Raw genomic sequence first — 237,903 nt, forward strand, 5'->3', positions numbered from 1 at the left:
AAAACTGAACATCCATCAGCAATAGAAGAAATAGGTAAAGAAATTCAAGATATATGGGTACAATTTGATATATCAAATGATGAGATGAGATGTAAGGAGTGCGATAAAAATGGGAAGAAGACAACGTTTAACATATTTAGAGTACTCAAATATACAATATTTGAGAAATTAATTACCAAACAAACATCGTAGCAGAAAAAAATTTATAAATGGAAAATTTGACACGATATCTAGGCTAGAAAAAATTTGATAAAGCATTAAATTATTCGACTGCCCAACAAATTATGCATATACAATATTTGAGAAATTAATTGCCAAACCAACATCGTAGCAGAAAAGAAATTTATGAACAGAAAATTTGACACGATATCTAGCACGCTTAAAAGCATACTATTACTGTATACTATTACAGTTTCATCAGTGTTGATATATTTTTAGCATTAGACATGATAACTTCCATGTTGTTTTTAGATGTTAAATGGTGTGATGTTACACATGTAGTTCTTTGATAAGAAATCTCAACCTATCGAGAATCTCTTCGAGCTGAGTTCCGCATGGAAAATAACGTATTTCACATTAGCAAAAAATTGGGCCACACGTAATTATCGAGAAGTACCTGCAAATGCAAATCCTAGAGAATTTGTTGACATTCAAAAAGTAATGTTCTGATGGTTTGCCATTGCCTTCCGAGAGGAGAACGAGCGAATATAATTTTTCTAGCTCTACCGGGAATCGAACCCGGGACCTTTGGCTCAATAGACCAGTGCGCTGTCTACTAGGCCACGCTCGTCCTCAAGCGATCTAAGGCAATAAAAAAATTTAAAAGAAACCAAGAAAAGATGCTTGGTGATACAGTCAAAAAATTAGATGTACTTTTTGAGTTACGTCAAAATGATCGTGTTAACAATTAACCTAATTTTCTTTTTTATAAGGTAAGTCGTTAGTAATTATAATATACGAAATAATATTTTCTCCAATACGAGTTGATTTTAAAACTAGCCATTCTATTAAGATTTCATATCATAGATCTTCCTATATTTAATTGCAATTCATAATTATTAATTACATTAGTATGAATACTTACAATGTTTGACCATCACTTTTGCAGCAACTACACATGACGCACCTAGAAGCGGCTTATGCTGCTAGGTATGAATCGCGATGACTCGAGCGGTAATTTAGATTTAGAATACTGTTAGAATGACAACTATGGAAGTGAATTTCAAGTCCAGAAAACATTTCTTGTTACTTCTTCTTAGTATAAGTGTGATTAACATAAATAAATAAATTTTAGACTTTAGTTTAATAAATTTAAAAGAATGAATATTAAATTTAAAATTTTATTTTTACAATTAAATCTTTAATTTTTTAGAACTGGTTTTACATAAATAATAAACATGTAATAAATGTTTATATTTATGTAACTCTTCATATAGTTTAAGTAAATTAAGATTGATAAATTATATTTATTAAGTTAAGGCCCTTTTTTAAATTATATGTATATATACGTATTGTTCATGATATTTATTGACTCGCTTTTGCTTCCTCATAAAGGAAGCTTTGTTTTCGTAAAAAAAATTTTTTTTTAGTTGCCGCTGCCAATGTGTTCAGAATGTTCTAAAACGTCGAAAAATCTCTATTTTAAAAAATGTCGGTATGTGTGTATGTGTGTATGTATGTATGTATGTATGTATGTATGTATGTATGTGCCAAATTTACCGAAATTTCTATAACTCCAGAACTGATCAACCAAATCTTAACCATTTATGTATGAAATAGGGGTAAAAAAGACTGAAGAATATAATAGAATTAGAGAAATTGCCAATATTTTAAAATTTTAACCTTTAAGGGCTATATCTCAAGTCTCAACAATTGAGACTTTTCATAAATTGATATTTTTTGACAATTTAGTATTAATTATTGGCAATTTTTCTAATTCTATTACATTCTTCAGTCTTTTCTACCCCTATTTCATATATAATTATGTAAGATTTGGTTAATTAGACCCAGTTTTATAAAGCTTCTATGTATGTACGAATTCTCCGAAGTTAGAACATCTCAAGTCTCAATAATTGAGACTTCAAAAAATGATGTTTTAGGATAATAAAAAAGTGTGCAAGTAGAAAATTGCACATTGCTTCCTCATAGCTTTTAAGTGTGCAAGTAGTGTTACGTGCGAAAGCGCATCCAATAGTTTCGCACTGCACGGGTACGTCGGAAATGGAACCCATATGAGACAAACCGTGAGGAGCGCAACAGGAAAATCACGCTTTACCATAGCGCGCGATCTCCTCGAATAGCGCGCCTTGCACGTATACGGCTCCGCCAATCAACGCCCCGCTTAAGCTCCGTTTTTCGGCTCGGCATTCAGCTGCGAATAAATTAAATTAATGGCATTCGGATTAATTGCAATGGCGTCCTAACTCGGGTCTTTGTTACAGGAAATTTTAAGTATGCCAGCGCATAGACGTATAAACATGTGTACATGTCGATGTATGTATGCGTTCTTATGAAGTCCTTTTTGATAGGCAGCTGTTAGGTGATAAGGTCCTAAGTGCGATCTGTGCCGAAAGAACAAAGAAAGGAGAGTTCTTTCGCCAGAGAAACGCGCTGGGAATACCAATTATTGAATCTTAATTTCCAAGTTCAAACTCGTTAAGGATAGCGTGCGAGCTCGCCGCGTAACGGGCATCCTTCACGCAGAGTTGCCATTTCCTGAGCCTGGTAGCATTCGGTCGCATGTAGAGGGGATGGAGTGGGGATGGCTTTCGTGACGGCCCGTGACGCACACAAGCCACGTACCGTGTACGTGTGCGCTCGTGGCTTCGGCCAACGTCGTGCGATTCGTGCGAATAGATCGAGACAGACATATGACTGTCTGTCTCTTTCTTTCCTTCGTGCCGCTCGAGCGCGGCGCTGACGATACGTTCAATAAAGAAAGAGTTAACGAAATCCACATTATAAGTAATTTGTTTTGAACAGTAAAAATATTTAGATATACATATTCTTTGTACACTCGCGGACAGAAAGGTTGTCCGACTTATACACCCGTATTCATACTATGAATACGGCTCAAAGTCGGACAACCTTTCGGACAACCTTTCTGTCCGCGAGCATACATAATATATTTTTTATATACAGTATATAATAAAATTATAAAAATCCTAAAACAAAAAATAATGAAATGCCACTCTTGGCCAACGTGTACGTTTTGTTTAATGCCATATTAAATATATTTTAAAAACATTTTTTTACACACAAATATATTCAAACATAATATAATTTCAAACAAAATAAAGATTTTTCTCTATTATCGGATTGGAGACAGATAGTTGGAGTCGAACAAAAAACGTCATCCATTTTTCATTACATATATCCGACGTTTCGTCTACGAAAATAGAGAATTTTGTTCTCTGAAGTTTCTTTGCGAGTTGTTCAGTTTCAACCGGGTACAAAACATTCGAAAGAATCTTTCCCAAAACTTTCCCGCCCTCTAAAGGTTAACAAGCGTCTTGACGTCTTGTTGATTGCCGTTGTGTCGCAGAGCTCTCCAAATAACTTGATTGTCCTCGTGTATCACGGTAATTCTATCACGGTAGATCACCATAATTTTTCCATACGCACATATACACGCAGATAGGGAGGGTTTGGAGTCATTAAATACTGTGGAAGTGACGAACCACGGGGTCCTGATCTCTATCTGCAAAACACACACACACACACACACACGCAGAGAGAGAGAGGGTTTGGAGTCGTTAAATACTGTGGGAGTGACGAACCACGGGGTCCTGATCTCTTTCTGTAATACACAGACACACAGCACATACCATTTGCTTTTTCTTTTTTATTTTTTAATTTTTTTGCTTCACTTATTTCTTTCTCTTTTTGTTTTATTTCGCTTTTTTCGATATGGAAGCGTGTGATGAATTGCGCAAAAAACCTAAGCGAAGTTTTGTAGAAGCTTGGCTTAGTGACGAGCGTTATAAATCATGGATACGTAAAGTATCATCTGACGAAAGTCTCTACTTTTGTACTGTGTGCAATGAAAGTTTTTCATGCAATGCAGCACATGTTTCCAGACATGCGGATTCTGCGTGTCACAGAAACAATTTAAAAAAAAACGTAGTTCCATCATTATCTAATGATGAAACTATTCATAATAACAATACAAGTAAGCCAGTTTTTAATTACGGATGGCTGGATATTGAGAATTTTAAATTATGGTTGCGTGCGGTTCCGCGTGACGAAAGTGCATGTTATTGTGCAATATGCGACAAACATTTTGCTGCTCGCTTAGTGCAGGTTCGTCGACATGCAGAATCCAAAAGTCACATTAATTTATGCCAAATACAAGGTATCGAAGCGAGTAAATCAAACGATGATTTTGTTACGCAAGATAATGAATCTTTTCTGTCGGTTGATAAGCGTACAAAATCAGCGGAAATACAGTATGCCGCTTTAATTGCAGAAATTAATTTACCTCATCAGAATGCAGAAAAGATTCTGAGGTTCTTTCAACACATAGGAGAAGATCCTATTGCGTTGAAAAATATGAAAATGGGTCGAACAAAATGCACAAAGATTCTTTCGAATGTTTTGTGCCCGGTTGAAACTGAACAACTCGCAAAGAAACTTCAGAGAACAAAATTCTCCATTTTCGTAGACGAAACGTCGGATATATGTAATGAAAAATGGATGACGTTTTTTGTTCGATACGTTGATCCTGAGACTTTAGATATTCGCTCACAATTAGTGAAATTGATAAATATTGATGCAAGAGATTCGAGTGCTGAGAAGTTATTCCATGCATTTCAGTCAGAAATGTGGAAGCTACAGATTCCTTTTACAAATATAATTGCATTATCATGCGATAATGCATCAGTTATGACCGGAAAACACTCATCCTTTAAAACAAAATTGGAAAAATGGTGCAAGCGACTCATAACCATGCCATGTCCATGCCATTCTGCTGCATTAAGTGCGCACGCTGCATGTGCAAAAATCCCATTATTTTGCGATGAATTTTTGAAAAAAGTTGTTCACTACATTAACGGTAGTCCAAAACGTTCAGCAATTTTTCAGGAATTTACTGAGTGTTTCCAAGACAAGCATCTTAAAATGTTAAAATTAAGTGAGACACGCTGGTTGTCTCACCACGCATGCGTCGAAAGACTTCTCCATTCATGGAAAACCATTCGTTACTTCTTGCAAGAAATGGTTGTGAGTGATAAGACAAAATCTGCAGAATATCTTTTGTCAATGATGGATAACGTTGAATTAAAAGCGTATTTCCTTTTCCTTAAATATATCTTACATTATTTCAATTCTTTTAATGCATACTTTCAATCGACAGAAACGAGAATTCATTTATTACAGTTAAAATCGGTTGACTTTCTCTCCCAAATCTGTCAAAATTTTGTTAAAAAAGAGTATTTAGAAGACGTAACCACAATTGTAAATTTTTCACATAAAGATATTCAAAAAGATATAAATGAAATTTTCCTCGGATCCGACTGCGAGACATACTTAAATAATTTAATTAAGGAAGATCATGCGGACATAGTTATAACTGTCCGACAAAATTGTATACAATTTTATATCACTGCTGCGGAGGAAATATATAAAAGGTTGCCCATAAAAAATGAATTCTTTAAAAATCTGCAAGTTTTACATCCGACTCCAACTATCTGTCTCCAATCCGATAATAGAGAAAAATCTTTAAAAAATATTTGTTTTATTTTAAAAACTCTTGGCGACTTCGACGAAGAATTGTTAAAGAAAGAGTGGTTACAATTACCAGGAGAGTTCAGTGAATCTGAAAAAGAAAATATATTAAAGGGTACCTTTGACAATGTATGGAAAAAAATATTGCAGCCACAATTATCAAATGGTACTTACTGTTATAAATTTCCCGCTTTGACAAATCTTGTAAGCGCTGTTAGATCACTCCCTAATTCCAATGCAGATCCAGAGAGAATGTTTTCCATTTTAACTGATTTAAAATCTAAGAAACGCAACAAACTGTCTGCCATCTCTGTTAATGCTAATTGCGTAATAAAATCAATGTTGAAGGCGAGGGGCGAAACAGCTATCAACTTGAAAGTAACTGAAGAACATTTGTCTCGAATGTCGTCCGATGTATTATATGCAAATGATAAAAAACGAAAAAGTAGTCTTACTTTATATGCTGCAGATGAAGTTGCTGGTCCTTCGTTTTCAACGCACTAAAAATAATGTCCAAAAGAGAAACAAATAACAAAAAATATTTGCAGATGTAAATAAAATCTTATATTCATTATTCAGTTCCGATTTGCAATAACTTTCTTTTTTTTTTAATTTAACTTTTTATCTTATATTAGGAGAGCTCAGTGAATAGGAAGTATAAACAATTGTTTGTTTAATATATTGTATTATATTGTAATATGTTGTATTGTATTGTATATATTGTATTAATATTATGTTTGAATATATTTGTGTGCAATAATTTGTGTGCGTTACAATTATAAAATTTTCTAATTAAATTTTTTATTAATTAATAACAATTGTTTAAACTTCATGACGGAAGAGACCACCACCTTCTCGCGGTTTCCGTCGAGCAACAACATGTACGTTGTACATGTAATATAAATACGAGATATAAATATCGATCTTAATTTAAAAAAAAGTTATTCTACTTATTAAAAAATTATTACTTCATTTTTATTAAGAAATGTTTTCAAAATTTTTATAAAAAAATGTTTTTAAAATATATTTAATATGGCATTAAACAAAACGTACACGTTGGCCAAGAGTGGCATTTCATTATTTTTTTTTTAGGATTTTTATAATTTTATTATATACTGTATATAAAAAATATATTATGTACAAAGAATATGTATATCTAAATATTTTTACTGTTCAAAACAAATTACTTATAATGTGGATTTCGTTAACTCTTTCTTTATTGAACGTATCGTCAGCGCCGCGCTCGAGCGGCACGAAGGAAAGAAAGAGACAGACAGTCATATGTCTGTCTCGATCTATTCGCACGAATCGCACGACGTTGGCCGAAGCCACGAGCGCACACGTATGTACACGGTACGTGGCTTGTGTGCGTCACGGGCCGTCACGAAAGCCATCCCCACTCCATCCCCTCTACATGCGACCGAATGCTACCAGGCTCAGGAAATGGCAACTCATCCTTCACGTGCGCGTTCACGTGGTCGCAGCGCGACTAGCGGGCGCAAGTATAAAGCCTCGTCTACAATAGACGCACAGGCTATGTCGTATGTCGTAAGTAGTATTGTCGTAGGAAAGTTCGTCGCATGTCGTAAGAGTGTCGCTAGACGAGTGTCTACAATAGTCGCAAGGATTGTTCGCGATAATAGCGTTAACTGTCAAGTCGACCGCAGCCACAATGGACCGGCAGCAATTATTAACCTTTCTGCAACTTTGCTCCCAATTTTTAAATTTAGTATCTTTATATGGCCGTTTGCTCAGTGAATCGAACAACAGAAGATGGTGGGTGCGGCCAGTAAATAGTGAAGAAAGACGGCGTTCCAAAGGGTTCCATTTAACTTATTTTCGTGAGCTGATGGAAACAGATCATGAAGAATTTTTTAACTGGACCAGAATGTGGCCACATCAGTTTAGAAATCTTTATGAACTCGTTCGCCCTCGATTGTTAAAAAGGAGTCGTCGTCGTCCACTACATCCAGAGCTGAGGCTGGTTTTGACCCTGTCGTAAGTATAGGTCATCCTTCATGCACATCTTACTTTTGGCTCAATATGTATCCTTAATGTTTTTTTTACTTTGATCAGGTACCTAGCTCATGGGGACAGTATGTTTTCAAAGAAAGCTGAATTCAGAATTGGAAGATCAACGGCATACCAGATTGTACCTGAAGTGTGCCGCATCATATGGGATGTGCTACAGCCACGTTACCTGGCACAACCAACGCAAGAAGTGTGGAGATATATTGCCGATGAGTTCATGCAAAAATGGCAATTCCCTAATTGCATTGGAGCGTTGGATGGGAAACACATCCGTATTCAGTGTCCCCCAAATTCTGGCAGTCAATATTCAAATTATAAGAAATATTTTTCATTAGTTTTGATGGCTGTATGTGACGCAAGTTACAAATTTACAATGGTAGATATAGGACAATTCGGCAGTATCAGTGATGGTGGAGTTTGGGCACACTCGGATATGTCTCATCTTCTTGATAATAACTTGCTTGATGTGCCCCCAAAGAAAGAATTGCCTAGCACATTAATAGCAACGGAATATGCGCTAGTAGGTGATGAAGCTTTCCCCCTTAAGAAATACCTGCTACGTCCGTATCCCCGTCTTCAATTGACCAACAAGGAGAGGGTGTTCAACTACCGATTGTCACGAGCACGGCGGGTTATTGAAAATGCTTTCGGCATTCTGGTGTCAAGGTGGCGAATTCTTACAAGACCCTTATGTTGTTCTCCAGAAAATGCTGGGCACTTAGTCAAGGCCTTGGTCTGTCTCCACAATTTTGTTATAATAGGAGAAAGAGAAATTGCTCCAGCTCACAGGAGATAATGTCCACCACAGCTGATAGACAGAGAAACAGGAGAAGGTATGGTTTTGGGAGGAGCATGGCGAGGACACGGAGAACAGGGTGATCTGGTGCAAAATATTGGTCGGCTATCTAGTAATAACTCAAATGTTGCTGCACGCGCCCAACGTAATGTGCTACGGGATTATTTTGTAACCGAGACAGGGGAGGCTCAAGTCCCATGGCAATACCAGCGAGCATTCGGAGGTTACAACATTAATCCTCCTGACTGTCATTAATCTTTTAGTTATGGTTAATTATATTTAGTTAGTGTTAATTTTAATCCAATAAAGAAACCTTTTCTTAATTTTTATTTTATATTTCATCTTTATAAATTTATTTAGATTCCAAAAGTATAACTTACAACGCAATAAGAACACACTTGTAAGAATTGTGAATAATAAAGTTTTATTACTTATTGTTATAAAGTTATTTTACAAATAGTAAATAATACTAGCAAATAATACTATTTATACATTTTTATAAATAGTTTCAGTAAAAATAAAAATGAGTTGTATTTGTAAAAAAAATAGAATTGTTTCTTGCCCACATATCAATAAAATAAAAGGTAATTCTCTCTTCTAGTGTAAATTATATTAAACAAAACAAAAATATTCTATTTTATATTCTTTGGCATAACAATTTTGTGAGAAACATTGCACAAAGAGAAAAAAAGTTAATTCAGGAACATTTGAAAAGTATTTATGTAAGCATAAATTATATCAAACAAAACAAAAATATTCTACTTTATATTCTTTGGCATAACACTTTTGTGAGGAACATTGCACAAAGAGAAGAAAAGAGTTTATTCAAGAACATTTGAAGAGTATTTATGTAATACTGCCATTATTTCGCTCAGACATTTAACCTTCATATTTGAAGGAACTTTCTTAAAAATACATTTAATTAAAACCATGGCAGAATCCTCTTCAATGGATGGAGGAGTACGCTCAGGCTGTGTATAATTAACACTGATGGTATCACAGACAGAATTTATTTTTGCTGCAGTGCTTTTAATTACGCCGTGCACTTGTTCTATCGCAGCCTTCTTTTTAGTGTAAAAGTTATCAGGTGGTGGAATAATGGACGGCTGACTCCCAGAAGCTGACCTACTCGATGAGTTTACTGAAGCTACATCGTCGTCGAATTCTTCAGCAGTTGCTGTATTTGTTTTTTTAAATATATCTTCAACCTCTGGATTCCACAAGTAGAAATTTTCTTTTACTTCTTGGCTTTCTTCTGCTACTTGGCTTTCTTCTACTACTTGGCTTTCTTCTACTACTTGGCTTTCTTCTACTACTTGGCTTTCTTCTACTATTTGGCTTTCCTCTATCTCTATTACTTGGCTGTCTCTAAATTTTTCACACATGACCTCTTTAGTATTTTTTGGAGTGCGCGTGATAAATGACGGAATGACAATATTAACAGGATTGTCACCGATTTTTGTGTCTTCACATGATTTGAATTTTTTTTTGCTGACATTCGACTGCGTCCTGCAAAGATAAACACTGATGTCAAGAAAACTTGGATATACGATTAAACCAAGCCAAGTTAATAACGTGAGTAGACTTACTGTCTTGGTTTGATGACATCCTTCAGGAATGACATTTCACTGAAGAGGGGCCACGTTGGCTTGTAGGACGGTTCATCATTTCCAGCACCAGAACGGGGTTGACTGGCAGTCACCTTGCGCATTTCTCTTGAATACTGGTCTCGGAGACTCTTCCACCGAGTTGAAACCGCATCACCTACGTAACATGCATTAATCATGGGATGTTCGAGCACTACTAGCACATACATAACCTCACCAATAGTCGATAGTCAATAGACAATAGTCAATCACACTAGGATAGAAGAGTAGGGCCTAGCAATATATGATTCTTAACAAATATTTCCTCACCTGTCAGTGGCTCTGATAATAGGGAGCCAATCTGCGAAAATGCTTGACTGATTGTGTCCTTGTTCTTCTTGTCAATTTTTACACGCTTCTGCCACAATAGGGGGTTTGACCGGACAAAGGCTATTATTTCTCTATTAATGAGATGCTCCTCAAATTCTATTTGACTCATTTTTGTAATTAAAACCAACAAAAATAAAAAAATACACCACGGATCAGCAAGATCGCAAATCGTCAAAACACTTTTAGCGTCAACGTACTGTGCTGTGATTGGCCGATCTCATGCGACACGCTTGTCGCAGTCGCAGAAAGTTGAAGTTGGCTCAACTCCGTGCGACAAGGGCTCTTGCGACTGCGACAGCCTTGCGTCCGGAAACAGTACTCTTGCGACATTCTCATGCGACATACGACATAGCCTGTGCGTCTATTGTAGACGAGGCTTAACGGGAGAGACACTTTTGCGAAGCCGGGATGCACTGGGAGCAAAGTACTAAAATGATTGTTTAAATCAAGGGCGCATGTGAAATAATCGAATAAAAGAACAGAGTAATCGTGTAAATAAAACTTCAATTAGTCGTTTCCAATGAGAAGAGCAGTTTCACGTGAGCATCTAAAAACGGTCGAGCTACCATTGGTAATGTAGTCATAAAAACTAAATTTCAAATTGTTAAGCCTTCTGTATAATAAAAGAATGCATTTCGTTAATGACTAGCGCACATAAGGTATTGTAAGGGAGTTGAAGGAGGGGTCCTGCAATATTCATTAATGAAAAGTTTTTATTTTTGTAAATAATCCCACATTTCGAGAAATTGTGTGGACCCCTCCACTCCAGCGCGGGGCCACCGAATTACAGTTTATGAAGGGGCCCTCGCAGCCCCACACTTGCTCTTTGTTTTCCGTTCTCAATAAGTGAAGATCGGCAAGTTTGGTTCGCGTAGTTCGCTCGGAAGTCAGTCCATAGTCACTTCGTGAGGACTTAGCCGCATTCTCCCCGATCGCGGGTTATAGCAGTGAGTTTCAAATATTTAGCTCCCGTCGCGAGCCACGCGAACCAATAGTGCAGTAACGTGTATTAGTTGCTCCGTGTGGCCTCTCCACCCAAGCACCGTTGTCACATAATACCTAAAAGCAATATTATATAGTTAGTTAATTGTAAACGTTAGTAAGAATGTATAGATTGCATAGTACGTGTAAGAGTTAGAATCCAGTTCATATTAAACGAGCAATGTGCAAGTTTCTACTTGCACACTTAAAAACTATGAGGAAGCAATGTGCAAGTTTCTACTTGCACACTTAAAAACTATGAGGAAGCAATGTGCAAGTTTCTACTTGCACAATTAAAAACTATGAGGAAGCAATGTGCAAGTTTCTACTTGCACACTTAAAAGCTATGAGGAAGCAATGTGCAAGTTTCTACTGTTACGTGCGGGGTTCGGTTAAGGCGATTGAGTGCGGCAGGCGAATTAGCAAAACGTTTGGAACGACGCTGTAATGCCCGTATCGCGGGCCGAGCGATATAACTCGCGACACGGTGGTTCGTACTGTTCGTAGTGACGTGTTTCAATTATGGAGCACTGCAAGGTAAGTTTTATCTATACTGTTATGTAATATATGACCGAAAGTTAATTGTCGTTTCACCGGTTTCACGAAGGATTATGCAGGACGATTTCGCTCGTTACGTAGAGAGACGGGAATGGTGATGAGGGAAGAGACTACAGGGATAATGTTTACTTAAACTGTATTTCACTTTACACCAATCAAGACTCGAGGTATCGTGACGCGATTACATGAGCCTTTCGCTACGCGACTGGTCTCCTCGGAGATCCGCCTCGAACTCTCTCGAACCCCTCTCAACGCTTCTTGTACTGAACTCGTTGAAACGCGTTCGGACTTGCACGACCGTTATTCGCGCCGCGCAAACATCTTGCGTCATAGCCCACCCGACCAATCACACACACTCTACAATCGCTCGTCGGCGACGGTGCCGCCATCGCCTCTAGTCAACTATTGTGACGCTCGCATGCGCCACCTGGAGCCACCTATCGGGGTAGGCGCCATTCGATTTCTTACAGATCGGCCAGCCTGCGACGACATTCGACCCGAATGTAACCGGGCTTTTCAAAGAAACTGAACCATAACTTATTTATTAATAATATTTTGAACAATTTTCACGCAACTCGAACTTAACTAAAATATAATTCGAACTTCAATAAAATAATCTTACACGCTGTTTTTAGTATTAGTAACACAGAACATTACAGGCGCATTCGGCCATTTCACAGCATAAACTAATTCTATACTTATACATTAACAGGGTCATTTTCAACATTCGACGGACTGACAGGTTTAACTGTTTTGATCCACGGCTTCAGGCGGTCTGGCGATAAGATCGAATTATAAGGACGGGAGGTTATGTCGAAACCGGGAATACTCTCCACCACATACCGATTCTTGTTTAGAGCCTTTGCAATTCTATAAGGGCCTTTATAAGAAGGTTTTAACTTTTTATCCTCTCCAGGCTTAACAACCGTATCGCGAATCATCACCAGATCGCCTGCGTTATATTCCGTCGGCTTTTTGTGTAGCTTGTCATAATACGCTTTATTATAATTCTTGATGCTTTCAGCAGAGTCTACCGCCGCTTTGCGGACCGAATCACGGTAAGCTTCGAAATTAAACTCAACCTTCGCCAATTGGTTGAGGCGCTCTACTAACTTAGCATCCACGTGACCACGCTGGTCATACCCTAAAAGTAGCTTTGAGGGGGAACTCTTTAGAGAAGAATGAAATGTGTTATTTATCACATATTGAACTGTGCTTAAATAATCCTTCCACCTACGTGGCTCTTCAACCAGTTTTCTCAAGGAAGATTTTAGGAATCTGTTCACCCTCTCAACTATACCGTTCGCCCATGGGGCCGCTACTGCTACTTTGCGATGCTTAATATTACTGGAATTTGAACTCGGTAAATTCGTGCGAAGTAAAAGCAGTTCCTCTATCAGATACTATTTCGTTCGGATTACCGAATATATGAAACAGACTATTAAATTGCTTGATTGCCTCCTTCAAATTGGTAGTTTTAACCGGGAACAGCCAAGTGAATCGCGTGTACGCGTCAACGACCAATAGGACGTGCTTAAAGCCGCCAATCGATTCCACCAAAGGACCATAATGGTCGGTATGCAATATTTGAAAAGGGGCTGAAGGAGGATCCGTAATCTGCATCTCACCTTCGCGTGAATTTACCGACACGTTCGACATTAAACATACTAAGCAGTTTTCTATATAATCATGAACCTTTTTACGCATGGACGGGAACCAATAATTCGCCATAATACTTTGGACGGTTTTTTCCATTCCACAGTGTGCCATGTTATCGTGATATACCCGTATAACATTGCAGACCATGGAATCTGGGACTACGAATCGGGGTTTGTCTTCACCCTTCCTATAAATTAGCCCTTCGATGAGCTCAAACTTATCGTTTTCTGTAAACTCTAATTCTTCGGCGATACTCTTTAACTTAGCGTCCGTCAATTGCTTGTATTCAAGCTCCCTTTCTATGGGCATTGAATCGACGTACGCCACGGCACGGCTAAGGGCATCCACATGCGCCATCTTTTCTCCTGCGCGATGGACGATCTTAAAATTATAATCTTGAATACGTAAAGTCCAACGAGCGATTCTTGGGTTTAGATGGGCCTTGTTTACGGCGTAAACTAATGCTTGACAATCTGTTACGATCGTGAATTGCAGTCCATAAAGATAAATATGAAATCTTTCGATTGATTTCACTATAGCTAGCATCTCGAGTTCAAAACTAATATAGTTGGCTTCGGCCTTGTTTGTTGCTTGACTATAGTAAGCCACGGGAGCGAAAACACCATCGCTTTGCTTTTGCAGTAGAATACCTGCGATTGCTACATGACTCGCGTCGGTATGAAGCTGCGTCTCCGCATTTGAGTCGTAAAGTCTTAAAACCGGGTAGGAGACTAAATCTTTTTTCAAAGATTCAAAAGCCTGCCTACAGTCTTCACCAAAAATGAATTTACTCGATTTGCGCAACAAATTGGTTAAAGGCTTCGCCTTACTCGCATAGTTCTGAATGAATCTTCTAAAATAATTCGTCAAACCCAAAAATCGTTGAACGTCCAACACTTTCCTTGGAACGGGAAACTTGTGAATCACGTCCGTATGCCTTTCGCTAATTGTTATTCCGTTAGCCGACACAATATATCCTAAGAACTCAACCTTTAATTTCAAAAACTGACATTTATCAATGTTGATTTCGAAATGGTAACGTTTGAGCTCCGTGAGCACTCGTTTAATAATTTCTAAGTTTTCGTCGACAGTGTCGGTAGCTATAAGGATATCATCCATGTACAGTATAATTTTCCGTAACCGAATCAACGTTGCCAAGTCGGGGAGATTTTTTAATTGTTCGTAAAACTCAGCCCCCGATTCGCTAAAACCGAAAGGCAAACGTACGTATTCATACTGACCGTCATATGTCGCAAATGAAAAATACTTCGTGTCTTCCGGATGGATTTCCACTTGGTGGTAACCATCCTTCAGATCTATCGTCGTGTACACAGATTTTTTTCCGATATCTACCAAACAATTCTCGATTACGGGAAACGGGTATTTTCGCTTGTGTACTCGAGCGTTTAACGGCCGGAAATCTACGCATAAACGCCATTTACCATTTTTTTTTCTCACTAGCACGGTTCTCGCGCAGTAGGGAGAAGAACTGGGTTTGATTATGCCCCTTCGCAGAAGGTCGTCGGTTATTTCGCTCGTTATCTCTCTCTCCTTCCACGACATGCGTCTGGGCGAGTAAGCGTATACCGACTCATCCTTGAGCGCAACCCTGACTAAATGCTTTTTCCCAGAAGGGGTTACCTCTGCCGACTCTACTTCCTTGAATACCGAAATTAACCGTTGTTTAACCCCGTCATCGAAATCCGTCTCGATAGAAGATATTTTTTCCTCTAACATTTCGGATGGTTCAGGGATTTCATCCGCAAATGCTATTTCGTTAAATAACCGCAACTTATTTTCTGGATCATCGGAAGATGGATTATACACTATTTTTATTCCGTGCTTCTTTACAAAATCCATGCCGATTATTAAATCCATAGATAAACAATCGTTAAGCAGAACATTCAATTCTATCGGAGCGGAGAATTCCGGCAACGGAGACAAAACCAACTCGGAGGAAACGGTATCGCTTATTTGTATTGGCGTGTTATTTAACGCTTTGTACGAATGACAAGAATTTTCCGCGCTATCGGACGATTCAAAATACTTTTTATAAACGGACGGTCGGATGAAAGAAATCGGGCTACCCGTATCCACGAGAGCTATCAAGTCGGATTTCACATTGTTCAATGCAATAACCTTGATCCGGAAATCGTCGAGCTCGAGCCGCCGGTCCTGATCCGCTACGCAGACCACCGTCGTTGATTCCGTAGACTGTATCGTTGCTGTGGACGGCGCCGTTGTGTCGGCAATGTCGACTGCTGAAACCGTAGTAGGGGCGGCCGGTGCGGCCGTCTGCGACTGTTCCTTGCGTTTTAGTTTGAAGCACTCTTCTCGTACGTGCCCCTTAGTTTTGCAGTAGGCGCAAAACTTGTCTTTATTTTCCGGCACTACACTAGGGCTCACTGACACTTTACTTTCTTTTTTCACCGCGAAGTCCTTCCCTTTCTGCGGCTTACACGTCACATTCCTCTTCGGCATGCACGACGACGTGATGCGATGCATTTGGTCCAGGAATTGATCGATATCCGTCGAATCCAACGCTGTCGCCATCCCTCTCACTGCCATGTTCGCAATGTCGTCTATTATTAACTGGATCTTGTCGGCCTCCGGTATCGCCACACTCTGCATCAGGTCGATTTTATCCATCGCATAATCCATGAAGGGTTCCTTCGGAAAATTCCATTGTCGCTCTTCAATTTTTCTCATCTGTACGTACATCAGTGTTCTTCGTTTGAACCTACGGGTGATGGCTTCCTTGAAAATCGTGTAAGATTGATTGCTGGTCCCCGTGTTGTGTTCAAACCACCGTTGCGCGTTGCCGCCTAATTTGCTTGTGGCAGCCAAGAGCGCAATCTCATGCGTGACGCCGTGAATCCGCGCCACATTTTCTACTTTGTTGAGCCATAGAGTGACGTCCTCGTCCTCCGTGCCGCTAAACCTTGGTAACTGAGACGCTAACAGTGTAACCGCCTGTGCCGGTGCTACTGACGACATGATCGAGCGATTCGTGCGGACCGATGTTGGCGTTGATTCTTGAGCGGGGCTTCTCGGAGTCGCATTTATCACGGACATCATTTGTTCCATCATTTCTCGGTTGTGCCTCGACTGTTCCTCTCGATCCAGCCTCATCTGCTGAAACATCAAGGAGCAGAACTGCGAAAAATCGGAAGGTCCCGCCGGGACGTCTCCTACTGTGGCGGGAGCGGGTTCTTTTTGACTCGGTCGATTCTCGAAATCGCGGAGCGGGCCATTCTTTTCCAGGTGTGATATTATCACCTGGAGGCAGAGCCGCCGATCCTCCATCGGCATTAAGCCGTACTTCCGGGCTTCGTCTTGGAGCTCCTCTAACGAGAGTCCTTCTAATCGGGATCGGATGTTCACCGTATCCATCGTTCGGTTTCTTACGTGTGCTCGTAGCACACCGAGATCACGTGACGAGAGCGTAACGAGGTCGTGATGCGAGCGCGACTACGTATCGGAGGTCACGCACGCGCGAAACACTTATCTCTGCGACGGTGAAATGGGACCGAGAGTATTGTTCGCACAGACCTCTCGGTATAAAGTATGAAGGTATCGTCAGGATACTTCGAGGGCAGAAGACACAGGGATGCCGCGGCGAACGCCAAGTCTCGTACTGTCTATTGCAGCGTGAGCGCGAATGACTACACTCACGGTTATACAAATCCCACTTCTGAACTGTAATATATGACCGAAAGTTAATTGTCGTTTCACCGGTTTCACGAAGGATTATGCAGGACGATTTCGCTCGTTACGTAGAGAGACGGGAATGGTGATGAGGGAAGAGACTACAGGGATAATGTTTACTTAAACTGTATTTCACTTTACACCAATCAAGACTCGAGGTATCGTGACGCGATTACATGAGCCTTTCGCTACGCGACTGGTCTCCTCGGAGATCCGCCTCGAACTCTCTCGAACCCCTCTCAACGCTTCTTGTACTGAACTCGTTGAAACGCGTTCGGACTTGCACGACCGTTATTCGCGCCGCGCAAACATCTTGCGTCATAGCCCACCCGACCAATCACACACACTCTACAATCGCTCGTCGGCGACGGTGCCGCCATCGCCCCTAGTCAACTATTGTGACGCTCGCATGCGCCACCTGGAGCCACCTATCGGGGTAGGCGCCATTCGATTTCTTACAGTTATATATTTTTATCACGCTTCTTTCTGACTACAACACTCTCGCAATATCATTCGAATGCGCTGAGTGAGTATTACGTCCTCCGTAATGCGAGGGAGTTGGCGCGAGGAAACTACTGGTGCCGGAGGGGCTGGCGTTTCTGCAGGAGCGTCACTTGGGGGTGCACTCGTGGGCCCGTACCTAGGGCCGGACTCTACAGCGCGACTCTCGTTCTGCGGGACGTCAAAAATGCGCGGATTGAATGTTCCGCTGGAATAAAGGAGGCGCCGCAGCTTCCTTATCTGTCTCGCGCGTCCGGCGCGGCACCCTCGACGTCGACCCATGGGCCCTGCCCGGCAATTCGCAAACTGAATGTCGTCATTATATCGAGTTCGAATATTACGCATAAACTCACTTACCTGTTAGGCAACTCCGGCGAAAAATTATTTAAGTGTATATAGAGTCGGTGGCAGGCACTTGCTTTTCTGAAAAGCACCCGTGAGAGGAGATTTATTTCTATTCTAATGTTGTGATTTTTATATTTCTCGCGTGATTACTTGGAGGGGTAACGCACAGTGAATTTGTCTAAGGATGCCCTTTTCTTTTGTGGGCTTGAGCGAGAGAGGATAGCAGTGACAGGGCTAAAATAGGGTCTTCGAGTGTCCTTAAAGTTCGCCCAGATGAAGGCGCGTCGATGAGGCGCCCGAGTTAGGTTGCAGCGTTTGGAACGGTGCCATCGTTCGCCCCGAAGGAAGCGCACGAAGCCTAAAGGAGTCGCGGCGAGTTCGCCCTACGAAGGCGCACAGCGCACGCGGACGCGGGATCGCAGCGAGTTCGCCCCGTGGGAAGCGCACAACGCTCTCGAGGAGATTCGCCGCGGGTTCGCCCAAAAGAAGGCGCGCACCGAGCAACTGGATGCACTGCTAGCGGCTAGAAGGACCCTCGGGACGACGCACACACTGGGAGAAAGACGGGTAATTTCGAGAGAGAATTATTATTCCTTTTTTGTTCGGCACTATATGCTCGTTTAATATGAACTGGATTCTAACTCTTACACGTACTATGCAATCTATACATTCTTACTAACGTTTACAATTAACTAACTATATAATATTGCTTTTAGGTATTATGTGACAACGGTGCTTGGGTGGAGAGGCCACACGGAGCAACTGATACACGTTACTGCACTATTGGTTCGCGTGGCTCGCGACGGGAGCTAAATATTTGAAACTCACTGCTATAACCCGCGATCGGGGAGAATGCGGCTAAGTCCTCACGAAGTGACTATGGACTGACTTCCGAACGAACTACGCGAACCAAACTTGCCGATCTTCACTTATTGAGAACGGAAAACAAAGAGCAAGTGTGGGGCTGCGAGGGCCCCTTCATATACTGTAATTCGGTGGCCCCGCGCGGGAGTGGAGGGGTCCCCACAATTTCTCGAAATGTGGGATTATTTACAAAAATAAAAACTTTTCATTAATGAATATTGCAGGACCCCTCTTTCAACTCCCTTACAATACCTTATGTGCGCTAGTCATTAACGAAATGCATTCTTTTATTATACAGAAGGCTTAACAATTTGAAATTTAGTTTTTATGACTACATTACCAATGGTAGCTCGACCGTTTTCAGATGCTCACGTGAAACTGCTCTTCTCATTGGAAACGACTAATTGAAGTTTTATTTACACGATTACTCTGTTCTTTTATTCGATTATTTTACATGCGCCCTTGATTTAAACAATCATTTTAGTACTTTGCTCCCAGTGCATCCCGGCTTCGCAAAAGTGTCTCTCCCGTTATACTTGCGCCCGCTAGTCGCGCTGCGACCACGTGAACGCGCACGTGAAGGATGCCCGTTACGCGGCGAGCTCGCACGCTATCCTTAACGAGTTTGAACTTGGAAATTAAGATTCAATAATTGGTATTCCCAGCGCGTTTCTCTGGCGAAAGAACTCTCCTTTCTTTGTTCTTTCGGCACAGATCGCACTTAGGACCTTATCACCTAACAGCTGCCTATCAAAAAGGACTTCATAAGAACGCATACATACATCGACATGTACACATGTTTATACGTCTATGCGCTGGCATACTTAAAATTTCCTGTAACAAAGACCCGAGTTAGGACGCCATTGCAATTAATCCGAATGCCATTAATTTAATTTATTCGCAGCTGAATGCCGAGCCGAAAAACGGAGCTTAAGCGGGGCGTTGATTGGCGGAGCCGTATACGTGCAAGGCGCGCTATTCGAGGAGATCGCGCGCTATGGTAAAGCGTGATTTTCCTGTTGCGCTCCTCACGGTTTGTCTCATATGGGTTCCATTTCCGACGTACCCGTGCAGTGCGAAACTATTGGATGCGCTTTCGCACGTAACACTACACTGAAAAAAAAAATTGCTAGATTCAAGAAAATTTAATTTGAATTAAGAAAACCATTGTTTTGACTATTTGCAAGAAAATTATTTTCATAATTTGAAACATTTATATTTTTAGAAAGAAAAAAAACATTTATTAATGTAGAAAAATTATTTCTTTAAAGTAAGTAAATGTTATTTATTAAACAAAAAGTCTATACTTCAATTGAATAACTAATATTTTAAACTATAAAACGCATTACAAAATAAAAGAAATTTTGTTTTTCAAATAAATCTGCAAATTTTTAAAATAAGTAAATCTTTTTTTAATGAATCAAAAGGTTTGATTTCTGCAGTAGTAATAAGAAAATATATTTTTAAACCAAAAACTGCTATTTTGAACAAAAAAAAATTATTTTTTGTTTTAAGTAAATTGTTAGTTGAATTAAATAAGCAATACATTTTATAAACCTTCAATAACAAAATATATTTTCAAATAAAAAAACTCATTTTTTAAAAAAAGAAAATATATTTTCAAAATAAAAAAATTTATTTTTAAATGGAAACCATAATTACTAAATTTGAAAAACGATATCATTTTTTAAGTAAATTATTTTTTTCTGTATAATAAGAAAGTTAATTTATAAATCTACAGTAACAAAATATATTTTTAAATAAAGAAACTCATTTTTCAAAGTAACAAAATATATTTTCAAAATAAAAAAATACATTTTTAAATAAAAACCATGTTTATTAAATTTGAAAAACAATATCATCGACACAAAGTACTAGTACGGGGACAACACTGATTGCCATATCATACTCGCGACGTGTTGCTTTCGTGCCGCGGTCGTTACCTCCGGCGCCGCTCGAGCGAGAATTTCTCCAAGTCCAATTCGGTCTTTCGACACCGACTCGTGGCAGTGCTGTGTTCGTATAAGTTACACGACGGTGGCGATCGACTACGAGCGCGAGCGAACGGGAAACGATGCTCCCCGCATCGACTTCGTCGTACGTGCCCCTTTCGTGTACGTATTCCACAAACGTTTTACACATTCGTACAGACCAAGCGAAACGCGTTTGCACGTCCGTACGTATCGCTCGTGTCGCTCGGCTCGCCGAGCGCACCGCACCTCTTATAGTGCCCAACCAGCCGGCCGAGCGATCGGCGACGCACGGTCTTACGCACGGTCGCTTACGGGCGCCGGAGGCGAAATATCGAGACCATCGGGGCTTGACCGCTGAGAGCGACGACGACGCGAATTCGATTATCGTACGGGATATCCGGCAGCCGGTCTCGGGGGTCGACGATACGCCACGTTGACGTAAAGCGAGACGAATGACACCATAATTCGGGGTACTTGTAACCGAGAGGCACAAACGCGGTTGTTACCTCCGGCGTGGGCTCTAGCGAAAAGTCCTCTCGCGACGTGTTGCTTCCGCGCCGCGGTCGTTACCTCCGGCGCCGCTCGAGCAAAAAGCTTTCTAAGTCCCCTCGCGACGTGTTGCTTTTGTGCCGCGGTCGTTACCTCCGGCGCCGCTCGAGCAAAAAGCTTTCTAAGTCCCCTCGCGACGTATTGCTTTTGTGCCGCGGTCGTTACCTCCGGCGCCGCTCGAGCGAAAATTTTCTAAGTCGACTCAATACATGCCCAGTACTGAGCCGACTCTCGGCCGTAGATTACTAAATCATAATATTTTTATTTCTTTCATTGAAGAAAATATATTTTTATATTTTTTATTATTACAGATTTTTATAATTATTTGTCTACATTAAAAATATATTTATTTTATATGCAAGTAATTAATTTACTTACTTGAAAAAATAATTTAATATATTCAGATAAGTCATTATTTTATTTGAAATAACTTATTCTTTTCATTAAGCTTTGATTTATTTATTTTAATATAATTGCATGTTTAGTAAACCAAAGTATCTATTTTTTCAAATAAAGAAATTCAGTTCGTAAATTTAATAAAATATTTATTTAATTTATGATATTAATATTTAAAAAGGCAATCTTTTTTATGTTAAAAAATAAATTGCTGTTTTTGAGAAAATATTATTTAAATTAAAAATTTTATTTGAAGAAAATTAGTTACTAAAATCAAAATACTTTTATTTTTTTCATTGAAGAAAATATATTTTTATATTTTTTATTATTACAAATTTTTATAATTATTTGTCTGCATTAAAAATATATTTATTTCACGTGCAAGTAATTTATTTACTTATTTGAAAAAAATAATTAAATATATTCAGATAAGTCATTATTTTATTTGAAATAACTTATTCTTTCCATTAAGCTTTCATTTATTTATTTTAATATAATTGCATGTTTAGTCAAGCAAAGTATCTAATTTTTTTAAATTAAGAAATTTAGTTCGTAAATTTAATAAAATATTTATTTAACTTGTTTTATTAATATTAAAAAAGGCAATGCTTTTCATGTTAAAAAATAAATTGCTGTTTTTAAGAAAATAATATTTAAATAAAAAATTTGTGTACTTAAAAACAAAAAAATAAAATGTTAAACAAATATTTCCAATATTTAAATAAATATTTGCAAGTATAAAATAAATTCTTTATAAAGTTACAAAATATTTCTTTAAATCAAGGAAATAATACTAAAATAAATATATTTACTTAATATAAACAAATTTTTTTTTTAGTGTACTTGCACACTTAAAAGCTATGAGGAAGCAATGTACAATTTTCTACTTGCACACTTTTTTATTATCCTAAAACATCATTTTTTGAAGTCTCAATTATTGAGACTTGAGATGTTCTAACTTCGGAGAATTCGTACATACATAGAAGCTTTATAAAACTGGGTCTAATTAACCAAATCTTACATAATTATATATGAAATAGGGGTAGAAAAGACTGAAGAATGTAATAGAATTAGAAAAATTGCCAATAATTAATACTAAATTGTCAAAAAATATCAATTTATGAAAAGTCTCAATTGTTGAGACTTGAGATATAGCCCTTAAAGGTTAAAATTTTAAAATATTGGCAATTTCTCTAATTCTATTATATTCTTCAGTCTTTTTTACCCCTATTTCATACATAAATGGTTAAGATTTGGTTGATCAGTTCTGGAGTTATAGAAATTTCGGTAAATTTGGCACATACATACATACATACATACATACATACATACATACACACATACACACATACACACATACCGACATTTTTTAAAATAGAGATTTTTCGACGTTTTAGAACATTCTGAACACATTGGCAGCGGCAACTAAAAAAAAATTTTTTTTACGAAAACAAAGCTTCCTTTATGAGGAAGCAAAAGCGAGTCAATAAATATCATGAACAATACGTATATATACATATAATTTAAAAAAGGGCCTTAACTTAATAAATATAATTTATCAATCTTAATTTACTTAAACTATATGAAGAGTTACATAAATATAAACATTTATTACATGTTTATTATTTATGTAAAACCAGTTCTAAAAAATTAAAGATTTAATTGTAAAAATAAAATTTTAAATTTAATATTCATTCTTTTAAATTTATTAAACTAAAGTCTAAAATTTATTTATTTATTGTTAATCACACTTATACTAAGAAGAAGTAACAAGAAATGTTTTCTGGACTTGAAATTCACTTCCATAGTTGTCATTCTAACAGTATTCTAAATCTAAATTACCGCTCGAGTCATCGCGATTCATACCTAGCAGCATAAGCCGCTTCTAGGTGCGTCATGTGTAGTTGCTGCAAAAGTGATGGTCAAACATTGTAAGTATTCATACTAATGTAATTAATAATTATGAATTGCAATTAAATATAGGAAGATCTATGATATGAAATCTTAATAGAATGGCTAGTTTTAAAATCAACTCGTATTGGAGAAAATATTATTTCGTATATTATAATTACTAACGACTTACCTTATAAAAAAGAAAATTAGGTTAATTGTTAACACGATCATTTTGACGTAACTCAAAAAGTACATCTAATTTTTTGACTGTATCACCAAGCATCTTTTCTTGGTTTCTTTTAAATTTTTTTATTGCCTTAGATCGCTTGAGGACGAGCGTGGCCTAGTAGACAGCGCACTGGTCTATTGAGCCAAAGGTCCCGGGTTCGATTCCCGGTAGAGCTAGAAAAATTATATTCGCTCGTTCTCCTCTCGGAAGGCAATGGCAAACCATCAGAACATTACTTTTTGAATGTCAACAAATTCTCTAGGATTTGCATTTGCAGGTACTTCTCGATAATTACGTGTGGCCCAATTTTTTGCTAATGTGAAATACGTTATTTTCCTATGCGGAACTCAGCTCGAAGAGATTCTCGATAGGTTGAGATTTCTTATCAAAGAACTACATGTGTAACATCACACCATTTAACATCTAAAAACAACATGGAAGTTATCATGTCTAATGCTAAAAATATATCAACACTGATGAAACTGTAATAGTATACAGTAATAGTATGCTTTTAAGCGTGCTAGATATCGTGTCAAATTTTCTGTTCATAAATTTCTTTTCTGCTACGATGTTGGTTTGGCAATTAATTTCTCAAATATTGTATATGCATAATTTGTTGGGCAGTCGAATAATTTAATGCTTTATCAAATTTTTTCTAGCCTAGATATCGTGTCAAATTTTCCATTTATAAATTTTTTTCTGCTACGATGTTTGTTTGGTAATTAATTTCTCAAATATTGTATATTTGAGTACTCTAAATATGTTAAACGTTGTCTTCTTCCCATTTTTATCGCACTCCTTACATCTCATCTCATCATTTGATATATCAAATTGTACCCATATATCTTGAATTTCTTTACCTATTTCTTCTATTGCTGATGGATGTTCAGTTTTCAAAATTTGCTCCACGATTTGTGTATCATATTTCGGAAAAACGTAATCACAAATTGTACATTTTACCGTGAGATATCGCCATGCCAAGTTTCTTCGTTTACCTACGTTGTCATAAGATATATTATTAGCACAACATAAGTGTACTTTCCTATGTATATATACAGGCTAGAGAGGGCCCGAAATCGTAGTGAGAATAAGGTAATTTCTCGTACCAAAATAGGTCGAAATTGTAGAATATTTTTTTCTTTGTTTTTAAAATAAATAATTTTAAAAATTTATCAAGTACTACTATGTCTCGAATAACGAACCTTGCTTTAGATATCGGTAATATCGTGATTTATTTCCTATCAGTTCTATTATCTTGCTTAGCTATCAGTCTGCCAAGTTTACGCGATGGCAAGATTTAGCAATCGAGAGTATATTATAGATATGATTCTTACTTTAGGAACTTGTGGCGGTAACGCATTCGCTATAGCTTGCTACTACAGACAACGTTATCCAAATTGTCGACACGCATTTCAAGAAATAACAGCTCAACCCACCTTAGTAAAAATTTATGAGTCTAGTATAATTCTATATCAATAAATACAATAATATGAAAGGTTAACGGCCCATAACGAGCATGAAAGTTGTTAAAATCAATAAAGATTTATTGTTACAAACAATTAATTAATTGGAACGTTTCGACAACACAGTGCCTTCTTCAGCCAAAATTAATAAAATATACAAACATCGCAATATTAAACTCGTCACGAGTTACAAGTTTCCACATCCAAGTAATAATAATAGGAAATCTAAAGTTTATTGAATTTAACAACTTTCATGCTCATTATTGGCCGTTAACCTTTCATATTATTGTTGATACATACGAGCTTGATATAATTTAATTTAATTTTCAATAAATACATATTATAAATCTATATGATTAAAAGAGCACAGCTTTGCATTGAAGCCATAGTAGGAAGACCAACAGTTTCAACAGTTTCTTAAGTAAAATTAAAGTATGAAATTAAAAGATTCATTTCTGATGTTCCCAAACAAAAACACGAACAGAAATAGCAGTCTATAGCAAGATCCGTTAGTCGAGATATGTCTCGATAATGATTATGGTCAAGTACACGTGTACTTGATAGATTTTCAAAATCGTTTATTTCGAGAAAACATGCGGAAAAAATTATTCTACAATTTTAGCTTATTTTGGCACGAAAAATTACCTTGCTCTCACTTGTACTACGATTTTGCACCCACCCTGTATAGTTTTTAAAAATCTTGCACGCACGCACGCACGCACGCACGCACGCACACACGCAAGTCCACACAATATAATATGTGTAAAATTTTTAAAAACTTTGTGACAAATATTGCATTCCACCTTATAATTTTAAAACTTACCTTGTAATGCCCATATCCAACTCTTTTATGTCTTTCCTTGCTCTGCCATTGTATCTGCACAGTACCTTGGAGCGTGTATGACTAAATACAGTATACAGTCTAGAGTAGTCTAGACCATGGAGAAATGCTCGGAGAAGGTCGAAGAGTGACGTACGAACCTTTAGTAAAATGTAAATATTGATACGTACTTTGAATTTGCCTAACAGCTAAAGTATCGATCACTTCACATACAATTATTCGATCTTCGAAGAAAAAAGATCGGATTAAAATACATATTTTTCTCCTAAAGAAATAAAGCTTTTTCTCTCTTGTATGTAACTCACCATTACACTGTAAATTTATTTTGTAAGTTAAACAGTTAACTAAAAATTCAGGAGTGTTACATTTTTAGAGCAATAAATTCAAGAAGCATTTATAACACCAAGATCGGCACAGCAATTATAATTTGATTAACACAGTTTACTCTTGGAGCTTAATGCTCTCGATTATTTTTTAAATTTATTTCATAACAGGCGCGTATTAAATAATAAATTCGGAAGTAAGATATATTGTAAGCATTTGATTAAACAAACGTTTTAGTATTATATTTGTATAGTTAACTTCTTATTTTTTATTACACTTTGGTGTTATGTAGTTATAATAATCCACATATATATATATATATATATATATATATATATATATATATGCATCCATAATCATAACTCCAAATTTTCCACGTAATAAAAGAATTAAAATTTTTGGTCATCCTTATTTAATAAAAATAAGAGATAAGAAGAGAAAGAAGAAAAAGAACAGAGTGGAAGGCAGAGAAAGAAAGAGAGAGAATTATTAAAAATGCTAATGTTTGAAATACTTATAGATTTATATTTGAGAATTTCCAAATATGAACTTAGATAGAGCGTTCTAACTTTTTTAAAAGTTAGCATAAAAATAATTTTCCGCTAAACGGCTGAAGCAATGAATTAAAGGTTAAAACAATAAATTAGTACATAAAAAGAGCACTAATTCTTCTGCACATCTCATGTGATCGCGCCGATATTGGCATGCCAGCTTAATAGACATGTCTCTGTCGTCGCAGATAACGCGGGCACGAGCACCGGGCGCAGTAAATGGGTCAGTCACCTTCGTAGATATAGCAGTTATATAAATCTTGGCGATGTAACGCGACGCCATAAAGTGTGATATCGCGCGGCGAGTTGTTTTATCGCCCCTGCACGCACATCGTGCACGCGTGTGGTCGCAAGGTCGGCTTGTGAATTCCCTCCAATCTTTCCGTAGGCCGCGGAAATCGTCGCTTTCTTGCATATCTTGCCCTCTCGCGCACATTCTTCGCACCGAACCACGCACAAATTTTGTATAATATCACACGGAGAAAATTGCTACGGTTGTTACAACAACATTCTCTATGATTGAAAAAGAAATGTATGTGAATTCAAGTTAAATTGATATTACATTGAATGTAGCTGTTAAGATATGCTCATTTATACAGTTTTCATAACCGTAGTTCTTACGATACGTGACATTCGGTTACAATACCCTCGTATATGGTTGCCTCAACCAAAGAATTATTGCTATCTCTCTTATGTGGTCTGCAGCACAAATATTATGGTTGAGAGATCCATAAGATATAGCTGCACGGTACAGCACTGAATCACTGCATGATTGAGAGGTTAGTTCCATTGCGCGCGCAAAAGAATTTCTGCATAGAATAAAGTGGATTTGATAAGGATGTTTTAACTTTATAAATATACTTTTTTTATAAATATATTTACGAACACAAAATTTCGTAATGAGCCGACACTGGTTTCTGACATTCACCCGACATTAAGAAATATTATATTATATATCCAATTCAAAATTTTATTACTCTTTTTAAACTGAATTTGTTTCAAGATGATTTTTGAAAAATTATATATTTGCGCTGGTTATGCCATGTAGACTATATATAACACTTACATTAAATTAAGAAGTAGTCTACCACGTAAGGCAGTTGGCTCACGATCCAGAGGTCCCGAGTTCGAATTCCACCAAGGTAAGTGTTTTTTTCAAATACGAGAAAATATTTATAATCATAGACTGCATCTTAAGAAACAAATTTAGTTAAAAAATAGTAATAAAATTTCGAAATAAATAATTTTTTTTGTCGGGTGAATATTTGTTCATTATGGTTGTAACATCCATATATTATGGTTGCAACATCCATATAGTAGCTACCCTCACTAAGGTTAGGGCAACCATATAGGTCACTTCCAGAGTACTATGGTTTCCATAACCCTTTTGTATGGATGGGCGAAAATTAACATTATTATTCTGTTGTAGCAACCGTAACTTTTTCTCATTGCACGGAGAAAAAGTTACGGTTGCTACAACAGAATAATAATGTTAATTTTCGCCCATCCATACAAAAGGGTTATGGAAACCATAGTACTCTGGAAGTGACCTATATGGTTGCTCTAACCTTAGTGAGGGTAGCTACTATATGGATGTTGCAACCATAATATATGGATGTTACAACCATAATGAACAAATATTCACCCGACAAAAAAAATTATTTATTTCGAAATTTTATTACTATTTTTTAACTAAATTTGTTTCTTAAGATGCAGTCTATGATTATAAATATTTTCTCGTATTTGAAAAAAACACTTACCTTGGTGGGATTCGAACTCGGGATCTCTGGATCGTGAGCTAACTGCCTTACGTGGTAGACTACTTCTTAATTTAATGTAAGTGTTATATATAGTCTACATGGCATAACCAGCGCAAATATATAATTTTTCAAAAATCATCTTGAAACAAATTCAGTTTAAAAAGAGTAATAAAATTTTGAATTGGATATATAATATAATATTTCTTAATGTCGGGTGAATGTCAGAAACCAGTGTCGGCTCATTACGAAATTTTGTGTTCGTAAATATATTTATAAAAAAAGTATATTTATAAAGTTAAAACATCCTTATCAAATCCACTTTATTCTATGCAGAAATTCTTTTGCGCGCGCAATGGAACTAACCTCTCAATCATGCAGTGATTCAGTGCTGTACCGTGCAGCTATATCTTATGGATCTCTCAACCATAATATTTGTGCTGCAGACCACATAAGAGAGATAGCAATAATTCTTTGGTTGAGGCAACCATATACGAGGGTATTGTAACCGAATGTCACGTATCGTAAGAACTACGGTTATGAAAACTGTATAAATGAGCATATCTTAACAGCTACATTCAATGTAATATCAATTTAACTTGAATTCACATACATTTCTTTTTCAATCATAGAGAATGTTGTTGTAACAACCGTAGCAATTTTCTCCGTGTGGTTGTATACACGTCTAATATACACGTGTCGATGTGTGACAGCAGATTTCTCTACTAGCGTCGATATTACTGGATAGATCACAAATGTGTCAATACAAGTATCAATTAACGCTTATGTAGCAATTTCTTCATACACTAGCTTGAAGTTTGGAATATTAATTAACTTACTCGCGTTCAACGTTCAACTACGAGACCGCAGGACTGTGCTGTGCAGCCTGCGCAGGACGCAGGAGGGCCAACATAGAATGATAAAGTAATGGCGGTGTTGTCATATTTATTAATTATATTAAGACATTCTATTTTAACTTGTATATAAAGGGCTACAAAGGTAAATATTAAGCCAATGACATTTTTGTACATATCTTATGTGTTTTTAAGTATTTAGTCTTTGTCTGGCATACATTACTGACATACGCAACGTTTTTCCGTTTCTTATACAGTTGATTTTAAGTAAAATTCACGTCCAAAAGTTTTTTGCTGACAATTATAATAAAATTTGCAAAATGTGCAATATATTCATTTGTAAATATCATACTAAATATATATATCATACTAACTGACAGTATTTAATATAAGTTCTCCACACGATACGAGCACATACGGTGCGTATCTTAACTCACAAAAAAGCATAAAATTTTATCAACTTAATTCAAATTGAAGTCACTTAATTTTGTCTGGATCCTTAATCTAATCATTAATTATAATACAAGATTATTAATCCTATCCCATTATCATAATGTAAATATATAATTAAATCACGACGTATTATCCGAATTATTAACTTTGGATAATGTTGACTTTTGTTACGTTTCGTAATTAGTTTTGAATTAATATATATTACATACAGATTATTTATGAGATACTAATATTCGAATTATCCAAGTAAATATAGAATACCTTTTTTTTCCGTAGGAAGAGAGAAAATGCCTCGCGCGTGCCCGGGCCCCGGCACCCGGGTTATGTGGGGCTTGCACCCACTAAAAACTCTCTCCCTGAAACAAAGCACGCTGGACCATAGTCACGACACGCGGGAGACCAGAGGTATTACTTCACGTGGCGAGACAGATCCGTGCGCCGAAGCGCCAGAAACACGTAGCCATTACACGAGATCACACGGTGGATCGATCCTAGGGCGCTTTGATCCCCGGGAGAACATGTTCCTAGTCGAATGGCGACGAACCTCGCCGCCATTCCACCACCTCGGAGAGCCCTCATGATACTGACCGCGGGCAGTCATATATATTGAGGGGTCTCTCCATCGGCTGCGGACAGTTCGCCCGGGGAAGTCCATACCCCAGAGATAACACGCACACGAACTATCACAGAACGTGCACGAACTAAACGAACAGGAAAACCCCTCTATCCGGAGAGGGGCTCCACAAGCACAAGACAACACACAGAAAAATATTACTCTACAGCCAAGAAAAGCAATTACTTATTTTATTTTATTTATTTTAAGTAATAGGTTTCTTCAATAGAGAATATTATCTTAATAATAGCTTTAAGATATACTTAGCACAAATCTTAGAAAAGCTCATAATTTTGTGCTCAAAACAAGAATTCATTCTTCTTTCAAGAATATTATATACTTCTCTTCAGTAGACTGTATATAGTAAGTAATCCGAATTCTTGTATTAATTAAATATTCTTATTTCAAGTACTAGACTTGCTAATATCTAGTATATGTTTTGAGTAAATGTGATGCTTGCGATGACTTTATGATAGATTTGCGGATATATGAACTTATCAAATATTTAGAACAAGTAATATTTACTTGAGGGTAGTATATATTTTTCTGTGTGAAGGACGTGACTCCTTACATCCTTCAACATAGGGTTAAAAACGAATACCCACCACCAGACAGATAACCGGTATCCACCAGTTATACGCAACGCAGTGTCTTGTGATACTCGCTCCCCCCCCCCCCCTCTTACATTCCTCCTTAAGGCAAGAAAACAAGCGCCGCTCATAAAATAATTGACCTACAACCCAGGGTCGACTCGCGGTGGTGACGGGATTTACATCCACTTCTCCCCCGATGCAAGGCCGGCCAACTTCGATCCCCGGCCTAAGACGTATCAACCATAATATATACCGAGGGGGGGAGCACAAAGACATAGAATGTGGAGTCATGTCACTCCAGAGATCCCCCGAGCGGCGGCCCACCGCGGCCGGCAGCCGCAAAAGAGCTCCAGGTGACCACTGCAGAGCAGTGATACCCGAGCCCAAACAGCAATGAGCGGCCAGCCCCGGCAGACCAACCCCCAGAGGATTCCCCGGCAGACTCCAAAGTAAACTAAGAACGCAAAACGCTCGCAAATACAAAACAAAATGGCCGCATATAGGAGAGCCCTCCCGAAAACACCCCAGCGGAGACGCCAGACGCCGACCGCCCCCGGCCCACCAACCCCCAGGCGATCCGGCAACGTCGCACCCGTCGACGCGCCGGACCCCGGGGGAAAGGAGGCCCGCCGCCGGCCGGCGCCCGACGCCCCCCAGGGCGCCAGGGAAAGCAATTCCGCGGCCACACGTCGCATGAAAAACGCAGAAAAAACATGTTCGAATTAAGGGGTAACGCCACTCTAGAGTCCCAAAAAAAAGCCAATTTTTGATAATTTTTTTCAGAAATACAATAATCATAAATGAAAATCGGTTTAATTCTATTTATTATCTATATATTAAAGTATTAAAAAAATATTTTTATTAATTTTTTATTGACAAAATGGCGGCGCCAGAGCCATTGATCCAAAGTGCCAAGTCGTCCAACGGGCGGAATCGAAGCTCTTATAATTTCTGAGCTGGAACAAAAATTCAAAGATTTTTGAAAAATATATAAGATTTTCTATAGAAGTACGTATGGATTTTGCGATAAGTTGAACAAAACTTTTTTTATAAACAATTTTGTGCAAAATTTTTTTAGCGAAAAATGAAACATTTTTTTCCAACATGCACCATTCTTACAAAAAATGATATTTCGCAATTCCCATACGTATTTCTATAGAAAATCTTATATATTTTTCAAAAATCTTTGAATTTTTGTTCCAGCTCAGAAATTATAGGAGCTTTGATTTCGCCCGTTGGACGACTTCCGCAAAAAGGCACTTTGGATCAATGGCTCTGGCGCCGCCATTTTGTCAATAAAAAATTAATAAAAATTTTTTTTATACTTTAATATGTAGATAATAAATAGAATTAAACTAATTTTTATTTATGATTATTGCATTTCTGAAAAAAATTATCAAAAATTGGCTTCTTTTTGGGACTCTAGAGTGGCGTTACCCCTTAAAATCCGCACGCAAACAGCTCCAAGGAGCACCGATATAAACGAAGATCGCAATTAAAAGCAGCAATATGGGTCCTCCGGTACAGTGCCGTCGACAATCATCTGGTTCAGCAGGCTCTGTTGCCTTCTTCTCTCGTCGTCCTCCTTCTTGGACATGACCCGCTCGGCAAACGTGGCGAAGGCACTCCACGCTACCCGAGAGTCGCATATAGAAGAAACGACCGCAGCAAAGGAAAGATCCTGCCCAATCGCGGCAGTGAGCTCCCCTCTCTCGAACCGCCAGAAATTGCATTCGGACAGTGTGTGTTCCGCTGTATCAGGAACAAGATTACAGTACCTGCAGATAGGTGTCTCCTCCTTCCCAATCCTATGAAAATAGGAGCCAAAACATCCGTGACCCGTTAGTATTTGGGTTATTCTAAAGGAAAGGAAACCCACCGACCTGTCCAACCAGGCGTCGAAATTGGAGGCGATGGCTTCCCTTGTTCTCTTTCCCGAGAGATGCGCGTGCCGAATGTGTTCCGCCCACTGCCTCCTCAACGTCAGCCACTCCTCCGCGCAAACCTCCGCACGCACGCCATGATCGTGCGTGAGGCAACGAGGCGGAGCGCACGACTCAACACCCGTTGCTGATTCCCAGAAGCCGCAAGTTCTTCGCTCCAGATTGGTGCCGCGTAGAGAATAATAGACGTAATTACATTAAAATATAACTTCCTTTTACTTTCAACCGGGCCACGCAGGTTTGGAAGAACCCCGCAAAGGGCCCGACTAATTCTAGAGGCCTTTGATGCCACCTAAGCGAAGTGATGAACGAAAGTCCATCTTCTGTCAATATACACTCCAAGATACTTCATAATATTGGAGAAGTAGACTTTGTGTCCTTCGATTTCGATGAAGGAATCCCTAGGACACTTGCCGAAAAAGATAGCCTCCGATTTGGACCACGACACTTTGAGACCTAAACTACGAATGTTGATTAGTATACGCTCCAAACATTCCATTGCTTTAGCGCATATAGTATCGAAATCATCACCGACTACTATCAGTAAAGTATCGTCTGCATAGCAGACGATATGACAGTTCTCGTAAATGAGAGTTCTCAGGACGCAATCAAACACCAGATTCTACAACAGGGGGCCCAGCACCGAGCCCTGCGGGACTCCCCTGTTAACAAACCTAGTACGTCTCTTCCCGTCCGGTGTCCTGTATCTGATCTTCCTGCCAGACAGATAAGACTCAACGATTCGTCTAAGGTATTTTGGGAAATGCCTGGCGCGCAAAGCTCTCCTTATTCCAGGCAGCTTCACAAAATTGAAAACTTTCTCTATATCAATAGAGAACGCCAGCGCCATCATGCCATTTTTACGTGCCTCAGTAATAATCTCCTTCACCAGTAACAGTGCGTCGGTAGTCGAACGCATTCTTCTGAAGCCAAATTGGTAGTCCGAAAGATTGGCGTTCGGGTTTTCGTCCATATGATTTATTAATCTGTCTGCGATCACACGTTCAAATGTTTTGCCGACTTCGTTCAGCAAACAGATCGGGCGCGCTTTTAAGACCTCTCCCAGAGCGGTCTCACCCTTAGGTATTAGGACTAAATCAGCCACCTTCCAAGAAGGTGGAAAGACACCGTATTTCAGAAAAATATTAAAACACTGTGTTAAGCGCGCTATCATTGAAGGAGGCATCATTTTCAACACAGTGGCCTTGAATCCGCCGGGGCCCGGAGCTGTGCTAGAATTCTTCTTGGCCGAGATGGCCTTCTTTGTCTCCTCTTCGGTTACCGGGGTACGCCCCTCCTCACAATCCCCGAGATCCACCGAAACGAGTGGGTTGCCCGGAGGGAACAGCCTATCCAACAAGGTCCTCAGCACGTCAGGCTCCAAGGTGACAGAGAGACCCGGGGTGGACTTACGCAGTTTGTTTAGGACGATCTTGTACGGTATGCCCCATGGGTCTTCATCCAAGGTATTGATCAATTCTTGCCACGCGCCGGACTTGGATCTTCTGATGGCATACTTGAGAGCAAGATTGGCGTTAACATAAATTGCCCTCTTTTGCTCGGAAACATCCCGCGTGTCTCTGGGGCGTCCACGGGTCCAGACGCGTTCGCTCTGATGGCCTCCATGCGTAATGTGGCGATCTTCGTACTCCACCAGTACGCTTGCGGTTCTCGCTTAAATGGGCGAACGAATGAAACTGCCGCGCGACAGGCATCATTCATGCATCGGAATCCACCGGTCCAAAAATATAGAATACCTGGATTTCAGTAACAATAATTATATCGAATAATTTTAATGATGTATTAATCGAATGCGGACTACTGATGTTTTCAGTATTCACTGAAATCTATAGTTCTACTGTAAGCCGTATCCGCTGAAGGTGAACCTGCATATGCACAAAAAAGCAAATAATAAATTATTTAGATAAAATGTGTACTTACGTAAGTTATAGTACTACACAGTCAAATTTCAAAACATTATTTTACAACCAAAACAAGGACTCTCATTGTCTATCTTAAAAATTAAATATTTAGACTTAAATACTATTTGAAGCGAGAATGTCTAATAATCTAAATATGAAAGAGTTCCATGCATCAATCATTGAATATATTTAATTAATAAATAGATAACGGTTAATTGGAATTATTGGAATTGGATATCGATTAAATAGACTTATTTAATTCAAATATTTATAACATATTTATAAAAAACAAAAGTCGTTTTTGTTCGACCCAACTGGCCAAATGATTAATATATTTCAAAATCACAAAGTTTCGACCGCAATTTCGGTCCTTCTCAAGTGATAAAATTAATTAGGGATAAGACCCTCCTGACATAAATATTCTATGGTGGATAGAAACGGTTTGAGATCTTTAACTTCACAACTCACAGCTGTTCTCCATTGATTGACCTTAATAGGTAACTCGGTGCCAGAGCTCAGCCATTTGGCAAAAGACGGGCACCGAATATATATAACACTCTCCGGGATGGACTGGGTTATAGGAATTGGCTCCGCCAGATCGTCTTCGCCAACGATGAAAGATTTATAAAAATCTTATTTTAAATATCAAATTCAAATTTTTCTAATTCTTATATGATAATCAAATATTTAATATTCAATCTCTTATTTCTTCGCTACATGTAATAAAGTATAAATATGAATGACTAAGAAAAAAGATAAAACACAATATTCAAAATATAAAAGATGTTCAGTAAAAAAGATAAAACACAATATAATAGTATTTACCATTGTCATTTTTTTCAGCTTCTTCTTGAGTCCATTCATTTATTATGTGTTCGGGCAAGCCGATGTCAATGTTTTCAGTTGTTAGTTCAGCTTGCAATATATCAGTTTGATAGGAAGTACCGGCACTATTTTCTTCAGCTGACGATCCACACAATATAATATATGTAAAATTATTAAAAACTTTGTGACAAATATTGCATTCTACCTTATAATTTTAAAACTTACCTTGTAATGCTCATATACAACTCTTTTGTGTATTTCCTTGCTCTGCCATTGTATCTGCACAGTAATTGTAAAGCAAATAATGAATTATTCAGATAAAATTTGTACTTACGTAAATTATAGTACTATACAATCAAATTTCAAAACATTATTTTACAACCAAAACAAGGATTCTCATTGTCTATCTTAAAAATTGAATATTCAGACTCAAATACTATTTGAAGCGAGAATGTCTAATAATCTCTAAATATGAAAGAGTTCCATCAATCATTGAATATATTTAATTAATAAATAGATAACAGTTAAGGTAGTTCGATGATGAAACAACTTTTGCCAAAAGTGATAGGTTTTATTTTTTATATCGAAAGAAGGAACTCTCCTGAATCGATTAAGCCCAGAAAGAAGATAATTCACCGTCCCGTTCTCAAGATATTAAATTTCAAAATTAAGTAAAGTGGTTTTAATGATTTTAACATTGGTCTAATAGGAAAAGAGGTATAGTTTCCTATGAATAACACGAGTTCGCGAAAAATCTTTTGCCACAAATGTCCGAACAATATATATCGATGGAAAGAGGACACTGTGAGAAAGCCTATAGTTGAAGGTGAACACCATCCACCGTACAGTTTTTTTTTAATTAATAATTAAAGTTGAAAACTAGTCAAGCGACGCGTTAACACACACTTTATTTTAATCTATTTCAGGCAAAATATTATTCTACAACGTAAAAATTACTTACTAATGGTCTTTTTACGTCGTTACGAAGCTTTGCGATGCGTTATTCTATTTTTTTATAATCATATAAATAAAAAAATCATAAACATTGTTTTGACTTCGGCCATTCATCATCGAACTACCTTAATTGGAATTATTGGAATTGGATATCGATTAAAAAGACTCATTTAATTCGAATATTTATAACATATTTATAAAAATCTCATTTTTTAAATATCAAATTCAAATATTTCTAATTCTTATATGATAATCAAATATTTAATATTCAATCTCTTATTTCTTCGCTACATGTATAAATAAAGTACAAATATGAATGACTATAAGAAAAAAGATAAAACACAATATTCGAAGTATAAAAGATGTTCAGTAAAAAAGATAAAACACAATCAATAGTATTTACCATTGGCATTTTTTTCAGCTTCTTCCTGAGTCCATTCATTTGTTATGTGTTCCGGCAAGACAGTGTCAATGTTTTCAGCAGTGTTATGCTGCTGCAAGTGACGCGGTACATTATATAGTTTAAATATGTTAAAAGTTGTATTCTTGCCACTTTTATCACACTCCTTACACCTCATCTCATCATTTGATATCTCAAATTGTAGCCACATATGTTGAATTTCTTCACATAGATTTTTTATTACTGATTGATGTTCAGTTTTTAGGTGTTCCTCCACGTCTTGTGCTTTATAATCACAAAAAATGTGATCACACATTGCACATTTTATTGTGAGGTATCCCCATGTCAAGTTACTTCTTCTATCTACGTTGTCATAAGATATTTTATTAGCATAATATACGTGTACTTTTATATGTATATATACAGGGTAGGGCGCGAAATCTCGTAGTGCAAGTGAGAATAAGGTAATTTCTCGTACCAAAATAGGTCGAAATTGTAGAATATTTTTTTCTTCGTTATCAAAATAAATAATTTAGAAATTTATCAAGTACGACTATGTCTCAACTAACGAACCTTGTTCTAGACATCGGTAATATCATGATTTATTTCCTATCAGTTCTATTATCTTGCTTAGCTATCAGTCTGCCAAGTTTACGCGATGGCAAGATTTAGCAATCGAGAGTATATTATAGATATGATTCTTGCTTTAGGAACTTATGCGGTAACGCATTCGCTACTATAGCTTGCTACTACAGACAACGTTATCCAAATTGTCGACACGCATTTCAAGAAATAACAGCTCAACCCATCTTAGTAAAAATTCATGAGTCTAGTATAATTCTATCAATAAATACAATAATATGAAAGGTTAACGGCCAATAACGAGCATGAAAGTTGTTAAATTCAATAAAGATTTATTTTTACAAACAATTAATTAATTGGAACCTTTCGACAACACAGTGCCTTCTTCAGCCAAAATTAATAAAATATACAAATATCGCAATATTAAACTCGTCACGAGTTACAAGTTTCCACATCCAAGTAATAATAATAGGAAATCTAAAGTTTATTGAATTTAACAACTTTCATGCTCGTTATTGGCCGTTAACCTTTCATATTATTGTTGATACATACGAGCTTGATATAATTTTATTTTATTTTTATTTATACCCTGGCCTACAATGGGTTATATTAGAAGTCATCGCTTTAACTTTACGACGACTACTCGACGTACGAACCTTTAGTAAAATGTAAATATTGATACGTACTTTGAATTTACCTAACAGCTAAAGTCACTCACATATAATTATTCGATCTTCGAGGAAAAGAGATCGAATTAAAATACATATTTTTCTCCTAAAAAAATACAGATTTTTCTCTCTTGTATGTAACGCACCGTTACACTGTAAATTTATTTTGTAAGTTAAACAGTTAACTAAAAATTCTGGAGTGTTACATTTTCAGAGCAATAAATTCAAGTAGCATTTATAATACCAAGATCGGCACAGCAACTATAATTTGTTTAACACAGTTTACTCTTGGAGCTTAATGCTCTCGATTATTTTTTAAATTTATTTCATAATAGTCGCGTATTAAATAATAAATTTGGAAGTAAGATATATTGTAAGCATTTAATTAAACAAACGTTTTAATATTATATTTGTATAGTTAACTTCTTATTTTTTATCACACTTTGGTGTTGTGTAGTTATAATAATCCATATAGATCCATCCATAATCATAACTTCAAATTTTCCACGTAATAAAAGAATTAAAATTTTTGGTCATCCTTATTTAATAAAAATAAGAGATAAGAAGAGAAATAAGAAAAAGAACAGAGTGGAAGGCAGAGAAAGAAAGAGAGAGAATTATTAAAAATGCTAATGTTTGAAATACTTATAGATTTATATTTGAGAATTTCCAAATGTGAACTTAGATAGAGCGTTCTAACTTTTTTAAAAGTTAGCATAAAAATAATTTTCCGCTAAACGGCTGGAGCAATGAATTGAAGGTTAAAACAATAAATTAGTACATAAAAAGAGCACTAATTCTTCTGCACATCTCATGTGATCGCGCCGATATTGGCATGCCAGCTTAATAGACATGTCTCTGTCGTCGCAGATGACGCGGGCACGAGCACCGGCGAGTTGTTTTATCGCCCCTGCACGCACATCGTGCACGCGTGTGGTCGCAAGGTCGGCTTGTGAATTCCCTCCAATATTTCCGTAGGACGCGAAAATTGTCGCTTTCTTGCATATCTTGTCCTCTCGCGCACATTTTTCGCATCGGACCTCGCACAAATTTAGAATAATCAATGAAAAGAGCGAAAGTGGCCACAACATCTGGAACAATTTGCGATGATTCCCGAGAAAACATTTGAAAGTTAGCTGTAAGTTATGAGTTGTAGAGAGATTTTTAATGCTGTGTATTTCATTACACTTTATTACATTTTATATATTTCATTCTCTGTATTTTACATTTATAACGATGCGCCCCGAAACGCATCATTCCCGGAGAGCATCAGTCGGATGCCGCCCGGCCAAACACCCGCCGGGCGAGACAAGGCACGGTGTGCCCTTTTTTAAGTACATTATCTCGCGTATAAGTCCGCGAACGGACTTACCGCGGCAACTGACTCGGAGCGCCGAGCGGTGCCGAAAACGGTCGAAAGCCGCCGAACGCAATCGCGGCGTCGTCGGGACGCCGTATTTCCCGAACGCTCCGCCGCTCCATCCCGGCGCTCGCGATTGCCGTCGCGTATACCCCAGCCACACCGACACACCACCGCGGGTGTATATAAACCGACGAATTATTAGCAACAAATAGATTCCGCCGTGAGCCAGCAAACCGACCCGACCTGTTCTCCGCTGCTCACGGATCCCGCAATCCCAAATTCGAACAACCAGGAGTTAGAGAGGCATCTCTGGCTCTGCCGAGTGACGTATCTAGGCGGTTGACTCGATCTTCCATCCGAGAGCCTGTGACACCGGAGTGAACCAGGGTAAGAGAGCTCTTCTCTTACTCGCCAAGGATCTTGGCCACCCGGTGCCGCTTCCCGCCCGCGTATTCCGAGACGCCAGGATATAAAGAGTTATCTATATATCTGCTAAGGATCTTAGCCGCTCGATTCCGCGCGCTCCAGCGCCGCGTGCACTTACCGCCGCCGCTGGCCGAGCTTGCGCCTCCACCGTGGTCGCGGCCCGTGTTCCGCGAGCCCGCGCGCCCGCCGATCCGCGTACAGCGCCCGGTATATCATCGTTACCGTACCTCGCGATCTCTGTATATATCTTCGACTCCCGCGATCTCTGTACACCGCTCCGAACTCCGCGATCTCTGCGTATCGCCGTTACCGTATCCACGTCCGCGACTCCCGCGATCTCTGTATATATCTTCGACTCCCGCGATCTCTGTACATATCTTCGAACTCCGCGATCTCTGTACATAGCTCCGACGTACCCGCGATCTCTCCGTACATGTATTTACGCTTTATAGAATAAACTTTGTTACGTTGTCTATTTTAACCGAGTCTTGTGTCTTCCTCCGCGCCTACTCCGAACCCTGACCAGCCGCGAGCTAGATCCGCGCTTCGGAAGCTAGGTTGTTTTACATTTTAGCTGTTTATATTTAAAAAATGCGCGTTTTCTTATTACATGCGCATTTCTACATTATGTGCCGTATTATATCTGCTATCTAATATTCTATTTATATCATCGACAATGAGACCTATTAAAAACTAATCTGAACTTTTAACTAAACTATATTTGGCGCATGCGATATGATTACTGGTTATATACACGTCTAATATACACGTGTCGATGCGTGACAGCAGATTTCTCTACTAGCGTCGACATTACTCGATAGATCACAAATGTGTCAATAGGTACAAGTATCAATAACCGCTTATGTATAGCAATTTCTGCAGACACTCCAGACTATCTTGAAGTTTGGAATATTAATTAACAGTGCTCTGAGTCTTATCTTAGAACGGAAAGATCTTATCGATCCGATCTTATCGATTTATAAACCGCACGATCGTTAAGTGACATTTATAGTCCGTGTAATGATATAATCTACTGATTGCTAATTTGTATGATACGTTAGATGCAACAAACCAGAAATTAATAAAATACCAGTAAATACTTAGCATTCTTAAATTATGAGCAAAGTTGTAAATTAGATTAACGAGATGATGAGATCTCTGATAACTGATTTCCAGAATCCTCATCGCATAATCAGCAAATTTTAATAATGCAAGAATTATAAACTTATTTTCATTCAGGTATAGTAATTCCAACTAGCCATTGAATTATTAGGAATGTTTGTGATACACGATTATATAAATTCTTTCGATATATTTGTAATTTAAACCAAGTGCACATAATTTTTAAATTTACAGGATTACAATTTATTGAACAGAATATGTCATATGAATAAAATTCATTAAATTTTTGATTGCCCAAATCCTATTAATTTCTCGATTCTAACGAAAATATCCCATCATTCTGATAGTCGCAGCCGACTGAGAAACGATACGACACCCGCCGTTGTTATGCAATATTTCCTCAAAATCGTAACGTTCCACTCTGCTAGCTACCGCAAGCTGCCGCAACCCACTTTTCGGGCTCCGTCAGTGGTTGAATGAACAAGAAACGTGTCTGCTTCTCGTAGACTTCGTAGAGTTCCGAAGGGCGACGTTATCGCCAATGAAGGCTTAGGCGCTGGCTGGCCCGCGGCTAAACGAGCATATACGCGACCATGTAGAACGATGGAAGTGCGAGGTCAAGAGCCACTTAAGAACACACTCGAATGCACATCCGCCCGTTCGCCCCGACGCGGACGCGACGAATAGATCCCCGATAGGGATCTCGATCCCCGGCGCGTTCCTGTTCGCGCCGCGTGTAAATCCCGGGACGGCGCGGCCTATCGGCGAACGCTCGGGAAACAACGACGGCGCTACGATGATGGATGGCCTGTTGCCTCCCCCACGGGCGAGATCAAGAAGAATGACTTCGCGTCCGTTCCGACTGTCCCGTCGCGCCTCGTAATTACCGTCCGTCTGTCCGCGAACGTCTTCCAACAACAGTCGTCGCGCGATGCGCGGTTTTATTAACCCTCTCGGGATTCGCGACGCTTTAAAGGTAGGTAAACCGCAGACTATGATTTCACGCACCGGATTCTTTAACTCTTGCGCGACCAACCGGGACGTGGCCACACGCCGACTCTTCTCTCAATCTTTTCGAAACTTCATAAGAACTACGTACTTCATAAGAGCATTTGAAGTGACAAGAACAAGATAATAATATTAATTACGTGTGTTTTTAAATTTATATTCATATTCTTACTCTTTTCATTAATTTATTTTCAAAAGAGAACTATGTCTATAAATATATAAAATATATTATTACTAAATATTGCAAAACATTTTTAAATAGAAGCTAAATTTTCTAAATCAAATGTGCAAATAATAGAACACTAATAACATCTCGATCTAGAAGGTACGTTTGTATCAAAATATTAATTGTATACAAAAACATTATTGACTTTTGTTTCCTATTCTATTTTATAATGCCTATTAATTAAAAAAAAAGTTATATTAATAATGATTCTAATTTAACAGCCACTTTACTTATAATTTTCGTATAAATGTTATCGTAAACAATCACATCATATAATCCATTTCTTCGAGTCACATACATAGATTTTAAGATATTATTTTGGAAAATTCAGTCAAGGTTCTCAAAGGTTTTAAGATATTGTTGTTATCATGGGATATTCTCATAACTAAAATGCCATTAACGCTTTTTTCGTTAGACAGTTCGTTACTCTCGTAAATACAAGTTACAGATCAGCATACATATACAGCATGTATATACAGACGTATGCATGACATCGGCCACGTTTTACGGGGTTTCGAGGGATCACGCCCGTCTCGTTTACATTCTAGCAAAAAGCCGTTTAACGCCGCTTTTGTAATCGAGATAATTGTGGCGCGGCATCCTTTCATTTTACCACGGCACGACAGCCACGCACTGCTCGTCGCGCTACTTTTATTCGACGCCGCGGCATTAAACGCAGCATTGTGCAGCGTAAAGCTCTGTAGCTACATATAATGAGTGCCCCAAGCGCTAATTAATGAACGGAGTAAACGACACAAGCAATGCCGCGTCACTACCTGTCTCACAGTTGCACAAAGACGTGTCCAATTAGCCGCAAAAAATTGCAGATGGCCAATAAAATTGATAACTGAGCTGATTACAACAGAAGGTCGCTGAGAAAATTTGACCGAACAAGTTAATAAATTATTGCTACAACGAAACATACCTTTAATGTGATAATTTACGTTTAGTAATATTTGTTAATCTTAACGATTTATTCGTTTTCTAAACTTTTCTAAATTTTATAGAAACAAAAAAGATTAAAAAACACGCGAGTTAAGACTAAAATCTTTCACACTCGCTTTTTTTATACTCGCTTTCGTTTTGTAAAGGCTGCGTTCCGATATTCACTAAAAATCTATATTTTTCTATATTTTACGTTACGTATATGTATTAGGTATAGATTTCCAGTACTGACAGTTGCTAGAAGCGAAAACGGAAACAAGTGAATTTCGCAAAACGCTGCGAGAAAGGAAAGGAGCACTCTCCTCCTGCAATCAGAGATTACCGTTCGGTCTCAATACCAGCGAATTATGATTTCAATTTCCTGTGGATATTATTGAAATCAGGCTTAATTACTTGTCGCGCCGTTTGCAGATTGAAGCTTGCGAGTTCCACGGGTTCGGTAGCGTACGCGGCCGACAGTGATGACAAAATTATGTGTTAAATGTTGCTACTGCAATTACAAGCACGAAAGAGCGATCTGTTCCGTTCTTTACAACATATAGTTACCTAATATGTCACGTGCGCCTTTTATTTCAAGTGTTACTGCCCGGAAGGAGAGGATCGTGGTATTGCGATATGGACATCGTGTAACTTACACCCGTTGGGTAAACCAAACGATACTGGTCAATATAAATGAATCTATATCGGTACGAGATAAAGGTACATCCACACCATTTAATATATGTTATAAATGTTATAAATTGTTAATAATATTTCCTACTCTTAGTTTCATTATATTATTTTATTGCAAATATAAATCATGCATATATAAATTATCTCGCGCATAAAACGGCGCGTTATGTTTCTTGCCTAAACAATTTTTATTACGAATTTATTATCTGGTTTTGAGATATTAGTTGATACCTATGACCGTGTTTATACCAAAATCGTATCGCGGGATTAGACTAATCGGATGAACGCCATCGCGCTTTTCAGGATATGGGCAAAGAATTATTTAAGACCGAGGACATTTACGACGAACGTAAAATCTTTGCCTCGCGCTACCGCGAGCACCCCATACACGTTCTCTCTCTCTTTCTCTCTTGGAAATGCCGTAATATGAAACGGAATAAACATTTCGTTGTGTGTCCAGCTTAAGATACCACTTCTGTTGCAATATAGCTCACCGAGATATGTTGACTGGTAGTCGAAACCATAGGATCATTTTGCAATAGTTTTTATGCACTTCGACCACCCCGATTGCTATTGCGAAATCTACAAAAATTTTATCGTAACAAGAGTTATCTTATAATATTATTTCGTAAGCTAATTACTTATAATTATTCTTAAAATTTCTTATAATCTTATAATTCATTATATAATTATAATTAATTATCTATAACCTTATAATTTCTATAATTTTTTTATAATGTTGAAAACAGACTTTTAAGAACACTAATGTTATACAATGTATAATCTTTCTTTAGACACTAATAAATAATTATATGCGAGATACCTTAACTATACATTTAATAATTCAGTTGATGAAAAGAAAATTAATACCGCGACCTCTTCTATTTTCTTCTTTTCTGCAATTTACAACGAATACAATCATAATTTGTCATTAGTCAAATTGTACAAAAACAATCCATTGCGTGATACGCCGCATCAGAAGACGATAAATCTCTGTTCGCGTCGCTGCATAAATATAATTTATGCAGTCGCACATGTCGCGCACCGAGTTGATTGATTTCATTTATTTCCATCCGATGCTGGTTGCAACACTTCGAAATTAGAAATTCCCTTGTGTCAGATCGTGCCACGCGTGGTTGAAATTTATGACGGACATTACGGCGAACGAGAATCAGAATTCAGGGCGGCGAGAGCTGCTGGCGGCAATTTGACGAATGCGTGTAAACGCAGAGTAAGTAGATTTTCTAGCGAAACAAACAAGAATGTTACCATAAGAATGGGACATAAGAAACTTGTACCAAAATATTTGTATCGAAACAAATAATAGACACCGCGCTTTCCAGATAGTACACGGAAAGAACGGTTTTTTTGCTGAAGTATCTAAAAATTTAGCTAGATATACATCAGATCTGAAAATAATTTTATTGCACCATCAAAATAATTATAATAGGTCACTGGGCACGGGTACACCGGGACATTTAGGCCGCGGCCTATACCTCAAATTCAACCTAAAGTCTGACCTGAAGCTAGTTTCGGCCGCCTATCAAATGTTTACAGCAGGCGGCCTAAATAATTTAGGTCGAATTTGAGGTATAGGCCGCGGCCTAAATTCAGGGTGTAAACCTAGCCAATAAAGTATGTTGATAATGCTGTAAAAAATTTTGACATTTTAGCAATCAGTTTGAGTGTTCTACATAACTATTTTGATAATGCAACAAAATTATTTTCAGATCTATATCTAGCTAAATTTTAATTAAGCTATTTAGATAATTAAATCGTTCTTGACATATTTAGACTGATACATCTCACGCATTACTTGTGAAAAATTATGCGGGATAAAAAAAGAACAATTTTGATAACAAAGATTTTGTTAGATACCAATACGCGAAATGTTAAATTTAAAAAACTGCGCGAAGAGAGAGAAAAAGAGAAACATTTCAATTTTAACTAAATTAATGTCTGTGTCAACCAAATCACCTCTGCAAAATCTGAATACAAAACAACCAGATAATTAACATCGAAAGTTAAAAAATTGAGTCACTTTTTATTCAGTCTCCACCGAGGCAACATTAATTCCGCATTCGTATTTGCGTACGTCGTTTATGTACATTTGTAGGATTCACGTCCGAATGTCACTTGATCAAGTCGCGTGTACCGCGGACAAATATTTGCAAATTAACATATTTATAACTTGTTTCGACACTTTCTTTCGTAGGTTGTAAAAGACCTTCATTGCATGCGTAAATCTTTGAAGCGGCGTGCAGTACAGTTGCTTCATTCAACTCTATTCTCTTATAAAAGCACCATTCACTCGGGCTATACACCCTGCGAAGCGCAAACACCTCGTTGCTTCTCCACTTTCTCGAAGGATATGCTTACTTAGTATCCTGTTTCATGTCTGCGAGCTATTTGCCTGAGACTGATCGATTTATTCTGCGTTTGCTCAATCAGTATCCGAATCGTGTTTAACTTGCTAATTATATGGCATTGAACTGCAATCACGAAACTCATCATTTAAAGCAAACAGTTTTTTCAGGGTGTGGACTTAATAATTCAATGCCTTTTACTGTTTCAAATTTCAATAAGTTTTAATCACTGTTAAATTTTATTCTACATGCTAAGTTACTTCACTTTTTTACAATCCGTAATTTACATCTTTTCTAATGTACATTTCGTTCCGAGAATATTCACGTTTGTTAAATTTCAATAAAATTTCCGGTAGTTTATTCTTTTTGATAATTAAATCGATTTAACACTAGAACTACCGATATCTATTTCTATCGAAGCGGCCAAAATGAAAAAAAAAAGAGAACAAGAGAAAACTAATTTATAAAATTAATTATCTGTATATTTCAATAAAGTTAGAGAAAATTTCAGAAATTGTAATGTTTTAAAAATAAATAATAATTATTTTAAAAATGTCAAACAAGTCGTTTTGATTCCCTTGATAGTTCTAGTGTTAATTTCTCAAAAGAAAGTTATGGAAAACATCGAATGTATTATTCAACACTACTCGCTGAAACGGTCATTCGCTGAAACTTGATCGTGTGACCTCGGACGTTTTGACACAACGGTCTAAGAATCTGTCAACTAAGGATCAGGATTTCGACTAGACATGCCTCTAGACAGAAGGACACGTGCAGTCATATGAGACCAGTAAAACTGTTCTTTTTTTATAATACGTTAAAAAACGTCCATGTCATCGCTCTCGATATATTTTTTGCCATTTTTTACGCCGATGACAAACATTTTATGGGTAATCCATTATCGAAACAGTTCAATGATCATTATGCCGCTTATTTAATTCATTGACACTTAATAAAAAAGACATTACTTTGATCGCTGTAAACAGTTATTTGAAGCAAATAACTTCAGTGTCATGGCTCTCGTCTATTCATTATTAAAATATTAACACTTTCGCCGATTCTAGCGCTCGGCCTAAATCCATTCAAATACTTATTTTGATAAACTTGAAATTAATTTATTGTTAGATGTAGTAACCATAAATACGAATCATCTGTCTTTCTATAAATATAAAATTATGTAAACGGCAACCAGCTAAAGATTTTAAAATGACGTAAAATTACGTCAGCGGCTGCGAATGTGTTAAATATCTTCATGACTACGTCGTTATTACCTCATTTTCAATGTAAATATTTTGTAAATTTTGCAACAAGAAAGAATAAATCATTAAGATATAATGAGGTACGTATGTAATGTGCGACAAATGATAATGATCTTTCTCAGAAGAAAAGGATGTCAATTTAACATAGAATTGGCAATTCAAAAAGGATTCCTCTATTCCTCTCAAATATTCTGTATAAATATACTACCTGTTTTTATTTAAAATGCAGAAGACATAAACAGATGTTGTTAACAACCGTGCTTCATTGTTCATTCAGACGTGACAAATCTGACAGTGAAATATGCTTTGCAATTTTAATGTATAACGATCACACATCGTTGGAACGACAAAAAATTACACCAAAAAATGATACATATATATGTCGCAGAGTTTTCGTGTAATTTGTTTTTTTGCAAAATTCCTAGGAATCCACAAAAAACCAGGATATTGTGGAAGAAGAATCAAATAATCTATGCAAGCTTCTGTGTCAACAAGTTTCGCTCTTTTTTATCTTTACTTTAAAAATTTTAAGTCAATACATAATAATTTTAAATATTTATTTTTTATAGATCTTTGTTGCAAATTTCATTTTAATCTATTAGATTTAGACGCGTAGAAATCCGAATGTCTTTTCCTTGAGCAATGAAATTTTCGTGATCAATAAAGAGTTTAAAAGGATTAAACGCGAAATAAGTTTGTTTTCTCTTGTCGCAGTTCTATTAAGTAATTAAGCGATACTCGATGCGCGACTCGCGGTATATGTGGATACAAGTTAAGAGACCCAAGGCACGAACAAGCTAAATAAAGTGAAATAAATGGAAGACGTTCGAGCTAATGAATATGTATATGTAACGGGCGGTTCAGGCAAAAGCTAGAAGACGTGACGCGATACGTTAAGTATAAGGGCGACGTGTTCATTAATTTTGTGACAATTCGCTCACGCGTCTTTTATTTGGATTTGCGAGATAAGTGAAATCAAGTTTCAGGAATTTCACGCCACACGAGATATCCTTGCTGCAAAATGAAAATGCGTATTCTATACGTGAATGACATCTGCCCGTCTTGTCGATATGTAATTATCAAGTTTGTGCAAGAGAGAATAAAAAGCTCGATGATTGAGATTAAAACTGGTATAACCAGCAAGTAATTTACGCTTTTGTATACACTATTACAACAATTCTTGTAATAAATTACAGACCAGCAAATAGATAAAGAAATTAAAACTACTTAACAATTTTCTTTTATTCATCTAAAATACATTATATTTATTGCGATTTATTAAAATTTATAATGTATTTAAATCACTATCTATTAATTAGGTTGTTTATCTATAGTAATTAATAGGTGCTTTCCATTTACATCAAAACTCAGCGTTCTATCCTTTTTGGCAATTAATGAATAATAAAGACAGAATGACATCACAAGTGAGAATTATCTGAGTTTTGATGTAAATGGAAAGCAACTAATATTAAATTGATTAGGTTGGAAAATATGTAAAAATTTAAAAATAAAAATAAAAAAATTTCGTATCATTTACAGCGCCTGGCTCTTAATTAGCCCGTTTTCTATATTCGTGGATTTCCATTGGAGCCTATACTTCGAATTTTAATATAAATTGATTAGTTAATTTACTGAAGTACAAGATAAAATTATATTATAATGTTTTAGTATAATAAAAAATGTATTAAATAAACTAAAAAAAATAACAGTACTTTATTTTAACTTATAAAATTTAATTTAGAAATTTATCTCTCTTTCGTTCTTTCTATTCATCTAACTATCTCTCAATGAGATTTTTCACTATCTTCACAATCTGCTCGATTTACTTTCGAGCAATTGAAGCATTTGAAAAATGCATAGCAAGCTTAGACAAGGTATCATGTCTGAAATGGGTTTAGCTAATAAATCTCATCTTTTTTTCTGTGCACACTCGTACCGTCAGCAACCCATATGCACAGCAATTATCTATCATTTGCACTGCAGCAACGCCTCCTCAAACTTGGCGAAAGTCAATGTTGCCTCCATTAATCGACGTGCCGTTGCTAGAGGCCGCGAAGGAGGCCGAGGAATTTTGTTTACGTTTTCTTGATTTTAACATTTTATATTTTACATTTTACATTTCACATATTGCATTATCTTATCTATATTTCAAGAAGAACATGTTCCACTGAACATGTACGAATGGGTCTCGATAACTTCGATAAATACGCAAGAAACGACGGGTTTACCCGCGGGTACGATGCACCGTGAAAACTGGATTCGCCATCTAATGTGTTGTAAAATGCAACCTTGTAAAATGCACACTGTGAATGTTGTATATTTTTATTAATTTATTTATTAATTTTGTTCGTCGACCGCTTTTGTTGCAATCGAATACGTAGATATTATTCGGGCAGAATGGAGCGATTTGTGCCATGATAAAAATCATGTTACAATTTAATTTTTGAGAAGCTATCTAACAAATAATATTATCGTAGACATTAACATTACGTAATAAATATTGATATCTATATTAATCGAAAACTACTGATTATATTTTATAGATATTCGATGGCTTACTTGTATTATACCAGCTGTCGGTTTATCGCGTTATCAAAATGAGACTCAACATCACGCTCTTATTTTAAAGACGTCATTATTGTACAATAAACTCTATATAATTCGCAAAATTTAAGACGCAGTATCTTATTATCATAATCAGATTTGTCGCCTTTTAAATCAGAAATATTAAGTCATCAGCTACAGGTAATCCCTCAAGAACGAAGATGTAATCTCGTTACACGAGACATAAATAATGCAGTCGATCTTGCTCCTCTCACGGGGAAAAAAACTTTGTCTACGGATATTCTCCTTAAATCACTTTTTGCATCTGTCGCGACAAGCAGAAATTTGACAGAATAGCCGAGATATCACTTAAGCTTATATTGGAACACATAATCATATTTTGAAACCCTCGAACAAAAAAGAAACGATCGACAATTAATGCCATTTCCTGGTTGAGAAGTAGAAGAAAGAAAATACATGTCACAGAATACTGAAAATATTTTGCCCTGCTATTTGCAAGTCACAGATCTTAGTTTCAAAATACTAGTGTAATCGCGGAGGCTACAATCGTATTACAAATACGAGATTTTTCATCTTTGCGCTGCGGGGACAACAGCACGAGTTGTTTTAGTACCAAGTTACTAATTGGTCATTATTGACGTAATAATACGTCATACGTGACGTACATGTTTTTCATACCGTTCGAAACAGACGTTTAATAGTTGACAATTTAATGGTAATTTAATGGTAATCAGTTGCCTTCTTTTATTTGCCATTAAGATAAGTTAAATAAAACGAAACGATTGCCAGATAAAAGATATGTCATTACATCTGATTAACACTATCTGATAAACACAGTTGAATAATTATAAAGAAGGTAATAAATTCGAATAATATTAAGTGCTCAAACGCAGATCGGAGGCGAGGGGGCGAAATTCCCCGTTAAGTGCAAACAACAGTTCCCCTGCTTTTGACGGAAAGCCCGTCAAGAGCGCCTCAAGACGTTAAACCCTCGTACGTACGCGCGAGATTCGCGAAAGACGCGCGAGGTGTCATCTCATTTCCATAATCAGATTAGCCGCCGCGCCAGCCGAGAGCCGAATTGCGTCGTCGCGGGGGCCGACGTGTATAACCACTATAACCCACACGGCGAAAAACCGGCGAATAATCTCGTTACCCTGTTTTCGCGAGGAGATTCTGGCAGGCGGTGTCACCCGCTCTCTCCTTCTGGCGTCTCTCGTTCCGCCACTTTTTTTCGCGCGCCCGTTGCCGGCGCACGTGCATTGACATCCACCAGCTGGCCAACTGGACACTGGACGACGTCATACTGTTCAGCAATTGAACGTAATGATATTCTGGTAGCGCGCATTTACGACGTCGCTCTTCCTTCGCTTCCCTCGTATACTCGCGACTCTCGTTGTCGTTAGCCGGCCCGTTGGCCATTGACCGACCTTCGCAGTTGAACTGTGTCGCGCTCCTTTCGCTCACGCGAGTCTTCCTCGTAGGTCTTCGGCTTAAAGGCGAATTTACGCGACGAGATCTTGACGGATCGGCACGCTGATATTGGCCTTCGATACACGAGGACGCGATTTGTCAAAGAAATTGCGGATATTTAATGTCTGATGCTTTTTCCGAAGAGCAGATACCTTCAATTTCTTCGGGTCTGTCTCTCCTCGAATTGCGATTTATTACGATTATTGAATTGTATTGAATCATATTTTTCAACTAGTTTTTTGTCATACCAACTTATATTTATTAATTAGGCGGCGCTCGTCGAAAAATAAACCGCGCAAATTCGCTTTAAGCACGTCGCGATGGTGGGCGCGCGCTTAATCTAGGAAGATTAATACTCGCGAGAAGAATGCGACTTTCCTACGCTCATTTCGCGCTCACCCGGTTGTTAAAGACGATCATCGCGGACGTAACTCGTAACTCATGACAGACACATGAAGACGAAGGGCAAAGGGTTGATCTAACCGGTATGCAGGGGTTGCATGTTGATCGTACATTGCGATTAAATGCGTGCAGAAACGAGTCGCATTTTATGACATCGTGATATTCTCCAATGTTATACATGTTTATTTTTAGAAAAATTTTATAATTTTAACAATAATACTTGGAGAAATCGAAAAATAATTGAGCTTCCTTTGCAAAAACGAATAAATAATTCAATTAACTAATTCTGAATTAATTTGCTTTTCACTGGAGATATAGAAGAGGAGCTGAATCAGCTTTCGAAACATGAAATGGAATAGTAATTATATTGTCATCATCAATCATTATTATTGCTGAGATATATCTCAATTTCTGTCGCTCGTACAGTTCAAATATAAATTAATCATTAGATTCGGTTGATGCACTAAAAAAAGAACATCGCATTTTTCGGAAGCGACTCATTCCAGGTAGCAGAGTGACGTCAAATAACGTATTAATAACGTCTTAATGACGTCTCTAACGTCAATAAAACGTCTTTAGACGTCATCTTGCTACCTGGGATACTTTTTTTAATCGTCGATTTTTCTTATCATTTTTTTTATTAACTCATTCTTTTTAATTCTGTTTTTTGTTTGTTTGATATCATTAAATATGAATTTTCTTTCTTTTGTTAAATTTAGTAGAGAAAATATATAACGTTAAGTGGTACTAGAAAAATCGTGTGAGAAAGATAACGGCAAAAATGTATTTTTAGATGTTTAGAGCCTAATTATCTACGCGGAAACAATAATACGGATACAACTAATGGATATCCACAATTAACGATATTTAGCATAAGTGCAGAGATGTTTTTGATGAGACGCACCTAGCGAGAGCAGCCTTTAAAGCAAGTAAAATTCTACGGATACAACGGGCCATTACCGCGCCTGCAGATAAAATTCTTCAGCTTTAGGTACGCATAAACGGGCGATAAACGCTTACGGAAAAGTAAGAGGCGCAAGATGTATGGGCAATAAAATTAGACCACGTACACCCAGGCAGGAAAACTATCTCTATCGAAGATCGCGAATTTTTCCTCCACCCATTCATCACGCTTGTCGCGACAATGTGCCGTAATATAAGTAGCGGATAATAATCAACTGCACCAAGTTACGTCAGACATCGCGGACTTTCCCCTCTAATTATTTAATAAAAAATTTAAAATGTATCCATGCCAGTTTTATATCATTCTTCAGAATATTATTATCCTACGTATGGCTAAAGTAATTATTATTAGCTGCAAAAAATATGTGCCTTTGATCAAAATTGATTTATCTAGAAATTTTTAGCTTTTAACCAGAAAAAAAGGAAAGAGTGAGGGAAGGAGAGATCTATGAAAAATTAAAATTGTTCTCTTAATAAATAATCCGGATGCTGAAAGAGCTTGATCACCGTGTATCCGCGTCTAGCGAGACAGACATTATATTCGCGATAACAAAATTGCACGGCAACAATCGGTTCGCGTGAAGGTTATCGATGTCCCTTAACGGCCCTCGTAAAAACCCGATCATCGGTCGGCGATACGGATGAGTACTTCATAGACGAGCCACCTGCTAGAGCTCGGTGAGAAAAAGAAGCAAAAGAGTCATTATCGAGCGCGCGTATAAGCGTTGGTAATAGTACGACCTGCGTCGTACGATTAATGATCATCATCTTAGAGACGTCCCCACTTGACGGACAGCCGCCACTTGACTATCTTGTTCCTCACCGAGGTGCAGTTAATGGCCAATAGAACATACTCTGCATTCAGTCGATATAACATGTGCGATCGTCGCAGAAGAAAATGAAGAAATATGTGCAACGTAGAATTAATACGATGCTCTCGATATATAAATTGATCATTGATCAATATGACCATTGCACAGAAATGGTGGTCTTATACAATTTGATATTTTGCTTTAATATGCAGAATGTTGTAACCGATGTAGAGAGCTGATTTTTTTTCCTATCAGAGGTTACAGGTTTTAAAGCTACAAGGAAGTTTTATATCGGCCTCGATAACACAGGACTCATCTCTCCGACAGAGATGAGATACGTGCGATAGGTATTCAAAGGAAAAATATCGATGTCTATATTTCTACTATTCATATGGAACTTGGCGTACGTGCAATTCGAACGAAATACGATGGCGGTAACTTGCTCGCCGACGGTATGCCGTTGAAACGCGCGAGAGCGACAATCGTGATCGATTAGCTGCATGCTTCAGTGGCGAGGAAAGGAGAATGCGCGCGCGAAGATTTTAGACGGAACTGAATTCGTGATCCATTCTGAAAAAAGTCGATATAAAACTATATTGATATTCATCAACGTCACACGTCACCGTGGCCGTCTTATAATGATATAATCTATGCGGAAGACATCGTCCAGACATATTCCAGAAACGATCGTCCGATACTTAATCAAAGACGCTTAATTATAGAGATCTCTGATATGTGCGTGAATATTTAAAATTGTATGTACGTAATCTGCTTTAAAAAAAAAAGAAAAAAGAGAGAATCGGCACAAAATAATTATACACGACTTTATAGATTTATATCGGTGAATAATCGATCTTTTTCAGAAATTAATGTTAAATTTATGGAAGCCATTTAATTATGAAGATACCTGATATATGTGCGAAAACATTTTAGATATGATTATGAGTTTATCTCAGAAATAATTGGATACGACATAATATATGACAATGACTAATTCTTATGGTAGAAATGGACATAATTTATGCAATCATTGGTAAGGCAATGTTCAATATTCCAGAAATGGATGTTAAAAGATTGATTTGAAATACACATTGAAATATAAATGTCTAGAGATGAAATAAAATCAGCAAATTTATTTCTATTTACGAACGTAAACAAGTTCTTTTTTCTCCAATTCAAAACTGATTTCTTAGAGAAATTTTCGATTTGCATGCGTTTTTTAAATATTTGTGAACTAATAAGAAAGTGGCAATAAAAAAAAGTAACTATAATTTTTTTTACGTAAATTATTAATTATTTTATTAACAAATGCCAAATCTCTCTCTCTCTCTCTCTCTCTCTCTCTCTCTCTCTCTCTCTCTCTCTCTCTCTCTCTCTCTCTCTCTCTCTCTCTCTCTCTCTCTCTCTCTCTCTCTCTCTCTCTCTCTCTCTCTCTCTCTCTTTGTATGTTTAAATTTCAAATTGTTTATTTTTTGCTTTTCCAGAAATAATAAAACTATTTTATTTAAAATACGATAAATTTCTACCGTAAATTACTATACAAACTTACATAAGAAAATGATCATATGCCTTTATACCCATTAAAAACCATCATACATACATCATCATTATTTTCAGATCATTCTTCTGCAATCACAATATTTTGACCCCGTTGTCGCGTCGATTCTTGTAAAATCAAAAAGTATCTGTTATTAGGCGTAATGCCTTCCTGCGTCGCCGATGTTCACAACCGAACAATTGTTTCCATGTAATAGTCGTTTCCGACTCACGCTTGGCATCACTTCTGGAACTACCGTCGGACAAGTAATCCGGGTGCATTGTTCTCGTTTTCTTACGACAAGTGCATCGACTTGACGATTCGAAGGAGTTACGCAAGTATCGGCGAGGCGCGGCGAGTTGCGATTTCGCGATTTCCGCAGCCTCACGTCCTCGTGTTTAATTATCAACTAATGAGCAAGTATTTACGAGAGGCCATTAAGTCGCCGGGGACAGAGACAGAGACCGCACTTTTAATTCATCCTCCCGTAAAATCTCCCAACGCGAGAGATAGAGATGCTTATTTATAACTGTGCGTGCACACATTATCGCGCAACAGTTGCTTTATTCTTAATCTGCTTACGTTAATTAATAACGCAAGGAATTTCACTGTTCTTGTTTTGCTAAGTATACCTGATAAGCTGAATAAATAATTTTAATTTGATGCAAAACGTTTCACACTATCAATGTGTTTTTTAAATTAGTATTTTAAGTTACATAAGACAAATCTAATTTTATTTGACGTAAACTTTCTGTATATTTTTAAATAATTTCCTATAAAAGTTTAATTATTTCAAAAATTAGATATATTAAGACGACTTAAGAAAGAATTAATCTTCTTCAACAGCGATTAGAAAAAAATTGCAAATTTCTCTTAAAAAATATACTCTTTGTTATAATAAATGTTTCCAATTAATCGTATCATAACTTGTTACTGATTGACAGTCAGCCAGATTTTAAACACTCGTATTCCATTCGATTGATCCTGATTTACGTCTCGAATATGTGGTAACGTGCATTGAAGAGACTTTTAATAGCGGCGCGGACGTACGTCCGCGCCGGAAATAGACCACGTAGAGCGACTTTATGAGGTGACCTGCGGTGAAAGACAGGAACTAAATTAAATCTAATGTGCGGCCTTCCAGAAAATCCTCCCTGCTTTAAATCATCGAGAATTCATAAAAATGCCCTCTATTCTTCTCTATATAGATTTGGAGATACGTTGACTCAGGCTTATTTACTTCGGTAAATAACTTTACGCCCTCTTGTAACTTTCAGTTAAGGAGTTCGAGGAATAACATTGAATTAATATTTGTAGTTCATAAAATCGCTTACTATAGATTTGCAGTCTCGATATCGAAACGACCATGAAATCTGTCGCCACAGTACTTTCTTTTACTCTTAATTATGCGTCGGAACAAGTTGAAGGTTGGATCGGGACGTGTCTTAAATAAACTCGGTAGTTCCTATTAACGAAGATATCGTCCACGGATCGGATTTAAAAAATCCGGATAACTAAAAGTCGCGTTTCGCCGTCGCGTGTGCGAATACCAAGGGGGAACTGGTATTATACATATATATAGGTATTGCGCAGATATTTATATACTTACAGGACTCGTCTATCTACACGTGTATTCGGCGTATTTACATGCTTACCAGGATCCAGGCGGATCCACTCTCGTACACGCAGTGGCGAAACGCAAAAGCGCGATCAGATAAGCATCTGCGTGAATTCCGACAACGCTGAAGATGTTCAAGCGCATCTGTAAGTCGGCGCGTTTGCATTCTCGGTTAATATCCTATTTGTCGGTCAATCTCCCATCGATTGGATCTACTGTGGAGATTGGAATCCAAAGTACTCACTTACTCTCACTTTAAAGTTAGTTTCTACCCTGACACTTGTTATATCTTGATGATTCTTTATCGGGAATTTAGCTCCTTCAAAGGAGAAGGGAGGGAGAAAGGGAGGGAGAGAAAGAGAGAGAGAGAGAGAGAGAGAGAGAGAGAGAGAGAGAGAATATTTATCAATTTCTCGAGAACATCTGCACACTCGAATAGACTTTTATCTTTTGCTCTGCGATTTAATTTCCGTTTAATTATGAATGTCCAATTAATAAACATTAATTAACCTTTTATCTTATCTAGAAATTTTTAAGAGATAATTTCTTCTTATTATTTTTTATATAGAAAATTGTGAAAAATATAATATAAACATTTTTTCTTATAATTTTTATTTAATTTAAAGAGATTATTATGTAAGTATAAAACTTAAGATATATAATATTATCGTGTCGATTTCTTTTTTGTAATAAACTTTCATAAGTACCTTAGACAACTGCAACGATGTAAATTAAGGAGGTACATATAAGTATAATCTCAAACTTTTCTATTTATATAATTTATGCTGTGATGTAAATCTTTATACTAAAGCTCTTATTTTCCTAAAGTCTTAATTTGCTAAAATAACACAAAATATACTGATGAGCTGCGCTGAAGATTTTCTTGCGTTTAAGAGATTATAACATTTAATCGAAATTATTGCTCTCCAAGGGCGAAAACTGTAATAAGAAAATCTTATATGCGCTATGAATATTAAGTTGCGGATACTGACTTACTTTATACTATGTCATCAGTATCCGACTGCGACTCATTAATTCTTTATTAATTGCAATTTTTCAGCTGGTTGAAGTTTGGAACGTTCCTGGAGCGATTTTTAAAAATCGATTTGTTCCATTTCTCCTCTCGCACAGAGTTAGTTCTAAGCGTCAGACAAACAACAAAAAATAGTAGGAGCGAATACACGCGTCGGAAGGTACCCTTACGCACGATAAACTACCCTTCAGATCACTAAAAGAATTCTTGCGTCTCTAAAACTCATTTGTTCTATTTCTCCTCTCGCACAGAGTTAGTTTTAAGCGTCAGACAAGCAACAAAAAATAGTAGGAGCAAATACACGCGTCGGAAGGCACCCTTACGCACAATAAACTACCCTTCAGATCACTAAAAGAATTCTTGCGTCTCTAAAGCCGATTTGTTCCATTTCCCCTCTCGCATAGAGTTACTTCTAAGCGTCAGACAAGCAACAAAAAATAGTAGGAGCAAATACACGCGTCGGAAGGCACCCTTACGCACAATAAACTACCCTTCAGATCACTAAAAGAATTCTTGCGTCTCTAAAGCCGATTTGTTCCATTTCCCCTCTCGCACAGAGTTATTTCTAAGCGTCAGACAAGCAACAAAAAATAGTATGAGCGAATACACGCGTCGGAAGGCACCCTTACGCACAATAAACTACCCTTCAGATCACTAAAAGAATTCTTGCGTCTCTAAAGCCAATTTGTTCCATTTCCCCTCTCGCATAGAGTTACTTCTAAGCGTCAGACAAGCAACAAAAAATAGTAGGAGCGAATAAACGCGTCGGAAGGCACCCTTACACACGATAAACTACCCTTCAGACCAATAAAAAAATTCTTACGTCTCTAAAACAGATTTGTTCCATTTCCCCTCTCGCACAGAGTTATTTCTAAGCGTCAGACAAGCAACAAAAAATAGTATGAGCGAATACATGCGTCGGAAGGCACCCTTACGCACGATAAACTACCCTTCAGATCACTAAAAAAATTCTTGCGTCTCTAAAACTCATTTGTTCCATTTCTCTTCTCGCACAGAGTTAGTTTTAAGCGTCAGACAAGCAACAAAAAATAGTAGGAGCAAATACACGCGTCGGAAGGCACCCTTACGCACAATAAACTACCCTTCAGATCACTAAAAGAATTCTTGCGTCTCTAAAACTCATTTGTTCCATTTCTCCTCTCGCACAGAGTTGGTTTTAAGCGTCAGACAAGCGACGAAAAATAGTAGGAGCAAATACACGCGTCGGAAGGCACCCTTACGCACGATAAACTACCCTTCAGATCACTAAAAGAATTCTTGCGTCTCTAAAACTCATTTGTTCCATTTCTCCTCTCGCACAGAGTTAGTTTTAAGCGTCAGACAAGCAACAAAAAATAGTATGAGCGAATACACACGTCGGAAGGCACCCTTACACACAATAAACGGAATGCACCATTCACCCCTTTTGCGGCGTTCAAGAAGATGCCTTAGATTGGACTTTCGAGCAAGCTGCCGGTAATTCTGGAATATTTCTCATGGTTCAACGAGAGAGAGAGAGAGAGAGAGAGAGAAAGCATTTATTTATTAACGCGCCCTGGGATAATATCCCCTCAGGCGCACAAATAGATACATCAGATACCCTTAATAAGAATAGTTAAATACTTAACACCATGCACTCTGTTTGCATAGGAGTATGGATAAGCACGTGTGTGTGAAATGTGTGTGTGTGTGCGTGTGTATGTGTAAGTGAGTGTGTTATACAATAGCACAGCAAAAAAATTCAGCATATAATCAGGCAGAGACAATCGGCAGAGAGAGAGAGAGAGAGAGAGAGAGAGAGAAATGTATCGAAGATAGATATACTGTCTAATTATAATACATAAAATATTTATTTTTACTTAATTTATTCTATTATATTTATTATTTTATTCAAATCAATGTGTCATAAGAAATATAAATAGGATATTATTTCTATTTTTTTACAAATTTATTTCACATATTTCATCCACGGCCGAAAACCTTTACTACATAGCATACATCTATATTTTGCATCTGGGTTCTTCCAATTTGTCGTATCATTATATTTCTTTTTAAGACATAATTGATGCACCCAACGTCGACATGTATTGCACATAACTAGAGGTATTTTGCGGTTACTAAAACAATACTGACAAATATCTTTCATACAATTGGATGATTTTAATAAGGATTCAGCTACTACGTTCCTATACTCGAGTGGTTTAAAGTTTGTATCGAATCCTTGATTGCGTATTATACACATCATATAGTATATTACATATATGCCACAGTTATATGTATCATTTTGAAGAGGTCTATCATTTAATATTATTTCGCGCCATGATTTATCACATACTATGCGTTTACTATTTATGTCTAACAAGGAGCTTTCCTTCATGTAACTTTTGAATGCTGTAACTGCTCGTTTTTTATCAGCACTGTCCAAATATTTGGGATCTAAATGTAGAATAGTATGTTTGTTAAAATCAATTATTAAAAGGCACCAATGTGATTTATACAAATAAGGAAGTAACATTGTTCCGCTAATAGGATTTGTTATATTATACATACGCCATCGTGCGTCCTTAGACCTTTTATAGAAATCTCCTATCATGTAGTATGTATAATTCGTAGAAACATATACAAAATTATGAGAAGTATTATTTAATAACGATATTGTAAAGCAATCAATAATTTTGCTATCAATCCAATTTTTATCCTTTAAGGTATAAAATTCTTCTCCATTAAGATTATATAGATCAAATCCTATTACTGGTGCATTTGTTAGCGATCCGTATTGCCCAATTGTTAATGTAGGATCAGATGACTGCATATAATAGTTGACATCGAGAAATAACCCATTGGCAAGTGCATTTGCATGAGTCGAACTTGTGCTTAAATTTAATTCTGATAGATCTAATGTTTCTGAATTTTTGTTTGCTATGGGCGTACTTGTATTTGGTTTGTACTTTTTACTTATGCGTCCTAATAAGCGGCCTTCAAAATGGCTATACAAAGGCTTTCGCTTTCTTTGCCAAGTTTCTTCTGTTAATATATTATTTATATTCTGTATATTGTGACATTGAATATTACGCTTTCTGCGTTTTAAAGGAATATTTAATTTTAGTTCTGCACATATTTGTTTATTATACTCTTTCATTTTTTTAACGAAACGTCCAACTTTCAAATTTACTTCGCCATTTAAAACATACTTTTTCATAATATTAAAATAACCCTCAATATTTGCATTGCTTAATCTAAGTATATTTGGTGTAACTATTTTCAGTAATAACGCCGACCACATGGGAACAAATGGCATATAATGGTTAGTTATATATTCGGCAATTGTTGGAGCATAATATTTATTAGTGCTTTCTATACTGTTATCCTTAATTCTATTTTTTAACTCGTACAATTTGGAATTATATCTTTTAAAAAATGGCGAATCAATAAAAATTCGACCTTCTAGTTTATGGTTTTCATCTAACAAGTCTGCATTGCTTTCAATATCAGAGTTTACATCAAATGTATCATTATCGTATTTTGTAATATATTTGTTAATATTAATAATAGAATTATGAGCTTCTGTGGAACAGGATGTTAATAATATAGTCATAAATTGTTCATAACAATAATCTAAATTATCTAAAGTATCACAGTGAATCAGTATGCCCATACATTCTAATATAAGACTTTTAATTTTTAAATATTTTGGAAATTTTTTATGTATAGTAGATGATACCCTTTTTTGAAAATGTGCGCAACAGTTTTGTACAATAATCAAATTAGAAGGTAAACTTTCTTTCTTACTTAAAGCAATGTAAACGTTTTCTAAATATACTGATAATGTTATCATATTCCATTCACTCATTATAGCATTTATTAATGCCCAACTCCAGTCGACAACTATTACAGAAAATAGTGGCCAAGTAAAACGTTTTGATTGCACAAAATGGCGGAATGTTTTTAAGAATATACTTATAGCAGTAGTATTATGTGCCGAGGTAACCATTTCAGCTATTGGAAGTACAGTACTATTTTTATTAACTACTATTGCGTAATATAGAATGCGTTTGCACTTTATATCTTTTGGTTTGCGAACTACAGTACCAGTAGCATCAAAATGAGCTATAATATCGTTCTTATCAAGTGTATTAAGTTGTTCCTCTGTATACATATATACGTAAAATGGCAAACCCGTACTTTGTATGTATGGATCATTAGACTGTTGATTTATAATATATTGCTGAAATAAATCAGATAAATCATGCGAACAAAGATGCAAATCATTCTTATTATTTTCTTCAGATTTTGCTTTCTGATATGTACTAAGTAAACGTAAATCTTGGCAATATCCTTCCTGAGCAAGCTCATGGTCTATGTTATTCAATGTATTTAATTGCAACATTCGAGGAGACATATGATGCATTTCTAACTTAGCTTTTTCTCGCGCTTCACCTTTTAAAGTACAAAAAATTGGTTGACCTTCATGTAATATTTCAGTACATTTTGTACTGGAGACAAATATATCAATAATAGCATTATCTATATTCGCAATGTCAAATTTAAATTGTTGTACATGACTATTGTATCTGCATTTTGCATATGTCACTAAACAGTTTGTGTTACGCCGTATTCCGCCATAAAATTTTAATGGACACGGAAAATTTAATTTATGAACCATTTTATTTTGTATATTTTCTCGTATCTTATTTGTATTTACATTTTTATATTCATCAAAAATAACAGTTCGTTGAACATGAAATCGTCCTTGCAAAATACAAAATTTTTTCTGAACTGATAATTTTGAGTTTTGTTGATTATTCTTTATTGAACTATCACTATCATCACTATTACTGTTAGAAACATAATCATCATTGACCAAATCCATTTCATTTTCATCTCCTTCTATGACATTTGAAAAATGCTCAAGATTATTATTGTCAGAAAACTTTTTCTGAACTAATAATTTTAACTTTTGTTTATTATTATTATTTATGAAACTATCACTATCACTACTATTACTATTGCTGTTAGGAACATATTCATTATTGACAAAATCTATTTCATTTTCATTTTCTTCTTCTGTGACATTTGCAAAATGCTCAAGATTATTACTGTTAGCAAACTTTTTTTGAACTAATAATTTTAACTTTTGTTTATTATTATTATTTATGGAACTATCACTACTATTACTATTACTGTTAGGAACATATTCATCATTGACCAAATCTATTTCATTTTCATTTTCTTCTTCTGTGACATTTGCAAAAAGCTCAAGATTATTACTGTCAGAAAGTAATATACGTGTTGGTCGTAATGCATACCTTCGTGGTGTAACAGAAATATTACATAAGGTTTTATCCTCTACAACATGCAACTTTTTATTTGTATAAATTATATCATCTTCCTCTTGTGCTACAGGCGACCAGTTTTCAGTATCACAAGTTTTATGCAAAACATCATTTGCATTTGATATATTATTTTCTTCATCAAGCAGGGGCCATGTCTCTTCAGTATTGATTGTAACACAGGACCGAGATTGTAATATACTTTGCACAATATCTTGTATGCCTTGATGATTGCAATCCCATATTCTTTTGTAGGACATAAATTTCTTCTGATTAAATATCTTTTTCTACTTTTTAAATATCTGCAGAACAAAACAATAGTTTTTATTATACTGTTTATTAACACTCTTTAATAATGATAGTTATTGAAATATTAGCGTACTTACTAACATGCAAAATGATCCTTTTCCACGTGAATCAAAATCTATATCTTCAAAATTATTCGCCACATCACAAATGGTTCTAACCAACTTTTGTATTTCTATTAACGAAGAATTTTCTGTACCAATATCCATGTTTTATTGCATATAATATATGTTCAATGCAATAATAATTGAAAAAAGGAAGCTGATATAGAAAACTGATACACAAACAACTTCCATGTCCTCAGTACGTGCAGGAGGAAACTCAGTTAAGAGAGGTTATGTTAGGAAACAAATGAAAACCAACTATCCAACAATGTATGAGAGAGAGAATGTTTGAACTAACGGTTAGCATTTATTTTCCGTTTATTTTGAAAAATAAGTCACTGAAAAATACGTACGCTAATTGTAAAACGTCGAAATATCGACTAAAAAAAATGTCCGTATGTGTGTATGTATGTATGTATGTGCACATTTAATGTTGTGGTTGCTTTAATTTCCGCAAATATTGAGATATCGAGCTGTTTTTTTTTTTTAATCGATAGAGTATCATTCAAGGAAGGTTGGTATTGAATTTGGCGATGATTGGTAAAAAAGTTCTTTTTTAAAAAAATTTTTAATTTTTTTAGAAATGTCCGTGGTTGCTCTAACTTCCGTAAATTTGGAGATATCGATCTATTTCTAATTTTATTATATTTTTCAGTCTTTTCTACTCCTATTTCATATATAATTTTTTAAGATTTAGTTGATTAGACCCAGCTTTATACGCGATCAAAGGTCCATAATTTTGATCGCATACAAAGCTAAGTCTAATCAACCGAATTTAAAAGAATTATATATGAAATAGAGGTAGAAAAGACCGAAATAAAAATTGTTTTTTGAGTTTTCGATGTCAATGTGTTGTTTTAAAGAGTACGAAAAAATGTATGTGCCAAATTTACCGAAATTTTTATAACTCCAAAACTAATCAACCAAATCTTAACGAATTATATATAAAATAGGGTGCCTTCCGACGTGTGTATTTGCTCATACTATTTTTTGTTGCTTGTCTGACGCTTAGAACTAACTCTATGCGAGAGAGGAAATGGAACAAATCGGCTTTAGAGGCGCAAGAATTTTTTTATTGGTCTGAAGGGCAGTTTATCGTGTGTAAGGATGCCTTCCGACGCGTGTATTCGCTCCTACTATTTTTTGTTGCTTGTCTGGCGCTTAGAAATAACTCTGTGCGAGAGGGGAAATGGAACAAATCGGCTTTAGAGACGCAAGAATTTTTTTATTGGTCTGAAGAGTAGTTTATCGTGTGTAAAGGTGCCTTCCGACGTGTGTATTCGCTCATACTATTTTTTGTTGCTTGTCTGACGCTTAAAACTAACTCTGTGCGAGAGGAGAAATGGAACAAATGAGTTTTAGAGACGCAAGAATTCTTTTAGTGATCTGAAGGGTAGTTTATTGTGCGTAAGGGTGCCTTCCGACGCGTGTATTTGCTCCTACTATTTTTTGTTGCTTGTCTGACGCTTAAAACTAACTCTGTGCGAGAAGAGAAATGGAACAAATGAGTTTTAGAGACGCAAGAATTTTTTTAGTGATCTGAAGGGTAGTTTATCGTGCGTAAGGGTGCCTTCCGACGCGTGTATTTGCTCCTACTATTTTTCGTCGCTTGTCTGACGCTTAAAACCAACTCTGTGCGAGAAGAGAAATGGAACAAATGAGTTTTAGAGACGCAAGAATTTTTTTAGTGATCTGAAGGGTAGTTTATCGTGCGTAAGGGTGCCTTCCGACGCATGTATTCGCTCATACTATTTTTTGTTGCTTGTCTGACGCTTAGAAATAACTCTGTGCGAGAGGGGAAATGGAACAAATCTGTTTTAGAGACGTAAGAATTTTTTTATTGGTCTGAAGAGTAGTTTATCGTGTGTAAGGGTGCCTTCCGACGCGTTTATTCGCTCCTACTATTTTTTGTTGCTTGTCTGACGCTTAGAAGTAACTCTATGCGAGAGGGGAAATGGAACAAATTGGCTTTAGAGACGCAAGAATTCTTTTAGTGATCTGAAGGGTAGTTTATTGTGCGTAAGGGTGCCTTCCGACGCGTGTATTTGCTCCTACTATTTTTCGTTGCTTGTCTGACGCTTAAAACTAACTCTGTGCAAGAGGAGAAATGGAACAAATGAGTTTTAGAGACGCAAGAATTCTTTTAGTGATCTGAAGGGTAGTTTATCGTGCGTAAGGGTGCCTTCCGACGCGTGTATTCGCTCATACTATTTTTTGTTGCTTGTCTGACGCTTAGAAATAACTCTGTGCAAGAGGGGAAATGGAACAAATCTGTTTTAGAGACGTAAGAATTTTTTTATTGGTTTGAAGGGTAGTTTATCGTGTGTAAGGGTGCCTTCCGACGCGTTTATTCGCTCCTACTATTTTTTGTTGCTTGTCTGACGCTTAGAAGTAACTCTATGCGAGAGGGGAAATGGAACAAATTGGCTTTAGAGACGCAAGAATTCTTTTAGTGATCTGAAGGGTAGTTTATTGTGCGTAAGGGTGCCTTCCGACGCGTGTATTTGCTCCTACTATTTTTCGTTGCTTGTCTGACGCTTAAAACTAACTCTGTGCAAGAGGAGAAATGGAACAAATGAGTTTTAGAGACGCAAGAATTCTTTTAGTGATCTGAAGGGTAGTTTATCGTGCGTAAGGGTGCCTTCCGACGCGTGTATTCGCTCATACTATTTTTTGTTGCTTGTCTGACGCTTAGAAATAACTCTGTGCGAGAGGGGAAATGGAACAAATCGGCTTTAGAGACGCAAGAATTCTTTTAGTGATCTGAAGGGTAGTTTATTGTGCGTAAGGGTGCCTTCCGACGCGTGTATTTGCTCCTACTATTTTTTGTTGCTTGTCTGACGCTTAGAAGTAACTCTATGCGAGAGGGGAAATGGAACAAATCGGCTTTAGAGACGCAAGAATTCTTTTAGTGATCTGAAGGGTAGTTTATTGTGCGTAAGGGTGCCTTCCGACGCGTGTATTTGCTCCTACTATTTTTTGTTGCTTGTCTGACGCTTAGAAGTAACTCTATGCGAGAGGGGAAATGGAACAAATCGGCTTTAGAGACGCAAGAATTTTTTTAGTGATCTGAAGGGTAGTTTATTGTGCGTAAGGGTGCCTTCCGACGCGTGTATTTGCTCCTACTATTTTTTGTTGCTTGTCTGACGCTTAAAACTAACTCTGTGCAAGAGGAGAAATAGAACAAATGAGTTTTAGAGACGCAAGAATTCTTTTAGTGATCTGAAGGGTAGTTTATCGTGCGTAAGGGTACCTTCCGACGCGTGTATTCGCTCCTACTATTTTTTGTTGTTTGTCTGACGCTTAGAACTAACTCTGTGCGAGAGGAGAAATGGAACAAATCGATTTTTAAAAATCGCTCCAGGAACGTTCCAAACTTCAACCAGCTCAATTTTTCTACTTTTCACCAACGACAAGTATCATTTTAATATTTTGCCGTCGATCATTATACGTAATGCAATCTGCAATGACTTTCTGGAGGGCAGGCAACCGCTTAGTAAGCGGTTTAATCACTTTCATTACACGCTTTTATGTCGGTTATATTCACGGTAGTACGTCATATATTATGAGATAGATGTCTAAAATTATTTTTTCCTTTCTCATTACGGTATTTATATGGCCATCGCTCCTTTAAATTTTTTCAATTCAGATTTCATCATCAGTTATGGCTTTCACTTTTTTATGATCGACATCAGCATTATTATCACTATTATTACTATCATTTCAATATAATAGTCAATCACATATGCTAATCGCTATTATCTTATTTTATTTAATTTGTATAAGTATTATTATTGCAATGGTTTAATAATCCAGATATTGGGTCTAACAATAATACAATTGAATAAATTACTTATGTTTTTGGCACCCCGTGATAGCACTTTAATTGAAGCAACAGCTTTTTTTCTCAGTGTACTGTAGTCGCAATGTATAACTTCATTAATTTCGATTGAAAAAATTATTATCTTCAAGTATTTCAAATTTTCTAAAAATCTAGTAGATCCTTTTTAATGTGATGCATATATGTCTTGTTATCCTGGATGAACAGTGTTCAATCAGCGATAAACTTACTCTCATTTAGACTAAAAGCAAGAACTTTTAAATACTTATATACAGTGTTTCATATCGACAATCTTCATTAAACCTGATGTTCTTTTTAGCTGAACTTCTTGCACGGTTCATCTTTCCTCTTGTCCTCTCCAACATGAAAAGAAAAAGAGGAAAGATAAACCATGCAAGAATTTCAGCTAAAAAGAACAGGCTTATTGTTACCTCATTTTAGGCACCTGTCGTGTTTACGTGTCATGCGCGTTAACATCCCGCAGCTCGCGCTGGCCCTAAAGTCATTAGCGCGAGAAGAGGTGTTATCCTTTTTTTTTCCTTCTTCTCTCCGCGGGCGTTTATCGTGCAGGCGTCGCATACCGCGGCCACAGAAGACATGGTAGCCGGGAGGGGAGGGAGAGTCCCCCCTGCGCAACAATGCTCGTCGTCGAGTTAAGTCGGGGGAAGCCGAGTAGTTTCTCTTTTCCTCCGCCCTCCCTTTATCTCGCAGCTAACCTCGTGTGTCTCGCGACTTTTCTCGCCGTCTTTGATTTTTCTCGGCCGTCTCTTCCGCCGGTTATCTAAGGTCACGGTGCACATGTCCATGTCGCTTCCAGGCGAGAGCTAGGCTAAGGTCTGAGGTCTGACGCGCGTCGTCGGGACCGTCAGAGAGGTATAAAATCCGACGCCGCAATCCAAGACGCGGTTTCGTCGCGACGAGATCGGTAACGGTGTAAGTGAGGGGAAAAATGAGCAGAAACAGAAAGAGAAACAGGGGATTTGTGTTTTCGGATCTTCATATACCGCCTCCGGTTCTCGCGCCGGAAGTGGCGCGTCACCACGCAAATCCGTCGACGAAATCCGAGATGTCGATGGGCTCCTAGATACGTCTCTGCCCGCGCATGTTAGATCCGGCGGTTCGATAGAAGAAATTTATTGACACTGCTCGGGAGCTGAAAAAAATGTCGCTCGACCCACTTCGGATTAAACTAGTTTACTAATGGGACGCAGCCCAGCCACGATGGCTCATCTATAATGCGATATTTATTACTTAGGAATCACATGGCTAGTATCTTTATGAGTGCGATCCACTTGACGCTCCAAACGCCCTTGGAAATATTTCGTCCTTGTTGTTTGTCAAATATTAAACAAAGACAAAATGATGCTCTGAAGCGTTTGAAGCGTCTAGTGGATCGCACCCTATGTCTAATGGCTAAATAATATAAAATATTGTTAGCAAATAATTTTATTTCTTTGTGAAAATATATTTCTTTATGAGATATTTATAAAAAATTATGTTTAGTACGAATTTTGCTTGTTCTATGTATTGCATTATAAAATATATGGAAATGTTCTTTGCACTTATTATCCTAGTAATTTTCACTTTTGCGGTTATTTATACGTACTTAAATATATTATCAACGAAAAACAACGTATTTCACAAAATTGCAACAATTATAAAACTGAACTTGTTAGTAAAAGATCGAATACATAAAAAATAAGAGAGAAGTTGGAAATATATATAGTAAAAGATAATTAAAAGTAGAGAGAAAATGTATTTAAACGTTTTCTTAAAAATTAGAAAAAAATGACAAGTATTTTTAGCAACATAGCAATTCTAACTAAATTCTAACGAAATTATCTTACAACAAATGTGTGGTATAGGAATTTGTTTCTACCATATTTGTTTCGTAAACACTTCAACATTTTTTAAGCGTTTTTTTCTTTATGATAAATAAGTAAATTCATTTATGTAACAGTTACTAACAACTCACCCAATTAAAAAGAAAATAATCTAAACTATTAACAAAATAATTATGATATATTTAGAATTTTTTCTAATTCTTTTTGGGTTTCATCCGACATTTTTTCTTTATTACGAATATGTTTTGATCGCTGTGTCACGCATTTCTGTCCAATCGTATAATATTTTTCGAGATATTTGCCTGCGTCGATTAAAATGACTCACCTTATAGAAATTCAATTTGACTCAATCTACCATCACACTAATAACACGCGCTGCCGCCACGCGGCGTACTTTCTCGTAATTAAAAATCGTCACGCGTTCAATATAAGAGGCGAGCCTGCGAGATGCTGCAAAATGCTTAAATCTTGATATTGTTGAAAGTTGAATCAGCTTTGACGTTTGCTGTTCAATTTTGTTCACCGAATTATGCATATCCTATAGGGTGAAAGACCCAATTACTGACAGTGTCCATATTACTGTCAATCAAAATTAAAATACTTTTTAAAATATGAAAACTATATCTTATATTATTTTATTAATTTTTAATAAAATCTTCAAGAAATCTGGTTATTATTATAACAATAAACTGAAACTAAAAGCCAATCCACTAATTAAAAAAAAAACTTAAAGTCCGAGAAACTCATTTTTCTGCTGAGTTACGTCCATTTTTATTAGTAGAGTAGATGTAAGTAGCTGCAAAGATTATCGATTATAGGCAAAATTTGAATAGTAAGTCTCACGGTAACACATTTTTCTGATAAAATAATGTTGAAATTAAAGAAAAAATATATATATATGGAATAAATTATTAATTTTTATAATATAATTATTCATGTCAGTAATATGTTCACTTTTTCGTGTTTTTCCTAATACTGTCAACAGTATTATGGACATAAATCCTGATACTGTCAACAGTATTATGGACATAAATCATGAAATAAACATAATACTGGCAGCTTGGTGAATGACAGAATAACCTCTAAACTTCTATGTCGACTTTGTTTTGATGGATAAGAGCGTAAACACGGATCATCGGAATACCTATCATTCTCACATATTAGATACCTATTATTCTCTTAAAATTTGCTTGACACACCTGGTGAGGTTAATGTAAGTATACTTAGGTATATACTTAGGTGAAACGAATATTCCCTCCGTTGTGCAAACCTTCGGCCGGCAGCAGTCGGGAATAAAAAGTTTGGTTAGAAAAACTACCAGTGATGTGTTCATCTGGTTGCCAGAATTAGGAACATAAAATTTAGAGGTTACCAGTATTAGGTGCAATTGAGCTTGGTCATTATTATATTAATTAAAAATTAAGAATCAATTTTATTTAAACTTTCTAATTTTATTTATAAAGTTTATAATTGGAGCAATCCGAAAAAAATATTTTAAAAAGATAAAGTATCATTGCTTGTATATATATATTAAATCAAATGTTACTGAATGCTTAATATGCCAGTAATTGGGTCTTTCACCCTATCTAAATTTTTATAGTATAAAAAAGTATATAGTATAAAGTATAAAGATATAGGACATGCGTAGTTCGGTGAACAAAATTGAACAGCAAACGTCAAAGCTGATTCAACTTTCAACAATATCAAGGTTTAAGCATTTTGCAGCATCTCGCAGGCTCGCCTCTTATATTGAACGCTCTTATATTAAGCGTGATGATTTTTAATTACGAGAAAGTACGCCGCGTGGCGGCAGCGCGTGTTACTAGCGTGATGGTAGATTGAGTCAAATTGAATTTCTATAAGGTGAGTCATTTTAATCGACGCAGGCAAATATCTCGAAAAATATAAAAGATATGGAAAAATGTTTCAGACTAAAGTTGTATGGTTTAAAAAGTGACGCATGATTCCGATAAGAGTCATGTCGTAGATATCGTCGTTTTCGAGAAATTTTAAATGCGACTAATTTCTTAAATGGAACTTGATTTTTTCTTTGAAATAAAAGTTGTAGATCTCGTCGAGACGTTTTAAAAACACTATAATAAAGCTCTCTTTCGTTAAGAATTTCCTGAGATATTTAAAATTTTGTTATAATATTTTTAATATAAAATATAAAGTATCTCGTGAAGTATTCACTTTTCTATGACTTTACCTTTATACTTTTATACGTAGAATAATACGTAGAATAATAAAAGAATGCGAATAATAATATTAATTATTACATTTACAATTTTGCAAAATTAAATGCGTCTATAAAATGCAATCTTTCATTTAAATCATACAAGTATTACAATAGAAAAAGAGAAAACTCTGATTCAAGAGATGCCAAAGTAAATTTTCGAGCGTTTCAAAATATCGTATTAATGTTCTTCAGCTTGAGAAGTAAATTAAAGTGACGTATCATTAGTTAAAAGAAACGTTTCTCTGTTACTACACGATATGTTATTTTGAGGAACAACAGTAATTTATTGTAATAAAATGACTGAAATCAAACGTATATAGTGATGGGGTATGTTGGCTCATATCAAGGCACGCTTAGCTTGACTTGTTGTTACCGCGCGCGTGAGACCTGTGTGAGTATGTGATTTACTACCTACATTACTGATAGAAGCTAGATATACATTTATATTAATATTTTTATGTTGAAGAAAGCTACATCTTAAATAATTTACAATTGTTTTTCTGCAACAGCATTTTGCTATTCGATCATTACAAAATAACTTTAAAAGATACAATCTTTATCAAGAAGTACATATCTCTTACCCGTTTTGTGTTTCTATCACGTTTTCATTAATTTAATATGGACTTTTGTCGCATAGCCAACTTACCCTACTATCGGGGCAAGTTGGCTACAATGCAGCATGTTCGTATTTCACTTATTACAAAGAAACTATACAGTATACAGGAGCGTTCCTGGCATGAAAATGTAGAAAAAGGTTCTCTCTATCATATTAGTACTGTTTAATCATGATAATTAGTTGTATAAAAACTCAAATGCCGAAATTGTGAAAACGGTGCCAACGAGCCCCGGTCTCCCCTATATTAATTTCAAATTGTATTGTACTGTTTCACTTTAAATCCTTTTTAATTTATATTATATTAAATTATGATCCTTTGTAAGATTCACATCGTGCTCGTAAGAATTCGGACGAAAATCGCAATCGAAAGCTACATACCATACGGGGGTGGACGTGTCACCGCGGCGGGGGGGGGGGCTGCCGCATTACTACCGCGTCCTTTAAAAGTTTAATAAAAACGATAAAAAATGGCGAGAGTTACATACAAAGAAGCCACTGAACCGGATTTCAGTGCCTCGCCGAAGCATTACCCCGGCGGGGTCCGCGTTAACCACGGGGGTCCGCATTAACACCATCTCTACTGCTCACGATTGCGATATTGAAGATCTTCCTCGCTCGGAGGCTGCTTGTATACGAGGTGTCTCGGATATTGCGCATTTTCTCATTTGCGCATCTCTCAGGAAGGGCCATAAAGAAGTATATATTTCCCTCTAATGGTCTTGAAAGAAGTAGAAAAACAACGGAATAAATTAGGTTAATTATATTAATTAAAAGAGCAAGTTTCTTGAATAAAATACAATAATCACTAATAAACCATACGAATTAAATAATTATTACATTGATTTGACATGATGAGGTAGAACAATCTAAATATCTCGAAATAAGCAATAATGTTAAGATTTTTTAGTTACTTAAAATACCTATTATGGAAAGAAAGGATCGATCCAACACTTGGAACACCTTGTATATAGTTATAACTAATGTGGAAGGAGCATAGAGGTAAAAATACGTTATTCGCTTCCGGGTGGTTAAGAATGGTCTAGGTGGGTGAGCGCGCGGATGATTGAGTTTGTCTGCGAGTATCTTGATTGTGATAATTACTACGTGCTAGGAAATGGGTATTATGGCAGTAACGAACATCGATTGTCATGACGATTCTGATAGCCTACGGGCTGCGATTTAAGAAGTAATTAGAACGCGATAAATATTCTCTCTTTTTTTCTTTCAAATATAAATTTTACGGAAACGTAAGCTTACGATAAAAATAAAATGCAGCTGAAAATAAGAGACTCTTTTCTCCCGACTACCTCCAATCACTGTCTAAAATAATTCCGAATCGATTCCATTAGCGCGAGAGATGTCAGTCAAGTATCTTGAATCCCCCAGTAATTTAATGTTACCGATCCTCTAATTTCATAAGACATGCAGGATTCAGCAGCCGCCCCAGCGTTAAACGTAACCCCGTTAACTGCCCCGCATTCAGACCGCTGAATTGTTACGTTAATAACCCTGCACGCTGCCGCGAGACTGCGGTGTGCAATGAACAAAGAGTATCTCGATCTCTTCTCGACCTCGCGTGCGCCACCCAAGTGCGGGTTTCTTCCCGAGAGCGTGCGAGAGCGAGCGCGAGTGATGCCGTCGCGAGCCAACATTGAAGGGAACGAATAAAGGGCGGTCGAATTCTTCGAGAGACGTGACGGAACACGCAAAGTCTTCACCGCGCCTGCCTCTCTCTCTCTCTCTCTCTCTCTCTCTCTCTCTCTCTCTCTCTCTCTCTCTCTCTCTCTCTCTCTCTCTCTCTCTCTCTCTCTCTCTCTCTCTCTCTCTCTCTCTCTCTCTCTCTCTCTCTCTCTCTCTCTCTCTCTCTCTCTCTCTCTCTCTCTCTCTCTCTCCTCTCTCTCTCCTCTCTCTCTCTCTCTCTCTCTCTCTCTCTCTCTCTCTCTCTCACCCTGCCGACCTATCGAAATTATTCCTTCTCGTCTCGGTGAGACGCGCGCGAGAGAACAAAAGTGATCCGCAGCGCGTTCACCGTCTCTCAGCGTGGACCAAAAGAGAGGACGACGCGGTGGATGCGACCGACCGACCGACCGCGGGCGGGTCACAACATACACGGGTACATATACGGAGACGCCGAGGCAGTGATGTCCATGCGCGATTTACACGCCGCCACCACACCTCAATGGAGAATAAATTTACATGCGCCGCGGCTCAATGAGCTCGACCGAGTTTCGGCGCCGTGCGAGCCCGCGGGACGAGAAGGAAGCCTGCTAACGAACGCACGGTCTGTGTGTGAAGGAAGGTCCGTGTTCTGCTTGAGGGACTATCTGCGAAAGGAAAAGTCGCTCTTTCGCTTGTCGCGTTCGATATTCAAAAGCGGGTCATCAAAATTATCACGGCGAATGTGCAAAAGTTATTACATGTATTGTTTAATATTTAGAAAAAATACGAAATGCTCCGAAAAGATTGGCTTTATATGTTACACGTTACAAAGAACTGATTTATACAATCGTTGTTAGGAAAAAAGACCTGATTTGCTTTAGCATTGTTTCAGCGCGACTGCTGAAATCCGCGGCGTATTTAGGATGGATTGCTGATGACATATCTTGACATTCTCGGAAGTCGAGCATGCGACCAAACGCGCTAAGAAGCTTACTCGGTTAAAATAATCGATCAAACACGGCATCGACATTAAGTATATCGCGACAGGCTTGCATTTTATACACGAGCTATATTGTGTCGATGTCAACGGCGTTCGAACGGCGAAGGTCCATTATGGGTATTCAGATTTATGAAACTCCGATTATCACGCTTTCGTCTCTCAGAAAATGTGCATAAAATATTTTAATTCAAACATTGTTCTGTGATTCGTGGTTAAATTATAAATGTACATTAATTATTATTTCTTAGAACATTCTTAAGATTATTCGTACTTTTTATACATTCAAATTAACATCAAAATTGCTATCAAATTTTTATTTATGTAATTACATTAATAAATTGAATTACTGATTAGCACATAGACTTTATTACTCTTAATTACTGGATTTTTCCAATCTTAAAATCCATTGTTTGTTAAAAAAAATTATTTAGTCAAGCTTTTCTCAGTATTTGTAAGGAATTCCCCTGTTGATATTAATCTGCGATTTTCATGCGGGTTTCCCCCTCTAATAAAAAAAACATATTCAAGAAAAAACTTACTGGAGAGATTAAAGCAGGTAGAAGATAACGCCGCGACTTTCATCGAGGGTAGATCTTACACGAGATTAGTAGTTTTGCATTTTAATATTATCTTCCGTGGCAAAGCATGCGGACCAATGTCGAGGCACTTTACGATCCTATCATATCATGGGGTGAATAGCATCCCCTCCTGTCCAAACACATAACTTTCACTCGAGATCATGCATGTCTCCGCGGTTTTTCCCGTCTTATCTTATTTGTCTTGAGCCAGAAACGAAAATATTATATTTTTTCTAATAATAATACAGTCATATAATTCTAAGACAAATTTGACTTCTCTATCGACTTCTCGACATAAAAAAATAAAGGTAAAGATAGAGATTTCTCATAACGTTTCAATATGTACGTAAAGTTGATATTAATTCGTTAACAATTAATATAGGATGTACAGCATAATAGAATTTAAAAAATTAATTAGAAGTGACAATTGATGTCAGAATCAAAAGAGTAATAGAGAGAATTATTTAATTACATAACTATGTAAATGTAAAAAATATTCTAGAGATATGTAGTTTTAAAGTTTCATACATTATATGATAAAAAACAAGCAGAAAGAGACGGCGCGCACGCAGATGATAGCTGTGAAGCACGTGTAAATAATTGGAGTACGATTCCAGCACGAGATCTTCGATGAATCGAGTAGCCGTGATTCAGTTCCTCCTTAATTAGATCCTTCCTTGCGCGTATCACTTGGGTTTATCTAAAATTAATTCAAAAGCGTGCAAAATAGAGAAGTATAGGACATTCATACTGCATTCCGATAGATAAGGGGCAGTTTGTATCTTGAGGAACACCCATAGAAACATCCCATGATATCTGACTTGGAAGACTGCGCTTACTCTTTGTCATTTTCATTTTGTCTATAAAAAAGCAATTGGCTTTTATATTAAATATAAATATTATCAATTCACGTTTATCACGAGATTTACACTTTTTGTAAGAAGAGAGAGGCACGCAATCTCTTAATTACAATAATTTGCAATATCGTCACAATACATTGTTTGTCACATTTATGATATATGTACTAGAATTAAATTTAGATAAATATTTAACACAGGTAGTCTAAAATTGACAGAAATTGATTCTTTCTTCTAATCCGAGTTCCTTAATTAATATCCCTTCCAATGCTGATTTATCGTATACGCATGCCAATTATCTTATTGTCGCCCATTAATTCCCTCCCCGTGATTCTGAATCACTTGCTGCGGAGAGAAAGTGTCATCGGCGATCATCCGCTTCGCTCGCTTTATTTGCGCTTTTTGTTTTCGCGTGTTGATGGGATAAAGGATACCCGCGATGAATTCGCCGAACGCATTAAGGCGCGTACAGGCCGACCAAAGAATTAACGATGTCGCTTGTGCATTAATTCATTTCATACGTGAAAATATATACACTATTATTGTAAAATAATTGACAAGTATTTTGATTTATTCGAGAAAGTCTCTTTAAAGTATTTTTAAAGCAATTCTCCTTTTGAAGAAAAATCAGTGGATAAAAGACGGTGAACGTGAGACACCCTGTATATACAGAACCTTTAGTTAACCGTAATTAGGATTAACCGACATCACTGACCCTCGGAACATCACGATAATGGGACCGGCTGCGTTTCACGAAGCGTCGCCGTTGCCTCTGTTCTTAGCCAGATGTCATTTTACACTCGGTATAACGCGGTTTCCATTAATTTTAACGCATGCATGAATTGAATGAGATCAACTCGTTGTACGGATCGCTATTCTTAGCCTCCGCGAAAAGCAAAAGTGCCGACGCGAGCTGTGAAGGATTACATTTCTTGGCAATAAATTGTAGAATTTATTATAACATTAAAAACCACTAATGTTGAAGTTTCAAGAGTTTGCCCATAAGCGTCGTATGTTTCCTATTATGTGTCGTAGATACATGAAAGTCAATCATTGTATTGAATTGCGATGAGGTTTTTCTTATTTAACAAAGATATATATAATTAAGTAAATCAAAAAGAATTCTGAAAAGATTTACAAAGGACTAATTTTTAAATTATTTTAAATAAAACTATAAATATATATTTATAGTTTTATTAGTTTTAAATTATATATAATAGTAATTTTACTAAACATTTTGTAATTTCTTGTATAGTGTTTTTAAATATTTTCTTTATTGATTGATTTCTGTTTTATTTTGATTTATACTTTATTAAATAAATTTATTCATGATAATTTATTATTGTTATATTATTAGTGTTACTTTACATAATCAAAATTTTTATCATTTTTTCGCAGATTGTTATCTTTATAAGCCACTGATTTATACGATAAACAATTCACTTACGCTGGTGGTAAACATCCGTGTTACGTAACGCTGGTGCGCTGCACTTGAGGAATATTAATTTAAGTAAAATACGCAAACCTGTCTTTTTTTTGCGCCGGATACTTTTCCACTTACAAAATCTCACGCGCAGTTTAGTACATAATTTAACAACATGTAGCAGGATAATTTTCAAGTTGCGCACGTACTTGTGATTTCAATAATCGCCGATCGAGCGGTGATAAAGTCCCATACAAGTAAATGATCAATGAAAATTATTAAAGTGCTGACGGACACATGATTAACCTTGATTTACTTAATCTGCATAAACAAGCTAGTGCGATAACCAAATTTCCATACACTTTATAAGAAAATCCAAAAACCTATACTATTCCTTTGTAGATCAAATTTATATAGTTAATCAGAATCTATACTTTGTACTAAAAAGTAAGCGTTAAAATATAAGATTTTTAAGCGAAGAAAAATGGAAAGAAAATAGTTATTTTTGCAAAATCGTGGCAGCAACTATTCTTTAATAAATAGCCAGTAAACGAGCGTAATAAAAGGATGACTGTTAAATACTACGCGTGTGCGAAATGATAAATCAACGTTAATAGCTCGAAAACCAAGCGTGGCGAGCGTACAAACAAGGTGGGTGGTTAGCGGCATGCAAATCGGCGCCGCGCCGGCCGCATGCTACAAGCATGATCTCGAGCGCACTTGACTTTAATAATCGTCGATCGGGCCGCGATAAATCGCCGATCGGCGTCCACCCGCGAGAGAGATCCCGCTGAGGGACGCTCGCTCTCGCTCTCCGCGCGCCGGTGTCCAATCAGCGCAAGTTGAACCTAATTTAGAAACTGCGACGTTACAGCCGCGATCGCGGCCCGGGGCAACGCAAATTCGGCGGGGCCCGAGCGAGCTCGAGCGATCGCGACCCGGGTGTACCTAGAAATTACGAGTGTGTATCTCCGACTGCATCTACCTGCATTGCCTCGCCCTCCAATTTAACGGCGCATCAATTTGTCATTTAACCCCTTGGCTGCCAAGCCCTGCCTCCGCGAGGTGTGCGCCCATCTCACTTATTTAATATCTTAACCCACCAGCGCATGAATTATCCCGAAATTTTTTTGCCCGGCGGTGATTATTGCACTTTCCAAATACTTGCGCAGCTGTCTCCTTGATTATAAAAACACGAAACTCGACAATGACGTCATCATTGTTGGATATTTGTGTTTCCATATATTATAACAGTATTTTATATAACTGTTCAATTATTTATACAAATTAATGAAATATACTAATATTTATTGCATGTGACCTGATTACAATTATATATAAGTGTAGAATCTATCAATATAAAGTGCGAAAGAGACTGATGCCTCATTAAATCAACTTCATCGATGAAGATGTATAGTTGCAAGTTCAAAAACTAGGCGTTATGATTCATTGTTATAGAACGGCTATCATCCTTGCGGATTGGTGTCAACATGCGTCACAATAATTTAAATAAATATGTATCAATGGAATAAATGTCGTGAGTCAAATTAAATAGGAACTGCCAGTTGAGTCGCTTAATTTTGAATTTATTTTTAAATATGTATCGTTCGATTGTCAATTATCATCGACACCCAAAAGATCCATCAGACCGTGACTACGATTTCTCGCGTCCGCGTCGTTAACTATATATATTTCTCGTTATTAACATCTTAAGATTTCATTGATTACTCAGCACGCATTCTGCTTGCTGCTAGTACAACGTACCAGTTGCAATCAATATTGAATGTTGTTTGGAAAACTGTGCTTGCGCAGTCTGAAGTCTCGCCTAAATAAACTTTTCCAACAAAGCGTTTCAATAAATTGTATAGTTATAATTCGTTAGGAAAGCCTCTAAATCCGACGAAGGGTGTTCCCGCGTAAGCCGAAAGGGAAACGTTAAGCCGATCGATTATGAGGTGTCTCCGTTGGTCGGCGCGCGGCGCTACGCCGACACGTTAGAGGCGCGTTCCTTTAATGATGCATTAGCGTCGTGTTTTGACACGAAAAAGCGGTAACTGGCCGAGGTCGCATTCTTCTTCGGCTTTTCTCATCTTCTTTTTCCTTTGTCCTCCGATCCGAGACCGGCTCCGATTCCACGCACGCACCGCCGCGCCCCTCCCTCTCTCGTGCCGCCGGTTGCTCCCGATGTCAAGAGCCCGTAGGAAGATTTCGGTGAACCACTTAACGCTCTGAACCCCGTAACCTTCAATTAATCAATCTCGCGGACCGTTGAACCGAGATTGTGCTTGGGGCTCCGGACAGCGACGTGATCGCCGCGTCGGGTCGGCTTTGAAAAGTTGGACGCCTCGAGATCTTTTCAGGAAACAGAGTACTACTTTTTAAGGTCAAGCTAAAGCTAAATAAACGATTGAAGATGATGTTTTAATCTAGTGTAATCAGCCACTGTAAAAAAAAAACCAATTCGTCATTAACAGTTTTTAAGGAACCGTGAAACTATTTTTTAAGGCAAAATTGGAGTTAATTAGTAAATGACAAATTAGTATCGTCTATTAGCCATGGCAATTTTTGAAAATTGTTTTCTCGAATGAGACAAAAAATTAACTATTAATGTTAGTCTTCAAAATTAGTAAACATGAAGAAAGAACTAAAATATGGAATTTTATTAAAAATTCTCGGCAATAATTCTCGCAAGAAACACTTTTCTTAACTCAACGCGATGGTATAATTTCTCTAATAAGGCCAAATGCGCATGAAAAGATTTAACGTCACACTCAACAGACTATCGAAACGTGAAGATATTATCGCATATATTCGGCATTAAATGTGGCTGTCTAATTTTGATCGACCAAATCAAAGGTGGAACGCTGTTATAGAGATCACGCCAGCGAGCGTAAGGCTTACGAGCGTCGATCCGAGAAATCGGCGTACATAATCCTTATCGGCGAACCGCATCTATCGTCCGGCCCCGAAAAATCGGGGCTCGACGCACGTCGTGAGGGAGCGGCGCCCTACGGAGTCCGTCTCTCCCTGAAGATCTCCTACTCCCCGAAAGAGTTTACAGGTCCCCCGACCCCGAGCACACCTAGCGCGCCTTGACAATAGACACACAGGGGCATTTATAATGAACGGGTCGAGTGTGAGCATTTTATTTTCTCCTCCCTCCGTCCTTCTCGCGCGACCGTTCGTCCCCCCTCTCTCTTGCTCTCGTCCCCGACAGTCCCCGTCTCTTCCTGAAACTAATACGTGAGTTCGGTCCCGAATAACGCGCGCGCTATCTTTGCATACATTAATCACAGCGAAGGGGTTGGCACGGGAATTGTTTTTTCGAGGCGTTCGTGCCCGGTCACTCTCGCCTCTTCCCCTTCGGCGACAGCCCCTTCGGCCCCTTTTTACCCTGAGAAATTCTATACCTATCCCGGAATGCCGAATTGAATCGCGTTAGAGGCAGCCCGGACGACATTTTCCCAGATTTTAAGATCCGAAAGACCGATCTTATCCGACGCGAGACATTTTTGTACGTTTGGAGATCGGCAGGATTTCGTATTAACCGAGAGAGAAAGTTGTATGTAACCGAACTGTGAATGAAAGAATTTCCTAGAAAGAATCCTATAGTATAGCTTCATTGATTTTCTAAGATCTTTAAGTAATAAGTGCATTTTGACACACTTATGCCCATTTTGACCAATGTAGATTAACTTTACTCTCAATTTAACTTACTCTTTATCTTTTTCTAATTCTTAGAACTAGAAAAAGATAAAAAGTAAGTTAAACCAAGATTAAAGTTAATCTACATTGGTTGAAATGGACATTAATATTTTCAGTTTAAAATTTGTTTTAAGTAATTTAAATGACAGAATAATATACTGAAACAAATAACTGTTGATGCAATAGATAAAAAAAATACTAAATCAGGAAAACCTTATTAAGATTTCTATCTTTCAATGAAATTATAAACACTATTACGTCAAAATTATTATTATCATTATATATAAGTGTATTAGATAATTCCAGTGAGAGAAAATATATAAAAAGATAAATAATAATTTTAAAAAATGTTTAAAAATACAGATTTATTCGCAAAAAAGTTTTATGTTCCAATAATTAACGATAATTTATTTCGCTATATCTGCTCATATAGAAAGTATTATAGCTTTTGAATCTAACAATCTTGTAGCGCAACTTTCTTTCGCTCATTATTAATCCAATCATCCCGAGCCGTCCACGAACTGGAGATGAGGTAACGAGTATAATTTGGAAAAGTTACGGAAATCCTCGCGCCACCCGCGGTCGTAGCGATTCCAGCGTACGACACGGCGTTACCCGGCCATTCACCTGATCGATTGGTTTCATCCATCATAGGCTGCAGGGTAAGTCAAGGGCCGAACAATATCTGATCTCGGATTCGACCTGTGTGGCGTTTGTGGGACGCGTAGAGTACCCAAGTTTCCCGGGGACATGAAACCTTTGTGGTGGAACCGGGCCACCCTTTTTAAGCCCTTCCCAAAGGTACCGGCGCGTGACAACTTGCTTCTTTACGACACTTTGATTCTATTCATATAAGAAGCCTAATGCGGCTTTAATGCGACAGTGTAAACATTTGTGTACGGTCTACAAAAAAAGAAAGTAGGATATAACCGAAACTGAAAGACAGAGTCTCTTTGTCGCGCTTATCGGGATGATTATTAACATTATATTAAAATTCTTCGCATTTATTGGACTTATTGGAGGGATTAAACACGTCTTTGCTAATTAGAAAAAGTTCGGTTATTAAATCTTACAAAATAGGAGAAATAAAAATTGAGTTACTTTCTTTTTATAAAGAGTATAGATTGCAGAAAGTACTGTGATATACACAATAATTTCAATCCTTAGAACATATATTTATAATATTTTTTTCTAGAAATTTTTATACCATATGTGAAACGCACTTCCTCGAAATATATTGCGACAAACTCTCGGAAAAAAAAATCAAGAGAGATTCGTGCTACGCGAGCCTTCTATATTTTGAAACAATGATTTCCGAGTAGCATAGCATTGATTCTGTAATAACATAAATCGAGTGGAGGCACGAAGTCTTTCTATTATAATTATTGTACCGTAATTAAGGGTCGATAACTATAAAGCAATCTGATCGATCTACGATGCGTGATCTCAACTATTAATGGCTTTATTCCGGAATCGAGTACGGGTGTGGAAAAAAGAAATAATAATCGGTCGAATTACACACCGGATCGACGTAATTATCTAACGCGACTGTAAGTAATCGTTCGACACGAGAAACGCGTGAAAGCAATTTGATGAGAAATTATTTCTGAATTTGTTTCATATTTCATGTATTACTACTGTAAAATTTGGCCTTCGAAAGATATTATAGATATCAATATTTGATGAAATTATTTATTATTCCTTTAAAATATTTAGATTAAATTTGATTAGACTAAATCTGATTTTTATATATAAGATACAAAAATAAATGTAATAGTTTAAAATATTCAAGTTCACAAACATTTAAGATTTATATATTATAACATGAAATAACACGAACATATCGTGCCTCCGAGAATAGCCGGTTCGGGCTTCCGACGTTTCCGGGACAGAGGCGAGGATTGTGAATATCATGGAGGGAGGATATCTATCGCTTTATTTTCTAATTATCTTGGTTCGAAAAACCAATAGGGAGCGAAGACGCCGGAACTTATCCCCAAATAAGGTAATAACGCCGTGCGAGGCGATTACCTTATTTGGTAACAATGTAAAGCAATCGTTCAAAACAATCGGTTGTTATGATTCGTGTACTTCAAGGATTTCTTTTATCATGAAACATTCAAGAAACCAACCAAGTTTCTACAAAATAAAATTTGTTCTAGAGGCAAACTGACTCTCCTTGCACTGAATTTTCGCAGAATTTGATTTATTTGACCTTCTAACATACCTTATATAGATAATTCTGGTGCATAAGTTATCTCGATATTATTACTTTGCGTAATTGTTAATATTTGATCAAGTTTTATAAAATTCTATAGCTTTTATCTCAACCAATAATAAGAAGCAAGAAGCAACACATCAATTCTGATAGCAACATGCAAAATGGAGATGGAGAACCAACCAAATAATAGATTGTGAATCGTGAGAAATTGAATTTAATTCAAAATTAAAAACTTAAAAAAACTATCGGCCAAATATATGCTATGATTTAAATCGAGCATTTATGTATAAGGTTCCACGCTTCTTCTTGCACACCTTAATTAATAAAATTTCTATTAAGATAACTGATTTATATTCAGAAATAATTTTCTTATAGATATAAAAATAGATTTTAAACTTACATTTTAAATAAAAGATATAAATTAATTTTTTTTAGATAAGCATTTTTTTACAAACCTTGGAAGACCCAAAGACATGTGAACGCGATGGTGGCCATAAAACGGATCGTCTAAAATTGTGTTGGGATGTTTACCTCGCGCGGAGGAAACGGGGCCGATAGTTCCTTATCAAAAAATCGGGCGAGGATAATCAGTTAAGGGGTTAATCTTCTTACTCCGGCATGCATGCCCGTGTGTTCCGACTTCAAAGTCGCGCAGGTGAACCGACCGCGTAATCACTGTTATTACGATAATCGTTTATTACGAGCGAATAGAAATAAAAATCGCGCCTGGAGCACATTGAATTACGCCCATCCACCTTGTATGCGCTTGTATCTATGTACACACAAGTGTACCTACGTGATACCTACGTCTACGAAGGCTCTTTTAACCACTTACGCAGGGGGGGCCCTCAGCAAACTTTCGAACGAAGGGAATCTCTTTTTATTTTTCTCCAATCGCCCACCGTCTTCCTCGCTTAACCAGAATTTTCAATTATACTTATTTGGAACAATGTTTGGTATATTTGATCGTTCGGGACGATATGAATCGAATAATAATTAATAGGGAGTTTGTGCAATACCGTCTTTCAGATACGGTTACGGTATCTGAAAGACGGTATTGCAAAAACTCCCTAATATCAATTCATATCACTTCACTAAAATCATGAAATTATTTCCTGAAATTCGGATAGCAAAAAGTAAGATGGTTATTAATAAAAAGTCTAGTAAAACAACAATTCCAAGATATAATCTGATCTAATTTAATCAAAATATATTTATTCGCTCGACATTCGTCTATTTAGTTTTTTTCATATTTTAAAATAAACAAGAATATTTTACGCACATAATGATAAAGAATTTTCTAATGATTGCTTATTTCTTACGTTTTGAGAGAAATCACATAAACTTATAGAACTAGCTAAATTTATACTAACTAAAGATACGAACAAGCTATTATATGAGAGAAAAAAGAATATGATATACCGAAAATATCATGATAATAACTTGACGATTTAATATAAAAATATCTTACAATTAATTAAAGAAGAACCCATTTTTGGTCGGACTGGATCTTGGTGGCCTTGGTAATAATAATATTTAAATAATGTTAATTTTGTATACTTTTTCTAATTTAGTAAACCGCGCGCCGATTATTTGTCGGTCTTAAAACGCAGCTCTTTGTTAGAATAGTAAATCCACATACTTAAATCGATTTAAATTTCAAAGCATCTTTATTAACTCACTGTAAAGAATTTATTGATAAACCCCGGCCAAGGTTCGAACCTGAACTTCCCTAGAATCCGTGACGGACGTCTTTACTAATTCGACCATTGAGGAAATATTAAGAAGAATCTTGTTTCAGGCAATGTTAATAAACAATAATAAGTGAACCTGATCAATGAATCTTATAATTAATTAAAGAATTAAAAAAAAATCTCATGTGTATAATTGACACTTAATAACTGTTCAAAGATAATCTGTAAATAATATTAATATATAAATGTATTAATATCATACGCGTTAATATGCATGCGTTTAATATTAAGAGAATTTATCGTTGATTGCCAGTCGTTACTACGTTTATCTTTATCGTGAAAAGAAGTCCTAATTACAGATACTCTAAAAGAAATTTATTAAGCCTAACGCATTACGTTGAATATCATCAAGTGCATAAAAGTACAAGTACGACCACGTATCTTTATTTAATTATAAAGTTACGTAAGCTCGGACATTTTCGCTTTTTATTATCGAAAAATAAGATGCAAAAATCCATAATCGCAAAAACAACCTAAAATCTCGCGTCTGTTGCATAATTCTACATTTACGCGCTTCATCTTTCGTTGTTTACGATGTCACGCTGTATCAATTACCGATATCAATGCAAATAATTAACATGTGCTTCGAAAAAAAAAAAAAAAATCCACGCGTTAATCGCGACAATAATGTAGGAATATTTCATTACGCAAGGAAAACCTTTTTAACGTTCTTCATTTAGCTGCGTGTTTGGCTTATATCAGTAATATCGTGAGCCTTCCTAGCTCTAAGCTATCGGATCTAACTATGAAGCACGATGTGTCCAGAGAACGTACAAAATACGCGATGAGATGCCCGCCGGCTCAAATTATCCTTCGATTATTCACGTCCGGGAGGGATGGGACATCCACCCCATCGCCACCGCTCGCCTCCGATGACGGCTTCTTGTTGCATCTTATTTCGCGCTCTTGCTCTCTTCTTTTCATCTTATTTCCCTCGGCCGCTCGTCCTATACCCTATAAACCGCCGCGCACGACGGACGACGGCGTCGTGTCTTCGGTTGGAAATCAGGGATGCGATAAGCAAACACTCTACCCCCCCCCCCCTCCCGCGCGCCGCTCTATTATTAAACTATAAAATCCCGGCACTCCATTGGCGCAGAAGCTTTCGCGGATGATGCTGAATTATCTCCCGAGAACGCATATGTCCGACCGGGAAAAAAAAAGCGCGCGAAACTGGACGAGATTTAATTAACACACTCCCATAAAATCTGATCACTTCGTAAATGTTTATGCACCTGCGAGGCGTGCATCCAGGGTGACACAAAAATAATCCCACGAAAATTACTTGTGTTACTCGTTCGCGTTTACCTCTATCTATGATTAATATCTCCCGAAAATTTATAATGCTGAGAATTTGAGATTAAAGCTGTAATTTAATTGTATCGGAAATTTTTTGTATTTAGGTTCATATAAAATATTATCTAATCATGTATTAGTCTCAAATATTCTCAAATTCTAAACTAATTACAACCGTAAATTACTTTTTATCAAACAACAAATTCTAAACACATCGTAAGTAATGGATAATGAATCATATTGAATTGGGATATTTTAACAAGTGGAACTCAACTTTGCACCGTTGCATTTATATTGCATTTGAATGAATTAGGTGCCACGCCATTGCAAATGCGACTTATTCTTTTGCCGCTGTAGTTTGGTCACGCCCTTGTTCGCGGCGAGGATTATAACATCATCGACGAAAAATCTTCGGGCTCGTTATAATGCATAAATAAGTGCAAACGCAGTGACGCCCCTTAATTAAGCTAGGTCCCCGCTCATGTGGAATGACGATTTGTCGAAAAAACACGACAAGCACATGGGGAAACATCCCATATACTCGAAAATCTTCATAAAGCAGCTCATTCTCGTGCACTTTTGAGCTTCGCATGCTCTACAAGTTGTGATTCGTTAAAAATGCACTAATTTGCATAACTAGACATAACGCGTTTACGTCCCATCAAAAACTGCATCATAATAATCTTATTTATCTAGCCTATATTTATCTATTCGAATCTATCCATTCGAATATTCAACATGATGTAGATAATAAGGCCCTAAAGTAGAGGTCTAAAAAAAAGAGTAGAATATTTTTTTAGTAATATAGAAAAATTAATTTATTTAAAAAATGCGTTAAAATAAACAATTAAAATAAACGATTTGTTAAAAGATAAAAATCGTTGTTTTATTTTATCATCTTTTTTATATCTTTGGGCTGAAAACTTGTGAAATTTATTACGTGTATTACATTTACGTATAGCAGATTGCAATTTATATATTAAATATAATAAAAGAAAATGTATGCGTATATTTATAATATAATATAAAGTTAATATTACAAATATCATTTAATGATAGACATACGGGATGCATATTATTGTTAATACAATTTTTAGGTATTAATGAATAAATTCATAAATCTGCATAAATATGCTTCTTGCATAAATCAGTCTTCAATGACATCAGTTATAACAATATTTGCTTGAGATAGAGAAATTACTTTAGACATCGATATACTTCGTCACAGCTCCGCTCGATTAATTAATTAATTAATTAATTAATTAATGCCTCTTATTATTGCTGTTATTTAATATCGTATAATTATTTATAGATTTTCTTGAATCTTCAATAGATAAAAGAAGATAATATAAAAGATTATATGTTACGAAATAACAAGGTAGATTGAATTGAGCGATTTTTTAGCACGGTATCACAAGCCCGGCTAGCTCAGTCGGTAGAGCATGAGACTCTTAATCTCAGGGTCGTGGGTTCGAGCCCCACGTTGGGCGAATTTAGTTTTTGTTCTGATTTCTATGACATTTGTATACAAATTAAAAATATCTGTGTTCGTAAGGTACGTGATATTATTTTATTTGCAAGTAAAGGATTATTTCGATTTTCTATTACATATAGTTCAGTTTTATTATTTTATCTTTATGCGGCTATGTATTTTACATCTTTATAATAACAAATAAGATATTTTTTTTACACCGATTTACATATTCTTCAATTAATTTGGAGTTGCTTTTTATGCAGAGGAAATCTAAATACACTCATGCATAGAAGGCTATTTTTTCTTGTAACTTTTAATTCTTGATATCGGATTTTTGTAAATAGAAATTTTACTAGAATAAAGACTAATTTTAAATTATGTATATTTCAAATTAGATTAGAGACTAGATATTACATTTCGTGTACGTGCAAATATTATTTAAATATTTTAATTTAAAGAATAACACGTGTCTTTGCTACCTGAGAATGACAACTTCGAAATAACCAAATTCATTGGACTATATTTTATTCATATCTCTTTATTTTACCTATTCCTAACCCCAACTACGATACTAATTTTTATTAACATTTATGCAACTGCGATCAATTATTTCGTAGAGAGCAGTTAATGTTAATTAAGGAACAGCATTGATATTTATTAAGAATATTATAAACGTCGAAAAATTCTGATAGTTGTTCTGAGTTTATTATTTGATGTACGTTCAGTGTTCATTATTATGCACATATGTAGACTAAATTAAATTAACTTATCTATTAACTTAATTAACTTAATTAACTATTAAATTAACTTATCTGAATTATCTAACAACTTGGTAGATAATAATATATTCGCTACTTTCATAATTTTACGTAATAAACATGTATTTGCAAAACAATTCATAATAAACGAGCTCCAAATAATTCAATTTTTTTAAAAAATAAAATCTCAAAATGAGCTTTGATTGAAAATTAGTTTGAGCTGCTTGTTTAATTTAGGTTAAACAGCTTTGTTCTTATCTTTATTTTTTCTTTTTAAGTTATCTCTTATTTCTTTATTTTTTCAACTATTCAGTGCATTATTACCTTCAAAAACATGTGTGTATAAAAGAGTGTATGTGTAATCTGTGAATGTCAGCAGTGCATTGAACTCGAGTTTAAGGATGAAGTTCAAATGATTGTCATCCCTGCGGACTTTGTCCTATAGAAACTTTCCGGGAAATCTTGCAACAGATTTCTTTTAAATCTATCTTTTTTGAATTCTATAGAAACAAAGGAAGCACTCACCTAATCTCTCGTCACACTTCGATCTTAACGCTTATTGTTGTAGAGGCAACATAAATATCCTTTTACATTTATGATAAACTTCACAAGCTATCCTAATCGGACCCTTTCAATGATATGTTAACTTATATAGAAATAGCAAAGAAGTCTGTTTACGATAAATGTTTTTTTATATATTTGCATTAATATCTTCATGGCTTTTTTATAAACGTTAGAAATTTTTCTCTATGTCACTGCTCGCTAAATATCTCTCGCTAAGTTCATGACGTGACAATTTTTTATTTATTTAATTGATCAGATTATATCAGGATAAAGACCAAAAATCTTAGCTTGTCTTAATCTATGGGTATATATTTTTCAGAAAAATCTCTATCACTGATCAATTGGGCCATTTTTCAATTGTCTCATTTTTCCCCCTATAGGGACATTTTATACTGTTCTTGTTCTTCTTACTTAAATTAAGTTGCCATATTAAATTCGATTAAATAAAACAGTGATAATAGATTTGTTTTCTGTTGCTGAACTGGCTGCACTAGTTCAGAGTTAATATTCTTCTCCTTCCAGTGTGGAGTAAAAAAGATTAACTCTGAACTAGTGTAGACAGTTCAGCAATAAAAAAAACCGGACCCAATGTATCTCCAAAAAGTAAAATATCAATTATGAGTCATCAATTTCTTGAAACAGCAGACAGACAGTGAGATTCGAACATTAGAACAATACGAAACAAACGCTGCAACTTCTCCTTCTTTATTGTATTGGCATCCGATACCTAGACTAGATTTCATGAGGCAAAAAAAAATTTAGATAACATCACGCGGTGTTCCCAAGCGGTCACCCATCCAAGTACTAACCACGCTCAACGTTGCTTGACTTCAGTGATCGGACGAGAACTGGTACTTTGAAACGTGATTTGGATGTTACCCGGTAATGTGAGTTACTCGGAGACGATTTAACCAGTTTTAATTCGAAAACTTTTAACGTGATTGGTGAAACGTTATCTTTACATCTTACGGAATAACATCAAATGCAATATTAAGGAATGTATTTATACAAAATACGCCCAGTAAGCAAGGAACATTAAAGTAACGTTTAGAAATATTGATTTTACGTATATTTTTTGAACGCTTTAATAATATTATATATATATATTTTTTTTTTAATATTATTTTGTAATATAATTTTTTTATATTTTGTAATATAAAATGTAATATGATTATTTTGTAATATAAAAACTAACACTGTAACAACACCAACAACAGAAAATTAATATATTACAAACGTTATTTCTGAGTCCAAATTATTAGCAATTTTGAACGGTTGTATTAACTTCAAATAAATGTTAGAGTAACATTTAAAAGATATGTCCTGTATGTTTTCAAAATATTTTAACATTTAAAAAAATTATATTACAAAATAATATTTAAAAAAAAATATATATATATATAATATTATTAAAACGTTCAAAAAATACACATAAAATCAACATTTCTAAATGTTACTTTAATGTTCCTTGCTTACTGGGATATTTTGCATAATCGGATATTGCATTTGATGTTATTCCGTAAGATGTAAAGATAACGTTTCACCAATCACGTTGAAAGTTATCGAATTAAAACTGGTTAAATCGTCTCCGAATAACTCACATTGCCGGATAACTTCCAAATCACGTTTCAAAGTACCAGTTCTCGTCCGATCACTGAAGTCAAGCAACGTTGAGCATGGTTAGTACTTGGATGGGTGACCGCTTGGGAACACCGTGTGATGTTATCCAAATTTTTTTTTGCCGCATCAAGTCTAGTCTAGGTATCGGGTGCTAACACATATTAAAGAAGAAGTCTGCAATTAAAATAATTTTAGAAATATTAATTTCATGTGTATTTTTTAAACGCTTTAATAATATTATATATTTTTTTTAAAAATATTATTTTATAATATGATTTTTTTGAATGTTGTTAAAATATTTTGAAAACATTGAAGTCTGCGGTCATGGGATGTCGAAATTATTTAAAATATCAATTAAGTTAGTCGGAGTTTGGCTGGTCAATTGGACAATCGCATCGACTTGTGTCGCTTATTGGAAAACGCACGTAACATGGTACGATTACAATGAAAGACCCTAACGATCTGCGCTCCGAAGGACATTTGGTTCATATACATATACATGCAAGATAGTAAGTAATTTCGAGAAATTTTATTATTCAAGGTTCAGTAACCGAAGTGACAAGCAATCAGGCCGAAAGCATTGGCCGAAAAACTTTTTCCTTCTTTCCTTCTTCCTTAGAAAAGAAATCCTAGAAATGTACAATCAGGATCCGCTGTTTGTCTTATTTCTTTCTATCGTCTGGAGACACTCTGTATCTCATATTTAAGAGTCCTATTGTTCAAAGTTCAGTGACCGAACTGCGTATTGTCAGGCAATCAGGAAAATTGGCTAGACAACCTTTCCGTTCTTTCTACATATCAGAAAAAAATATTCTATAAGGAAAGCATAATTGGGACCCGTTGTCTCATTTTTCTTCCTCGCTTGGGTGACACTTTGTATCTCATATAATATACATATATATATATATATATATATATATATATATTATATATATATATATATATATATATATATATAAGCAAAACGATGGGTGATTCTTCTAAGAATCTTATTGTTCAAAGTTGAGCGAACCATGAGCAAACGACAATCAGAGACAATTTGGGCGGAAAACCTTTTTCTTCTATCTGTAAAGAAGTATCCTAGAAATATAAGTGGCATTAAGGGGAGGTTCTCATCTAGCGACCCAAAAGTAAGGTGATTTTCTTTAATTTTTTTTTCATAGAACGAAGTAAATGAATAACTGAAGGTTTTTGACACTTATTTATGGAGTCTAAGAGTACATAGAAAAATTTTTTTTAATAGAATTACTGCCGTGGAATGGTGTTACACGTGGTGCATCGTGACCGCGTCAAAAAAAGATGTCCAATTGGCAATCACTCTAGCACCTGTAAAAATTATCAGAAATCAAAAATCCAAAAATTTTCATGAAATATATAATATTTGTTGGAGCTTGAACCTATAATATGAATAAAAAGTCGAAAATTAAAAAAATGACGGACATTTGAATTTTGAGTACCGTTTTTTCACGTTTTTTCTCAAAATTTAAATGTCCGTCATTTTTTTAATTTTCGACTTTTTATTCATATTATAGGTTCAAGCTCCAACAAATATTATATATTTCATGAAAATTTTTGGATTTTTGATTTCTGATAATTTTTACAGGTGCTAGAGTGATTGCTAATTGGACATCTTTTTTTGACGCGGTCACGATGCACCACGTGTAACACCATTCCACGGCAGTAATTTTTATTAAAAAAAATTTTTCTATGTACTCTTAGACTCCATAAATAAGTGTCAAAAACCTTCAGTTATTCATTTACTTCCTTCTATGAAAAAAAAATTAAAGAAAATCACCTTACTTTTGGGTCGCTAGATGAGAACCTCCCCTTAAGAAGAGGTGAAAACTCAAATGTAATATCTCCGCGATTATGCATACGGTAAGTGGCATTGAGAAAAGCAGCTTTGTATTCATAGTTTCGGAATTATTAAACATTTTTTATTAATTAAGTCCTTAGGTGTAAGAAAATAAGAAATACTAAATGATTTTAAGGAGGTTCAGGTGCTACAAAAAAATGCAGCCAGCTTCATGAAATTTTAATATATTGTTCTGGAATGCAAAATAGAATTATGTAAATTTTTTGGGAATTTTTCATATGGTCACGTTTTGAAAAAAATCGACTCCAAAAATTGGACTTTTTAGCATAGGTTCTTATGGAAAATGACATATTGCTCATCTTCAGAATGAAATAATGCAAGAAAAAATGCAAATGATAAGGAAAGAAAAATATGCACATGTAACTTAATAATTTACAAATAAATAAGTGAAAGAAAGGGGTAAGTTATCGCACATTTCGTAGAAAAATTAATTATTAAAGCATAAATTGCTTGATTTTTCGTCTGCTAGAAATGAACGCAAGCAAATAATGACAACAGCGCAAACGAGTATAGTAGAGGTTGTACGGTGGGGCATTTGAATAGAAGTTGCGATGTGTTTGATAACATAAAAATTTTTTGATAAATTGTGCATGTTATTAAAAGTTCTGTTATTTTCAGTCCTGATTTCCATATACTTGTATTTTTTTTTACTCACAAACTTTCCTTTCCATCTGTATTGTTTATCAGTAACAAAACATTTTTAAGGTCAACGCTTGACAGAAGCAGCACACAAAAAGCACGCACTAGACCCCCGCGTCCCACTACTCTCCCCGATGAAGCACCCAAACCTCCTTAACTGGATTTTATTTTGTTACTTATAAAAAACAGAACGTCATTGAGATATATTTAATGGTAAAAGTTCCAAAGGTCGCGGTAAATGGCTTTATATTTTTATTGGAAAGACAGAAATTCTAGCTGTATCACATAATCCGAGCCTACATAAACATCTGTCAGCCTTCATTATCCCGTTGTTCCCCTTGTTTTCACGATATGCACGACAGCACCGGAAATTCGACGAGTTGCCATAGAAGTGGAAAACGTGTACAAGGACGTGTGCGTTTGTCACGTTGCCCGATGAGAAGTATCTCTCTATTATCTTCCTACAAGACGGGGAAGCGCGCGTAAGAAGCAGGCATTTCCACTTCTGGAGTGCGCCAGCGATAGTCTTCTATGTGAATAAGGAGACAATCGATGTATGTCGTTCAGATAGTCGCGCGCATACTTTTTCGGATTCGCTCATTGCCTTAATTGTCGTATTTCTTCGGAACAAAATTGCAGTTCCACTTGTTATAGAACTCCGTACTTTGATTTAGCGGAAAGTACTCCGGGGAATTGGCATAAGAAAGACAGCTATTCCATCATAAGAAAGACAGCTATTCCATGTATCGTATTACATAAAAATCTGAAATACATGCAATTTACAATACTTAGAAATTAAATATCTAACTTCAACTTAGCAAACAATATTTTGTTTTATAATTTTATTTAAAAAATATATATATATAGATATAATTAGAGTTTTGTAATTTAGTAATTTTTAATTAAATAATTTAATTTAGTAGACTAACAGTCTAATAATTATAACTTCATGCATTAAAAAATACATATCGTAAGTAAGAGCGATAAGAGACCATAACAAAGATTAGAGACATTATCGAGAGTTTAAAATTAAGATATTTTAAACGTCAAACTTAAAATAAACAATACAATTTAAGTTAAAATGATTAAAGAAGATGTTAAAAAACTTATTCTGTGTTGGGTGGCGAGAATACATTAGTCTCATAAGTTCAATAAAGTTATCAGTTCTAGTTAAAACCTTATAATTCAATTAATTGTGTAGTCCGATGTAAAAATGTCAAAGACTCAGTGATAAAGATGCTTTTGCGTTAAAATATAAAAAAGTATGAAGAACGAAAATTAAACAATTCTAAGTGGTAATAATGTTATAAAGTTACGGAAGTAAAAACTCAATAAAACCAAAAAAATAACACTATATCTTACAATAAATTGACAGGTAAAAGTAAACGAAGAGGCATTTGAGTGTCTGACAGATTGCCGTTAGCCTCCTATTCGTATTGAGACTTGTAAAAGACTGAGGTTCTCTCAAAAAGTTTTTCTCTTCACACACACACACACACACACACACACACACACACACACACACACACACACACACACACACACACACACACACACACACCACACACATTGATTGATTTCACAAATTTTTTTAGGGACACTTTTATCTTTTTATTCTAATCATCTAAGATGTTATAAATTAGGATGCTATATACGGCCTAGTATAGATGGGGCTACACTGTATTTCATCCCAGTACCCGCAAAAAGAATTTTGAATTGTGTATTAATATTCTGTTAGACAATGGTTATTCTCTCGGATCAATTTTTGCAGAAATCAATCAGAGACTAAAAAACATATTAATAACAACTTAAACTTCCATAATAACACAATCAACAAAAAGAAGATAATAATAGTAATTCGGAAAAGAACAACTTCATGTATAGTTCTCCTTTATATAAAGACCGTCTCTAAAATAGTAGCATCAGTAATCGACAAATTGAAATTCGCTGAAGGATACCGTGCTTAAATAAATTCGCTAGATTCTTCAAAGTACATAAAGATGAAAATAAACTTCTCCCAAAAATAAGAAATATATTGTAAAGATTACGATGCGTCATCACTTGTAAAAGACAATTCGGCAATAGACCAGAGAATATAAAAATAACAAAGTTGGATCGATCTAGACACTCGGTTGTCTTCGAACATTCATTGAACCTTAATTATCCCTTTAAATAAAAAAATATAAAAGTCCTTGGTACAGAACACAATTCCTATAAAAGATTTATTGGTAAAATGATTAAGAAACAAAAAATGGAATTAATTCCGACAAAGATACTGACAAAAGAGTTGCTTGATGTAGCTTATTTTATAAGTATATTCGTTTAGTATACTAATAAACTCGCTAATGCTTTGTCTACATATTAAAATTAAAAACATCCTTAACTTTGCTTTTGCCTTATAAATTCGTTTCGTATCGACCTTTATATATACGATACTCGATCTCAGTCTCTTACAAGTTTTAACATGAATAGAAGGCTAACGCAATCTGTCACTCAAATTCTTTCTTGTTTATCTTTATCTGATTATTTTTTGTAAGTTTTTTTTAGTTTTATTAAATTTGTATCTTCCTAACTTTATAACTCTTTTACCATTCAGAAATGTTTAATTTTCGTTCTTTATACTTTTTATATTTTAAACAAAGAACCATGTTTATCTCTGAGTCCTTGACGTTTATACATCGAACTAGACACTTAATTGGACTATGAGATTTTAATCAGAACTGACAACTTCATTGATTTTATGGGACTAACGTATTCTCGTCTCTAAACTAAGAATAAGTTTTTAACGTCTTTTTTAACCATCGACTTAAATTTTATATTGTTTATTTTAAATTTGTGTAAAATATCTTAATTTTATACTCTCGACAATGTCTCTGATCTTTGCCATTACCTCTTATCGATTTTACTTATGATTCGTATTTTTTTAATCTATGAAGTTATATCTTTATTCATTTTTAGAATTGTTAACTCAGTTATGTTAACTCTGTTTAATTGTAATCCTTTTCATATTATGCTGTTTATATTTCAATTCGCATATTCTTTGTTTAAATTATGCTGAAGAAAATTTAGTACAGTCGAAACGTCCACAATGTTTCGTCTACCCCATTGATCAATAAAATATAGAATAATTTAACGGTAATATTTCTTACTATACTCATATTTTGGCCTTTGACGTTCCTATATTGTTTTTACATAAAACGAGCATTTACTTATTTATTATAGTGACATTTTGGAATATCGCGAACATATTTCCTTTCTATCTTTCTTCTCCCTCTTCTTTTGTCTTTTATTTCTTCCCTAAACGTGAATTTTAATTAAGTCAAAACTAGCTGAAAATTAGAATTGCTCTCTCAAAATAAACCGCAATTTATTTTTAAAAATTATTTGACCTATAAATCTTTCTTCTTCTTTGACTTATATATACTCGATTAAAATATTTTATAATAATAAAGCTTAAATCACTGTTCAATATAGTCTTAAAAGCGTACAGGAGATTGATAAATAATTACCGACGACTACCCGGAAGATAATTAAATCAATTACATTTGCTCTTAATATTAATTCGTGCAAGAACTTGAAACACGCAACGAGCTTAACCGTCATGATTACACAAAGTTGATCTAACCGCAAAACGATCTGTTTTCTGTTCGTAGAAGTATCCAACGTACCGTTTGACCCAGGCTTTCGATTCCAAATAAGAGAGAATGGGAAAAAGAAGATTCAACTGAAGTTAACAAGACATCGCGATCCGTACACTACTAGCGATAGCAACAAATCACAGCAGCAAATCTTAGCGGTCGTGTAAAAAGCGTCAAAAACTACCCCGCTAAAAGAAGTTACATGCGGAAGGAGGTGGCGACAGAGGAGAGACTGCGAGAGAAAGAGAAAGAACGAGAATGGAAAGAAACGGCAGAGAGAAATCCTAATGCGAGCGCGCGTGCAAGAGGCGCGATTTCCGAGCGATTCATCTTCCCGAGTTCGCAGGTGTTCGTGCACGTCCTTCATGGCCATTGTCACCGGCCGTCCTTTTCTTCCCGCCGATGAGCAGTAGCCCCCTGTTGTCGCTCCTCTATTCTGATCTCGCGTGAAGAAAAGAAGAGAGAGTAGAACGCGAGAACTGTGTTCTTCGGTGCGACGGATCTGGGATAGACCAGGCGAACTGGAGGACGATTCGCGGTCGAAGAGAGGTGAGTCGAAGGGACGAGGTTCACGTGAGAAGAGCGGAACGAAGAGGAACGAGGAAGAGACAGACGAGTAGAAGAAATCGAGGCAGGAGAGTCAAGAGGAGAAAGAAGAAGAAAAAGAATATCAAGTGAGAGTGAGAGGATAAGAACGAAGTTCTTAACGAAGAAGAAGAAGAAGTAGCAGAAGAGGCTTATCAGCTCATAAAAGAGGAAAGAGAGAAAGGAAGAGAGAAGAGAGAGAGAGAGCAGAAAAAGCTGTGGCGCGTGGTGGTGGTGACGGTAACCGGTGGTAGTGGTGATGATGATTCTGACGGTGGTGGTAGTCCTGGTGCGGTAGCGAGCGTATAGCGAGCGAGCATCCAGATCTGTCGCGTGCTGCTTGGAACGAGACGGAAGCGGGACATGCAGTTACGCGACGACACCGAGCGGAACGGGGCAACAAGGACGAGGACGGGGACGACGACTTCGATGACGATTTCGACAATGACGACGACGACGGCAACGCAGTCAGACGACTGACAGCAAACGATCACTATTAACAAGTCGGCTCTTTCGGAGTTCCCGGAGCGCGCGGGATGGGATGGATGCTGCTGCGGCGGTCCCGTGTGAGTAGAACAAGTCGCGCCGTGTGTCCCGCTGGTATAGTGTTGGTGGTTTCACTCTTGGCCTCCGCCACCGCCGCCAAGCCGCCGTGGTGTGCTCTCGTGTGCCGCCGCCGCCGCTGCCGCCGCCACCGCCGCGCCGGTTCGGTCTCTCTACGAGAGCGAACCGAGGAGCGTGCCCGAACCCGGCGAGTCGGGGAAGAGAACTGCGGCACTCGTTCAGTAGTTTCTCGGACGCCGCACCGGCACCATCCGACGACCCTGCGAGATAACCCTGCGCGTGGCCGCGACCCCCCTTGTGACAATTGCGTGCGTATGCAAAAACCTCTCCTGGCCGATCGCGTGGCTCGGCCTGGTCCCCTCCTTCGTCGCGACCAATTGGCGAACAATCTCGCTGTGTCGATCCCTAAATCGAAGAGATCGGTAACAAACGGGGCTCTGTAGCAATATTTTTCGAGTATTCTTTGAAACGTTTCTTAAAACACGTGGAAGGTACATGTTTATCAGTTGCGACACCAGCGATCGGTTTCATAAATCGGTTTCGATCTATCTCGCTTTTGACTTTTCATTATCGCGAATTCGCGGAGATTTATAATAGGGTACCTCACTGTAGACGTCGATCGAGGGAGGCCTCAATGTTTCTTCTTCGGATAATGATAACCAGTGATAAATTAGTGACAGTGCGTTACGTGGGGATCTGTTTGTGCCGATCTGTTGCGAAAGGATTTTTCTGCGTGTAACCACGACTGGAAGGGTGTACGAGACATCCAGAAGAAGATAGATCATTAAGACTAACAGAAAAAAATCCGACAGAAAAGAGAAAGACGATGTGAAGTAATGCATGTCGGCTCTCGTCGCTTAATATTCACGAAAGGAAAAAGAGAGACAAGCACCGAGGAAAATCGTCGAAAGCAGCCGATAGTGTCACTCCGCATATCGCGACGAAATCATTTAAAAAGGACCGATCGGTCTCACCGATCATCGGAGAACGGCCGATCAACCCGCTGCCAGGATCATTCGCAGTGTCTCGAGTATCCTCGGCGATATCGCGCGAGGAACACGGCGCCGATTTCCGTTGTGGAGCTTGCGAGATTCACCGTGTTGACCCGATGTCATCCCGCGAATCGATCCCGTCGTTTCCCGTCCGCGGCGAGTTGCTCCGGAATCCGGCGATCAGCTGGTCCAACAGATAAGAACTGCACGGAGGCTGTTACCGGGGCGCGCGCATAACGTCATATAATACCGAGGTAGCGACCGACAGCAGCCGCAAGAATGCGAGAGAATCGAAAACGGAACGACAACGGACGTGCATGGACGGTAATAGCGGATTGGCAGCCGCATCCCTCGTTCCCAGCGACCCACGTCGTCTCGAGGCACCCTCTTCGGAGGCGGAAGTGACCGGAAGTCGGCTGTAATGCCAACTGGCAGCGCGCGCGACCCTCATCGATACTGCACCGACGACGACGATCGCGACGATTCAACGACGTTCCTCGAGACCGTTCGAGACGGGGGCGAGAGGTCGGAATCGCGAGGAGGAGACGCGCGAAAACGCGACGATTTATAACAAACCGACGGGAAACGGTTGCACCAACGCGGACAGGGGGGAGGAGGGCAAAGGAAGAAGCGTCGGATGAGACCGTCATGCCCGCTGAGATCGACACGGGCGGGCATAGGGTGCTGCACTGTGATTCCCGTGCCGACTGCCCGACTGCGACGCTGATTCTTCGCGCGTTAACTTCCGCGAACGACGAACGCCGAGCCGATTGCGCGCATTTGCCCGCCGTGAGAATCGATGATAACGGATCGCGCGAGTCGCCGAGACGAACCCCGAAAGATCGACGACGGAAGACCGAAAGTTGCGTGAGAAAAGCGGAGCCGTTGGATCGCGGGCGCGGAAACCCGTCGTCTAATCGCGGTGAAAGTTCACCTACGAGGGTTCCGAGAATCGGCGACAAAGAGGAAACGATCCTAGCCGGACGTGACTTCCAGGCAACGAGTCGCGTGCTAAGCCCGCAGCCGTCACATCGGCGACGAGGAGGAGGAGGAGGAAGGAACGAAGACGAGGACGGAGCAGCCGGAGCCGGACTCTTCGGAGCATGTCGCGCGTCGAGGGAATCTCCGCGCGCGATCCAGGATGTCATCAAGGACGAGGATTTCTCGGTCACGTGGAAGAACCCGCGGGAGAACGCGGGCGACGACGACGAGATCGCGCGAGCGGAGTCGCGGTTACGCGACGGGACGGAAGGATATCGGCTCGCGATAGCGGACACGAACGGGAGTTCGATCGCGAAGCGTCGAAGTCTCCGGGATCGATCTTGGACAAGACCCGTCCGGCCGACGTCCCGCGAGAGTGAGACTCTCGACGCGGATCTCACCGATCGTCCGGGAAGGACGCAAACTGCGAGAGGAAACTCTCTTCTCTCTAGTCACCGCTTGCGTGCTCGCGCGGAGGAAGAAACCTACGAGGACAGTTTTAAAGGCGTCGACGAGGGGTTTTTCAGCGAGGAATTCGGTAGCGACGACACGTGGACGGACGAAAACGGGCGAGTAGTCGCTTCGGGACGACGGAGCGATGAACGTTCGGAAAATGAGTGCAACGAAATCGGTCGGGATTCCGCGAGTAGGAAGAGGATCGGCCGCGCGTGTTGCGTTTACCCTTTCCTGGTTTTCCTCCTCTTCTCCATCGTGTTCGGACGATGCGGACTGCTCGGTGGTTCGTCCAGTGTGCTTCGAGTCAATGCGCGACCGATCGCGAATGGCTTGAGTGTTTTGGGGATCGGGATTATCGGTGCAGTGAACGCGAGATCGATTGATCCGATCGGTGACGCGGCCATTCGGGCCGAAAGATCGGCCAATCTCTCCCACATGACCGGACTCTCCAGAGGGAAGATACAAATGTATATCAAGAATCGGCATCTGCAGATTCTGCCGGACGGTACGGTGAGCGGTTCCAACGACGACACCTCGGACTACAGTGAGTACACTTTCATAATACTATCGTTCGATTAGTTGAACAAATGGTCGAAGGATAAATTGTATGTTAAAAGAGTTTAAACGTGAATTTTAATGTAAATCTAATAAATTCTAAATAGGTCGAATTAAAAAATACGTTAATTCGCATTTAAACAGTACTCGCTAATAATTACATTTACTTTTTTGTAATTTATTAAATCTGTGGATTTTAAGAAAGTGTTAAATTGAAATGTGACCTCGATAAGGCTTTATGTAACAGCAAACTATGCTACAAAGTTTGCATCAAATCTTGATCGGCATTAGAGTGGTTTTACTAATTGAAGTTGTCTGACAAGTTTACTTTTAATACTTGTACATGTCGATTATGCGACGTTGTCGAAATAGCGTCGTATTTATTTCAGTCTTTAATTGATATCTCTCCGCATTTATAGACAGCTAATAATAAGTATCGACACATGTTTTTCGCCTAAAAATATCTTAAATTAAATCATGTCGTTCTCATTCACACACAGTAAAGTAAACAAATTAAAAAGATTATCATTGTCGTCCTTCTAATTAACGAATTATTATATATTCTTACAAAAGCTAAATTATTTTCCAGTATATCACGCTATACGAATTTAGAAATTAAAATTTAGAATTATTACTTTTACGAAATTAATTCACTAATGTAAACAATTTATATATCTATATTATATATATTATATTAAATTGTGTAGCAACATTATCACCTTTTTTATTACAATTAGTATATGTGGGTAATTATAAAATATCTTAAATATAGCGACCTATTCTATAAAAGTTGTAACGATATCGTTACATGCTTTGCGCAGCATTTCTGTGGTATATTATATCTGCGCAAAGCACGTAACGATGTCGTTAACCGTTTACAGAATAGGCCCCTAAATGTAACTCTCGTGTTGAGATGTATTTTTTTATCTTTTTTATTTTTTATTTATTTATAGCGATTTAATAAACGATGCACGTAATATGAAAAAAAACGCTCTCAAGTATCTCTATGTTTTCATTATTCAAACATCAATTTAATCTAATTCGATCAATATTTTAAAAATTACCGCGACTCTAGTTACAGATTTCTATAATTAATCCTGTCGTGTCCGAGCGACTTGTGCCGCTTTTAATAATAAATGTATAATTGAATATTACCCTTGAATCGTGTCGAGTTTCTTAAGCGATGCTAATTATACATCGGTTGTCCATTCGCAAAATTTATTTAATTGATACTGAAAGACTCCTTCGAATACCGATAGCGCATTTCGTCACTCCATTCAGACGAAAATTTCGCAAAATCGGCGTGGCTGCCGAGCAATCGATCTGGGGTCGGCTATCGCTGTTGCAACTCGATATCTATCCCGAATTGTCTATTCAATAAGCAGCGTTCCGATCACTGCTCCGGAGAACGGAGAGCTGCGTTGTGATATCAGTAACGCTGTGCGGATGGTTGCACGAACGTCCGACTTGGCGCTTATTCGAACGATCCTGCTCTACGTATTAGTGTATTAGAAATTAAAAAAATAATTATAGACGATTTTTTTGGGCAGTACAGTTTAATTAAAAAGTTGTTAAACAATATCCCTCTTAACAGTGAACTGTATTTCTCTCGTTATTTCTGTTATGCAATGTGATTTTAAATATAGAAAATTGATTAAATTATACATTTAGATTAAACGCTGGTTGATTGAATCGAAGAATGCTGTAATAAATTATTTGGAATATAGGAAAAAAATACTGAAAACAGAACTGTCCACAGTCTACAAAATCGAGAAGAGAGCCGATCCAAGAATACTGTTCTCGTAATTAGACCGCGCTGACCTTTGCCGAAACTTCGATCGCGCGTTTGGCCGCTAGAAAGTGTGATCCTATTTGCATTTCTCTGAATATATTTATCCACAGACGACGAAATCGGGTTAACCGAGGACACACCTATAACCGCTTGAAGTGTGACTGAACTTCAACTTCAGTCTACTGATGGCTAAACTTCGATAGAACTCGCATTCTATCTATAAAGTGAAGTCGTACTGCACTCCTGTAACGAATATTTCATATTCGTACGAATTCCGTCGATAACTCGGAATAAACAGCTATGTATGTACCTGCTAAGTCACTTATCCTTTGTAAAAGGAAAACATCTGAACATGTGAAGAACCCCTGTCAATAGCGTGATCCGTTACTAGTCGAAATGCGGACCAATAGAAACCGGAGTAAACTTATATAGCCGCGGTGAGCCACGCTCGAGCCACCGAGAGAGTTCGAGAGTAACCGTCCGAGATCACAGACATATCGATATTCATTGCGTTCCGATTATCAAGAGACCGACTGCACGTTGCGAGTTAAGACTTACTCCGACTTCGATAAAAATTTCTTGATAATAAATTATACTTCAATACAAACTCAAGTATTAAAGTAACATCTCTCTCTCATTACATCCTGATCTACAATAAACCTTAAAACTATACTTGACATTTTTACACTCCTAAAGATATTGTCATATAATCATACCAATCTAATTGCATATTAAATTGTATTAAATATAACACAAAAGAAAATATATAAGTTTAATTAATTCGGTATAAATTTGTTCACGGTTATATATATCTTTTCCAAATTCCGAGAAAGAGAAAGAAGAAATATCTAAAATGAAATAAGACATTTTCCAAACGCACACTGAATTTATCTTAATAATCTGATGTGATATGATTGCGTTATTAGAGTATTTTTCAGAGTTATTGTTATAAGCGAGAATTATTATTATAAGCGAGAAAAATGTTGTTAAAACGTTATGCTTGCATAACAATGGCATTACGTTTGGAATAGTTCTGCGAATAGTATCTTGTGCAACAGAATAAACACGCAATTTTAGTACCTACGTGTAAGTAATCGGATAAAATAAATGCGACGTCTCTATGGTATATTATGCCATAAGAACTCGCTCTCGTAAAACCGGTATTATACAATAACGAAACCAAGATATATGGCCATTAATTGAGTGCAGATTTAGTGAGTATTAATTACAGTCTTAGTGATAGACCTTTTTGAAAAATTTGGTAATAAATCTCTCAACGTCCTTTCGACATTTTTATTTAACGCAGATGCAACTGGAAATTCCGTTGCGATAGGACGAAATAATTTCAAAAGAACTAGTCGGAAAGCGTGTCTAAAGAAATGATACACGTTTCTTTTGTAATGGATGCAGTAGTAATGGCTGAGCCTAATTAGTTTTGAAATATACGGAACAAGAGTGCGGCATAAAAGAACCAGAAATAAAAGTAAATATACATATCTTAAGTTGTTCCATCATCATGAGATTCACTGTTTTCCGAATTTTAGGAATGCTACGAAAGAGTTTAGATTATCTGAACCATCGTTTTTTCCTTGTTTCCTAACATTGCAATTTTCAAAGTGACATTATTAATTATCAACCGCACGAACGCAACTTACGTTCTTATTGTTATAATATTGAAATGTTAAGATTATCAGAATTTTGTGAGACACGGTATGCAAATTCGAACGTGTTTTCCAATAGAATGCCACGCCAGCGTTGAGCTTAGTATAAATATGGCGCGGTTTTCGACCACTTTAATTATATTCGCGCGCGATCGGTAATCCTGATTTACATAAATCACGCAACCGGGCGATACAAGCCCGTCCCGTGCGTCGTTCGTGCGTCGTCGCTCGCACAGGGGAAATCAATGAACCGTCTAGTTCCGCCGCACGTCCACTATTCGCCGCCTAATTGCTTTCTTTGCGTAATGCGTGCCCTACGTGAGTGCGCAAATACGGCGAGTGTATACATACTCGTACGCGTTCGCACGCGTAAAGTGGCCGGACGGTGACGCCGATGAGTGGTAGTAGCGGTGCGTTTAGTCTGGCTTGGAAGCTACCCAAACGCCCGATGCCCGATGACGACGACGACGACGATGACGGCGGACGTCCTCGGTAATAGCGCGACTACTTTAATCTCGGAGGCTCAGGTAATTGGAGTTAAACATTCCGTGCACTGACTCGCGCCGCGACGTCAGGCTACCGCCCCGGCGCGCGGATCAATCATCGAGGAATTCAACCGGTGGAATCTCGTTTCTGGATACGTTCGTCTTCCTTAGCAGGAGAACTTCGCCTAGGAATGTTAACGCGCCCCGCGCAGGTCGATAGCATCGCGCCGATCACCGACGAAGCGGTAGCGGACGACGAGTCGGCGGACGATTTTCTCGTTCACGGATTTCTATGTATTTATCTTCATGTATTCGTGTATTTTTTCGATGTTAATACGACGACTGTTGACTGCAGTCAGCCGGTGGGACGTAAAATAGCTGAAAAATGAATATTCATCGATCGGCAGCTGTCGACGAATAATTAAAAGGCGGTCGAAGAACGAGATGAGGTGTGCCGATTGAAAAATACAGGAAATATTGAGTGAAGATGTTCTCTATAATTGAATTCTCTTTAGAACTGTGTGAAAACGGCAGTAAATATGGACGCGATGGACTCATCAGATTCTTTACTGTGCATAAAAATAAAATGTGAATAACAGTATAACAGTGAAACAAGTTAGTCTCTTTATAGTATATCACGGGGTATATTACAGTTATATCAACGTATTTAATATGTAATATCGGATTACGTGGCTTGCTTTTTCGGCTCAAAAATTTTATTTTTGCTCAAATATCGACGATAATCAATAATTATGCGTTCTAAACAAGTTTCAAGGTACAGCTTTTACTTCTTTCTCGACGGGGGAAACACGCGCTCTTCCGAAAATATTTACAGAAACCGAGGTAAGGATGAGATACATCGATTACAGCAGCGTCACGGAATGTGCATGTACAACGGCACGCACCGTTTCGCACGTAACTCCACGTACTTCGTCGTATACTCTTTCTTAGTAAAATTAAACTGATCGTTCGCTTCAATAAATAACGCTTTAAGCGTAGCGGAAACCGCCTAATAATGCAAATAAATATAAGCAAGCTGTTTTAATCCAGTTTGATTAAGAGAAATGACTCGGGTAACCAATTATTGTTATCTCGCGATATGTTGGATTTTAATTTTTTGCCAGTAATGGCAACATTTATTGAGAAGATTGTAAAGAAAAATAAGTGAAGCGGACGAGATGATAAATCTGTCTCTGTGGTTTGATAATAACGGAAGTTCAAAGAGATTTGGTGCTCCAAATAAGGTTATTATCAAAAATGGGATAATTAAGCAAAGGCGGAAATAACCATAGGGATCGCGAGATCGTGACCCACATTGGCATTGGTGAACTTTCCAATTCATTCACGAAACTTTATGGATATTTATTAACGAGAATAATATATTGCGATTTTGTGATTTTAGACCGCAATCGCGGAGATAAACTTTTAAAATCTAAAGGCTGGAAACAAAATATTTTCCTATAAATATCTTACATGCACGTCTCATCTCTTGTCTTTAATGACGCGTTAGTTCAATTTAAAAAAAAAGATAAAAATGAAAAAGGTAAAATTATAGAATTAAATTAATTTTTTAATAAGATCGATTTCAATATATATATAATAGAGAGAGAGAGAGAGAGAGAGAGAGAGAGAGAGAGAGAGAGAGAGAAACAGAGAGAGAGAGAGAGAGAGAGAGAGAGATATATATCTGAAACTCAGAATGCACTAGAGATTTAACTTTATGGGAAAGAGCTGTATGCGTCTGACTAACGAGCTTCTGATAACTGGGAAATTGCGCTAAGTTTTTTGCCGCTTGTTAATGGAAATTACAATTACAAGGAAATTTTTACAGTGTCATTATATAAGTAATTATTATACATTCCATATGTGTTTTTACAACGCAACGCAATGTCATTTTTTTCTCTGCGTTAATTCCGTATTTCCGTATCGCAATTAAATGATCACACTGCACAGTTCAAAAGTTCATTATTCGCATGAGCGAGCAATTGACATCACGGATTTGCATATGTTATTTCTAAATGAGGACCGCAACCGGTTAGAGCATTAGCTATCTTGAGACCTTGCAGAATTCCCGATATCGATGTGTAACGATAATTCAGATAATCCGTAAACGATAACATATGCAGAACGAGATCGACGACACCTTCTTCCGAGTCCGATTTCAGGATGCAAGCGATAATTAATGGCCAATGCTGCTCGATTAATCAAACCGCGCCGAAGACGACAGCTTTAAGGAGTGCAAATTTCACGCCTGATCCGATAAAATTCTGAGTTATCGTCAAACGCAGCTGGAACTAGTCCATGATGAATATCCGCGCTTTCCTGCGCACATTTTATTTTCATCCTTGTAATTGTGTTTCGCGACTTTTGAAGATTTTAATTGCATAATTTTATACTATAACAAAGAATCTCAAAAATTGACTCGCAGGTCAATGAGTACAAAATTATGCAATTAAAATCTTTGCCTGCTAAATCTCATTAAAAATAATAACGTTATTAATAATTTTTAATTCTAAACAGAATATTATTAAAGAGTTGAGAAATATTTGTTACATGTAAATTTTTATTTTGATTTTACATAATAATCAATGATGTTGATGAAGACCGAAACTAGAGAGGAATTAGAAATTCTTTCCAGAATTGAGATCATTGGAAAACAGTTTTTCTCTATAAGAATATCTTTGAGCAAAGAGAAAATCCGTAACTTCGTGATACAAACGTTAATTAATGGGAGATTCAAAAAAATATTTTATTTTATGTTTTACAACACAGCTCGTACATTTTATATATCCGGTATAAAATGTTTAAAATTATGCATTAACTATGTACAATCATACAATTTATATGTTCACGATACGTGATGTATTATTTTGAAAAATGATAAACGGCTCTCATAAATAAACAGAGCACGAAAATACAATACTTCACCGCAATGTTTATCATCGACAAATTTTGCACGAAGCCTCGAGAGAGAGAGAGAGAGAGAGAGAGAGAGAGAGAGAGAGAGAGAGAGAGAGAGAGAGAGAGAGAGAGAGAGAGAGAGAGAGAGAGAGAGAGAGAGAGACCCCCTCCCCCCAAAGTAGGATTCAATCTTCTAACTCTTTATTAGAAATTCCCTACGCTGGCTATCGAAGTCCTTTTGTAGTCTTTGCCGAAGGTATCACGGGTGGTCAAGCCGAAGCCGTCGGCTAGACAGGGCCCATCGCAAAGTCGTGCAGGAGCAAAAGGTGTGCAGCGAAACTATTAATAAGGCAGCACGAAAGCTAACGGGCCAACGCGCAACGGCGCGGAGTGTACGTGTGCTCTGCACGAAAGGGAACCGCTTAATATCCGATGCCTCGGCCCGAAATCCTTTTCGTGACGGATGAGGATACACGGGGTCAATTGCCCGGACCTTAAATCGCGATATCAAGACGCGATGACAAACCTGTTTTATGAATGAACGCACTCGATTCGTCGAAAGAGTTGAAAAATATGCATTGAGAACTGCAGTGCGCTGAGCGCCCATAAAACATATATGTATAAATCAAATTGTATATACATATATAATATATGTACTACTCCTGATCAATGATCTTTTTTTTTTTAAATTGTCCTTACGCGCAATGTAATGCTCCTACACGTATCGTAAAGATTGCTTCAACTGCATTTACCAATAAAATAGAAATAAAACAAAACATGGCACTATAATCTATATAATAGCTCGTAATATGTCTTAAATATTTTTAAAATTTGCTATAGCGTATGATATTTCATTGTATTCAAATATTGCATTCGTTATTATATGAAATATTGTATATGTATGGAATAATTGTAACAGAACATTGTCCGTTTGATGTATCAGCATATGTTTGTTAAATTGAGTGAGTATATTGACGATAAGTATGACAATAAGTATGACGATAAGTATGACGATAAGTACGACGATAAATAAGACGATAAGTATGACGTATAGTGTATACTATACAAGATCCAATCGGGTAAACGAATTAAATAGAAAATGATAGAATAAATTCACAATATCTAAAATTTCTAAAAAGAGATTAAATATAATAAAATCTGAGATTTTAAGATTTCAAGAATGTTTATTAGAATTTCAGAGAATATAAAAATTTTATTCTTTCGTTAATTGCATTTTAACAGAAATTTAATTTAATTACCAAAATATATAACGTAGAAAATATAAAAGTTATGACAGATAATTTTTATAGAAGATATTTAAAATCTTTTATCAATTTTAAAAAGAAAAAAGCTATTATGCTAAACTGGATTCGTGAAATAATTTCCTTCATTTGACATTAACAAGGTATTTCTATATGGATGATCGCGTTCAGAGTTTAATATACGACTGTTCGTTATTTTAAGAAAGCTTCGACTATCGTTATGCGGCCAATCTTTTCCGCGTTATACTATCGACATTTCGAGATCGACATTATCTATGTCTACATCATAACAGACGCTACCAGACTTTACGCGCACCATTTAGGCTTTTCACAGGTTAATACCGTTAGTATTTCTTTTTTTTTCTATATTTAGCCAGACGATTGACTTTCACCGATTGACTAGAGGCGATGCCGATTTTCTCTACCGTATCTCGTTTTGATGGATGATGATGGACACGCCTATAACCACTTGCTAGATCCGTTAGATATTGTGACGTTTTCCGCGACACTGACTTCACCACGCGTTCCTGATATACGCCCCACACAAATATTTTGTCAAGCTACGTGCACTCTGCAATGCGCACAAATTCTACATGTTATTCGCGCGCAAATTATTATTCGTGACGAGCAAATATAACCGACAACGATATGGCATATAATATAATAATTGTGAACTAACAAGAAAAATGATATTAATGAATGATCTACTGTTCGATTCGATTGCAAAAACGAGAACATGTTACTCTGTTTTTGATTATATTATATATAAATATAATTTATATACATATATACCTAAGATTTTGCAAAGAATAATTCTTTTACATAATGTGCGATCTTTCTTTATTAAAAGAAAAAAATCTTCTTGGCTAAGTTTTTCAAGAATAAACTATTGCAAGTAACAAATTACAATGGGATGTGTAAAATTAATGAGAGACGATGAGAAGTCGTCAAGTTATCCAAAGAATGTACCGTTAAACGTTGACGCAGCGCCAGCGGAACACCCCCCGTATATAAAAAAAACTTGACTTTTGTCGCGAGTTAAGCTCGTTCATAAAAATACCCCATGACGTTTTTCTTTACGTGTTTTGACATTAAGTGGGTTAAGTGCGTTTCGCTTCATCAGTTATCACTTAGCTCGCGTCGATAGGAATGCTCTAAAGATCCGTAAAAACATGAAACGTTTTCAGACTGCCTTCGTTGCCAATCTGCCAATCTATTTGTGGCACGTAATTCCCGTTGCACTCAATTAGTCTCGTACGAGCGGAACGTAAATGTCAAATGCGTGCGTGATGCATCACGCATTAAGGATATCTCATCAATTTACCGGCGTTTACCGCGATAACATTGCATTTGATTCGTGTCGGCTAAGAGCTCTCACTTGTTTTACGGATTTGAAACGACGCGACAGATATATTCCAAACTTCGAAGAGCGCGCGTGAGGTGAGTCTTTCCTTAGGTCTATCATTACAGACTGACACTGTACAATGTACCGTTGTTTTAATCTACATCGCAACGGAAAAAAAATATTTCATCGACCCGAAGCTGTACAGGTATTCTGCTTCACTGGCCTTAGGTTAGAAGTTATATGAATACTTACCGTTTCCTGAAGCCTGAACGACGATTCGTCCACAGCGCGTCCTGAAATATATTTAGTAAATTTTTAGTAAATTATTCTGACATAGAAACTATTTTAAAAGTAGATAATTAAATAACGATTTATTTACTTTATTTAATACATTAAGAATAAAACCTATTAATAAGTTTATTCAGTGTTAAAAATATAACTTAAAACGTTAATGTAATTAACCATTTTTTAAATTCAGATTGTAGTTTTTTATTCGAAATTCAATAAAATATATTTAACGTTAATATATATTTGCAAAAAATATATAGCCAATTGAAAGATTTTGCAATGTAGAAAGAGAAATAAAATACAAAAATACCATAATTTAGAAATAATTAAAAGATGAAAAAGAAGCTCAATACGAAACATTTTTGCTTTAATTGTGCGTGTCTAATCAAGCAATCTCTAATAAGCTAAATTAGAAGTTTTCTTCTAATTCTTCTTCGATCACGATAGATATGATGAGTAGAATATTTTTGCATTAAAAAACGCAAGAGTAATTCTTGTATATGAGGAATATGACTATCAGGATATTTTTGTTGTGATATTAGTCGAATTAGAAATTTCTTTCAAGGACAAGATAGATAAATGTCGTAGATTAGCAGCGAGCACATGTCAGGAGCAATTTCCGCACGCAAGGAACATAATCGGAACGTCAAACAAGCTTGTCCGCGAAGCTGTGAAAAATTGAGGTTCCTCATTGACTTTTACACTCGCTGCGGCTCGCGGCGTTTATCCGCTTCATTAGTAACACGCTCAAGGATAACGATAACAAATGATTCCCCTAAGAAGCGATGAGTCCGATGATTAACGGGTAGAGTCGATACCTACCGCTAAATCAATTTCATTCAATCAATTTTCTCGATTCCCTCCGCATTTAACTCTCTACACACAACTTTTCAGCGATAAATCGATACTTGAGACGATCCGTGCGGAATTAAACGGAAGATATCTATTCTTGCGTCATTACGTGTATCGAATCGATCATTCATGTACTTTTCACGATATTGTTTGAAGCTGCGTTTTATGGATATTAACAATATGTTAACTGATATTAACCGATGAAAATTTTTAAGGATCATTTATGGATATTCTAATTACATAAATTGCATATGGAACGAATAGAAATTCATATATTGAATCTAGTGGTCTGATTTTCGTTTTGTATGAAAAAAAAGTCTTATATAATTTTCGATTTTTGTGTATTACATAATAAAATATTAATTTTATATCGTGATTAATCAAACAGTTGTTCCGAAATAAAGTCGTATTATGCGTATACTAATAATCGCAGGTTCTCGAAGAAGAAATATTCTAATTTAATTTGTCTGCGCCAGAATAATTTCATGATCGCATTTAGGGAGCAATTATGATTTTTTTTTCTAATTGTCTCGGTTAGGTTCAAGAGTTGGTCCGAAAAAAAGAGAGACTGCCCTCTCGCATATCTCACGTACTTCCTCGTTACAATCGTAAACCGTAAGCAGCCCTCCCGATTCGAAACGTCGAACGTAATTATGACCGACGACGTGGTCGCGTGCAATTAATACGCAATAAATTTCGTCGCTCGTTCGAGGCCCCGACTTCCTCTGTTGCTCCCGAGGCCGCAAAAGAAACAGTAAGACTCGAAATTACGAGCTAGTGCCTTAAATCACGTTGCGTCAAACGTACGCGGGAGTGCGTGATGCTCGGGATGCGTTTACTCAAGTACACTTTTGTTAAAAGGAGATCACTTTTAATTTATTTTTTCTTACGGTCGCAAGTTGCAACAAATAGCAAGAAGCAATAACACTTTTACATCGTACGAATATTAATGAGAATATAAATGATAGAGTATTGCACGTACAATTAACGAATTCAGCTTCCTGCAAAAACTTCGTGCACGCGCGTGATTAAGTTTCAATCATGCATTGCAATATGCAACCGTGCGTAAATAGCAAATCTCAAATTTCCTAAAACGCAAGATATTAAAGATTCTCGTGTCGTTTACGATATATTACACTATCGTTACTACTTTTAACATCACATTATTGTTGATATGTAACATTACTCTACGTTTAATTACCGCAATTAAATAGATATCAGTAGAGATTAAATATAATTATGTATAATTAACGAATTTAGCTTCCTGCAAAAACATCGTGTATACGCGCGCGATTAAGCTCCAATCATGCATTGCAATATGCAATCGTGCGTAAATGGCGAATCTGAAATTTCCTAAAACGCAAGATATTACTGATGGTTCTCTGGTCGTTTACGGTATTAAGTATACCATCGCTACTATTTCTTAATATCACATTATTGTTGGTATGTAGCATTACTTTACGTTTCATTACCACGATTAAATAGATATCAGTAGAGACGTAGTAAAATTATTCTTGTGCCGTTGGAACATTAGAAATAATCGTTTTAATGAAGAAATTAAATCGTCTTTTTCGAAAAAAATGCAGAGAAAATGTGAGAAAATGAGGATCGAGCGCCAGAACAACTATAAATACGAAACCGACGACTGAAATCTCTGGAACCCCTGCAGCTGTATGGCACTTAGCTCCCAATGGCACACGTAGCATGCTGCGCGGTTGATTGGCCCAGTGCTTTTAATTGAAATATCCCGGACGTAAGTAACTCAAACGAACGTTGAAAGAATGCTAATGATCGTTTAATCGATCACTTACGTACTGTTCTTTATGTTATTTATCCTAAGCGGGCATAATTACTTGATCCCCTTTTTCTCTCTGCCTTTGAGAAAATACAAAAGGCGACTCCCATAGGTGATGAATGCATAGGAATATAAAATGCTAAAATTTATTGAAAAATGAATGCTTATATTTCATTTATTTCTGAGACGCGAAGAAATAAAATCCCACAGATTGAGAGTTACGAAATAAAACGTGTATACGCGCGTAATAAAGATGTTCGTGAGAGTCTATATATCTGATTTCTTATCTGCAATTGATATGACTATCGCGAGCGGGAAGATTGCCGTGAAATTACTGCTAAGTGATTTGATATGGTAATGCTGTACCGCGGAGCTTAGAAATGGCGAAGTGGTGAATTAAACCGCGATATCGCGCCGGTGATTAATAAGCTCGCGACGAGCTTCGCGATTTGAGTTTCAGCTGAAGAAAAGAGAGGTGACCGCGTGCAATCGAGATATTTGCGCTGCTAAATATCTGCCAGATTGCCGTGATAATTACCGTATAATTATGTTGCTTTTGATTTACCGCTAGCGATCGCGATATATGCATCGGGAACGATGGACGCAGGGTTCCGCATGCTATCAGCTGTTAAGCCTGAGCGATTAAAGGCAGGCTCGCGAAGTGAGATCTCTTTCGCGAATGTGACGCGAGGAGCTATCTGGATTAACGGTAAACCCGCCGATTGTGGTACGCGGAAATTATTGCGTATTCGCGTTCGCGACGCATGGCACTCGCGGCGCTGAGGCGCCGGAAGGCGCCGTGCCGCGCCGCATCGTGCGTCGAGTTATCTCGACGCGGCCAATCAGCGAGAAATACGATTGGCCGATTAGATTCCAAAATTAGCCGATGGAAATCCACCGCGCGACAATTATAGCGAACCGGCACCGCGCAATTATCGTCCGACAATCGGCGTTTTAGCTAAACGCGACTTTCCGATATGTTGAAATTACTCGAAAAACGTAATTTGCATTAAAATGTTCGAATAATTGGCCATTGACAGCTCGTAATTACAGGACCGCCTGCTGCTATCTCGGTGCAATTTGCAATAATAATTATCCCCTATCAGGGGATAAGTCGATCCTGCACAAACTAATTATCACGCAATAAAATTATTCCGCGTCATTTCGGTTCTGCAGACTGGCACGCAAGGTCGATCTCCTTACGTCGGATTTTACCGAATGGAACGTGTTTGCGTGCAATATGCCAAGTCATGGAAGCGTTCACAAGTCTGCCGATGATAAATGACTCGGAGTAACTTCCTCGCCTGTCATCGATTGTCGCAAGAAAGTTACGATAATCAATGACTATAAAGAGCGTAACTTGTCACCACGCAAATCGTTTCGTAATATATATAAATCATGGAATGATTTATAAAATATAACATAAAGAGACATAAACGACTAAATAGATAAAGATATCGAAAAAGATTCCAGCGTTATTTAAACGTTACGAGAAAAGAAATACATTGACAATTGGTATTACGAAAGCACCGTTAAAAAAACGCGATAATTTAATAGAGAAAGCGACAATTCCAGCCAGCGTGATGTATTTCGCATGCGAATTTCTGAGAAACGACTTAGCATGCAAATCTTAAGACAAAGGTACAGTGATTCATTCTGTGGATCCAATCACTTGTATTGAAATCGATGGAGATAATGTTCTCTTATTCAAATCGCTTATTCTAAATTCGCAATTCGATGACATAGAAAACATTTCCGCATGAGGGTACGAAGGCGTTATGTGCTAAATATAACTCAAGCTTACTAAATTGCTTCATTAAAACTTTTGAGTAATTTAGAATTCTCAAAATTATTCGCCTTTCCTCGAGAGATTCTTTCCTATTTTTTAAATTGCTTTAAAATTATTTTGATTTCTGTGAATTCTTATTTCTTTTATTATAATTTTTTGTTTTTTAATACATATCTATTAATAATTAAACTATAAATTAAAATATTATTAAATATTTAATTAAAGATCATTTAGAATTAATTGTAAGACAGAATTCTATCGATTGCTCCTAAACGGAGTGTTGTTATCGGAGTTATGATATTCGTAGGTATTGTAAATTTGAAAATCTCATACGTCACATATCAACACGAGAAAGTATCAATCATAATTCAAAAGTGAGACGGCGACCACCAAAGGATCGTCATGTACACACGAACCTCCTAACATTAATCATCGGAAACATTTAGAAATTATTATCAGCGATCATTTAAAAAGAGAACAGAACCTATTATGAGGTATATAGATACGATGGCGCGTGACGAAAGTGTCATCAATCCCGTAATCGACAGAGCATCGCTAAATGGATCCTCATTAATGATGTAACGACGGCTAAGTCGACCGATGCGATATGATGTATCGGTCAACAGGGTGCGCACAGGTATCGCGTTACATTACCCCCCCTATCGGAATTATGCTCCTCCGTCTTAATGGATTTCGACTGATTCTCGTCGTGTGCCCCGAGATAGTGGTCAGATGCATTAGTTTTCGACGTATTGTGCCCTTCACGTCCACAGTGCCCCGCGGTATACTCGTATCGTACACGGCGGACCGACGCGTGTCAGACGGGTCTTTAGAAAGCTCCACATAGCGAACCGAGAGGTGTATTCTTCAGATTTGTCCGTCTGACGGGTGTCTTTTGTCGGTACCCATTACGTCAAAAAAATCATCGGGCGAACATAAATGTCGGAAAGAGGCTAAATAGGGATGTGTGTTCTCTTTTCGTGAGAACGAGAACCGGCACGGCAAGTAAAAACTTGAAAAAGTGAGCGGATAAAAATTTCGGCTCCTCTGGATTTATTAAACGTGAGGAAATCGACTAGATTTTCGATTATTTTACGAAAAATTAAGTTCTCGCAATTTTAATTACGAACACCCAAAACTGGCAACTAAAAATTTAACATAAATGCAATAATAAAAGAAAAATAATCGTACTGTAAGACAAGTTATTTTTTTCACTATTCATCGGCAATTTTTTCCCGCGCGCCGAACGATTTTCACGATTGGTGCTTGCTACATATAATGCGTTAAATCACTCCCGTCGACGGCATCATTACAGTTCATTACTCACGCAATTGATACTTCGAGTATAATCATAACGCCCCTCATCTCGCGAGGAAGGTCGGTCCAGTGAGAGAAGTTTTACCTATTCTACGCATCCTCCGCGATCTCCACCTTTTACCTGCTCTTTCTTATGGGTTTCCGTGTGTTACATTGTATCAGAATTACAGCGTTATACTCTCAAGATATACGGTGAGCACGATTAAGAACAATTTGACGACTATAATATCATCTCACGCGGCGTGTGTATCTCCAATGCGCGCCACTACGGTGTGTTATAAAGCACGTCTCGTTTGCGAACTCATATAAACGCGGAAACTTTTCTCGTCTTCGGCGAGACTGCACGATTACGTTCATGCGATGGCGCGCCCTTTGATTGCCCCGCGACCGTCATTTTTTTCTTTTCTACGTAAGCGCAGGAGAGTAGCGATCCTGCTGATTACCGACAAACGCTGCGAGCATATGTATATGCCGGTAATAGTCCCGCATCCTTGATATTACGTGCGTAAAACCGCGAATATACGCAGTAAAAATAAATTATTTCCTTTCCACGTAAAGTATTTCTACGTAACGGTAAAAAAATTGGACGTTTCCTATTGAATATATCACAGAATATATGATATATAACATATTCTGATTAATAAATACGCGAATTCGAATAGAATTAAATGATTGCAGAATTAAAATCAGATATTCTGAAAAAAAAAAACCAGCACTTTTTTAAGAGGGAACATTTGCGGTCGTGCACGTTCTTCGCTCGAACTACTATCGTTACTGTCATACGATCATGACAACCTGTCAGATCCATCAGCAGTTTTCTCGCAAAATAGTAAATTCACATATATGATTATCGCGATTTATCGTCTGTCGTTTCCGCATGATCGTAACTTTTATCAACGGTGTTTTGCTGTAAACTGCTCCACTAGAGCCGCCTCTCTTCCACCATAATGGCATGATTCCACGAGGCCCGGCAGCGAGAGATACTAATTTTTTACTCGGTATCGGCAGCACATCGATAGGTAGATATATTGCGCGCGATCTTATCTCCGTCCATGCGTCTTGTTTATGGGCGTAATTTCGCGGTGGAAACGCGCGCGAATCTCTCGCAGACAAATCGATGTCCGCATCGATTTATCTTCGGGGCTACTGACAGCAGCGCATTAAACGTCGGTAATACTCATCCTAAACAACCTGGATTATGACGTTAAAAGCGAGGAAAATGTGAGGAGGCACGTGAACATGATCCTGCAACCTAAATTTATCGCGGTACTTTATCGCGTAAATCATTCAACCTCTTAACGATCATATTTACAACGTGTGGAAACAATTTTTGGACAAATTTTGCTTCCTCATATTTTCATAAACTTCGTATATAGACCTTTGATCGCATATAAAGCTAAGTCTAATCAACCGAATTTAAAAACAGGAAATTGAGAGTTATCTCGCCAGTAAGTAAAAATAATTCAGCTTAGGCGTATCTTCATTCGACCCAACTGGCCAACTTTATTAAATAGCACGCTACGTTTCGACCTCGGGTTTAGGTCCTTATCAAGCGTTACAAGTACAAACTATTAATTAGTTAGGCATAATGCCTGCTACGCCACATCTAAAAACTAATGATAAAAAATATTACGACATGTGACATATATAGTTCACAGTTAATAAAAATAAAGTGCTTACATAATTTGTTCGTGGATAATTAAAATATATAGAAGACCGTTGACACGGCATATTCGATCGTTTATAAAGAACTTGTCGAGTCGGCGATGTTACTGTTAATGTGCAGACACGGATAACAACAAAATAGTACAGCTCAAAGTGATCAAGAGGGGGAACAGAGTAAGAAGTGGGAAATTATGTCTCTTCTATAATGCGTTCGTAGAGAGCGTTGAGCTTCTCTGTGTCTCTTCGTAAATTAATATTGTCGTTGAATTTTTTTATAAAAAACATTTCTGCTATTTCCCTCTTCTTAGTCTGTTTCTCCTTATGTAGGATTACTGGTTTATTCCAGTCGAAGTCGTGTCCATATGACATTCTGTGACAACTGACCACGGAGTGATTACTATCGTTCTTCTTTATATCATTCTGGTGCTCCCTGAGACGCGTGCACAAATGCCGTTTCGTTTGCCCGATGTACGCAACATTACAGTCTTTGCAGTTTATTTTATAAACTAATTCGGTTTGATGAAGATCATCTATCCTGTCTTTCCCTCTTTTTATTATACAGTCGAGTTTTTTAGGGACCGTATATAAAGTACTAATATTGACTTTTTTAAGATCTCGACTTATAGATTCACTCAGATTTTTCACATATGGTAACAGTATACTATTCTTTGAATCAAAAATTATTTTACTATCCTCGGTAGACGTATTTCGTGTTTTAAGTTGATTTAATCTTTTGGCAATGTATTTATTCGTGATTGACTTTGGAAAGCAGTTGTTAGTCAAGATATCTTTAACAATTTTGATGTTAGAGTTATGGAATTTTTTGTCAGAGAGTATAATAGCGCGGTCAACTAAGCTTGTGATAGTGTTTATTTTGTATTTTAACGGGTGATTCGAATAAAAGTTTGTATATCGTCCAGAAAATGTAGGTTTCTTATACCAATTCGTTATCAAAGTATTACCATTTCGGATCACCGTTGTGTCAAGAAAGTTAAGTGCCCCGTCCTTTTCCGTTTCATATGTGAATTTCAATCTGGGGTGATAGTCATTAAATGCTCTTAGTATTATGTCAACTTTAGGTTTAGGTACAACAGCAAAGATGTCATCAACATATCTGAAAAAAATCGAGATATCGAAATCTAACACATTCAAGCAATGTGTCTCCAGATCATCCATTACAATGTCGGAGACATCTGGAGACAGAGGAGACCCCATGGGGCTGCCGAAAATCTGCTCGTAAATTCCACCGTTAAAACTGAAGCTAGTGGAGGATAGAATCAAGTCAATAGCATATAAAAATTGTTGTAAATTCAGGTCTGTTTTTTTCGAAATGTGACTCCACCTTTTCTCTATTCCCTTAAGTACCAGATCTTTCGGAATGTTCGTGAAAAGTGCAGTAACATCAAGTGAAATGAGTATTTCATCCTCCTTTATCTGTCTGTTATTAATCAAATTAACGAAAGACCAGCTATCTTTTACATGTGACTTCGGTTTCGGAATAGATGAATGTAAAACTACTTGTAAGAGCTTTGCTACGTTGTATAGCGGACTTCCCAAAGTCGAGACAATAATGCGTAACGGGAGGCCCGGTTTATGCACTTTCGGCAGACCATAGCATCTCGGGAGATTACCATTCGTACAATTCAGTCGGTGGTACATACTGTCAGTAATGATGTCCTTGTCACGCTAAGATTTAACCAAGTCATGAATTTTAGACGTGATTTTTTTGATTGGATCTTTATTTACTTTTATATATGTATTTTGGTCGTTGAGCATTTCTGTCATTTGATTTAAGTATTAATTCTTATCTAAGATGACAGTTACTTGACCTTTATCTGCTTTGGTGACGAGGACATCATTATTTTCGCGTAAGAAGTTTTTGCATTTCTTAAATTCACGTGTGACATATGTGTCAATACAGTTAATATGTGTATTCTTGCTAAGAAATTTATGAAGTGAGTTCGTGACTAAGCGGCGTGTTTCATCGACAACATTATCTGATATTTTGTAAGAGTTGCACTCAAAGTTCTTAATTATGAAAAGAATTTAAAAGAATTATATATGAAATAGTGGTAGAAAAGACCGAAGTAAAAATTGTTTTTTGAGTTTTCGATGCCAATGTGTTGCTTATGTTCTAAAACGTCGAAAAATCACTTTTGAACAAAATGTCTGTGTGTATGTATGTGTGTGTGTGTATCTTTTTTTTGTTTATGGTATAACTTCCGTAATTTTTTAGATATCGGGATGTATTTTTTTTTTAATCGATAGAGTATCATGTAAGGAAGGTTGGGATTGAATTTGGTGATGATCGGTAAAGCGGTTCTTTTTTAATAAAATTTAGAATTTTGGTAGAAATGTTTGTGGATGTTCTAACTTCCGCAAATTTGGAGATATCGATCTATTTCTAATTTTATTATATTTTTCAGTCTTTTCTACCCCTATTATGAAATAGTTATATATGAATATAATTTTTTAAGATTTGGTTGATTAGATCCAGCTTTATAGGGGAAGTGTGTGTAAAACGGCCCCATTAAGGAATAAATTAATTTTACTTCTAAAGGAAACCATATTTGGATTCAAAATACCGTCAGAAGTTTTCATTGACATCTTTGTTAATTGAAAAAGTTGAATGTAAGCATCCCCTAAATTTTCCAAATTAGTAGCAAACAAAAAACTGCAGACATGCATTTTGGCCGTTTTACCCACACCCTATGGGTAAAACGGCCCCGGTATATAATTTTATTTCTATTTTATATGTCTTTGTGATATACTTATTTTATATATTGTGATCTAAACTACAAAAAGGTAGGTTTACTTTAAAATAAATTTAGACGTAATTTGATAGGTAAATATTTACTTTTTACTTGCAAAAATCACAGATAACATTTTCTGTTTCTGTGTTGGCGCACTCCTCATGCAACCATTTTCTACAGAAGATGCACTGAATCCATTTCTCTCCACTTACTGAATTTATGAAATTTTCTCCACAAAAAAGACATTCGACGTCGTTCTCTTTATCTTTACTATATACAGCTTGGCCGTTTTACCCACAATTGCAACTGTATCAACAAAGTCTAAACAAAATGTTTACTTAACCTTAAATAAAAAATTTCTGAAAATATTCGGCTTACAGGATCACTACAGATATTTAAAAAAATATAAGCGACTAGGAACATCGCATGGGAAAGAGAAGAACACTTAATAAAGCTTGGACTTACCTTAGATCAGACGTAACGAAAGTAGGAAAATTGCGCAAAATTGCGTTTTGCGTCCGTACGAAGTTTGTTATTGATGCCAAAATGCACGAGGCACGTCTGTGACATGTGAGCAACCTAACCTACTGAGTCGCCAGACGGCAGGACTGCGTATTTCTGAGAAACTAGGGGGAGGCCGTTTTACTCGACGGGGCCGTTTTACACACACTTCCCCTACGCGATTATAGAGGTCCATAATTTTTTAAGAAATGCTTGTAACAGCTCTAACTTTCGAAAATTTTAAGATATCGGTCTATTTCTAATTTTATTATATTTTTCAGTCTTTTCTACCTTCCGTACTGTAATTTTAAAAAATTTTTTTACAGTGTGGGAAAAATAAACAAAAAAGTAAAACAAGTTGTATATTTTACGTGAAAATCTTGGGCAATTGCACAAGCGACTCAAACGAGGTATAGACCTCTCACTTTTTATAACGCCGCGAATTCTTGGGAAGCAGAATGAACTGTCGCATACCTACTTTTAATTTGATAGACAAATTTATTTGACTCCATTGCGAGCAATGTCTCATATTGATATCGGAGAAGCGACATTTCATATTCTGACAATAATAGTCGAAATCTCACGATAACAACCGAAAATCAATTTTTTCTTCTTGTTTTTTTATTCTTTTTTACAGTTCTTTTTCAAGAGTTTTCAAGTCAACTTACGAGTGTGAATTATGGCGAGTGTGAATTATGACGAGAGTAAGGGCCAAAGCACATATGACAGTCGTAGTTGTGGACGTAAGTAACGCACAAGCTTTGGCGTATCCTGATTTGTCAGGTCGAGGACTACGACCGTCGTATATCGCTACGCCACGTTATGTGCTTTGGCTCTAAGTATAATACTATTAATATATAACTCGATAAAAAAAGGTCGGAAAACCTTCTTTTGTTCCGCTAAGTTATAAGACGTGTCTAATTATATAAACAAACATATTGGAGAGAGACATTAATGCCCGATTTCACTAACGTCTTATCACAAAAATTATATAATTATTAATTATATTACGTCTCTTGGATGTTTCAGATATATGCCCTATATGTTTAGAGTCATGGTCTAACACAGGCGAACACCGTCTGTGTTCGCTAAATTGTAGTCACTTATTTGGCCAAAAATGTATTTTAAAATGGCTACGCAGCAGTGCGAATCGAACGGCCCACAATGTAACGCAACAGCTAAATCAACAGATGTTAAAGTACTTTTCGCCAATAAACTGACAGCAGTGGATACTGCTGAATATGACAGCAGTGGATACTGCTGAATTTTGCAGAGTAGGTTATCTACTATGTGGAACTTGAAAATCGTACTTTGCGAACAGCATTAAAGCGTGCTAATGATTGTATAGAAAGTTGCGAAAACCGCATTGCATTATTACTTTCCGAACTGGAAAGTAATAATTAATCAATATTGATACTGATCTCTATTTTTATATGTATTTTTATATGATAACTTACGATTAGACTTACTTTTTTTACCACGATGCATATCATTATCTGAAATTCTCTTGATTTTTAAAAGGGAAATGATGTATAAAAAACTTCCATGACAAATTTGTCGCGTTTTTATATTTGATCGACTGATCCCCCTTCATGATAGTACGGCAAGAATAATGAATATGCAAGCTGTCTAGACATTGAAACTATACTATAAAATGCAGATGAAACTCTTCCGCGCATGAATCTACTGTTTAGTGAGATGCTTTCTTCTATTTCATCATATAACTTTATACATCATAGCAGTACATGTAATTGTTACACGATTCTTGTGCAAATTCTTGCCGTGCAAATTTTTCTCGTGCGGAATTTAGAATTTCGGTAGAAATCTTTGTGGTTGTTCTAACTTCCGCAAATTTTAAGAGAGAGAGAGAGAAAGATATCGGTCTATTTTTAATTTTATTATATTCTTCAGTCTTTTCTATTTCTATTTCATATATAATTCTTTAAGATTTGATTGGTTTCCGATATTTTTTTCTTTTCTCTGAAACTAGCAAATTATTTAGCAAAGTCTAATCTGAATGCAATTTTTTAAATCAATAAATTAGTGGCTGATTTCATTTATTAATTGTCAATTTGATAAATATTATTTGAAATACTGTCAAAACGTCTTTGTCAACGCTTATAAATATTATTTAAAATACTGCCAAAACGTCTTTGTCAACGCTCAAACAATGAAAAAATTCAGTTATTGTAAGTTTAAATAAGAATTTATATACTTAAGAAAATGAATTTTCGTTCTCTTTAATATATAATATATATGAAAAAATTTGAAAAAAAATTGTGCAAATTAGAAATTTGCACTTGGCTTCCTCATCAAATTGAGATGTGCGATTTGGAAATTTGCACATAGCAAAGTCACAATTTTGAAGTGAGAGAGTAGGAAATTAGCAAATTGAATCTACAACGTATCTACGTTGCTACGCGCGAAAAGCTTCCTCTATGAGGAAGCCAAACTAAAATACGTTGTGGATTCAATTTGCTAATTTTTTTATATTCTTTAACCGACTCGCAGTTTATTTCTCCTTCGTAAAAATGTCAAGATTTTATTAACAGTTTTGAATTAAAAATGGAAAGCTTTTTGCGAGTTATATTTGCAATATGGAAATAAAATCTTGCCGTGCATTAAATTTCTTCAGCGGATTCTATTTTGATATAGAATTTTAAAGCTTAATTAACAAAAGTGCTTATAAACTTGTAGTGAGCAAAAAAAAATTCTCTAAATTAATCAAAAAGTATATCTGTAATGTAATGCAAGTGTTTAAATAAAACACTGTATTACAGAATGATGACAGAATGATGTTCGCGTAAAGAATTAAAACTCGACTATTTTGAACGGAAAAAATCAGGTTAAGCTGTTAAGGAATTAATTTGGAGAAGCGTATTTATAAAATGCGGTTTAAACTTTTCGATCTATAACGGGAAGCTGAGAGAACATTTATGGGATTATCGTAGAAATTCTAGCAGACTGTAAAATATATGACGTAATGACACTGTACGCGATATCGGCTTAAACAGGAAAACACTGAACCAGTGGTTCTCGAATTTCTCCGATCAAGAAGCAGTTCCTCTAATTAGGAAATTCATTTTCGATATGAACACACATTTACTGATGACAGAAATCTGTTAGATCGTGTTGACATACTGTAATTGCACGTGTTTCGGTCGTACAAATTATAAGATATTTTATAACTTAATTTGTAGAATTTATAGATAATTAAGCATCGTAATTAAACATCGTAATTAACATAGGTTCGCAGTTTGAGGGTAACGGTAACATCAGCCGGTTAAAACAGTCATGAGTAAAATTCCCATAAAAGATCGTTTTTATCCTAACTCGCTTGTGAATGTGTCTCTAACTCTACACAGTTTGGGAACCATTGCATTTAACTACCACGACTTATCGATACGGACGTGCGCATCTATGTGCGTAACAGCAGCAGTTTATAGCTATCTATTTTATTACCATTATCTAACGTGCGTTTCGTCCACTTTTCCACATCCAATGTAATCCGATAGCTTATTGTCATACCGGATGTAAATAACGCAAGGCATGCAGACTTTCGCGCGGTATTGCCATAAATATCACAATTGATTTGCACCCAAGTAACGATCTGAATATAATATAATTGTATGTCGTGTGAAGCGATAACTGATTGTATACTAAATACTGTATGAAATTCCTTCTTTCCATATATAGAATTATAATATTTATTATTAAGTGTCGTATAAATTTACTTGCGATGTTAGTGCAAAATCTTTAATATCTTCCGAAGAAACGTAAACGTCCGTGGAAATGTAATTTAGAAGGTGGAGGGAAAGAAAGAAAATAAATAACTTTCGATAATAAAATGCATTCTCCGCGATGTAAGCCATTAATTGTAGATATAATGATATTCGTCGCCAATTTTTTTTCTCTTGTCTTCTATTTTACTACGCGCGATTTATTCATAATTGCGCGAGTAGCGTAATTACGATTTAGAATCGATAGGAACCTGTAATAAAATCTGCGACGCATCGTAAAGCACTTCCATTAATACCTCTGCATAGACTGGTCTCGGCGACTCCGTATTTTACAGCTCACTCGTTTACTCGATAAGATTAACGATCGGCTCTCACCTCTTGACACTTTCTCACCGATCACAATCGATAATTGATTGTTATTAATTAATAATCTCCATTAATAATTCTCGCGTTGATCGACGATGTTTGCTCGCCACTTGGCGTGACGTATTTATGAAATAGCACATCATTGGCAATATGAGCGCCCGTTAAATTGCACTAATCGCTAATTACTTAATTCCCGATAATCCAGTGTTACATTTCTGTGTGATAATTTCATCGCAAGAAACGCGGCGCGAATTTCTTATTTTAAATGTTAAATTTCAACGAGACTCTCGATTGTCTCTCGCTGTCCTCTTCTTTTCGTGTGTGTGTGTGTGTGTGTGTGTGTGTGTGTGTGTGTGTGTGTGTGTGTGTGTGTGTGTGTGTGTGTGTGTGTGTGAATTATCTAAACAAAATTGTTATCGTTTGCGAAATAAATCAAACAACGCCTCCTCTGTATTTTCGACCAGTCGCATAAGCTACTTTTTCGCATCTACTTTTTTCCCTGCTCTCGGATTGATCTTTTTTTCGAATTATTAATTCTAAATACTCTTTGTTTCCAAAATTACATTGTTAATTAATAAATAGATTTTACTTAAATTCTTTATTATGCGTTTGATTTTATTTATTGTTTACGTTTATAAAGTATAGTTTTTAATTTGTATCTTTCTTCTTTTCCTTACATGCTTCGCTTGTTGTTTGTATGAGAATGAGTGAATAATGAAAGAGAAAAAAAGCAGAAAAAAAGAAAAAGAGAGTGAGAAAACAAGAGAAGAAAACAATTTTAATTATAATCAAATATAGTTTCTATCAGCATTGTTAGTTTTATTTTTCAATATTGACAAAGATTGAGTGTGAAATATTCTCGAAGGTAAAGTTCGCCGTAATTACCCTCGAAACTACTCTCCTTGGCAGAGCTCCACGCGAGAGCAGACAAGACAACGAACTTTGCAACATATCTATATCTATCTCCTTTATTTTTGGTATACTCATATATATATGTATGTTGCTACTATTCATATCACTGAGGAAACTTCTAGCGAGAAATATGTGTCAACGATCGAATAGGAGGGGGGGGAGAGAAAATTTATAGCAAATTTCTCAAATCTCATGGTTTGTATATGAAACTGTTAATTATATTCATAATTAAACCGTATAATTACATTTCTCGTATCATGTATAAGATTTTTTGGCATGTGCCATTTTATTTAAAAAGATTTTAGCAGAAAGAAAATGTTGACATAAAGTTAGGATGAGGTTGACATTTTAGAATTATATTTTATATCTAATCGAATAAAATATTCTAATCTTTCTTGTGTAATACATTATCCTGTAAAGGAAAAACATAGAAAATTGGAATTGAAATCAATTGGGATCAATTGCACGAATTGTCCGTTGTGTAAAGAAACTTTGAACTTCGAAATCACAAACCAATAATCTCTTGAACCAGATGTATGACTTCTAAATTTAGAAAATCGCGCCTCAAGATTGTTAGCAGTATGCAGTATGAACAGATACCTATATTGATTCAACTAGTCCAATATTATAGCTTCAAATAATATCTTTAAAAAAATGTGTACATTATGTTTGTATATTAACTTCTTAAAAATTGCTTGTTTTATTTCGACGATATAACCCATTTGCTGCGTAAACACGCATGTAATTTTATTTCGGTTATCTTTCATGATCAGTGTATTTCTCGCCGGATAATTTGTCCAAACGTTTTTACGTTTCCCTCTTGAAGGAAGACGACCCCGTCGTAAATTTGCCTTAGACTCGCACGAAGCGCGCGTTATCGAATTTTTCATGGGCCATCAAAGAGAGCGGATCGGTGACCGAGGGCTTAACGCGTTGAATCTTGAAAAACACTTGACTGGCGATTAAAAGATGGATCCCTCAAACATCATCCGCTTTTATCGGATTGGGTTCGGCTTTTGAATCTCATCGACGCGATTCTAATAGCATCTCCGCAGCAGCATAGACTTCAATAAAAAAAAAAACCCGCTACTATCTGAGCATTTAATTAAGCGACTCGTCTAATACTTATCGTTAATTCAAAATCGATACCGATGCTGTCCTTATTTCGTTCCAGTCATTGAAAACGCTACCAAGCAAGCATTTAATTAGCATGCCGTAAAGCTACATTTCTTCTCGTTATATTTGCGATTATATTTGAAATTAATCCATTTTTCTTTTTGATTTCGTTCCCCTGAAATGATAATAATATCGTTTTTTTTTTATTTTAAGAATTTTACTTTCTCGCTATGTGCTTCACAACTGTTGCTAATAAAATATTGGAAGATAAAAAAAAGATGCAATGTTTAGAGTTCAATGTTCTTGGAAATAATCTTTTTAAAAAATAATATCTAATAGAAACTTATAATTTTTCCTCCTAAAATGTTCTAATTAAATTTTAGAACCCAGAAGCAATAATATTTTTTATTATTTCCTTTATAATTATTAATTCTTTTATAAATCGTAGAAATTGAAAAGTATAACATATTCAAGTATTGTGTATATATTTCCCAAAATATAGTTACTCTCTCTAAGTTGCTTTTGCAACGAGAAAGTGCTAGAATGATGCAATTAAACAGTTATTCAAATCATTATATATTTCTTATTTTAGATGACGCATCGCCAGCTTCGTGTCTAGCTGCGCTATTAATTATTAAAACTACGTAACACCTCATCTCCGCGAGTTGTTATCACGAGGAAGATACGTCCAATCGCACGGCGAAATATGAAATGCGTGTACGAAGCCCTCGCGATTTCATTCGTAAAACTCATTCGCCGCACAGCTCTTATCGTCGCTGTCGTAAAGGCGTAGTCGCGCTAATGCAACGAGGAAGATTATTGCATGTACATACCGAAAGAGAAACGTTCGTCACTGGCGTATATCTCGGCACGTGGGCGCCGTGGGCACGTGGTGTGAGAAACGTAGTGTGTATTATTGCGTACTTCGCCGTGTCTCTTTCCCTCTCGAGAAAGAGAGCGCGTCTAACGTCACTTCTACCCGCAGACGTTAAGCGTTTACCGCGTAATTTCCCATTGTTTGCTATTGTTAGCGGTTCGTTTATTTGAAAGGTACTCGAATAGCTCGGTGCCTTTTTCACCCGCGAGACGTGGTGAATCAAGTAAAAAAAAAGTCGGATCGTAAAAACGCATGGCTGTGGAGGAAAGAATAGTTCGTATAGTTTCCGCGGCAACGGGGATTTCTTGCGAATTTGTTATGCTGTCATAGATGTAATAAAATTCGCGCTTTAATGCCGCAAAAATTATAATAAAATGTATAAAAGGATTATATAATCTGTAGAATTATTTGTATAATTATACGAATTAAGTGGCAATTATACGATTCAGTTATGTCTAGATATTAAACAGTATAATTCCCCAAAAAATTTTTCTCGTTAAACTTTATACTCATATATGCACAGATTTTTTAATTAAAATAAGATAAATTTTTATGCTTATGTGTACATGACTAAATGTTTTATCTCTCTTGTTCTATTTATCGTATATAGTTATAAGCTTCAGATATGCACTTTTTATGTACGTAATTTTTAATAAACATTTTTAATAAATGACAACGCCCAATATTCATGTATAAAGAAAATACGTATAGCAACACTATTTACATGAAATTTTTTTTTATTAAATGATCAATTGTATCGTTTATTTTCACTATAACTTATATAATATTCTCAATAGATTACGTTTGATATATCTAATCAGGCAAGGTACATGGCCACTGAACTGCATATCATCGACCTACCCGTGTTCCACGTAATTCACAATCCGCTTCAATGCGTAATCGCGCGACGCTGCCCATGCTATGCCGATTGAACGTTCGCGGTAACGACCGGTCCTCTACCGGGGCGTCGGCCCTTTTAATTCGCGCAATATCTCCACGGCGATTTATTATCCGCAACGTGGTGGCGCAAAACGACCGAGACCGAAGCTCGAATTTCCGGTCGCGGTGCGCGGCAATGCGCGAGTCCCGCGCCAACGTTACAGATCGCCTTCGTTCATCGTTCATCTTTCACGGTTAGACGCGTGCGGCACACATGATACGCATTCGCTGCGATCGAAAACACGATGGGTCGCGTTATATGCCGGCAGATTTTTTTTCTTGTGCAAGGACATCACTTATGAGATTCCGTTTGCTCGATTCGCTTCCTGTTTATGTATACTGGACACGGACATTTCGCGTTTACGCTCGAGACGCGAATGCACTCTCGTTAATGCACTCGCGACGGAACGCGCCGCGCGCGTTAATTACGCGACATCACCGAAGCACGAAATGATGATGTTTCTTGTGTAATTGAAGACGCGAAAATTACCTTTTCCTGAAAAAGACTGTGTCGAGGATTAATAACTGCGCGAGAAATTGTACACAAGCGTTGTTTTTACAAATAAAACTACGAAGCATGTCTAAAAAATTGTGGGAATATTTTCTTCCATATTTATATTTAAAAAATAATAATAAGCATATCGTGCTATATATTATTAAACAGAATTTCTATTTATCTTCTATCCAATCTTTAGGTTTCATATTTCGACTTCTTTTGGATTTAGTAGTTTTCAAGCATACAAATATTTCTCGCCTTTCATCAGCGACGATACGCGGTCGAATATAAAATTCGGTATCCCTTTTAAATGATTTCTGTAATAATATCTTTTGCCGCATTATCCTTAAGCTCCTTACGTTATGAAACACCGGAACGACGAATTATACCGATCTTTCCTCTCTCTCGAGACAGGAGTCGCGTCTTGGAGTTCAAAAACCTTCACGCTTCGTTTCGAATCGGGAATCACAGTGATTTGCATGGGACGGTACGGAAATCGATAGATACTCTTTCCTAACTTTGTGATCGCGCATTATAAAACATAATAGAGAACAAGAAAACGGTAACCAAAAATGCCAATGTCTACCGGTTCTCTCATCATCGAAAAAATTTGCATGAAAATCACCGATGAGGCTTACCGATCCACCTTTGTCGCTTCCTTTATCATTAGTCACAGGTCATTAACTGCGGAGCTGCAAAACGATACATAAACGCTATTTCTATGTTTCAAGATACGCCTTTTTGAAGATCGTAGTATTTTTTAATTGCTTGTAACTTTTTACTTGGATGAAGAGAGTCGATTCGACACCGCATCGATCACCAAAACGCGCACCTTCGTAATCTTTATACCATAATTCAGATAGGAAATTACTTAACGATCTCTCGACTTCCTAAACGAGCGCATTATATTCCATATTCGTATTTTCTAACAACGCACAAGTCTACTCTCGCGGTTTTTACGATCAAACGCGATCGCTTCCCTCGTAATCTCGTGTCCGTTTAACTAAGTCCCGAGAAACCGCGAGAAATCTGCGGTTTATTCGAAGGTATGTAGGTGTCTTCTCGAAGTCGCTTTCATCGATAGCCATTTAGAGTCGACAACGATATTTATGGACAACGTAAAGATTATTAACACTTGAGCCGTACAGAATAAGCCAATCGATTCACTTATTTTCACTCGATTCAAGCAAGTATCTACTTTACCTGAATGTTAATTTAAAGAAATAATTATATTATACACAAATATTTTCTATACGAATTATTTTTTCAGGAAAGTTAAAAGCGCACAAGATAGTTTTGAAGTATCTCTTATTTCTATATTCAATTTGTACTCACTAACTCGCAGAATCAGCGTTCACGACACAACACGTAGGAAATCGTAATAGTTTGCCGTATGCAGACAAGCGTGACATTTGCGCGCCTTTAAATCTCCGCGCGAGTCTTTGCCAGCCTACCGCAAACATTTATCTTTCTCGCTTTGTCTTATTTTATCGTCTATATCGTTCAATTGCGCAGCATGCAATTGACAGGAGGAACTTACACGATACGCTCGATAAACAACCCCGAGACAGAACGATCGGTGTAAGGACTCCTTAGGTTCTTGCTGTTCTGGCATGGCATGCCCGCGGATAATTCATACGAGTCTTCCGAGACGTTTTGCTTTGCCTGTCTGATATAATTACCGCAGCACTATCGTTTGTAATATCAATTAAACGATGCGCGATATTCTCAATTCCAACTTCTGCGAAGTAATAGGTACTCGTTTTTATGATATTTGTCATCAGAAAATTTCTTTTTAAAAAGTCGAAATTTTAATTATCTTTAAAAAGCACGCTATTTTTTATTTGGTAATAAAAATTATTAATTGTCTTTGTCAATATAAACCTTTATATTTTTCACGCCAGATTTATGAAAAATTATGCATAAGAATATTCGTATATTAATGTGTGTTAAAAAAGCAGTGTCCGTGTAACGAAATCAATATTTTAGCATTAAAACAATCAAATTATCAACAGTGAAAGATTATACATATATACATTCATACATACGCTTTATCCTTGCTATAAGATCGCGTTGCTACTTTTAATTGTAAGATGCTAAAATGTCGCTTCCTTTTTTATCGTTTGTTAAGATATGATAAAGAAATAAAATATACATAATTCCATCAGCAAATCGCATAAAAGGTTTCTACCAACCTATGATCAGATTCGCGTTCAACGAAGGCCAATGATTCGCAGCACAAGTCGCGTCTTAATCACGTTATTATTCCGCAGATTATACTTAACTCGACGCCATTCGCCGATCGAAAGCAAAATTAATACGCTGTCGTTTCTCGCTAACCGGTACACGATACGGTGAGTTCTGAAGAAAAAAAAACCGATGATATCTTATCATCCTGTTCAATTACGTCGACGACGAGGCAACCTTCTTCTACCCTTCCTTCTTCAAGACGGTCGCTCCGTTAAGAATCCTCTCTTCTTGGTCCAACGGAACGGGATGTTGGCACCGCGCGCGCTTTTCGTAATACCCCGCTCGAAAACCCCGGACGATTCCCAATGAGACTCCATCGTATATTATGCATCTCCGGATCTGTCGTCGATGGCGGTTGCACGCGGCGCGGGGGACAGCGGCCATTTTTCAATATTACCACGATACATCATCCGGCGGTAAAGGGGATAAGGCACGCATAAGAGATACCACCGATGAGCCCGCGGCCTGATTAGGAGCGTCGGGGGTTTATCGACCCCCGGACGCGAAGGGGTTTAGAAGGATGATGATGCATGCCGCGCGCTACCTCGGCCGCTCGGCGGACCCTTCGTTTACTCAAAGGTGCCGCCCACATCGATCTACTCCTTCGTGTCTCATTGATTCTTCCTAGTCGGCCAACGCGACGCGTCGGAGGTGCCTTGCGTCTATATACTTTATGCGCTTAGCTCATCCGAGCCGCATTTATGGAAAAGCCTTTGTTGGGCCACTGGGATTTTATCAATAAAATAGTCAACGAGCCTATCTGATCTCTTTGAGTCGCTCCTAACAATGTGCCGCATGGCGATTAGATTATAGAGTCACTGTCGCGAGTATCGTCTACATAAACTTCATTCTCTAGGGCTAGGGGAGATGATCATCTATCCATGCGAGTAAAGGAGAGAGAAATTTTGCTAAATAATTCTTTACAAGTTTGAGACTTAAAACCGATTGAATTAAACATCGATATAAAAAATTTACAAATGTAATTATAAATGCGTTTTTATTAATGGCTCTATCAAATAAAATGCAAAAGCTGAAAGCATTCCGATATCTTTGTAAATGATAGAAATGAACATCTTAGCATTGTATCAATATTCCTATTATTTTATTTAAAATATTTTCTCTCTCGCTTCTTTGATTATTATGTAGTATATACAAAGTACATTTATTATTTGATTTATATTTAATTACTTTTATTTTATGATAAATAGAACTACTAATTTAATCCAATCAGCTTGCAACAATAATATATATTGTATTTTATATCTTAGATGAAATATTCCAATATCTCCTGTACCAAGAAAAGATAAAAATTTACTCGTAAAAATCTAAATCAGAATGCTATTCTTGGTCTTAAAAGGTCAACTATATCGTAAAATATATCATTAAATCTAATTAACTCTGAAAATTTCCAACAACTAATAAAATATAGATTCTCTACTCTTAAATCAAATGTTTCTTTATGTTCTATACAGTGCATACTTGTGAAACGAACAGAGAATACATCGAGTGCTTTATAACTCGGAAATAAATGATTTTTGGAGTAGTGTTTGTTAAGACTTTTCGATTTGTTTTCACGAGTACTACATACTCCTAAAACTTGGTATTACCTTTTTTCAACATCCTGTATACAATACACCGAGTCCTATTTTTAGGACAAACGTGCACTTTATTTCCGTGCTCTGAATTTTTAGCGACGGTACTTGTGTTCCTATTCTCGGGATCGTCGAATCAATTATCGCGTAAACGACATGCCGGGTCTTTTATCCGCACTTTCGTCTCGCCACCGGTCCTTGTCTCGCTGAGAGATCGTCGCAAAGAACGAACAATTCGCCTCCATCTGCGGGACGCCTTTTCTTCCTTCCACTGGGATAATTAGTTTTAAAGCTTTTAAGAGTGCGTCAGTCAACCGTGACGATATTACAACAGCGGAATGGAGTGGAATGTAACGGAAAAAGCCCTTGCGATGTATAATGCTCTACAATTGGCGGAAAATGAATACGCATTAGTCTTCGGAAAATTCAGAGTTGAGTTTTGATTACGGAAGGCGTCGGGAAAGTTTATTACTCGTCGTGAATTTAAATTTGACAAGTTTAATGACGTTTTACAAAAAAATTCTAGGGTAAGGCTATTTAAGTCAGTTAAAGAAAAAACCAGATAAGAAATTTTCAAAACAGATAAGAGCTCTTCAATTTTCAGGCTGGGAAGGAATCATGGGGCTTTTGGCTTTTTGTCTTGAAAATTTTTTATCCAATTTTTTTCTCTAACTGACTCATATTACCCTTCTTTACCTTACACGTCATTTTATAAAGAAACTTATAATGTCCGTTACTTTAAGATACTTACTCTAATTCTCGCAGCATAAATATTATTTTACATGCATATCAGTAGATTAATCCGCAAGAAGCCCTTTGTTTTTATGAGCTTCATTAAAAATTTATTAGAAATTTTACTAACAATAAGCAAGAGAGTCAAGGACTTCTCATTAAGAAGAAATTAACTTTGCATTTGATAAGCAACATATTTCGGCAATTTTGAAAGTTTGTATAATCACAATTAAATCAATCGGTTAAAAAATTTAATTCGTATAATAAAATTAATTCGCTTAAGTATATACTTCAATCTCCATACTTTAATTGTGAAAAATGATCCCTAAAACCGAACACTTCCGCTTCGGATCCTTAGCCGGTTATTCTCTCACACTTTCGTTCTGCAGGGTCGGCATTTCACCTCGGCGACTTTCTCAGCCCGACTGTTCTCTCTGCGGACACGACTCTCGGCGCGGTAACGCTTAGCGGTGTGCAAGCGCGAACGATAATTCGTTAATTTCCTACGTGCTAAGAGTCCTAAGAGTCCTCCTTATCCTTAATGCGCTTAAGTAGAGGACGGCGTGCTGGCTTGAAAGCGCGCGGTATTACGACGCCGAACGTCGTTCCGGATGGATTCGCGCTCGCCAACCATGAGGCGGCCGTGGCTGCACGCGGGACGATTAAGCGAAGAGGAGCAGCAAATCCCCCGGGGCGAGTGCGCTAGACAACAAGAAGTGCCTATTTGCGCGGGTCTACGTACCTGGTGGAACGTGGCGCGATCACTTAAAGCGACGATTAGCCGGGACAGGTGCGTCGAACTCTCAAGTCGCCCGGAGCAAGGACGGGGAAGCTTTATTTCGCCGTAGTTTCGCGCTCTGGCCATGCTGTTCTGTGACACTGTCGTTTAACGCGGTAAATGCTACTTACGTCCGAACGAAATGACAGACAATGACAGACGCGTTTTTAACTTTTCCAAGGCCGGAAGGCGTTACAGGTGTCGCTGATGCTGTCCTGTATTTTTTTCTTGTTAGATGTTTTGTGACGTAGGTACGAGGAAGATATGAGAAGAATTACGATACATTGCACTTAGTTAGGAAAGAATATACATATGGAAGTAGAGATAAGAGACTAAATGCAAGAAGTACATAAATTCAAAAATAATAGATAAATTTGTCATTTTTAGAAAGTTATGCATATTTATGTATATAACATCCAATATTTGATGACTAACAACTCTCTTTTTCTCTCTGTCTCTAGTACGTATATATCTAAATATTTTTCTTATAATATTTTGTTATATATATCTTTCTAAATATTGTACTATAATATAAAGAAAAATTCTTAACTATCAATAGTATCAATAGATAGCTAAATATGATACTCGTTGAAACTGTCGAGTTGATGACGTACTTACGTAAAATATTCGCCACGAAAATAAAGTTGCACACCGATATAGGCGGCCATCGTCTAAAAATATTTTATGATATTGTTTACGCGACGCTTTAAAAATTTTTTTTGCGACGTTTCTACAACGCCGTGGGCAATCGTCGAGAAGTCGACCACATATCATGAGCCCTCGGTTTCTGTCAGTCAAGGATGCGCTGGGGCCAATGGCGTAACTGACGGCCCTACAGGGGGCCAATGTCAGAGGGTACTGCCAGAGATCAACAAGTGGAAAACAAAGAAAGAAAGAAAGAAGGCGAGGACAAAGTAAGAATGAAAATAATAAAGAAAGAGAGGCACAAGACATAGAGAAAGAAGGGGAAAAGAAAGCGAAATATTTGTGTTCGTGACATTGCAATCATATCGGAAGGATTTTTTGTACATAATCGTATCTTATACTTTATTTTAAGGTAAATGTACCAATGCCGGGACACTTAAGACCTATGTCTGGACACCTTTATTATTTTAGTTTTTAAATAAGTATAACGCGAATTAAAATCAAAGATAAAAATATAATACAAGAAAAATATTTTTATCTTTGATTCGTTGATTTTAAGAACTAAAATGATAAAAATGTCCAGACATAGGTAAGTACGTGTCCAGGAATTGGTACATTTACCTTATTTAGCTCGCGCATAATATCGCGCTAACATATTAACAGAATGGGTATTAATAAATTATTTGAAAGTAAAGAAGTTCGTTTGATCACAAAGTACAATTAGTGCGTGCATATTTTTTTGCAAACAAATATAATAAAATTTTTGTACACTTTACGCAATACAATAAGGAAAGAGAATAATTACTCGTTACTAAAGCCTGCTGTTTCTGTTTCTTGTTCAGGCCGTATCATCGATAGTATCTGTTCGTTAGTTTCTGTTTCACTTCGTGTAGAAGTACTGGGTGCGGAATATGGTGCGATTAAGAAACTAGAAAACATAACGTAAAAAGTTTTTAAAATTTAGAATCATAAAAAATCGTGATTCCCTATTTATTTTAACACTTTAAAGCATACATTTTTTCTTTCAGCGAATTTTTATGAAACTTAATACTCAGGAGTTTCTGTTGGTTCCTTTAATTTCGGGACGTGTGACGTGTGTGTCACGCTGTGCTTTAAAGGGTTAAACAATATCAACGAAATTATGTGATGTGATAAATGACCAAAGATATTTATAGTACAAAAATGTATAAAATTATTAATATAATTTTCCACTGTAAATAAAATATGTATAACTAATGAATTAATTATCCTAACATATTAACAGAATGGGTATTAATAAATTATTTGAAAGTAAAGAAGTTCGTTTGATCACAAAGTACAGTTAGTGCGTGCATATTTTTTTGCAAACAAATATAATAAAATTTTTGTACACTTTACGCAATACAATAAGGAAAGAGAATAATTACTCGTTACTAAAGCCTGCTGTTTCTGTTTCTTGTTCAGGCCGTGTCATCGATAGTATCTGTTCGATAGTTTCTGTTTCACTTCGTGTAGAAGTGCACATTATTATCAAGGCCACAGCTTGAAAGATGAGAGATAAAACGACAAGATTAGGTACTTGAAAAAATGACATTCCTTAAGAGGGTGTTTTGGTGTGAAAGGTCGTAAAAAAGATATTTTTCAGAAGAATTTTTTGTAGAAAAACAAAAAAAGCGAATAACGTTAAATTTTGTATGTTTTGCTTCCTCATAGAAAAAGCTTTGTTTTCGTAAAAAAAATTTTTTTTAGTTGGCGCTGCCAATGTGTTCAGAATGTTATGAAACGTCGAAAAATTGTATTTAAAAAAAATGCCCGTGTGTGTGTGTGTGTGTGTGTGTGTGTGTGTGTGTGTGTGTGTGTGTGTGTGTGTGTGTGTGTGTGTGTGTGTGTGTGTGTGTGTGTGTGTGTGTGTGTGATTGCTCTAACTTCTGCAAATTTTGAGATATCGGGCTGAATTTTTTTTTAATCGATAGAGTATCATGTAAGGAAGACTGGTATTGAATTTGGCGATGATCGGTAAAGAGGTTCTTTTTAAATAAAATTTAGAATTTTTTGAGAAATGTCTGTGGTTGCTCTAACTTCCGCAAATTTTGAGATATCGATCTATTTCTATTTTCTATTATATTTTTCAGTTTTTTCTAGCCCTATTTCATATATAATTCTTTAAGATTTGATTGATTAGATCCAGCTTTATAAGCTCTTATATGTTTGTACGTATCGCTCAAAATTTCGAACGGCTGTATCTCAAGAACTAATCAACCAAATTTTAAAGAATTATACATGAAATAGGGATAGAAAAGACTAAAGAATATAATAAAAGTGTGCAAATTAGAAACTTGCACATTGCTTCCTCATCATTACAGATCGGTACCATTGCTCCTATTTTATTTCACTCATAAAGCTTCCTTTATGAGGAAGCCAAACTAATAAATACTAATAATTATACATCAAATAAAATATAAGCTTCCTCATAAGAGGAGCTTTGTGAGCGAAATAAAATAGGAGCAATGGTACCGATCTGTAATGATGAGGAAGCAATGTGCAAGTTTCTAATTTGCACACTTTTCCTTTTAATTTTTTGGTATTGTTATTATCTTGATCACTTAGGAACTCGCAAAAAAGCGCACATGAATGGTGTAGATAATTCTATGCTGTTCTAGGTATTTGAATCGTAAAAACTATAAAAATTTTCTTGTTCAGGAGAAATGTGGCTATCGCCTGAACTAGAACTAAACCAATACTTCCATTTTCGAAAAAATGGTGGCTTTTTTATTACAAATATTAGGTTTTCTTTAAATGGTTGCAAAAGGAATAAGTAAGCGACATATTGCGCAGAATTCGATATTCCATTTCTTAAATATTAGTTACACGATTGATTGGAGCGTCAGCATTACCGGCACATTTTGTCTCGCGTTTGATTGCATAACAGGGAGACGGTATGCAGACGATAGTCGAGGGGAGTGTCGCGCTGGGGGGCCTGAGCGATCCCCTTAGCGCCACGTCGCGACGTGTCGTGAACTCTTCCGATGCCCTATCTGACGGACACGATCAGGAAGTGATTGGAAACGACCTCGGTGAATTCTGTCTCCAGGAGATCGTAGGTCATGGTGGTCCTGATTGATCACTCCTGAAATCGCTCGTCACGTATATATCCTATCGTCCATTAGTCGCGTCTGTCAGAGAACGAACGACGCGGGGTTGATCGAGTTTATCGAGTACCAGCTGAGGTTTCTTCGATTAGATCAACGTGGAACAATGCTACGATTGATATCGATCACGATTTATCGTGAGACCGTGAGAACTTTCTCTTGAAATTGGATAACGTCTATCATCGATTAGCAATCAATGTTCATTTATATATTTTCGATTGCAATTTTTAATATGGAGTAATTTTATTTTCTAATTTTGTGGATTGATAGCACGACGTTGAATATTTATTAGAATATTTATTAGAAAATATTAAAATATTTATTAAAATATTTATTAGAAAATATGGAATATTTATTAGAATATTTATTAGAAAATTAAAAAAGTAAGAAAGACGAGGAGGGACATTTTAGGTATTTCATTATTTTATACTAGATAATATTTACTATTTTATATTAACACTTTCCGTTATCAACTTCCTGATCAAGATTTATTTTTCCCTCACATTATGAAACATATGTGATCGTGTTTGATAAAAAAGTAGAAGCATCTGACATTCTCTCTAAAAATAAAATTTTATTTGAACATCGATAAAGTACATATGTTGCATGATTTAGCTTATTATATTCGAAGAAAAGTATCTCGCGCGTTATTTTTACGCAGAAACATTTAATTAAATCCTGTTACGTTTTAAATAGGGCATTTTTCTCTTACGCAAATAGAAATTGTTATATAATCGAGTAATATGTAAAATCAAGTATACTATATGAAATAGCAGAAGAACTGACTTCAATTATTTACGTGGCGTAAGAATGCGAGCGAGAAACTCCTGAACCAGTTGCCACACGGTCGTTCGCGCTATCGCGTACGCTAATTTAAATGCGAGACTCGTTGATACAACCGTTCTCAAATCAGTGAATTAATTTTTCACGCGGACGCGTTAGATCGCGCAATAATTAATCAAACCCACGCAATCGCGACCGTAGGCTTGAGTTACCCGCGATCTTTGCTATGTGCAAAATCGCCAGCAACATCAGTTCAATTTCGCACTCGCTGACGATCGCGGCGTTGTCTAATTTCACGATGTGTTATCTAATCGTTGGCTTTGATCAACGAAGTCGTTGAACTCGGATAATTATTACGCGAGGCGGCGTGCGTTTGGCAGCGAAAACCTAAACTCATCGACTCTCGATTTTGTTAGCCTCACCATGGCGCTGTCTTCATTCATTCTCTTGTTGAAAGTGTTATACACATTCACCGAGCAAACCGCCGCCGTGTTATGTCTGACATCGAAGAGATTATTTGAACTAGTTTGTTTATCCGCTTTCTGATATTCCGCATAGCTGTTATAATTCTTAGAAGATAGGAAAAAATCAGACTATCGGATATCTATGTAGATACAATATCGAAATATATGACTTTAACTAGTCTTAAAAAAGGATAGATACGATCCGACAGATGTAACCTGACCAATTGGATGATTTTGTCACACACAGCACGCTGTTAGCACTTAGACTGACTTAGAGAAATCACTGAGCGCTATTATTCAATCTGTCATGACATCTCCATGTCAATATAGCAGATTTAAAATAAAGTGCTACGTCACAAAGTCGCCTACACGTGATTTATAGCACTTCATTTACAGTACTCCTTTATGACACCGTGCTCTTTGAAATAATGCTGACGATTAAAATATTTAGGTAAGAGATAAATGAGACAGTCGCGAGAGAGAGAGAGAGAGATAGAAATCTACTTTCTCTTTACTCATTAAACATATATTTCCATAAATTATGCTCGTTAAATTTGCAAACACATTACACGTGTATTCATATTGCATAAATGCTTCTCCAGTAACTGGCACGTTTCCAACGACCACCGTTCGTTCCTCCATTTCCATTAATCTTATTCGCATAAGATATTAGTCTCGCGGCCTTGAAAAATATTCCGTTACTTTTATTAGGGCATTTCAGTGACAACTGTACCGTCTTGAAGCGCATAACTTGTATTAAAGTAATGCAATAAATATTCTTTATGTATTATTCGAAATTGTCGATTAGCAGTTTTTAATCTTTGCCATGGTTAATATTTTTTAGTCCCGTATCATTATATCCTTAAAGCATAAAGATTTAATATTAATTTTGTCTGAGAGAAAAATAATTTATTTCTAAAACACTTTGCATTTTGCCTATACATTTTCCGCACTCAAGAATTAAGATTAGAAATTTAAGATAATGATAAAACCCAACTTTTCAATTCCCAACATCAAATGTATCGATAACCGGAACAATATCGCGACCAATTATGGGAATATTCAAACCGGATATCGCGGGGTCGCGAGGTGGACCAAACAAAAAGAGAAACGAGCAACAACCTCTTGAAACTTCCGCGTACGGCGAGACGCCACGTTCGAATTTATCGCTAGCGTATTTCGACCACCCAGAAAACGAGGAGTCGGCGACACGACGCGAATCCAAGACAGAGAGTTTCGTACACGTATACGCATCAAGGAAGGAACCGCTTCTATAGGTCAACTTAGAATAGAATCGAAGCAAGTCGAAGTCGTCGCCGCCGCCGCCACGCGTTTCTGCGCATCTATGCGTGTCATGAAATCACACGCATGCGTACACACATGCACGTGTAAAACTAGACGCGTGATAGACCAGGCGTGAAACATCGGGAAATTGATTTCATGAGGCGATTGAAGCTGGGAAAACTTCGATAAGCTGGAAATGAAATTGATCTTCTCATTAAAGTTGAACATATGTTTAACGAATTAGCAACCTCTTTTTAGTAATAAGGGACAGAAAAACATGAAAGATCAATTAAATCGTGGTCAATATTAATTGACATAGTTAATCCTAAAAACTTCTTTATTATTGTGTAATTTTTATCACAATTTTTTTAATAAAAAAAGTTATTATAAAAATTATATTGACGATAAGCACGAAAAGAAGTCAACAAATTGTTCTTTAGTTTCTTTTCTATTTTCAAACATTATTTTTTAAAAAGTAACGTTTATTTTTTATAATTGGTGTTGTATATTTGTGTACACTCTTAAACATGTGTCTCTCTCTCCACACAGATTCTAAAAAACGAAAGATTCTTGCGTGAAATTATATAATCTATAAGGAAGAAGCTAAACTTTGATAGAATGACGATTTTCGTTTTATAAGCAAGATATCGTGACGCAAAACCCTGACGCAAATATTAGAGATACGCCAATTGGATAATACATGGACGTTTATCGAAATTCTTGGACCATTATCGCACTGAACTTTAATTAATGGCAGATAGTCTCTTATCTCTCGCAAATTGGGCGAACCGCAGACTGGAATCTTAATGTAGATAACCCTAAGAGTTCCTCATTCTTTCTCTCAGAAGAATCTTATAATAAAAGTTGAAAAAGATTCGTTTACCATTCTTATGCATTTTATTGCATTCTCGTGTCTTGTAAAAAAGATTATCTCTATTGGATTTTTAAATAATTATTAATATACTAAAATAAAGACTATAATTATTTTCTTTATGCAGATTGTAATTGTTTTGTATCAAATATTTGTATTTTCCAAATTTTTTATTATCAATTAGTAAATAATAAAAATAAATATTTATTTTTATGTATTCATTTTCTTAATGCATTAAATAAAGATTCATGTATATTCAGGCTCAAATTACCTTATAATCAATGATTAATCGTTTATCATAAAACGATTAATTAAACGATAAAAATATCAAATACGATTACGAATCTGTCGTAATAAACAAAACAAATGCAAGTGATCATTAGTCAATCACAGTGATCACACACGTATAAGACATGACTAATTATATTTGTATAGTGAGACATGATTAATTACATTCGTATAGTCGCATTCTGTGCATCTCGGATTGCAGCAATTTCTCATTCAGCGACAATCTGGTGAACGTTGAGATTTGCGGTGGGGGGAGACGATCACCCTTATCATCTCTCTTGGTTGCGACGTGGAACGAAGGTCTAGGCGCGCGGTCTAACAAACGTCACACGAAGTCGCGAAGCTTCAAGGGTGCTTCTCCCCGCATCACGACGATAATACAGTCTCGAGGATTCGACGATAAATTCACGACGCCATGAATAATGCATACGCGTGCCACGCGAATTCATGAAGCCGCGACGTCGAGACGACGACGATGACGGTTACTCGCGTCTCGTAGACTCGTACTCCACTTCCCAACTTCCCTCGAGGTTCGAGACAATAGCGGGGAGAGCAATCTTGAGCCACCCAAACGATTTGAAATTCTAAGAATTTGCATCCCTTAGGAGGATGTAGCCGAGTTAAACAGTGTAACCCAATTAGTTCCCTCTGAATCTCTTTGCGGAACAAGTTATAAACTTTCCATTGCGGTGCGTCATCATTTATCAATTTAATGTTGCGATATAACGATGAGCGATTTAACTGAAAGCCGAATAAAATTAATCTCTCTAATTTACTATTAAACTTCGTTCATATATAAGCTCACGCTAAGGCTTGGTATAAAAACCTCCGTTACATATGCAATTAAATTATTGTATTATGCATTAACTAACTATATTTTTGAACTATAATTACAACCCAGTGAGCAAGGAACATTAAAGTAACATTTAGAAATATTGATTTTATGTGTATTTTTTGAACGTTTTAATAATATTGTAGGGGAGACCGGGGCTATATATTTTTTAAATATTATTTTGTGTAATATAATTTTTTTAATTTAAAATATTTTGAAAACATTACAGGACATACTGTGTACTGTGTAACTTTTAAATGTTACTCCAACATTTATTTGAAGTTAATACAACCGTTCAAAATTGCTAATAATTTGGACTCAAAAATAACGTTTGTAATATATTAATTTTCTGTTGTTAGTGTTGTTACAGTGTTAGTTTTTATATTACAAAATAATCATATTACATTTTATATTACAAAATATAAAAAAATTATATTACAAAATAATATTTAAAAAATATATATATATAATATTATTAAAGCGTTCAAAAAATACACGTAAAATCAATATTTCTAAACGTTACTTTAATGTTCCTTGGTTACTGGGCGTATTTTGTATAAATACAGTCCTTAATATTGCATTTGATGTTATTCCGTAAGATGTAAAGATAACGTTTCACCAATCACGTTGAAAGTTTTCGAATTAAAACTGGTTAAATCGTCTCCGAATAACTCACATTACCGGGTAACATCCAAATCACGTTTCAAAGTACCAGTTCTCGTCCGATCACTGAAGTCAAGCAACGTTGAGCGTGGTTAGTACTTGGATGGGTGACCGCTTGGGAACACCGCGTGATGTTATCCAAATTTTTTTTTGCCTCATGAAATCTAGTCTAGGTATCGGATGCCAATACAATAAAGAAGGAGAAGTTGCAGCGTTTGTTTCGTATTGTTCTAATGTTCGAATATCACTGTCTATCTGCTGTTTCAAGAAATTGATGACTCGAAATATATATATTCTGAATACATTAAAACTTTATTTTTAAACAATTACACTTAATTATAATAAGTAACTTATAAATTTTTTGTGTAGTTATTTCTACTTTGTAGAAAATATTATCTTTCTCTAAATATCTTTAAAAAAATCTTTATATACTTTATATTGATGTATACAAAATTTAGTTATATAAATTAATTGTTAGTCTTATATGAACGATATACTTTATATCTACCGCCTCTAGTCTTCTCTCTTACAGACACTACAGACTGATTGAACGCCGTCATTGATGCAACAATTGCACCTGATATTTCCGTGTGCGGCGTATCACGCACGCGTTGATTCATACTACGTAACGTTGAAGGATATGCTTGCAACTTAATAGAGCGATAAATATACGACACGCAGAATTGTAATCTCCGTAATAGATTATAATCGAGTAAGTTTTATGGAGAAGTTGCCCATTCCTCATAGCCGCGTGCCATTGATGATGCTTTTCGCGAACATCTTAATTGGAACTTAATAAATTCCTGATGGCCAGGCTTGAAAACCCGTTTGATGCTCATCGCATCACGCGCGCGCGCATCCGAATAAAGGTTAAAGAAATCAAAATTTACTTTAACATTACTGCAAGCCACAATGTTTGCTTGCTGAAAGTACAAGTACTAAATCACGAAGCTGTTCAAACGTATACATTCTTCTCAAAGTAACTGACGTAAATGTCGAGCTATATATTGTCATAAATTAATATCTTCGTTAATCATCTGTCATGCATAAACGTAATTCGTAACAGCGTTATTATTCTTGGCTATTACTGTAATTTGTTGTTATTGAATCTTAATATTTAAAAACCGTTACAGGATTGTTAAAGCTCCGATATCTTTTGTATGTTAAATAGTTTCTCAGGCACATGTAAAAATTAATTTCTTTTTTATTGAAAAAATTACTTGATGCATGAGATATACTGATGTCCCAATTTCATTATCTTTTTACAAGTACTTGCAGATTAATGACTGGTATATATGGTATAGTAAATACGCAGTTCGCAATATCGTTGCGCGATTATTTGATTCACGGAGTTACTATCTTGTGTCTATGATAAAGCGCATTAAGAAATAGCAATTGTATCCATGGAGCGCGCTGAAATAGTGGCCAACTAAATATAACTCGCGGCAGCAGCGGTGCGGCCGAGTCGAAAGACAAATGAGGTACCTTCGGTAACTGTACCTGAACGCGCAAACCGCGGTTCGCGCAAAAGTTCATTGCTTCCTACTGCCGGATTCCGGGTCAGCGCACGTCTCTCGAACGCGGAGGCGTCCAAATTCGTCCGACGGAGACACGCGAGAAATAGTAGACCTCGACGAAGCGCATTGCGAGCAAAACGAAACAGAAATTCGACCTTGCGATTCCTCTTTAGAGTAGTATGCAACGATACTTGATCGAAAGATCATTCGAATTGGTTATTTCGGAAATGCACCCACTCAGATTTTAAATATTATTTGATGTTATATGAACATTTTTTATGCTTTTAATCATTCAGTTATTTAATAACGTTTACGATAAATAATCAAAAAACATTCTACAACGATAGTGACCTATTATAACAACAATTCCGTAAGATACTTTTGATTCAGTTTGTTTCTTGACGACTGATTGTGTTAAATAGTTATATTATTCATAAATCACCTAAAAATAAAGATAAAGAAGAAAACAATGGAAAAGAAAATTGTGTACTCCAGTAATAGAATGTCGTCAAAGTATTTTATTTAGCGCTCCTTTAATTATCCGAAAAATCTAATCAATCTAATGACTCCGTACAACTTACCCGATTGAATCTTCAAATGCTGTTAATGTGTTATAAAAAGGATTTATTGACACTTTGCGGGACGAATATTATACGAGCAATTGTTGCAATTGCTGCAAACGAATAATCTATTTACCTATTATATTTTATACCATCATTTATAATAAAGATTATTTCTGATACATCACGAACATTTATCATTATTTATATCCAAAATTTGCATAAAATAAATAGTCACGAAATCCACTTTTCTTCTACCTTTCTTCGTACTTCGCGACTATTGCAGAATAACCGTTTGATTTAAAAGGGAGAAATCTTATACGACGTAAGAGAGATAAGAAAAACACAGACGTAAGAAAATAATACATACACAGAACATTTACCGTCCCGCTTTCAAGCCGCGCGACAGTGACATCAGTTACTCCGGTCCAACGGTATCGAGATATCGAAAATCGTCCTGTCATCGAGACGCATTACTCTCCGAACGTCAAACTGGTTTCACTTTCCTTTCGTCGTGTGAAACCGCGTGATCGAGACGATATCGCGCCGAAGTACCTGCTTATCGCCGATCAATCCCTCCCTTCCTTTCTCTTTCTCATTGAAAAGAGATCCAACGTCAGCATGAAGGGATCGTGTACCGTCACGTCGGATCCCTATCGGGCTATTAATGCCTCTTCGGCCACAATAAAGCGTGCGCGCGCGCGCGAGCGCGAGCGACGGAGAACCTCCCCGTTTATCCAGATATTACAAATAAATAATTAAGGACGCGCACCAATCATGTGGCCCGTGGAAGCCATTCATTATGAAGATTAAGTCGTTCGACCAACCCCCTCCTGGACCGCGTCTCTTTCGTCTCCACCCCGGGACCACGGGCTAAACAAACGATCCACGATTCTCTATCTAATACCCACGCGCGCCGCTTTTCAATTTACATACTTCCGATAAGTTATTCCGGGGCTCGGGGGAAAGATATGCGCTATAAATTTCGGCTCGTTTTCGTTGACATAATGTATACTTATGTACCTCGATAATTGGGGAGGCGTTGTTTCTACAACGCCTACGCGAAAAAAAAATTTCGATAACCCCTTTGACTATCCCTATTCAGGCTTTGCCATCGCCATAGATATAGAAATTTATGAGAAAAATAGGATGTGCGAGTTTCGCTTGCACGATTCTTACATATAAGATATAGTCGCGATGTGTCTTGTGGTGCTTGGGATTATGATATAACATGACGTTAAGGGGGGAGGTCCGTTTTAATGGGATTTTTTAAATTAATTTTCATGAATTTTTCGTGCCACATATTTATTGGTATTTTTTATGCTTATACAAATTTTTATAAGACATTTTGTTGAGTCGTACTCGCTTGGCGCGCTGGACCGCAAGAGGCAGCAATTTCATCGGTACCCACGATTGCGCCCGTTTGACTGATCTGAAACAAAAAATCCAGGTATATTTTGGTTTGGCAGATGACCCTTTATAGCCCGTAGCTCGATCGCATTGAAAAAAAAAATCACAAAATAGCGCCACGATAACGATTTTTTTTAAATACTGAAAATAACTGCTACATTTCTCAAATTTTTTTTGTTAATAACTTTTTAACGAATAACGAGCGCGGGCTGAAACCTTCTGAAGGTCACTCAGGAGGGTGACCTTGACAACATATTAAAATATCAAGGTCATCCAAGGTGGTCCCCTCCATGTACACAATTACCTATTTTTTTATAATTTACAAGTTATAAATCATATAATTAATTTCAACTACAAATAAAAAGTCTAACGAGATATTTTAAATGTCGGACATTGTTACTTGGTCATAATATCTTTCAAGCGCTGAGATTTCGAAATTAGATTATGCGTAGTTTTTAAAATAATTCCTCTGTTAAAAATATGATCCGCGCCTTCACGAGCATCTTCCCGGACAAGACCGCGTTCGTTGACTTGAAACTTTATCTGCGATGAAGTCGAGCCGACGATAAGGAGCAGTTCGTAACGGGCGGATCGGTTTGGTAACGAAGTCAACGAAGTGATATCTGGAAGAATTAAATAATTTATATACGAAAGGTTCAACCGCGCGACCAGCCCATGCCGTTTCGTTTTGTAACAGTCTCCGCGTCCGAAGAATGAAATGTTTCAAGAGCGAATCTCGTTTTACAGTGTTTGTCACACACATACATCCGAGTAAGTATCTGACTTCGATTCAAGTTTTATTCAAATTTTACACACCATCAGTCCCACTTTCAGCCATAATCGTCGCGGTCGTTATGCGTGTCATGATAAGTGAGTTATCAATGCCAATGTTTGTAAGCAGTACGTAGTATCGCACGTACGAAACAATGTAATACATTCACAATATTCACATGCATACACGCGTTTCGAGAGGCAAATGAAGATATGTCTCTCAACACTAAATACGTAATGTTCGTGTCAATAAAGACTCGATAAAGACACAATTATAAATGTTACTATATTGTGAAACGATTTATATCATCATTTTAATTAATTTTCCACGCAAAAAAAATCAAACAAAAATTCCTGAGATTAAAAGAAGCCTAACGTGCACGTCAAAATAAAATTTTGTTTGCAGTTCTTCAGTTTGCGAGTAAATATTGTTAAATAAATATGATATATCGATACTTAAATTAATAGGTTGTAACAATTAATCTTCTTCACGAAATGCGGTGAAGGTCGTTAACTTATCCAGAGCTTTATAAGGCGGATTTAAGAACGACATTAATTTCCTCCGTCCTACGCGTTTATCCATCGATGCGATGAGATCGCCTATATATATTATATAAATATATATGTATAATAAACAATATATACATATAAATTTTTTTCCTCGTCACATTTCACCGCGCACGCGGGGCATACACGTGCATCGTTCACGTGTTGCGTATATACGAGGCTGCACATGTGCGCGATGCGCTACGTAAGAATAACCTGTTGCACGTCAGCGACCATACAGCTATTCTTTTCTTACACGGCAAGACCGACGTCATAAACAGAGCACCTTATGCGGAGTATATAGGGTGTCCCTCGCCAGCTGTATTTTCTCTTGAATTTTTTATACATAAGTTACTTGGATATGCTATACCGTGATTCAATCAAGACCTTTTTATCTTTCTTATCGGACTTAATATCTGCTATAAAGAACAGATTCTCTTCCATTTTTATTTTCTTGCTAATGATATTACTGTAAAACTTTGTCTATTTCCTATTTAAAATGAGATGATTATTATATCTAGATCATTTAACAAAAAAAAATATATGTATAATTCTTCTATAACAAATGAGATAAGGAGAAATTTTGGCAATTTGAAAGTTATTGCAAATTCTCGTATTACTATTTAAAATTTGCATTATATAACTGGCGATAATCGAATATTATTCAAAATATATAATACATCAAAATAATATGCAGAATATGCTAATTAGATTTTTATTATTTAAAAACAAAAGAATTTATTTCTATTTTTTAAATAGAATTATTTTTAAATATTTCTTAGCATTTATATAAGAAGTTCAGTATGTAAGAAGAAAGTATAATTTTTTTAGGTACCCTGTATAGATTAACGGACGAGAAGAACAATGTGCGGAATGCATTTTCGTACATGGTACATATTTCTTTATGATATAGTATACCTCATAAACATGTATATGTATGATGTTTTTCGACTGCGGGTGAGCCTAAATAGCTTGCAGGTGTGCTCCTTAATTTACTAAATTCGCTTTGCTCTTATTAGTAATGATTCGCCACTCTCTTCTTGCGCGCGTGACGCGATTCTGACAGACGAGGATTCCTGTTAACTTTTTATTGCATCAATATAAAAAGTATCTCAACTAGTTATTTCTTTGCTTTTTTTGCTTATTGACTTTGCTAAAACCGTTTGTTTTATTTGAATATTAAATACCTTACGATTATTGACGTATTAATATTTTAACTTTAACGTCTGTAAAACGCATCATATATATCGCAATAGCCTACTCTACGTTTGAGATACCTATATAGTTTATAAACCGTTTGGCGCAGTTGAAATGTTAATGTTTCAAAACTGTCCTCACAACTTAAGTATCGCTACAAATTCACAATTCCGCATTAGAGCAACTACACTGTTCAATATAGTCATTACATTACCACACCTTGCTGTTTTTATGCGAGATTTCTGCGGATGCTCCGCAAGGACGTGTAGGAAGCGCAGCGGGAGAGACGCAGTGAAATAGCAAAATTGGTGCAACCGCAACGAAACCGCAATCGTGCTACTCTTACCGCTTTTCCGCGTGCAGTAAAAATCCTATGAAATCATTAACGTAAAAACTTGGTTTATTCTCGCGCGATACTATGTTTATGTCTATTACGAAAATTTACTTCGAACGCAATACCTTTAAGTTCGAGCATATACTTTATTTCCTAATGTTATTTCGAGCTCTAAGTAGAAAGATTAAATTAGGTAATGAGTTAAATTAGTTAATATTGATTATATAGAAAATATAAAATATAATTTAAAAACAAATTTTTTTAAAATAAGAAACCGCATGATTTTTAAGAAATTAAAAATTAATTAAGATTAAGATCAAATACCAATTAAGAAAATTACTCGCTATTTGTGATATCAAGAGACAGTCCTGTCAAACCGAGTATAATTGTGTGCGTCTCCTGAACACGAACGCATTCAATTCATCATTTTTTTGAATACTTTCGTTCTGTTCGTTTTTTACGGCTAAAAAAGGTTCACCAAAAAAAGGTTGCGGCAAAAGATTAAGACTGATCGGTTTTGAAAGGGCATCGCTGACATCTGCCGAAGGATCTTCAGTCACAAAAGAACAATTTGCGATCGGACGAACACTAGTACGTTTCCATCCTACCTTCCGATAAGGATCGCTACTTTTCGAAAGGCGAAGAAAGCAGATATGTCTAAAATGAGGACGACACGAGCCGCTTTTTTTCAACCCATTTCAGAGAAGTAGTAGTCGATTAATTGTTTGTCTACCTCCTTTATTCCTTCGTCGTGCTGCATCTTTGTTAGCTCTAACTCTAACACATGGGGATTGTATCCGCTGTTGTTTCCCACACTTAACATCGTTTACAACGTGACTAATCTATTGTTACGGTTTTCATTATTAAGTCGTAACATCTCCATGGACCTGTCAAATTATACCAATAGCATCTGGGAGATCTCAAATTTCGACTTGCGTGAAAAGAACAGAAAATGATGAATAAGTTAGTTGAAGAAATAATAAATACTTAAATAAAATAAAAATTTACGAATAAGTCAAAGTAAATATGAAACTAACATAAAACTAACATTTCTCCTGAATTATCTTTTCCAAAATTTTCTTCTATATAAATAACATTAATCTAAGTACACTTGCAAAATAATTTTTTAAACATTTTAAGAGAAAAGAGAACGAAAAATTCATCTAATTTCAAATAAAATTGTGATATCACAAGAAATTTAAATTAAGTACAGATTCAGTTACATGATAAATAAAAATTCAAGAATTTTAAAAGTATCTTACATAATACGTCATTATTAATATGTTGTTATTAGTACATCTATAAAATTTGTAATAGAATTCAGAAATAATATATATTTATTACATTTGTTACATATAGTTTTTTTTCTAATAAATTTTGCTTTCAGCTTTGATTATATATACAACTTTGATTATATATAATTTATACTACAATTATGTATTTCTTATTTTATTATTATTTTAGTACTATCAAGTACTGAAAAATTACTTTTATATCTATAAGAGCTAATCACTTATTTTCCGTTTGGATAATAAGTATAGACGTTTGTTCATCTATATTCAATCAGCCTGATAAATTGTGATAAATTAGACAGCGTGAATTGAATTTCTGCGGTGAACATCAAAGCACTCAACGATCTCTTTTTGCCACTTTTCTTCTTTTCTTTTCCGTTGGAAGCTGCGCTCATTTCATAAATCAAAGCTACTCTCATTCGAGAGTTCGTCGGTGGTAAAAGTTAACCAATCGCGAACTCGATAAGACGATGGTTTTTCAACGTGATCAGATGCTTTCGCGCGGTTATATGACCATAATTAATAACTCATCAAAAAATTGCCGACTATCGACAGATCGCGATCAATCGGACGAGATCGATCTTCACGAAGGGCATCTTCCGCGAATGCGTTTCATACTCTTTAATCGCGATCCAAGCCGGAACTAAACTGATTATTGATGCATCGAGCTTGAACGTCGATATCCGCCTTTGACTATTAATTTCTCGAATCGATTGAAGAACTTTTGCCCGGACACGGTTCCCTCAGGAATGAAAGAACGAAAAACAAGAGGAAAGCAAGAAAATTGGATCGTTTTTGTTCATGTTTTAATATCATTGCTGTACTATCGCATGCTTATCGCTAATTTTTACGAAAGAGAATACGACGACACATTGTTTCGTTTTGACTTTATGATTCTTCGACGACCATTAACTCTTCTGTCCTCTATCTGAGCCTATCTACAGGATGTTCTACGAAAAAATGTCCAAAGACCGATATAGATGACTAAATTATTTATTTTATATTCAGCTTTACACTCTGGTATATCTAGTTGCACTAAATGCAGTCGTGTATAGTAAATGTAGTCTCGCTTGTGAAAAATTTATGGCAGCTTTCAGAGATGACTAATTTACATTCAGTTATTTAAAAAAGTATATCACAGGCAAAAAGAAAATCAGATTTGTTAAGAAGAAAATTAGAATCGTGTAACGATTTATATATAACATGAATAAATCTTGATTATAATATATTCGCAGGTTTTTAAGAAATTAGATTTTATATAATATTTGAAAACTTATGAGATAATACATTATTAACTAAAATTATTATTTATTATATTTTATATAACAGACAGTAATTTTTATCAATAAAAAAAGACTTCTATAACCGCTATTTTTTAGCGCTTATTGTTAGTGGAGGCCGGAGGGCCTAATTGCCACTCAACAACTTGGAACTCGTTAATCAAAATCTATCAATTAAAAAAGATGCCTGAGTAAAAAATTTGGTGTGGTTTATAGTCACGTCGAGACTTCAAACGAACCGAGAAAGACGTCAGTTAAACTAGGAAGGCGTACGGCACACGCCCACAAGATATTCTTCTCCGCCTTCCGACACGGGATGGTAATTCCTGTCTGGTAGTAAACTACGCTAATGAAGTGTTCGGGCGAGGATATGTCATTTACGTACATTATACGAGCGTGTTTAGGGTTGCTTTGAAAACAATACGTTATTATTAGCCTAAACGGATACTTATTTCTGTGACTGACACATTCGTTGAATTTTTGTGACACTATTCGGGAGATGAATGCGTATCACATCAATCATAATTTAGTAAAATGGAAAGGACTCGATAATTAATTTTTTGTTCTCCTTTTCTTCGGTGAAGTGGTGCTGCAGCCCCATAAATTTAAAAAGAGTTATCCTGATAATAGATAACGAAACGAGGAATTTTAAAGAGATATTTTTCTTATATTGCCTCAGCGAATAATAATATAATTAACTATTAAGTAAAGTAACAGAGTGAAATAATTCATCGTTATTGTATTAATTTTCCGAAATAAGAATAAGATATATAAAACGTCAGATGAGAGTTTAATTGCTCCATTAATCTTCTACTTCTTGCTAACGTTACAAATTTATTCGTAACTTTTCCATATTTGTGATAAATCGTCTCTTACAAATGGTACTGGAACAAAGTAACGCGCAACAATATTCTTAGGAGTAGAACGAACCGAAAAAGACTTCAGTTGAATGTCAACGTATCTCACGCGTACGTAGTGCGTCCGTTGTTAAAAAATACCGCTCGTAACGCGAATATAAACCATGTTAGCGATCACACATGGTTTACGATGCATCACAGTAACGAGCGCTTTGAGATTCAACAAAAAACAATAAATTTCCTCGCGCGCGCATTTCGCAAGTCGTTACCCGTGGCCTGCTCCGGGCACAATGAAGCAATTATCCTCCAGTATATGAGCCTATGTTTCAATATGTAAATGCTCGTAATAATGACGATAATAAACCATTCGTAACGTAAGCACCGCGTTTGTTATGCGTGCAATATCGGTGGAGATATTAAGTGAAGTTACATATCTAATCATAAGTCGAGGAACATGAGAAAGATTTAAGAATTTTTAATAACGTGCTAATCAAAACTGAGGATTGTGTTCGAGTCAGATATCGAATGGTTTGATATTTATTATTTATTTTTTTCGAATATATTTTGTAATATTTTAATTTCGTAATTGTTTAATATAATTATTATTAATTCTAAATTTTTGCAAAATTGATTCATTAAGCCCTGTTAATTTATTTTTAATAAGTCTTTTCGAAATTTATTACTATTTTCCTTCAATTTAATATGCGCTTTCTATATGATAATTTTTCTATTTTGCGATACGTATACCTATGTATAACAATTTATTTTTAACATATGTCTCATTTCTTTTTTTATTTATCTAATATAATACAATATCTGCTGTGGTCAGTATAAAAAAATATCTTCTATATTAGAAAAACTTTACAGAAATATCCTGATTTTATCCTTAAGCGAATGTATGGATAGGTAAACCTGCTGTGATCCTTCATTGTGATAAATTGGGCCATGTTTAGAAGGCACATGCAGATGTGCATCCTGAACAGCTGCTATTATCGACTCTTTGAACGGCCTACTATTATGCCTGTGACTAATAGAGTTACGATAAGTCGATGGACGAAAAGGACCAAAACGTCTAATTGCCGTTAGCATCGAATTAAAATCATACAACGGTACGGTACCTATACATAACATCAAAGAAGATAATTTCTTCTCCCATTTTCCTGTCCTCATTACTATTTCTTACTTATCGATGTTTTAAACAACTTTTACATATACACGGAGAGAATTTTTTGTTATATTTTACCCTTAAATTCACTACAAACTTGGGACAACTTGGCAACCAAGGAATTTTTAAAATATACAAAAGACATTTTACAAACAACGTGATAAAAATTACCATGCAGATCGGTAAATATTGAAAAATTATTGAAATTTCCTAGATATATTTTAGTAAAATTAATCAAATATATTTTATATTTTAATGAAATAGATATTAATATTTCTTATTATGGTGGATATTAATCAGAATAGCTCACATAAAATTCTTGATGGTACATGTTGTCCCACAACTACCATGATTTCAGGGTAAATTTTAAGAGAAAATTCTCTCCGTGTAGTATTAATAAAAAATAAATATTATCAATTGTATGAAATAAATGACGTTACAAAAATAAATATCTTTGCAATAATAATATATTCCTTTTTTCTTGAAAACATAGAACGTTTGGTTATTACAGATTAATAGATACTTTTAAAGGAATCCAATTCTAATCACAACAACTTTACGGGTTTATTAAACTGTAAATTCGCCAACATGTAAGCAACGAGTTGATTGTTGCGAAGATTATTATCCCAAAGTGCATCTAACTATACAATCGCGATTTTTTGCCAAACGTATTCTATCTATATGCACGATCATATTAAACAAGGACAAAATAATGCTCTGAAGCGTTTGAAGCGTCTAGTGGATCACACCCTTAGTCATAGTAAAAAACCGCATAGCCAAGAATATGAAAAAAAATTAAAAAGCGCTAAAAGAAAGCTTTTTTTTAAATATATATTTTTTTATGTGGAGAATAAAAAATAAAAATAGATGAAGGTATTTATTGGAATTGTCTCACAAGAAAAAAACGGTTTTTGATACGAGCAAGTGAAAAGACCTGTGTATAGCAACCGCATGTAGTTCTCGTCTCTTTGAACGCTTCAGTGGTTATATATCATTTCTCAAATCTCTCTACAAAACGTCGAAAGCGTAAGTCGTGTACGAGGTGGAGGAATACGAGCACACGTTTTGCTCGTAAATCAATAACCGCACAAAAGATCGCCAACCGTCGGCGCGATGTGGCAAACTGTACCTATCGATTATATTCCGATAATGTCATAATCCACGGCGAATGTGTTTCGCACACGTAAACCTTCTGCGGCTTTTCACTTGCACAATATCTCATTATTTATGCGAGTATATTTTCGCATATTATATGAGATACAGTTTGACGATTTATTCGATTGAAACAATTTAATTAATTATATTTAAAATTGTTAAATAATAAATAATCATTAAGTATAGTAGAATTTACGTTAAAAACAGTAACTAAATTAATCGATATTAGTTTATTAATATATCAAGTTTAAATTATTATTACAATTATTATAAGAGATTCTTGATTATTCTGTGTCTTCTTTAATCAAGAAAGTACGAATATACAAATTAGAATATTAAAATTAACCGTAAAACACAATGTATTTCAATGCTGTATTATCAAATAAGTACTCGTGTTTTACTTTCTTTTTAACTTCACTCATTTATCATCATGATCGAAAAATAACGGACGTTACCCTAATTATTCCCAGTAAAATCAGAAACGATAACATCTAACTAAAGAACAAACTTCATTATAAAATACTTAAAAAATATTAGAGGCTATTCATTAGCAAATAAAACAATGGTTCGATGAAATTAACGATAATCATCATCTACATTCCCTAAGATAAGTGCATAGAGTCATACGGGCGAACTAGATCTTGCCAATCAAGTGGATAGCACTCATCAATCGATTAGTTGTCGTTTTCGTTAATTTGTTATCTCACAGGGTCGTTGCGCGTCGATTAGCGCGATCGTCACGCGGCATTGCTTTCGTCCCCTTGGTTTAATTAGCAAGGCTTCGAGCCGCCCGACCAGTCTCTCGCTCGAGTAATTGCTCGTCTTCGGTTTCACGATCGCGGCTGCTGGACCGCACCTCACGATAATCCCACGAGATTCCTTTCTCTCCCTCTCTATCTCTTTCCGCACCTCGCGGTCTCGTGCCTCCCTCGGGAACGCGACGAGGATACGAATAATGAACGAGCGTCGCCGTGTGTCATAAGCGCGGTCGGCGCGCGTTGCCGTTGATACGCCACCTAAATCAACGTTTATTACGGAGGGCCTGCCCCCTTAACGGCGCGGCGGGCCCCGACTTTCGACTTTCGAGACGGCCGTGCCAAGGACTCCGCGACCTCTCCCGAATGTCTTCTACCGTCCTCCCCTTCCGACCCGCGGCGAATCTCTCAATAAACGCATCGAGAGCGAAAAGGAGGTTTATTTGAAAGATTTTTACTCGCAAAAAGGATTATAAGAGAAATCTCGTTTCCCTATGAATATCTTGCGTATCTAATTGTGAGTTCTTATGCACATTTTATCTTCGTTGCTGATAATTGCCTTATAAACGAGATAACATAGTCTTTCATTTGATGTTTCATCATAATCTGAAATGATTTTCTTTGCCTATTAATTTTCTCGGCTTCCAGCCCCGCATTTGCCAATTCCGTCAGCGAATCTAGTATAGTTCCTTTGACCGCGCGTCCTCTTCAAGGCTCGCTTCCTCGCTTCCTCGCTTTTCACCGACATCGACATCGGCAGTATCCTTTTTGTCTTTTCGGGATTATTAGTCTTGGCCGGGCGTCAAGACCGCCTGCGGCGTTTCAGATCCGTGTACCCGCCGCGCCGTTTTCAGGGAAGGAAAATAAGATGTCTGGAATTTTTATAGATATTCTGCCTAAGCGGCGCCTTCTACGATATTCGTGAATGCTGCCCCGTGTCCGATCGAAACACGATCGATTTACATATTGAGCGGAAAGAGAAAGAGAGAAAGAGAAAAAGAGAAAGAGAGAGGGAGGGAAAGAAAAAGAGAGGATGTGGAATCGACGTGCTTGGGTTGTTCCTGAGAAAAACCAAGCGAGAAACGTTTAGCGCTACAAATTGAGATGAGTACCGTGGGATATTGGTCGATACGGGGCTACCTACCGCGAACAATTATTAGGAAATCACATCACGAGAAAATTACTGAAGTTGCAAGGCATTGTTGTGTGGAGATGATTTTCCTTTTGTTAAATTAAATAATCAACGTATACTTCTAGTGTTGCGCTTCCACAGCTTGTATAATCATAAAAGCTTGACAAAATTAAAAGAGATAAATAAGTATTTTGTTCAATGTAAAAGTAAGTCTTAATTACATAATTTGCAATTTATTTAATCATTATTATAATCACGATAATTTGTAGAATTTATTTTAAAAACGGCAAAAATATGAGAAGTTTTAAGAAACCTTTTTTACCTCTTGACCAAGTATTTTGAATTTTTATTTTCAATTGATTATCATACTTGAATTAATCGATTAATCGAAAATAACGAAATATTGTCATAAATAATGGTAGCGGCATGCTCGATATTTCCTGGTAATGTTGCATTATCTTAACCGCATTTATATTTAATAGTAGCAGTGATGTTATTTATATTGTACTATCAAATACTGGATAGTTACTTTTTACTCTTAAACATATGCAAATATGACTGATCTTGTCATGGTATTTATTATAATGTTGCGACTGCTATATATATCTAAGATCATAAGAAACTGTTTTCTAAGGACGATTTATCGTTGACAACTCACGCTTGTAATATCGCGACATGAGATGCATTTGCTCTAACACAGCCGCGTTCAAAATACATTTTCTTTAATTAAAGTCTCTGTTACACTTGAATATTTCATTTTCGGAAGAATGCTGAAAGAGCTTTTAAAAAATTAACGGGATGCGTACAAGATGCATTATTCTGACGCAAATAAATCTCGTAAATCTGTAAATGAAACAGAGAGAAAGAAACGGCAACATCTAAAGATCTAATAAATACAAGGGCATGATAAATCTGTCGCGACATATATTCGCGATAAACGTAGAGGACAGCGTAATACCGGCAGACGAAACAGGGTTAATAAAATTAAATCGGAGTAACACGTGGCGGAGAGTGACGTCTAAATGAGGAGCGCAAATTCACAAGAGGCGAGGGAATACTGTCGGCGTGCGTAACTTAATTACAGAAGACGCGAGTGCGTCTGGGCGCGGGATTTAAGGGAACAGACACAGCGCGTCCCCTGAAAAATCCGATAATTCTCCCTCTACATTCGGAATCAAGTCCCACTGCTCCTTTATACGTCGCAAAAACGTGGCCGCTTCTGCGAACGTCGTCCCCGGATGAGAGTTAGGACGGTCCATGCCCATTTAGCGACGTGAATTACTCGCGAAACGTATACGTTAAACCGCACAACGTCCGTCGGCTTTCCGTGCCTTTGAAACTTAATAGCCGCGCCCGGTGAACTATCGTTGGAAAAAGGATTCCGAGATCTCGGGAGCGACGTGGAATTCAGTTGCGCTTCTGAGGGAGGGAAACGAGTACCGGTTTCTTCGAACATCTTTCGTCGGAAGATATTTTGACCGAGATTATTATTTATAAAATTTATATTTAACTTTTCACCGACGCGACGGTCAAGTACAACTTAATTGTAATATCTACGGATTCTCGCGTCCCGTTTTCGTAACGTCGCATCCCTGTGCTGATGAAGATCGTGAGGCGAGATTTACGTAAGGAGATATGCGCGTGTTCCACGGGTCGCTGTTGTTTCTGTGTATAGGCGCCTCCACGAGAAGGAGTTATGCCAGTCGGTGGCCATTTAGCGGCACAAATTACTCGAGCAAAGAGACCATGGACGACCGATTTATCACCGAACGCCGCGGTGTACCGCATACCGTTTCTCTACACCATACCTCTGTGTGTCATTTTGGTTCTGCCGTAGCTTTCGCCTCGTCTTAGCCCTTTCTTTATACTGTCCCTTCGAGGCAAGACGCGCTTCTGCTAGCGAAATTAAATGTTCGAAGACGGTTACCACGTCTCGAACATAACTCCTACGAATGTAAGGTATATGTTCGAATTTTAGAAACGTATTCTCTCCGTTAAAACTGAAAACGATTCTTCGTCAACTATTTTATCGAAATAGTACAATCGCTTAATATTAAATATACTGATAATTAAATCTTTTGATATATTGAACCGTTTTGAATTTTAAAGATTTAAAGATTTGAGGAATTTTACAGAACTGGCAAGCAATTCTTTAATTGAAATAAAGTATAAGAAATAAAATTTAAAAAAATGAAAAGAGCGTCCAGATATTGGTATGTACATTTGCAGTTTAAAGTATTTTGTTTATTAAAAACTTATTGTAAAAACTAACATTTAATTTATTAACTTTTATTATTTAATAATGGTGTGAAGTTTACTTTACAAGTTAATTGGACTAAGAAATATACCTTTTATGTGATTACTTTTTATGATACATTTATATAGTGCTCTTAACCGTCCAGAGATTGGTACATTCACCTTACTATGTTAAGTCATGAAAATTGAATGAAACGTTATTTGATGCCATTATCTTTGTCGTTAGGCAATTACACCGCGAAGTGAATGTGTCTTTACGACACATTGAGAAACCTGGCGTTGTTCCAGCTGTTACTTCAGCCCTATCTTTCCTGAATTGTCAATGAAAGAAGGCTTTATCCCATTTCCGGGTTTAAAGAAGTGCTCGAGTTACAGCCATCTCTCAAATTACGCCAGTATTACGCGATCGTTGACAGCGATTAACACGCACAGTTGGGCGCGCGTTTGAAGCTTTCGTAGGAATTTAATCGAGTCCATTGCGGTCTGATGCATCTGATTAAATCTCATTAAATTGAATCTCAACGGAAGGTTAATTTCTACTTACAATTAAAAGCAGAGCTCTGTTTCTTTCGTTTAAGAACAAAAATCAAATACTAGGCGCTAAACGTGTGATGATATAAACTTAATCTAAAGTGCGCCTAAATAAACGCCACAATAAAAATAGCAGTTTATTGTATCCCGAGTTAATATTTAAAAAATGTCTGATCGCAAAACTGGATGTAAACCGCCGGATGTAAACCGGGATAATAGTTATGGCGAAAAATGTAGAATTCGTAAATGCGGAGTAGAAAAATATGCGCGTCAACCGCGGCTCGATCGGTTGTCAGTCTGTTAACCCTCGGGATTAAACCGGCGGCGGACAAGTAAGAAGAACGGTTTATTGTGGCAGAAAGTGCGCAGCATCAACGAGACTTCTATTTCGGTACGCCTTGAGGACGACGCCGGCGACGAGAGCCTACTCCTCGTGACATAACCCTCGGGTTAGTGGCCTCTTCTTGACACCCTAACTCTTTCTCTTGAGTCGCACTCTTTCTGTTGATCCGACACTTCTTTTGAATGGCACGTGCGACAATCAAAAGCTACAGTTCATCTCCAAGCGAAAACAATGACGGTTTTACCTTTTATAATCAAGACGATCCGAATAGAGTATAAATCTCGTGATTTTTACAAACAAATATTTTTTTAAATTATCATCGTTCAAATTCAATGCATGTAATTTGTTTTATTTTATTTATTAATTATTTAATTAATGCATATGATAAATTATATGCTTTGAAATAATTAATTGATAACAATTAAACGGGAAAAATATTAATCTAAAAATGTTACATTTTCTAGTTATTTTGAAATGATATATAAATGATATTAGATCCGATAAACTAATCTCTGAAAAAATAGTAATGCCCTGTAGTTCATTGACGGACCAGAAAAAAATCGGCGGGTATCGTCGACTGAAAAATACTACTGCTGGGATACGTCATATCTTACGATATCACCGAATAAACACACATCCGTGTTAAAGATTATTTTGTTGAATCGCCTTCCGCGTGGCTTACTTCCGCTACCGCAATGATGTATATAATAGTTCGTAACTACAGCGAGAGCCGAACTAGCATTTTAATGCGCCTGAAATAATTTCGGCCTCCTCGACGGATGCCATAACATTTACAATTATTTGATACATATTCTGTCAACAAACATCCACGGCATTCAATGTAAACGACGTTACGTCAGGCACGCGGATGTTCGCGGTTCTTTACACTTGTTCTTATTTCCTCTCCGTTCGCGTACATTGTCTTTTCTGTATATTTTCTCGGCAATCTTCACTGGGTCAGTATGTATTCTTTTACTTAAGGTATTATCAAAGTCTTTTAAGTCTTTCCAAATTTCCCATTCCTCTTCGAGATGAGCTATATATTATTTATGATACGTATTATATAGAGAGAAAATAAACGGACACGAGTAAAAATAAAAAAAATATATATAAACTCATCGTTAAACATATTTTTATCTATAATGTAGTAATAGTCATTATATGTCATTAACGTACGAACAACGTGCTCGTCTCGTTGCTTTTTATCCTTCTTATCTATCTTGCGGTAATGTAAATAATTAATTTCGCCTCGCTTGTAATTATATCTTAATCGCGATGTAGCCGCTAACCCGGCGACCTCCAAACTGTAGGCGGTGATTTAACGCGACGGGATGACCCAGCGTGTCTACCTATCGCGCGCGCCAAGCTTTCTGTTATTTGTCCTCGTTAAAGTTTTTAGTTTCCCACTTAACCCAAGCCCACGAGTGCCATGCTAATTTGCCCACGAGATAGGATTCGACCACGGGCGGCGAACGTTTGGGATTTAATCAGATGAGCGTAAATTTTATCCGCCACCGTGATAAATCCTCCCGTTCCTTCTTTCATCGATTCCAATCTCGTGCGGTGGCCCGCGCTGCTTGAGAAAAAGTAACTTGACCACCGAAAAATGCGACGCGGCCACAGCAGCGTCCGCGTTTCTCCGTTCGAATAATCTATATGTTCTATTCGATAATTTAGGGATTTACCGTAATGCGTGAAATTGAAGAACGTGCGCGGATTGCATAAATCCTGTCGATCGATGCAAGTTATACGCTTCACGAAGCTATGATTTCCAACGCGAGAGATTCGTTTAAGCAATCGTATAGAAGCCTGATGAAAAAAAATTACGAAAAATTTTGAAAAAAATATTCATTCTCTAGTAACTCTCTTTGGGAAAAAACTCCTCTTTTTCTCTTTCTCTTTTTCTCTCTCTCTCTCTCTCTCCTAATCTAAAATATGACTTTTAGATGTGCCTATGACGTCTTTTAGTTGCTCGCGTCGTTTGGAATCAATTCGCTCAATTTTATTGCGGCCGTTATACGATGTGCCATTTCATTCCGCGCTGCTTATGCAAGAATGCTGAACGAGATGCATGCCTCGTATCACGTAGCTAGACAAATATTACGTGACGATACGCACGGATTCGGCCTTGTCGGACGCAACAGTCGCGATTCTTAGAATGTATTTAATCGATGACGGGCAAAAGTTCGCGCATTCGATTCGTCAGGCTGATTCAGATGCTCGAAATGTCACGTGTGCACAACTGCACGATGACGTTGCATGGAATGCGTGCCTGCGAACCGGCACGTACCATTCACACGCATGTTAAGTAATAAATGATGAGATAATCGAATATCTTATTGATTGGTATCCCGTTATTATATGCATATTTATGCATATTATTCTACGTGTTTATAGATAGACGTAGTTTATAGACAAATAAGCTGAAAGCAGTATTTACCAAAATAATTCAAATAAAGTATGAATACTCCTTAATTTCTCTAATGTACATTCAGTTAGCATGTCAAATTAAATATGTAAAAAATATATATACAAATACATCGCAAATAAAAGAGGAAAAATTATTTTAAGACAGTATAGGTTAAATTGTGTATAGTGAGATTGTAAGAGAGAATATTGTAAATACTATAGTATTTTATATATTTGTATCATATTTTATCATTTTATACTCTACTTATTTGAACTAATTGCATTTCCGTAATATTTAAGTTTGATAAAACTTCTATAATTAAACTTGTATTAAATTCAACCGGTTTATTGAGATCGTCATTGTGTGTGCCGGATGAATAATTTTACTTCAATGTACAAGGTTCATGTAATAATGAAATTTACTTTAGATAATTTTCTTTTGATATAACATTTAATGGAGTAGCATTGCAGCACGTTATCGTTAAAAATCTTCAATTAGAACGAAGGGAATTCTCCATATGTGGTTTAATTGGACGAACGAGGAACGTATATGTAAATTTGATACAAGATATCAGAGTAATACCACATTTGGTACATCTCTTTTAGAAATTCCTCGATAAGAGGCACCTACATTTATGTCAGAAGAAAAGAAGAAAGGACGAGAAAGCGTAAAGGCACTTGATAAGAAAACTGATAAAACCCACAAACTAAGATATCAATTTATAACTCCAATAAATCTTCATCTCGATTCGTATATAAAAATTAAAAATATTGAATATAACGTTTATAAGAAGAATGTCTGTGATGGATGTTTATAAAAATTCTTTGATCGTATTCGCAATTTATTTTACGAAAATTTATCTTTTATATTCTTTTATAACTTAACTTGCATTTTCTTATAAAATTTTTCGACAATTGATAAATACGATAAATCTTACTACATACCCAATGTAAAGAAAATTCGACGACTTGAATTGGAACTTGTGTAATATAAAAATAGCGTCATATAAAAATACCATTGCGTAGAACAAGCCCGATAAAATCCAAGGCGGTCGAATCGATCAAATTCGCGTACATCGATCCCGTTATTGACGCACGCACGCTCTCTGGTGCGATGCGATGATCGGCAATTTACAGACACACGATGTGTCAGACACGGGCGACGCTGTATGCTCCTTGCTTCATTAGTAATTACCGACGCTTCTGGCACCGTATCCCCGATGAATATTGCATGAGAGAAATTTCGTACGCTTTTTATTGCGCGCCGGTTGTCGCGAAAGAGATAATCGGTCTTTGTCTCATGTTTATCAGCGGCATGCAATTAACGCGACTTGTCGCGATGATTTTTGCCGGATTACGCGACGGTGCAACCGGTCAATCAATGTGAAAAACGAACAGAATAAACAAATATTCGTATTGAGATGTTAATGTGAGATATTAATGTAAATTCTGAAAAAATTGTCATTATCGCTGCACCTCTATTCTTCCTTTCTTCCAATATTTTATAACATAATTGTAACAATGTGCTATTAACGTACCTATTTGATACTAAATTAGTATTATGATTTTATTAAGTAAATGTTACGTTACAGAAAAATTATTAATAAACCTTAAAATCATGAATAAAAGTTTGTGTTTGTGTAGCAACTTTGCGATTTGAAGTATTAGACATTTTCTTTTGATTCTTTCAACAAAAGAGAGAAAAAAATTTACACCTGTAATGCACCGGAGAATGACACAGGGTCCGTTCCGTTTCACGCATATGCGTGCATTTATCTATAGCATACGTAACGTTTACTATAGACAATGCGCGCATCATGCGTGAAACGGAACGGACCCACAGTTAATAGCTGACTACACGTTTGAAGTGTGTGTAAAGAGACACTGGTGCTCAATTAGAGTGTTGACGTTGGTGAACAGAAGAGCTTGTTAACTGTACTACGACACGCTACATCTGTAAATCCGCGTATGTCCATTAACACCAACATACGTCTCGCCAGTGACTTATCACGCCGGGTGTATCATCGATCATCGCTCTCTTAAGCGTTGTCAAAAATGAGTGTATCCATTAACGAATGAAAGCAATTATCCTTGAAATATCAGATTATGTCAAATGCATTATGCATCGAAACCTATACAGTCGTAAACGCACTGCTTACGCTTACGTTATATATTACTTGAATAAAACGGTAATTATTAATGAATCTGTTTTTAATTAATACCGACGATAAGTATTTAATATTATTTTTATACACAAAAAATTTTATTTTTGAAAAAATTTTATTAAAACATGGACTAATTTTGTTTTTAAATTTTAAAGAATGCAGCGCGGATTATGTGCTTTAAATCTTTTATCTAAATATAAAGTAATTTCTACCATTTTTTTTATGTGGCAATTTTTTTCCCAATTGCAGCATCATGTCAATTTTCTGTCTCGTCGTATCTGCGAAATTTGCGAAGTCTTTTTTGCAAATATTTTGAATCAAATTATTATACTCGCAGTGGTATCCATAATTTAACGTCACCGAACGCAGCGCGCAATTGAGCTGAAACATTTAAGCACGGGGACACGACTTGCTTCGTGAATCGAATTTATGCGCTAATAATTTATACCATCCGCGATGCGCCAGCCAAAGATGTAAACTACATCCGATCCCTAATATCGCTTACGTCTGCATTGAAATTCTAAAATTAGCAATAAAAGATGTATCTTAGAGGATGATACATACAAAACTGCGCCGTATATTCGGCAAAGAAGATTTACCTTGCAATGCATACCATTAAAAAAAGTGCATCCAATTATATTTCAGAAAACGCATACGATAAATGAAATATAAAAAGAACAATTCGGTCTTCATATAATTTTCGTGCAGGATAGAAATATGTTATTCTCTATGGAAATATTAAATAATTATTTCGAGCACATTATTTAGATCTTTTTCCTTCATTGATTATTGTTGTCAAAAAATGATGTTTATACAAAATTAGATTTTGCATAAGATATTTTCACAATTTTTTTTTTTTTTTTTCAAAATATAAAAAGTGTCATTGCTCGATCAGTAGCTCAAATGTCCTTTCAGCCTTTATCGACTCTTGAAAGGGGTAAAACGCGAGCAGCCGATTTCTAAGTATTATTAATCTACGGCGCCTTTTTGCAAAGAGCGTTATGATATCGCGTTGATACCAGTAGAGTCGATGGATTCTAGCGACTGGTATAAATCGACTAATTCTCTTCGAATGTCTCGTAGACGTTTCTAATGCTTGCAATAGCACGTTTCACGGAAACGTTACTGTATGCAGACTTGTGAATTTTTCTTTTCTGCGCGGCAATTCGATTAAATTACACGCTTAGATAAGACCATCGGTATCAGCCTGTCGATGTATGAGGCTTATTGTCGAGGCGAATCACACTATGTCGCGCTCGGCTCGTATCGCAATATGACGTCGTAAATCCGTGCACGCGTTCCGGTGTAATTAATCTTTGCTCGACTGTAATATAGCGCAAGATCTGCAGGCTCCTAAAAATGGAAAGTATAAATGCGTGTAGAGCGCAATCGGAAAATCGATGTTAGTGTGCGACACCGCGACCTGCGTTTTACCACGCCAAATAACTCTGGCCGTCTCTATCATCTTTATCATTTCTTTACTTCTCTTGTATAGCATGCATTAACATATTTTAGCCCTCTACAGCCGAATAACAAATCACGCTCGTTTAGCAACGAGTTTTATAGCCTTTTTAAATATGTAATAGTCGAATGTTTAACGAGAAATAATATACTTTATCGCTAAAATAATAAAATAATAAAAATATTTGTAAAGACATTATTAAATATATAAAAAAAAACAAAGATTATACAAAATAATTAACAGTGAAATAATGAACACAGAATTTAACCGATATTCACTATAATGTCAAACGAAAGGTAATAATGTCATAGTAATATATTAACGTCAATTGTGGTTTTCTTTCAGAGTGCAAAATTGAGTTAAATTAAAATATAATTACGTCTTAATCAATTATCATTATGTGTTACGTGCCACAATCGCAAAAAGAAGCATATACTTCGAGATAGCACGAGAGTTTTAACGTTTTAATTATGCTACCTTGTTATTAACTACTTGTACTATCTTGTACCATTTTCTTATTATTCTCCTTATAAAATACGGGTTCAATATTTTGTAATCACGTGCTCCTATTGCTACAATCCCTTTAATAATCCCTTCGACATGCTAAGTGAAACCATAACATTATGATGCGGCACGCAACCTTGTCTACCCCAGAAAACATTTTGAATTTATATCCTTTTGATTAATCGCGTTAACGTTAATTAAGCTTGTATACGTCGATCCCTCAAAAATGTCGTTATAGAGGATAAAAAATACTGGTTATATCATTTTGTCATAACCGTTATCATTTAATACCCGATAATTTTACCTCATTAATCACTCAATGATTAGCGATTAAGAATCATAGCGGTATGGGCATTATTGTTACTTTACGATATTGCTTTCTCCGTGAAACTCCATATTCTGGTTGCATTAAACCCTTTAAGACGTTCATTAACATCACGCACTTGCGCTCTTGTACTGTTTATAGCAGACAGGTAAACGATCGTGTATGCATCTTTTCTTTTAAAAAACCGTACGTCTTGTACTCGCCTCGAATGTTTTATCCGCGGATACTGATCACATGCTCATAATAACAGACCCGCGCGAGCTATTATAATTATTGATTTTCCAAGGTGGCGAATTACGCTTAATCGATGCATTTCCGATCGTAAAGAGAGATATTTCTAATTAATGCTGATAAATATTTCCAATTAACGCTGATAAATATGCAGAAATCTAAATCGAATTCTTTGCAGTTACGCGATTCTAGTTTTATGACTGCTAATTTGAAATCGTAAGCCGAAACCTCGTACTCACAACCGAATAAATCGTAACAGTCAAGTATCTGGCTGCATCCAAACGCAGTAGCAGAGAAAAAAACAGAAAGAAAGTTCAATTCTATGAAAATTATAAGTTTGCTGACAGATATTTTATTTTTCATGATCTCGATCTTATTTTCGAGCGTCGATTGACGAGCGTCTTTTTTCAGCTTCTCGATGAGATTTTAAACTAAAATTTAATTCAAATTGTTCAAACACAATAAATAATATTTTATTGATATTTGATGTATCGAAAATTTAATTCGCGAAAAATCTCTATTTTTAATCATTCTTATCGCTCAACAATTGTTAACTTTTAGTATCATCGTGTTACGTAAGATCGTAACGTTTGCATGAACAAAAATTAACTATAAAAATTTCCAAGTTAAGAAATAATTTATTTATCTATCTATTTTTTTTGCAAATTCAGAGACAACTATTTTGCCTGGATGGATCATTGATATCTGCTGTGCATTCAGCGTAGGTATTAAACGGTGATAATTATCGTAGAAATGCGTAAGGCCTTCCGTACAAAAATGCAGACGTGCGTGAGATATTTACGTCTTCGCGCACAAATCGTTAGAGTAAATGATGTGGCTAGCAGGTCGATGCATCTTCGCGATGCAACGGCGTGTTTAATCGCGATGACAGCAACACGTTGGGTGCGAGGAGAAGTAAATATGGTGGAGACACTCTCAAGCCAGAGTCCGGTCAATCGCAGCCATAAAATTAACCTGCGCGATTTCTTATCAATTAAAGTTAATTTTAAACGTTAATATTTAAACTGCGAAGAGCTAAATACTATAAAATAGACATTGATAAGAAAATGTAACTAGATTATTGTATATATACACGGAGAGAATTTTTTATATTAAATTTTACTATGCTGCCGCACCAACTGCGGACCATCAAGACGTACAAGTTTAATGCTACGATCATAGCATTCAATGCTATAACAACTATAGCATTAAATGCTATGATCGTAGCATTAAATGCTATGGACATAGTAATTTTACTATAAGACTATAGCATTTAAACTTGTACGTCTTGATGGTCCGCAGTTGGTGCGGCAGCATAGTAAAATTTAATATAAAATTCTCTCTGTGTACATATATACGAAAAATAAAGGAAATGTATATAATTAAACTTTTTTATAATTAATTTTTTTAACCTAATAAGATCATTCTTTTAACACGTACTGTGTCAATCAACTGTGTCAACTCTGGCTTGAGTATATCTAAATTGATTCAAATTTCTTACAAATTAATTTAAGAATTGTAGTAATATTGTTTTCCAAATTATTGTGTAACACGGATTAAAATCGAAATAAATAAAAAAAATTATAAACTACGTCAAAAATATGATTTTAGAAGCCAAAATATGATTTTGATTTAGACCGACTGCTATTTTTATCAAAGAATGGCATATAGGTACGTAGCAATGTAAAAATATCGTGAAATAAAATTTTACATTTCTTTATATGTTTAATATCTACCGTTAATTTTTATATTTTTTAATTATATTAGATAGGATATGATACGTATCGTCTTCATAAAAATTAATCAACATTTTATCAATATCGATGCTTAATTTTAATGCATTTATTTTCTACATATGTGTAGCAACTTATAAGAACGATTAATGAACGATTTATGCGTTCATTAACGCAAACCTGCTTTGTGTACATCTTGGGAGTACATCTGTTAATATTTTTCTCTCGACGAGAGTTGAGCTTATTATAAATTCACGCTTTTCTGCGATCGAGAGTAAAGCTCGTTGCGAACGACAACGTGCTGGCAGCATGTAACTCGCGACAACTCCGATCGAACGTGTGAAACTTACGACTTCATTCGCGTACTCTGGCGTTGCCTTAATTACACGGCTTTTTTGGTTCGTGAGTACACGAACCGCGCCGCGCACTCGTCTTATTATTTCGCAAATACCGCGAAAGAGATTAAAAGAGCAAGCAATGAATTACCGCGTTGAACACTCTGTGTTTAGCGCTCGCGCCGCGCGTTCGTGTTCGGCCAGAGAAAGAGAAAGAGAGAGAGAGGGAGAGATACGCGATCGCGTTCGTTTTGCGATGCGAGATTGTCACGCACGTCTTTAATACTACGCGCGCTGGCGTACGTGCTGGCGTACTCCGGGAACTATTGAGAAATTAAAATGATTACACCGTGCAAGCACGTAGTCAGTACGGGAGTCAGTACGCAAAATGAGGCGGTGCGGTCAGCCTTTAAGAGGAGCCGAACGCTCCTGCGAGCTTTTCTCCGGGGAGATAAACCCCGGAACCAAAAGGAAAAAAAAAGGGAGAAAATATCGACCGCTCGTTTCTGATAACTCATTTCATTTACCGGACCTGCATTCAGGTGCGCGCGCGATCGCGTTCGTTTTACGATCGCCGGATCGTGTCACGCACGTCTTTAATACGCGCCCTACGCGTTACTGTGTATCTATAGAGAAGCTTTGAGACATTAATGATGATTACACTAAGCGCGTGTACTCCGACCGGAGCTACGGGCCGAGTCCATCAAGCTCCAACACGCTCCGCATTTCTCCCAGGGAAGAAATTTGAAATGGATAAAAAAAAATCGATCATTATTCCCGATAACGCATCTCATTTACCGGTCTTGTCTTTTTAGGGACATTACGCGAGATATATCCGTTCGCAATAAGATCGTACGCCGTTACGCGATGTCGCGCCAAATGGACGCTAAAGACAGGCTTTAGTATACCACTCTCGCGTCGCGTAACTTCTCGATCGACGACAAGCTTTATCGATAGTTTAAATGCCGATTCGTCGTCGTTGCATGTTTCCGCAGCGTTGCGAATTGCAACTTTGCGTTATGACTTCATTCGTCAAAGCCGCCGGACACACGAGTGGCTTCTCCATGAACATTGACGCTCGAGATAAGTGTCATGAATTACGAAGTCGGTTGAAAATACGTATTCATCGCGCCTAAGATTGTATCATTAGGGGAAAAAAGGTTTCAATAAGCGACAGGACTGGCCACAGATTAAAACATTTGAAAAACCTGTTTCTCGCTCGCCCGATTATTATATCGTTGGATTCGACAGTTTATAATCATATTAAAATCCTCACGAGATAATGTCACAATAAGTGTACTTATAAAAAAAAAAATTTCATAGTTGATATTAAATAATTAATATTGTCATCTCTATGTCTTTTTCAGCCATCTTTCACAGAAGAACAACAGCAATCGGACAAGTAACAATGCAAAGCATGGCGACCTGTCTCTTTCTCTGTATGGATTCTTGCGGTGTACTTTACGGCTCGGTAAGTAAAGCTGTCTTTTGAAATAAACTTCGCCCTTTATTTTCACTAAATACGGATCATGAAAACATTTCGCGGAATATAAGAAATTTCAAAGTGCAGAATATAAGTAATTTTATTTAAATTTTTCTTTTTATTTCAAATATTATAAACGACGGTGATATAAAAGTTATTATAAATAAATATGAATGGATGAACTATAATAGATAAGAATAAAATCGGCGCATTACATATGTAAATATAAAAAATGAACATAAGAAATAACCGGCGCATTTTTTACTACATAAATAAAAACTGCATTTCTTGAAAATTTTATTTATGTGTAGAGTTTTTGGCAAGAAGTATAACAGATGATAATAATCGTTACCAGATTTGGAGACAATTTTTATTATGCGGAATTTACGCTATTATCTTCGCTATTATTTTTCTTTTCATCAAACTTACTCTATCCGTAATATATTTCTTTTTGATTTAATTAATTATATTTATTAGATCACGCGCGCGCTCTCTAAATTTTATACAATTGGTATTTCTCGCGGCTAATATTTTATTGCGCAAAATAAATCAAAATGTAGTGACTAATTAATTGATACATTTATGAGCTCAATTTCGTGAGGTCTGTAGGTATAATAAATCAGCTATATGAATTATCCAGGATGGAATACTATCCTAATCTATTTTAGTCCATCCATTTTAAGGCAATAAATCTGTGATATGTTATATTTTTCTATAATATTATATATACTCTTTTAATTTGATACATATATCTAGTTTTTCACAGATCCATTACTTTAATTTAGAATATATTAAGATAATCACTCACCAACATGTTGCGCAGCAGCGGAGTTGTAACTGCGTTGAACTAAGTAACGGCATTCAAATGACGTTGAACTAGAAATACAAATATATCAAGATTAGAACAGCGTTTAAAAAAATAAATATTCTAGAAAATGGTTATCGCGTGCATTGAATCATTTTATCTATCTTTGAATAGATACTTATAATTAATTTAAAATTACGTAATTTCCAAAAAATCTTTTTCAATTTTATAAATAAATGTTTAATTCTTATACAGGAATAATCTATTCAATTTAAATCTCAAGTATGTTTAAAGGATTTTGACATACAAGCATAAATATTAAGTGTAACAAATAATTTTTTAATAAAATAAAAAATTATTATTATTATTATTAAATTATTATTATTATTATTATTTTATTTTTTAATAAAATATTTCAAGTATTTTTTAAAACGTAGAGATTCAAAAATATCGTGAGTACATATGTTATCTTGAATGAACATGTAATTATATTATAACAATGCAAAATAGAGGAGAGCATGCGAAATTCTTTACATAACACGCGAAAATAAATGATTAATTCCGCAACTGAAATGACGAATAAATGATAAGTTACTCACCCCAAGCTTGCTCCGCCGTCGCCCGATGCCTCCCAGGCCTCCTCCTCCTCTCAGCCTCCTTCAGCCATTGCACTCACACAACATAGTTCGCGAAAACATAGTTAATTACAATCGCGTGCGTAATAATCACCGGAATACGGCGACCACACGGCACTTTGCGCGGTGTTAATAGCACGCGACACGCACTTCATCGCATTACGACGGAATAATAACGAGAGAAAAAAAAGAATGCGTAAAATGTTACGGACCGCTTGATTCTCGTATGACGTTTCGCGTAACGAATGAATTTTGAACGGTGCGGAAGGTTTCAGCAAATCGCCCGACGTAGAAATGATGCTGCGTGATTGAAAGATCGTGTTAAAACAACGATTGATCATGACTGTGATTGCTGTATGGTTAAGCATGCGTCGCGACGCCGATCGACTCATTGTCAGATGAATAATTCAAACATTCGCGCTCCGCTAAGTAACGTCTATTAATATGTAATCATGTTGATAATCGTGAGGATTAATCAATCGAGATTATGAGCTTACGCATCGCTAATTGTTCATAGCAAGTGATTCTACGCATCTCCCGATAGTTTTCGCGACTGAATTTTGAAAGATAATGCGAAGATAAGCGGAGCGGTACGGCGCCACCGTCTACCCCCTGCGAGCCTCGCCGAGCGAATGATAACGGGCGTGCCGGGCGTGCGGCGCGCGGCGACTTTGTATCTATTGTTTTTGTTCGCGCCGATTATCGCGCGCGCGCGCGCGGGCCAGGTATTTCCACGAAATGCCTAATGCCTACGCGTCGTAAACATTTCCTAGAATTGGCGCTCGACGCCCGGCCGGAAAGTATGTAAACAATTATATACGTATGCAAGGCCGTCGATTAATGCAGTATTATTCGGATAGCGAGAACTGAATGAACGCCGGACAGCGACGCGGAACTGCTCCGTATCTTTTTACATTACTCTTCGTCCTCGATAGTGATATCAGACTCTGGGGCGCCATTTCTCGGCAACATGAGTAGTGGGGATAAAGTGGGGGTGATTAGAGCGAACACGCACCGAACGTCCCTAGTCACCCCACACACACACACTTCATCCCCTTATTCTATATCACTTCTCCTCGAACCGCGATCGCGACAAGTACTATGGAACATTTAACGTTCATTCCCTCACGAATAATTAGCGATTACCGGCCCGTGGACTAATTGACTATCCCTGACTATCCCGTTAATGATTCGAGATGGTTATCTATTGAAATAAAAATATCTTATATGACTTACTTGTTGGGTCAAATCGCGTTTAAGTAATAAAATTGTAATAAATTATTTACTAAAATATAAAAAATGGATACAATTATAATATCACTTGATGCTTCAATAATCGTCAATAATACACTACAAATTCGATATTTGTACAACGTGGTTTATTTAAATATTGATTTATTTAAATCTTCCGTCGTTCAAGATTCGTATTTAATGTTAACTTGCTAATCGCAACTTTGTGTGATCGGATCTTGTTCACGTTATTTCTCCATCGTAACGTAGTAAAGTGCGTGTAACGTGCAATGAACAACGGAAGCGTTGCACCCTATCGTAATATTCTGATCATTAGTACGCGTCCAATAATAATTAACTATATATGTTTTCGCGAGTGTGTATGCGTGCGTGTGTACAACGAAAAAATCTGACAGGAGGAGGAGGCCTGCGTGGGAGATATCAAGCGACGGCGGAGTAAACCTGGTAAATAATTTGTTATATATATTTATGCGAGTAACAATTAATCTTTTAAATAACAATTGTTTTAGGATATTATACCAAAATTTGAATATATTTGTACGTTATAGTTTATTTACTTTAACGTTCTTGTATTACAATTTCGCTGCTGCGCATCGTATTGGTGGTGAGAGACGAATTATTTTTTACTTTAAATTAAGAATCTGTGGAAAGAAATGTATATATAAAGATAAAAAGGGGAATATTAGAAATAAGTATAAGGGGAGATGGCTGGTTAGTTTTTTAGAAATAAGTATAATGTATTACACAGATCCATTGTCTTAAAATGGATGGGCTAAAATAGATTAGAATAATTAATTCATCCTGGATAATCGTTCGTTTTGATATATTGCGCACATTTTAAATGCAAAAAATATTCAGAAAACGCAATTGAAAGTACCGTGAAGAAGAAATGACATATTAATAGTGTTGTTTGGACAATTTTAAACAATCGAGTAGGTACATTGTAATTTATTAAATTTTCAAGTTTATTGTTTAAATAAATAATAAAAAAATAAAAAAGAATAAAACTGTGAGAAGTAAAATATTTGTATTGTATCTCTTTTGTCGCGCATACTAATTTCATACCAGTCGACGTACGCGCGTTCATAAGAATAGAAAGAGCAACGAGAGCATCGGTACCGGTGAAAAATATGCCTTCCGATCGATGACTGCTTATAATTATAATCAACCTGTTCTCCGCATGCTCGTTCTTTTGAGCAAGCGAAGAAGAACCGTGTTATAATCACACCTTTGGTGGTCGTAATTTAATGTTAATAAGCGTATAAAAGCTTTGATCATACCGATCGAAACACATTGACGCGGTTCAGATATAAAATTTGTATTTGATTGCAAAGCTTCCGTGAACATCGCGATCTTACGTTTTCATTTACGTGGGCTCTCAACTAGATATTATATCGAATCTTACAAAATTTCACGATATAAAAAAAGAGATATCCCGAAAACAAGATCTATTTAATCTTCGGTTTAATTAGAAAATAATGCTGAAATTAAACCAAGGATTTGAAATAAAACGTTGCGAGTGCCAGACTTTAAATATTAATTTGCTTTTTAGGAATTAAAACGAGATCTATTTAATCTTCGGTTTAATTAGAAAATAATGCTGAAATTAAACCGAGGATTTGAAATAAAAAGTTGCGAGTGCCAGACTTTAAATATTAATTTGCTTTTGAAGTAAACTCTGTATATGTACTAAGATTAACAATATTTAAGTAAACGACTCTGTAGTTGCTATTGGGAAAAGAAGTTGTCAATAAAAAAGAAATTTGTAATGCTATTAGCGTCGCGTTGACAAGCATAATCTATAATTAGTCATTATGTCAATTGAGTCATCGTGAATAATATATTCATGAAGAATCCTCAATCAAATCACATTTTCCGGCTATAAATTCTGCTCGATACTAATTAACTCTGCGGCTTCTCTGAAGCATCGATAAAAACTCAAGAAAAACTTTCGATTGCTCATGCAGTCAACTGCAGTACATTCTAACTTAATTGAAGCTTGTGACTTCATGAATATGAAATGTGTGATACAAGCTTGACTAGATCTGGTTTGAAAGAATTGCCAACACACGAAAGGCGGAAGAGATGTGCATTCCGTCTTCAAAAATGTTTCAAAAGCCATAAATCGATAAAAACAGGTGCACGATGTGCATTCAAATCGTCTGATTACGACAGGTACAAAATAGCACTATATCATAATTATAGACAGAAAGGTATTTGTGCTAGGAATATTAAGTGTACATTAATCTATTGATATTTTTATAATATCCATCCTTCACATATACACGATATCTCAGATTTCATCGTAATAATATATTACGAAGTGAAAATAAAGGAAACGACGGTAGTGGATTCTTTTTTGTATTGAAATATCGAGAGTTAATCAAATTATATATTATATTACGTATAAATTATTAATCTTTAAAACTTTTTTATAATAATTGAACGTTAGATATAGGATAAATAAAAAATTTTGTATCCTACGAAATTTAATTCTTGAATTCTGAATTTCTAATAATTATTTTTATAATTATAATTATAACCGGGCGCGGGTATTGCCGAATCCGGTTTTTTGAAACAAGACGCGTGTGGTCGATGTAGCTATTGCTACATATAGTGATTGATATTCCATAGATCAAAGGGCAAAAGGATCGTTAACACGTCAGCCGACGATAATAAATCATATCTATAAAAAATGCCTAGAGACGTTGATCGAAATAAAATTATCCTGCGATGTATTATTTATAAAGATGATACGGTCAATTATATAATCTCAGTGAACTAGACCTCTCTTCATTCAATGATTAAACAACTTTGTATCGATAGATTTTCCGTCGTTCCTTATGAAATTAAGATTGACAGCAAGATTTAAAAAAAATACTAACAAAGCAGAATTTTAGCTATTTTGATCAATATATAACAACATTAATTATACAGAATATATAAATATAAAATCACGCGTTTTACGGAATCCTAGCAGAAAATTTCTTGCTAGAATTAAAATTATTTATTTATTTATACCTGTCAAAAATATTTTTCTTCCTAAATAAAAAGATTTTTATTACGTAAAAATATAGTATACTTAAAACTCAAATTAATGACTAAATAAAATATATATATCATTGAAGTAACATATCGATGAAGCTACAAAACAGATTTAGAACACTGAGCTAATAAAGTGTATAAATATATGTTAGGTAAAAATTTCATGGATTAAAGAACTTTCTGAAATTAAAATATAAAATTCTACAAAAATTTGGAGAGACTATACTTTAAAATAGAAAAATTAATTATCTGTCGTATGCTCAAATGTCGTTCGAAAGAACATTTCTCGAAGTCATTTTTGGAAAATCATGAATTAACAATGATTTCACTTATACAAAAGTAATTTTAAAGTGAAAGTAATCTTGTTCTGTATCAAGTATCGCTAATCAATCTCAGTTTTATTGCGGTGTTCCGATATACAAACCCAATAAGTAATTTCGTTCTATTCCAAGGATCTTCCTTTCAATACGGCGTATCGTTTCATCTATACCGGGCGTATTTGCGTGCATGCCGGATATACCTTACCTATGATTAGGTTGATCGGTTTTATTTCCTGTTTACACTGCTCCAGGTGGTAGATAATTAAAGGATAAAGGAAATCTCACGGGGCTGTAAATTCATTTCTCGATCCACGCGTGTTCACGTCTTATAGCATGAAATCGGATTTCTTCCTGCTTGTTTAGATTTAAGAATTATACTTATAATAGCGAGCACGTGTAATAAGAGCAGATCTTTTCGCTTTCTTACACTTCCAATCACAGATGTGTGATTTTCTATGAAATCATACCTTTATGATACCGTATCTCGTGAAAACTATACTGTATACAGCCTAAGATGGTGGAAGAAGCGATTCAGTCAATGCATAATTACACTCACGAGCTGTTATTACTTCATTTTACAATTCTTTAATTATCTAATCAGTTCGAGAATCAGTTACAAAATATATAATAGCTGTGACTTAAAAAATTCAATTCATCAACACGCTAATTGAACGATGCATTTATGGCATAGAAATTAACTTGCTCATACATTTTTAACACTTGATAAAATCTCCAGATCTGATTTCGCTTTCAGAAACGCGCGCTTCGACGAGCATTTCGGTAATCGCCTTATCATAAAAATCACACTGACATTTGAAACCATCAAGTTGTCATGTCGGTTTAAATCCCGCGAGTCTCTAAATCCACACACGTGTGAAAACTTTTACGAGGTACAATATCTAGCGTGCATCTACATCTCCTACGTGTTTCTAACTAAGTAATAAACGTAGCTATCTTCTGAGTCGGGAGAGATGGGCCGACCGCGATACTTGGGCGACGTAAAAAAATAGATAGATTTATCAATCATCGATGCTCGTACGGTTTATTCGCGTGCGCGCGACACTTGACCGCGTCTCAAGTGGAGCACGCAGCTGGGTCGGAAACGCCAAAGGACTTACGTAATTTCACGATGACGCCTTCGAGAGGCATGTTCTCTCAGATATCTGTAACAGTCGCGCGACACATTTCTCTACGCTCCCGCTGTTTTACGACACGACCAGAGAGGACACGGGGGGCATCCTTCGTCAACCCTTTCGAAACATCAAAATTATCAGCCGAATAATCGAGCGATAAAAGAAATGTTCCCACCTCATAAAATGCTTGAAAATAAGACGCAATTGACAGTCTCCCACAGCTATACGTGTCATCGTTTAAATGATAATAGGATAATTTATTAAAAATTAACGTCGTAGAAGACAGAAGATCTATGGCACTCTTGAAATTAATTAAAAAATGTCGGATTTTTCAGTGAATCGAAAATTTGATAAGCTATCAATCGTAGCAATTTCCTATGTCTTGCAAATTACAAAATAATTTTCTATTAAAATTAATGCCTGAGAATTGTGTAATGAACATTGAGAATTGTATTGTTAAACAAATACATTTTCCGTAAATTGTTTATTAAAGGTTTTACGAAAACTTTTTTAGGATTTTACTTTTTTAACATAAAATAAGTAAAAAAATACGCCACACAAGGAAAAATGGCAAATTCGAGTCACTTTCCATTCCATAGCGAAAAGTCCATTGGCATAATATATTAATAAAAGCGTACAAGAATCTGTGCATCGTAATATAAAGACATAAGTAATTATCTGCGCGAAGAGAAGCAACAGCGGATCGTGATAAGCGGGCATTTTCCGTGCGCCCATCCATAAATCTGCCCTCGTGTCATTTATATTATACGTACGCACATCGGCATTAAAATCAGAGCAGCAGGACGCGGTTTGAGAACCGTCGCTGCGCGCTGCTTTGTCGTCGTGGTGGACGAAGCGGCAGAAGAAGCTACCCGCGGAATGCGAAACACTCGGCAGTTAATCGGAAGCGTGAAGCACGAAGGGCAGCCCGAGAAAGCCGGCCGGCCGGCCGGCCGGGACGGCCGACCGTCTGATTATCGGTCTACCTATAGCCTACCAGATGCAAATGGACCACTCGGAACACGCGGAGGAAGTGCTCGCGCGCGGAGCAGATATTACGTTAGGTCGAGAATAGATCCGAAGGTCGTTTGAGCACGCGGTGCATCCCTACGAGCGACGTTGTCGTCGTCTTTGTCGTTGTATAGTCGTCGTTCGTCGTCATCGTCATCGAACACGTGCTCGCTCCGACCGAACTCGTTCGATCGTCGTATAATCGTTGCCTCGGAATACGAATAAATTCCAATATCGCTGTAGTAAAGATCGTCAAGCAGGATTCTGGAATATCAGGATTCTGGTGTATTAATCGACATCACGTTTGAAGGTTGACCTAATCGCCGGATCGTTACATTTTTTGTGCGCGGAATAAAAAGCACATTGGACGAAGACTTGGAGAAGGCCTGATACTCGGTTTATCTGTTCATGCTATTTAACGGTCGATGTAATGTGAGCTCTAAATCTTTTAAATTTTCACATGCAATTTCTTTACCTTCCTTTCCATTATAAATTAATAATTTGCGAAATGTAGAATGATTATTTTGCGAGCAACTTCCAGTAGTAACAGTCTTCGAAATTAATTGTTTTCATATATTTAATTATACGTTATGTATTCTGACAATTTTTTACTGCTATTAGATATTTTGATAACTGAACATTAAGTCGAATATCTGTTTATATAAATAAGATCCACTTAAAATTAACTAAAGAATAAAATCTATTTGGATTCCTGAGGCTCAATTGCCTAATCGCTAATTGCTTGTAATTCTAAAACTGTTGACGATTCAATATCTTTCTTAGCAAAAAGAAATCGAAATATTATTTTGTTTGTCTAGGCGGATATCAAGTTCTTTAATAACGAGTCTATTAGGTAATCAATTTTTACAAAGTAAAAATCTTGGCGAAACGGAAAGGTGAATTGCACCTAAAAATTGCAAAATAACCTTGCTTCGAATATGTACGTAGTGCAATTGCGTACTGACGGTCGCTGATCGAAGAAGCTTTTTTCACTTATACTCTCAGTATTATCAGGAGCATTAATAATTGCATTTGATTGGCCACGGACAAGATGATCCACGAAGTAGATTTCAAAGAGCGCATTGCACTTCTACCGGATTGCAATCAAGTTCTCGTACAGTTTCTGCTACGTGGCTGCACATAATATACACGATGCGGGGTGTATTTATTATGATGCTGGAGAGATCTTGAGATCGCTATATTTTATACCCGCTATTAATCGTGTTGTCAATTTTTTACTCGAAATAGTAACACGTGCATACGATTGAATCTAATATATATCAGTGCAATTAATAAAAAAAATGCGTTTAAATTTATTTGAGGAGGATAATCCTATGATGTATCGATTTTCCAATAGGGCTTGATTCGTATAAGTAAGTATTGATTGCATTAATATTCTCATAGAATATACAGCTTCCGTTAATTACTTAATCTATTAAATAATCTATTACATAAAATACGAATTAAAGTTAATTGCAACAGGGAAATATTTTGCATTATTACAGAGTTATCGCTACGTTACTTCAAATTACGGAAAATGTGCAATTTACTGTAGGTATAGTGTCTGTCAAAGCTCATCTATATTATATACTAGCTTGATACACACCCGTGCTTCGCTACGGTATCCGTGAAACACGTTTTACCCCTTTTCATCCCATTAGGGATCGAATTTCTAAAAATCCCTTCTTAGTGGGTGCTTACGTCATGAGAGGAATACACTACCCGAATTTCATGTTCCTAGGTTCAGGGTTTCGGGCTGGGCGTTGATGAGTCAGTCAGTCAGTCAGTCAGGACATTTATCTTTATATATATAGATATAAATCCAAGCTTATGCTAAAGAACTGTTTTGCATTTTAACTCAATCTTTATATTTTTCAAATAAGAATTTATATTTGTTCTTACTTTTATTTATTGCGAAAGCGAATATATTAACATCTTACAAATAATTTTATAACTTAATTGTCTATATAAGTTAAAAGATAAGTTATCAAACTCGGAAAATAAATCTTCAAAAATATAAATTAAAATTAAAAACAAAACATTTTTTATTAATTGCACTGGATATTCAACCATTATATACATATTGAGTAACAAGTAAAAATATGAAAATATTCAAGAAGTTTGAAACAACGTTGTATAATTAGCGTTATAAAACATCAAAACTATCGCATGAAATTTAAGGAATGAGATTTATCAATCGCAATGGTTTTTTTATTGAGTATATGCGGAGATCGTTCTGTGTGTGTCTTTCGTACAAGTTTCATCCTTATGAATAATTTCGACATCGCCGGTGTAAATCCTCAAGGCAACTTTACGCCCATTTTTTCCTTCCTCTAAGGGCCTAAACGACCGACGCATCGTTTCACACCTCACCGGCAAATTGGATCCACTGAAGAGTCGTGTCTACCGACATCGTCGATGTCTTTTTGCGGCTTAAATCGGGGTCAATTTGAAAGTTAAACGAACTCTCGCGGCGGGTATTCCCTCTTTCACGCGGCCCGTCCCGAAAATCCCAATCTAGATGGACGTAGAGTCGGTACCTTTGATGGCGCAACGAGAGGCGCCACTCCGCGTGTTCGGGACGTTAAATATCTACCTTGTTATCGGGTATTCTTCGTCTTTACCACCGTTCGCACGTTCTTCGCGGCCGGATGACATGGTAAATCTTTACTTTTATATGTAACGAACATAAATACTCTCCGATTGCTCATAACATTATATTAAAAAATTACAAAAAGACATTAGGCGATTTTTTTACTCCAATGAGCTCTGATTTTCAAACCTAATGGAAAATATCATATTAATGCCATATAAAAAAACGATAGAGAATAAGATAAAACGACTTTAAATGCAATCAGTTATTAATAGTACTTCTCTTACAACTGTGAATTTCTTATCGCGATCCCACAACCTACATTTTTATTTGAAATAAAGAAAATAAAAATGATGAGCATTAATGATAGCCATATCGTCATCGCGCCTCTCGCGAAGTAGTCGATCTTTTTTTTCTGCGTAAGAGCGGGTTTGCAGCTCGCACTTTGCATGCGCAGAGTCGTCCTCGCATTGATCTGATTCGCCCTTGCGGATCTCCGGAAGATCGCTTGCATGATAATGCGAGAGGCGCGACGGTGCCGTTCGATTCGGAGCGATCTTATCGAGACTGTTCGTTGTAGACGCCGGAAATTATTAAGTGCGGCCAATAAACGATTTGACACTTGCGATTGCGCTAAACTTGTTCTCCCAGAGGCACTCGTTGCGCATTAGATGAGAAATTTCGCGATCGATACGACCGCAATTTGCCACTCGATATATCGATTTCTTTCCGAGATTTGACTCTTCATCATTCGATAATTGACTTTCATAGTTAATTGCATTTCAACAGGGCTCTTTTTATCTGTGCAATTGGAAAAGCTAACTGAATACACGATTTTTCTTTGCAAAAATGTATATCCGTGTGAATACGATATTATCGGCATTCAAAGCGATATTATAATAATCAGTTCTAAGCGATCAATAATTAAACAACTTGGACGAATTAAACCTCAGAAATGCAATCAGATAAAATTTTATTAATTACTTTATTTTTATTTTTATTTATAAAAATAATATAAGATACATAATTACGACTAATTCAGATTTAAAAAGAACAAAAAGGGAGTAGTAAGATTAACTCAATTGTTGTTAAAGCAAAATTGATTTCAAGTTGGCTGAAGGAACTATTGACGAATATTAAGACAGCCACAATAAGTATATAGATTACATTATTCTCTGTGTTCTATCTGCATATATACATATTTATACATACATTCTGGGTTCTGGTAATTGATACAAAGAACAAATATGCATTGTCACATTCCGAGATGGACGCAAACCAGCTACTGGAGATGCTCCGGCGCGAATACAGGCAGATATACGAGTATATCGAAGACAGCTCGCCGCTAATAAGCATATCGCGCAAGAATTATGAAATGCCACTAATTGTAAGACGAGATATCCTCTAGCTATTATTCACTGTTACTCTCGCGATGATTGTAGAGCTCGACTTTTCAGAATGCGGCGTACGGAAATACACGACCGGCCCATTACTCGCATGAATGAAATGCGTAATAAGTATCTATAATAGTATTCAACATTTACTTGAACAAGTCTTCGCGGATAGCTCATTATTGTTGTACAAGCCAGATGTGTGATTACTAAGACAGCCAGATAAGTATTTGTCAGCCAAACCGTATATTGATATAATAATTTGTATATGCAATATTAGCATACGTATTATACATATAACTGTATAAATTTATTTTACTTTAGTTGGATCTAATATACAATTCTTGAAAAATAATTATAAAGGCTATAGTGTAAGAATAAGATAAGTCCATAATTTATAAACCATTTAAAAATAATTATAATTTAATTTTTATATTTAAATAAATTTACTTTATTCTTGCTTTCTAAATAATTGATATATGTATAATTATTCGAAACAATAAACGAGCATATGTTTCTGCGATTACCGAAATCGGTTTTTAGATTTAGCAGTTTCGAATAACGAAAAAGGGTCGAAAAAACTGACGAGAAAAATGCTGTAACTGTATTTTTAATTCGAATCTGAGTTGTTCTGTAAAATGGCTAGCACTTACAATTAGACGATTTTACAATAATTCAGTAATCTAGTGATTACCTGGCACCTGCCACTTTGAGTATGCTACTTTGAGTATCCTTTTAATTCTTTCGCGGAAAATGGTTACGGCAAATAGGCGGGCAAGTACAAGTCAATACGACGTATCATTACGGAAAGAGAACGTACCTACTCCCTTCTTGTGATTTTCCGAGAACAGAGAACGTTTGCTTGCAAAGAGCTTGTATTGCCGAGAGGCTGGTAGATAATTATCAAAAAAGTAATGAATTGATAGAATATCGCATGTCATTGCAATGTGCAAGCATCAGGACGTCCGATTATACTCTTACTAGAATTAATTTTGGACGAAAAAGAAATAAAATATTATAAAACATCTCTAGGATCTATTATCTAATTTATATTTATTGATCACGGTTCTTGTCGCTTCTAATTGTTTTATTATTATATTATCTAGAATAATTTCTTTTTTCTCTATATTAAAGTTGATCGTGTTATAGTTCATTCAGTTTTTCTTTTCTTTCTTTTGTAAAAAATAAAGAACCTAAATTGTGTAAGTATTTAAACTGATTATAAAAAAATTTATATAGGTAATATAAAAGATAAACGAGTTTAATGCGAAACTAAATAGATATTAAAATCATTATGTTAATGATCTAACTGTCAATTATAACGTCTCAATAAATTTGTCATTATACACAGTGGAGAGAAGAAGGAGTCCAGTGCCGAACAAATAAATCCGCGGGGCGCTTTGCATGTCGCGTGAAGAATTGCGATGCTTCAACTTCTTGCCAATAAACAGGATAAAATGTGCGTTAAGTACTTCGCAATGTAAAGTTATCTCGCGCTTCTCATCGTAAACACGCGCGGGAAGAAATAAATTCGTCCTGCAACAAAGTGCCATTAATAAAAGCAAAATAAAAGTGATAAAACTCGTGTAATTAAATCAGCAGTATTCGTGTTTTCATTTGCGAAATTATGATAAAGAAATGAAACAAGAAATTAGCGTTTGAATAAAGATTGCCGTATCTCGTTAAGTATCTCAAGTTCATTTTCGACGAGATAAACAGTCCAAGGTAATACATTTATCCGATTGAACACGATAAATCTTCGTACACGCTCTCTCCTCTTTTCTATTTTGTGTTCGTTATTCATAAATTAAAGAACAGTCAATGAGAAATCGATTGATTTTAGATACTTCCACAAAAAGTGAAAATTTTGTTCAAACCACTGCACATATTTATTTTTCATGAATTAAAATAAATTTCAATGTTTTTCCAAAGATTGGATAAAAATTCCTCGTTTACATAGTTTTATACCTAAAAGAAAGATTGTCCCGATTACCTCAATTGAGTTATGATTGATTTCTTGATTGATTTTCATACGAACCATAGGGGAGAAATTACGTTACGCTAAATTATACCGTACGAAAATTGACAGTAAATTGGCCCGCTTGATTATCTCGCATTTTTGTTGATAAGGTCTTTCCGAATTCATGCATAATCGTTGCATAAAGCTTAGCAACTTACGGTTTGGAGATCCGCCAGCTAAATAAAAAGTGTTGATCCTCGGCAGTTATCGCTTGGTGCACGATGCGTTGCTCTGGAAAAAAAAAGAACAAATAATTTTGTTAGATATTTATGTAGATTGAAAAAAAGATTATGCATGTTCACTTTTAAAACTTGTTTATTCATTTATATTCTTTACTCGTTCAATATTATTTCAACAACAACAATAAAATTTAATTAATTTAATCTGTCAAATTTACTCGTCAAGAAATAATATACTTTACTTTGTATATGTATTGCAATCGACGAAGAGTTACAAGCAATAACTGCTATAAGCATTACAATGTTGCCTCGAGGGATCGAGGGATTGTAAGCGCCACGCTTCGTTTCACCGCGAAGACAGCTGCCGAGCTCGATGGTTATTGTTTTAAGCAAACGGATAGTTGGAAATAACCGCAGGGCAATTCGTATTATACGTCCGCGAAAATCTAAGAGATACTTGGATCAAAGTCTAGTTGGTGTGACACATGGCATCATATGCTACTATAATTGGTTTTTTATTAAAAAAAAACTCTTTAGTTTTTAATTTATTAATATAACATATATGTTATTAAATTACTTGTTAATATATCACTTTATTTATTCATGTCAAATAAACAAATTGTATTATTATCTTGCATTTAATTTTATAAAAGATATATATTTAACTTGAAATTATGAATAATTTTGCCCGTTTAAAATAGCGGATTGATCAGACCGCGATCTAAGCATTTGTATGTAAATCAGATCACATGAATTTGATTAAGAAAATTCTTAGAAAGAACATCACACCGAGAGATGGTATCAGTGCCCGCGAGGTTGCGGGCTGATTTCCTCGAGAAACGCGAGCTTCGGCTAATTATCTTAAATACTTAATTTGTACCCCGTGGAATTCGAGGCCTCTCGCCGCCGCGCCCGTGTGCAGCTTCAAAGGCGGATCTCGGCGGAATGGAAATCGGTGGTGTATATGGAAATCGCGGTGGTGAGGAAATGGAGATTAGCTTGGATAATGCTTAATTGGGAGTTTAGTTACACGTGCGGGTGATTATTCGAGATATCGGATCACGCTTTCAGTGACCCGTTCAATCGTACCGACGCGACGTTGACTTTTGGACTAGGAATTTTGGTAAGAAGCATGAAATGTGCGATTTCTTCTTACGATAAAATATAATTACACAAAAATATGCATTTTAGAAAGAAAAAATAAAACAAACTACGTAGCAGAATGAAAAGAAACGTTATATATAAGTCATACAGATTATAATGATGGTTGTTATACAGACACAGTCGGAATAAAAAATGTCAAACAAGAGTTTTGTACGTAAGATGAGATCGGTATGTTAATTTTCATGAAACATGAAACATATTTGCGAGGCTTCCGTATGAAATAACGCGCTTGACCCGAGATTCTATCTACTTCCTATATCACTTTGAAGTCCCGGCTCCGAGCGGAGGTGCTTATCGATGTCATAAAGTAATCTGATCTGCTGCGAAATTTTAAATCGGATTATATCCTCATTTCCACGCAACCAATGCAACCGATAACCGGTACAAAGTTGTATGGAACAACCATTTCCCTCCGTTCAAGTTATATTCAACCAGTCAATCGACGCGGAATACAGCGATTCCTTTCGACAATATTGTAAGACTACATTGCGTTTGAGGAAAATCATTGAAGACTCACAGTTGTACAAAACATCTGCAATTATCATATTATTTCATAACTTAAAAAACAAAAATTAATTTCTCATTTATTTAAAAAAAAATTGACAATTAGTAATCTAAATAATAACATAAATTTTGACAAATTTTTCTTGGATAGAAATTTCCTAAAATCTCTTGGATTATAATTTGTTTTAAGAAATTTGGTATTCTCATAAAAGTTTTACATTTCAAGAGATGAGATATTATCGCCGAAATCAATCTTGATTAAAATTAATAAAATGTTACTATAGTTTTTGTATAATAAAACTTTTCAAGTCTCTATTTTTCACAAAATTCTTTTCAAAGTCAACCAGAAACTTTAGAACTTTTTGTTATAGGAGAACCAAATTTTATCAATTACATCAAAATTCTGAAAATGGTATTAACTTCGCGAAGATTGTAGATATCCATTTTCCACTCTGCAGGCCCGTAATTCGTTCACCCTGCGGCCTCCGCTCGTCTCAACCGGCTTCGCATGAAAGGCTTGATAATACCTGGAGGTGATACAAAAAGGAAGGTGCGAACATTATGCAGCTTTATTTATTTTTATTTTACGACACTCGATTGGATTAGGTCTTGTTGCAAGATGAAACGACATGCACAATGTTATTTTAATTTTAAAAACTTACATTTTTTCGCGTTTACAATATAAATAATATAATATATTACATACAAATTATTATTAGTTAATTTATAGGAAATATTGTTTCTATGTAATAGTGTCCACTTTATTTGTCAATAAAATATTAAAAAATCAGAAATAAGATACAAAAAAATATAAAGCGTTTGACGTTTCACGCTTTGTTTGTCTAGTCCGAGCAAGCTTTCTGCTAATGGAAATGGAAAAATACTTTCAAATTTTAGTATCGTAACGGTTTTCATGATTGATACGTTTCCTCGATGTTGTTCGTCAATTCCGTTTGTCCCTATCTTCCCGATCTCGCGAAACGTGAGAAACTCCACATCGAAGTGGCAAAGAAAACAGCAAAGCTACGAATGTAACGAGGCGAGCAGGTCGCCCACGCAATCGATACGTAAGCTGCCGCAGGGTGTCCCTTGATGAGACGCGATTCCGTACCAACCTTTACCCATCTTGCGATAGATAGTAGACGTATATAAATTAACACGAGGCTGAGGCGTACCGAGTTAGAGATAAGCGGGAGCGGTTATGGCGACTCGGTGAATACCCAGAGCAACTTGAGTCTCCTTTCTTGCCGCGATCAGACTCACGATTCAATAAAACCGAATGATTCGAATAAATAGCGATAAAGCTCGCTGAAGGTTTTGTTCTCGTCCGTTCTGAATTTTATTGTCAGCGTCCTGTTGCCATTTACTTCTTTTCCGCGACGCGTAATGTAAAATACAAACTTTGAAGGGAATTGTCGACAATATTTATTATTAGTTTTGTAAAGTAAAGGCAAATATGTTACGTTTACTAAAACCCAGTAAATAATAATAAAAATCCATTTTAATCTTATTTTTATATTTATTTTATACAGATATGCCTTTTGCAGTTTTTATTTCATATTTTTTTAATTTATTCGCTTCCGCGAGAAATAAAAAAGGAGCAAAATAACGTGAGCAAATATGAAGCATTTACAGAAATATCTTCCAACTATTTCTAAAGTTGTAATTATTTAACTCGTCGCACAACGGCATGCTTCTCTTTGCCGGTCAAGTTATTTTCGCTCTAGCATAGTATGCGCCGTTTATTTGAATTAAGATGGAATATAACTCCGTTCTCTGCTAGTTTGGGATAAAATAGAATAACTAGCCATTGCTAAGGCGATGAGAAAATGTAATGTGTCGGCCAATAATAGCGTGAATCTACAGAAAGAGATTGGAATTGATAAGCAGCATCAGCCCTTTCTTTCTGACCATATTTTGTTTCAATAAACCCAATTTCATATTAAATAATATTAAGTGTTTTCATAAATGCGTTTATTTCCCGAAATAAAATATAATTTGTAGTCTAATAATTTATACAAAAAAATTAGAACGAAGGAACACTAATAAGTTATATAAACTTTTAAAAACCATTTTTTAAATGGAATTTTATCTACAGCAAATGTTATAATTTATAGACAAAGGTGGGTACCCTTTTGTTCTAAATTCTTTGTATGATAATTACGTACAATGAAAATTTTAAGACGATCGCATTTAAACAGCTGTATTACGCGCGCAGCCCGGAATCTTGCGTTGGTCGTCGAAAAACGATTCACGGACCTCGTTCTCAAACGTGGAGCAACGTCAAACAACAGCAGGGGGGTGTTTCTTGTAGCTCGGCCGGCTTTCAAGTTTAATTAGCTGCCGGCCTTATCGAGAAACAGGGTGTCACACATAAATACAGTCCGGGCGACTCTCTCCAGACTCGTTGATCCCGGGGTGAGTCGATTCTCGGATTTTCTTCTCGCCACGAAGCAAGAAGCAAGCCTCTTTTTTACGATTTCGGCGCACATGTGCTTTTCTCTCACGTGATGATCGGTCGATGGAAAACTGATGTTCCTGTTCTGTCAGTCAGTTGTGTCAAGTGAATATGTAAATTCCATGGAGAGATATCCCAAAGGGATTTATTACCATGTGCCCCGTTGTATACAAATGTTTTTACCTTGCTTTCGTGTAATTTACGACTTATAAAACGCCTGAGAAAGAACTGCTTTCTATTTCATAGAAATTCGTTAGATATTATTCCAGTTATTTTTGAAAATATTCGCGTAGTTTTTTATTTTGAAATTTAATACAAAATATATAACAATTATTAAACAAGGAAAGTTAGATAAAAATTTCCGAAGTATCATATTTATAAATGTGTAAATAGATTCTTTATATTTTTTTAAAGGAAAGATTTTTAAAGGATTTTTAAAAGAACAAAGGAAAGATTTCTTATATAAGAATTAAATGTATAAATTAATTACTGATATCATTCATTGATACTTGTCTGTTGACAGTTTGAACAAATTCTATTATCGGAAACACCAGTAGAATTTACTGACGAGTTAATACCTCATCTGAGTAGTCATAAAATAGAAATATTTTTAAATGTGAAGTTAAAAACACATAGGTAGATAGTAGATACAGAGATGAGGTAATAAATAAATAAAAGTATCTTGTATCTCCGTAGCCATACCTCCAGCAGCAAGTTTTAGTAGAATGTATCTATCTTCGGCTATGTTTTTACGCACATAAAACATGCATGTAACACGCTTGTAATCGAGACGCATCTAGATCCATAAATTATATCTCTCGAATCAGGTATTCCCGCTTTGTTTTTTTCTTAGCTATCATGATCATTATTTCCAAAAAATATTATTTCGAATAACGAAGATACATGTGTTAAATATATATCGATAGATGACTTCGATCAATCCGATTTCGTATTAGTTTTCAAATCAAAATTCATTCCATTAAGATCTGTTTCAACCAGATATTGAAAAAAAAAACAGTGCCACTATCTACACTTTTTTCCAAAATACGTAACAAACTGGATGACAATGAGCCAGGCAGCATTCAAGACTTGTCGAAATCTCGCGTGATTTGATTCATCGGGATGAAAGATTAATCCGTGAGAGCCGTTCTTTCCCGCCCATCGCGGGTTCGGTTCGGGATAAACTTCGATATTTTATCAGCATCCAATCTGGGTGTATTCTCGTTAAAATCGGACACGGAACTCGTCCTCCCGTCTGGCCCGTCGTACATCAGGCCCAATGCGCGCACCCACAAGAGCCCCCCCGCTGCCCCTCACCCCCTTCCTCCCCCTTTCGTGCACGAACACACGTAACTCTTTCTTTCGGGTCGTCTTCTTCTCGTGACTGGTCGTTACAACATAATTCAAGTCGCCGACACGAGCACAAATATTATGATAGACGGCTGTTTATGCGCCGCGCATAGGTCTGTGTTCGGAAGATGGAAGAAGGTGGAGGAACAGGGAGTTCGAGAGAGAGAGAGAGAGGATCACTCTCGAGTTCCATTCGACCCGTCTCGTTTGGGCCAAAGAGACAAACTCGGAGATACCTCTCTTGTCGTGGCGGCGGCGACTGGTGGCTCGTGGGTGAACGGTGGGCGTTTGAAAGAATGCCTCTAAATAATCCCACGGAGATGAACACGCCTTGAGAGCACTTGTAGCCGTATATAACTCTCACTCTCAGAATTCTCAAATTTTCGCCCTATTATCCCGATTTAAGAGTCACGGGAATAATTCGCACGCGAATGGGATCGTGAATGTCGGGTCTGATCGATGATATTCATGAAAAATTGAATGGACGCGACATTGAAGCTCTCTTCTCACCGTTCTGTGTTTTTCGAGGTGAGAAAAAAATAGATTTAGATATTTTAAAAGCCTTACAAACTGTATGGCAGTTGCAAAAATAGTAGTTGCGGTAATTCGACTCTCTATTATATCTTAATGACAAAATTAATAATCGTCATTTTTTATAATTTTTTAAATAAATAAATATTCGTAAATTTTTAAATTAAAATTTATAGGAAGTTAACATATTCAATGAATAAATTTCATTACTAAAAAATTATATCGTCTCACTATATATAAAAATACCAATTATTTCACTTCTTCGTGTGTCAAATGTATAAAAAACCGTGAAATTTATATATAACACATTGTTACAGTGACATATAAATTACGTCGACACGCGACACGACATACTGACATATAAATACTCGGTAATTACAGTATCGAATTAATCCTTCGGAACCTTCTTAACACATTACACGCGAATACCAATCCCGACGTCTCACAGCGGGATACTCGTCAGGATCCACCCGCCGCGCCGGCCAAAGTTAAAGAGACAATTCAACGGAAGGAAGATTATCCGATATCGCGCCGCTAAAGAACCACTGGCACTCCTCTCCTGTAATGTGTCTTCTCGCGTGGTAGACACCGACCGCGACGTCGTATTTCGCGTGCTTTATGAGCGCAGCTTCTTCTGGACATCGTCGAAACAAGAATATATTCCGTGACCCGGGACCCAACAGCCACGCCGCGCCGGTGCGCAGCCACGAATTCAGACATATATATCAAACCCATAAATCCGTTCATTCGTATATTTGATGAACGATCGCGCAATGTGCCTCGAAAAAAACAGCCACTGTCGAACGACGATCGGGAAATTATTTGTCAGAATTATCAGTTTAAGAAAAATAAGTCTTATTTGTTTTGCGTTTGATGGTGAATTTTAGGGATGCACTACAATCATTATTTACACAACTCTATAAGTTGTTCCTCGTTTTCTCTTGAGCGTTTCGTTCCCCGCAACATTGTAAATTAGTTATAACGATAGGTAAAGACATGCGCGCATCAGTTTTGGTTATGCTAATAATAAGTCCGTTTTATTCACTTTTAAACTTAGGTTGGACGAAATTGCTTGCCACATGTACTTATTCTACTCGTAGGATTCAGAATTAATCTATTTTTTTTAGGGATTTAAATGTTTCGATCATTCGAACGGCGTCTATCTAATATGCTTTGAAAACCAGAAACAATTTTAGGCATTCATCTTTATTCTCGTTTATCTTGCATGGAATTTTTGTTCGGCAACATTACAATTTCAACGTTTTAATGTAAATTTGCGACTTATAATTTGTTTAACTCTATCATTCTATAATTCTGTGTTACATGTATAAAACAATACAACAAGAAAAATGATTGCGTACGTGTATGTTAAACAAGTAAGATTAATAAGACAAAGACTATATTATTGGCAATTTGCATTAATATTTATGATTATGATATTCTATTGATATTTCTCATTTAGCATGTAATAAATGTGTTAATATTTTTATCTATTCTCTATAGAGGATAATTCAGTACGGTGATATATATATATATATATATATATTTATATACGTATATATATTACAAAATACTCTTTACTGTTATATTTGAAAATCGCATATTTTACGCGAAAATTTATGATTCGCTATTAAAATAATACCAGCGTGCCAAATCTCGAAAGGAAGGACAAGAAGGATGTAACAGACTTCTAGAAATCACACGAAACATGTGGAATATCTTTCACCATTGGGTAATAAAAATTGAGTTACTAACGCCTCGAAACCGTTTCCTAACGTGATATAAGTCCGGCAATATCGCAAGTAGCGTGACTACTACAACGTATAAACGAAATTAAAGATTCAATCCCGTGATTTACGATTATCGGCGCGGCGCGTGTAATCGATTCTTCTTTTGAACTGCAGGTATCTAATAACGCAATTAATTCACTAATTAGATTAGACCCAACGCGTTTCTTCACTGACGAATTACGACTCACCACGTGACGATTAGAATATCATAAATAATTTTTATCTTAGCGGCACCTTTACCAAAATTAAATCGGATGCTGCGTACATAATCATGTATTCATGCCTTTCGGTTATCTTTGATCTTCTTGGTTAGAATAATACATTTATTTTTGTCTAATAGAAAAAGAGAAAGAATAAGAAATGTGTAGACATTGACCCGTCACACACACATAAAAGGCTTGATAGTCTAAACCCTGCGGTTTTATTATCATAAATCGAACATTATATCGGCGCGAATATTAATGGAATTTGTAGAGAAATCGTTTATTTGCAATACGAAATGTTAAATCTCATCACGTGCAAAATTTGCATCTAGTTTGTCTATTTGATAAATGTGATCTTTCATCATATTTTTTTTTGCTATCGAAAGGTAGTTATAATTATTTATTTTATTATGCCAACGGCATAAATAGTAATTGAACGTAGCATATTAGTCTTACACTAAGAAATATGTCCTAAATACTGATGATAGTGTCCCATTACCAAATGACATAAAGAATGATCAGCGGCACTTCTGAGGCTCTTCGAACAGCTGATTCCACGTGTACGTGCAAATATGCGCGCTGCTCTGCAATTACGCGATAAAGGATTGTACGTAATTCATTATCACGATACGACCCTAATTATTATCGTCAACTCGACTGCACCTCGTTAATTGCGCGGAACTGAATAAAGCACCTGCTGCTTGCTCTTTCGAATTACACCTTTCGACGCTTGTTGTTGTATACATATTGTATACATACATAAAAGCATCAATAATAAATAATAAATAGATGACAATAAACAGTATAAATCTGGATATTAAACAATAAGAACCTATAATTTATTTGAACATATAGTATCATTAGAAAAATATTGGAAAAATATTTCTAAAATATTAGAAATATAACAACATTCTAAAAATATTTTATGATTATTTAAAATAACGTTTCGAGATATTTTTAAAATCTAGACATTTTCCCGAAAAAATTAAAATAAAAATGTTCTTTTTAAGAATATTTTTATTTTAATTTTTTAATTTTTTTATATTAATATTATTATTGCTGTCCCTTTTTCATGTAAAGATCTCTTACACCAAGAAATTGAAATAACACATCGATCTGAGAGAATCTCAGCTAAATATTTCTTTTGTAAATAACATCCACTTTTATATGGCATATATAGATAAAAGGGTTAAATTCCGTATTCATCTGATGACCTCTTATGCACGTGACATGCAAGAAACATATTATAGTATATAATAACAATAAATTATCCGTCGTACGAGAAGAACAAGCAGCACAGCCGAGTTATGAAGTGGCAAGATAGTTGCATTCTTCTGGCACTCTTTACGGTCGCCGTCTCCATTAGTTGTTTTGTTTCTAACGAAATCATTATTTACTACAACTTCGCGATTCGCGGCGCTATAATTGGCGTCACGTCGTTAACATCACCTGCGATCTCTATCATTCTCTTCAAAGTCACTCGAATGATTAGAGCGCATTAAACTCCTTCAAGAAATCGTTATATTCAGCAACTTTAAACTTCTTCGGTGAAAATGAGATCTAAGCAAAATTTTATAAAAAATCACCGAATTAAATAAAATTTCATTTCGTATCCTTTTAAATCCTTTTCTCAAATTTCTTTAAATACCAAGACGCGGATATAATATGAATGCAGTAAATACATTTGAAGAAATATGTTATAAAATAAGCTTTACTCTTGCGAATCTACCGGTAAGTGATTTTGATGGGAAATTTGATGCTCTATATGAATCCGATAATTGTTTTTGCATATTTTCAAAATTTTCATGTTTTTGAAGTGACAAAAGTGAAAAACGACGTCCGGGGCAAAGTCAACACCACGCCGTTTCGTCGGCTTCCAGTAACAAACGATGCTTGTCATGCAGCCGTATGGCTCATGACAAATGTATGCGCACGTCCGATCGCGAGTTTACCTGCATTAATTGTTTTTCAGACATGAGTTTAGATGAAGATAATTGAAAGTTCAACAATTTTTGTTTTCATTATTTTAAATGATTGTTCTAGCTACTTTATTCCGAATTTTTGTACTTTTTAAATACACAATAAACAATGTATTTTCATTTTCAGACAGTAAAAAATAAGTTCCAGATCAAATTGTGTCAATCAGACAAAGTGTTGAGTTTGCCCCGGCGGGATGTCGAGTTTGCCCCGGCATTTTTCAATTCGAAAATTTGTATGTTATAATAAATATGTTTTCTCGCTTTCTTTTTATAAATATTTGCATAAAAGACTTGAAAAATAAAGAAACACTTGCTTCAAAAATTGCAGCGTAATTTTCGAAAAAAAAGCATTGATTGACTAAATACAAAGCCTCGTTAAATTAAAAATAATTTAATGTACTAGGAGCAACATTCTCCAATCTTTAGTAGTAGCCTCGAAGAACCGAAAGAGATACGCAAGTGGTACGTTATTTTACTTTCGTTTTGCATCTCATTGACCGATCACCGTGTCATATTCGGTTTCTCGGCTACCCGAATAATTTATAATCCGGTAGCAGATATCTAATGATCCGTAAATCAATCATATATTTTTTCGTAACGCTTCGGTAAAGATATGTACACATCTCGCATAGAGATTTTATGTATTATATGTAATATCGAGTTATATTTACTATAGATATTTAGTAGTACCTATGCAAAAATTATATATGTAAAGTTTATCAATTTTTTAATTGAAAATCTATCTTTCCTATTTAAATCAAATTTTCTTTTAAGAAAATAGCGTTTTACATATCAATTTAAAAACTCATATAAAAACAAGAAAACATTCTATATATTGGGGAAATGTTTGGGAATAAAAAAAGAGACTATTTAAAGCTTTATTACAATTCAATTGCGCAAAGATAGTGTTTTCTTGCAAATCTTGCAAATATTGTTTGCCGCGTAACATTTTAGCATTCTCCCAAAAATCTTGCCTACATTCTTGCATATATTATGATAGTCCAGTATACATTATTCTTGGCACCGTACTTCCGCTGTCGTTGAAACAGATGCCAAATGACTCGACTTGATGTAACAGACACAGTTTACTTGCAATCGCTTTTGAAGAAGGTTTTTAATCCGTAAAAACGCTTTAGACGATCGTTTAGGAAAAGTAAATGCAGCAAAAGCAATGCAGTTTTTATTATTAATTTTCTCATTTTCCATTTAACAATTCATAAAAATCGAAAATCTGAAAAATTCTTAGCAATTCAGCATATCATTGTTCTATTTAAGAATGAATACAGACACTGTCTTTAAATGTATTCATGTGCGTTTAATATAATTGTGCGCTTGTATTTGTTTAAAGTCACTTACAGTTTTCTTTAAAAGAATGGTGCTACTGCTTATATCAATCATTCACGTAACATAATCAATTTGCATTAATGCAAGTTAATCTATTATTTCTAAACTCATTATTCACTTATCATCTTATTATTTAAATCTTATAACATTAACGATCTAAATTTACAGAAAAGAAGAGATAAACATATCAAATATATATTTCGACATTTCGTTCATTTCACGCGTCGCGTAGTTTTATAATATCTATACGCTTCGTAAGGAAAGAAAATAGCGATCGTCCTAATAATTTCATCTGCATTTCTCGCCTAAGCCAATATCGAGAAGACAGATTTGGCGTAGCCTTCATTTCGTCATAGCCGTAAATATCCGAGGGAAAATACGAAATTTGTTTAGATTTCTCGCGGCGCCTCTCTTGACGCGTAATCGCTCGTTACCCGCTGGTTACTAGAATCCGAGGATCAATGCGACTCGTTTAGCGTACTTGTGCCGCACATGTGATGCTCAATAAAGTCGCTATCATTCCCGGTATGCCGCATTTAACTGCGACATAAAAAGATTTAGTTACAAGTTTGTAGGAGCGACCCAAATGAATTAGCATAACAATTATTAGTAACGGGATTATTTATTCACACGGTGTACGCGGAACTAGTCGCTTCTCTTCTGGTCTACAGATGCTAAAATCCGGTTTAAGAGGAATAATTATTATTTTGACAAGAACAAGCCAGGTTTTTATAACTATTTATTCAACGTATTTGAAAGAATTATAGTTATGTCATTCTTGAATAGTTTTTTCATAACTATATCATTCTAGAATGATAGTTATAACTTCGTGTTCGTAGGTTCTTTGCTCTTGATTCCCTCGTACGCGTATAAAGTACGCTCGAGTGTAAATAAAATACACCACGCGGCATGAGATGAAGCAGTTTGAACCGATGTTTGTTAGTTGAACCGACAAGTGTAATTGTCTGTGGAGAATACCGCTGTTTCATCTACAAAGTCACCATAACGCCTAACGGCGAGATCGTGGCACACATGCACCACTAGCCAGCGATAACTTAATGTTCACTGTGCACCATCGTTGGACGGTCGGTTGGTTCCGCATTATCCTTAATGTCTCGCTAAGGAAACAGCCTAGCGTTTTAACTTGCATTAACCTCGTTTTGCGCACGTGTGCATTGCCCATTAATGTATCTCGAACAGATACATTGCGCTGTGTACAAACCGAGAGCGCATCGCGAAGTTAATTGAGGCAGCAAATGGAAAAAGGACACGTAAATGGGCAAGAATTCTGTTTTGAAGGAAATTCTGCTCCGGTGCGTTTAAAATCCTTTGTTTTACGAAATACTTGAAGCCTACACCGTATAATTAATATATGTCTGTAAACAGAAGTGTAAACGCTCTTCCGAATATTCTGTCAAATAAAATGCAGATTTCTAACTAATCTTGATCTCTTTCGACGGAAAATTTTTATTACGTATTTTCTTCAGTCATTTCAATTAATGTTTTTTTTACGGCTTATTAGGATTATTAAAAACCAGTTGCTTATTTATGACGTGTAATTCTTAATTTAATTTTAAAAAAACGAATATATATTAAGTTGAGTATGAACATTAAACTGAAACATCGGCAGAAAAGAATCAGTCAACAAAATAAATAGTTATAATATTTAATATGTTCTAATACTTATTGTTAGCAATTATAACGCTAACGCTAGAATTAAGCAAAGTAGTTTTGAGCTAATAAATTTTAAATCAGATAAGAACAAGATAGGAAAGTCTATAAAATACATGCAGTAGCTTTATCAACTCGTTAATAGCTTCTGCTTCACACTTACAAGAACACAATAAAACTTTCAACACAATAAAACTTGTCATTTTATAAAATTATTTCTTTCAATTTCTGTTTCAGCTCAATTGCACAAAAGCATGCATCTTCAATGAGACTCTGGAGCAACACAATTACAATACGTACATCTCGGCACACTGGTCCAAGGAGAACGAAACGCTCTACATTGGTATGGACCGTTATGGCCATCCGAAGAAAGTAATTGTCACAGAAGGTAACACTCTGGGCAAAAGGTCATCCAACGTTCGGGTGCTGACGCAGGTGGTCTCGGCTGATCGCTTGGAGATCCTGCAGAGGCGGATACTGGGCGCCCATCACAAAGTTCGCCATTGGCATCATCATTGCCAAACTAGCGACGAGACGCTAAAGATGTGTCGCGTAACGCCGCCTCCGGAGGTTCAATGCCGCAACAACAGCCGAAAGAAGAAGAAGAAGCGGAAGCGACGGTGCAGGTCGGGCGAGCAACCCGGTTCCCAATGCAAAGTCACCGAGAAATCGATCGCGGAATCAGTGGCAGGTGTCATCGAGGCGTCATCGGAGATCGTAAGCAACACCACGCCGGAATCCAAGCGATCCTGCGAGGGGGCGGCCAGCGAGGAGGCCTGCAGGCGGCAGGCCCTCTCTGTGTCGGCGAAGAAGCGGAAATCGCGGATAGACGGCGGCGGCAGGAACCACACGCTCGGTAAGAACAAAGCACCAACGTCAAATGCGAAAAAGCCAAACCTCAGGGTCGCCGATAATCAAAGTAAAAAGCCTGATTTGACGGACGGGAAGAAGAAGAGGAAGAGGACGACTCAGCAGCAGATGAGCTGGGGGATGAGCACGGTGGCATCGCCATCCCGGAAGCGGTACGGGCCTGGCACGACCTCCTCGTCCCGAGTCTCTTTGTCGCTAACAGCGCCCGCCAGCGAGGAGCAATGGGCCTCGACAGCCACGTTGTCCTCTTCGCCGTCTCTTCTTGGTGCGTCAACCGTTCTCTTCTCTATCAAAAGGCCGAGTTCGCCGCAGTCTGATCATAAAAAGCCCCCGCCGTCCTCGAGGAACCACATCGCGAGACCGATAGGCTCGCGTAGGATAGGAAAGTCTTCCCGGGATAGCGCGGCTCTGCCGGGTCGATCGAGGTCGATATCGGCGACGTCGAGGAGCAAAATAGCACTGCTACCGTCAACCACCAAAGTTCCTGAAGATACATGCGCCTACACTACAACCCCTCTGCCTCAACTCTCGCCAGTTCTCCCCTCCTCGTCCTTGTCCTGGCAGGAATCCGACGACGAGGACTCCTCGCTATCGTACTCCTCGCTCGTCGACGAGGAGTCGTCCTCGATCGTTTCGAGCGAGCTCGCGATCGTCACGGTCGAGTCCAGCACGTTGGCAGCTTCCGACGACGTTATCGCGGAAGTTACGACGTTTAGCTCGGACGAAAGAAACTATGAGGACAGCGACGTGGTCGATATGATCCCGCAGACTACAACGAGATTTCCGCTGGAGAGACTGGCGATGTAACGCCATCCCTCGGATGGCCGGAGGCTGATTTGTGCGCAATTGTAAACTTACGTGTACATAGCAATCACTCTACGTTACGACTTACTTCACATTCATGCAACGAGCAGGTGGCACACGACATGTGTCGTGCAGAAATTTTGATATTATGAGGGGATCGATATGGTTGCAATTTCGGTGAGATCGATTTAGTTGTGTAAACTTTTTTCAATAAACACTTTAAGAACTTAAATCGAATATGAATCGAAAATGAATAAAAATTGAATTTTTATTCGTCGTATTAAATTTCGAATCACAATCGATCAGATTTAAATACAGATAATCAAAATTTTGATTTAAAAAATATATATTTAATTAGACATTAAGGGCATTCTTTCCGTTAATATAATTAAATTTTTTTATTCATCTAATTATTATCGAAATTTATTTTTAATAGCATTTTAACCGATTGATGAATATTTTTATTTTATCAAGCAATATGATTACAATATGATTGCGAGTATAAAAGCAAAAAAATGATCTCTTATATACAATTTACGACTGAGTGATATTGAAAATAGTACAATTTGTCCAGTTAAATTCCGCTTAAAGAAAATAGTAGACAATGTCTCTTATAACACAGTTACTGTGGATTGCCATTTTCGGGATTTTAATTTCAGGTTCAGACATCAGAGCGGAAAATACTGATATAAACAACAATTATACAAGATTTGACTATAAAAATATGAACGGCAAACTGATTCACCTGCAGTCAACCTTTCTTTGATATTGATATTATGCTTTATCATACTGGCTCTTTTTATCATATTGACAATTTTATGCTGTTTTATTCTAAATTGTATATAAGAGATCATTTTTTTGCTATCTCTGAATATAATAACGCCGATTTTCTTGATGGCTGAATCGAGAAATGCAGTAGTTCTAATTGCCCAACTGATGATATATCTTATTTGATACGCGAGAAGAATTCAAATTATTAATATGTAAAAATGGAAAGTTACAACAGCATCAGATCGCCGATTCGGGAATCCGTTTGTCTCTACGTCTTATGTATATGATAGACAATGTGCGAATCTACTGAATTTTTTATAATTAATGTAAAGTTTTATTGTAACAATATTAAGGAAGAAGTATTTCTTTAGACATTCTCCATATAATCTTATAATAAAAATAGACTTATAAAACTTTGAGATAGTACAAAACTCAAAAGTCATCGAAAAAGAGTTATAATAACTGTAATTTATCTATAACAGATATTATAAAGCTCTCAATATTTATTGATAACACATTTTACATGACAAAAAACATTTTGATGCACGCTAAATTTAAAAATCCATAACGGTAGTAAATTGCGTTCACCGAAATCGTTTCGATATCGATTCCCAAAGCATTTACGGTGAGAGATGCGGTTCGTGTCGAGAATCGATGGACATTGGGCAAAAACGAAGGATCTTCGGTCGCGTTTGTTTGAACGACACAAGAGCGTGCCGGCCAATGCGTGTCTCTTTATGGTCGTTATCCGAAAGGGGCAATTGCTGGTGGCATCGAACTGAGAGAATATCAAACCGCCGGATAACAAGCACGAAACTTAACTTTAATCTCAAAGTACTTCCTGGCGGCAAAACAGGTCATGCCGTAATTGTGCGTCTCCTAGATGGTTCCGCAGAATCGTAATCTTCATTGGATTTCAGAGCAAGTAGTTTTCAATTCTATTGCAAGATGGTAAGTTAACGTAACGCATGCGAATGTGCCATTTCTGAACTCTGATCATCTTTATCTGCCGCAGCACTTTCAGATCACGATATCTTTCAACGAAAACTTAATTTCGGTATAATTATAAAAGAACTTATAGATAAAGGTTGTTCATATAAAATTCCAAAGAACATTCTATGTATTGCTTTAAGAATATTCCAGTGCATAAGTACTGAGCTCTATTACTTTTGAAAGGACTGCATATTACACATGTATGCATGCAAGAAAAATGTATTTTATATTTTACTTATATATTACTTTCAAAGTGACTGGCTTAGGACAATGATAATTCTCTTATAACTGGAGATCTTAAATATCAACGATACATCTTCAATAGCTTTAACAACTAGGGTAAACTCGGATAAGATGTCATAGAGAAGAGATGGCCCACTCATGTTCTCTCTAATTCGCCATCTAGTATTGAATGAACATGAATGGGCCATCTTTCCTCTAAGGCCATCTCACTCAAATTTACCCTACAGAATATTTCCAGCATGATAATCTAGATATATATCGTCATCGTACATTTAGAAATTAATGAATGTGACTGTCTCACTCTTAACTAACGTTATTATTAGGCACGAGAGCATCACGAGAGCAATAAAAAATCCAGTTATATAAAGTTGAGCAAATAAAATACAAGGGAAGTCAAGATCTGCATTAAATGACACTAGATATAAAAGACACAGACAGTAATATTCATGCAAGTTATAGAAAATAATATCTACATTAAATTATGTTATAACATTAAATTAAGATGTTACTCCAAATTATATATTGCACTTTCTTGACATGAACCGCTCTCACCTCGCCGACGTATCGACGTAGAAAACATTTTGTACATTACTGCCGAACTCTGTCCTGACTAGCGCGATTAGTGCGTAAGCGTAAAGAATTAATGACGATATTTTAGCGAGCGAGGAGCGTAAGACAATAAGCGACTTGGAAAAAGGGAAATGGACGTATGGACGATGAAGTCAATTTAATTTGCGAGCATGAAACACGATTATTTTCGAGGAAACACGATTAATAGATATTCACTTTAATTAAGGAGACGAACTGTTGAATAAAAATTAGCTGTCTCGCGACGAAATTACGCTTCGCATATTTCGCCGAAATGAGAAGCGAAGACGTTTTCGATTACGCTTAGTGCACTACGTAACAAAGTAATTTTTTAACTAGCATAAATTATACATATACAAATTGTAGGATATGGAAAAAAAGATTTCGACAGCCGTCTGTAACCATCTACGTTTAGGCATTGCGAGTTTGAGAAAATTCCTGGCAAGCGATTAATCAAATTTGTAAGTTTGTCTCGCAATCTCGCAATCAAACGCTATAAAATGCAATTGCTACGGGCGACGTATGTTTAACTTGGCATACGTGAAGTAAATTAATAGTAATTGTTAATAATAATTTGGCATGCATAGAGTAAATTTCGTTCGACGTAATCTCAGTATTTATAATGGAGCGACGTAGAAAGAGAAAGAGAGAATACTGGCTTTCTTATTTTACCAAGGAGACCGATTAATCAGGTCGACACAAATTGCGTATACTGGTCATTCGAGTTCCATCTCGATCGTTATTCCTCGCGCTTCCAATTTTATTTCAGGAACTCGTTTCGCGACTGGCTCGACAGTGCCGACGTGAAAATTACAAAGGTCTTAATTAGCGTTTCCATTATATTATAATTACAATTTGTTATAGTTCGGGTTTCCAGGTATGCAAATATACCATTTATCATTTTATGAAATGTTTAATCAAAATTATCGCAAACAAGTGGTCGATACATTTAACTTTATGTTCGAATAAATTTTTAATGTATTTACCAGACTTTGTTTTACGTGGCACTGTGCGAGTTTCTCGCAACGAAAGCAACGCTTATTATTACTTTTTAATTCTATATCAGCTACAATTCAATTTTGCGAAATCGATTACCATAAAAATATATAACCCAAAAGAAGCGTTTCTAAAACAAAAGGTTGATTGATAATAATGAGTAAAATGATGACGCCATAAAATACGCTACTCATATTTGCAATCTTTATTATATGTCAACATTTAATGTTTGAAAATTGTTTGATTATCGAGTGCCACTTGAAGAATTCATTTCGTTGAATTATATTTAACGAAAAGTCGTCACGTCTCCTTGTTTCTCGAAGCAAAAGAGTTTCATCGAATTTAGATAGATGTATCTGTTGGAGAAACCTCGCTGCGATTTTTTTCTTCTTTTTTATGTAGAATCTATTAATATGTAGTAGCATATTTATTAAAGACTTATTTATTGTAAACAGTTGACTCCGTGTACATAAGTCTACGATCATTACTCATCAATCACGCGCATCGATCATTTTGTTCTATGTATGTTGTTTCTGTCCTATATAGGTACACGAATCCGTTGAAAATATCATCACCGTTCTGTTCGGAGAAACACTTCGGTATCATGGCGATAAAATAAACCGTAATATACACAAAGAATATAAATTTTAAACTAATCTTTTTATAAATTAAATCGTTTTTTATAAATTTTATAAGTTAAACTCCACACACAGCGTAAAGAATCGCGTGGTACATACTTTCAATGAATTAAATGCGAGACCAATGGATGCCATTTTATCACAGTATCTAATATTGAATACAAAGCAAGTTGTTTCCCATGCACGATAGAGTTCATTATGTCGTACGTTTGATAATAGTCACTGGCAAAGTGAACTACTGCTTCCGCCGGAACTGAAATTGGACCGACGTGTAACAAGGTTCCCCATTTAAATTCAGCATATTATATGTATACAAAGTGTCCGGTAATTACCGTGTCACACGTCTCATCATGGCCAGCCAGAGCAGGTTAAAGTGAATAGAAAAGCCCTTCACTTTCCTTCCTGGACCGAGCATATTTCCACGGGGATTGAAGCTTGAGCTCCAATGGATTTTTCCTTCACCTCTCAAGTTGTACTTTCTTCATCCAAAGAAGTTCCTTACGCTCCGTCCAGATATTCCTACGTCCATGTTCGTAATTTTTATAGAGCGCTCCTCCCAATGCCTCGCCGCACGCCTAGCAACTGTAAACGCTGGGCTGCCTCTTCTCGTCGAATCGCACGGGCGCACATTATTGTTAATTATTGAGAAACAGTAAAGGACTTTTCTAATAAGAGTGACAGATGGCCAATTTTCGAGCTTTTCTATTCAGCTTAACCCGCTCTCTCTCTCTCTCTGCCCACGAAAGGTCACACATAATCACTGGACACCCTGTATATACATATACATATACATATTCATGCGGAGTGTAAACTGCAATTACACTGCAGACTATTTTTCTCGGAAGTATGAGAAATAGATCTGTAGTTTTCCGCGTCTCATTTGCAGTAAATATTTCTGATTTTGATCCTCGGCATTACTCAGCATTCTTATGAAAAAAAAAAAAAAAAAAAAAAAAAAATTTCACAAAAATGCATAATAAAAGAATTATTTGTTTCTTTGAGTGTATTTGAATATATATGTAGAAATTTCTATATTTATAATTCAAGTACATTTTTAGACACTCTGAATATTAGGGCAAAAGATAATTATTATTAAAACTGTTTATAACGTTTGATTGTTACTACTTTTATAATAATGGGTATGTGAAGTTGTCCCCCCTCCCTGCTACAAAATTATAGTTCTATCTTAAGTTCTGGATTATTTAGAACATAGGGAAAACTTCTTGATAGTTTTTAGAATGAGTTCCGTCCATTGATAGTGAAAGAAAACTTCAAAAAATGAGGCCAACTTCATGATTTTTTATACATCCAAATGAAATAATTCTTAATACAGTTTTAACTTTTTGAATAGTTACATAGTTCTTGATACTCTTTTGCAAGAGTTCAGCTTAAAAAATTCAATTCAAATATCGATAACTTTTTTAAAAGAAGTTCTGGTCGAAAATTATGGAGTTCTAAAATCATGTTCGATAAGAAAAACGATGAGAACCGCATTTTTGTAAAATGTACGTTTTGATTATTAATCTTTTAATGACTTTCAAACACACAAAACGTAACCAATCTTTATACTTTTTTTTCATGCACGTTGATATATCACCTGTCGAATCATGATGTCAAATAACTATCCACGCTTCCAAGTTTTAGACTGAAGCTACACTGCAAATCCAAGTGTGTTATTTTAACTAAAGCGCTTTCCCATATAGGATTTTACAATCGGCCTAAGACTGCGCCAGTACTAGTTGTCCTAGTTCGGGTACTATAGCTGGCGCAGTACTGGCAACACTAATATTTTATTATTAAAACATATTTCAGTTATAAGCATAATTTCGATTTGTTTAGTATTGACGTTGATATTATGTATCGCTGAGTCATTATTATTTGCCATTCTTGAGCCCTGGTTATTCTACTGTGATACTGTGATCCTGCACTGCGCCAGTATTGTTTGTCAATGCTGGCCCAATACTGGACAGAATTTTGGCCGACGTACGACTGTCGGCCAGGTGTTGGTCATAGCCCAGTACTGTCTGATAAAATGTTGGGCGACGTACGGCTGCCAATCATCAGCCAAGCGTTGATTTTCGTTGTAATGCCGGACTGTCGTAGCATTGGCCATCATTGGTGTTAATGGTGTTGGTTTTACTGTAATGTCTGGCGACCCTATATATGAGTCCTTACCGTTTTAAATCACGTCATTTAACACGATTGAACGTATTAATTTTCAATTTAATACGATTAAACGTGTTAAATGACGTAATTTAACACGCAACAAAACATGTAAAACGAGCTTCAGTCAAATGTCATTTTTAAACGTTTATGCGTGCAGAAATAACACACTTGGATTTACAGTGTAGTTGCTTTTTAAAGTACCTAAAGCCATCTATTAGCAAAAACCGCATGGATAGGATTTATTGGCCAACCTATATTTTCGAAATCACGAGTTCTGATTGAAAATGTCGATGTTCTGAATACTGATCGAATCACATTCACCGAAATCACGCGAAACAAAACACGCGGAATCCTATTCGAGTATCGCTTGAAAATAGAGAATGTTTCTAAAATGATACGTCACGATCGAAAACCGATTTCTGGCGGAAGAAGGAAGGAGTATATCGCCAAATAGCACACACAGACAGTCGGTATTAATAGTCGGCAGAACTAAACAAAGGAAATTAAAAATAAGTGTTATTTCCGAGATTATTTCCGAGGCTTCTCTTGTTTTACCATCGGTTTGATGCATGATTGCGCTGATATTTTCAACGGATTCTGAATAGTTTCAATAAAATAAGCATGTTCTGGCGAATGAGATTAAACGAGTGGTTCGACGGTACTGCTTATAAGGATAAAAGACAACTCTTCCGAGTTAGTGCTTACGAATCCAACGATAACGAAAAGGCAAGGATGCAAAGGAAAGTGCACGTGGATGCGCGAGTGTGATGCTTGTCAAGACAGCTAATTATTAGATTAACTAATGACATAAAAGATGTGTAGTGCCGTTTTATGCAATTATGTTCTCAAATTAATTCTAAAGATAGAACAAAGAAACACTCTGTTTTGATTGTTGCTATTACAAAAATTTAACTCCCACTCATGTCGCCCTATTGTTACGTTGTCGGACTCTTCTAGTAAAGCAATAAAAAATTTTACCTTTTTATCTTATTTATTAAACATTGAAAAAATAATCTTTATAATTTGATAAAAAATTAAAGAAAAGTGACATGAAATGTTATAGTAGTATTATCTTTTCTTTTTTAAGTTCAAGCTGAAGTCTGTAAAGGGTTATGAGAAAATTGATGCAGTAAGCTATTAATAGCAAATAATTAATAGCAAAAATGATACGCAGGCATGACCGCATCGTTCGGCACAGCTCTAGATATCGAAGGTCGAAACGGAACCAGTCTAGTACTGCCATGTTTGAAATGTATTTAATTTTCATAGACTGAAACTATTAAGGTCATAGACGAATATTTTTAATTATTAAAAGGATGAAAGAGCGAGGGGGCCGCGCCGATTGAAATCTCATCCGCGGGTATTTAATGTAAAGTAGGCACTTCAGACGAGATATACGTAAAATATCCGCCCGCAGGACGATTTGTCCTCTCTTAACCAAAACACCACCATTTTCGATACTATACCTTGTGATATAATCCTTAAATTCTACGATCCTTTTCCTCTTCTGTCCCATTCCCGAGAGGTACATTTCTTATCGTCGTCTTCGCGAAAGAAGATAAAAAGGGAGAGAGAAGGGATGGGAGCGAGAAACGATGAAAATTAACGAATAAACCGATCGAATGAATTTCCGATGAATCTCTGATCGATTATCAAATGCGCATTTCGCTCACTTATCTTCTCTCTCGCTTCTTGGATGCAGAACCCCACCATATCGTCGCCATATAATTTTTAGAAGTAATAAAAGAAATATAAAGAAAAGATATTATTGAATATAACGCTGCGTTGTTATTAAATTTCGATATATACCTCACTATGTATTATTATTTGCATTCCTAGATATAAAAAAATAGTTTCATATGTAACATCTTATGATGAATGAATGAATATCATCTATTCTCCCCTAATAATCTCGATTGTTTAAATTATACGGCATGAAATTATGACCAGTATTAAAAATCTTTTGCACTGTATCTTATTTAAGTAAGACATTAGAAATTGCATTTATTGATTTTTACTATTCGCTATATTATTGATTTTTACTGGCATGCACATTTCTAAATGAGCTATATTAATATTCGCGATTGCTAACAGATCTTCAAAATATAACATTGTTGCCAATAAAGAAAATTAATAACCTTTCTTTATTCAACGTATCTTATTGTTAGTCAAAAGATAATCATGTATAATTTCAGCAACATCACAATTAGCAAAATAGAATATTTGCTACAGCCGTTTACAGAATACTAAGGTAAGTGCACGTGATAAATGCTTGTTACAAATTTGTCAATGCAACCCATGCACAAGTATCAAAAATCATATAAGCAGCAGAATTATACAAATCTTCTCGGAAAAATTTTGTAAGCCAGAGAGAGAAAGAGAGAAAAAGATAAATAATATAAATCAGTAAACATGTACTTGATAAGCTATTATCATAAGATTGTCTAAATATATTAAAACTTACTGTACAGTCATTATAATATTTGAAAATGGTTGGTATAAAATAAGATATTCTAAAAAAAAAATTATATGGACAAACTATGTTATAATATTAATAACATATTATTGTATTTTCAATAGGTACATTGAGTGTTTAGCTTTTTGCACTGCCAAATACATTGATTTCTGGAGTCAGTACACTGATTAAAATTTTAATCTGACTTCAGAAATCAATGTATTGAAAATAAGTCAATTGAAATTATTTTGCTATAAATAATATCGATATATTTTCATGTAAATTAATTTTAAATATAAAGTCAAAATAAATAGGGATGTATGTAATAAGTATATATTGTTATTAAAAATTGTCTTATATTTAAATATTGACGTCCAGTACTTTATAAATTAATCAAACTTACTGCACTGATAAAAGATATCTTCTAATTTGTTGTATCAAATACTAACATTTTGAGAAATTTAATAATCTCATTAATAAACTTCTTCAGGTTTCTTCGTTTTCTATTTTTTATTCGATATGTTTCATGAACTTGCAAGTATAAATTATTCAAAATTATATGTATTATCCGTTCTAATAAGATTAGTAGAGGATTAATGCAGATATACATTCTCATTTAAATATAAGCAATGAATTGATTATGTAATCGCAGCATAACGAGCACAGCCGGCAACCGGGAAATAAAATTGCATATACTTATCATTCGCTTTCAACAAATTCACATACTTTTGCCGATTAAGATCAACATTTATTAGATTAGATTTATCAAAATAGCCCGTGTATTGTAGAACTCTTAAAGAGTCTAATTGTAAATTATGCACGCTATTTAATGCGCGTTTCCTGAATAGTTCGTACGTGACATGTATAAATATTTCATTATTATAAATTACGAATATTTATTGTAAGATAAGAGACTTTATCGACGTCTTTGGGATGTAAATAAGCTTAAAAAGAAATAGCACGATTGTATCGAACGCCGGAAACTGTTACGGCCCTGTTACGGTAAGTGTATGGGTGTCTGCTTGCAAGCATGCAGAAATAGAGAATATGGAGCGGCACTCACACCCCTCCCCTCTTTTGTTGTCTGCATCTCCCCCCATTGTTGTCCCGTACTATAATTAATGATCGATGCCACGATAAGGCATAAAAGTCGCTCTGCTGCACGGAAAAAGTACGTAGATTGCGGTGCATTGTCCGCTACCCTGTATTTACGCAATTTCCGTGCCCTTCAAATAATTGTCTCGTAATAATTGTATTTTCCAAGCAAAAATATACTGCCGTTAGAATATCAATTAAATTTTGTCGTTGATATTACATTCATTTTTCCCGAATGAAACTTTGCCACTGTACATATCAATCCTAATGCACTAAAATATCCTTCAAGCTTAAAGCTTAAATATTGGAAGTAAAATATAGTAACATAACAAATTTAAATTATAATATTTAAAAATTTATTTCTGAAGAATTTATTGTTAATATTTTAATTAAAAATACGTTTGATGTGTCAGTATTGTACTAATAAATATGTAATAATTAAACGCGTACAAGCGACAAAACATGTTTACCACGTCGGAGAAAGCGAGATGTTAATTATTTTTATAGGACTTAATAAAAATATCCGCGTATCTAAAGTGCAGGCATGCTTCTGCTACTTCTGCATTGCCGATCTCTCATGGCATTTAGCCACTTATGATTACGGATCATGACCATAATCATAATCTTGGCTATTAACATAACCATAACCCCAACCTTCGGTCTACGACGCGCGTCTTTCAATTTATAATTAACGTTCTTCGATAAATGCCTTCCGCCTTAACTTTCGACCCACAGGCGAAACAACAAACATGGACCGTAAAACGTGCATCGTCCTTAATCATAATTGATTCCACAGTCTCTTAACCGCGTTCACTACTCCTGCCTATCTATATAATTTGGTACCTACAGTTTCATGTAAAACAGCGTAATTAAAGGTGTCTTAGGGGTAATTGAGAGAACGAGTTGAGCCGAATAAATATATATTTTTGTGACTATTAAAAAAATAATTTAAATGCTAAAGATCATAATAGAAAGCTCGTAGCTTTCTAGCATTTATGTGATAAAACGAAACGTAATCTATATATGCATGGAAAATAGAATAAACTGTTGTTAATATCACACACACACACAACGCAACTTGGCTATTTAATATAATATTCCGACGTAGTAATATACCGGTTAATGTACCGATAATATACCGGTAATGGCTCTTATTTTACGCCAATCATTTTAAATACAAGTCATAATACATTTAAATGATGATGACTAACTTCATCAACCACGACATGTTTACTGATAAAGTACGTTAGCACCTGTCCGTAAATTTTTCCGATCTTCAATCGAACAGGTTGTGGTTAAGTATTTTGCACGCGTAAAGTCGACACGATTTATACGTTATCATAGATATTTATCATAATCGATTCTACCCTCTAGTATCCTTGACAATCCTCAGGACCTACATTGAGTAGGCTCTCTTATCAAGCCCTAAAGATGGGTTTATGATGGCATTACTGACTGCTTCGCCCAATCAAAGTTTATTAGGTGTATATCGATGATACCTCCCTGTAGTGCTATCAGCATTATTGCTACTATCGAGAGTTTTCTATTCGCTGTCTTTTGCGCAAATCGATTAACCGTATCGAGTTTGATTATTCAAATTAGTGAAGAACGCGCCGATAAAGCCTACGGACACCGGAAAGTATTACAGATCCACACTCAGAAAAAAGTGTAGCATCAGATAGTACAATTGTGAAGATCTCTTCTACAAATAATAGTACAAATAGGGACAGGGATAAATTGTAGTAAATGAGTCTAAAAAATTGTTCTAAAAAATTATTCTCAGATTGTCTGAAATCAATTGACAAACTGCTTAAGACTGTAAAATATTACAATATTAAGTAATTCGCGCGTTTGTTTCACAGAATCACAGTTTTTGTGTTTGCATGTGACAAAATAAATTTGCTACAAAATTGTAGTTAATCGGTGTATTTCATATTTTCTATTACATTACAATTTAAAGTTATACTTATCTGACAAAATAAGGTCTACAATATTGTGTTAACTTTTTCCGAGAGATTTTTCTCAGTGCAGGTGCCGGAATCTAATTTTAAAACATCTTACCGGGGATAAAATTTCTAAGCATCCTGAGGTACTTTAATTTTACACTCAACTTTTTCTCTGATATCTATAAAGTTAAAAAAATCTCTTATTATAGATTTATGATTAAACTCGTAATATCATTTTTATTTTAGTAAAACTTCAGATTTTTCAATTTCTAAATAAATTTTCCATTTTATTGTTCATTCTAATTTATATTTCTTAGTAAAAATATTAAAAGTAGTGAATATATGATATCAAAATTTATATACGGAAGGATATAAAGTTAATACAGCTCTGTTATTTAAGAATTAAACGTCGCTTCTAAGATATTTTAATTTTCTAGCTTATGACAGTCTTTGGAAAGTGCGACATTACACCTGCGGCGGCAAGAAATCTAACGCCGGACTTGCCTCCAGTAAACTCGTTATGCACTCCGATGCACTCTTATCCTACGCGAGGACGAAGCAGTTGCAACCTCAATGCACACTGGCTGGCTATGGTAGCTGCGGCACGAAGTCACTGGATCTTTATTCGCCCGATTGAGCTCGCCGCATTTACCGAATATTTTCTTAATCTTTGATCACATGCCATGAGCGTTAACGCATAGAGCAAAAGGTATATATATATTTTCTCTTTTTCAGCAATGTGATAAAAAAGACATACACAAACATTCAACTTTCTCTTCCCTTTTACTTAAAATTTTATGACAGATTCTATTTCTATATGTGTATATCTGCTTTTGTACATTATTAAAACTTAGATCTTGCTGGAGAGAAAATTCGTGAGGCTTTTTTTAAGAATCTTTTATATCAGGAAGCATCGGTAACCACATTGGTTGCCCCTAAGATATATAAAGAATTCGTAAAAATGTAGCCGCACAGCAGCCGATACGATTTAAGACCGTAACACTAGTGCGTGTATTATAGCCTGCGTAATTTTAGCACACGCGCCACTCAAACTCTTTTCGCGTTGCGTCACACGTCGGTGTCGGGACGTGGGTGAAGAAGCCTCCGTTTCGTTACATAACGTCCTTCGTCTGCACGACCCTCTTCAGAGTTCTATTCCTATCTATTCAACGGTACAAGGAACACACGCGAATACTATTCGCGTGAATCGGCTCGGTAAACCCTTTATTCAGTTCTCACGCAAGTATTACCATTATAATGTAAGAATATCATTTGCAGTCCGCGTAGAGAAAGAATTAATGACGCTTTCTTCAACCAAAAAATGTATGCTAAACGACGAAATTTCACATAACTGTTAACCCTTTATTCAGCTTAACTCTTTACCATTACTCCCGCGAAGCACATATTAAATATTCGTAACTTTTTAAAAATTCCAAATTTCGTTGTATAAATAAAATTCACTTATTCTATATAGAAGCAATTCTTTTGCATATGTATAAATCTACGAAAAATCAGAAAAAATCATTCTAATGTTCCGGCAAAAATAAGATAATATTCAAACCTAAATTTTCTTTCGCAATATATAGAGAATTAGTAATAAAGAACTCTAATTTATTCACAATTCGATTGTAACTCAAATTCGTCAAATTCTGTCGTTTCCCAAACAATTAATTAAAATTGACTAAAATAATCGTCGCTTTCAAGTAATTACTTCCAATAAGCCATCTTTCGCGTGACCAACTCGCATCACTCATAACTTCGCTAATTCTGTCCGTTGCTCTAGCGAGGCAACGAGAGACCGCAGGCTGAAGTGCGTAACACGGCCGTGTAAAAGTGCCGCGCATGATTGAGCAGGATGATAATATGGAGTTATATTGGCAGAAGATAATTTCTCCCCTGCGCAAAGGCGAATACCAGATTATCCATGGACATAGAGGAACCGTTTAATTAAAAACACAGAAAATAGATTAAAACACGAGGCAAACGGGACGCGGTGGGATAGAGGGCAAATCTTGAGGTCCTCGCTCCTTTTGCAATGACGTAGCGGAGGTTGTTGCACGTTGCCTCGACTTATTTTACGTGGTTACGTGCCATCCAGAGCGATCATAATTAATGCGTGATTACGATATGCCCCGAAGGATCGTCTCGCAAAGGATAGATCGGGTTCTGACCTAAAGGGGCCGTCACACCATCAATTATTCTTTGTATATTTTAAATAACATTGTTAATTGACGGAGGAATATTGGTATTCTGTAAAAAATGTTTGTATTAAAAAAGAAATAAACTAAAATTAATTTTTTTTAAATTTATAGATTTCTAATTTTCAAAGTCATCAATGATTGATTTAATAATATCTAGATTTAATTTTCTATTACATTCTATTTCTAAATTATTAACATTAATTTGTATTCTTTATAAATACAGAATATAAATACAATAAATTACAATACATTAAATTGAATAAATAATATTCTAAAATTTTTCCGCGGGATAAAGGATAGTGACTGCAAAAACAAGCCAATTGCCTTGAAAAATATAATATATAGGTACATAATGTATTGATGATTTTATGTGATCAAAATTTCATAAGTTTTTCTTTATTCTCTTCTCTTTATTGGGACTTGACATAATTTCGTTTTAATTATCCTTTTATATTGTTATTAACTCTAGAATATTTTTCTATTTAAATTACTGTTGACCGGAATGCAAAGGGTTAATAAGAGAAAATGCGCTACCATAAATAGTTGTGTGGAATTTCGTCATTTGACCAATATTTCTTTGAACATAAACGTTATTAATTCTGATCTATACGTGGATCGTCGTTGATTGCGAATAATATTCTTATATCACGACGATAAAACTCGTGTGAGAGCTCCATAAGAAGAGTGGATGAACAGATTCTGTTGGGCTATCGTTGTGCGACTATCAGGATAATATGAAAAGAAATTCATAATTACGTACACTATATGTATATCCCTACTGACAGTAATACCGTTCGTGCGAGAATTCAAAAAAAAAATTAAAGTATTTTTCTGAGTACTTGAATAATAAGAAAATAATATTAATAAACGTTTATTATATTTATATCGCATATCGATTAGTATTAATTTTTCAAATAAGACATAATGCTACAATTAATCAACTTGATCGTTGTAAAAAAATATATCTATAATATACAAATTTTACATTGAGCACTGTGATATAAAAGCGATCTTTTATTAGTCTAAATATTTTCTGAGGTAATCGTTCGCCTTATATTTCTCGCAATGATGAATATGTATAAATTGTTGGACATAAACACGTGACTAGGTATGATTTACCTGTCTAACCAGTGAAATACTTGTTATGATGCCACCGGAATTAATCGCAGATACAATTATCATGATGAATTATATGTCGGCTTTATTTCGATCGAATTTATTTCTCAGCATTTGTTAAAATTATCAGCACACAATTTGACAAAGAATTATTTCATTCTATTAATGCGCGCAGATTGACAATATCATCATTAGCGATTCCAATCTCATATAAGCGTCAATTTAATATAAAAGAAGTAGAAACAAAAAGATGAAAAGGAAAGTATGTCCATCAAAAACATGACCATTATTTCGCAATATATTCAGCAAAATTATTTTTATTATTTAAAATTATACGAATTTATAAAATTTATTACTTGAAGTTATCTTCGCCTTGGCACACTAAAAAAAAAAAACTTTTAAAAAAGGTAACTTTTAAAAATTTTGATCAGATTAATGAAAAATGCCATACCGAATACTTGTTCAGAAAATAATCGAAGAAAATGTTAAACGGAGATATTTTTTAAGCATTTATTTTCTCTCGCGTTTGTCTCGGGCGCGACAGTTTCTGGCAACAACACTGGCCGCGGTTTAGGTAGGAGAAATTGACGTTTCACGGGCAGACGACGCGCGACGTGGCAGGCAGACGAGGCATGCCGCATGCGCCGGTCGCATGCGTTGAAAATGGCGACGCTAGCGTGCCTCTCGCGACGCGTATCGCCGTACGCGCGGCACTTTCGCGATGTCACGCGCTCGTACACGTCGTGGCGTGCCGACCGCAGCCTCGGGAGGATCCAGAAGGGCGTCGGACTGCTGGCCGCCGCTTCCGTCACGTTCCTACTGGCGCAGCATTATTTACGGCCGAAGGTGGTGCACGCCTTGAAATCTCGCAAGGTACGCAGTACAGTCCGGCCCAAGATCTCGCGGCTGTCTCGTGGCAGTCAGTGGTCAGTGGCGCGAAGTTGAATGGCGAGTCACGACGCGGTCACGTGGGACTTACGCGTCCACGTGCGCGTGAATGGGCAGTGCGTAGTGATGTTGCACGAGAACGCGCAGCAGTGCACGCCATTCACTGAATGCTTTTCGGAATCGGCAACGTTTCTTAAGCCGGTTACGATATTTCAATACCTCGCCTTTATATAAGCTACTTTGCAGATATTAAATATTATAAGAATAGTGTGTGGCACGCGTATTTTTATTTTCACCAAAATGTTTGCGGTTTTTTTTTCTAAATTATGACAGAAGCAGAAGGTGCTTTAATTATTCCTGTAAAGCAAGATTTAATTAGGAGCCTATTTGAAGGAAATAGTTGGTATAAAAATTAATTTTTCACATTGCAGTACGGAAAAATTCTAGCTTGAAATATTCGGTATAAAAATACTTGATGTAAAGTAGCGGTATAGAATATTTATGACAATATTTCATGTATAAAATTTAAATACTGTATGGTATCGGTTATAATTTTATAAAAATCAAGGAAGATAATATTACGTAAAATAATTAACAACTATGTGCATAACGAAACAAAAAAGTAGGGCAAATAAAAATATTCTTATTTCTCATGTTACCCGGACTACTATTCCTCTGATATCGCTGAATCCGCAGGCGGACGAAGATAGGGAAAGGGCGGGAGAGAAAAAGTAAGGAAGATTCTTCGGCGAGTTTAAAAAGTGAGTTTCGAACGCGTTGGGGGGGGGGGGGGAATGAAGGCGCCCGCGATTGATCTCGTTCGATCTTCGGTCGTGAGACCGAACGTGTAGGTACGCTACGTTAATAATATGGCCTGGAGGAAGCGGATCGGCTTTTGTGTCAAACGATCTTCAAGTGTATCGGCGCCACGCCCTCCGAACGATCACACAGTCGATACGGCTAACCAGTTTGGATCTTCGAACGTCTCTATTACGGCCTGAGAATCTCGGGATTCTTGTGAAAAGTAGTCCGCAGGCGCAAGGGAATGTACCGTAAACTATAAAATTACGTTCAGCTGACTTGTCTACGTAGTATCGCGTGTTAATGTTATTTAAAAAGCTGCATTTCGGTATAAAGGATAAAAGTATATTTATCGGAAGATATCTTCCGAGGAATTTTTTATTTAAGAATTGATACATTAACTAAATAATATTTTGGCATTAGAAAACGATATAGTAATTTCTCTTCTATTTTATCAACGTTACTATACAATAATATTAAATTAATCATAATATCTATATTCGTAACACTTTTAAATGATTTTTATGATGCAATTAAGCGTGAGTTGATAATTTGCGATTAACTAATTAAATAAAGCTTTAAAAATTTTATTTCTCCGTTTCTTCGAGCGCATTTTCTTTTTACGAAAAATTAATTCTGAAAGTAAGGCACATTACAAAATTCTTAACGTCAAGCGAAAGCTGACGACTGAAAAATCACGGAGCGCTGTTAATACCTCGAAATACACTCACTAACGAGAAACTTCTTAACTGTCGTACTCGCGAGTTGAACGTTGACATACGTGTTTCATCGATCATGCGACGCTTTCGAGAATGCGGATGCCTTCTAGGGACATTCCTCGCCTTATAAAACGAGGCAGATAAATGGCCGACGCTTTGCGCCGCAGTTTGCGGCCAAGCTGCATCCGTAAATGCAGATGCACCCGGCCCTTTGCCACGAGACACCCTAATCCGAATGCGATGTACCCTAAGCTGCTTCCTTTCCGCACCTCGCAGCACATGTATCCATTAATTATCGCGCGTGAGAACATGGGAAAGTTGCATCGACCGTTCTTGACAGTCACGCTAAAGTCTCGTATCATTTGTGAAGCGACTTGACCAATTATCTTTTAACATATTTCTGATATAGCTGGGTATGCAAATAGTACTTTCAGCAAAATATATTTTTCAATAGTTTGATAGATTCAGATACCGTCTTTTTGAAAAGAGATGATGTAAAATTTAATAAAATGCGTAAATTTAACTTGTAACAATGGTCTCTATTACTAACGGAAGTTCTTACAATTGTATATTATTTAAAAAGAGGTCTTAATTTGAAACATTTCGTGAAACATATTCATTTATTGTATAAGTTTATTTTTTAGCGTTTAATATCCTAATACGAAGTTTTCAACTAAAAGTACAGTTATAAAAACTGAAGGCTCTTACGAAAAGATTTATTTAAATTTATTAAATATTTTAAATAATTTTATAATTATTATTAATTGAAAACATGTCCATAACTTTTTTTTGTCAAACTTCTACTATTTTCTTAGAGATAAAGAACATCTTATGGTACAGAGACGTCTCATGTTCTCTTATCTTGTGTTCGCGTGTTCGTTCAGACTTTTCCAATCTAATCAGAAAACTATCATAGGCGGCATCATCTTGATTCCAGAACACAAGATATATTTTATACATTTGCTGCAATTGCACGCGCAGCTGACATGCATGTAATCGCGGTACATGCGTTCGGTACAACACGGGTGACACTCTAACGTGCCTCGTCACGTTGCACTGACTTGTGTGTCCAGAAGATATTCTTTGACCACATCGCTGCCAAGAATTCGGCGAGAATAGGGCGACGGCAAGAGTGCCAAAAATGTCATACTACGTGAAACGGTGCACGTTCGCACATAATTTACGCGGAACATCCTAATTATTTTCCGTGGGCAATTATCTCGAGACACGAGGCCATCAAGATATACGAATAGTGTATACACTGGTATCGCGTGAATTTAACAGCACGCGACTAATTTTGCACGTAAATCCGATATAACTTTTATACGAATTAAATCTTTCGCGGTAATTAAGAATTGTAAATAAAATAAAGTTACCTGATTGATGTGAATATAAAGTGTATCGACTGAAAGTAGATTGCTTTTCTGAAAATGTAATTAATTTAATTTAGTTATTTAAGAATATTATCTTAATGGAGAGCATTCATTTAATTTATATGTTAGAAATTTTTGTTCTCCTTTTAAATTCAAATTAGAATCTTTGATTGAAAAAGACATAATATTAGGATTTCATAAAAAAGGAATATTTATATTAAATAAATTACTAAATAAATAATAAGTTTGACCAGGCACTTCGAAAAATTTATATGTTATATAATTATAATAAAATTTATTGCGAGAATGTATTTATTGCATATCGTAATCTACTAACACGCGATTGCAATCACGTAGAGGTAATGATGAAGTACATACGTTGGCTACGCTACACCGTATGTTCACGAGCCAGTTGATCTTGCAGAAATAAGCTTTGACCATGCTGTCCATCGTTCTGTCGCCTTTATCTAACGTGCGTAGGCTGTTGCAACGTGGAGGGGGCGATTGGTATCAGAAATGTGGATGCATCGCGGTATGGATCATTGCATACGTGAAATTCCATACAGAATAAATGCAATTTGGAATAAAAGAAATAATTGAGCAACTTATTTAGCAAAACGCGAATTGTCATTTTTATTTATGATACATAATATTTTTCTAAATATTTATTAAGTTGCGTTTGATAAAATTAGGTAACTATATGTGATAACTATTTTATCCTAAATTATATTAACATTCTTAAATCTAAATAAAAATTAATTGGGATTGGTATCAGAATTACAATTCATGAAATTAATAATTGTATACTGTTAAGTTCATGTAATGTATTGCTATACGTATTTAGCAATGACTTTGTATCTCGAGATAATTGTTCTAACTTATATCGTTAGATAATGCAATTTGCTAATAAAAATATGAAAGTAATATTAATATTGAAATAAAATGCATTTAACGTGGGGGGGGGGGCGTTCAATTAAATTAAAATAGAAACTTAAAAAGCTTCCTTATTGAAACGCATTCCACGATGCGATCTTGGACTAAAGCGAGCCCTCAACATTTTCATCGAGCAATAATATAAATTGTTCAGCGGACAAAAGGGGAGAAATATATCATCCGATATATTGCGCGTTATTACGAGACGCGGCATAACATTATCATCGCGCATTACGTATGCGGAGGCTTGTTTGACGAGCGGTTTGCGGTAACTAATGGGCTGGGTCCTCGTTCTATCGAGATGCTCCTATCGACAATATCCATGAGTCCTTTTGGACCAAGATTCATTATAGGAAGACTTCTGTATGCAGGACATAGGTACGTGGAGAGATCAGAGTGCATAGCAGAGCTCGTCCAATCAGAAATACCTTTTTTTTTCTAATGGAAAAAGTTTACACGTTCGAATATCCGTAATTGGATCAACCCTTTTCATGATCGATACACCTTACGATAATTGGATTTCAATGGAATTACTCATTAGGATATAAATAATATACATTTTGTTCTCGATATCGATTGATAAAATGTCTCAAAATTATCGCTGATCTTTAAATTTATTAATACTTTAAATAATTTAGGGAAAAATAACTTGTGTATTTCATTATCTGTTTGAATTTCTGCACTTTAATTTGACATTTTTATTTTTTAATTATTTAGTCAAGAACTATACAATTTAAAATCGTGAACTTTAATTCATATTATATAAAATATGATTAAAAAATTAATAGTTAAACTAATAATTAAAAATTTATTATTAAGTACATAGTCAAATATATCAACTATTAAACTTATTCGCTGTAATAATGCTGATATTTTTTTTTCCTACAAGTGCAAATAAATTTTCAAAATGTTACGCCTGCGCACTCTCAAAATAAGCGACTCGTGTATATATGGAGGGGTTAAAGCCATAGTGGTGTAAGTCACTTTTTTAACCTATCGAGTTAAGTTCATAGATGCAGTCTACACATGCAGATATGTTGAAAAAAGAAGAAAAAAAGTGGTCAAAAAAATTGACTTACACCACTATGGCTTTAACCCCTCCATATATTCCAAGCAATGCATCTTTTCTTTCATATACCTAAGCAATCATTACACGCGAAGAACGTTTTACAAAGCTTGCTCTGCACAAGTTACGCGCCATTCTTCATATCAATTACGTTTATGTACGTTTATGCACCCCTCTCTTCCCGTCAACGTTTGCAGCAACACCCCGTCGCTCGTGTACCCCGAATAATTCGGACGCGAGAGAGTGATCGATCGGTCGCGTACACACCATCGTACGTATTATCGGCGATAAACGATAAATCAGATGCGGAGTGCGGACTTCTCGACGCCACACGATTAAAGACCCCGAAAGTTGTCAGGACACGCACGTGTGTACACGTGTTGCGTTCAACACGATGCTATTCGATACCGCTTGTCGATTGTTCGAAGGAAGTCGAACAGGAAGGATAATTAATATTGGAAAACATCCAGTCAGGATATCACTCAGAAATAAAAAAAAATTAATCACTTTCTCGCAAAATAATTTTCACAGAAATGCGTTTTTTTTTTTAAGTAAAATACTTTTTTCTGATTCAGTCTTTCTCTAAATAGAATTTTTTTCTCAGAATTATGCTGTAAAAAATCAAATATGTGTGTATATTATATATCTATATGTATATATATCTATATATATATATATCTATATATGTATATATTTTTAATTGTATTTTATATAATATATATGAATTAAAGTTATCGATTTTATGAATTGTATAATTTTTTAAGTAGTTAAAAAAAGTCAAATTAAAGTGCAGAAATTCAAACTTATCAATCTTAATCAAATTATAATAAAATATTGTAAATATATTTACAATATTTTATTATGAAATAATATAAATATATGTTTTATATTATATTTCTTATATTATGTGTGTTTCTATAATATAAAATATTACATATAGTATGTAATATGTATATATAAACATAATATATTCAATTTTCTCTTACATTTGTTTAACTAAATCATCTTCACATTGTTAATTCGACTTTCTATGCGATCATCCGCTTTCCAGATGGAGATAAATGATTTTTACACTTTTACAAGTCCGTGTCGCGGACAGTCCGGCTAAACATTTCACTACTGTCCTCGAACGTGCACACAATGCGGTACCAAATGATAATCTGGCGATAAGGTATGGGATAAGAATTCCGACGCGGTAGGACACGTGAATGTGGTCTGATTAGCGTGATAGTATCAGTCGCGTGGGTTAGACGTCGACGTGGGCGTGAATGGATTCTATGTTCGATCGTTTTTCATGTTTATAATCAATTTGCGCGCATCGCGTGTCAGGCTACCTGCGGCAGAACGTTAATCAAAGACATTTTCAATTGAGACGCATCTCGACACGTCTGCAAAAGAATATAATCTGCTACCTCGAGCATTGTAGACGCGGTAAATTTTTTCTCGGCGAAAGACGCTGAATAAATTAAAACGGTAAAAAAGCATGTAACAATCTTTTTGGAATATTAATACAAAAATTGATAATTTCTTTTATTATATTTATATAGAACATTTCTTTAATTAAATTCTTGCACCAGAGTATTAATAAATCCATTATTATCGGATTATATTTGATCTAACATCCTGACTTTTATTTATCTTTGCGCTATTTTTTGATTATTCGATTCGACAGACAACTTCGTACTTTGTTATGTTACAGACATTTCAGACGTAGCTCTTTCAACATTTGCAGTATCAAGATACAACATAGGAATATTTGAACTGTAACGAACTGCACTAAAACGCTTGTCTGCCCTATAGTAATAATAGTGCCGACCGAAATTTTGGACGCCTGCCATTACGAAAATCTTATGTTGGAGATAATCACATATAAACTCGCGAGTGATCACGAACTTCGAGTGTAAAATTTTCGGATATTGAATCGTCCCACTGATAACTGCCGCTTGTGTATGTTTTTCTCAAAGTATTAGACACCTATTTTGACAAATTAGAAAAAAATTAGCATTTTCATTTAATTTTTACACTTGATCTTGATATAATGCTTCAGATTTTATAAAATTTTTAAAGAGATAGACGTCTAGCATAAGAATTTAATGAATAAAAAAAATTCATAAAAGTTTAAAGGATTATTCTGTATTTAGATTTCTTTTTTTAAAGAATCGAGCATTTTGCACTCTTGCTCATTTCTCTTAAACTTTTCATCAATCAATATCCGTCCCTTCGTAATGATCTCCCCAATAAACGTGTAAAACGCACAAATGAGAAATGCTATTGTCTTCTTATGCAGCGAACTATCTCCTCGCGATACAATCGATACCTACCGCATCGACGCCCAAGTCTCGTCGTCGAAGGAAGGCACGTTTGAATCGCACGTTTCGGCACGACCCATGTCTCGTCGGCCGTCATCACGGCGATGAGTTAATGCTAATGAACGAGCGCGGCGATTCGTCTAAATTAATTAACGCTTCCTAAACCACCGTGAAATTAGCGCTAGCGCGTGGGACGTGGCGCGTTGGGTGCCCATTATTCCGGGCTAATGGACCGATGGCAGAGAGTGTGGGTGGTGTGTTACGGTGTATCCCGTGGGTATCCCGTGGGGTTTCTCACACGCGCATCACGCACATACGCGCGGGGCACCGACGTCTATCACGCGCGGCTTGTATCGCGCCGTAAGTGGACGCATGTACGAAGGTGGGGCCGCGCCGCGCCGGTGCACGTCGCGTGTTACCGCGCTATGCATCAACGACGAAACAATGCCGGTGTAATTGAATATTTTGAGGGGATTATGATTTAAGAACCGCCGCCGGGCCGGCGGGAATCGCGCCTCCTCCTCCTACCCCCTCGTTTACTCCCTTCCCGTTTTCGCGTTTACATATGTATACGACGGTTAACTAAGTGCGCTGCATAGGGAGTAATAAATAACTATTTGGGAATCGTCTCGACTTCGACGAGCCTCGTCCATCACGACGTGATGGTGAGGGTTACCGATTGGGGGGGGTAACCATCGATTTTGTAAATTTCCGGCGTCAATACTTGCATTATGCAAATTTCCCGTCAACGAGTTTGCTCACGTCAGTAACGAATATGTTATTTAGTCTTTTTTTTCTATCTACTACACTGTTAAATTCATAGTGTCAGTCTATACTCAATTTGAAAGTCATTTTTTATATTATTCCTGTGGGTCGCGCCATTGCTCCTATTCAATATGTCCGTTAATTTAACTAAATCGAAGGAGTTAAAATAATACTGTTTTGTGTTAAAATAATAAATTTCGACACACATGGTAATTAAAAATAACAAAATGTTATTTAACTCAAGGTATTGATGGTTTAAATTTCATCCTTTAATATATTTAACAGTGTAGAATTTAATATAAAATGAGGTTTTAACTTCATTAGAAATCCCTTTCACAGAACTTTCTTTAGTTATTTAAATGCAGTTTAAAAATTAAGGCCTTACTTTTCCTATGGCGTAATCAATTCTCAATTATTATCTTCAAAAAATCAATTATATATATGTATACGTTAGAACAAATTCTTTTTATCTTCAAAAGCAGAGAGTTAATGATATGGGAAGAGAATAAATTTTTAAGTCTTATTGTATTCATATTTCGTAACAGACCCGATAATTTGTGAACACACTGCCAGTCGTTTCGGGCATGGGCGGTTAAGATTGGTTCAAAGGTTGAAAGCCGCGACGTAGGCGAAACATGGATATGAGAAAAGCGCCGAATCAGTTATAATGACAGAGCGCTGTGCGATAATTTTAGGGTAGTTCGCACGTAACACGCAACATGACAACGCTCCCGGATGATGGTAACATTTTTCTGCAATCGCAATACGAGATAACGAAACACCTCCCTGTATTTCGGGTCTTCCGATTTTTCATCTGACAATCGAGGCCTCGAGCCTCGAGCTATGCGCTTAAGACAATAAAAATAAATTTGCTTTAGCACATATGGTACAAGATTTTTATATTTTTCGAACTCTTCTGGTTCAACTTATAATTTATTTTAAAAAAAATTGCGCGCAATTTCGTATATTACATATATTTTTTATCCTTACTGACGTGATTAGCTTAAAATAATTTGCAATAAAATAAATTACTAGAATAAGTTACTTTAATCTCTTTTTATTTTACTGCTTATATAATTTATCTTTTTATCATATTTATAAATTAAGATTTTTTATACATTAAGTTTCAATGATATAATGGAAATAACAAGACTTAATTCATCGTTTAATTTTAAGAATTTTTTTTCTGAAAGAGAAAGCTTAAAAAAAATCTCAATTTTAATATATTAACAAAATACCTAATTACTAAAAACATAAAAAACAAATATAATCTCTTAGAGAATTTTGTTTCAGATTCAAATTAAAAAAATCTCCCCTTAATATATTATTCATATAATTGTATATATATTTTATACTCGGTTTTATATAATTGTAAATCACTCTGCATTTTGGTAACGTCAATGTATTCGACTGACACGTTGAATTGACATGTTGCTTTTATCAAGGTAGAAAGACAGAACTTTCCCCGGATTATTGGAGAACATGTCTCTCCCCGTGACGGGAAACAGGTTTATTTCTCCCAAGAAATCGACCGCCGTAATGTATCGATCTGAGCCACCTCGCATAACCAGAATCGCACATAGCGTGTACAAAGATACGGATCTGACTGCACCGAATGCACATACACTAGCGCAGCACGCGGTATGCAACGGCCGAGCATTCCAGAGCATCCTGCTTCCCCTATACGACAAGAGATTCTCTTTCGCGCGCGCGACCACAAATCACGTGACCCACCTTCTTCTTGCGGCATCGCACGAACCTGGCAATCGTTATCGCGTTCGCACGAGATCCGACCGCACCGTTTATCCTCTCGGCGGCGTTCCTCCGTGTCGGGATCTCGAGGCGAGAGAGACGAACGATTAAGCTATCGACACGGATAACGCTGTAACACGATTCCGGAAATAGCGAAAATGGTTGCGATGAACGCAGGATAACATGCAGACTTTGCCAAATATTTTGCAAACAAGTTTCGATGTACGCGAAACAAGAGTAGTATTAAAAAGACAACTCACTAAATTGTATATAGAGAAGTATTAATATATTATACGAAATTTTTTAATTCTTCCACAAACAAATTTATATATTTATTCGTTGATTATATCACTGCAATATAAAAAGTGGCTAAGTGCCATATAAAAAAAAATGCCTGATCTTTACTTCTTAATTCTATATTTGAATAGGAAAAATGAGCGGGTCGAGTATTATAGAAATTTAGAGTTAAGCATCTACGGCGTTTAATCTATGGTACTCATATTGTGGAAAACCTGACGATCTTCGTTCGAATATCCAATAAAGTAGACCACTACAAGGCCTCTTCGGACATAGAGACGGCCAGGACCGATAATAACCACTACTCTCTTCTTTGAATTGGGAGGATCGATTTTATCGCGGGGCCAAAGTCAAGTCTACGGGCAACCCCTTGAAATGTTTTCGTGACCGATTAACCCGAGCAGATCCTTCCTCGCATTAGAATCATTCGGACCACCCAGCCTACATTTACGCGGCTATCAATCTGATTTGAGTATTACGGCCAGCACGAAGCAATATATTGCAACCTTGTCCGCCCGTTAGATCGGCTCCTTCCCCGAATTCTCGCGACCGATATTACGAAAGATACGCGGAAATCGATTCACGTCCGTCAAAAGGCGAGCGAGCGCCTTTTATCAGATTTTGACCAACACCATAGCACGAGTCTCTGCGCGCTCTACATTAAAAATTCTTCCAATCTTCGGAATAATCTTTATTCTCTCGAGCTATCCTTGAGATATTTTCATTCGAGCTACGTACTCTGTTCTTTTTGCGAAATCACAAGTTGATGCTAATTGCTGCCGGACTTTGGCACGAAGAATTAATGTAGGTTCATCGTTGCACATATGTGTATTTTTATGAGAAAATTAATTTTTTATCAATTATATATATATATATATGCTTGGTTATACATGTTTTCTATAAATATATAGTTTGTGCAATTATGCCTTTTCTTTGCAAAAAACTAAATGCTTATATTATATTGCAACAATTTAACACATCTACGCCAAGCATTATCACGATAACAAGCACCGTTTCACCGTTAGCAATGGAATATTTGTGATTTGTAAAAACGATTGAGAATAAAAAATTTAATCTTATACCCCTGGTGGGACTCGAACCCACAATCCCCGGTTTAGGAGACCGATGCCTTATCCATTAGGCCACAGGGGCGCTTGTGAGTTAAACGCCTCTAGTATGCAGTTCACGATGATGACGTTTAGACGTCGATTTGAATAATAAGTGTAAAATACACAAGACGCTATTTCCAAATATAATAAATTATCAATCTTAAATTTATTTAATTTTATCATCGAGCAATCTTGCGTTGTCACATTATTCCCTATACTAATAATTACCCGGATTATGCCCGCTTTAATATTCACTTAGAGATATTCTTTCTACTAAAACATTAACCATTGAGTTAACATATTGAAGAAAATCAGGAGATAGATCATAGAGAACTCTTATTCTGTGTCGAGTAATGATAAATATTAAATAGGTATAAATATTTCTTGAGAAATTATACTAAAACATGTGAGAATCGTGCACACAAAGCTTTAAATTCTTAAAGAATTTCTTGTCACTTTGTGAAAATATCTAAAATTGCATAAAATCAGATTATCCTTAATTATATACCAACGATCATCTTAGTTGCTCCGATATTCTCTTTTCAATAAGACCAGATTCAGCGTTCGCGAGAAATTGAAATTTCTTGTCCTGAAATGTCGTGATTAAGAATTCGGAGCTACATGTATAAATATCTGTATGCAAATATGCGCGGACAAAACTGCCGTTCCGAGAGCAAAAGTGCTATCTGATTTCAATTTCCTTCGATAATCTTGGCGCCATCCTGGCTTGCCATAAATAAGATGATCCGTAATCATCGTCCGTATTGCATTACACACCGATGGCCGGACGTGTGCGTGTGTAATATGTATTTGGTGGCCAGGTAAATGTGGTAAATAATATTCGCGTTTTAACATTCACACACACAGAAGTGTCAAATTAACACTGATATATACTTATATATACGCAAGAATACGTTGTTGGAGAATACCAATTAAAAATTAAATAACAATTACTTCAATACTTTTAAAAGTACGGAAAAATAATATTTCATGTTTGAAGATTATAATAATTTTAAGTCCGCGATATTCTTCCTGATGGGTGATGCAAACGCGCCGAGATACGTTCCCGTGATAATCTTAATTTTACGCATACCTATACCGCGTGAGAATGCGTTTACACGTACAAAGTGTGAGTGCACATGCACATACTTCGCGCACGATCGCCGATTTGCTAACCCGAATTATCGCCAACGCCCGAATATTAACATTTCAAGCGCCTCGTTATTTAAATTGGACTTCACGAATTTGTATCGTCGCCTGAGAGATTACATATCGATAATAGCGATTGGGTGGCGAGCGTAAGAAATGGTGGAAATGGTTTATTACAGAAATAATTTAAACCCTGATATTGAACACTTATTGTTGCAATCAATCTGTGTAAGATACAGAAGTAATTTATATTATTTTATAATACACACATGATGTAGAGAGACAATGTGTAATGTGTATGCACAAATCTTATCATGTCATAGGGTTGTGTGGGGTGATGTGCAACGTTTCCGATTCCTGGTCTGCATGTCGACATTTGACAGAACCGCATACTGCCATCTGTTTGTGTTGACAGTACCTTGTTTTAGATAAATAACTCGCGAGATAGCACGCACCCTGGTTTGCTGTACGAAAAGCGAGTTAAATTCTCGAGCTGAATGTAATTTTTGCTTTTCACATTCATAGTGATTTCGTGAATTGGTTTTAGTCATCTTATAGGTAAATATTTTTATATTGTTAGTTTTCAAGTACTTTTGATAATCCAAAGCGATTTTGTGATTTTCTTACATTGTGTTGGTGTCACGCCAGTCCGCGCAAAATAGCGTGTTTGGGGTGATGTGCAACATGATGTGAAATGTGTCGACATGCAAGGTCGCAACTATTTTACTTGTGACAACTGCGATTCAGATGATAAAAAATAAAGTTTTTTGCGTTTTTCCTTTCATTATATTAATTTTTAAGCGATAAATAAATAAGAAATCAAATAAAAAATGATTTTTTTTTTTCAGGTCGATTACAACACAGTGAAATTTTTTGTTCACCAGATTTCGATTAATTTGTATTTAAGAAGCCCAAATTTAACATTTAAGTCGATTGATGTCGATATTCATGCATTTTTACCTTAATTTTACCTGTGTTGCACATCACCCCAAGAAAATTTAAAAATGCTAAAACAGACGTTTTTGAAAACTCGAAAAATTTTAGGAAAAATTTAAAATTTTGAAAATCTAATCACGCAGAATTTTAGTATTTTCCTTCCTCTACATTATACAGCCATGATATATTTAAGAATTGATTTTTAGATATGTTTTCCGAGCAACGAGTGAAAGTGTTGCACATTACCCCACATAACCCTACCTAATTTGTAGACTTTTTAATTTTAAAAAGAGGCAATAAAGGAAGAAAAATATCATATTTTTTTGTATTTATATAATCAATATTTATTTCCAATGCAGAAAAGTATTTCATGTGGAAACAAATAGCTCATAATTATTATTTTCTTAATTTTCTTAGGTAACTTGCTTTTATTAAAACAGTCATTTTTTATTGGATTGTGATACTATTAAATATTATCAGTCATTATTGTTTCATGTTTACGCGCTGATTTTTATAAAATACTTTCAGTTTATTGCACATTACGTATTATACGGATAACAAATTAATGTTACAATGGATAAATAAGTTCGCTTGGGGTCAAAATTCTCTACTTTATAAACCTACAATATTTTCAGAAATCTTTTCATTATCATCTCATGGTTTTGATAGTCTAGATCATTTCGATCTGGATGCTGCTCTATTATAAAATCACCTCGCTTTATCTCGCGTATCGCCTGACCGCCGTGTAGAACCAGAGAAAAAGCGTAGTGCTTCAAGGTCTACCGCATTTTCTCCTCTCGCATGCTGACGCCTCCGTTTAACACCCATCCACAAAAATCGACAGCCGGCGCCCGTTTCTCGGTGCGAGTCTGGGACGGCGATGCCTATCGCCGTTTGCCCCTTCGCTATCGATTTAAGCCGAGAAACGAGGCGAAACAACTTCGAGGAAATTGTTTCTTCTATACGCGGCCGCGTCGCGTGCTTCTTTATTGAAAACTATAAACAGCTGCGGTGAAGAGCGTGGAGGGGGGGACGGGATGTAAACGGGATATATCTAGGAGGTGAGAACTTGGGAGAGAGAAGAGAGAGAGAGAGATTCAACGGGGCGCCTTAATCACCGTGAACGCCCGCTGGACATCGGCGCAAAAGGAAGACTTAGAAGAGAGGTCCGGGAGGACGAAAAGAAGAGTGGCCTGGTCTCTCGCACTTAGCATAATGTTCACCACGCCTGTCATTACCCTCGACACCGCGGACATACCAGCCTAACACCCTGCGTGGTCCCTGCCCGGGTAGACACGCGAGGACGTGTCGGTATACGTTGTTGGCGAGCTTCGCATTATGGCGAGAGCGAACGTAAGGACGCCGTACGTCCGGAATATTAATCGGGCGCGATATAACTTAAATTAACTAAAGCGACCACGTTTTTCCTTTTGCACCTCGTCCTCGTCGTTGCGTCTTATTTCCGCGCCAGAAGGACGAGCGGCGTCGTCAGGGAAAAATACGTTTGTGAGGTTTTGAACCACGATAGTCTCGAACGCATCGAGTCGACGTGATACCGGTTAACTGGTTAAGGTGTAATTTTCGAGAAATTAGTTGTGTTTGGGTATACGAGCAAAGAGCGAGAGAAGGTTTAATGAGAGATTGCAAAATATGTTATCATCTCCGCGCTCTATTTAATATAATTTAAAGAGAGAAAGAATCTAATTGTGGAAATCGAATGGCAATATATATTATATATAATATAACTTTCATGTAATATAAACAAATATTTTTATTAAAAAATATAGATAAATGTAAAAAATTATAGAGAATTGTTAAGTTGCAGTAACAATATTCAGTAATAATACACATATGTTCTTTAGAAAAGAAGAGCGTCAGCAGTATAAAAAAAGGTAAAAAAATTGCAGTCTTGTAAAATTACAATTAATGTATAAAACGTATAAAATTTTTTTATGGTATAGCGGAGTATTTTGTATCTAATTCGGTGAATCGAAACAACAAATTAAGTGAAAGTCTATAATTGAGGATTCTTTTCTTTATTGAGGTCTCCCTGAAAATTCTCTTGTAACACTCTTCTTCTCAAGATGTAACAGACATGTAAATGTTCTTGTACCTTTTAAGAAATAGAATTTATTTTGTTACGCTCTTGTACAAATTTGTAGAAGCGAGTAGGCGGTCAAACAATCTTTCTCGAATCTTCTAACGACGTGATTAACCTTAACGATGCTTAATTTCTCGTAAATCGTCAGTCTTGTGTATTACATTGTAGTATGAAAGAAAGAAAGAAAGAAAGAATCAATTTACGATCGTGTCGAAACATAAATTTGTCCTCGCGGAAACATCTTCGTCGCATAAACCAATAGTTTCTACTCTATCGATATTTTTCAATAGATTTTGCGAGGCTCTAGGATAAAAGATTTGAAAAGATTAAGAGATTTTTTGGATACAAAAGTAACTTCGTAAGATCGTTTCGTGAAATGAACGGATAACAGACTTTGATGAAGATTCCCAAGTGGAAATTTGCCCGGATATTCCCGATTTGCGGCCGGGCCTGGTCGGGAATTTCCGGGCGCGCCAGTCAGAGATGCCCGGTTTGGCCCCAATCTGGTGCTGTCTTGTATTCCTGCCTTTTAACTAGACATAGGAAATAATTGTCGAATACGCTTGGTCGAGACGCCTGCCTTGATCCAACAATGATATTGCCCGATATTCTTGAAATATAAGCGGGTTTATACGTAAAATTGTATTGAGCGTCTGGTCGGGACGCCCGGTTTGGTCCCGATCTGGTTCGGCGCAGTCTTTTTACATCCGGTTTTGATGAGGGATTGTTGAACGCAAGGAAAAAACATTTTAATTGTTTATAATATATTTTTAAACAATATAAACTTTAGAAAATAATCCATTTTGCAACAGTTCTTTCTCCTATAGTCGCTGCTATAGATAGCCATCTCTTCATCGAGGACTGCAGTATCATGCAAATTCATTAACTTTATTAAATTATAATTGTAAATGTCTCATGTAGAAAACTATGTTTACGAGAAATATGAACATCTCAGGCTCAATAGAGACCATTTACTGAAACCGGAGCCTGTGTCGACTAAGACTTTGCATAGCTTATTATTATGAGATAATATGCCAATTTCTTATATATTAATTTACAAAAAGTTAATTGTTACATCAAATATTTGTAAGCAAACACAAATAATTGTATGAAAGTAGCAATAGCAGCATATATCAGGCTTATTAAAGATTTTTTATGTATATCAACGATACCGGCTATACGATACTCATGCTCTTTGTCGACTATACTTCTCATCGAGCACCGTAATCATATTTATTAACTGTTGTAGAATTGTGGATATATATTTAGCTTAATTATAAATGTTTAAAACATTTTACAAATTAAGCTTTCTATTAAATAAAAATTTATTAACTCATCAAATTTATCCATTTTATTTATTAAATAATATTATTTATTATATTTGACATAATATACGCTATTTATTTAATTTGATAATTAAAATAAATTAAATTGTTTATATTAAAATTAAATTGTTATATTATTGCATACAATGATTCTGGTTGAATAAAAAAATTCTCTTATTATAGCACATAAAAGTTAAATATGTGATTTTAAAAAGTGTTTTTTTTTTTAAATAAATTAATGTTACACGATGTTACATCCCTACTTCTTATTTTGCTGCAATGAGGATTTTTTTTACTTCCGTCTTTCGCTTTTCATCTTACTTGCATTTCCAGCGTCTGACTTGATCTTGAACCTAACCTAACTTATATATATATATAATACATAACACTACATATTAGATTTTGGTTGGAATTATTTTTATAATTTGTATAATGAAGCGAAAAATATGGGGCTCGACTAAGAAATCAAAGGTATAAAGCAAGAAAGAAATGAGAAATATAATTAATAAATATTAAACTCTTCAAGTGCATCTTCAGTAAGTGATGATAGTGAACGTGCATCAACATCTACAGATAACCAGCACTTGAATCGTGATGAAAACGACATCCCGTGTAATTTAAGCAATATTAATGATAACGAGTCTTTAAGTTCTGAAGCAAGTTGCAATGATATCTCGGAATCTAACTTTGGGTCAATTGACCCAGAAGAGGAAATTGATCGGAGTGATGCAGAAAACAATGAAGATGAAATCTCAGAAGCAGAAACGTTAATATCATGCTTCCAGACGAAAATCCGGAAATTCCATTATTGCATAAATGGATAGTAGAATGTAGAATTCCTCATGCTCATGCCGATAAACTGCTTGCCATTTGACGCAATAGGTTGTTGCCAAGCTTACCAAAATCATCAAAACATTTTTTACACACAGTAACATCAAACTATGTTATCGAACCAATGATCGGTGCGAATAATTCACCAGGAGAATATGTATACTTCGGTATCGAAGAAGGATTGCGAGATTGTTTATGAGATGAAATTTTAATGAGGAAACTATATTTCTTCAAGTCAATGTTGATGGGATAAATTTGTTTAAATCTAGTTCTCAAGTATTTTGGCCAATTTTAGGTAAAGTTCACTCTGAGACCATGCACTATGAACCATATCCTATCGCCATATCTCTGGTACTTCAAAACCAAAATTTTTAACAGAATACTTGCAAAAGTTTATCATGAGGTAAATTCACTTCAAACTGATGGATTTGAAATAAGAGGAAAATTTCTAAAATTACGAATAAAGTGCTTTATTTGTGATACACCAGCACGGGCATTCTTGAAATGTATCCAAGGTCACGTAGGTTTTAATGCATGTGAAAGATGCGAAGTAAATGGAGAAAAAAAAGGACAGAGTAAACTGTTTTCTTATCTACTAATTGCACGAAAAGGACAAATGAGACATTCAGAACTTCGATCAGCCTAATCATCATGTCGGTGCATCACCTTTACTTCTGATATATCCACCAGTGGATATGATTTCGAGTTTGTACTCGATTTTATGCATCTAGGCTGTCTTGGTGAAATGAAAGCAGTTCTGGATTCTTTCTTGTCAAATCTGAAGGTAAAACTGAATCAAGACCCAGAAGATGGAATTGTCTCGGAGACTAAAATATATACAGCAGTGTATTCCCAAGGATTTCCAGCGCAAACCAAGAGAACTAGGGTATCTGTCAAAATGGAAAGCAACAGAATACAATTTTTTTTATTATATTATGGACCAATCGTCTTAAAAAATTTATTGAATGATGTAACATATAAACATTTCTTACTATTTCATATGGCATGTAGGATCTTGTGCGGTAGACAAACTGTGAATAATATAGTGAATATGCCAAGGATTATCTCAAAACGTATGGTCGTACAAAATCAGACATATAGGTTCGCAGTCTGTTGTCCTTAATACGCACAACTTGGAACACCTTGCAGATGACGTTTCAAAATATGGGCTGCAATTTGATGGCCATCAGTGCGTTCTCGTTTGAAAATTTTTTGGGTAAAATGAAAAAGTCCGATTCAATTAAAACAACGGCCTTAGCGCAATATTGCAGAAGACGAGCATGAGCAGAAGATGTTGAAAGTTAATAAGGGTACATTACCTATACGTTTGAAATCCTACGACAAACTGCAATAATGAGTATTAGAAATTAAATATAATGGTGCAATCATATCAAAAAATGAGAAAAATGACTTAGTGCTTTTAAGAGATAACACTATATTAAAAATATTGTATTGTCTCTTACCGAAGAAAGAACTGTATACGTAACAGGAAAAATAATCCACGTGAAAAAGTCAGTATATAAATATCCTTCAAATTCAGATGTCACAAACATGTGAGATAGAACTTGAGCCTCGGCATTTTAAGGACTGTGAATTAAATAATATATGTAATAACCTATTAAAATTAAATTAAATTTTGCTCACAAAGTCTGAACGAGTTTTTGCAATAGGATATTTGCATCTATAAAATGTCAAATAAAAAGATTTATCGTTATATATGTAATAGTATTAGTATTAGGTTAGGATTTTTAAACACTATAAGAAATCAAAATTTAATAAAAATTAGTCTATCATTCACTATCTTGTCATTAACTGAAAATTTTCTTTGAAAAGTCAATGAATTCATTAAAATTACATTGAGGAAAAAGATATCAGAAACAGATTTCTAATGTGAGCAAAAATATCTCGCATTAATTTGGAACTCTCAGGACTTTTCATTATTTTTGCAATAATTTATCGATTATCGATTATTATACCTACGTCACTGCGATTCGAGTTCACTGCGCTTACTTCACATCGAACGATTCGTTTCTTTATTATTTCGTTATTGGTCATATCATTGTAACCAACGGAAGCTTGCGACATTTAGAAGATGTAAATCCATGTGCCCAAGTCACGACTCCATATTTTCTCGAGTAAGAGAAACAAGAAGTGAGATTCTTCACTCAAAATAGTGGTCACGTTAGAAA

General features: G+C 36.1%; 3 protein-coding genes, 1 long non-coding RNA gene, 4 other non-coding genes and 1 pseudogene across 8 annotated transcripts; 5 read left to right on the forward strand and 4 right to left on the reverse strand.

Annotated features, from left to right (window-relative positions):
* Positions 1-7,968: 7,968 nt before the first annotated feature.
* On the forward strand, positions 7,969-8,551 carry LOC139780742 (uncharacterized). Its single transcript, XM_071719464.1, has one exon. It carries the CDS (start codon positions 7,973-7,975, stop codon positions 8,549-8,551), a length of 579 nt encoding a protein of 192 aa, XP_071575565.1. The 5' UTR covers positions 7,969-7,972.
* A 24,576-nt stretch (positions 8,552-33,127) lies between these two features.
* On the reverse strand, positions 33,128-41,118 carry LOC139780739 (uncharacterized). Its single transcript, XM_071719462.1, has 7 exons — positions 40,834-41,118; positions 37,680-37,770; positions 36,323-36,460; positions 35,125-35,332; positions 34,257-35,080; positions 33,911-34,130; positions 33,128-33,725 (listed from the first exon to the last, which is right to left on the reverse strand). Exons 1-7 carry the CDS (start codon positions 41,116-41,118, stop codon positions 33,128-33,130), a joined length of 2,364 nt encoding a protein of 787 aa, XP_071575563.1.
* A 47,788-nt stretch (positions 41,119-88,906) lies between these two features.
* Trnak-cuu (transfer RNA lysine (anticodon CUU)) lies at positions 88,907-88,979 on the forward strand. Its single transcript has one exon. It is a non-coding gene; the product is annotated as a tRNA-Lys (tRNA).
* Positions 88,980-91,045: 2,066 nt separating this feature from the next.
* On the reverse strand, positions 91,046-91,165 carry LOC139780744 (5S ribosomal RNA). Its single transcript, XR_011720327.1, has one exon. It is a non-coding gene; the product is annotated as a 5S ribosomal RNA (ribosomal RNA).
* Positions 91,166-91,893: 728 nt separating this feature from the next.
* Positions 91,894-92,013, forward strand: LOC139780745 (5S ribosomal RNA; annotated as a pseudogene).
* Positions 92,014-98,078: 6,065 nt separating this feature from the next.
* On the forward strand, positions 98,079-202,545 carry LOC139780740 (uncharacterized). Its single transcript, XM_071719463.1, has 3 exons — positions 98,079-102,180; positions 172,986-173,089; positions 200,716-202,545. The coding sequence occupies exons 1-3, from the start codon at positions 100,848-100,850 to the stop codon at positions 202,153-202,155; spliced, it is 2,877 nt and encodes a 958-aa protein (XP_071575564.1). The 5' UTR covers positions 98,079-100,847; the 3' UTR covers positions 202,156-202,545.
* LOC139780743 (5S ribosomal RNA) lies at positions 145,374-145,493 on the forward strand. The gene has a single exon (XR_011720326.1). It is a non-coding gene; the product is annotated as a 5S ribosomal RNA (ribosomal RNA).
* Positions 148,725-187,539, reverse strand: LOC139780741 (uncharacterized). Its single transcript, XR_011720325.1, has 3 exons — positions 187,464-187,539; positions 173,910-173,977; positions 148,725-148,862 (listed from the first exon to the last, which is right to left on the reverse strand). It is a non-coding gene; the product is annotated as an uncharacterized lncRNA (long non-coding RNA).
* A 26,797-nt stretch (positions 202,546-229,342) lies between the features above and the next one.
* On the reverse strand, positions 229,343-229,415 carry Trnar-ccu (transfer RNA arginine (anticodon CCU)). The gene has a single exon. It is a non-coding gene; the product is annotated as a tRNA-Arg (tRNA).
* Positions 229,416-237,903: the final 8,488 nt, after the last annotated feature.

Source organism: Temnothorax nylanderi, unplaced genomic scaffold, assembly GCF_030848795.1.
Source record: "Temnothorax nylanderi isolate EJ_2023f unplaced genomic scaffold, tnyl_v1.0 TNYL_tig0295_pilon, whole genome shotgun sequence".
NCBI lineage: Eukaryota > Metazoa > Arthropoda > Insecta > Hymenoptera > Formicidae > Temnothorax > Temnothorax nylanderi.

Bases quoted from the DNA above. Each gene is read 5' to 3' on its own strand.
- LOC139780739 (XM_071719462.1), bottom strand. From the start codon at position 41,118: ATGTACAGAGATCGCGGAGTTCGAAGATATGTACAGAGATCGCGGGAG. The intron at 35,333-36,322 runs GTAAATACTATT...ACTGAAATCCAG, and splicing joins AGCTGAAAAAAATGACAATG to GTATTCTATATTTTTGGACC. The intron at 34,131-34,256 runs GTACTAGGTTTG...TCTGCTATGCAG, and splicing joins GACACCGGACGGGAAGAGAC to ACGATACTTTACTGATAGTA.
- LOC139780740 (XM_071719463.1), top strand. From the start codon at position 100,848: ATGCCCGCTGAGATCGACACGGGCGGGCATAGGGTGCTGCACTGTGAT. The intron at 102,181-172,985 runs GTGAGTACACTT...TGTCTTTTTCAG, and splicing joins CGACGACACCTCGGACTACA to CCATCTTTCACAGAAGAACA. The intron at 173,090-200,715 runs GTAAGTAAAGCT...TTTCTGTTTCAG, and splicing joins GCGGTGTACTTTACGGCTCG to CTCAATTGCACAAAAGCATG.
- LOC139780742 (XM_071719464.1), top strand. From the start codon at position 7,973: ATGCAAAAATGGCAATTCCCTAATTGCATTGGAGCGTTGGATGGGAAA.